Source organism: Sorex fumeus, unplaced genomic scaffold, assembly GCF_029834395.1.
Source record: "Sorex fumeus unplaced genomic scaffold, SorFum_2.1 ptg000037l, whole genome shotgun sequence".
Classification (NCBI taxonomy): Eukaryota; Metazoa; Chordata; class Mammalia; order Eulipotyphla; family Soricidae; genus Sorex; species Sorex fumeus.
In genome coordinates this window covers 78,486,311-78,774,668 of record NW_026606094.1, presented here as the reverse complement: position 1 = coordinate 78,774,668, position 288,358 = coordinate 78,486,311, and the positions used below count along the sequence as shown (strand labels likewise).

At 41.6% G+C, this 288,358-nt stretch overlaps 1 protein-coding gene and 2 pseudogenes across 2 annotated transcripts; 1 reads left to right on the top strand and 2 right to left on the bottom strand.

Moving 5' to 3' along the window:
- Nucleotides 1-48,344: 48,344 nt before the first annotated feature.
- Nucleotides 48,345-287,538, top strand: AOAH (acyloxyacyl hydrolase). 2 transcript variants are annotated; one of them, XM_056118526.1, is made up of 21 exons: nt 48,345-48,519; nt 72,583-72,678; nt 94,846-94,912; nt 101,735-101,834; nt 135,101-135,160; nt 142,072-142,142; nt 154,509-154,569; nt 155,581-155,651; nt 157,228-157,276; nt 165,483-165,531; nt 169,212-169,306; nt 199,172-199,263; nt 224,430-224,512; nt 247,891-247,927; nt 248,607-248,681; nt 259,018-259,190; nt 268,053-268,111; nt 268,197-268,256; nt 269,476-269,572; nt 278,094-278,170; nt 287,384-287,538. In XM_056118526.1, exons 1-21 carry the CDS (start codon nt 48,378-48,380, stop codon nt 287,510-287,512), a joined length of 1,743 nt encoding a protein of 580 aa, XP_055974501.1. In that variant the 5' UTR covers nt 48,345-48,377; the 3' UTR covers nt 287,513-287,538. The 2 variants fall into 2 exon arrangements, with proteins under 2 accessions (XP_055974501.1, XP_055974502.1); XM_056118527.1 differs by lacking the exon at nt 72,583-72,678.
- Nucleotides 198,587-198,727, bottom strand: LOC130027904 (uncharacterized; annotated as a pseudogene).
- On the bottom strand, nt 240,959-243,651 carry LOC130027589 (NADH-cytochrome b5 reductase 1-like; annotated as a pseudogene).
- Nucleotides 287,539-288,358: the final 820 nt, after the last annotated feature.

Below are 288,358 nucleotides of genomic sequence, written 5' to 3'. Positions count from 1 at the left end.
AGACATGAGCACCTAAGGTTTCAGAGTGGTGAATGCAAAATCCATGAGCCCCAGTACTAATTAGATTGTAATTGATATGAATTAAGCAGTTGGTGTCTACTACATTTCAGGCTCTTGGTAAGGTAAGGTAAGGTAAAGGCCCTCCCGTTGATCGTCGATTTACTCGAGCGGGCCCAGTAACGTCTCCATTGGAGACTTTGTTGTTACTGTGTCTGGCATATCCAATACTCTCGGTAGCTTGCCGGGCTCTCCGAGAGGGGCGGAGGAATCGATCTCGGGTCGGCCATGTTGGCCGCTTGTAAGGCGAGCGCCCTACCCACTGTGCTATCGCTCCAGCTCAAAATCTTTACAAGTCCCTAAATGTTTCAGGTGATAAAGGTGTCCGTTATGTGAATTGGACTTTTAGAAGCACCTCAGGAGGGATATGGCTGCTTGGACAATGGCCATGTAATTAGAGGATTGGAGTCTAGTCTCATCCCCTACACATCCTTGAACAAGGAGGGGCTGGAGATTAAATTCACTTAGCCATGGACAAAAATTTCATCTATCATGCCAATTAAGGAAGCCCCATTTAACAAACATAAAGAGAGAAAGTGGCTTCTACAGCTTTGACTAGTGAACCTGAGGAAATTTGAGGTGAGCAGCGTATATAGACAACTTCTTCTGTACCATATACCTTTATGCTGCTCTTCATCTGGCTATTGATTTATATCCTTGAGAGTCCTTCGGAGTAAACCAGTAAGTATATGAATTTCCTGAGTTCTGTGAGCCACCCTAGCATATTAATTGGATCTGAGGAGGAAGAGGTGGGATGCTCCAGTTCACAGTTGGCCAAAAGCATAGGCTTGTAATTGGCAATTGAAATCAAGAGAGAAAGAATCATGAGAACCTTGAGTCTCAGAAGCTACAATTCAGAAGGTAACACTTGGCCCTTGAAATTAAAGATAATCTTGAGAACCTAAGCTTCTATAACCTGTGGGACATAAAAGTTACCTACAGGTATATATAGTCAAAATTGAATTAATTTGACAGATACCCTGTTTGTATCTGAAAATTGCTTGTTGGTGTGGAAAAGCCTCCAGGTACAGTCACATTGGAATTGGAGCCAGACCCGCAGACCAAACCCAGCCCACTGCTTGTTTTTATATAGACATAAGCTATTTGCATTTTAAATGGTAGGAGAAAGCATAATAGGAAAAGAAAGATTTGTTGACATAGGAAAATTATATGATATTCAAATTTCCATGTCCATAAAAAAGGCAAATTGGAATGAGGCCGGTTGGCTCCCTTAAATAGTGTTTATGGCTGCTTCTTCCACGTGCGTTGGTAGAGTTGAGTAGTTGAGAAATAGAACAATGGACTGACTACAAGCTCTAATGTTTTCTCTCCCTCACCCTTTATAGGAAGTCTGCTCCCTTCCCTAGGAGGAAGGCCTCATTGTCACTAATCTCCCATTTGAGTCCACACTCACTATTCTGTCTTTTTCAACATGGGGGTGCTGTCTACACCTGCATTTCTCAGACACTCTTCCAATGGTGAAGGTTTTCTGGAGGCAATGGGTTTTCCATGGGCTGAAAAGGCTCTTTTCTCAAATAAACAAAATCCTGGGTTCAGAAAAGATAAAATATGCTGGTAAAATGGGGAAGATGATATAGCCAGTAGAATACTTGCCTTATATGTGGCCTAACTAGGTTTGATCCCCTGAACCCCATATGGTCTTCTGAGCCATGCCAGGAGGGATCCCTACAAGTAGAGCAAGAGGTAAGCCCTGATCACTGCCAAATGTGGCCCTAAAACAGAGACAGAGAGACAGAGACAGAGAGACAAGTAGAGAGAGAATGATTTTTTTTTAAGTAGGAGTACTGCTATTTATTCAGCCACTGATTAGCTGATTGAATTGGGCATGAACTCCACCTTACTGCTTTTTTTTCTTTTTTCTAAATTTTATTTATTCAATCACTGTAGAGCAGTTACAAAAATTTCGGGTTTAAGTCTCGGTCATACAATGAAACACCTGTACCTTCACCAGTGCCCATTCTCCATCCCCCAAAACCCCAGTTTACCTCCATCCCACACCCTCCCCCTACCTGTGGGGCAGATGATTTCCACATTACTCTCTCTCTCTACTTTGATTACATTCAATATTTTGACACCAGACCCACCATTATTATTTGGGATTTTACCCCAACACTCAGATCTGCTGAAAAGGCAACAGTCGACAATTTGTTTTCTATTACTGGTTAAGAATAACATATGATGTCGCATGGCTGCAGTAGTGACTGTGCGATTTTGAAATTTCAAAATTTTAACACTTAAATCTGGAGAGATTTCTGACAAAACCTGCTGGGTTCCAATATTTGTTCCTGAGTCTCTGGGATCATGGCCGTTAAGCAGATGGATCAGGAGCCAGAAAGGCTGTTCCTGAGCGGTGACTTGGAGTCTCGTTTGGACAGGGAGGAAAGGGCCGGCTCCACCCCCATCCCGTGAGGCTCCTTGTGTTTCATCACTGAAGACCAAAACCTGACTGTCCAGTGGCCTCTGGAGGATGGCAGCCACCAAACCACCTAGGGGGATTAGGAGGAGGGACAACACCCTTTACCCCCTGGGGTGGCCCGGCGACAGTAACCTACTGCGGGGTCCTGACGCTTTTCTACCAAAAGCCGCTGGGTTCCAAGTTTTGTTTCTGAGTCTCTGGGATCATGGTCATTAAGCAGTTTGATCAGGAGCCAGAGAGGCTGTTCGTGACGACTCAGGGTCTCATTGGCATGGGGAGGAAAGGAATGATTTTGTTTTTATGAATATTTTCAACTCTTTAAATATGCCCTATGACTACCCAAACTTGTGGTATAAATTTTAGCATTTCCAAACTCATTTTCCCACTCACAAATATTAGATATTAAAGGAGTATTTTCTGTTAATCTCAAAATGTCCCACACAACATAGTGCTACCTAGACCTTTCCCAGACATTAAGAAATTGCCTTCTAATTTGAGACATTATTAGTGAAACCACCTTTAATGTTAACTCAGGCAGAGGAATTTACTGTGGTGAAGCCCCAGTTATGCTTCCCTCACTGCGGACTTGAATCGACTTCCTCATTTCTCTCTGTCTCCTACCTCTACTGCCCCATCTCATCAAAGACATGGGAAAACAGGACGTTTAAGGCAGCAAGTTATAATCCAACTGTTGCTCACAACATCAATTTAGAGGGTCAGTGACCAGTGTTTTTAAAAATAGAATAGTGGGTGCTGGAGAGATAGCACAGCAGCTAGGGCGTTTGCCTTGCACATTGCCGACCTGGGTTTGATTCCCAGCATCCCATATCGTCCCCTGAGCACCGCCAGGAGTAACTCCTGAGTGCAGAGCCAGGAGTAAACCCTGTGCATTACCAGGTGTGACCCCCCCCCAAAAAAAAGAACAGACAGAATCAAATATAAAAATATCAAGGTGTTTCTCAATAGCACTTGTTGAATTTTTTTTATCTGGATTCTGCATTTCTTACATTGCATCATAGTTTACAAGTCACTGGGCCAAGGTTCAAACAAAATTTTTTAAAAGCATAACAAAGTCTAATAGTTTTTATTTGATCAGCAAACGTGTAATATCTGTGGCTCTGTTAATTCTTATGTGCTTCAATCCCTGGTATTCATTTTAAATCACAAACATAAGGACCCAAGGACTGTGAATTTTTATTAACCTCTTTCACCTCACACTGACAGTGGGACCCACTTTGCCACTGAGACTGCATAAATATTTGATACTGATAATGAAATAGAATTAGAAACTAATAGGATAAGCTCTTCAGTGTCACTGCCCCTCTGCTAAAGAATTAGAAGTAGTTTTCAATTCAAAAACTGCATGGTTTTTCCATAATTTTCCAGCTTCCTCCCTGCCCAGAATAACCAATGGGGAGCTCTGCTTTCTTTGGCAGAAAATGTGTGTAAGTGCACAAACACACACACACACACACACACACACACACACACACACACAAATTCAACCTCTTCTAAGCAGTCTCTGCTAGCAAGTGCCTTCAGGAATTCTCCAGGCATTTTCACATTCTATCTTTCCCTGTTTTATAGTTTCTCTATACACAGTGTTTTCTACTGAAATCTTTTATATGATATCCCATATAGAGTAGATATTTTCTCTATATAGCCCCAATTTATTAAATACAAAGTACACCTCCTTTTAATGAACTTGTTCATTAAACTGACATGTAAGTTTTGGTGTGACAATGGTCTCCTTCTGCCCATTGACAAATTATGTTTTATTTATCAGTACATTGCCTACACTTGGCATGGCTTGGCACAAATTTTATGTATCAATGACAAAGAAGAGATAGATAAAATATTGGACGGATGATGCAAAGCTTAATCGTGGGCATAGTAACCATATTCTCTCTCCTCAAACCACAACTCCCTTAAGCTTAAATATAAAGTTGACCAAAGACCGCAAGATTTTTAGGTCTGTGCATGAAATGGATGAGCAGAGAGGAGATGAATGCATTTATCCCAGTTATCTCAGGGAGAAAAATGTTCAACTCTTGAAAGGTCTCTTCGACATGAACTAACCCTTTGAAATATGTCATCAGACCTATATGCAATTTTAATTGCTCACAGAGTTCTAATGTGATCTCAAGTCTAGTGTAGCTAATAGTAAATGATTAATAGCATAAAATTTAATCCAAATGCGGACTTAATAATAGTGGAGAATATTTGCAACCAAAAAGTGATGTGATTTCTGCATTGAATTTCTCCCCAAGCTTTATTTCAAATTGCTCTCTCACCAGCTCTTCTCCATTCAGGTTACATTCACCCACTCAAAACTCTGAAGTCAGCCTCCTGGAGCAGTGCTTACCTCACCCAGGAGAATCTAGCAGGATGATTGCATTTTCCCCAAATTTGCCTGCTTGGCACAAACCTCCTGGGGACCAGAGGTTTGACTTCAACAAGTGACAGAGTTGAAGCATGTCACAACAAGGAATTAAAAAGCATGGGGAAAGGGGGGCTAACACTCTCATGAACTGAGAGCCGGCCTGTCTTTCAAATTACATATTTATTTCTTAGAACAAGTATTACAAGAAAAGCGATGGGAGGACATTTTGCAGTCAATTGCCAACCTGCGCTAATCTAAATGGGCAAAACTCTTTGCAAATCCAAGGGCCTGCCTTATGGGACAAATATTTGGGTGCTGGTTTCAGTGGGTGCTTCCTCTGGGGGAAGCAGGGACAAAGCACTCATGCCTCTCTTACCCTGCCTCCCCCCCCCCCCCCAGCCCAGTGGCTTTTCATACTGGCATTGGTTTTCCTATTTCAGAGCCCATTCTCTGCCTATTTTTCTTTATCCTCAATTTGTCCTAACCTTTCATCCTGTTCCCATCATGAAGCCAGTTACTATGCATCAGAGGGATACCTTTTCTGGAAACTGTCTAATTTAAGGCTGAATTATTTTCCTCAGTGAGTTGTAATGCCGATGGGGTCCCCAGGTGCGTTATGTGAAGTGGGGAGGAGAGAGACAGCAGCCGCTTTCTCTATCCACCTCTGCGCCCACCCCCCCCCCCCACCCGATGGCTGGAGAAATCTAAGACTGTGGTCCTTATCATTGCTCCTTGAAGGAAAGTCAGTCCTAGACCTTATAGCTTCTTGCCTTTCCCTTAGAAAAGAATTTCAGGAGAAGATGAGCAATGAAGTAGGAGGGATTTTATTTGGAAGTTTTGAGGAAGGCAGGCAGGGAGATAAAAAGAGAATATGTGCTCAAAAAAAATTGTGGGCTTCACCAGAGTGGATAGAGAGCCCCAGAACACATCCCGGCATTCCAGCATTAGATATGAAAGTATGAAAGTACATTCCTAAAGAGGGGACATGTAAGAGACTCATGTGCTTGGGCACCACGTGTACTTGGCAGCAACACACAGGCACAGGCAGCACCAGACCTTGGGCAGCATATCAAGGGCTTCCTTTGTTCAAGCAGCTTTCATAGGGTTTTTGCAAAATGCCCCACATGGGGCTTTCTAGCTAGGTTCATCACTAAGGTGGTTTCCAAGGGTGTCAAGTTGGTAGTAGTTGATGGTCTTCTTTGAAATTTATTTCTTGACATTTTATTCCTGCTGGAGCTTCTCTCAGAACAGGGTCCAGCCTTCTCTGGGTCTGTGCTGGCACCAGAGTCTTATCAAGCCTTACTTCCTGTGTCTGAAAAGTGGGTTCTGATAGCCTTAGGGTTGTTGGTTTCATTGCCTCCTAAGAGTTCATTGCTGTGGGAGCCCCGCTCCTAGCCACCTGCCTACCTACTTCAGCTGCTTGCCCTGAGCCGAAAGCTTCACCTGCCTACTTCAGTTGCTTCACCTTGCTGAAGAATGAAAAGAAGCAAAACGACTTATTAAATTCTACCTGGAAATCCATGTAAGAATCCCAGAACATTTACCTTCAATAGGAAAGTCCCATGGACTTCAAAATAGAATAGGAAAATAAACAAGAGCCCTGGGAAGTCCTGGTCTGCAGTTAAATGTAAAGAGAGTATCATCTGTGACCTTTATTCTCCTTGGGGTCTGGTGTTTCCTAAGATGCAAAACTGAGATGATTAAGATGAGTTGTGAGGCTGCTGACTGGTGGTGGCACAAAGGCCAATGGACACCAAAAGGAGGACATCATACCTGATGGAAGATGATGGTTGATTCACTTCAATTCAACTCAGACTGAAACAGGATGCCTCGTCTTCTTAACAGCTGCTGCAGGCAACTTCATTTTAGCCATCCCCATCCTACCTTTTAAACATCCAGGGTGCAAAATCCTGGGCTTTTTCTGAGGCTAGGAGTGTTTAGAATTTCCCAAGACCCAAAATTCTTTCCCAGACCTTGGGATCACAGGAGAATAAAAAACACAGGGGTAATACCTGGGCATATGGTAAAATATATAACTAAAAGGTATTAAGTAAACAGACAGTCTGTACAGTCTAAGTGGAGAAACTAGTTTCTTTTTAACACCACAAAGGAGCCCTAAATTAACAGAACATCTCTGGGAAACAAATGGGAATGCATTGATGCTTTGTTTGCTATGTAACACAAAGACCCAGTTTTCCTTCCTATAAAAGCCCCACAAAACTAGCTCCACTTAATTTAGTGTACCAAATTCCTCTCCTGCTGGGGACATTCTTTCTCTACATTAAACCTTCCTATTTCCTAACGCTGCATCTGAGCATCTTTATTACTTAATATTTTTGTTCTTGAAAATCTCGTGGAACCGGGGGATCATGAAAGCACACAGAACCCTGCTGTCACTGCTCAGAACCCTGTTGTTACTGCTCCTGCATCAAACCACCAGACATCCTCGCATTTCCCAAGAGCTATGGGGTCCAAAAGCCAAGTGTACCTGGTGGTGCAGTTACGGTAAAGAGCCATTCTCGTCCTCATCATCTTCCTTTCCAGCATGCTTCTCTCTAGTGACCCTCACTGGAGTCAAGTCACTGCCTAGGAATATAGTCTGGATTTCTAACCTAGTCATTTCCCTTCCCCTGCAGTCCTTAGCTCATTAGAGAAACTGAAGATGCTATTCATTCCCTAAAGGTCTTGAATTTCCTGCTTCAGTTGAACCTCATAGGTCCTCTTGTGTGATCGACCCTTTGATGAAGTGACCTGTACCTAACTTTCCAACCTCATTCTCAGATTCTTTGTCCTGGCCTGCACTCTTTGGTACTGTTCTGAGATATTCCCCTGAGATTAAAGTAGAAAACAAAGCTAGAGAGCAAATGGTAATTTACCTGTGTATTCCTATAATACTCAGGAAGTTCAATGCTTAATAATATACAAGCTGTTAGGACAGACCAATAAGGTAGAACATTGGCAGCCCCTGCCCAGGATGGAGGAAAGGAGATTTATATAGACATTTCCAAAAGGTAAAATATTTTTTATCTTTGTTGGTAAAATGAAGAGAATTAAGAACTCTCTTGTTCAGCTTATGAAATACAAATTGGCGAAGAATTTCTCTTGGGAAACTTTTCTGTATTGCAGAAAAGAGTCCTTAAAGAAGAAGTTTGCATAATATTGACAAAGCAAGTCCTCCAACACGAATTTATCCAAAGGAAATTACTAGTGGATTGGGAAATGTTTTCATTTTGGCAATGTGTAATGCAGTGTGGTTTTTAAGCGTGAATGCATGGAAATAGTCCAAAGTTTCAACAATAGAACATTTAAGAGTAAATTCTCTCTGTATAGTACTCTATGTGAGTCTATTTAAAAGGGAAGAATGGAACTGGAGAGATAGTATATCAGGTGAGGCACTTTGTATGCAACCCACGAGGGTTCAATCCCCAGCACCTCATCTGGTACCCTGAGCCCCACCAGAAGTGACTTCTGAGCACAGAGCCAGGAGTAAGACAGGAATGCACCCCACCAAATTAAATAAAACTGAAGCATAGTATAGTGGTTTGATTATAGTATGAGCCCTGCCATGGTTTAATCCCTGGTCCCACCTGGTTCCCTGAGCAACACTGGTACAATCTGGGTGTCCCCAGGGCAGTGCTGGGCATGACTCTGTGTTTTTGAACAGATGAGATGGCCCAGGTAATCCTTGGCAATATAGCACCTAAGCAGGACCTTATCCTCAGGAACTTGCATTGAAACATGGGCCAAGTTGGCTGAAAATCACTCCTGAGCTTGGAAGACTCCCTAAATAACTGTAAAGATATGCATAGGAATATAATTGTTGATATGAGACAAATATTTATTGATAAATTTTAGAAAAATATAAAATGTAAGAATAATTTTTAAAAATTATTTATATATAGATATATACTTATATACATATGTATGTCAATATAGTATATCACCAACTGTATTAGTTTAGAAGAGTTTCTTTTTCATTTCTTCTTTCTTCCTCCTTCTTTGGCCGCAGCAAATCTACCTGCCAACTTATTGGCAAGAAATTGCAGGAGGCTTTCTACTTCTGAGACTCTTTCTACTTATTTCAACCCCCAAAAAATTGAGCAATAAAAATGATTGAACTTCCTAGTATAAAAGGTTTAAAATAACTAACAAAATTTGCCAAACTTGAAATTATTTATTATCAAAGGCAAAGACTTTAGCAACTTAATTTTCAAAATAAAGCTAACCATTTACTTCAATCCAGGAGACATTTATTCATCTTCAAAGAGCCAAACATGAGTGTGCTTGGGGTAAAGAGCAGTGCATTAAAATGGTAATTTACACAGTCGCTTAAGTAAACCTACGGAAATTGCAGACTGCGAGAACTTGATCAATAAATCATGACAATCATGCCCGAACTATTTTAGTGTTGATTAAGTTAGGTAATATAAAAATACATTTTAAAATAAAATGATACAGTTACACTGCACACGTGTCAAAGCTAATTAAACTGTATATTTAAGATCCTGTTGTATGCAATCACGTTTCAAAAATGTGAAGGCAGAAAAATAAAAGTATCTATAAAAGTGACATAACAGTCTACATTTTTTATCTTGAACTGTAATGAATCTATTGATACAAATGAAAAATAAACAGATGATGTCTTCTAACTTTGATGGATTTGTTGGCATCATCTAATTCAAATTCAAATTCATCTTGCCATTGAAGGTAATGGTAAGAGATGAAAGGCCACAACCACCAATTGAAGGCATCAGAGGAATCAAGAAGGCTATTCTTCCTTCAGAAGGAAAAATCATCAGAGACCAAAGGAAGATTGTGCAGAGAAGAGAAATTCACCAATAGCATCACTTATAGTTTCTGTTTCAAATATTGTTGGTGTTCAATAAAAATTAAGTGTAACATGGAATGGAGACAAATAATAGAAAAGAAAAAATCAAATAAACAGAATTCATATATATTTTATTTGTCATATAACTTGAAGATAACTGTAGTTAATGCATGAAAAACTAAGAAAGTTTGGACCAGAGAGATAGTAGAGGGGTTCAGGCACTTTACTGCAGGCTACCAATTCCAGAACCACAAATGATTCCCCCAAGCACTGACAGAGGGATATCCCTGATCACAGAGCCTGGAGTAAACCCTGAGTACAATCAGAGTGACTCAAACACTTCAGTTCCCCAAAATGAAGAATTTCTCCAGAGAACTGAAATCTCTAAAATAATGAAAGTGAACCATGTTTTCTCTTGAACATGTTTCTCTCTCTGCCCTCTCTATCCACTAATATATCTCTAAATTTCTTTCAATAAAAACTATTTTGCTCCACCAAAATAATGTAAATTGTAAATTATAGTACTTGCAAATATGTAAATGGTATTAACTATTCAAGAGAAGGGTTTTGGTCTACATTAGAAGCATTGACCAAATGGGAAAGATCATTATTAATGAAAATCTCTACTGGGAATTAAATTGGGTCCATGTTTTAGCATATAATCCTAAAGTCTATTCCCACATACATTTGTCATAGGTCTGCAAAGAAACATATAAAATCCTGGAGATACAGAAATTCCCTAGATCCCCAGAACTTGAGAAAAACTGAAGCATACTTCCTCTCTCCATCCATTGCTTCATCCAGACTTGCTTTCTCCTTTCTGCGTTCCATTTCTTCTCCCCTCCCTCACCTCCTCTGGACTCATACAACTTGTCAAAATATCACTGACTCTGGTCTGAAAAGCAACTTCAGATTAGTTGCTCCTGGAAGGCATTGCTAAAATTGTCATAAAAGGTCGTCATGAAGTAGACTTAACATTATTGTCTAGATTGGGCCCAGCTATTTCATAAGCACAATCTGACCTAGCAAAAAGACAAAGAATGTTCCTTATTACTTGCCTTCTCTTTCCAGATACTTGTAGAAGAAAAACAGCAGAAAGGCAATAAGAAGAGTACCTTATGAATCCTTTCCCCTGAAAAAAAGATGTGTGGGGGGGAGGGAGGGAGAGATAATTACAAAATTCACAATTGGGAACTTCCCCTTTAAAGTTATAGAATCAAGTCTAGGCACAGCAAGATAAGATACATCAGAAAACCAGGCCCAATCAACCTCCTCAACCCAACAAACCTGCCACCCAACTCTACAACAAGTTTGTCAAAGTAAAGTGTGTTTCCCTGTTCTTTATCCTACAAAAGTTTCTTTGGGGGACAGTATAGGCAAAGTGGCTCTTACTGATATGAGTCTACCATCATCCAACCGGTTAGTTTGTTGATAGTAAAGCTCTCAACCCACTATCTTGTTTCTCAATTAACTCCATTAAGAAGCAGTGGAATCAAACTGGTTAGGCAACTGTTCCATGTGAAAATCTAATAGTCCCCAGATGTACATCTCATCATACTGTTCAGTAATTTTCCCCTCAGTTGCTGTTATTCTGCTTCTATTGAATACTGTATTTCACTGACCAACACTTCAGGACTAACATTTCTGATTGCATTTTCTCATGTCAGCTACCACACTTTATTTTACCTATTTCATTGTTTCTTTGATCTCATAAAACATCCTCAACATGGTATCTTTAAATTCATAATCTAAGTGATTATAGAGCTGGTTGGAATTGATAGAGCATTCTGGGCTATATTCTTTGCTAAGGTTGGTGAGTTTTTATGCTGCTTCCCAATTGTTTCTTTTTTCCATCTGTGGGTAAATTTTGTGGTTCACCTTCCAGCCCTTGAGGGAGCTTTGCGAGTCGTTCAGGTGGCTGTAGCTGTTTTTCTACCCTGCAACACACATCCCTGCAAACTTTTGCTGTTTCTGTTTCTTTTTTTTTCATTTTTAAAATTTTTAAATGAATCATCACGAGGTACAGTTACAGATTTATAAATTTTCATGCTTACATTTCAGTCATACAATGATTGAGTACCCATCCCTCCACCAGTGCCCATTATCCACCACCAATGATCCCAGTAACCCCCACCCACCCCTACTCCATCCCCCCCCACAACTCACCCTGCCTCTGTGGCAGGGAATTCCCTTTTACTCTCTCTTTGTGGGTGTTGTGGTTTGCAATATAGGTATTGAGAGGTCATCATGTTTGGTCTATAGTCTACTTTTGGCTCGCATCTCCCATCCTGAGCTGGCCCTCCAAGGACCCTTTCCTTGGTGGTTCCTTCTCTTTCTGAGCTGATTTTTCCCCCAGCATGTGAGGCCACCTTCCAAGCCATGAAACAACCCTTCTGGTACACATCTCTACTATTTTTTGGTGTAAGTCTCACATTCTGTTACTTTATATTCCACAAATGAGTGAAATCTTTCTATATCTGTGCCTCTCTTTCTGACTCATTTCACTTAACATGATACTTTCCATGTTGGGCCACTTATATGCAAATTTCATGACTTCATCCTTTCTAACAGCTGCATAGTATTCCATTGTGTAGATGTACCAAAGTTTCTTATTTTTTTCCTTAGGCTTGAGTGATAGCTCAGCAGGTAGGGCATTTGCCTTGCACATGGCTGACCCAGGTTGATTCCTCCGTCCCTCTCAGAGAGCCCGGCAAGCTACCGAGAGTATTCCGCCTACACTGCAGAGCCTGGCAAGCTCCCTGTGGCATGTTTGATATGCCATAAACAGTAACAACAAGTCTTACAATGGAGATGTTACTGTTGGCCGCTCGAACAAATCGATGAAGAACAGGAGGACAGTGCTACAGTATAGTTTATATTTATTTTTTAATTTACTATTTTATTTTATTTTAAAATTTTTTTATTAGTGAATCACCATGAGGTACAGTTACAGACTTACAACTTTCATGCTTGCATTTCAGTCATACAATGATCGAGTACTCACCCCTTCACCAGTGCCCGTTTTCCACCACCAATGGTCCCAGAATCCCTATGACCACCTCCACCCCAATCCCCTCCACCCCACCCCGCCTCTGTGGCATTCCTTTTTTCTCTCTCTCTTCTTTTGGATGTTGTGGTTTGCAATAGAGGTATTAAGTGGCCATCATGAACCAAAGTTTCTTTAACCAATCATCTGTTCTTGGGCACTTGGGTTTTTTCCCAGATTTTGGCTATTGTAAACAGTGCTGCAATGAACATATAAGTGCGGATGTCATTTCTACTATAATTTTTTGCATCTCTAGAATATATTCCCATAAGTGGTATTGCTGGGTCAAATGGGAGCTCAATTTCTAATTTTTTGAGAAACGCCCATAGAGTTTTCCAAAAGGGCTCAATCAGTTGGCATTCCCACCAGCAATGAAGGAGAGTCCCTTTCTCTCCACATCCTTGATTTTGTTCTTTTGGATGTGGACCAGTCTCTGTGGTATGAGATTGTATCTCATCGTTATTTTGATCTGCATCTCCCTGATGACTAGTGATGAAGAGCATTTTATCATGTGCCTTTGGCCATTCGGATTTTGTTTTGAACTCTGAGCGTGGAATAGTGAGTGACTTCCAATGTCATTGGCTCTTCTCCTCTGGCTGTAATTTAGGGTTCTATGATTTCTTACTAACATCATAGCCTTGATTTTCTGTGGCATAGGTGGATCTGGCAAAGAATAAATCATTTTTAAAATGAAGTGACCAAGGGCAATTAGGAAAGATTATACTCGAGTCTATAAGTTCACTGCAGAAGATCTAAGAAGTGTGAGGTAGGGAGCCAGCCTGTGAAGTGTGAGGTAGGGAGCTAGCCATGTGGTTCTGGAAACCATGAGAAATTATATAATCTGGCATAGAAAGATAGCACTTTCCAGTGGACAGTTTCCTTCAGAAAGATAAAAGCCTGGTAATTGAAGAGAGACATGGGAAGTGAGAAGCTCAGTGAGTGAAAAAATGGTGTTAGGTCTGAAATTTTGACCTGGGACAAGGAGGTCAAAGTGAGAGTGAGTGGGCCATAGAATTATAGTTTTATAAGATTAGTGTTAAAAAATCCTGAAGATATTTTATTTCTGTGATTCCCAAGGTCTTCTGCATTGGTTACGTCCTAGATATTACATAAATTGTCACCAAGTCCTGGAGAAAGGTAAGGTAGACATACATTTAACAAGTGCTGCCATGTGATTCCTTTCTGGAGGGAATCACACCCAACAGTGCTCAGGGCTTAATTCTGGCTCTGTGCTCAGTGATTATTCCTGCAGTGGTTCAGGGGACTATATAGGGTGCAGGAGATTGAACCTGGGTTGGTTGCATGCAAGCAAGTACCCTACCCATCATACTTCCTCTCTGGCCCCACCAGGTGATTCTCATCTGTAAACTGTGGATATACTGATCTAACCAATGTTTCCCGACCAAGCACCAATATCTTCCTGTTCATCCCCAGAATATTACAAGGGAGTCAAAGATGAAGATCATACAAATGGAGTGGAAGCAACTCAAGAGATAACAGGGTGGCCAACTTGTAGGGCAGGGAAGGTCACAGAGAGGAAACAAGGTTAGAGAAGCCAGAATGACAACAAAGGTTGATAAAAACACTAGAACAATGATCTGTAAAGAAGTGAGTTTGATAGCAACATGAATAAAAATAATATATTTGTAAAATGATAGATATTCTTGAGCTTCACTCCGAGAATCTGGGCTGGTAAATCCCTACAGGTCATTGCCTTGTGTAGACTAGCATCAAGGGCTAGATCAACACTGGACCTCCCTACCCTTCATCCAGTAATGACATGCCTGTCCTAATACATTCCATGGGGTACTCCCAGATGCCTTTTCCTGATAAGACCACAACTTAAATATTATCATCGAATATTCTTTCAATGGTGAAAAAATTTCATATTTCAGGGAAGGTGGATAGGATCTCCCAAGCAGTGCTCAGGAGACCTGGGAACCTCTCACAGCAATTCTCAGTAGACCCAGCCACACACAAGGCAAATGCCTTAATTCCTGTACTACCTCTCAAGCATTCTCATACTCAGTAGTAAAGTCTAAGAGTAATAGTTTTGAGCCTGAATCTTTATGATGCTATTTTAATAAGAAACTTCCCACCTGTGTTGTGAGTAAATTGTATTTTTTGACCACCCTTTGTGCCATCTACATTACAGGTCCTTTTGGAGATGATTAAGAGTTTCAGAGACAGCTGAAGACCATTGATTTTCTTCTCAAAGCTTCCAAACGATAAGTCATTGCTATTTTAGGAAACAACTTTTTTTTTCTGCAGAGAAGAGAATTAAAAGAGGTCCCATAGCCAACTTGGCAGCACAGAGCATGACATAAATTATTCATAAACGTCTCCATAATCTCATAGAGAAGAGGGGCAAAGGCAGCTATAAATAGACACATTGACACATTTACTTGACTCCCAGTGCACTCATAAATATAGGACTTCAACTTTCCCCAAGGATAGCTTGTGTTCAGAAAAAGAAGAAAACAAATTAAAGGCAACAAAGTTCAAAACAAAATTCATTTTTGCTAATATTAACAAAAATAATGTAGACATGTACAATTATAGATGCAATTTGCTTAAATCCTGCTATAGCACTGAGTAACCAAGATTTTTATTTCCCCAAACTTACTTTCCCCATCTGTGAAATGGGACGAGTCACACCTGCCTTACAACACAGAATATATGAAATGTAGTAAGGAAAGATGTCTGGGCTGTAACTGGTGTTCCAATCTAGGCAAGGCAGAATTTTTGTAAATTGCTAATAAAATTTTACCCTGTCTATATTTGCTTGAGCAAGAATAAGTCGGCAATTTCTTTAATTTCACAAATGATCCTACATCATTGCCACTGGAGCTATTCATATTATAATTATAAACTAGTCCTAGAAGATAGGTTCCAAGCCTCTCTGCCCTGAGCCTAAATCCTTCATCTGCCTCCATCTCTCTGTGTTTTCACAGAAAGAGATCGTGTTGGGCTGCCTTCCATGCTCATTGTCCTCCTTGCTTCTTTCCAGACACGAAGGCTAGGCTTTACCTGTTGTCACTGATAAAATATGTATTTCATGAGAACAAAAGAATTTCTGCATATGTTATCACTAAGAAGGAAAAAGGCAATGGACAATTAGTCCAGAGAATATAAATTATTGTTATGGATTAAATATTTCTACTTTCCCCAAATGTTATTTGGGGAATCTCCTTTCTCTCATGGTCTCTATTCTTTTGAGATTTCTCTTAGAGCACTAAATATCTTGATTTGTTTCTCTCTCTTATCATTCCCAAGAATGGATGGAAAGTGAACTCAACATTGACTCCTACATGAAGAATTTCTATTAAAGATATGCTGTACGGGGGTATGGTGCCGCCAGCAGGTCAATTTGTACCTGTGAGGCGAGTGCATCAGCAGCCTGATGGCACTGTCAGGCTTTAAGATACCCCCAAATTGCTGTTGTGCCTTTGGCCAGACCCCAAAAACTTGGGGCAAAGTTTACCAAGAAAGTAAATGGCCAAAAGGTAGGTACGTGGGAAACACAAGCCACCTCTGGCTCAGCTGTCTAATTGGAGGCAAGGCCTCTCTGGTTCCTGATCGAACTGCTTAATGGCCATGATCCCAGAGACTCAGAAACAAATCTCAAAACCCAGCGGCTTTAGGCAGAAATGCGTCCAATCCCTGCAGTAGGTTACTGGCGCTGGGCCATGCCAGGTGGGAATAGGTTTCATGCCTTGGCCTGTTCCCCTTGGCAGCCCGGTGATCACCATCCTCCAGAGGCCACTGGACAGTCAGGTTTGGGCCTGCAGTGACAAGACACGCGGGGCCTCACCAGATGGGGGTGGAACCAGCCCTTTCCTCCCCATCCCAGCGAGACCCTGAGTCACCGCCTACAAAGAGCCTCTCTGGCTCCTGATCAAGCTAATTAATGGCCATGATCCCAGAGACTCAGAAACAAATCTTGAAACCTGGCTTTTGGCAGAAATGCATCTGGACCGCATACAAGGTGGCTGCAGCTTCAGAGCTTCTTGGAAAGCCATGTATGAGCCAGTGGTGATGGAGCAACTGCAGTCTCATGAGAAGGGGGGCAGTACTGGCTCGTCCTTCATGCCCTACTGAGGTCACAAGTTGCCCCCCACGAGCAGCTCTCTGGCACAGCCATGGCTCCAGAGGCAAAAGGACTTAATCCAGAGCTTGCGGCAGAAAAGTGAATAGACCATGCGTTAAACTACGGCACCATGCCTCCCCAGGAGGGAAAGGTTGTTGCTCCCTTCCGCCTTCCCCCCCCCCACAGCAGCAAGGTGGCCACCACCTCAGAGCTTATAAGAAAGCCAGGTATGAGCCAGTGTTGAAGGGGCAACTGCAGTCTCATGGGAAGGGGGGAGGTACCGGCTCTTCCTTCATGCCCTACCAAGGTCATAAGTTGTCCCCCACGAGTGGGAGATAGAAGGTAAAAGGAAACTCCCCAACACCAACGCTGTGTCCAGTTTCCTCCCACTCCCAGGTCAGTGAATATTTGGACCAGGGAACCACCTTCCCCGAGCACACGCCATAGGTGCCCTCTGGGACCCTGGGCCATCCACCATTGCTGAGCCCCTTCCTGTTTGTCCCCAATGCTTCCTCCCCCCCGTTTTCTCCCACTCCCAAGTGTATACTCCCCACACACACACCAGATACCAATAGGGGGCGTGGTCTCTGCAGAAGTGGGTGTGGCCTGTGCAAAGTGGGCATGGCCTATTTGGGGGCCAGCAGTGGCCTCAGGTAAATTACCCAAACCAGCAATCTCATGTAACATCTCAGTCTCCATACCACCACAACAACATGAAGAAACAACGCGAATCTCCACCACGAGAGGACAATGAAAAGAGTCAAGAAGCCTCAATAGGTGTTACTCACATAAGGGAGCTCTCTGATAAAGAAATCAGATATGAAATAATAAAGATGTTCAATGAAATCAAAGAAACCGTGAGACAGATATCCAGTAAATTAAAGGAGGACATGAAAGAAACAACTGAGAAAATACAGGAAGAAATGAGAGTAGAAATTGGAAAGCTACACACAGAAATGTCATGAATAAAGGATTCAGTAGATGAAATAAAAAACTTAGTGTGTGCCCTCAACAGTAGAATAACTACAGCTGAAGACAGAATCAGTGAGCTGGAAGATAACCTGCACGAAGCCTACGGGCAACAACAAACACTGACAAGAGACCTCAAAGTAGCTCTAGAGCGAATCTGAGTCCTAGGGGATGATTCCAAGAGGAACAACATTAAAATCATTTGAGTACCAGAAGGTCAGGAAAACAATCCCAATGAAAAAGCCACGGTTAAAGAAATCATTGCTGAAAAGTTCCCAGAGCTGAACAATGAAGGCATCCAGATTCAAGGAGCCGGAAGGGTGTCAGCTAAAAGTGACACTAACAAAAACACTCCAAGACATATCATTGTTAGATGCCACAGATAGACACACAAACAGCAAGGTCAAAGAAGGAAATCACATACAAAAGAGCACCCTTTAGATTCACAGCAGACCTATCAGAGGAAACCATCCAAGCCCGAAAGCAATGGTGGGATATTATACTGAAAAAAACTCACTGAAATGAATGCTTCACCAAGAATACTTTATCCAGCTAAACTCTCACTCAAACTCTAAGGAACCGTACACTATTTTGTGGATATACAACAGCTCAGGAACTTCATAGACTCAAAACCAAACCTAAATAAAGGGCTAAAGGGGCTACTGTAAGACAAAAAAATCCCCCACAAGCACAAAAAACCCTTAAAGAAAGATGACACAAAACCCCATGACAATAATCTCTCTCAACGTCAGTAGTCTAAATTCACCAATTAAGAGACACAGAGTGGCAAAATGAATTCAGAGGCAGAATCCAACATTCTGCTGCCTACAAGAAACACATCTGAACAGTCAGAACAAACACAGACTCAAAGTCAAAGAATGGAAAGCAATCCTGCAAGCAAACAATCCCCTCAGAAAAGCTGGAGTGGCCTTATTAGTATTGGACAACATAGATTTTAGGTTGAAAAAGATTAGAAGGAATAGTGAACGCAATTTTTATTAATCAAGGGATATGTACAGCAGGAAGAAATCACACTCTTAAATGTATATGCACCCACTGAGTGACCAGCCAAATACCTACAACAGCAGCTAACAGACCTTAAGAAGGACATTGTGAGCAACACAGTAGTAGTTGGAGACTTCAACACTGCCTTATCACCTCTGGATAGATCAAGAAGATTAAAACTCAGCAAGGAAATAATGGCTCTGAAGGAGAAATATAAGATAGAGGGCTAATAGATCTATACAGGACTTTATATCCCCCCCAAAAGAATACACATTCTTTTCCAGTGCACATGGAATATTGTTCAGAATAGACCATGTGATGGGCCACAAAGCATACCTCAACAGAATCAAAAAGATATATACTGTATCAACTATCTTTTCAGACCATGATGCACTGAAGATAAATGTTAACCATGTACAGACACAGAAAACCAAATCAAACACCTGGAAATTAAACAACTCAATGTTGAACAATGAGTGGGTCAGGAAGGAAATTAAGGAAGAAATCAAAAGATACCTGGAAACAAACTAGAATGAAGACACGAGCTACCAGAACCTGTGGTACGCAGCTAAAACCATATTAAGGGGAAATTTATAGCTCTGCAAACATTTCTCAAGAATGAAGAAAGGGCCCACATTAACAACTAGACTTCACAGCTCAACATTTTAGAAAAGAACCAACAAAAGGAGCCCAAAACAGGCAGAAGGAAAGAGATAATAAAACTTAGAGCAGAAATCAACAACATGGAAACCCAAAAAACAAACCGAAAGATCAATGAAACCAAGAGCTGGTTCTACAAGAAAATAAGCTAGATAGATAAACCACTAGCAAGACTCACAAAGAGAGAAAGAGAACCCTAATAAACTGAATCTGAAATGAGAAGGGGGATATCACAACAGAAACCAAAGAAATTCAAAAGATCATCAGAGACAACTTTGAAAGTCTGTATGCCACGAAACAAGAAAACCTAAAAGAAATGGATAAATTCCTGGATTCCTATAATCTCCAAAGGCTGAATCAAAAAGATCTAGAATAGTTGAATAGACCTATTAATATCAAGGAAATTGAAACTGTAATCAAAAGTCTTCCCCAAAACAAAATCCCAGGTCAGATGGATTCAGTAGCAATTTTTTTCAAACATTCAAATAGGACCTATTGCCAGTTCTTCTCAAGCTTTTCCAAGAAATTGAAGAAACAAACTTTCCCAAACAGTTTCTATGTGGCTCATATCTCTTTAATACCAAAAGGAAACAAAGACACCACAAAAAAGAAAACTACAGGCCGATATCCCTGATGAAGACGGATGCAAAAATTCTCAACAAAATACTAGAAAACAGAATTCAACAACTCATCAAAAATATCATAGACCACAACCTAGTGGGGTTCATCCTGAGGATGCAAGGATGGTTTAACATTCAGAAATCAGTCAATAAAATCCATCATATCAACAAAAGAAATGATAAAAACCTTATGATGATATCAATAGATGCAGAGAAAGCATTTGACAAGATCCGGCACCTGTTTATGATGAAAACCCTCGCCTAAATGTGTATGGAAGGAACTTTCCTCAGTACAGTCAAAGCCATCTACCACAAGCCTATGGCAAGCATCATCCTCAATGGGGAAAAACTAAGAGCCTTCCCCCAAGATCAGGGATGAGGCAAGGATGCCTACTCTCTCCACTGCTGTTCAATATAGTACAGGAATTATTGCAATAGCGGTTAGGCAAGAAAAAGATATTAAAAGCATTCAGGTAGGAAAGCAAGAAATCAAGCTCTCACTATTCACATGTGATATGATACTATTCTTAGAGAATCCTAAAATCTCTACTGAGAAACTCCTAGAAACAATAGATTTGTATAATAAAGTTGCAGGCTATAAAACCAATACCCCAAAGTCCATGGCTTTCCTATATGCGAATAATGAGAGAGAAAAAAGTGACATGTAAAAACATTCCGTTCACAATTGTGCCCCAGAAAATCAAGTACCTAGGAAACAGCTTAACTAAGGACATAAAAGACTTGCACAAAAAAAACTACAAAATGGGTACTTCAGGAACTTAAAGAGGACACGACGAAGTGGAAAGATATCTCCTGATCATGGATCAGGAGATTAAACATTGTCAAAATGGCAATACTCCCCAAAGCATTGTACAAATTCAATGTGATCCTAATAATGATATCCATGACATTCTTCAAAGAAATGGAGCAAACACTCCTGAAATTCATATAATAATTCAATAAGCCCCCACGAATAGCTATTCTTGTGAAAAAGAAAATGGGAGAATCAACCTCCCCAACCTCAAACTCTACTACAAAGCAGTAATAATTAAAACAGCATGGTACTGGAACAAAAGCAGAGCATCAGACCAATGGAAAGGGTTGAATATACTGACACCCCCCCCCCAAGTATATGATCATCTACTCTTTGTTAAGGGAGCAAGATATGTGAATTAGAGCAAGGAACGCCTCTTTAACAAATGGTGCTGACAAAACTGGACAGCTACATACAAAAGAATGGGCTCAGATCTCTAACACCATGTACAAAAGTCAGATCAAAATGGATTAAAGACCTCAACATCAGGCCGGAAGCCATAAGGTACATTTAAGACAAGGTTGGCAAAACCCTGCACGACATTGAAGCTAACGGTATCTTCAAAGATGACATGCCATTGACCAAGCAAGTGAAAACAGAGACAGACAAATGGGACTATCTTAAACTAAGAAGCTTCTGCACCTCAAAAGAAACAATGACCAAAATACAAAGACAGTCTACAGAATGGGAAAGGATATTCGCCAAATACACATCCACAAGGGGTTGATATCAAGGATATACAAGGTACTGGTTGAACTCCACAAGAAGAAATCACCCAACCCCATCAAAAAATGGGGCGAGGAAATGAACAGAAACTTTCGTAAAGAAGAAATCTGAATGGTAAAAAGGCACATGAGAAAATGTTCTACATCACTAATCATCAGAGAGATGCAGATCAAAACAACAATGAGATATCATCTCACACCACAGAGACTGGCCCACATCCAAAGAACAAAAGCAACTGGTGATGGCGTGGATGTGGCGAGAAAGGGACCGACTGGTTCAGTCCTTTTGGAAAACAGTATGCACGCTTCTCAAATTCAGCTTCTTAAGCATCTGAGTTTTGTGTGCAAATCCTTAATGCAATTTTTAACAACTCAAGAGCTCAAGAATAAATCCACTTCTGTGCTAGCAAAACTATGACAGTTAGACACTAACTTCTCATTTCCTCTATCCTAAGTCCATGGATGGGAATTACCAATACTCTACCTTTTCTCTACAAAGTTTTTACTCTAGGTACTTCATAAAAGTCATAGAGTTCTTGTCCTTTTTGTGACAGCTTGTTTAACTTAGCATATTGTCTTCAAGATTCATATATGCTCTAGCATGAATAAAATTTTCATTTATTCCTAATAATTAATAAAGTATACATAAAATACAATAATTAATATGAATATTATTCCATTGTACTTGTGTACTGCATTTTACTTATTCATATGTCAGTGGATGCTTGGAAACTGTTACCACTTTTTTGTCAATTGTAGATAGTGCTGATATAAATATGCCTATCAGCAAACACCTCTTAGAAATTCTGCATTTAAACTTTGGTGTTTACTGAGAAGTATAATTTCTTAATTATGATGATAGTCTATGTTTAATTATTTTGTTTTGGTTTTGTTTGGGGGGAGGGGTCGTCACACCTGGTAGTGCTCAGGGCTTACTCCAGCTCTGTGCTCCCAGGGATCAATCCTGGTCGGCTCAGGAGACCAGAAAGGTGCTGGAAATCATATCCAGGTCAGCTGCTTATAAGGTAAGCAGCACCCTACCCACTGTACTATTACTCTAGCCCCTCTATGTACTTAATTTTCTGAGTATTGACATACTACTTTCTTTTTTGGGGATGTGAATAATTTTTTAATGAATTTTATTGAATCACTGTGAGATAGTTATAAGCTTTCATGTGTGGGTTACAATCACTCAATGATCAAACACCCATCCCTCCACCAGTGCACATTCCCCACCATCAATATCCCCGGTATAACCCCCCTTTCCCACCCTCCCTCTGCCTCCATGACAGATATGATTCCCCATAATTTTTCTCTACTTTGGGGCATTATGGTTTGCAATACAGACCCTGAGAGGTTATCATGTTTTGTCCTATATCTATTTTCTCCACACATCTCCCATCCTAACCGAGTCCTCCAGCCATCTTTTTCTTTCTTTTTTTTTTTATTTATTTATTGAATCACTGTGGGAAAGGTTACAAAGCTTTCAGGTTTATGTCTCAGTCATGCAAATATCAAACACATTTCCCTTTACCAATACTTATTTTTTACCATGAAGAACCCCAATAAAACCCCACCCCCCAACCCTCCCCGTCCCTGTGAGGCAGATGAATTCTAGTTAACACTCTATCTGCTTTGATTAGATTCATTGTTTCAATAAAAGATTCACCACTATTATTTAGAGTTTACCCCCCCCCCCCAAATCAGACATGCTGAAAAAGCATTGTGAAGTGATTTGCTTTCTACAGCTGGGTTCAAGAATTAAATGTTGGTTTTGGATTTTTGCTATTTTACCTATTGACCCTGGAAGTATTTCTACTGAAAGTCAGATAGTTAAGAAATTGGTTTCTGTGTTCTGGAGTCGTGGCCGTGCTGGAGAGCCGCTCGCGGGGGGCAACCGGTGGCCTCGGTAGGGCGTGAAGGGCGGAGCGAAACGACCCCTTCCCATGAGGTTTTAGTCGCCCCCACACTCCCGGCTCATACCTGCTGTCCACAAGGCTCCCATGTGGCCGCCATCTTTCTTTCCAGAGGGAGGAGGGCGGAAGGGAGCAACACCCTTTCCCCTCTGGGCAGAAATGATTGCCTGGATTAACGCATAGTCCTTTCACTTTTCTGCTCCAAGCTGCTGGGTTCTGCATTAGGTCATTGTGCTTCTGGGGCTGTGGCCGTGCTGGAGAGCCGCTCGTGGGGGCAACTGGTGGCCTCGGTAGGGCATGAAGGGCGGACCGAAACGCCCCCCTTCCCATGAGGTTTTAGTCACCCCCACACTCCCGGCTCATACCTGCTGTCCACAAGGCTCCCATGTGGCCGCCATCTTTCTTTCCAGAGAGGAGAGGGCGAATGGGGCAACACCCTTTCCCCTCCGGCAGACTTGATGGCCTGGATCAATGCATAGTCCGTTCACTTTTCTGCTCCAAGCTGCTGGGTTCTGCATTAAGTCCTTGTGCTTCTGGGGCCGTGGCTGTGCTGGAGAGCCGCTCGTGTGGGGTGACTGGTGACCTCGGTAGGGCGTGAAGGACGGACTGGAACGCCCCCCTTCCCATGAGGTTTTAGTCGCCCCCACATCCCCGGCTCATACCTGCTGTCCACAAGGCTCCCATGTGGCCGCCATCTTTCTTTCCAGAGGGAGGAGGGCGGAAGGGAGCAACACCCTTTCCCCTCTGGGCAGAAATGATTGCCTGGATTAACGCATAGTCCTTTCACTTTTCTGCTCCAAGCTGCTGGGTTCTGCATTAGGTCATTGTGCTTCTGGGGCTATGGCCGTGTTGGAGAGCCACTCGTGGGGGCAACTGGTGGCCTCAGTAGGGCATGAAGGGCGGACCGAAACGCCCCCCTTCCCATGAGGTTTTAGTCGCCCCCACATCCCCGGCTCATACCTGCTGTCCACAAGGCTCCCATGTGGCCGCCATCTTTCTTTCCAGAGGGAGGAGGGCGGAAGGGAGCAACACCCTTTCCCCTCTGGGCAGAAATGATTGCCTGGATTAACGCATAGTCCTTTCACTTTTCTGCTCCAAGCTGCTGGGTTCTGCATTAGGTCATTGTGCTTCTGGGGCTATGGCCGTGTTGGAGAGCCACTCGTGGGGGCAACTGGTGGCCTCAGTAGGGCATGAAGGGCGGACCGAAACGCCCCCCTTCCCATGAGGTTTTAGTCGCCCCCACACCCCCGGCTCATACCTGCTGTCCACAAGGCTCCCATGTGGCCGCCATCTTTCTTTCCAGAGGGAGGAGGGCGGAAGGGAGCAACACCCTTTCCCCTCTGGGCAGAAATGATTGCCTGGATTAACGCATAGTCCTTTCACTTTTCTGCTCCAAGCTGCTGGGTTCTGCATTAGGTCATTGTGCTTCTGGGGCTATGGCCGTGTTGGAGAGCCACTCGTGGGGGCAACTGGTGGCCTCAGTAGGGCATGAAGGGCGGACCGAAACGCCCCCCTTCCCATGAGGTTTTAGTCGCCCCCACATCCCCGGCTCATACCTGCTGTCCACAAGGCTCCCATGTGGCCGCCATCTTTCTTTCCAGAGGGAGGAGGGCGGAAGGGAGCAACACCCTTTCCCCTCTGGGCAGAAATGATTGCCTGGATTAACGCATAGTCCTTTCACTTTTCTGCTCCAAGCTGCTGGGTTCTGCATTAGGTCATTGTGCTTCTGGGGCTGTGGCCGTGCTGGAGAGCCACTCGTGGGGGCAACTGGTGGCCTCAGTAGGGCGTGAAGGGTGGACCGAAACGCCCCCCTTCCCATGAGGTTTTAGTCGCCCCCACACTCCCGGCTCATACCTGCTGTCCACAAGGCTCCCATGTGGCTGCCATCTTTCTTTCCAGAGAGGAGAGGGCGAATGGGGCAACACCCTTTCCCCTCCGGCAGACTTGATGGCCTGGATCAATGCATAGTCCGTTCACTTTTCTGCTCCAAGCTGCTGGGTTCTGCATTAAGTCCTTGTGCTTCTGGGGCCGTGGCTGTGCTGGAGAGCCGCTCGTGGGGGGTGACTGGTGACCTCGGTAGGGCGTGAAGGACGGACTGGAACGCCCCCCTTCCCATGAGGTTTTAGTCGCCCCCACATCCCCGGCTCATACCTGCTGTCCACAAGGCTCCCATGTGGCCGCCATCTTTCTTTCCAGAGGGAGGAGGGCGGAAGGGAGCAACACCCTTTCCCCTCTGGGCAGAAATGATTGCCTGGATTAACGCATAGTCCTTTCACTTTTCTGCTCCAAGCTGCTGGGTTCTGCATTAGGTCATTGTGCTTCTGGGGCTATGGCCGTGTTGGAGAGCCACTCGTGGGGGCAACTGGTGGCCTCAGTAGGGCATGAAGGGCGGACCGAAACGCCCCCCTTCCCATGAGGTTTTAGTCGCCCCCACATCCCCGGGTCATACCTGCTGTCCACAAGGCTCCCATGTGGCCGCCATCTTTCTTTCCAGAGGGAGGAGGGCGGAAGGGAGCAACACCCTTTCCCCTCTGGGCAGAAATGATTGCCTGGATTAACGCATAGTCCTTTCACTTTTCTGCTCCAAGCTGCTGGGTTCTGCATTAGGTCATTGTGCTTCTGGGGCTATGGCCGTGTTGGAGAGCCACTCGTGGGGGCAACTGGTGGCCTCAGTAGGGCATGAAGGGCGGACCAAAACGCCCCCCTTCCCATGAGGTTTTAGTCGCCCCCACATCCCCGGCTCATACCTGCTGTCCACAAGGCTCCCATGTGGCCGCCATCTTTCTTTCCAGAGGGAGGAGGGCGGAAGGGAGCAACACCCTTTCCCCTCTGGGCAGAAATGATTGCCTGGATTAACGCATAGTCCTTTCACTTTTCTGCTCCAAGCTGCTGGGTTCTGCATTAGGTCATTGTGCTTCTGGGGCTGTGGCCGTGCTGGAGAGCCACTCGTGGGGGCAACTGGTGGCCTCGGTAGGGCGTGAAGGGTGGACCGAAAAGCCCCCCTTCCCATGAGGTTTTAGTCGCCCCCACACTCCCGGCTCATACCTGCTGTCCACAAGGCTCCCATGTGGCCGCCATCTTTCTTTCCAGAGAGGAGAGGGCGAATGGGGCAACACCCTTTCCCCTCCGGCAGACTTGATGGCCTGGATCAATGCATAGTCCGTTCACTTTTCTGCTCCAAGCTGCTGGGTTCTGCATTAAGTCCTTGTGCTTCTGGGGCCGTGGCTGTGCTGGAGAGCCGCTCGTGTGGGGTGACTGGTGACCTCGGTAGGGCGTGAAGGACGGACTGGAACGCCCCCCTTCCCATGAGGTTTTAGTCGCCCCCACATCCCCGGCTCATACCTGCTGTCCACAAGGCTCCCATGTGGCCGCCATCTTTCTTTCCAGAGGGAGGAGGGCGGAAGGGAGCAACACCCTTTCCCCTCTGGGCAGAAATAATTGCCTGGATTAACGCATAGTCCTTTCACTTTTCTGCTCCAAGCTGCTGGGTTCTGCATTAGGTCATTGTGCTTCTGGGGCTATGGCCGTGTTGGAGAGCCACTCGTGGGGGCAACTGGTGGCCTCAGTAGGGCATGAAGGGCGGACCGAAACGCCCCCCTTCCCATGAGGTTTTAGTCGCCCCCACATCCCCGGCTCATACCTGCTGTCCACAAGGCTCCCATGTGGCCGCCATCTTTCTTTCCAGAGGGAGGAGGGCGGAAGGGAGCAACACCCTTTCCCCTCTGGGCAGAAATGATTGCCTGGATTAACGCATAGTCCTTTCACTTTTCTGCTCCAAGCTGCTGGGTTCTGCATTAGGTCATTGTGCTTCTGGGGCTATGGCCGTGTTGGAGAGCCACTCGTGGGGGCAACTGGTGGCCTCAGTAGGGCATGAAGGGCGGACCAAAACGCCCCCCTTCCCATGAGGTTTTAGTCGCCCCCACATCCCCGGCTCATACCTGCTGTCCACAAGGCTCCCATGTGGCCGCCATCTTTCTTTCCAGAGGGAGGAGGGCGGAAGGGAGCAACACCCTTTCCCCTCTGGGCAGAAATGATTGCCTGGATTAACGCATAGTCCTTTCACTTTTCTGCTCCAAGCTGCTGGGTTCTGCATTAGGTCATTGTGCTTCTGGGGCTGTGGCCGTGCTGGAGAGCCACTCGTGGGGGCAACTGGTGGCCTCAGTAGGGCGTGAAGGGTGGACCGAAACGCCCCCCTTCCCATGAGGTTTTAGTCGCCCCCACACTCCCGGCTCATACCTGCTGTCCACAAGGCTCCCATGTGGCTGCCATCTTTCTTTCCAGAGAGGAGAGGGCGAATGGGGCAACACCCTTTCCCCTCCGGCAGACTTGATGGCCTGGATCAATGCATAGTCCGTTCACTTTTCTGCTCCAAGCTGCTGGGTTCTGCATTAAGTCCTTGTGCTTCTGGGGCCGTGGCTGTGCTGGAGAGCCGCTCGTGTGGGGTGACTGGTGACCTCGGTAGGGCGTGAAGGACGGACTGGAACGCCCCCCTTCCCATGAGGTTTTAGTCGCCCCCACATCCCCGGCTCATACCTGCTGTCCACAAGGCTCCCATGTGGCCGCCATCTTTCTTTCCAGAGGGAGGAGGGCGGAAGGGAGCAACACCCTTTCCCCTCTGGGCAGAAATGATTGCCTGGATTAACGCATAGTCCTTTCACTTTTCTGCTCCAAGCTGCTGGGTTCTGCATTAGGTCATTGTGCTTCTGGGGCTATGGCCGTGTTGGAGAGCCACTCGTGGGGGCAACTGGTGGCCTCAGTAGGGCATGAAGGGCGGACCGAAACGCCCCCCTTCCCATGAGGTTTTAGTCGCCCCCACACCCCCGGCTCATACCTGCTGTCCACAAGGCTCCCATCCGGCCGCCATCCTTCTTTCCAGAGAAGAGAGGGCGAATGGGGCAACACCCTTTCCCCTCCGGCAGACTTGATGACCTGGATTAACGCATAGTCCTTTCACTTTTCTGCTCCAAGCTGCCGGGTTCTGCATTAAGTCCTTGTGCTTCTGGGACTGTGGCCGTGCTGGGGAGCCGCTCGTGGGGGGCAACTGTTGACCTCGGTAGGGCGTGAAGGACGGACCGGAACGCCCCCCTTCTCGTGAGGTTTTAGTAGCCCCCCACACCCCCGGCTCATACCTGCTGTCCACAAGGCTCCCATGCGGCCGCCATCCTTCTTTCCAGAGAAGAGAGGGCGAATGGGGCAATACCCTTTCCCCTCTGGGCAGAAATGATGGCCTGGGTTAACTCATCGTCCGTTCACTTTTCTGCTCTAAGCTGCTGGTTTCTACATTAAGTCCTTGTGTTTCTGGGGCTGTGGCCGTGCTCCAAACTTAACTCTGATTTTCAGGGAGAAAGATTGGGTCGTTTACTTCTCATTGATAACTTTGTATACAGAGAGATGTCGCGCGGCCGCTTACGCGGCTGCGCGGTTTTGAGAAAAAGTCCTCGTTCCCGCCTACTCGAGCTGTGTTTGTAGAGGCTTCTGGTCACCGGGGTTCCATCTGGGGAGGCGGGATGCGGCACCTACTCCATCTCAGCCATCTTTTTCTTAGCCATCTATTCTTTATTCCAGCTGCCTTCTCCTCTTTGCTCATGAGGCAGGCTTCCAGCTATGGAGCAATCTATCTGTCCCAAGACATACCACTTTCCATACACAATTTTAATATTGTTACCACACTTGTTATTTTCTGTTATTTGGTTGGTTTCTTAAAATGGAAATGATCCACTGGGTGTGTGATGCCACTTTATTGTAGTTCACTGGACTGCTTGGCCAGTTCACCCAACACAGACCCCAGCCTGCCATGCTGCAGTCCTAGCCAGCTCCTCAGCAAGAGTCTGAATGGAGACAATGGAAGAATGAATAAACTCAGACTCGGATCCCCACATGATCCTCTGTTGAGCTGAGTGGTTCTATTAAATCTAGATATACAACTTTTTCCATGCTGCATCAAGGTGTAAGTCTGTGTGAGAGAGTGATCAAACAAGGGCATTTGCTGAGCATTAGATTTTTGTGAGTGAGAACCACTTCAACTCTCTATTGCAAATAATGAAGCCATTCATTTGCTACTCAGCTATTAAACCTTACATTTCATATGTAAAAGGTCAGTGAACAACCACAGTTACGTAACAGAAAAAAGTGATAATTTGAAAAATACTGTGACAGTGAGACTGAGGTGGAGTGGGAAAACGAGAATGAAAGCAGAGACCCTGGTCTGGAAACTATGGACTCTTTTTTTTTTCCCTTAAATTTTTATTAGTGAAACACCATGAGGTACAGTTGTAGACTTACAAATTTTTGTGCTTGGGTTTCAGTTATACAATGATCGAATACCCATCCCTCCACCAGTGCCCATTCTCTACCACCACCAGTCCCAGTATCCCTCCCACCCCCCTTCCCCCCATCCCACCCTACCACTGTGGTAGGGCATTCCCTTTTGTTATCTCTCTCCTTTTGAGTGCTGTGGTTTGCAAAAGAGACATTGAGTGGCAATCTTTTTCGGACTATAGTCTACTCTCATCACGCATTTCACTATGGGCTCTTCTTACAAACAGACCAGCTGCTGCTCCAGACACAGCTGTGGATTTCAGCACTGGCCATTTTAGCTCGGAACACTGACTTTTTCGGTCCTGGATATTCTGAAATGACACTCCAGAGACTAAATTAAAAGCACGGACACCTTTGTCCCATAGCTAAGACCACTGGCTTCTTCAGAAATGCTCTTGTTTACAAAACTTAATCAATTTCAGCTAATGCCTTCCTAATGAACTCTAGTTCCAAGCCACTGCTAACTGCTGCTTCTCCAACCCTCCTGTTTGCAAGGCCCCAGAGCACCCTCACATGTTCAGTCAGCAGCCTGACTTCCCTACTTGTGTATTTCAGGTGGTCTTAGGGCATTGCTGACATCAAACTGGGGTTGAACCCTAACATGCATGCCCATGATTCTGGAAAGGTGACGCTGCTCTCCCTGCTCGCCTCTCACCCCTTCCACTCTTTTCTCCACCCTCTTTACATTCTTTATATACTAGTCTGAGCTCCTCTAGGCACCTCAGTACTTACATTTTATTTATGGAACCTCCTTATAGAAATGAATAATTTAGCAACAGGAGAAACTTATTCCGACTGACCTGATAATAAAGCAATCAAAATCACATTAAAATTGTGTCGGGAGTTTTCCCAAAGATTCATTAAGAAGCTACAAGAAAATTCAGTACACCCACCTGTTAGGAATTCCTAGAGTAATGTCTAACCAATATTTTGCCTTGCCATTTTTACTTCTTTAAGATGACTTCAAAGAAAAAGTAAAATAAAACACGTTAGAGGTCCTACAGCCCTGACCCCTAACAATCAGTGGGGAACTGCTGACTCTGCTTTCTCAAGTACACAGGGATTTCCGTCTGTATTCCTAGCCTCATCTCATCCTCATTCTCTGGAACAAGGGCATTTCAGAGACTACCAGGACTTTCCTGGAAACCTTGAGGGAGGAGCAAGACCATTATTCATTCATGCCTTACCCCTTTCTTCCCATCCCACACAGTGTGTGGGTAGGGTTCTGCAGTTCCTCTGTCTCCTGGCCATGCTGAATGGTCTGGTCTCAAGGAGACAAAATGCTTTCGGGAGCATTTTAGGTGACATTTAGCTAAGCCACATGGAAACTCAGGTGTTCTGTGCTAGAAACAGGGAAGAAAGTTGAAGGTCAAAACAACAACAAAAAGAAGTAGAAGCAGAGATGCAGGGACTAAAGAGGACATCTTTCTGGTCCCCTTAGAGTGTTCCTAGATCCTGTGCTCAGCTACTCCCTCCCCAAGCCCTGTGGCTTCTATGCTTTTGCAATCCACACACATTTGCAATATCCTTCCATTGAAATTTAGATTTTACTCAAGTAGACTTTCAAAGTTATCTATAAGTTACAACCAAAAGATTCCAAGGAAGGTATCAGGCTCCAGAGCCCAGTTTTGAGGCCCAGGGGAGCATCACTCCCCGCAAGAGAAGACCGGACTCCTGCCAACAGAGTCCTCCCTGCATTGCTTCCCCTGGAAAAGCCCTCCCCTCCCCTTTCCCGAGAGCTCCCAGCTCTCCTGACATCATTGGCCACATCTCTTAGCCCTTCAAGTTGTGTCCACTCACAAGCCTAGACTCATTCAGAGATGAAGACTGAGTCGCCCCATTATAGACCTCTGTGGTCCTGTCCCCATTGCATGTTGAAAGGGCTCAGAAAGTGCTCATGTGAATAGAATACAGCTTCCTTATCTTCTGCTATGACAGGACAGAATATTTGTGTCATTCTTAGGATAATATGCACAGACATTATGCTTTAAACTTGCCCATTAGTAATATCTGTTCTCAGGGATTTGGAATAGTCTTTTCGTAGTGAAATAGTTTTGCAGGGTACAAGGAAAGTGTGACCTCTCACATCACATATTTTGTTTCCTGCTGTGTCCTTTGACAGTCCTGTTCTCCATGAGTGCCCTAGTGTTGCCCAGTCCTCTGTGACTGACATTTAGAGCTGAGAATTTTGCTGTTGGTCTCTGGTTTTATTTCAGATCAATAACCTTTACCATGACCTTGACCTCACCTTGCCCTTTGCAGGCAGTTATCTGCCTGCCGCCCTTGGCTACAGGAAATTTTCTCCTATATTGACAAATCTACTGAGCCATATTTTGTTATTTTATACTTCTTACATAACTCATAGTGAAATGCTGAGTTCCCTCTAAACTGCATTTACTCTGAAGGCAGCTAAAGAAAACCAATTCAAATTCCTTCAGCCAGATTTGTTGTCCCATGCTTTTTACCAGCAAGTTCATGAAGAGAAATTCATCTGTGAGATGATATTCTTTCAGAGTCCCAAACAAACCCAGTGAAAACCCACCTGCTGCTCAATCTTTGTTCCCAAAGATTTTTCCTCTCAATCTTTCTAACAATGAAAACTGTTGTGTGAGGCCTGGGGACAGGAGAACTCTTATTATATAGGACAGGCCACTTGTTATCTTATCTCTGAGGCTTTTCTTCAATTTGGTGGCTCAACAGGGACACTCTATCTATAGATATGAAACCCTTTATGTTTCTTGAATCTCATCACCAGTGAATCTTTATGATGGTGTTACCTCAGGCAAGGGGTAATGGGTCTGTGAAGGAACTCTCTGTTGAATTACCTAGACTTCATGGATTTAAAAGATGCATGATAGGTAAGAATTAGAAACTCCTTTTGTTTGCTTTGTTTTTCTTTTCTTTCTTTGTTCCTTTTCATATTTTCTTAATTAAAGCACTATGATTTATAGTTACTCATAGTTGAGTTTTAGACACACAATACTGCAGCACCAATCCCACCACCAGTGTCCTCAGGATCCCTCCTTTATTCCTTCCTATTACCCCACACTCCACCCCACCACCCTCCACCCCACCCCCACAACCTGTCAGGCACCTTTCTAAGTTTGGTTGTTTAAGTTTTGGTCTCTTAATTTTAATATTGTTGACTCTGTGGAATGGCAGAGCCTGGCAAGCTACCCGTGATGTACTCAATATGCCAAACACAGTAACAAGTATCATAATGGAGATGTTACTGGGCCCGCTCGAGCAAATAGATGAGGACCGTGATGGTGACCCTGACTCTGTGGAGATTGCACAGACCTGGGTTTACTTGGAGAGAACCGTGTGGGAGGGTTAGGCACTATGGTAGTGGATGTGATGTTGGAACAATGTGTACATAAAACTACCATTAGCAGTATTGTAAGTCATGGTACTTCAATAGAAACAAGGGTGAGGAGGGGAGAGGGAATAAAATAATAAATAAATAAATAAATAAAAGAAATACTCATTTGAAATGAAAATAGATTATTTTAATAGCCCTCTCCCAACACTATACCATTCACAAATTTTTGAATTGCCTTACGCTTTACATATTTGATAGTGTTTTGTTTTGTTTTTTGTTTTGGGGCACACCTTGCAGTACTCAAGGCTTACTCCTGGCCCTGTGCTCCAGGATCATTTCTGTTGATGCTCAGGAGATTATATAGGATGCCAAGGATTCAACCCCAGGCTGGGTGTGTGCAAGGAAAGAAACCTACCCACTATTCTATCTCTCCAGACCCCACTAATAGCTATTTTTTTACAGCAGACCCAAATATATATATGAACCCCACATTATATTCATTATGCTATCTCCCAGGCATGTGGTATCCTTAATTGTGTCTGGTTCTCACATGTAATAAGTGAACTAGTCTGTATTATCTGAAAAGTAAAAATGAAGGAATTTCACCAAATAGCTTAAAAAACTTTGATTCAGTCATATACTGGAACTGATCACTAAAATTTTGCTCTGACTTTTGATAACAATAATCATTTTATTTTACTTTTCATATAAAATAATTACAATTTCATGTATCTCTTCTGGTCATTTTAAGGGTTAAGTGAAGAAACAAGAGCAATGTCACCTCACAATAAAAGAAACTTGGGTTTCAATTCAGCAAGATGCATAATGAAATGCAACTGATAAGCAACTTCCAGTGACCTTTCTCTTCTATGATGACACCTTAGTACTTGTCATCTTATAATTATAGTAATTATCATCAATGTAATATGTTGATATGATGCATAATATTACTGTAATGCTAATACTTATAAAACAGCCTATGGGATATGTCTAATAACAGTGATTCTCTGACGATTTAAAGAATAACTAATCAGAATACCACACTATCTTGAAAATATATGGGAATCTAAGAAGACTTTAGGTGGATTTCTGAGAATTAGTATTGGGATGAATGCACTTGCTTTACACATGACTGACCTGGGGCTGGAGCGATAGCACAGCGGGAGGGCGTTTGCCTTGCACACAGCCAACATGGCTGACCCGAGTTTGATTCCTCCGCCCCTCTCAGAGAGCCCGGCAAGCTACCGAGAGTATCTCGCCCGCAGGGCAGAGCCTGGCAAGCTCCCCGTGAGGTATTCGATATGCCAAACACAGTAACAACAAAGTCTCCAGTGGAGACGTTACTGGGCCCGCTGGATCAGATAGATGATCAACGGGAGGGCCTAATTTAACTGTATGTGCCGAACCCTACCAGGAGTGATTCTTTAGCAGAGTCCAGAATAATCCTTGAACACAGCTGGGTATGGTCCAAACTAATAGCACAGCGGTAGGGCGTTTGCCTTGCACACAGCCAACATGGCTGACCTGAGTTCGATTCCTCCGCCCCTCTCGGAGAGCCCGGCAAGCTACCGAGAGTATCTCGCCCACACGACAGAGCCTGGCAAGCCACCCGTGATGTATTCGATATGCCAAACACAGTAATAACAAAATCTCCAATGGAGACGTTACTGGGCTTGCTCGAGCAAATGAACAATAATAATAATTATAATAATAAAATATGAAGACTTTAGGGTCAAAATAGATGCTATAGTAAAATCATTAATGATCATATAAGCCTTTGCTAGCCTGAATTCTTTTTTAATACTATTTCTTCTTAAGTTAAACACTTGGTTTGTTTTATACCACAACAGAATGAAGGTATGTAGTGGGAGTCTCAAGGAGACACAAACTGTGTGTGAAGGGACAGAATGGAAGGACACAAATGTCTAGGAAAGAACTATGAAGGCATAATTGTCTAATCAGTCAGTGAGGAGCAATAGCTTCCTACACAATAACAGGCTCCAGGTAATCCAATATTGCAGGTGTTCTAGGAGACCAAACTTTTCAGGTTCCTTAGAGTAGCTGATCCTGCTTCTATTTTAACACTTTGTCCTTTGAAATGAAATGCTTCATGACTATATTAGTACCCTATTGCTGTGGTGACCAGCTGCAAGAAGTGTAGTAACTTAAAACAACATACATGTAGTATTTTACAAATCTGGAGATCAGATTTTTATTTAAAACTTGGGAACCAGAATTATAGTACCATGTGTAGGGCATTTGCCTTGCATTTGGCCAACCTGGTCTCAATCCCTGGCCATGCATATGGTCCCCTGAGCCCCACCAGGAGTGATCAAGAGTAAGCCCTGAGCACAGCTGGGCGTGGCCTAAAAAACAACAAAGAAAGGGAAATTAAATCAGTCTTGCGGTCTGAACTCAAGGTACTGGCAGACCTGCCACTCTCCTGGAAACTGGTGGTGAACGGGTTTGCTTGCCTTCCCAGCTTGTTTTTCTTGGTTCATGGTTCCATCCTTTGTATCACTCCAGACTCTGCCTTCATGGCCACACATTTCCTAGTCCAACCTTCATTCTCTGTTCTCTCTCCTTTAAAAATATTTGGTTTGATATTGGGTCAACCTAAACGTTAGACAGACTATTTTCTTTAGTCAGTAGCTCTTGTTTAGTCACTGTCACTGTCCTCCCGTTGTTCATCGATTTGCTCGAGCGGGCCCAGTAATGTCTCCATTGAAGACTTTGTTGTTACTGTGTTTGGCAGTATCGAATACATCACGGGTAGCTTTCCAGGCTCTGCCATGCGGGCAAGATACTCTCGGTAGCTTGCTGGGCTCTCCAAGAGGGACGGAGGAATCAAGCCATGTTGGCTGCGTGCAAGGCAAATGCCCTACCGCTGTGCTATCGCTCCAGCCCTTATTTAGTCACAATAGCCAAAAATATGTTTTCCAGAAAGGATTATTCTGAATTCAGAATTAATACTTGTACATCTTGGGACTGGAGGGACAGTACAGCACATAATGCAATTGTCTTGCACACAAAAGACTCTAGTTCAGTTCCCAGAACCACATAAGATCCACCAAGCATGACCAGGAGTGAGCACAGATTCAGGAGTAAACTTTGAAAATAGTCAGATATTACCCATTATCCCCACTCCCCTCACAACACCCTCCCCCCCCCCAAAAAAAATAGACATGAAAGTCTTTGGAGAGCTATTGTCCATACTGCAACATTAAAAATGTTACCACCATTCTGTTAATTTCATCATTTTATCCTTTAAAAGCATTCCTTCCTCGGCAGGGGAAAGGGAGAGCTGAGCATCTGCCCACTCTCTCTCTCTCTGAATGGTCAGGATAGGATATCCAACAGACTTTTTGCAAAAGAAAAAAAGACAAATCTAAACCTAAAAAAAAAACTCTAATACTAAGGAAAATATATGAAGGAACTTCAGTTTTATTGCCACAAACTGAAAGAAGAAATGAAAACCAGCAGATGCTATCTGCCTAGGTGTCAGGGGACAGTCTTGGGGCTGGAATTCCCCACACATTGCCTCAAGGCAACAGCCAGTTACAGAAACTCATGAGCCCAGTTCATGAGTCATTTTTCTTGGGAAAACTCACAAGTGGCATTTTTATCAAGGTATTAGTGTCTAAGTCTCATTTCATGGCATCAACTAGCTTTGGGGGCCTTAGGATAGTCATCATTAGCATTGAAACTCTTTCCAGAGAGTGGAACAACATGTTGGAAAGATTCAGTTTTCTAGTTCTACCTGAGAGTGATTCCAATCCTGAGACATAGGCTCTGCAAATGCAGACAACTGGATTTTCACCCTTGCAAACCAAGAAGGATAGAAACCATTGCAAGACCAGGCTGGAGAGTTATTTTAGCAAGTAGGGTGCTTGCTTGGCACACGGCCAACTCAGGATCAATCCCCAACCCCCCTACGGTCCTCCAACCCCACTAGGAGTGATCTCTGAGCACAGAGCCAGAAGTAAGCCCTGAGTATCACCAGGTGTGGTCCAAAAAACAAAACAAAATTTAAAAAAAGAAAGATTACAGGACCAAATTAGAAAGGTGAGGTAATCCCAACACTTCCACTGAAGCGGACCCTTATTCGAGCAGAATTGAGGCCAGAGTTCAAAGTAGAGAGCAAGAACTTATGTCTGACAGACACTGATAATCCAAGAGGCCCAGACCAGGAAATAGGCATCATTAAACTACAGACAGTGGCTAAGCAGCAGGGACATGGTTTGAGAGATCAGGCCAGTGAGCTTCGCACAACTGTCTGTGAGATGGGGAATGAAATGAAGACTTGTTCTTTTTTAAAAATTATTTATTTATTTATTTATTTTTAATAGTGAAACACCTTGAGGTACAGTTGTAGACTTACAAATTTTTGTGTTTGGGTTTCAATTATACAATGATCGAGTACCCATCCCTCCACCACTGCCCATCCTCCAACACCACTGATCCCAGTACCCCTTCCACCCCACCCCCATCCGACCCTGCCTTTGTGGCAGGGAATTCCCCTTTGTTCTCTCTCTACTTTTGGATGCTATGGTTTGCAAATGAGGCACTGAGAGGAAATCGTGCTCCGTCTACAGTCCACTTTCGGCATGCATCTCCCATCCTGGGAGGATCCTCCCAACACCCTTTATTTGGTGCTCCCTTTACTATCTGAGCTGCCTTTAATGAAGACTTGTTCTTGGCTGCATGGAAGAGGTGCAAACTCACTGGAATTAGAGTCTAGGGTGGAGCTGTATCACACATCACAACTGGAGAATTTTCCAGAAAAATGAAGCAAAACTGGCCTGGATGCTGAGTTAACAGTCTCATACTGGGGGCGGGGTAAGGGGTAGGGGTTGGTGTGTGTAATACTGGGGACATTGGTGGTGGAGAATGTACACTGGTGGAGGGATGGGTGTTTGATCATTGTATGACTGAAACTCAAACATGAAAGCTTGTAACTATTTCATGGTGATTCAATAAAAAAAATTAAAAAACTAAACAAAACAAAAACAGTTCAGGCAGCCTTTGTACCTGCATGTCCTTGTTTGAATCCATGTCTAAAAACATAGAAGGAGAAGAAACAGAGATGTTATTGCAGTTAAACATGGCCATAAGTGAGGTTTTTCTTTCAATGTGAATTGTAAAAACAATGTAAACCAGAGCAAATTAATTTTACCCTATTGGTATTTTGACATTTGATCCCAATTTAGTAGTTATGTGAAATACTCACATATGTATTAGCTTTTAAATCCCTCAGTAAAACATTTATTAGATAAACCAAAACTTAATAAAAGCTATAATCCCTGAGAGCAGTATTGGGGGAAATAAGAGTCTTTAAATGGGTATGGAAAGAAGTAGTAGATGTAGTTGTGAATTTGAAATTAGAAATGGAAATTGCATTGAGGTCTAATAGTTCTGAAAAGTCATCTCGACCTCTCAGTTTCTGCAATGTTCTCTTCTACTGGTCTTGAGTTTCGTGGAGAGTGAAATCAAGGCAGACTACTTTCTCAGTTGCTGATTCTGGGGAGTTTGGATAAACCTCTCAGTACTGATGGCTAAGTGGTGCGTCCTTGCCACTCAGCTGAGCAGCAAATGTTAATAAAAGTCTCTATGACCCAAGCCTCACCCCAGTTGCAAGGAGTTAATAAGGTCTGGACAGAAAATCTCCATGTTACCCTTCCCATGTCTATCTCTGTGTCCGTTTCAATAATAGTCCCATTCCTAACCATCCTTAGAGACATGATCATGGAATTTGAATGGCTGGAGTCCTCAGAGGTGGTCTTTGCTCCCTGTTTGTCCTTGAACATCTGGCATAGATCTTTCATCTTCTGAGCATGGGTTATTGTCCCTTTGGGACATGCAGTGGTTACCTCTGGTCATTAGGAAAGTTCAGCACACTGGACAGGTTTGATTTAAAATGAAGAACCCTGATGCTCCAAAGACACCCTGTCAAAGAGACAAAGGGCTCTACTGAAACCTTAACTGTCTAGGTGAGCCCCATGGCCAACCACACCCCGTTCTCCAATCTCACACTACTCTGATGATCTGCTGCCATGAGAAAATGCAACAAATTTAAGGATTTTTAAGTCACAATTTTATTAATATTAATATTTTTGGAGAAGGGGGTCCCAGATAGGTTGGGGGGTGGGTGGGGGAGCGGGGTGGTGCCCGCTCAGGAGGCCCCGAGGTTCTTCCTCATGACTGGGGAGTTCAAACCTTGGGCCCAAGAATGTGGAGTCATTTGGATTCTGGGTTGTTGGGGACCACCAGGACCTCTCCAGCTGTAGTCTGGGACCACACCCCCAGATGCTTGGGACCTCTGGGGCTACACATGGTGGTGTTTGGAGGCAGAGGTAGGTATGTGCTGCTGGGATTCAAACTCAGCATTGCTTTTCAAATGTATGGCCACTGAGCTAGATTCCAGCCCCCATCTTATTAACTCTCCTGTTGGAGGCACTCCACCAGTCAGTTCTTTTCAAGTAATGAAGTAATGTCAACTGGGATCTCAGTAGAGATGAGTGGCAGTTGTACTTGTCTGGCGGGGAGGGAAAGATGGAGGGGGAAGGACAAGGTAACTTTAAATGGAAAGGGCAGAGGTGTTCCAGACCTCTAGAGTGGCAGCCAGGAGGATAGTCCCAAGCTCCTCCTTCCCTTCTGTGGTCTCAGGGTCTGAGTAAGTCTCTGTGGCAGAGCACTCAGCTTCTCACAGCAGTGCATAGGCTCCAGGAGCCCACACCAGAAGCTCAGTCCTCTGAAAGGTGAAGCCGGCCAGGAAACTTCTTCCAGATAGCTCTGATCAGATCACACCTGTTCAGGAGGAAGGAAGGCAAGTGGACACACATTTAAAAGGCAGGGGCATCAAAGAATTCAGAGCCACCTCGGATCCAGGATGCAGACACAATCACTCAGTCTACACATGTACACTCACACTTAAACACACTCACGCACACTCACACACTCTCACACTCTGCATGCATACACTCACACTTAAGCGCACTCTCACTCACACTCTACATGCAAACAGTCACATTTAAACACACTCAGACACAGTCACACAGTCTACACATGTACACTCACACTTAAACACACTCTCAACACTCATACTTTACATGAGTTTACACTTAAACACACTCACAAATACTCTACTCACACATGCATACACTCATTCACGTATATACATACATTCTCACGCCTGATTTGCGTGTGGGGACAGGGAAATAAGGGTCAGCTAATTGAACCCCGACCAGACCCTTACAGCTCCACCTCCTTCCATTTTCTGTGTGCAGCCCCCACCGACTGGCCTTCCTCCCTGACCCCCTGTATCTTCCATCTCAGGGGGAGACTCCTGCACCTGGCAGTGCTGAAAGAACCTTCTAGAGCAGACAGGAAAAGGGCCGCCCATCTCAGGGAGGTGAACCTGACTCTGGCCAGACCCTTTCTTGTCTCAGCCAGGTGGACCGGCACCACTTCTCACTCCCCTGACCTGCGCAGATCAACGGATCTCAGGCTAACTGCGGAGCCTTGACAAACAGGAGGAAACTGCAGTTCTGACTGGGCCACCACTGCAGGGGCAGCACTTTTGCTTCCCCTTTCCCACCCAAGGCCACCCCTGCCTTTTCAAGCCCAGGCTCAGCCTGGCAGCATCACAATGAGACCAGTCCACGGGGATTTCCAGCCCCAGCGCCCCAAATCCTTTCCTTTATCCCAACAGTCGAAGGAGGTGTTCATAGCCTCAGCTACTAGGCTCCAATGAATTCATGCCAGGCTGTTTGCTCATTCCTTATTTTTTTCTCTTGTTAGACTAATTGTTTTTAAATTTTTATTAGTGAAACACCATGAGGTACAGTTGTAGATTTACAAATTTTTGTGCTTGGATTTCAATTATGCAATGATCAAACACCCATCCCTCTACCAGGGCCCATTTTCTACCACCACGACCCAGTATCCCTCCCACTCCCCATCCCCCCATCCCACTCTGCCTCTGTGGCAGGGCATTCCCTTTTGTTCTCTCTCTCCTTTTGGGTGTTGTGGTTTGCAAAAGAGGCATTGGGAGGCAATTATGTTTGGTCTGTAGTCTACTTTCAGCATGTTTCTCCGATCCTGGGAGGATTCTACCAACACCCTTTATTTGGTGCTCCCTTCTCTATCTGAGCTGCCCTTTCCCTTAGAATGCCCGGCTGGCCTCTAAGCCATGGAGTAATCCTCCAGGTACTGATCTCGGCTCTTCTTGGGTATTAATCTCCTATTCTGTTACCTTATATCCCCCAGATGAATGCAATATTTCTATGTCTATCCCTTTCTTTCTGACTCATTTCGCTTAGCATGATACTTTCCATGTTGTACCACTTGTATGTAAATTTCATGACTTCATCTTTTCTAACAGCTACATAGTACTCCATTGTGTAGATGTACCAAAGTTTCTTTAGCCAGTCATCTGTTCTCGGGCACTCTGGTTTTTTCCCAGATTCTGGCTATTGTAAAGAGTGCTGCAATGAACAAACAAGTGCAGATGTCACTTTGACTATACTTTTTTGCCTCTCTGGGATATATTCTCAGCAGTTCATTCCTTATTTTTTTCTGTGAACATTTGCCAAGTACCTGCTAAGTGGGATGATGTTCTAGCATGAAGCAGTTAAAGGTCTTCTCTGAGCACCTGCCACCAACAGGGAGAGCAGATGCCTACATTCTTGGGTGTGGCAGGCATGGGTCAGTGGCTAGGGAGGGGTGCTGCCCTGTCCTGGGAACACCGGAGATCGAGGAAACTCTTGGACAACAATAAGGAGATCTCTAGAGAAGAGGTGGCCCTGAAGGAAAGAAGAGACGTCTTTGAGGCCTGAGAGCTGGGCACAGCACCGATAGTTTTGGATGAGCAGTACATAGGACAGGGCAGAGTGGGTGGAAATGTGGCCTGTGGGGTGAGCAGGTCCAGCTGATGAGTAATGGTGTGGGCTGTGCCAAAACCTCACCCTTTCTTAATGGGCCTTAGGAAGCTTTGATGCTTAAGGAACAGGCAAGATGATCTGTTGGGTGTTTGATTATTAATTTATTTTAATTGTATCTCTATACACTGCTTCTCCATAGACTCATATTATCTTGCTTCTGGATTTGTTTTTGTTCAGTTTGATTTGGGGGTTACACCTAGCAGTGCTCAGGAATCACTTCTGTAAGTGCTTAGGGGACCTTATGCTGTGGCAGGAATCAAACTAGGGTCAGCTACATGCAAGGCAAAGGCCCTATACACTGCATTGTCTAGCCAGCTCCTTAGACTCATATTTTCCTAATTTGAGTCATTTAGGAATTTGTTTTCTCTAACAGATTTCTCAAATCTGTAAAGTTATGTTCATTCTCTCATTGTTTTACCTTCCATCAGCACTCTCTTTGGAAATATTTAGCACCTTCCCCTCAATCTTTAGCATAAGAAAGTCTAGCAAATTTTAAAAATATATGTTGTAATACTTTCCAGTACTTTCCTCCTGAGAATCCTGGGTGTGGAAGTTCATGGCTCTTATGAACCATGAACTTCATGCCTCTACACTCATGTCTACCTGTTCTTAGTTCTGCCCAAATCTTAGCTGAACATGAAGCTCAGTCACCTCAGTCACCTCACTGGTGTCCACAGAAATCTGTTCAACAAATCCTTTCTGGCCCCCTGCATCCTCCGTCCCAGGGTGCTGACTCCTGCACCTGGCAGTGCTGAAAGAACCTTCTAGAGCCGAAGAGAAAAGGGCCACTGTCTCAGGGAGACGAACCTGGCTCTGGCCAGACCCTTCCTTGTCACAGCCAGGTGCACCGGCACCACTTCTCACTCCCCTGACCGGCACAGATCCACAGATCCCAGGCTAATGATCTCAGGCTAATCATCCCACTTTGCAGATCTCATATCTCATAATTGACAACATTGTTTCTGCCTTCCCAATTGCTCAGGCCTTTTGGCCACTGCAACTTCCAGGCACTCTCTCTTAGCTTTTTAGCTAAAACAAACAAGTAAACAAACAAAAACCTGTGATTCCATATCTTCTGACATCTTCCTTCAATCTCCTTTGTGGACTCTTACACTCTTCCTTCTGGTTGAGTCCAAATTCTTCTGTCTTGATGATTTAAAAAAATCCATTTGCTACAGCAACTTTTTTCTCAAATGTTCTACCGGGTTCCCAATAGATAAAATGCATTCGGATCAATAGAATTCTTCCTCCTGAGAAAGCAGTTGTGGTTAGAAAAGGCATACCTCTCCTGATGTATGTGTGTATACAGTTTGAACATTGAATTAAAATGTCAGAAAGTGGCAGTATTTGGTGTGAATGTTTCTCTACAAACTTCCAAGAACTTCAAGGCCCATCAAGGCTTGTGGGCCGTAGGAACAAGCATCGTAATGCAAATCCTGTTGAATGTCTGGATGTCCCTGCCCAACCAAGGAACCAGCCATCCCTACTCTAGAAAAGTCAGAGGAGGGATCTTTGGCTTATTTCCAGGAGTGTGACTTCCTGGTAGAAGATATAGTATAATTCTTGGGAGATAAAACTGTTCCCTTTGATGGCTCAAGTGCCCCTCTCACCAGCAGTCGTTCTCCTGAGTATATTAGAAGCATGGGGATTACTTTAATTCCAGAGAAAATTTACAAATCGAAACAAGTTAAAATTTCAGTATAACACAAGAACACTATGTTATCTAACACTTACTCTAAGTTATTTTTCCAATCAATTTGTCTCTTTCCTTAATGGTGAATTGCTTACAGTATCATCTCACTTAGAGGTTTAATAAACTGAGGCCCAGAGGTGAACAGGTTTGCCCAAAGACACAGCTAATAAGTGATGATGCCACAATGAAGATGTAGTATTTGTCAATCTTAAAAACAAGAACTCTTTCAATTACCTACCCTGCCCTCCTGTCACAAATTAATATGCCCTTTCCCTAGCAGAGAACAGAGACAGAATTGAATGGATCTGGATAAGCTCTGACTCAGGAAAAAGTTTTAAAAAAGATCTGGGCTTCATTCCTCTGAACCAAGGACTGCCATGGAGAATTCTGGGAAGGCAGGAGCAAGGATAGGGACCATTGGTACCAGAAAGAGAAAAAAAAAAGTCTAAGAGAAAAGATTCTTTTGTGACAGCACCAGCTTTTGCAAATCTGTCACTCAGTTCTTTTTTTTCTCTTTCTTTTTTTCTTATTAAGAAGCTTTCTGTGTGTGAGATGGTTGAGGGCAATGCAGGTCAAAAAATAATCAGGAAGCACGTAACAGACAGAATAAGCCAGAACCGAGGGAACAATATCTGAGAATTATAAACTTTCAGTATCCTGCTGCAGAGGAAAAACTGAGGTTTGTACCTGAGCTCCTGGAGTGAGATGATCTACAAAGGAAGAAATCTCGCTCCCAGAAGCAGATGTGGAGAAAATCAGAATTAGAGCATCTGACAGCCAGAGTTTCTGAGAACATTCTACAGGGTGCCACACAGATACGCCACAGGGCCTTTTAGCATTTGCTCAGAATGCTTGCATTTGCAAGGACCCAACGTCATTAGTGCTCAATGCTCAGAGAACAAAGATACAGAGAGATTAGCCAGTGTGAAGGACATCTGTGCAGATGGAGCCCTCCATTCCCAGGAAGGTGCTGGGGTGGTGACTTTGTTTAGTGGAACATATAGGCACGTCCCGTTACACCAGTGTCCATGAGCAAAATTGCTTCTTGGTTTCTGTGCTCTTCTTTCTATCCTACTCAATAAGAACTCACCTTCCAGCCTAAAACTCTTTTCCTTTAGTAAAAACCTTGCTATGTATTAGGTGCTTCCATATATCCTCTACAGCCGAAGAATCTCACAGCTGAGACTGAGTGAGGTACAGTTAAGCTGGGGATATCCAGTGTGGCAACCTGAGCACTCCTGGTTGATGCAAGACTTGCCAATCCTGAGCTCCCATTTGACCTAGCAATACCACTCCTGGGAATATATCCCAGAGAGGCAAAGATGTATGGTCAAAGTGACATCTGCACTTGTTTGTTCATTGTAGCACTCTTTACAATAGTCAGAATCTGGAAAAAACCTGAGTGCCCGAGAACAGATGACTGGCTAAAGAAACTTTGGTACATCTACACAATGGAGTACTATGTAGCTATTAGAAAAGATGAAGTCATGAATTTTACATACAAGTGGTACCACATGGAAAGTATCATGCTAAGCGAAATGAGTCGGAAAGAGAGGGATAGACATAAAAATATTTGCATCCATCTGGGGGACATAAAGTAACAAAATAGAAGATTAATACCCAAGAATAGCCACGATCAGTACCAGAAGGATTACTCCATGACTTAGAGGCCAGCTGGGCACTCTATGGGAAAGGGCAGCTCAGATAGAGAAGGAAGCACAAAATAAAGGGTGTTTGGAGGATCCTCTCAGGAGGGGAGATACATGTTGAAAGTAGACTATGGACTGAACAAGATTGCCACTCAAAGCTTCTTTTGCAAACCACAACACCCAAAAGGAGAGAGAGAACAAAAGGGAATGCCCTGCCACAGAGGCAGGGTGGGATGGGAGGAAGGGTGTGGGAGGGATACTGGGATCCATGGTGGTTGAAAATGGGCACTGGTGGAGGGATGAGTATTTGATCATTGTATAATCGAAACCCAAGCACAAAAATTTGTAAATCTACAAGTGTACCTCATGGTGTTCCACTAATAAAAATAAAAAAAAATAAAATCTACAAAAAAAATAAAAGACTTGCCAATCCTGACACAGTTGTTTGAGGTAAGTACCTGAGTCACAGAGGGACAAAGAGCTTGCACGTTGCCTTATACCATGAAGTTCTGTTTGGGGGGAGTGGAGGGTGGGGTTTAGGGATACACTCAGTGATGCTCAGGAATTACTCCTGACAGTGCATGGAGGACCACATGGGGTGCCAGGGATTGAAACCGGGTTGACTGCATACAAGGCAAGAACCTTACCTACTGTACTATCTCTCCATGCCCTATTCCGTAAAAGTCTTGCCTCGAGACTTTCCCAGGCCCGCTCACAGTTGTAAAGCAAGACCCGGAGGACTCCAGGAGGCCCAAGTCTGTGCCAGAAGATTCCTTGCCAACCTATGGATCAACAGAGAAGGCTGCACAGCTGATGTACTGCCCGGAGCACAGAAGGTGTTCACTACATGCTGCTTCTTCCAGCCCATGCCAACACCCATTCCCTGCAGCCACAGTATGAGTCGGAGAACTTTACCTCAGTGCAGAATACATCACATTCCTGCTGGGACCATAACTAGAACTTTGAGTTACTAAGTACTTCCTTCTTGGCGGACTCACTGTTTCATAATTTGGGTACATCAACTATTTCAGTTCATCCAGCAACCCTATGAGACAAATAGAACTATTATCTCAAATAAACGTGGAGTATTTGTAGAGTAGAAAGATTCCATCCTGAGCCTAATCCATTATTCAGAAGTAAACCACAGATAAGACATTTGAACGTGCAGCCAAGGCTTTTAATCTTTCCAGTGCTTTGCCTCCCCAGAAAACTTTAACCCCTCCCCCTCACCCCTACCTCATGGGGCTGCCTCCCCCTCCCCCCACTCATGGGCACTGGTGAACCATGAGCTTTTTTGGTCATGTGGTCAGGATTTCTAAAACCTCACAAGCTTATGGCAACAAAGGATGTCTGGTGACATTCATGCCCAGCCTACACTGGCATCTTCAGGAAAGAAACCTGTAGGTGTGTACCATCTCTATTGCAGTATCAGATATTTGACTAATGGGCATGTTTTAAACTCATGTTTACACAGAAATCTTCAAACCATAAAACTTAGTTTCTTATGTCCTGGAAATAATTTAACTCTAAAATACTCTGCCTGTTACTTGAAGTGTTACTCCTTAAGCAAAAGTGGGAGGAGTGAAAAGGAGGGAATTAGGAGGAAGAAGAGAAGAAGTAAAAGAAGTAATTGCTAGTACATGAAAATTTATAATGTTTTGCTCAGGGCTTAAAGGAAGCATAGCAACCACTACCTCTCTAGGCTAATCTAGATAGTGGCCCTGAGGCCCAGTCTTTATCTCTTGAGAATGGCTTAGGGCTGGGCAGCGTCCTAGCTTTGAAGAAAGTATTTGGACCACAAATCTTCTCATAGTAATTTGGTTTTGTTATTTTTCCCCCTTTAAGAGCACCAGGTAGTTCTCATTTTCAAAACAGAAAATTATTCTCTTAAGAAGAAAAGAGAGGCTGGAGTGATAGCACAGCGGGAAGGGCATTTGCCTTGCACATGGTCAACCCAGGGTTCAATTCCCAGCATCCCATATGGTCCCACAAGCACCACCAGAAGTAATACCTGAGTGCATAAACTGGAAGTAACCCCTGTGCATTGCCGGGTGTGATCCAAAAAAACAAGGAAAGAAAAAAAGAAAAAGAAGAAAAGAAACCAATAATCCACAGGAGGGTAATACAAACCTACTTTAAAATTATGAAGAAAAGAAATGCATTATACATGGTCAAGCAAATCTGACCTGGTTAATTACAATCTATCTTTTTATTCTCATTAGAGAGAAAACTCAACGCATTGAGCCGTTATTGCCTGCATTGCTCACTGTCCACAAAGGCTTGTCCAAAGGCCTTGAGATAGCTGACCCTTCAAGAACAACCTAAGTTCTCCAGAATAATCTTTAACAACCAAGTAAGGCATGTAAAGCTGTTGAAACAACCACGTGAGTATAAAGACTCAGAATTTCTAGTCCTTGTGGTTGCTGACGGTCAGTCAGTTGAACGGGGATTGTGTTTGTGGTTTAGAGTTCTTTTTTCTTTTTGGTTTTAGTATGAGTTTAATTTTGTTGTGTAAGAACTGAAAAGGAAGCACCTCCTAACTGAACCCACAGGACAATTCCGGCCAGCCTCTCATTTCCTGAAGTCACAGGCGGTCGTGGTGAACCTGCTGGTGCAGAAGTTGGAGGCTGACTTTAAGCTTCTGCAGCTTCATCTCAGACCTGCATTGAAGACGTTCCTCAGCTCTCTCAGGTCCAGATGCTGCTGTCTTAGGTCTCTGCCATAATAAGTCAGTGTGTGTGTGTGTGTGTGTGTGTGTGTGTGTGTGTGTGTGTGCGCGCGAAGTCTGAATTTGAGCACGGGGTGTAGGATTGGGTAGAGAGAAGGGAAGAAATGAATCTCTCTTGTGGCCCCTATTCCAGCCTACCTTAGTCAGAGCTTCTGACACCCTGCTGGTCCCTTGGATGTGGAGTCCCAATATGAAGTGCTTCTGGAAAGTTCTGCGGGCAGCTCCTCTGCTCTTTCTCCTGCTCCTTCCCAGCGCTGCCTCTCCAGCCTCAAATGACCTCTCTAGCCCCAGATTCTCCCAAGGGCATAACTGCTTAGGTATGTAAATATTTTGCATATGATATAAGGTTGCAATTATGTCAGATGGACAATGCTTTGCTGGCTAGTAAATCACCTATTTCTTGGAACCAATGTCTATAAGATTCCAAGTGTGGCACCAGTAACCTCATAGAGGGAGAAAAATGGTTCATCTGAATGAGCACTGTCATAAGCATTCAAGTGTGAGAAAGTTGTTAATATGAAGTGGTCATAACAAGCTACCACTTTACTGCTGATTAATTTTTTTCCTCTTGGATAAGCAACGGAAGGAGTCTCAAATGCTTCCATTCTTTCAGAACAGCAAGTTTAGGGTGGGAGTGGGGGGAGGGGGAAGACAGACTTTGACCTTAACCAGACAAGGTTTGACTCATTGCCCACCCATCCCTGTCTGCTTCATCACTTACTGTCTGTGGAACCTTAACTCAGTGGCTTAGCCCTTTCATGCTTCTGTATTAAATTGATGCAACAGTTTTCATAATAGCCACCTCAAAGGGCTGCTTTAAGAACTGAGGTCAGGCCCGTAAATGTGTGGTATTTGTGCATAGTAAGGACATAACTATCTAGTTCCTATTATCTCAGAAGCCCTGAAATAACAGAACAATCACCAGGCAGTGTCAGTTGTTAACTAATATACACCTCTTGGGACCTTTGCATAACTTGTCTCTAAGCATTTTATTTCCATAGACATGTGGGTCCACTCGAGCAAATCGATGAACAACGGGAGGACAGTGTGTGTATGACAGTGTGTGTTTCTTAGAAGGGCTTGGTTTTTGGTTTTATGGTTGCTTAGTTGTTGCTATTTTTGAGAGTAATGGAAGTAGGGTAAGACTTTTTTTATATTCCTAGTGTACCTAGAGCTTCTAAAACAGTAATAGCTTTTTTTGGATCATTTTTAACAGATTATTCATAACAAGCAATACAAAATCAATGTTTCAGTTCTGCTTTTGGGGCAGGGTTTGGGTTTGGGATGGAAATATTCAAAATTTGGTGGTGGGAAGGTGTAATGGTAGTAGAATTGGTGTTCAAATATTAAATGTAATAAAATATTGTGAACAAATTTATAAAAATTAAAATAAAAAATAAAACAATTATGGCTATTGAGGTGAGGCAGTTTGTGGAGTTGAGGAGAGAGGTAATTCTCAGAAGCAATTCTTCAATACACAGATCTGAAAATAAAATCTTGGCTTTAGAAGTCAGGGAAGGAATTTTGGGGTTTAGTATGTGGCCCTGTTTTACAAATGGAACACCTGGCCATGTGTATGGTCATACCTTTGACACTCCGGGTGCCTGATTATTTCCAGTCAGTACAGAAAAACATCTAACTTGGCCTTACTACCTGAAAAGCTCTGATGCCAGTTATATTAGGCAATACACTTCTATTGAAAAGTCTTTTTTTTTTTTTTTTTTTGCTTTTTGGGTCACACCAGTAACCAGTGATGTACAGTGGTTACTCCTGGAATTACTCCTGGCGGTGCTCAGGGGACCATATGGGATGCTGTGAATCGAACCCAGGTCGGCCCCATGAAAGGCAAATGCTCCACCTACTGTGCTATCGTTCCAGTCCCTTCTTATACGAAAACTTAGAGTCCTTGTTTATTGTGAATCTCTCTTCGGGCTTTGAAGCAGAGGCCTGTGAATTATCACACACTATTTGGTTCCTTCTCAGAACTATTCACTACATCTTCATTTTCTTTAAACAAAAGTCTAAAAGCCTATCACATGGAAATACTTGAAAAACTGCTTTATATCTTGATTAATACATTTTAAAATAAACATTTTGTTATATCATGTTTTATGTTCAGGTTCTGGCTAGTGAGCCTTTTGATCTATGTTGCACTGCTCGGGGATTATAGGAGGTATTAGGATGGTGGATTGAGGGGGCATGAAATGATCCAACATAGCTATAGCTTCACTTATGTGTTTGACTTCTTTAAAGAGAATGCCCAGGAGGTTGGCTTAGTTGGAAATATGTCTCCATAGTGAGGGCCTCATGGTGGTAGTACTTCTGACATGACAGCACAGAGATCCCCGAGACTGATTTCAACAGTGAACCTGGCCCTCTGTGTCAGGAGCCAGAAGCTGCTGAACTCTTGAGACTTGGGTCTAGGAACTAGTTCTACATTTTCTTTGCCATCTTATTTCGGTCAAAGCTGTCACGAGTCCTTCACTCAGACTCCAGGTTCAGGGACAGGACCCCATCTCTTGGTGGGAGTTGGAGACCATCTCTGTTAGTCAATGGGACTCCCTTCTTCATGAGTCCAAGTACTCAAGCCTATTGCTAATTACACTTGATGATTCTTTAGCACCCATTTCTCTATAAATTTATAGTTTCTGGCTAAATCACTCATCTCTATGAACCCAATATCAACAACAACAACAACAAAAAAAACAGTGCAAGGGAAGTTCATCATGCAGTCAAGGTATCCTGAGAATTGACTATGTGCTAAGTCAGATGCTGTTGGTGGCCACACTGGTGTCTTATTGTTCGAAGTTGGCTCTTTGGGAAGGGTGCTTGCATATGTGCTCACAGGGGTCCATTCTATTGTGGTGCTCACAGTGCTCTTCAGGAGTTGCCATGCTCTTATACAGTGCTCACTAGGGGCCATACTCCTGCTAAAAGTGCTCATACATATTTCAGTTGTGGTACTCATGGGATCACACACAAGTGTTGCAGTGCTTGCACACATGTGGCTTGCACTAAATATTGCATTGCATTCTGGCATTGGAGCATCCTGAGTGTGCAGAGCTGTAGGCCCAGACTCAATGCAGGCCCAGACTCAATGCATGTGACAAGCACTAAGAATTGAACTCTTGGTCTCAGACTTGCAAAGCAGGTGACATTGCACCATGTAATGTATTTGTCACACCACTCTGCTAAAGGGTTTAAATGTTATGTTGCATGACACAGTAGGTTATTTAGAGGGTTCAGATCACTAACTCTCCACATTTGGACAGTGGAGAAATCGGCAACACAAACAAATAAGTGACTTTTGTCACAGACCCTATGACAATATTTTCAAGATTCATCTAAGTTGTCTCATGTATCAATTTCATTTCTTTGTAGAGATGAATAAGCCACTGCGTATATATATATATCCTATTTTATATTCTTATTATCAGTGGACATTTGAATTGTTTTTACTTCTTAGTTATTTTGAATATTTCTTTTATGAACATTAAGCAGGTTTTTGCATGAACGTATTTTCATTTCTCCAAGAGAATAATAGTGAATAGTCATATGATAAGTCCATGTTTAATATTTTGAGGAGCTGTAAAACTTTTCTAGAACAGCTGCACTATTTTACTTTGCTATTTGCAGTATATAAGAATTTCTTGGGGGCTGGAGCAATGCTACAGTGGGTGGGGCATTTGCCTTGCATGCGACTGACCCAGGTTCGATTCGAAGCATCCCATATGGTTCCCTGAGCACCGCTAGGAGTAATTCCTGAGTGCAAAGCCAGGAATAGTCCCTGTGCACCACCAGGTATGACCCCTCCCCCCAAAAAAGAATTATTAAGAATTATTATTCTTCTAATACCTCACTAAAAACTATTATTCATAATTTTTATTGAATCACTGTGAAATATAATTACAAGGGTGCTCATGATAGAATTTCAGCCGTACAATATTTCAACACCCCTCTCCCCACCAGAGCATATTTCCTGTCACCAATGTCTCCAGTTTCCCTCCCACCCACCCTCAGGCTCACCCTCACAACCTTCCTCTATATTTTTCCTTTTAGGCATTGTGGTTCTCAATACCATCACTGAAAATATACCTCCTTTCATCACTCGGTTATTGTCCAAATGTCCAGAGTGATAATTTCCAACTATCACTGAAACCCTCCTCCTCCTCTTCCTTTGTGGCAAACTTTCTACCATGGACCACTTCTCCTGGCCCTTATTTCTACTGTCTTTGTGTATCATTCATATACTTTATATATATATTTCATATATATACTTTATATATATATACTTCATATACTATATATATTTTATTAAGAAGTAATCTCAGTGGAGCTGGACTGATATTGTAAGTTGAATCTACACTGAAAATGATGATTTAATAAGTTTATTGGATACTTCTTGTATTGTATTTCTTCATTGAAGAAATTCAAGTGCTTTCCCATTTTAAATTGGGTTTTCTTTTTCATTGTATTGATAAAGTTCTTTGTGTAACACAGTCACAAGTTATTTCTCAAATATGATTTTTGAATACTCTTTACTCTTCTGTGGATTGATTTTCTCTCCATAATTTTGGTGGTATCGAATCTGCTGACTGATCCCAAGTCAAGAAATGAAGGTTTCCAGGGACCTAGAAAGCCATCTCTTCCAAACCTCAGTACTATCTCAGTTTCTCTCCCTCTAGAGTAGCAGATTTCAATGTTTGAGGCCCTTCGTCAAACATGAGCTTGCATAGTACTGAGCTTGCATGTAAAAATCACAAGCTGGGGAAGGAGAGCTCACAGTAAGAGAGCTTCCAAGGTCAGGCAGTGAAGAGAGAGTCTCACTGAAGTGGGAGACCATTGTGACAAAAGAGACACTCTAGAAGGAGCCACCCCAAAATTTACTGAGTCATTGAGCTCACTTCCCCATCAGAACCAACCATACCAGCACTAAATCCAAGAGGAGATTGCAAATAAAACCAACCAACAGGCCTAAGGTCACGAACTTGAGCATCTTGCACTAGCTGTATGGAGCTCCAATGGTGTCTTATCAATTTTCCATAATTGATTTGCTCCAAACTACACATCACATTTTCTCACAAAGAAAATTCTGATTCAACTGTGCTTGAACAGGCAGCACCTCTATCTGCCACTTTTCAAATGTTATGGAATCAATAATAAGCCATGCTCATTTTTGCAAAACATTATTTTCTCTACATTGGGTGATTTAAGGGCAAAGAAATCCTTATGTTTCTTAGTCATTGACATTTAAATTGAATCATTGAGTTTTGGGAGTTTTTTTCAATAGCTCTATTTGGTGCTCAGAAGCCTCTGAAAGGGTTTCTTAAAATCCCTATTTTTCCTCTTTCATGTTTGGTTAAATAGGTAGCCAGTTATAACCCATAGCCCACACAGCAGGATCAGAGATGACTTTTATATTTTGAATAACCAAAAGAAAGAGGCAGTCCTATGGTTTCAAACAAGCTTGAAGAATAAAATAAAAGTGCCACTGATAAAAATAGAAAAGATTTAGACAGAACCAGCAGAGAAGGATTTAGGATCAAAACATACAGAAAGAAATGTCACTTTCTTTATTTCTCTATCCCTAAACACTTATTAGCCACCATGGCTGCTGATAGCAGAAATATTTCACCTTACCACTCTTGTGGTTCACATTTATTCTTGTCTGGCTAACTCAGAGTTCCCATCCTTTCGTCTTCTGCCAAGGTTGATACCCATTCTCTGTGAGGGCATATTATCACTCTTATGGTCACAGCTCTGGCCTTTTGCAGGTACCCTCTGTTCTCAGCCCTCAGAACCCATACTAACTGTCATGGTTAGTGGAGCTGACTGGGATTCCCTCAGCCCAACAACATTCACAACCACTTCTGCTAGTGAGCGACTTCTCATGTGTCCTTTGGGGTCCTACAGACCATGCTCACTGACCCTGGAGATCAAGCCAGATATCCAGTGGTTCCATTCACAACTGCAGTTCTCTGCACGCAGCCCCTCACTTTTATTATATAATTAATTATTTTTATTTAGGCACTGTACTTTTAAAAATTCATAGTTATTGTATAGTGGAGTTTCATGTATACAATGCTCCAACACCAAAACCATCACTAATGTCCACTTCCTTCTACCAATGCCCTCTTTCTTCCCCCCATCCTCAGCCTGCCTTCTTAACAGGCACATTTCTAAGTCTGATCATTGTAATTTGGTCTCCTGCTTTGGTGTTGTTGGCTCAGATCCACAGAGAAACGACACCTCAACACAGTCAGTGTGTCTGGGTGCTGACCCTCAACCCCTGTTACCCTCCATCCACCTCTTCTTGCTTTCACCCCCCCACTTATAGTTTCTTTATTTCTGTATCCTTAGTTCTTTCTAAAACCTCTTTCTATATTAATTTTTAAGGCATTTTATAAGTTTGCCCCACCGTTAGTACCAGTGATAGTTTTTGAGATAGAATGAGAACTGGATCTGGCCCCACACTGCAATCAATATGTCCAATCTATAAATTCCTTAGAGAACTTATCCCAAAGCGAAACACAGTACATTCCAGCCCTTGAGTTCTTCCCAACAAAGCAATCAGATATTGGTGACAAACTATCTCCCAGCACTTCTCCTAAAGACCTTCCAAGAATGCAGTGAGTAGCAGCTATGTCACGTTAAATCACCTGCATCCATATCAGGCACAACAACCTATAGGCCTTATGGAAGATCAGATCCAAATAAGGCACACCCAGAGCACAGTGCCCACTGCATCTCTTGGAGTCCAGTGTAGCATTTTCTGACAACTGACAAGGAAGTTTCTGATCACTGATAAGTTTCTGGTCATCATAAAATGTTTCTGACCATCTGCTTGGAGAATAGGAAGCCACAGATACACAAACATCCAAACGAAAACATATAAATTAGTTCATAATATTCATTAATCTTCCAAGTTAAAACCTCTTAACAAATAATAGAAGAAAAGGGAGCTGCCTCAAACTAATAAAAGACATCTATAGGACCCTCCCACTAACTTCATCCTGAACGGATGGCCAAGTGCTTTTCTCCTGTCTGGAGCTTGTGGCAAAGCCAACTTCCAGCACAACTAGTCAACACTTTTTGGAATATTTTATTATGTTCATGAAAGGAAAAAATATGTTGATGGAAATGTATTTTTGGACATGATTCAGAATGTAGAACATTCTAAGGTCTATATTTAAAAAAGACTACTAAAACAATAAATGTAACAAGATTGAAAGGTTCAGAATTAATTAAAAAAAAACAGTAACATATCAAGAGTCCAAGAGATAGTTCAAGAGTTAAAGGTTCTTGCTTTGTAAGTAGCTGACCCTGTTTGATGCCCAACACCCTATGTGGTACCTTGAAAATACCACCAGGAGTGACCACTGAGATCAGAGCTGGGAGTAAACCCTGAGCACTTCCAGGAGAGACCAAAAGCCAAAAAAAGTGTTTACTTTAGCCACCAAAATTCAAAATTGAAATTAGAAAGCAATTCATAGAGATAAAACAAGGGAAGAGTACTGGACAATGATAAACCCTTGGTCTTGAATTACAAGTCCAATTATCAAGCAGTGAGTAATTGGAGAAGAGGGGAAGGAATGAAGATGGGACCAGAAGTGACATAGGGACAGTGGTGAAAGATCATGGCCACCCTGATGGAGATGGGGGTAGGAACGCTGTACATCAGTTATTCGAACTCCATTGCAACTATAAAACACTTTTAAGAAAAAGAACATTCAATTCATGAACAACAAGAATATTTAGGAACAAATTTCACAATAAATATAATTACATTACAAAAATGGAGAGAGGCAACATGTAAATAGATCAGAAGGCTGAGTAAGAGTAAGATAGCAAAGCTCTCACAAATGATGTATAAGCACTAACTGCAATTGTAATCAAAATTCTAATATCTTTACTGGTATAAATTGGAAGGCTGATTCTAAAATTTATATGGGAATGCAAAGACACCAACATGGCTAAGTAATTTTAAGAATGTTGTAAGAAAACTGAAATGGTGATTTCTAAATAACTTGTAGCTATTTCAAATTATACAAAGTTTAGAAGAAGTTTTGTGACTGACTAAGTCAGAGATTATTACCAAAAACACTATCTAAAAAAGTTGTTTCACTTAATTGCATTTAAACACTTTCATCTTCAGAAAACACCATTAGAAGTAAAAGGAATAGCACAAACAAATAATATTTGCAAATCCAGGCTACATAGAACAATGATTAGTTTAATTAATATGATTAAAATTTTCCACTTTCAAGTTCTGTATTTTATCATTTACAGTGTGACATTTAGAACACCACTGATTACAAGAGAAATAGATCTGAATCACCAGGTAGGCAATTAACAGTTGAATCACTGGTCATCTGAAAGACATTGGTATCTCCAAACCTAAAGTTTTTCATCTATATAATGGGAAGTGCCAATCTCAGTGAGCATTAAAAAGGATTATAGTTTATAAAAAATCAGAAAAAAAGCTAAAACAAAAGTATTCTAGAAAATGTTATTTCATGTTTCCCAAAACTTGTTAAAATAGAAGCCAATTATTACACAGCCTAATCAATGAAAATTTGTTTTATAAAATTTTGTGGGTTTTCCTATTATAAAGGAATACAAAGTTTTCATAGAAATTTTTGAAAATATAAAAGTGTATTGTTAAATTAAAATATCAACTTCAAATTTGGGCCACGCCTGTCTGTGCACAGTACTCACTCCTGTTCTCTGCACTCAAGATTTGAGACTCACTCCTGGCAGGCTTAGGGACCATTTGTGGTGCCAGGAATCAAATCTGGGTTGGCCACGTGCAAGCAAGCACCCTACCTGTGTATTTTGGCTCCAGCCCCATAACTTTCTCTTGAAAAAACACCTGTAGAAACTTTGGCAGTAGTAAGCATTTGCAAGCAGGTTAAGACTAAGTAGAGAATTGGTTTGTGAGTAAAGGGTAAAGGGCATTGATTAGGTTCCATGTCTACCTACCTACCCATCCATCCACCCAACATCTTCCTAACATTTCTATCGTACACTCATTCTCCCCCTCCCCCGCCCCATGAACCTATTTTTATATCCACATAACCTCTACCTCCAACTATGTATCAGAATCTAACTACAACATTGAATGGAAAACTGAAGTCACAATTTTTAGAAGGAAAAATTAAATTGGTAGGTGTATTTAATGATAATGGCTGACTTTGTAATTAAGGTTTATACAGAGAACATTTTTCAAAATCAATGAACTAAAACTGCATCTCCAGCAATTGACAAAATTATATATGAGGTATGATTTTAGATAAAGGATTTTATTTAAAATATTGTATAAGCAAAAGGGCATTGAAAAGAACACTATTTCAGCTTCTCAATTCTTTCTGGGTATATTAGGTTTTAACAAACTCTAAGTGAAATATTAATAGATATAATTAAAAGATAAGTCTTAAAATTCTTTTTATGTTCAAGGAATCAAAAGTTGGAATGATAGCACAGTGGGTAGGGTGGGTTCAATTCCTCTGTCCCTCTCGGAGAGCCTGGCAAGCTACTGAGAGTATCCTGCCCACACAGTAGAGCCTGGCAAGCTCCCCATGGCATAATCAATATGCTAAAAAACAGTAACAACAAGTCTCACAATGGAGACATTACTGGTCCCCACCCAAACAAATTGATAAACAATGGGAGGACAGTGCTACAGTGCCAGAAATCGAAAATGTGAAAGACTCCATTGGCTAAAAACAATGGTTTTCGCAAGTCAGGTGGTCTAATTTTTGCTTCAAAAAGAATTGAAGGGAGGTTAATGAAGTTGACAGGTAACATATCATTTGAAATAATTTTCTGTAGATCTACTGTATTCAATTTTATCATTATCTGAGATTAACAATTGCATTTTTGTAACTATGCATGTTCTTTAATTTCTTTAATCTTAAATTGGATATGTCCTTTACTTTGCTAAGACTTACCCTACCTTAATATTATTTCAATTATTTTTGGGGGGATACACTCGGCAGTGCTCAGGGGACCATATGGGATTCACTTTTGACTGTGCTTTCAGGAATCACTTCTGGCAGGCTCAAAGGACTATATTGTATGCCAGGGAACAAACTCCTGGTTGTGTGCAAGGCAAGTGCCCTACCCATTGTACTTTTTCTCTGGCCCCATTTCCATTCTTTTTTAATAATACTTTTTGTTTGTTTTTGAGTCACACCTGGTGGTGCTTAGAGATTACTCCTGGTTCTGTGCTCAGGGATCACTCCTGATAGGGTTCAGGGAACCATATGGGGTGGTGGGGATGAAACACTGGCAAGAGATGTACCTGATGTCTATCTCTACAGCCCTCTCAATAATATTTTTATTGCGGTAATAAAACCTCAATAAGTCAGTCTTGTAACCCAGTGATACGTATTAGCACTACAGTATCACGCTTTTCCAAAAGCATGTTATTATATCATACATATCAAAGGAGCAACCTAACAGTCACACACCATTGAACTCCCTTCCCCCTGAGACCTGCTGCCTCCTGCTCCATGAGTAAACTCAGTCCTTGCAATTAGGCTGCAAAAGTTTGTTTTGCTCTGTTTTAAAACCACATGTAAGTGAAATCATTTGTTACTTGTCTTTCTCCTTCTCACTTATTTCATTTAGTCCGACACCCTCCATTCCCCTCATGTTATTGAAATGGGAAGCTTTTAATGTTTTCTTAGCTGTGTATTGTTGCAGATAAAGGGTACCACACTCTGTCTACTCCTCTGTCATTGCATACTTGGCCTGTTTGCATATCTCAGTTATTATAGATAGCACTGAAATTAGCACAGGGGCACAATTTTTCCAGTTAATACCTTTGTGTTCTTTAAATACTTGCCTAGAAGTGAAATTAATGGATCATATGGAAAATACAGTCCTTAAAATTTTGAAAAATCTCCATTTCCACAGAGTCTAGACCACTTTTCAGACCCACAAATAGTAAATAATAGCTCCTTTTACCTTCATAGCACTTGCTGTTCCTGATCCTGTTTATATAGACCATTCCCACAGGCATAAAAGTTGGTCTTGTTTTATTTTGCATTTTTCTGATGACAAGTGATAAAGTTTTGTCATGTGCCATTGGCGATCTGTATACCTTTCTTGGTGAAGTATTTGTTCAACTATTTTCATTTTTTGATAGGCTATTTGATTCTTTTATTTATTGCTGAGTTTTATGAGGTCTTTATATATTTTAGATATCAGTCTTTTATCAGATGTAGTAAGATTGTTTATCCCATTCAATATGAGGCTTTTCATTTTAATAATAGACTTTATTATTGTTATTTTTAGCACTGTGGTTTATAAACTGTACTTGGTGAATTTCATGCATGGGCTATTTCACCAACATAGTCATGCTAAAGATAAAGTGGAAGAGAAGGTGGAGGTACAATATCTAAACCTGGGTTGTGTGCGTCAATCTCTGATTTAGTAACTTAAAATTAAAAACATAAAGATAGTGTTTTATTATACTATAAGGATACTTTTATGACTACTTTTATACCTTTCTTGTTTCCTTTTCTTTTCACCAATATCAGAGAGACCTGATAGAAAATTTGCTGAATGAAACGATGACCCATAAAACAATATCCTCTGCTGACATTCGATCAGGAAAATTTGAAGGGAGCAGATCTATGTGGGTACCTTAGAGTGGGGAAGGATGTGGCTTGGCTCTAAAATCTATCCTACATTTCCCTTGGGGCCCAAACCAAAAGAAAATTCTGCTTGAATTCCATTTTTCTTTCAACTTCTTCTTAACTCGTCAATTGTATCATGTTTATCTCCACAATAGATTTCACATTGCCTATCACCTCTGTCCTCTTACTCTTCATTACTAAATTCACCATACATCCCCTTATCAGACCAAAATAGACCTTACTTTGTTTCTTTTCTCTTACCTTTTCCTAATATTTCTGCCCCATGACAACCTGTGTGATATTCTAAAGTCACAGATCAGATTGTAGAAGCCTCTTCCACAAAGCCTATCCATGACATCTCTTTGTTTTTAGGAGATTCCCTACCTCTTTTGGAGTAACTGAAGCTTACGAATCTGACTTATCCTATCCTTGCATCTCATTTCCTATTGCTGGACTCTGGCACAAGGCTTTCCTAGACTCATTGCCACCAAGTGGGTACCAACTCTCATGCCTACAAATTCCTGATTTCTCTATTCACAGCACTCACTGTTTTCCAGTATACAAGCTCTCTCTCTCTCTCTCTCTCTGCGTATGTATGAGAGAGAAGCTCACTCTAATTGAGTCTAGCCAATAATGTTTATACTAACCCCTACCCTCATTAAACTCTGTCATTTCACCCTGTTCCTTTTTTCATAGCACCCAAAATTACTTACAATTGCGTATTTATTTGTTTGCTTATAATACATTTTCACTAATGGGTAGAATTCCAGAGAACAGGAACAATATCAATTTTTTCCAGCATATTCTCACATGGGCTGAGTGATAACACAGCAGATAGGGTGTTTGCCTTGCACATAGCCAACATGGCCAACCTGAGTTCTATTCCTCCGCCCCTCTCGGAGAGCCCAGCAAGCTACCGAGAGTATCTTGCCCCCAAGGCAAAGCCTGGCAAGATATCCGTGGCGTATTCAATATGCCAAACACAGTAACAACAAAGTCTCACGATGGAGACATTAATGGGTCCGCTTGAGCAAATCGATGAACAACGGGAGGACAGTAAAAGGACAGTGATATTCTCACATACCCATTCCACCCAGCCCCCAACCCAGCTCTTTCATCTTATCATCTAGAAAAGTTCCCAATACATCCTAAGTTCTAGGCCCAGCTTCTCTGCTTACTAGCCCCATAGTTGGCTAAATACTTAACATTTCTGATCCTCCATCTGCTTTTCTGTAGAATGAGTCATAATTCTTACATCTACAAGTTGTTGTGAAGTTTTGAATGAGATGATAATGTATGCAAAAACTATAGAGCACATTCTAGCATGTGATGAATTATGTATGCCCACTCAGGGTCAGAAAGAAAATGTAGTCTTTGCAACCCTGGCTCTGACAACTACCAGGTGCTTTCAAGGCTTTTCAATGAAGTATAGGCTTCAGACAAATGAGAAATCTAATAGACTATTCTCTGCAGTTGGGTGCATTTCAAGCCAGCACCGTCATGCTTATAATTAAAGTTTCAAGAGCCCTGTTTCATTTCAAAAGGATTCCATGGTACAGTTTGCAATCTACTTGAGATTAGTGGTCAGAAGCAGATCCATGCAGCAGGTGTTTTTATTGAATCCCATTCACTTCTTTTCCTTTGGTAGCAGAAATGTCTGTTTCTATTATACTCATTATTTTTAGATGCCAGGTGAGAAGAGATTTTCCATATGTGAGATTTCAAATTGTGAGCACTGTGTAAAATGAAGAACTTTCACTTGCTCTTATCACTTCCTAAATGAACAGAGGTTTGAGAAAACTCACTTTGGCCCAGTCAGGAGTTCTATTAGCAGCCAGAGAATAGTCTTTAATGGTAGGAATTAATCTGCCCATGACTCTTTCCCAGGAAAACATTCTTTAACCTGTCAAGACTGTGAAACCACTTATTATCAACTGTAGTAAAGACAATTTCTCCATTCTTGCCACTAAAGGACTCGGGGCTCAGTTCTCGGAAGACTATAAATTAAAAATCCACCTGAAAGAGGAGATGAGGGCCCTGGAGTAGAAATGTGTAGAGGAGCCAGATTCAAACTGACACTGAGCTCAACCTGGGTATTTACGTAATCCAGACCACAATGTCTGCTTCTCTTAAAGTGCGCTTTTGATCATAATCTCTTCATTAGCACAGTGAAAATTGTGGCAAAATCCAGTTTTAACAAGCAATAGGATTTTTTTCTCCTTTGAATTTATTTAATTATTTCAAATTCTAGTAGGGCCCAAGAGTCACAAAAGTCCTGATAACACTTGACTGGATTCTTTCTAGAAAACTTCAGAAGAAATGTCCGTATCCCTAACAACAAAGAAGCTGGTTGGCCATCATCTTTGTATTTTCTCTGCATTAATCACTTTAAGTTATGAGTTTAAACAATTATACACAAAAGGGAAGTAAATAGTGTGCATGGGTTAGGATTATTGGATTCAAAAAGAATGGAGGTTTCTCAAGGGAAGAAAATTGCAACAAGGTATCCCTTAAGCTGCTATACTGAATCAACCCTGAATTGCCTATGTTTTTACCGTATCAAGAATAGAATGCTATTGACTGTAAGAAACTATTATTTAAAGTACCAATGAAAAAGACAATTTTATGCATATTAAACTGAAAAAATGAATAATAGCGTAGCATGCTCTATTTCTCTCCTGGGAATGCCTTTTCTCCCATGGTGTTTCCTTGGGGTCTCTTCAGAATTACATCTCACCAACTATTTGACTTATATTTGGCATTTACTATCCAGTGTATGTAAAACTTGGAATTACATTGTGAGTTTCCTATGAAAAGGGATTGTATTCTGTTCAGGGCCTGAGTCCACACTCCCTGAGAAATGAATTATTGCTTACTTTATTCTTTTTGTTTGTTCATTTATGAAAGTTAATCTTAGAAAACTTCTCCTATATTCAGGAAATTTCTGTAAGTTTTTTGCCTCATGAGGGAAAAAATAAGGTCACTGGGCATAGTTTCTAAATCTATCTAATCATCTATGGACTTTTCCATGGATGTCCATATAAAGACATATTTCCAAAAGAAAAGAAAGTATTAGTATTTCTTATTAGTATTTCTCCATCAGTAGTTCTCCTACTTATCCTTTCAATGACAATGTGTCCAGCTCAGGTTCCAACCTCAGTGCTAGGCGTGTAATGGAAGTATACATCATTGACTTTGCCCTCAAGGAGGGTAATGTCTGGAAGACAGAAAGTCAGATCAGCATTTAATATCTGTCCTGTCTGATGGATATGCAGTATGGAACAATGAAAGGAGAGAGCCTTGGATTCTAACTGTGGGGAGGGATGTTTCAATGAAGTGTGAGGAGAGTTTTGAATGATTCATAGAAGGAAACTGGACAAATAAAAGAAGCATAAGACATAGCCCAGAGATAATCTTGTCATCGGCCATAATCGAGATCATGTCCTTCTCTCCTGGAAAAGAGCATAACATGACACTCACCATAACCATGATCTCAGACCCCGCAAGGCTGTTTCAGTCTGGGCACCCCAGAAGGGGGTACGTTGGAGCCCTCCCCACCCCAAGGGACCCAGTCCTGGCAGCAAAAAATCTCCAGACCTCAACCACCACCACGCTCATGGCTTCTCTCCACATGCTTGGGCTGAGCCTCACCCAAGAGTGAACCTATTCCTGGACAGGTCAACACATCATACCACACAATCTACCTATACTCAAAGAGTACTGCACCACATTTGATGGGGTTCAAAGTAGGAGGTAACCAATCTTAGAGGGAAATATTCATTTTTTGCTACATACACACACACACACACACACACACACACACACACGGCTTAATTCCTAACAATATGTTAGTGATCTCTTATAGTAGGGCTTAATGGTCCCTGGGTGGAATACAACAATCCTCCCCCTCTTTCCTCTAAGAATACTTTATTGTATCATTTTCAGTGTTTTTTTATAACAAACAATATAAAAAATATTACTTCAGCTCTGCTTTGGGACAGGGATTGGGTTTTGGGATGGAATCACCTGAAATATGTTGGTGGGAAGGTATAACGGTGGTGGGATTTGTGTTTGAATATTAAATGTAATGAAATATTGTGAACTACTTTATAAAATTATATATATATATATATATATATGACATAGCCCAAAGAGAAAAGTATTGCCAGTTGTAGTTCCCAGATGGCTGATGTATAGTGGCGAGGAAAGAGGCAGCCTCCAGAAGGAAATCTGCTACTTTCTCTCTCTCACCTCTGTCTTCTGGAAAGCACGTGGAAAATTTAGCATTCCTGAAAGATGAAGGCTCATGAGCCACCAGCCTCACAAGGTAGCTGTCAAGCTTCAGCGCCACATAGGAGACCATCCCTGCGACCCCATTTCTCAGGGAGTGTGGACTCAGGTGAGACTGAAGAATTGCTCTTTGCTGGAAAGGAAAGGAAGTCCTGATCTTACCCAGACCTTCTGGGTTTGTTGCTTTTCCCTCACGGAAAAGAATTTCAGGACTCCTCCTGAAATTCAAATGGTAAATTCACTCAACCAGTGAAGTATAAGAAATTTATTTGGGAAATAAGGGGAGGTAAGTTAAGATCAAGAACACGGGCTTCTCCAGAGTGGAGAGAGCCGGTATACGTCCCAGCATGAGAAGCAGCCACCTCTCCTCTCTGGATGCCTCCCTGCACTCGCCCTGGAATTTTTTGCATCTCAGTTGATTTCCAGGCTCCTGAGATGGTTCTTTTGGGTCAAAGACCATCTCCGTGCCTTCAAGCTGGTTCAGGTTTCCATTACCAGGGACCCCTTATTTGCCCGCCTGCAACAATCTGATTGTATGACAGTCCACAGCTCAAGGGAGGAGATGCAGACAGTGTTTGGTAGTGCAGCATGGGTGTCGACAGCATGGTAACACCTTCTTCTCTGTCAGGTTAGTTCACATGTAGTTGTTAGTTCCTACAGCATTCCCAGTGTGTTGTGGTGGACAGTGTGGAGCAGCCAATGGTCTCGATATTCCCCAAAGAGCCTTCATTCCAGGAGGAGCCTCTCCAACTCGGGCTTCCCTCCATCTGACTCTCAGGGATCCGTATGTTTGGACATGGAATTCTGCATCTCCAAGTATTCTGTATCTCCGAGCTGTATTCTGAGCTCCTAGTATGGGTGTTTTGGGTCAAAGCTCTCCATGTATTTGGTCTGGTCTAGGTTCTGACACTTCTCCCAAACACGCATGACCAGGGTCTCCCTGTTTTTCTGATTATAACAAAACTAAAGCCATTGCGGGTGGGGAGAAATAGAATGTTCTTGTTACAGAGTATTGGACTTGTTTCTGTGTAGAGTAGTGTACTCACTCCTAGTTTCACCAAATAGTTCATGAGTCTCCAACTCCTCATTTAGAAGAATCAGAACATTACAATGACTATTCTTTTCCTGCATACTCTTTTTCATTTCTGTGAATAAATGTCATCAAATCTATATTTATTATATTAATTTTTATTAAAAACACCATGATTTACAAAGTTGTTGATTATACAGGTGCTTCAAGAATTTAGTGTTCCAACACCACCAGTAAAATCTACAATCACTCAATAGTTTTCTGACTTTATTGAACCCATCTCACAATGTGTACAGAGATAGTCAAGAGCGACTAGAAAGCTCCCATTCTACCTCTATCACTGAAATTACTCAGACAGATTTTTTGTCACTTATTTCTTTCTTTTAAAGGTTAAAATGTTCCATACAATTAAGATTATATAGTTATATATAATTATAATCATTAAATATGTAATCAATTGTCTATGATTATCAATCAATTAATTATATAGAACTAAAATTATTCCAGATTTGGAGTAATCATGTGCCTGGGACAAGCCCCAGTGAACAGAGTTGAAGCAGGGTTGAGTTGGAGAATTAAGAAAATGAGACAAATAAGAGAAAAGAGGAGGGGTTCAGGGGGCTAACAGTATAGTGGGCTGAGAGCTTGGACTGTATTCATTTCATAGAACAAGGAAACATTACAAGAAAAAGGAGAAAGAGAACAAAGGGGAATGCCCAGCCACAGAGGCAGGGTGGGATGGGGGGGATGGGAGGTGGGAGGGATGCTGGGACCAGTGGTGGTGGAGAATGAGCTCTGATGGAGGGATGGGTATTCGATCATTGTATAACTGAAACCCAAGCACAAAAATTTGTAAATCTACAACTGTACCTCATGGTGCTCCACTAATAAAAATTTTTTTAAAAAAGTAACACACAAAAAAAAAAGAAAAAGGAGAAAACCACATTCTTCAGTCAATTGCTAATCTATGCTAATCTAGCTGGACTAATACTTTTTACATTTCCCAGGGCCTACATTTTGGGACAAACCACTTTCGGTTTAACCCAATAACTACTTCTGGGAGGAGGAGCAGAGACAAAGCAGTCACAGGGCCCTTTCAGTGGTTATTCACTGTGCTATTGTCTTTCCTGATTTCAGGGTCCTGTACCCTTCCATTCTGCCTCTCTCCTCATTTTCTCTCTCTTAAACCTTTCACCCCTATGATTGTGGCTTTTTATTTTTTTAAAGAAGGCATGCAATATCTGAACAGCAACAGGTTAGATTTTAGGCATAACTCAGAGTTAAACCTCCTCTGCTGTTTCTCCTAATTTTGTTTCTAACTCACCCCATTCCTTGTGCTTCAAATCAAAACTGCGGCCAAAAGTTGCATCTCTTGATAAAACTATGAAGTGATCACTATGTGAGCTCTCCATCTAATCTCCATTGTGTGCTTCCTTCATCATGAGCTGCCTGTCATATGTGCTGTAGAATCTGCTGTTGTTTGGCACAACAGAAGGTTCTGGTAATGGTTATTTCACACCAGAATAACATAGGCCTACCATCAGAATGAGAAGTGGAACCATGTCTCATACAATGAATGAGCAATGGGTTTCCAGAAGATGTTGAACCAAAATACAATTGCAGGTGCATACATTAATCCTCCTCTATGGAGATGCCCTACAATGGACGAATGGCACCCATGTGGCCCTCATGGTGAACTCACTTCAAGTCAGCAGACATCTTCCTACTTCAAACCTGGCCTTGTGTCAGAAATGCAGGCTTGAGTATTTGGTAAAACTTTATTCCTGCCCTTGAAGTCGGTGGGCCCACAGGTAGCTTATGTGAGGCAGGGAGGAGAGAGACAGTCACTTTTTCCTGATCCACCTCTGCCTCCCCTGGACCAGCTGGGAAGGCTAGGTCTGATAAAGTCTGTGATGGACCCCTACACAGCATGGGTCAGAGCCCTGCCAGCTATACCAGGTGACCATCAAGACACACGTGACATCCTCTTGTTCTTTTCGACATGGGAGTTGATTCCCACCACCTGATCTCTTGGGGAGTCATGGACTCAGGCTGGAGTGCAGAATTGCTCTTTGCAGAAAAGGAAAGCCAGATCTAGGTCATACCTGGAGTTTCCAGGTACTTTGTCCTGTCTCGCAGAAAAGAATTTCAGGAGTACACAAGCAGTGAAGTAAAAACAGATTTTGTTTGGAGGCTTTTAGGAAGGGCAAGGAGGGAGAGCAAAGCGAGAGGGAGAGAGAGTAACGTGCTCAAGAGAGAATGTGGGATTCTCCAGAGATGGAGAGAGCCCTGCTAAATACACATCTCAAGATGGGACATGCAGGAGCCACTGTGCTCAGCCACATGGGCTGGGGCAGCAGTTGGGCTGGGGCAGCAGATGCCCGTGTTTCCTTTGTTCAAGGTGGCTTTTTATAGAGTTTCTCTAGCTGCACCCACATACGGCTTCTAGCTAGGTAAGAGGGCTTTGCTAGGGTGGTTGCCAAGGTAGGAAGAGTTGGGAATGGTTCTCCTTGAAATTCCTTTTCTGGCCGTTGTTCCTGCTGGAGATTTTCTCAGAGTTGAGAGTTGGGGGAGCAGCCTTCTCTGGGTCCCAGGTGAAAATCTTTTCGAGCCTTAATTCCTGTGCTCACAAAGTGGGTCCTGACAGCCTTAGGGCTCGGTGGTTTTGCTACTCCCTAGGAATTCCACTGCCATCGGGTCCCTTTCCTAGCTATCTACCTGCCTGCCTATATCACCCTCAAAGGTCTGACTCTGTACTCAGACACACAAAGTTCAGAAAGATTGATAACTTGTTCATGATCATATAATTTTTAAGTGTCTGAGCTACTGTTTGAGTTGGTTTATTTTTAAATTTCAAAGTCTCTCCCCTTTAACCAACCACATACATATTTTATCATATTGCAAAATAATTACATATAATTGTGCTTCAATTGTAGTTATTAAAGTTTATTTAGATCCACTTAATTTAACAGATGATTGGAAGAAGCATAAATCAGATGTAAAAAATTATTATAAATGTTGAAAACACTCACATATGCTGAATGTATTTTTATATATTGTAAATGACATAAAAATTGGTTTATCTCTGGGTAATTTAAAAGATGTTTATCTTTTAGACTGTTCTGTATTTAAAATGTTTAAAACGGGGGTATGGTGCTGCCATCAAGTCAATCTGTACCTGTGAGGCGAGTGAATCAGCAGCCTGATGGCACCGTCAGACTTCCAGATACCCCCAAATTGCTTCTGTGCCTTTGGCCAGACCCCAAAAACTTGGGGCAAATTTTACCAAGAAAGTAAATGGCCAAAAGTTAGATATGTGGGAAACACACTCACAAACCACCTCCGGCTCAGCTATATAATTGGAGGCATGGCCTCTCTGGTTCCTGCTTGAACTGCTTAATGGCGTGATCCCAGAGACTCAGAAACAAATCTCGAAACCCAGTGGCTTTTGGCAGAAATGTGTCTGATCCTTGCAGTAAGTTACCGGTGCTGGGCCAACCCAGGTGGGAGTAGGTTTTGTGCCTTGGCCTGTTCCCCCCGGCGACCCAGTGGCTGCCATCCTCCAGAGGCCATTGGACAGTCAGGCTTGGGCCCACAGTGACAAAACTTGTTGGGCCTCACAGGATGGCGGGGAGCCGGTCCTGTCCTCCCCATCCCAACGAGACTCCAAGTCATCGCCCACGAACAGCATCTCTGGCTCCTGATCAAGTTGCTTAACGGCCTTGATCCCAGAGACTCAGAAACAAATCTTGAAACCCAGCGGCTTTTGGCAGAAATGCGTCCGGACCCTGCAGTAGGTTACTGTTGCCGGGCCACCCCATGTGGGAAAGGGTGTTGTCTCTCCACCTGCTCCCCCTTAGTGGCTCGATGGCCGTCATCCTCTAGAGGCCATTGGACAGTCAGGTCTGGGCCCGCAGTGACAAAACTTGTTGGGCCTCACAGGATGGGGGTGGAGCCGGTTCTGTCCTCCCCATGCCAACTAGACCCCAAGTCATCGTCCACAAACGGCCTCTCTGGCTCCTGATCAAGCTGCTCAACGGCCATGAGCCCAGAGACTCAGGAGCAAATCTCGAAACCCAGTGACTTTTGGCAGAAATCCCTCCGGATTTAAGTGTTAAAATTTTGGAATTTCAAAATCACGTGGCCCTACTGCAGTCACATGACATCATATGTTATTCTTAACCAGCAATAGAACACAAGTTGTCTACTGTAGCCTTTTCAGCAGATCTGAGTGTTGGGATAAAATCTCAAATAATAATGGTGGGTCTGGTGTTGAAATATTGAATGTGATCAAAGTAGAGAGAGAGTAATGTGGAAATAATCTGCCCCACAGGTAGGGGGAGGGTGTGGGATGGGAGTATACTGGGGTATTTGGTGGTGGACAATGGGCACTGATGAAGGTACAGGTATTTCACTGTATGACTGAGACTTAGACCCAAAAGCTTTGTAACTGCTCTCACGGTGATTCAATAAATAAAATTATATATAAAAAAACGTAAGGTGGAGTTCATGCACAATTCAATCAGCTAATCAGTAGCTGAATAAATACCAGTACTCCTACATTAAAAAATAAAAAATAAAATAAAATGTTTAAAACAAGATTGTATTGTGTCTGCATTTTAAAAGTTATTTTAAAAATAAACCACTATATATGAAAATACTTTTTAGACTATAAAATGCTAGTACCTATCAGATACTGAAATTCATCACAATGTGACAAAGCCATCACTGCACTGCTTAGGTTAAAGAACTTACTGAATCACACAGAGAACAAATTGGTGGTTTATAGTGGCAAGGGAGGGAATAGGAGTGAGAAGGAGAGAAATGGGTGAAAGGAGGTTAAAGGCACAAATTTTAAGTTGCAAAATAAATTTCCTGCTGTTATAATGTATGGTTATGGTGACCAGATTTTTTTTCTCTGTGGTAGAACATATGTCTTCATGTGTAAGGCTCTGTATGGCCACCTGAGTGTTGCTGGGATAGCTTTAAGCACTGCTGGGAATGCTCCCCCAAATAGTACATCACATATTTGAAAGTTAATAACACAATAAACTGTCTTAGCTGTCTTCATCACAATAAGAACAATTTTGTAACTATATATAATGACAGATGTTAACTAGACTTATTGTAATCATTTGTAACAGATAGAAATGCCAAATCATTAAGCCATATATTTGTAGCTGATATAATGCTGTATGTCACTTACTTCATAATAAAAGCAATCATTTAAAACATTTTAAAATCTCATCTAATCAACCTTAATAGCTGATGCAGATAAATGCCTCAGCAGATAGGTATTATCTGGTTTGGGGAGCCCATATTTGCCGAGGTGAGAATACAGAACATGCACGGCCCAAGTATGTGCTTCCATGTCAAGAGAGGTAGAAGTTCCCATTGTTCATATACAATCTATCATTGGGGAGAAATTTTTATTTCTTTACACTTAGAAATGCCCAATGGTACTGCTAATATCTGTAAACAATCACCTTCTTTCAAAGAGTCCTGGTGCGAGTTGGGTTTTAATGACACTTTGCTTGTGAATTTTGGTCCCTGGTTTCTTGAGCAATGAATCATAGTGAGCTTACAACAAGGCCAGGCACCCTGAAATATCTTCATTTTATATCTAAGCTTTTTTTTCACTTCTAAAAGAAGGCTTGAAAAATCAGCAATCACTCATCTCATTGAGTCAAATAAACTTCCCATTCCAGACTTAGAGTTTTTTTTTTTGGCTTTTGGGGCACAGCCTGCATATTTAGGAGTTACTATTGGCTCTGTAGTCAAGAATTATTCCTGGCAGGCACGAGGGACCATATAAGATGCTAGAGATCAAACCTGGGTTGGCTGTGTACAAGGAAAATGCCATATTCACTGTATTATAGCTCTAGCCCCAAATTTAGAGATCTTTGACCAACACAAGAGATCCCCTTGTGTCAAAGAAAATATCGCCACCTTTGTTATTTAAAACAAAAGTAGTTTTGGGATTCCTCAGAAGTTGAAGAGATACACACTAGAAATAAAACCTCCCAGAGTGTCAATGTGTAGTAGGTCTGGATTTTCACACATAAAGCAAGGTAACTGGAGGGAATGTATTCCTTACATAATCAGAGTCTTTCTAGACAGTAATTCTATTGGCATATACTTTCAAGCATAGTACTTTGTAGATGGTTGGGAAAATAGTATTTTGCAATAACTATGTCATTTCAAAGGCACATTTGGTTGCCTTGTTAGCTATTGGTTGCCCTGAGCTATCGCAGTAGCACAATGAAAACATATTATAACATATTATTACCTGCTTTGTAGTGAGGAAATGAAAGCAAGTCCAAGATTCAAGGGTAGGACCCAATTCCGGGTCTTTTGACTTCAAATGCTTAGCAATTTTGACCATTTTTCTAAGATTAAATATCTGAATCCAAGTTACAGGTTGAGAATGTGTGGGATAGGAATGAGCCCATTCATTGTGGGGCATTTGCTAAAGAAGGAAAAAGGGAAGGAAGGGAAGGGAAGGGAAGGGAAGGGAAGGGAAGGGAAGGGAAGGGAAGGGAAGGGAAGGGAAGGGGAGGGGAGGGGAGGGGAGGGGAGGGGAGGGGAGGGGAGGGGAGGGGAGGGGAGGGGGGAAAGGAGGCGAGGGGAAGGAAAATTTCATCTACTGAGTTGCTATTCTCTTGGCTGGTTGCTATTCTCTTGCATTAAAATGTTGTCTTTTTGTCCCCTTTGATTAAAATGAAATTGAAACAGAGCAAAATTCAAAGATTTCCCCAAAGTCACATTGTTTACATATGGCAAAACTGAACTAACAACCAGTCTTTCTAGCCCTAAAGCCTACAAACTTCATACAACACTTAATGCTTAACTACAACTCATGCTGCATAAGCACATAAGATTTTAAAAGAAAGTGGCAGTCAAGAGTTCTTCTATTTGAAAATTGGAGATTCATTTAAAATTGGAGATTCGGGATTTTGTTTTACATCCAATTTTTATTTAGGCATCTTTACTTATAATACAACTAAAAATGCAGTTTCAGCACCTGGAGCAATAGTATAGTGGGTAAGCCTTGCATGTGGTCTACCTGCATTTGATCCCTGGAACCCCAAAACGTTCCCTGAGAACCACCAGAAGTGATCCCTGAACACCACTGAGTGCTTACACACACACACACACACACACACACACACACACACACACACACACAGTTTAATTTATACAATGTTCTGATGCCACACCCAAATTGAGTTTTTGGGGTATCCCTACCAAATTCTCAATGTCCTTTAAAGCCATGTACACACACACACACACACACACATACACACACACGCGCGCGCGCGCACACACACACACTTTCTTTGATTTTACTCTCCAGCACAATTTTCTGTATAACATGTATAACACAGTTGACAAGTATTTGTGTTCTTTTTAAGGGTGTGTGGCGGTGGTGTCTGTGGTGGAACAGCTCGCTCAAGTTCACAACTCTACCTTCTTAACCTCCATGGATAGACTGTGCAGCTACCTTCCAGGTAAACACAGACCAAGCTACAGCGGGTGGCTTTGTTTGCTTTCTCACTAAGATGACTTATCATTCTACTTAGGCTTCTGATTTGTTATTTACATAAATTACTATTCTTATGGGGCTTAAAGAAATTAAAACACAAAATATTCTAAGCCATTTTTAACTTCAATATTATCTTCCATCATGACAAAATGAGTTTACTGTGGACAGTAGGAATAAAATGTTAAATAGCTAAATGTCATTTTATGTGTATATTTATAATTCTTTTTCCTACTAATAATTCAACTGAAGTCAAAATCTTCAACTCCAGAGATGTAACTCAAAGGAGAGAGCATAGGTATTGCATTCACCAGATCCCGAGTTTACCATCTGCTTAGCACTGCAGTTCGTAAGGCATTGACTTGAATAATTGATGTTAAATAAGGAATCTATTTTCATCATTTATTCTTTTTTTTTTCTTTTTGGCTCTGCGCTCAGGAATTACTTCTGGCGGTGCTCAGGGGACCATATGGGATGCTGGGAATCAAACCCGGGTTGGCTATGTGCAAGGCAAATGCCCTACCCGCTGTGCTATCTCTCCGGCCCCTCATCAATTTATTATTGTTTGACCACATACTCATATTCAGACACATGCACAGATCCACCAGCATTTAAGGCCTGGAGGACAAATGGTCCCAGTACTCCAAATAGGAAGATAATCTGGAACATCCTGCTGACTTGAATACCATAAAATCCCTTACCCACTCCACAAGAGAGGAGACTGAGTGGTATATCCAATAAGTTGCCCACTTGTTTTTATTTTTATTTATTTAGGCCACACCCGGCGATGCACAGGAGTTACTCCTGGCTCGTGCACTCAGGAATCACTCCTGGCAGTGCTTAAGGGGACCATATGGGATGCTGGGAATCGAACATGGGTCGAAGGCGTGCAAGGCAAACACCCTACCCTCTGTGCTATCGCTCCAGCCCCTCCCACTTGTTTTTAAATATCAGCTAAGAGAATGTACTGCTTATATTTCTCTTATAGAATACTCTCAAATAGAAGCAATACACAAACATTTTATATTAATTTTTATTGTTTAAATTATATAACATGTTTCCTGTTGTATATTAACATTTACGCTCTTGATTTACAGTTACCACAAAAAATTTTAGGAGTCAAATTTTCAGTCGTTTTATGTTTAAAAAATTATTTGTCAAATATGTACATTAATGTTTTAAATGAGATAGTGATGCTACATACATATGTGCATATATATATGTATATGTGTTTTATATACATACATACAAAAATGCTAAAACTATTGGAGTTTAAAAATCAAAACTAGGAAAAAATAATACATCAACAATTTTTTGATGATTACAGATTTTGACATTTACAGCAATGCTTTTTTGTGCAATCAGTTTGTGCAAACAGTTAAGCTGGAAACTATTTGTCCTCTTCATTCTCCTGCCACCTCCTGAGAGGAAATCACTCAAATGAACTTGATGGCAATGTTCTTGCCAAACTTTATATTTCCATGTTCAGATTTATAAATTCTAAACATTGCATATTAAAATCCTATATGTGGTCTTCTACACCTTGTTTGCAAACAAAATCAAATGTAGAAAAATACACCAAATGTGTTTGAAAATATAGCCCATATCAAGAAGCAGTGGATGTGCATCCACACTGGACACAGCATTCGGTGAGAAATCCTTCTCTCCCCGTAAAAGAAAAATGTCCTAAATTTTACTGAACCATTTTTTGCATTGCTTTGTAGTTTCTGCTTGTTTGGTTGCTTGGTTGGCTAGTTGGCTTGTGCTTCATACCTTGCTATGCTCAAGAGCAAGAGCTCTTCCAAGCTCAGTGCTCAGGGGCCACTTCTAACATTTTATTTATTTATTTATTTATTTATTTATTTATTTATATTAGTGAATCACCATGAGGTACAGTTACAGACTTAGAAACTTTCGTGTTTGCGTTTCAGTCATACAATGATAAAGTACCCCTCCCTCCACCAGTGCCCATTCTCCACCACCAATGATCCCAGTATCCTTCCTATCACCCTCCGTATCCTCCAGTATCCTCCCTCCCCACCCCACCTCTATGGCAGGGCATTCCCTTTTGTTCTCTCTTTCCTTTTGTGTGTTGTAATTTGTAATAGAGGCACTGAGTGGCCATTGTGTTTGATCTATAGTCTACATTTGGCATGCTTCTCCCAACCCCAGCATGCCCTCCAAACACCCTTTACTTGGTGTTCCCTGGTCTATCTGAAACTGCCTTTTCTCCCAACATTTGAAACCGGCTTCCAAGCCTTGGAGTAAATGTCTTGGTCCTTATCTATACTATTCTTGGGTGTTGGTCTCCCATTCTGATACTTTACATTCCACAGATGAGTGCAATCTATGTCTGTCCCTCTCTTTCTGACTTATTTCATTTAACATAATACTTTCCATGTTGATCCACTTATATGTAAATTTCATCACTTCATCTTTTCTAACAGCTGCATAGTATTCCATTGTATAAATGTACCAGAGTTTCTTTAACTAGTCATCTGTTCTTGGGCACTCGAGTCTTTTTCAGATTTTGGCTACTGTCAACAGTGCAGCAATGAACATACAAGTGAAGATGTCATTTCTACCAATTTTTTTTGGCTCTCTGGGATATATTCCCAGAAGTGGTATTGCTGGGTCAAATGGTAGCTCAATATCTTTCGCTGACCCTTCTGATCTTTTCAACCTGAGATCTATGTTGTCAGACACTAGTAGAGCCAACCAAGGTTTTTTGAGGGAATTGTTTGCTTGCAAGATTGTTTTTCATACTTTGAGTCTTTTTTTTTTGTTTTTTCTGTTCAGATGTGTTTCTTGTAGGCAACAGAATGTTGGGTTCAGTTTCTGGATCCATTTTGCCACTCTGTGTTCCTTAATTGGTGCATTTAGATCATTGACATTGAGAGAGATTACTGTCATGGGGTTTTATGCCATCTTTCTGTAGGGTTTTGTTGTGCTTGTAGGGCTTTTCTTGTCTTACAGTAGCCCCTTTAGTCCTTCTTTTAGGTTTGTTTTTGAGTCTATAAAGTTCCTGAACTGTTTTTTAATCCATAAAAGTGTGGATTGTTCCTTCAAGTTTGAGTGAGAATTTAGCTGGATAAAGTATTCTTGGTGAAGCATTCATTTCAGTGAGTTTTTTTTTTTACTATATACCACCATTGTCTTCAGGCTTGGAGGCTTTCCTCTGATAGGTCTGCTGTAAATCAAAGGTGCTCCTTTGTATGTGATTTCCTTCTTTGACCTTGCTACTTGCAGTATTGTGTCTCTATCTGTGACATCTATCATTCTGACTATAATATGTCTTGGAGTCTTATTAGGGTCTCTTTTAGCTATCACCCTTTGGGCTCCTTGAATCTGAATGCCTGCATTCTCCAGCTCTGGTAACTCCTCAGCAATGATTTCTTTAACTGTGGCTTTTTCATTAGGGTTTCTTTCCTGTCCTTCTGGTACTCTGATGATTCCAATGTTGTTCCTCTTGAAATTATCCCCTAGGTCTCTGATTCACCTTAGAGCAATTTTGAGGTCTTTTCCGATTGTACGTTGTTTTCTGTAAGCTTCCTGAAGCTCACTGATTCTGTCTTCAGCTGTAGCCATTCTACTGTTGAGGGAACCCACTGAGTTTTTTATTTCATCTACCAAATCCTTTATTCATGACACTTCTGTGCGAAGCTTTCCAATTTCTGTTCTCATTTCTTACTGTATGTTCTTGGCTTCCATTCCATTATTTCTTTCATGCCCTCCTTTAATTTACTGGATGTCTGTTCCACTGTTTCTTTGAGTTCATTGAACATCTTCAACATTTCATCTCTGAATTCTTTGCGGGAGAACTCATATTTGTGGGTAACGCCTATTGAGGCTTCTTGGACTCTTTTCATCATCCTTTCCTTGTGGTGGGGATTTGCGCTGTTTCTTCTTTGTGTTGTGGTTGTATAGAGGTGTGACCTTCCAGTTCACTGTCACTGTTCCCTCTTGTAGCAAGAAAGGAATCTGAATGAGCTCGATCATGATGGTCGCCTTTTTTTTTTTTTGTCTGTGTTCCTCTGTGTCTTATGTGGAGACTTTAGTGATTTTTTTTTCAGAGGATGTGATCTTTTACATTGGGCTTTGTAAAGCTTCTTGTGTTCACTAGTATTTTGATGCAACTGAAATAGACTAGTGGACTATTGTGTTTGAGATAGCTAGGATGTTACTTACTGATTTAGGTGATGAAGATTGAGAAGTGATTCCAGATTGCTGGGACTAGGGAAAATAACTTCGGCTGATTGGCCACAGATCCAGGCGAGGCCACCTCCACTACTGTAGAAGACACGCCCCCCCTCCTGCTGTGGAGGCCATGTCCCCTGTCTGCTGTAAGGTTGGGGGGGGGGGGGACACAGACCTGAGGCCAGAAGGGATAGGGGGTATGGGGGGACAAGGCGGTGGCATTGGCTAATGGCCAGAGCCTGCAGGCAGGATGGTGGTGGTCCAGGGGCAGTCCAAGCAGCAGGAGAGGCAGGGGTCTGGTCCAAGGTCGCAGACTCAGGGATAGCGGATCCAAGATGTTCACAAACCTGGGAGGAGGGCGGAGGGAGTCAAAGTGCCGTTGGCGAATGAAGCGTGCCTGCCGACAGCATGGTGGTCCCGGCTGGTCCTGGCGGTGGGATGGCAGGTCTGGGATGTTCACAGACCTGGGGCGGGAGGGGAAGGCAGCGGTAGCAGTTGGTGAACGGCGTGCACCTGTGGGCAGATGGTGGTCCGGGTGGTTCGGGCCTAGCATTTTTAGGGACCATGTGATGACAAAGATTGAACCCTGAGCTTTTTTTATGCAAAACATCTGCTCCCATCCACTAAAATTTGTCTCTGGCCTTATTTTGTAGCTTTAGCACCCAAATAGGTATTATTAGACAACATAATCTGACCCATTTTTAATTTTTTGCCCTTTTAGTATATTATAAACTCAAGTTTTCTTTCCATTCTTTTTCTTGTAATTTCTCTGTGGAATTTTCTCTAGATTTTATCATAGTCTAGATTTTGCTGATACCATTCCTGCGGTAAAATTAAATATGTTTCTTTATGCTGCGTATTTCCTGAAAACATGTATTTGCGTCCAGAATTTTGATCAGATTCCAATTTAATTTCTTTTGCAAGACTATACAAGTGATCAAGTTTTCTCCCATCAGTAGACCACCTGAAATGGATTTCACTTTATGATGTTAACAATTGTTGATGCTTAATGGCCACACCTAGTAGGGCTTTGGGGTTTGCAGAAAGGTGCTATTCTACTCTATCATTGATGATTCATTTGGTACTTTAGCTATGGTTTAAGCACTTTCATCATTATATTTTAGAGATGTCTCCCATGTTGTCTAATGCTACCATTAATAATGGGAAATGTGGATTATATTGATTTATTTTGCTTTATTGGCCACATTTTAAACAATTCATTGCCTTTCTATTAATAAGTCCAAACTAGTCAATTCAATTTCTTTGAAATGTCATTATGAAACCATAAAGTTAAATATGTTTGATGCATTTTAGTCTATTTCAATAATTATACTTTTGAAGCTCAAACTGTCCTATCTTTGACCACTAGGAACTTCAAATTGACTCCTGAGTTCCTTTTACACAAGGTTCTATATTTTTTGATAGTTTCCTTGCTAAGTGAGAAGAAAACGTCTTCCAACCCTGTTTTGTACAATTCCATCCCAGGCTTGAAATGAGTCACTTTTCTTAGAAGTCCTGATTACTTTTAGTGGAAAAAATATTTTTAAAGACTAATCTCAGTGATTTAGAGTATTCATTGATATAGAGTGTGGCATTCTTTCTAAGCCTCTTCAATAGTCCATGAGGAAAAATATACGTATATGATTTTTAAGTGCTCTGTGGGTGCATCCTGACAATTCAGAATTAAAATAACTTTCTTCAGATTCTTATCTGCATCACCTTCTTTCTACGTTGAAATTTCTAACTTCAAGGACAAAGGGATTGATAAAATTCAGACCTCCCACATTAGTCATTTACCTACCCTTCATTATACATATGACAGTCTCAGAAGATCAGATCTATTCGACTACCATTAATATATTTTACAGTCATTGAGAGCAGTTAAAATTCTTGTTAGCATATGCTTTGTCCATTTATCCACCACTTGAAATCATTATACTGTATTATCTGAACATCTAGCCATTTTATACAATACCTATTCCCTTTTGCCCTCATTTAGTTTAGTTCCATCAGCGACTATATGGATTGATGTTTACTACCAACCCTATGCAAATCTCTCTCTAGTGGAATTGCTGTTTAAAATTCATTTCTCAGAAAGAACTAATGGGAACAATATTCATTGAGTCCTTGCATATTGATCACAGGTTGTTTGTGCCCTTTAAACTTGAAAGTCAATGATTTTCTGGATATAAAAAGTTTTGACACATAAATTTTCCCTAAGTGAGGAAATGAACAGAAACTTTCGCAAAGAAGAAATTCGAATGGCAAAAAGGCACATGAGAAAATGCTCTACATCACTAATCATCAGAGAGATGCAGATCAAAACCACAATGAGATATCATTTCACACCACAGAGACTGGCCCACATCCACAAGAACAAAAGCAACCAATGCTGGCGCGGATGTGGTGAGAAAGGGAACCTCCTTCACTGCTGGTGGGAATGCCGGCTGGTCCAACCCTTTTGGAAAACAGTATGGACGATTCTCAAAAAATTAGAATTTGATCTGCCATTTGACCCAGCTATAGCACTCCTGGGAATATATCCCAGAGAGGCAAAAAGGTATAGTAGAAGTGACATCTGCACTTGTTTGTTCATTGCAGCACTCTTTACAATAGCCAGAATCTAGAAAAAACCTGAGTGCCCAAGAGCAGATGACTGGTTAAAGAAACTTTGGTACATTTACACAATGGAGTACTATGTAGCTGTTAGAAAAGATGAAGTTATGAAATTTACATACAAGTGGTACTACATGGAAAGTATCATGTTAAGCGAAATGAGTCAGAAAGAGCAGGATAGACACAGAAAGATTGCATTCATCTGGGGAACATAAAGCAACAAAAAGGGAGACTAACACCCAGGAATGGCTGAGATTAGTACCAGGAATTTTGCTCCATGAATGGAAGGCCAGCCACACGTTCTAGGTAAAAAGGAAGCTCAGATAGAGAAGAGAGCACCAAATGAAGGGTGTTGTGAGGACCCTCCCAGGGTGGGAGAAGCATGCTGAAAGTAGTCTATAGACCAAACATGATTGCCACTCAATGCCTTTCTTGCAAAACACAGTACCCAAAAGAAGAGAGAGAGAACAAGGGGGAATACCCTGCCACAGAGGCAGGATGGGACGGGGGGGATGGGGGGTGGGGGGATGTTGGGACCCGTGGTGATGGATGACAGGCACTGGTGGAGGGATGGGCACTTGATCATTGTATAACTGAAACCCAAGCACAAAATTTGTAAGCCTATAACTGTACCTCATGGTGTTTCACTAATAAAAAAAGAAAAAAAAGTTTAATAATAACCTGATACTTTCTTTGTTGTTGTTTTGGGGTCACACTTGGCAATGATCAGGGGTTATTCCTGGCTCTGATCTCAGGAATAACTCCTGACAGTGTTCAGAGGATAAATGGGATAACAAGTATTGAAATCAGGTAGGATGCATGAAAGGAAACACCCTACCATCTATTCTCTCTCTAGCCCCAATTTTATTTTTCTTATACATTATATCCTAATTTTTCCTGGAAGTTTAAAATTTTCTGTTTGCCTTCTATAAAATTCTCTGATATAACTAAATTATGTCTTGGTGTGAATTGCTATATACTGATATCCTCAGGTTTGTACTATGTTATCTCGATGTTGATTTCATATAGTTATCTTTGAGTTTCAGGAGGATTTTAGCATATTTCAGTTTCTTTTGCAGGGAATTTCTATTACCCTCATTTTGAATCTTCTTTGTCTGCCTTTGACATTTGATTTAACTCATGAATAACTTATCCTCCTCATTTGTTGTCTTAACTTTGTTCCCCCTCTTCTTTCATTCTGTTTCCTTGTGAGGGAGGGTGGTGTTTGGACACACACAGGAGTACACAGGACTTAATCCTGGTTCTGTACTCAGGGATAATGCTTGGCTGTGCCTGCCTCCTCCCCTTCCCTTCCATAACCTCCCACCCTCCCTCTCCTCCCTCGCCCTGCCCTTCCCTTCCCTTCCCTTCCCTTCCCTTCCCTTCCCTTCCCTTCCCTTCCCTTCCCTTTTCTTCTTCCACTGGTGTTTGCATAAGCCAGGGAGAATTTGCACTTCACTTGTCAGGTAGAGTAGCACTGTAGCACTGTCCTCCTGTTGTTCATCGATTTGCTAGAGTGGGCACCAGTAATGTCTCCATTGTGAGACTTGTTACTGTTTTTGGCATATCGAATACATCACTGGTAGCTTGTCAGGCTTTTGCTGTGTGGGCGAAATACTCTCGGTAACTTGTAGGGCTCTCTGAGAGGGGCGGAGGAATTATGACTTCCTGATATACTAGCAAAATGCAAAGTCACCCAAACCAAGATATCTGGCATTCTTTTTATTTTTTTAATTGAATCACTGTGAGATACAGTTATAAAGCTTTAATGTTTGAGTTTTGGTCATACATTGATCAAAAACCCGTTCCTCCACCAGTGCACATTTTCTACCACCAAAGTCTCCAGTATTCACCCTCACATCCCAAACCTTTCCCTGCCTGTGTGGCAGACAATTTCCACAATACTCTACTTTGATTTCATTCAACATTTTGACACCAGTCCCACCATTATTAGTTGGAATTTTCCCACCACCACTCAAACCTACCAAAAGGGCAGTGCTAGACAATTTATTTTGTATTGCTTGTTATGAATAGCATATGTCATGGCCACGCACTCCTGGAATTCCAAAATTTTAGATAATTAATGTCTGGAGAGATCTCTGCAGAGAGCTGCCTGGTTCCAAGATTCTTTTGTGTGTTTCTGGATCATGGACATTAGGAGTTTAAATAGTAGTCGGGGGCAGTTTGTAGGCGTCATCTCAGGGTCCCGTTGGGGCGGGAGGAGAAGAGGGACTGGCTCATCTCCTATCCCGTGAGGACTGGCGTTTACCATTACTGCTCCCATGTACCTAGACTTCTCATTGGGTTCTGGAAGATGGAGGCCACCAGGATTCGTAGGGGGCAGGCAGAGGAACAGCACCTGCTCCCATCTGGAGTAACCTGGAGAAAGCGGTCTGGTGCAAAGTATAGAGGCATCTCTGCAGCGAGCTACTCGATTCTGAGATTCTTTTGTGTGTCTGATATCTGGTATTCAAGATACGATCTTGGCTCCTTCTGAGTCCTGACATGAAATTTCATAGTGAAGAGGTAGATGAGAAACTGACAGTCTCCAATTTCAGAAATTGAAAAGGTAAATGAGAGACAGAAAGTCATATTCTGGCAAAAATAATTTTTTATTAAAGGAAATTAAAGAAGGAATTTGTTTTCAATATTAGATTACCTTTTAATTAGAGTAAATTCAAATGATTAAGAAAGCTTCCACTAGGCAACCAATCTCTATTAAAAAATTATTAACACACAAGGCTTAACCTTTAAAACATGTTAGTAAACTCTCAAGGGCTTAGTGACTCCAGGGTGAGGTACAACAATCTTCACACACTTTCCTCTAAAGAAATTTTTTGAGATAACTTTTGGCAAATTATTCATAACAAGAAATATAAAATAAATTATTTAGGGCCTGCCATTGGGCAAGCTTGTGTGATGGTTGGGAAAATTGGAAACATTGGTGGCGGGAAGGTATAATGGTGGTGGGATTAGTGTTGGAATATTGAATGTCATGAATTGTGAACATTTTTACAAAAATAAAATCACTGTATCACTGTCATCTCATTCTTCATCAATTTACTCAAGTGGGTGCTAGTAATGTCTTCATTCGTCCCAGCCCTGAGATTTTAGCAGCCTCTCCTTACTCGTCTTTCCCAATGCTGCCGTATTGGAGGCTCTTTCAGGGGAATGAGACCCATTATTGTTACAATTTTTGGCATATTGAATACACCATGGGTAGATTGCCAGACTCTGCCATGTGGATGGGATACTCTCTGTAGCTTCCCAGGCTCTCTGAGAAATATATATATGTATATATATATGTATATATATATATATATATATATATATATAATATGGGACGGAGCGATAGCACAGCAGTATGGCATTTGTCTTGCACGCAGCTGACCTGGCTGACCCAGGTTCAAATCCTCTGCCCCTCTTGGAGAACCCGGCAAGTTACCTAGAGTATCTCTCCCGCATGGCAAAGACTGGCAAGCTCCCCGTGACATATTCGATATGCCAAACACAGTCAGTAACAACAAAGTCTCACAATGGAGACGTTACTGGGCCTGCTCGAGCAAATCGATGAACAACAGGAGGACAGTACTACAGTGTTACAATGCTGTCCAAATAAATACATAAATAAATATATATGTATATATATTTCCCTCTATGATTTGTTGCCTACTGTCTGAACCTCATCATATATGATGTGGTAATTATGGAGAATGGGCAGGGAGTGTCTTATGATGTGTCAGTCCAGGAGTATGTTCATTTATGCGTGAGGCTTGGCCCGAGCATGTGGAAAGCGGCCTGGAGCATGGCAGTGGTTGGGTAGTGGAGGTCGGCTGCTGGAGCTGGGTCCCTTGGGGCAGGGAGGACTCTCACCCATCCCCCTCTGGGCTGCCCGAGTGAAAACAGCCTTGCACAGAGTCTGGTGGCTGGTTATGGGGGTCTCATTTTATGCTCCCTTCCGGAGCAGCAAAAATTGTTTTAAAAAAGTGTTTCTACTGGACTGGGGAGATAGTACAACAGGTAGCAACTATGGCAACCAAATGGTTCCTTGAGCCCACTAAGAGTGATCCCTGAGCACAAAGCCAGGAATAAGCTCTGAGTACCAGTGGGGATGACCCCAAAACAAACAAAAAACTTTTTAAATAGGTTGATATTATCTCCACATGAAAAATAAAGTGGTCAGTTCAGTTTAAAGACTTTCATTTCCTAGACATAAAGAAAAGGTGGGCATTATTGTTTCCACTTTGTGGTCATGTTAAAAGAGGCACAAAATAGTCATCTGAGTTACATTGGGTGACAAGAAAACAAATTCTCCTAGCTAAGACTGTCTCATTCTAAAAAATAAAATAGTCTTGGATCATGATACCTGCTTGCACCCATATTACCTTTTGTCTGGTGATCAAAAGAGTAAGGAAACAAAAGGAGTGAAATTATGTGCATCGAGTTATTTATTTGAAAATTACTTTTCGGAAGTATTGCTTTTACCTCCAGAGCTAAATAAGTACAGAAAATATAATTTTATTGGAGAATGCATATAAGTAACATTCTTCAAAATTACTTGCCTTTCCTGTGCCTAGAAAGACAATTTTTTGAAATGTGCAAAGTATTTTTGACCTTCAGTTTCACTTACTGTTTTTGCCTCTGGCTCTCATTAGTAAACACCTTGGAAGAATATCAGAAATGTTAATGGAAAAATGATTAATGGAATCATTCACACTAGGGGTGAGCAGCTCACTTGCCCTTAGAGTCTAGCTAGAACTTCACTTTCTTAGGTCACCTACACAAGAATTCTGTCATGAAATATGATGTTAAAAATTTATGTAAACTCAAAATAAGAGGCTACTCTCCTAAGTCTTCAGAAAGACCTACATGCAGCCTAGAATATATACCACAAAACTAGCTCTATGGTTTATTTTTCTCTCTTTGTTCCACATTTTTCATCAATGATTAGTCACAACAAAAATTCACTAAGGTAGACAAGACATTATATCTAATATCCTTAATACTTTGAATGTACACTACATATAGGATAATATTTGAACCCCAGCTACACTATTGTCTCAGTGAATGGAAGATCCCTCCTCAGCTAAGGTGCCCAGATGACCACCTATGTGAGAGGGGACACTTGCAGTTTTAGAAATGTGCCAGAAGCAGAACTGTAACCCAGGACCTGCACCAACGAGGGACCTCTTCCCCACAAGTACAGCAGCAGGGGATGCAAGGGGCATGGAATTCATTCCAGAGATGCAAAGATGGTTTAACATCAGCTACATTATTGTCAGCATCTGAGATCTTGGGCACAAGTGTAGCACTGTAGCACTGCTCTCCCCTTCATCGATTTGCTCAAGTGGGCACCAGTAATGTCTCCATTGTGAGACTTGTTGTTAGTTTTTGGCATACTGAATACACCACAGAGAGCTTGCCAGGCTCTGCCGCACTCTCAGTTGCTTGCCGGGCTTTCCGAGACGGACGGAGGAATCGAGCCCGAGTCGGCCTCGTGCAAGGCAAACGCCCTACCCACTGGGTTATTGCTCCAGCCCCAGGGCACAACTAAATTCTCTAAATATGATAGTGAAGATTGACCACACTCACAAGTTCTTCTGAGAAAAGGAACTATGGTAAATATTACAGTGACTTGTAACCTGCAATGTGTCACATTTCATTTACACACACTTACATATACACCTAAGATATGATGACTAAGAAATTGGTCATTTTTAACTCTTGATTATACTTGTGACTCATTACATTTTTCTCTATGGTACCTGAAGTGCTTGTGTCTCTGTAAAAATTAAATTCTCTTCTGTTTCCCTGTTCATAGGCAAGGTTTTAACTGTGTGTAACAGTGTATAACAGACAGATTGCTGTCAAAATGTTAGTGTTAATATTTTCTTCAATATCATAACAGTCAGATTACTAGCAAATTGTGGTTGACTAGGTCTGTCTGAATTTTTCTGGAGACTTTCCATGTCTCTGTTATGCACCATTCTCTATTGGTCTTGGAATTTTAGCTTATCCCAGGATTCATATTAGCTATATCTTCAGGAGGTTATTATTTCTAACAATTACAGAATCTGTTTAAGGGAACTGGTTGTTCAAATTGGTCCTTATCAGTGGGTGAGAAGAATTTTGCAGCTACTCACTTGGACTTCAGCAAAACAGATTTCTAAAAAATACAAAATCAAGCACCTCTTACTTTAGCAGTAAGAAGATGGATTTCTCTGCCTTTCAGGCATCACTGCCAGCTTATGAAAGAATACCCTGAAGTTCTTTTAGCTCTTAAATGGCTTTTAAATTACACTAATGGCAGCTAAACTAGTTCTAGGTTAACAATACCTGAAACTTTATTTCAAAAGGCTATGCCATCTCATATAATTTTGAATGTCTTTAACATAGCTCTCCAACTTTCCAAGGTAATAAAATGACAAAGATTGGATCCTACTTCTATGCTTTTTAGACAAGGAAACTGAGTCCTCAAGAGGCAAAGCACCTTGACTAAGGACGTAAGCCAGCTGGTGGTGAAATTCTGTGACATTAAAACTATGGTGCCCTAAAGAATGCCCAGGCAGGAGAATAGTATCTTTTTTAAAAACAGCTGTTCTAAGACATCATTTCCATGCCATATAATTCACCCATTTGAAGTGTAAGAGTCAGTGGCTTTTAGAATATTTAGAATTGTGCATCTAAACCCATAAAAAAACACTTTAGAATGCTTTGGTTTTACCAAAAACAGAACTCCACGAACCCTTTCCTATCAGCCCCTAAATATCTACTAATCTACTTTTGTCTCTCTGAGTTTATTAGATCTTATATAGGTGGGATGCCCAGTGTGTAATCATTTGCAACTGTTAACTGTTAGAATAATACTTCAAGTGTTCTTTCACACTGGAATATATGTAAGAACTTATTACTTTTTACAGTGAAATAATAGTACATTTTGAATAAACATATGCCATTTTAGTTATCAAGACATTGTCCTAAAATTTTTTCCACTTCTTCCCTTTTTTTTGGCTTTTTTTTGGGGGGGGACACAACTGGCGATGCACAGGGGTCACTCCTGGCTCTTGCACTCAGGAATTACTCCTGGCGACGCTCCGGGGACCATATGGGATACTGGGAATCAAACCCAGTTCGGCCGCATGCAAGTCAAATGCCCTCCCCATTGGACTATTGCTCCAGCCCCTGTTTCCACTTCTTGACTGTATCTAATATGAATGGATTGGATACATGCACTTGATCTAAACATTCATGTGCAAGATTTTCTGTGGATATAGATATAATAATAGCAAATATATATTATTCTCTGAGCTATATATCTTGAGGAGAATTGGTAGATCATAAGATAACATGCCTACCCATTGAAGAATTATCAAAATGTTTACCAAAGTGGTTGCACCATTCTAAATTCCCACCAACAGTTTATGAATATTATAACTTCTGTATGTCCTTAGGCTGGAGCGATAGCACAGCGGGTAGGACGTTGGCCTTACACGAGGCTGATCCGGGTTCAATTCCTCTGCTCCTCTCAGAGAGCCCAGCAAGCTACCGAAAGTATCTCGCCAGCACAGCAAAGCTGGCAAGTTACCCGTGACATATTTGATATGCCAAAGAACAGTAACAACAAGTCTCACAATTTGTTGTGAGACGTTACTGGTGCCTGCACAAGTAAATTGCTGAACAATGGGAGGACAGTGTTACAGTGCTATAGTGATCTATGTCCTCATTGGTACTTGTTGTTTCCTGTCATTTTTTACTAGAGTCTATTATAGTAATAAGTGGAATCTCACCGTAATTTTGATATGTATTTACTTAATAGCTAACGATGAACTATTTATATATCTTCTTTGTAGAATGTCTATTAGAATGATTTTCTATTTTTATATACTATATTTGGTTTTATATTTGAGCTGTAATGATTCTTTATATATTCTAATATTCTGTGCAATCATCGTACATACACTTTGAAAATGTTTATATCCCATTTTCTATTTTTATTTTCCTTCTTGATGGTATCCGTGCTGGTGAAAAACCTAAATTTTGATTATATTTACAGGGTCCTCCCGTTGTTCATCGATTTGCTCGAGCGGGCCCAGTCACTTCTCCATCATGAGACTTTGTTGTTATTGTGTTTGGCATATCAAATGCGTCACGGGTAGCTTGCCAGGCTCTAACGTGTGGGCGAGATACTCTTGGTAGTTTGCCGGGAATCGAACTCGAGTCGGCCATTTTTGGCTGCGTGCAAGGCAAACACTCTAAAACTGTGCTATCGCTTCTTTCTTTTGTTTCTTGTGCTTTTGGCATTACATAGAAAAAACTATGTCAAAATTTGGTATGTTTCCTTTTTGGAATTTTTTAATGTATTATTTATTTATTTAGAATTTTTTTTTCTTTTTGGGTCACACCTGGTCATGCACAGGGATTACTCCTGGCTGTGCATTCAGGAGTCACTCCTGGCGGTGCTCAGGGGACCATATGGGATGCTGGGAATCGAACCCGGGTTGGCTGCATGCCAGGCAAACACCTCACCCACTGTGCTATCTCTCCAGCCCTCAATGTATTATTTATTTATTCTTCAAGCTTTATGGTTTCCTCAGAAGCAATGGGGGGAGGGCATTTATTTAATAAAATATCACTCACCATCCTGGCTCCCAACAAGTGAGTCATTGTTTAAGCTTACAGAGATATGAAGGACAGTTAGTAAGCATTTTAAGATTTAATGGGTAGGGTCAGAGAGATAGTACAGCAGGTTTGATACCCATTATCCCAAACAGGGATGGGGTTGACTCAGAATTAGATATGAAAGTATGAAAGTACACATCTCAAGAGATGTGGGCGGCACATGAGATCAGCCATTAACACCTGGACTCAGGCAGGACCCAGGTTTGTACAGCATATGCACCTCCTTTTAGAAGATTTGTAGTTTTAGTTCATAGAGTTATATCTTTGGTTCTTTTTGAGTTAACTTTTTAAAATTTGTGCAAAATATAATATTTTGCATCAATTTGTCCATCCAAGTTATCCTAGCACCATTTGTTGAAAAGATTATTTCAGCTTTTATTGAGTTTATCTTGGCAGACTTACTGAAAAATCAATTGACTGCAATTTATGTTTTATTTCTGAACTCTCAATTCTGTAACTTTGATCAATATCATTATGCCAATACCAAAGCAACTTGACTACTGTGGATTTGTAGTAAGTTTTGAAACCATATTTCAAATATGAAGTTTTTTACATTTTTTCTTCCTTTCAAAGATGATTTTGAATATTCTAGGTCCCTTGAATTTTTCTATAATTGTTAGGATATCTGGTCAATTACTGCTAAGAAATTAACTAAGATTTTGATAGACATTGCATTTATTTGGTTGGTAAATTTGGGGGATATTTTATCTTAGCAACAGTAAGTCTACAAATGCCAGAATATGGAATCATTTCCATTTAATAAGATTTCCTTTAGCTTCTTTCAAAACTATATGTTTTTCAGAATACATGTTTTGTGATTATTTAAAATTAATTCCTAAGCATTTGTTGTCTTAATAATCTTTTCCCGCAATTCTATTTTATTTTTATAAAATTGTTCACAACTTATATTCAATATTCCACCAATACCACCACCATAACACCTTCCAACAACCATTATTTCAAATTTTCCCACCACCACCAAAGCCTGTCCCCAAGGTAGGTCCTAAATCATTTATTTTGTATGGCTTGCTATGAATAACGCATTAAAAATAATCCAGAAAAGTTTTCTTAAAGGAAATTGTGTTAAGATTGTTGTATCTCCCCCTAGAGCCATTAAGCCCTGGTATAACAGATTACTAACATTTTGTTATATGCTGAGCCTTGTGTGCTAATATTTATTTATTTTTGGATTGAGATCAATTGCCTTCTATCTTAGTCCCGTTAAATGTGGTGTGCTACTTTTGGTACATCAGTGGAGTAGAGTATAAAATCTTGCTCCAGGGATTCTAAAAATTTAAATAGGGTGATACAGCTGGATACAACTTTGGGATCTAGAAGCATCTCTGCAGTTTGGGCCATTAATGATCCTATATGACACCAGAGGCGATTTGTGGACATGACTACCAGGTTCCCGAAAGACAGAGAAATAGTGGAAAGTTGTCCTTTCCAACTCCAAGAGAGTCCGGAAAAGATTTCAGTCACAAAAGCCACATACTTGAGTTTTTTCAGCAGATTCGTTCTCATGTGTGAGGGGCTCATCCTGAGCCAGTGAAGATTGACATGTGCCCGATAGCCATTAGGTTCTGGAGGGTTTCAGCTGGTGCTGGGCTCACCAGCCCTCCTTCAGGTGCTCCAAAAGTGAGGTTCAGCCTGGCACGGCATCTGGAGACATCTGTCTGTCTTAATATCGTTATAAAAGAATATTTTCTCAAGTTTTCGTTTGCTCATTTATAACATATAGAATATAATTGATTCTATATGAACATGTTTTGTCTTTTAACCCCACTTGAACTTATTAGTTCTTTTCATGAGAGTATATTCCAGGGGCAAGAGCAGTAATATAGAGGATAGTGTGTTTGCCTTACATGAAGCCAACCCAGGTTAGATCTCCAGCATCCTATATGGTCCACTGAGCAACACCAGGAGTAATTCCTCAGTTCAGAGCCAAGAGTAACCCCTTGGCATCTCTGGATGTGACTCAAAAAGTAAAAAAACAAACAAACAACAAAAAAGAGTAGGTTCCTAACCTTTGTGCATATATGATTATGTTATTTGCAAACAAATCCATTAGTTATATTTTCCAATCTAGAGATAGTTTTACTCATTTTATTGACTAATTACCTATCTAAAACTTCGAGTGTAGTTTTTAATATAAATGGTAAGAGTAAGAGAACTGTGATTTCCAAGTGTGGAGGGAGTAGACTTAGTTCCCAAGGTTAGAATCAGAACAGTAGTACAGCAGATACTTGTCTTGCACACAGCTGACGCAGATTCGATCCCCAACATCCTGTATGGTTCCATGAGTCTGCCAATAGTGGTCCATGATCACAGATCCAGGAGCAAGTGCTAAGCATAGATGGGTGTGGTCTCAAAACAAAAACAAACAACCTCCCCTAAAGTTCGCAAAGTTATATATGCAGAGGGATATTGTCAGTTTGATGGTAGGTGTAATATAGTTAGCATTGTACCCTTAAAGTGTTTAAACATTTGTACCCTTAAAAATCAAGGTGCCTGAATAAAACTAATTTTTAAAAAGAACTAAGAGTCTACAATCTTGTCTTTTTCTTGATCTTAGAGTGGATTCATTATTTAGTCTCTCATCACTATCACATAGCTGTGAAGTTTTATAGATGGTTTTTTCAGGTTAGGTTAATTCCTGTCTACTCTTAGTTTGTTGAGACATTTTGTTATAGAGATGCTGAATTTTGCCTCTTGCCTTCATTATCTATTAGATAATCATCATCCTTTACTGATATGTGAGTCCTTTATTAGTGTGGTGAATTATATTAGTTACCTTTCATATGTTCAACCAGTCTCACATTACTGGGATAAATTCCACTCAGTCATGGCATATGACACTCCTTTCCATAGATCTGTATTTAATTTGCTGATATTTGTCAAGGATTTTTATGTCTATGTTTATGTATTAGTTTCAAAAAGCTCAAAAAACACAGAAACTGTTGGAGTACACGGAGCTTAGGTTTATCAGATTGTACCCATCACAGTGCTCCCGAGTCACTCCCATTACTTTGTCTGTCTGTAACCTCTTCTATGCTCTCTTCCCCAACCAATTTGTAAGGTCTCATCCTTCTTAGACACTGAAGCTGTACTGTAAGTCAATATTGCCTTTCTCCTCTCCTTATGTCTTTGAGCAGTTTACTTTAATGCAATGTCCTTTTGTATAGATACAGGAAGACAATTAATTAATATTATGCTTTATAACTTAGGAATTGATTGGCTTTGAATAGTATTCACTCCTGGGCATCTGCCTTCTCAACTTAAGCCTCAGTTGCCCTCACTTCCTAGCACTCCAAGGGCAGGGTCCCGACGTGGGACTGGATGGAACCAGGGCAAGCCGGTAAGTTATGTGCTACCCTGGCATCGCGATGGGCCAGGCCAAGGTGCCACGATTCTTAACTATAAGTTAAGAGGTTGATCATAGGCATTATGTCATGATCCAATAGTAACGATGAGACTAGGGCCCTGCTGCTAGGAATAGGAAAGATATCTGGCCTGAGCACTGCAGTCTGAGATCGAGATGGCCCTAGGAGAGCAATTCTATAAGCCCAAAGTATTTCTTACTGTGTCCATACAAAATGATTAATATTATGTATGCTTATATGTTGGTTGGACAAGGAGAGGAGAAACACGTCCTAGAAGCAGTTTTCTGTGTGTCCTGACTAGCTTGGATGAGACTGCTTTTTTGGAGATGTAGATTCCAAGCTCTAGCAGACTGGTCTTTGTTGTGCTAATCTAAGTGCTTGTAGCTAGTGAAAAGGTGAGGCCAGGATTACTGGCCTGCGGATGTAAGGAAACAATGTATGGTTTGCCGCCTCAACGTTCTTTCTGTAACTCCTTCTGATGACATCATTATATTGCGCCCTTTAGAGGTACTATGATCTATATAAGGGAGATTTCAGGGCTCTCTGGGGGGACACGTGCACCAGAGAACCGGGGGACACGTGCATCAGAGAACCTGGGAAGATGGGGCTGAGGACAGAAGCGGAGAGAACAAAGGCGCACGTGCTCGAGGATTCCTGAGGCCTCCATGACATACATCTCTTCCATGTAATAAACGGCTACTAAGATCAACCAGCTTGGCCTCGTTTCCTTCCTTCACCTGACCATCGCCATCGACCTCCCTGGAGTGGGGAAACGGCAGACCGCCGGCCTTTTTATTTTTTGTGTGTTTACACAAGAAACCATAGTATAAAACAATAGCAAATTATGTTTTCACAGTTCTGAAAACAGCAAGTACAAAAACAAGGTTTTGGTATCTTGAGTTTTTTCTGAGGTCTCTACATTTCTGTGCAGATGTCTGTTATTGTGTTTATTTTTATCTGTATTCTGCACACACATTCCCCGTATCTATACCTCTTTCTATAAAAACACCAACTATTTTGAATTTAGGTCTCAACCTTATAACCTAATTATTTAACCTTAGTTACCTCTATTAAGCACTGTTTCCGAATACAGTCAAAAGGGAGTTGGAACTTCAGTATACAAAGTTACATCAATTCTGTAACAATTCATAAGATTTGGTTCTGCTTTTTCACTCTACTTCTACATCTCTTCCAATTTGGAGATTCAGGTAACACTAGCCTCATGAAATGAATTCAGAAATTTTTTTCTCAACATCTCTTTTTGGAATTTGTATAACTTTGTTATTAACTTAAAAGTCTGCTAGATTTTGCTGGTAATATCATCTAGTCCTTGGTTTTCTTTGTGAAAAGTTCTTGATTATTAATTCAATATCTTATCATGTGTCCATTCAAATTGTTCTTGAGTTAATTTCAGCAGCTTGTCCCTTTTGAAATCGGTCCATTTCTTCCTAATACATTTTACATAACTTGTTGCCCTGAAGTTGCTTATAGTATTCCCTCATAGCTCTTTTTTCTTTCAGTTTAAAGCTGCTACTTAAAAAGCAGTGTTTTGAAGTCTCAAACTTTGCTGTAAAACCCTATTGCCATGTGCATTTTAGCACAAAAATTAATATTTACATTATTTCTCATTAAGCAAAAGAGACACTATCAGAGAGAGTTCGTGTGTGTGTGTGTGTGTGTGTGTGTGTGTGTGTGTGTGTTTCACCATCCTACCTTCCAAAACATGCATGGTGGTCTAGTTGGAGATACTCATGAGGAGACATATTCTTTGGAGTTTCCACCCCTTACCAGAACAGTCCATCTGTCCCTAAGGTCTAAGTGGGGTTACCAGGGCTGCACAAATAGGTTGTTGTGCAAAAAAATGAATTAAAAAATCTTTCCTGTGCTTTAGTATGGGGGAAGTGCATTATTTTGTTAAGGGTGGGAGTCAGAGAGACAATATCGGGGGTAAAGTGCTCGCCTTGCATGCTGCTGATCCCTTTTCAACCCTTGGCACTACCTATAGTCTCCTGAGGACAAACAAGAGTATTCTTCAAATCAAATTAAGTAAAATAAAATACGGACCTATGTAGTCAATTATTTTGTTCAGGGTGTTTATATGTCTAAATCTTTTGTGTTGATGGTAATGCAAGTGTTAGAGCAGATTGTGACCTGCTCTGAGTTCTGATGGGCTGTGTATAAAGTTAGCTTATACGCTGACTGCCACACATCTTTTACAACTCTAATTTAACAACTCTAACAATTCATGTGGCTGTGTCTCTATAGGCAAATAGGGCTCCCTTCTGCATGATGACAGGGTTCATATACATAGCTACGCCTGCCTCTTAGTTGATTCTGCTCTCTGGTTGCACCATATGGGGGTCATCTGATCAGAACAATCAATCTGGTTTCATATGCTATGAAGGTTCGAGGTGATTGTGTGATGACCAAAGAGAGCGCCCATGTCCTTATATGGGTTGCCAAGATTATCTTGTATGTTCGTATACAAATAAAGCCAGTCAGATTGCACATATCCTTATGTATCTGTTAAGTGGCCAATCGTATAATATATGTTAATTAAAATGTGTAATCTGATCCATCAGAGATTAGCACTACCTTCCTCTTTCTGATCCCTCCCTGTTGTTTTCTTTCGTATAACATAGGGACAGAAATGACAATCTTTTTTTTAATTCTGAAATAAACATAAATTGATCATCCAAACTGAACTATATAAATAAGAAATTGAGAACAGGACCAAGAAATAAGAAGGGCCCAAGAGGTACAGCAGCTTGGGCATTTATGGTCCCCCTAGGCCACCCGGAGTGATTCCCAAGTGCAGAGCCACGAGTAAGTCCTGAGCACTGCCAGGTGTGGCCTAAAACCAACATAAAAAAGAAAAGTAAGAAAAAAATTATAGCTGTATTTCAGATTATTTACCTTAATGAGAATCTTGTGTGTTTTAACTTCAACAAAAGTTGCTCATCAATAGCGTTCAGTTATTCCCAACTATTTTTTTAAAAGTAATTTTTTAAAAAAGCATCTTGTTGTATTTTTATATTAAAGAAGTATGTATAGTAAACAAAGTGACACACGTGAACCTGAAATGGGAATAATAATTTTAATAGATATTAACTGTAACATTTTCCTCCAACCCCCAAAATGAATCACTTGTATTAATGATAAATTAACAATCTATTTCAGTTCTTAGTAAGGTTGAATTATTACTCCTGTATTAATTCATTATAATAAAAGATTTTGTTTTCCCTCTTTGTTTTTTGTAGAAAAGCTGTTCTTGAAAACTGCATGCTATTTAATGATTCAGATGTTTGGGCCAGATATCATAAAACTGTGAGTATGCCATGATCACTTGCTAATCTCCTGGGGGAAAAAACACAAAAACTCAGAAAACTTTTGTCTCTGTTTCCAGCAGGGTGTACTTACTGAATGAGGGACTGCATTATATACCAGTTCGTGTTGATAGTGGAAAATCCAGCATTGATTGGATTCCTTTGAAACTCTAAACAAGAACTCCCTTGAAATTCTGAGTTCATGACACATTCTCACCAAATATTTATATATGGCTATCTGATATTTTAATTTTTTTACTTAGTGAATTTGAATAATGTGGTTTGCTCTCAAGTCCACCAGTCAAAATAAATCTTAACCTTTTCATATGGGCTTAATTTCACTCTCATGATAAGCTTCACTCAAGTTATAAGTCTCACATTCATCTTTCTCTTGCTTTTTTTCTAGTTGTATTACATATTTATACATATTCATATAATCAATTATGGGTACTTATCATAATTAAAATTAAGAGCAATAAAATAATAAATATTAGTATATGTATTATATTAATCTACCTTTAGAGTGTATGCTTTTTAGTTGTCTCTTTACTGTATGAAGACAGTATTACATTTAATATCTTTAATACTAAATATGCAAAAAGAATGAAGAAGTGAGAGAGGAATAGATGAAAGCAGGAGTGAATGAGCGAAGGGAGTGCAAGAAGAGGAGGGTAAATAGAGGGCTGTACATTTCTGATGCTTAATGCAAATTTGGGGGTAGTAGAAAATGTTGAGTGAATTAACTTTTTTTAAAAAAAATTGTGAGCCATAAAGATAGTACAGAGGTATAGGCACTTGCCTTGTATGCCACTGACCCTGGTTTTTCCCAGAACCATATATGATCCTCCAAACATTCCCAAGAGTGACTCTTAGCACAGGGTCAGGAGAAACCTTGAGCACAACTGGGTGTGACCCCCAAAACAATAAAAAATTTACCTCTGAGCTAAGTCTAGATTCCTCCAAGGAAATTTACATGAATGTACTAAAACAAAGAAACAAAACATCTTTCAACCATTTAATGAACCTGTTTACACACTTACTATGAGCCAGATGCTATGAGACAATACCAGCTTGCTCAGTGGTTCTGTTAGGCGAAGGACAAAACCAGAGAAACAAATGGAGCAGTCATATAATCCAAATTGCACACAGACAAATTCACCTCAAATTATTACAACTAGGCATTGCATTAATAAAGAATGGGTCCAGAAAGAACTCCTGAAAGACTTCCTGGGTAGGTGGTAGAGAAAAGGAAGGTGTGCTTTGAGAGGACTCAAAGTCGTGACAAATTCTCAGTGTGGGGAGGTGGTGGATGTAACAAACCACCCTGCTCAGTTGTTCTGTCCACCGTTAGTTTTATTGCTCTGTCATTTTCTAATGCCGCTTAGTGGTTTGATGATAGAATTTCTCCCCTTAACGTTGTATTCTTACAGCTTCTTTTAATCCTTCAGATGTGGGCCTGGTTTGATAAAGGCCCTAAAAATTACTTCTTCGTGACTCAATATTACCTGAATTTCAGACTTTCGACGTTTAATGTATGTCCTAATCTAGACAGCATCCCATTTTAATATACAAAAGTCAATTCCCAATGATTCATGGACTGTTTAGCAATTGTTTTTCCTAGCATTAGGCGAGTCATGGGATTTTAGATGGACATAGGACATCTAAGCACTCCCCCAGGTTCCTGGGGTTATACAGGGAGGGGCGACTCCAGGAACAGCCCAATCCTATCAACTATGCATCTCTTCTGCCACACAGTTGGACAAGTAGGCATATAATATGTAATAAGGCAACTGTCTTTGCTACATATTATATAATCTAATGTCTCACATTTATCTCAGGCTAAGCTAAAGGACTGATTTTTAACTTTTAGTCTTTTAATGATGAAGCTGTGGTCTTAAAAGTCCCTGAGAAGAACCTCATATGCCCCCTTGCCTCCTCTTACTCCAGTCCAGAGAGCTCCAGCCTCACTTTGTGATTGATTATTCTTCTTCACTCCCATGAACAAATTCATCTACCTGAAATTGTGCTCTGTTTGCAGGAGGAAGGAGAACAACTCTTGGATACTATAGGATGAGTTGTCTCTGGGGGTCTTGCAAGTCACCAAGGTCCAGTCAGTTTAACCAGATTTATTTATTAAAAGTTATATAAATATTAAATATTAAAATAATTTTTAAAATTTAACTAGTCTTATTTATCACATCCTGAGTGCACACTAAATATAAAATCCTCTTGAAGACAACATTCATCTGCAAAATACATGACCATTAAGTTGAGAACAGATGTGTGGAAACAACCTCTCTTTCCTGGCTTGCTGACACTTGGTGGATTTCAGTTTGACAACAGACTTTAGCTGTCACAAACAGGTGTCCCTCAGCTCAGAAAGTGGGGGCTCTCTTTATACTCTAAGTGACCTCCTCTATTTTCCTTGAAGTACCCTTTACACCAAGAAGATGACTCTCATAATGAGTCTTCCCTCTTTATTCAGGTGATCATAAAAGCCATCTTGTCAGTCACATACTTAGTGACTCCAAGCTAGAGTAAAGTCAGGGAGTCCATGATCCCAGTCTATGTTTTTGTTTTGTTTTGTTTTAATTTTTTATTGAATCACCATGAGATACAGTTACAAATCTGCTCGTGATTGGGTTTCAGTCATTCTGTGTCCCAACACTCATTCCTCCACCAGTGTATGTTTACCAGCACCAATGTCCCCAGTTTCCCTCCCACAACCCTCCAACTCCCCCCAAAAACCTGCATCTATGGCAGACACCTTTCTTTCTCTTTCTTTCTTTCTTTCTTTCTTTCTTTCTTTCTTTCTTTCTTTCTTTCTTTCTTTCTTTCCCTTCCTTCCTTCCTTTCTCTTTCTTTCTTTCTTTCTTTCTTTCTTTCTTTCTTTCTTTCTTTCTTTCTTTCTTTTCTCTTTCTTTCTTTCTTTCTTTCTTTCTTTCTTTCTTTCTTTCTTTTCTCTTTCTTTCTTTCTTTCTTTCTTTCTTTCTTTCTTTCTTTCTTTCTCTCTCTCTCGCTTTCTCTCTCTCCCTCCCTCCCTCCCTCCCTTCCTCCCTCCCTCCCTCCCTCCCTTGCTCCTTACTTCTCCTTTTGGACACTGTGGTTTGCAATATAGATACTAAAATGTTATCATGTATATCCTTTTACCTACTTTCAATACTCAGATCTTATCCAGCATGATCATTTCTAGCTATTATTCTCATACTGATATCTCATTCTCATTCTGCCTTACCTACCTTCTGCCCCCTACAAACTTGTGGTAAATTCCAACCATTGACCAGTCCTCCTGTCCCCTGTTTTCCTTGGCTTTAGATATTAGTCTCATACTATTTTTTACATAAATTTTGTAAAAAAGCAGTCATTCTATATCTGTCCCTCTCCTTCTGACTCTACTCTCCATATCTACCAGTGTATAGAAAAATTTCATGACTTCATTTTTTTCTAACAGCTGCCTAGTATTCCATTGTGTAGGCTTACCATATTTTCTTTATCCAGCCATCTGTTCTCAGGCACTCAGATTGTTTCCAGATTCTGGATTTTGCAAATAGTGCTGCAATGAACATAGAAGTACAGATGGTGTTTCTGCTGTGTGTTTTGGTCCTTCAGGGTATATTCTCAGTAGTGATATTGCTGGGTCAAATGGGAGTTCAATTTCTAGTTTTTTGGGGAATGTCCATATTGTTTTCCCAAAAGACTAGATACCCTTTGGTTTACCCAAAACTTCCACTGCAATGAATGAGAATCCCTTCCTCTCCATATCCATGCCAGCACTGGTTGTTCTTGTTCTTTACATCCAAAATTATGCCAGTCTTTGTGGTGTGAGATGATATCTCATTGTCGTTTTGGTTTGCATCTCCCTGATGATTAGTGATGTAAGGCATTCATGTGTTTTTGGACATTTGAATTTATGTTTTGAGGAAGTTTCTGTTAGTTTCTTCTCCCTATTTTATGATGTGGTTGGATGCTTTTTTGTAAAGTTCTATTAGTGCCTTGTTTATCTTTTATACTAACCCTTTATCAGGTGGATGTTCGGTGAATAATTTTTCCCATTCCAGGGTCTGTCTTTGTATCTTGGTCACTGTTTCTTTTGAGGTGTATAAACTTCTTAGTTTCATGTAGTCCCATTTGTTTATCTTTTCTTCTACTTGCTTGTTGAGTGATGTTTCATCTTTGAAGATGCCTTTAGCTTCAGTGTTGTTGAGGGTTTTGCCATTTTCCTTCATGTACCTTATGGATTCAGGTCTGAGTTGAGGTCTTTAACCCATTTTGACATGACTTTTGTGTATGGCATTAGATAGAGGCCTAAGTTCAATTTTTTATGTGTAGTTGTCCAGTTTTCCCAGCACCACTTGTTAAAGAGCCAGCCTATGTTTTTAAATATTAGTGATCATCTAAATAGTTTAAGATCTCTGACATGGAAAGTTTTTATCGAGTAGGCTTTGATAAGAAATATTTTAATTCAAACAAAGAAGTTATTTTACAGTAAGATTCATTAAAAGATTTTATGATTGATAGTTCAAATTATCATTTATTTTAAATGTTGAGCAACCACTAAAACGGCTATTTACATACTAAGTGAAACTTGGGTATATATATGTTTTGGTATTTTCCTAATTTTTATCTTTATAAGGATCATTTGTTATTTTTTATGTCCAGGCATAAAATTCTCTTGGAGGAGTGAACAACCTAATAGATCAGGGAAACAGAATTGGAAGCAGATTTGGTTATTTATATCAGACCCACTGTGATAAAAAAAAATCACAGTGGGGAAGCTTTCCCACTCTAACCCATAGTTCTCAAGTGCTGGTCACTTTTAGGCTGTGACCACCTTCTATCATAAACAACAGAAACAAATGGTCTCATGAAGAAGGATGGAGAGGAGAATGAGGGAGAGAAAACTGGTGTTTGGCATCGTGGCAGTTGTACTAGTCACTTTCTAATTGCTGGAGTTGTAGACAGAGTGGATTTATTGTAAGAGAATTGAGGACATATCATGATATTCCAGGGCAGGAAAATAGCTAGGTGTTAGACAGATCAGAAAGAGAGCCAATAAGCCACTAGAAAGAAGAAACATGCATACTCTATGCAGGCTTCTCATTGCAAGTGAATGTGCTGCCTACACAATCCCTCCCTTAGCTTTATGAGTACTCAATTTTCTTGGCTGGAAATGACTACAAATATATAGTATCCAAGCCACTACAGCTTCATATATTATGATAACAGCCCAAAGTCAAACTTTTAATACTAATTCTAAAGTTCCATAAGAGAATCTGACTGGTCACACTTGCACAACAACCAAAAGAGGCCCAACCAACTAAAGTATAAACATAGCTGCCAGGAACCCATTTTTATGTGTGAAGGGGGGTAAAGAATCATGTGAATAGGAATGAAGCCCCAAATGCATCATCTAAAATCAACAATTATCCTTCCATATATCATAAAGATATATATATATATACACATTATATATAGCACAGTAAGTAGGGCATTGGCTTTGCACACGGCTGACCTGGGTTCAATACCTCAGAGAGCCCGGTAAGCTATCGAGAGTATCCCACCTACATGGCAGAGCCTGGCAAGCTCCCCATGGCATATTTGATATGCCAAGAACAGTAACAAGTCTCACAATGGAGACGTTACTGGTGCCTGTTCAAGCAAATCCATGAACAACAGGAGGACAGTGCTATAGTATATATATAAATATATATAAATATATATCACTCCAGCCTATATATATATATATATATATATATATATATATATATATATATAGGCTGGAGTGATAGCACAGCAGTAGGATGTTTGCCTTGCGTGCAGCCAACTCAGCTGAGCCAGGTTCGATTCCTCCACCCCTCTTGGAGAACCTGGCAAGCTACCAAGAGTATTCAATATGCCAAACACAGTAACAAGAAGTCTCACAATGGAGACGTTACTGGGCCCGCTCGAGCAAATCAATGAACAATGGGAGGACAGTGTTTGTTTTGTTTGTATATATATATATATATATATATATATATATATATATATGTGTGTGTGTGTGTGTATCTCACAAGGTTCATACTTCTTCCTTCATTTGGAGAAATTTATTATACTCATTATTCTTGGTAAGAAGAGTTTTGAAAATATCAGGAAGAGAATGATAATAAAAGGTTTGCTTTAGCCTTTTCGAACATAGAAATGAATGTTTTAGAAGTACTACCTTTATACTATACTCAGAGGGAAGGAGTAGAGGGATAATGCAACTAAATTGTACTTTCTTCCATGAGGTAAAGATACATATTTACTTTACCTCAGTAATAGTAATAAAAATTTATATGTGTATATTTACTTTGAAAGGAAAAGAACTGACATCAGAGTGATAGTACAGCAAACCTAGGTTCCAGTCATCCTAAGAAAATAATTCTAGGTGAATAAGACTGTATTGTAACTGAGTTCTTTGTCTTAAGATCACACAAACTTAATCATGCAAAATAAAATTTTTATTAAATTACATCATGCTTATCAAATTATACCTCTGTCCACTTTTTCCTTCCCCAATTTTATTGTAGCATCTTTCAGAGATTGATAGTGCTCAAAAGAGAGGCATTCCTCTGCACTTCCTCCTTCACCTCACTGCCCCGTTTAAGTGTAGGAATATGTAACGTGGCAGAAATTATCCTGCCCCAGTGGCTACAGGGCACTGCACTCAAAGGCCTTGCTAAAGTGAGTTGTGGGTATTTGAATCCATTCTGGGGATTTACCTTCTCTGACAGAGCTTCTATTTTTCAATGCCTGAGAGATCTTAAAGAATGTTTCTTTGTTTTGCCCCATTTCCTTTCAGGCTTAGCACAGATATGAATGCTGATGTGGTGTGTCACACTCTGAAATTCTGTAAACAAGAAATGGGTCAACCTTTGTGTCATCTCTACCCTCCCCCAAAGGTGAGTGGATTTTCACTCTGTCAGATTACAGCAACCTCAGATCCTCTGGCACTATTGTGGAGGCTGCCCTCAGTCAGTGATTGGGGACAAGAAGAGGCAAGATGACATTTTCAATTATATTGCATGAAATAACACCTGCAAATTTCAACCTACATCCCTCCCACACATGCTTCCAAAGAACGTCTTTGCTATTTAACTGTTGTGGACTGCAATCTGGAGCAAGGCTGCCAGTAGGGAGGAAATTTGACCGGCCCAGGAGAAAAGAAGTTTGAATTCCTCTCTTTCATATTAATTCTGAAACAAGTTGCTAGAATAGAGTATTCTGTTTTTCCACGGCTTTGCTACATACTGAAAAGTTCTGTATCTACATACTGAGAGTTCTTTATCCTAGGAAAACCTGTGCATTTGGTAACTCTAGTCTAAGTTTTATTGCACTCAATCATAAAATGGGTATGATAAATTATGTAAAATGCTTTCCATATATGATTGCTGTAGGAAGTCAATGAGTAACACAAATAAAATGCTTAATCCAATAACTGCTGCATACAAGATGCTAATAAGATCCTAGCTAGTGTAATTGCTTTTCCAATATCATTATTATTCAGGGATAGTACTTCACAATACCTATATGCATAATATTATGTTGAACAGTTTGGTGCCGCAATGCAGAAAGAGATAAGGCTGTAAATATTGACACAATTCCCTGCCCACACTCTCAATGCAAGTATACTAAATCTGGTTAGAGCTTAAAATATTGATTTTCATAAGCTTCCTGTAAAAATAAGAGATAATAAAGTAATATAAAATAAAATTCTGTTTCCTTTACCAGCATGATTGTTTAGGTGTTTTTGTATATAACATAGTTTTATATTTTATTTGCCATCTCCTTTTATTGCTACTGAAATAAAGGCATTTTAACACTTTGCAATCTAGCCAGTGGACAAGATTTTGCTGACTGACAATATTAAATATCATAAGCTTGTCTCCTTGAGCAGAAGGAGAAGATGCAAATGCTAGAGTGTGTGCATTTCATGCTTCCTTGGTCACTGGCATCAGTGACCAAGGATGTTTAATTAATTAATTAATTGTCAATTAATTTCACCTGAGAAGCTGTGGGCCCTGTTGGTTTCTAGAAGAGTTAGTTAATTTTATTTTTAGGGGCTGGAATTTTTAGGGCTAGAGCAATAGCACAGTGGTAGGGCGTTTGCCTTGCACCCAGTCAACATGGCCGACCCAAATTCGATTCCTCTGCCCCTCTCGGAGAGCCCGGCAAGCTACCGAGAGTATCTCGCCCGCACGGCAGAGCCTGGCAAACTACCCGTGACGTATTCGATATGCCAAACACAGTAACAACGAAGTCTCCAATGGAGACGTTACTGGGCCCACTCGAGCAAATCGACGAACAACGGGAGGGCCTTTACCTTTACCTTACCTTAGGGGCTGGAATAATAGTACAGTGGGTAAGGTGCTTGCCTTGCATACAACCAACCCAAGTTCTATACCCAGCACCCCATAAGGTCCCCACAAACTTTTCCAGGAGTGCACAGCCAGAAGTAAGCTCTGAGCACCACCAGGTATGGCCCCAAAACAAAACAAAACAAAATTGCCTCAAGCCAAAGAGATAGCACTTGGTTTCAGATGTTTGTCTTGTTTTGTGGCTAATCCCAGTGTTGTCCCTGGTGCTCCATGAAACCCCAATGCTTGGAACAACCACTGAACACAAAGCAGGAAGTAGCCCCCAGCACCACTGGGCATGCCCCCCCCCCCCCCGCAATATATTCAGGTATTAAAGTAGCATGTGAATGTGGTATAATATTTACTGTCTAAGAATGTACAAAGAAAACTAGATGTAAAGGCAAATAATAGGGGTATTTTGTGATTTCCTTAAATAACACTTTGTTACATATACATCTTACTACAGATAGTCATAATCCCAACGTATTTCGTTTTAAATTATTCCATTTAAAAAGTCATTTTTTTTCACTCAGTGCAATTCATACCTGAAATATCATTTCCTTATCTTCCTTGTCACAACCCCATATTCAATTCCCATTGCAAGAACTTTTCAACCAATCTCTTTAGCTGGGAAGGATTCAGAGAAGTTAGTTCATCCGCAAATGCTCCACTTCCTTCCCAGATGAGTGTGAGCTCCTGGCTGACTCCTCCAAGTCCTTCACCCTCTTCTACAAGCCCGAGCCTCTGCAGATGACCCGAAAATGAAGACTCTCGGTACAAACACAAGCACACACTCCCCTCCACTGTCTCCTTCACTGGCAATAGTTGACATCTCCTGAGTTTTCCCTCTTTTCACATCACTGTTAATGCTTTCTCTGTCTCTGAAAAAACCCTCAAGGGGACACCATTAGGACTCCATTTTTTTTAAGCTGAGGAAACAGTATTCAAAAGGTTATGTAACTTTATTTGAAAAATCACTCTTTGAAAAAAAAACAGTAGTGGGTCTGGAGTATAGTACAGTGGGGACGGTGCTTGCTATGTCTAAAGCCAATCCAGGTTGAACTCTGCCATTGTGTATGTGTTCCAAGACCCCAGGAGTGATCCTTGAGTGCAGAGTCAGGATTAATTGCTGAGCAACTCTGGGTATAGCCAAAAAAACCCAAACCAAACCAAACCAAACCAAACAACAACAAAAAACAGAAGTTCAACTGTGTATCTGTAATCTGACGAGAGTTTGGTAGCTCTCTTACTTATTGTGTCAGTGTTACTGAAGATCCTCTCAGGGTACTTTCATAATACTCAATTGAATCCCCCACCAGAAACAACGAATATTGGTGTTGGTCAGATGTTTTCCTTTTCTTTTAAAATCAGTTGTTTTCTGTCAGTCATTTAATTGATAATCATACTTGTAAACAATTTTCTAGTCCATGTTTCCATTTAAACATTACTTACTGAACATAACTTTTAGTGGTTAATGTCATATCTTTTTATTTCCAAGCCATAAAATAATACTTATAAAACTGGTGTATATCACTACTTACCCTCTAATAGTAAGTTAAGATATAGATGTAGGCCATTCCCAGCCATCCAGAAGCTCTCAGTTAACACCCAGAGCCACCAGTGTTGCTTCTACTTTGGGACCTATTAGCATAGGTTGGTTTACTTATCCATAAAGTTCTATTCTTAATCTTTTTATAAATGGAATCATACAGTATGTTTTTATTAAAGTTTTCTTTTTGCCTGTGACTTCTTCAGTATTTTATGCAGAACAGTACCAACACATGAGATATTCACAAAGCCACCTCCTGCTATAGCTTCTAATTAGTCCAACTATCTACCCTTATCCTCTTTTCAACAAATTCCCACACTAATTCCATAAATACTTCTCTATGAGATAAATATAATCTTGTTGCCTCACCATTATATCTCTGCCTGGAAAACAATGTTCTCTTTGTTCCTCAATTTGAGGAAATCCCTTCATGCTTCAGGATCTCAGCTTAAAAGCTATTTCTCTGTGGGGACTGTCCCTGACTCCTGGTACACACCACTCTTATCTAAACTTCTGTAAGCTCCTTCATTGAACTTACCTTATTTGGTGGAGAAGGACAGGGGCTCCCCAATTATGTTGGGGCCAATGAAGCTATGCCTGGGAGTGTTCAGGCAGCCGTGTGGTAAACTTGCCTTCTTTTCAATTATATGCCTGTGTGATTTCCTATCTCTTTCTCCCACTGGACTGAAATATCCTACAACCTTCTCTTCCACTATTATCCTTTTGTGTTCCTTGCTACAGTCAGAGTGATTCTTCCTGGAATCCAACTCAACTGTCCACCTATATTTTTAGTCCTAATTCTTCCTTCACTTAAAAGGCCCTTCTCAAAACCATGTCAACCCTTCAAGCTCATCTGAAGTTCTCTACAAAAAATTTCTTATTTCCTCACAAAACGTTCACTCTCCTTTCAACTATCATCATAAAATAGTTTTTAAGTATTTAAATATGCCAGAACTATATGTATTTATTTGTTACTATGAAGTGAGTATTGTCATTGATATGCTTAATATAAAGAAAGTGAAGCAGAGAGTTTTGAAGCTCTTAATTTCATGTCAATTTCCTTACTTGGATGTAAGTTTATCAGACGGCTTCAGTGGGTCTGAAACTGAACTGTCTTTGTCATCTCCATCATGGTAGGCACACACATGATATATGGTAAATATACTATGACTTCCTTGTGTAACCATGTGCTTGATTAAATATGATGAGCCTGAGAACAGATGACTGGTTAAAGAAACTTTGGTACATCTACACAATGGAGTACTATGTAGCTGTTAGAAAAGATGAAGTCATGAAATTTACATGCAAGTGGTACTACATGGAAAGTATCATGTTAAGCTAAATGAGTCAGAAAGAGAAGATAGACATAGAAAAATTGCATTCCTTATATAAATGAAGCAAATGACTATTGACAATGTCCAACTGCACCAAGAGAGAAGAAAGGAGAGGAAAAAAATTAAAAATTACTTTGTAAAGATCACGCTGGTAGTTTAGTGCTGCCTATTTTGGGGGGTATCATTTAAATCATTTCTCCCCTCTTTCACACACATAGCAAGGAATTTTCACTGCTGGCACTATAATTTGCAAGTGTGATCTCGCCTAACAGTGCTTTTGGGTATAGTTATCATGAAGATGAGGGAACTGAAACTGGGGGAAGTGAAGGCATTTTTCCAGGTAAAAGAGAAAATGGCAATTGAGGATTTAGCCCTGGTCTGCTTGTTTTTTTCCCTTTATTGGGTCACGCCAGTGATGGTCAGGGGTTATTCTGGGCTCTGTACTTAGGACTTACGCCAGCAGTGCTCACAGGACAATATGGGATGCCAGGATAGAACTTGGGTCAGCTGCATGCAAGGCAAATGCCCTACCAACTGTCCCCCTGCTCCAGCCCTCTGCTTATCTCTGAAGTCTGAGTTTATACTAGTTCTTCCCTATGCATGACACTTCAGTAGTATTATTGCTTTGAACTGAATAATTGCTTGTTAGCTAGCCAAGTCCTCACAAGAAGGATCCTGCAACTTCTATGTCCCAATTTCAATATCAATGAAATATAAATGGTGTGAAATATGCCATCACTGTTCTGAACCCATCCTATGGAGTGGAGCATGAAGCAGAGGGCTCTCAGCTTTAGGGAGCTTGCTGGGGAGAAACAATCAGAGTAGAGAAGTAGGGAGTCTGATTTCATGAGGTAAAAAAAAAGAAGATGAAACCATGTTTAAGAATCTCAGGGAATCTCCTATTCATCATCTACAACCCAGTTCTGCTTCTTGCCATCCCTTCAGTGGTGCCTTGTGCAACCACGTGCTTGATTGAATATGATGAACTCCATCGTTACATAATTCAAGTAAATGACTGTTGACAAGGTCCAATTGCACCAGAATGAAGAGGGAAGAAAGGAAAGGGAAGAGAAAATTGCTTTGTAAAGTCTGCTCTGGTGGTTTTGTGCTGCCTACTTTGCGAGATTATTTATATCATTTCTCCTCTCCTTCACACACATAACAAGGAATTGTCTACTGCTGGTGTGTGTGTGTGTGTGTTGTGTATGTGTGCACACATGCATGTATGGGTGTATATGTGAGAATAATATATGCCTGTCCATTTAATACTCTGTTTTAAATCAGTGTTTGAGTTCATAACCCCTTAACCAGAAGTTCCCGACTAGACTAGAAGAGCCTAGAGGGTGTTCAGCTTTATGCTATTCCCTCTGGGTTACCAAATTCTGAGATTGCCCATAACCTCCTATAGCATCTTAATAGAATTCCTCCTAACCATCTTTTGCTGGAGGAACATTCTGCATTTGCAAACATCTCAAAAACATACTCGGGAATTTCTTCAAATCACTTTGATCTACACTAAGAGAGATTATATTCAGAACATGTGCCCTAGTAGAGACAGACTCTCCTATTTCCCAGAGGTCTTTAACGTAGTAAAACTGCCACAGGCGTAGACCCCCTGCCTTAAGAAAGCAATCCAAACTTTGAAACACAGTGAATTTGAAGTCTGAGGAGCCAAGAGCTCTCTGCTGTTCAGTGTGTGGGAGTAAAAGAATTTCATGTCCCCCTGGAATCCAGCAAACTGATATAAGTGGGCTTGGGGAGGGTTAGATTTGCACTGTTTTTATGAGAAAGTGATTCATGACAATTTCTTGTTGTTCTTCTGAGAAATAAGCTAAACTCAGAAGTCTTACTTTTGAGTATTTACTTTGACATCTGCATGTATCACATTATGGCCAACACTTAAAGTCTGGCTTCCATTTGCTACCATACTTGGACCCATTTAATTATTCTTTCACACTTCACTACCCTCCTCTATTACTAGTCTTCAGTCCCTCTTGGAAGACTTGAGGAAACTGCAGGTTCCAGTATAAATCCATGTATTGTTTATTTCCTTTTCTAGAAATTTCCTAATGAGGAAATTTCCTATACAAGGAAGAACACCCCCAAGATCTTCTTTCCACTCATCTACAATCACACTTCTCTCCTCTAACCCAAGGAGGTTTAACACAGTGGCTTAGAGCAAGATTTTGGAATCCACTTTTGGAATAAGAGATGCTTCTGCAAACTAATGGGCACAAGTCATCTGCACTTTCCTTCTTGGGTGTAGAAACTTCTGTGGAACATTATCAATTAACACATAACGATTCAAACTGGGTGTACTTCTATTATCTCATTGGCTAAATAAGCATTCTTGGCCTTAATGTCTTTATTTATTTGGTTTTTTCTTTCTTTTTTGGTCACACCCAGCAATATTCAGCAATGTTCAACTACCCCTGGCTCTGTGCTCAGGGATCACTTCTGATAAGCTCTGGAGACCGTATAGGGTGCCAAGAATCAAACTCAGGTCAACTGTATGCAAGACAAGCATGCTGTCCACTGTACTATCTCTCCAGTCCCAATCAATATCTTTATTTTAAAAATCAAATTAGTACTAGGACGTCATGAAGTTGCTCGAGACATTTAAAAAATAATACATATATGTGTGTGTGTAAATAAGCAATATATATGTACATATATAGTCAAGGGCTGAAGTGATAGCACAGCAGGTTTGCCTTACAAGCGGCCAACATGGCCGACCTGAGTTCAATTCCTCCACCCCTCTCTGAAAGCCTGGCAAGCTACCAAGAGTATCTCGCTCACACGGTAAAGCCTGGCAAACTCCCCGTGGTGTATTCGATATGCCAAACACAGTAACAATTGTCACAGTGGAGACGCTACTGGGCCAGCTCAAGCAAATCGATGAACAACAGGAGGACAGTGACAGTGACAGATATATAGTTACAGGTGATTGCATTTTGGAAAGGTTCTTTGCAGAACAATAAGTACTAGATATTCTCATCATCATAGCTCATCATTATCCTTCAAGTAAGTTTTCAAAAGAGCAGGTTTTTTTCTCTGAGTATTTATGTTTCCCTCCAACTTGCTCCTCACTCTACTAAAGTCTAAATTCCAATCCCATACTCTTTCTGCAACATCTCCCCATGAGGTCACCAATGACCTCTAAACACCAATTTCAAGGAAGTCTTTATCATTATCTGCTGTAATTGACACTGCTTACTACTTGCTACCATTTTCCAAAAACTTCTCTGTTCTTTCTTCCTTCTCCTTCCGCATTTCTTTCAGAGTTCACTTTTTATTTCCTAACCACCAGTATCTCTCACTCCAGGTGTCTCTGTTGCCAATCCTGTCTAGGTGAATGACTCTGTGTGACTGTTCCTGTGTGTGATCACCGGTCCGCATACTGTGGCCCGAGGGTCCTCTGGGTGTGTTCAAGGCTCAATCACCACCCCTTCCCCAAGCCAACCAATGAAGCAGGGAACAGTGCAACCCACCTGGTTGGTGATCAGTGGCTTTATATTCAAGTCTCACAGCATTAGTTTTAGAAAAATCATCGAAGGGTTGGGGAAATAATTACACATAGGTGTGGTTGAAAACCATAATGAACAGATGTCAAGCCCTTCTTTCAAAGGAAGTTCTAGGAGACACTCAAAGACAAAATCTCATGTTAAGTGAACAGCACTCTAGATTCCTGCTAGGGGATCCACCTAAGGGCGGAATTTGACCTAATGGTTTAATGCCTCTCCCTTTCCTTAGCCAGTATCCAGTTAAACAATTGTCTTAACTTTACTTCTTTATAATCTTTCTAGTCGTTTTGAATGGACACAGTAAGAGACATACTAAGTTTAAAGAGTGGCTCTTCCTGGAGACATCTCGCTATATACCCAGACTATAGTCCTCAATCCAGGGACCTTATTCAGTTACTTATTTTTGAGTCGTGACAGAGTTTGCCCCATGACTGTGCTTTAAACTAATTATACTTCTTATGGTGCTTCGCCTGTCCCTGTTTGATGCCAGGGTAACTTATGGCTTGCCCTGGGTCCATCCTTGTCCCTCGAAGGGACCCCTGTTTGGGTGTGTTAGGAACTAAGGGCAGTTGAGACTTAAGTAAGTATGACAGATGCTCAGGAATAAATACTATTCAGAATCAATTAACTCCCAAGTTACAAAAGCATAACATTAACTGTCTTCCTGTGTCTATTCAAAAAGGACATTGCTCTGAAGTAAACTATAAGACAAAAAGAGAAAAGCAATATTTCACTTATATACACAAAATCCAAAACCTTCAGAAGAATTTGACTTTACAAGTCACAGGGTCTGATTTGGGGATGTTAGTGACTAGCAGACAGGGGAGGAAGAGCACAAAAGAGGGGTTAAAGATAAACACAAAGGACTGGGAGTGCCTGATGGAATTAAGTGTGCCTTGGCACTGGGAGTGCCTGTTGGCATTGGAGTACCTTCGGACCACTTTGGTGGGAGTAACTCAACAAACCTAAGCTCTCTGCTGGGGAAGAAAGAACAAGCCAATGTTATACAACAACTCTGACTCTGCCACACACTTGTGGAATAATTTGAGATACATCACTTTAAACTTCCTTGTAGATAGTTCCTTCACCTGTAATATGAGTATAATGAATTCTACCTGAAGGGGTTTACTTCAGGATTACATAAGTTAATATGTGCTAAATTTCTTAAAATAGTAATCAATAATTTTAAGTATATAAAATGTTTTGTGCCTATATTCAATTTAATTTTAAATTTTGCTTTATTATAGTTTGGGTAAGATATTAGAAATGTTCCTGTTCAGGGTATTTATGCACAGAAGTTCTTCACCATCACCATCACAAAAGTGCTCTACACCTTTCACTAATGTCCTTATGTTACTTGTAGTCTGCCTCTTCATTCCTTTGATTAGTGCCACAATTTGCATTATAATCTAAGTTTTATAATCAAAGTCCTGGGGTTTGTCATTGTTCAACACTATTTCTCCTAGTGTTTGTTGTCTCCCTTTGAATTATTCTGTGTAAATATATCATCCAGTTCCAGCCTGCTGAAAATTACTTGATTTCATCTTTTCTTACAGCTGCATAGTACCTGTTCTTATTACTAAGTTTCAAAAAAAATAGTTCAAAAGTTTTCTCAGAGCTTGGGTCAATGCACACAGCTTTCGGGTAAGTATTTTCATTTGTATGTACCCAAGACACAACTTGTCAGAAGTCAGGCATTTATTTTATCCCTCACCAATTACTCCTTCTACTATATACCATATTTTTTGTCACATTCATCCACCTAAATTGTTCCTTCTAATATATCCTCCTCTTCAGCCAGGATTTAAAATGTCGATTTCAAGAGTTTATACTTTCTATGATGGATGTCTGCAGAAACTTCCTAAACTGTTTTCTTCATCTCTTGTCTTGATCTCCTCAAATACAGATCATGGTTTACAAATGATGGTTTAAAAATGCAAACCTGAGAGATGGAAAGATAGCACAATAGATTAGTCATTTGCCTTGCAAATTGCTGAGCTGTGGTTGATCCCTTAGCACTGCAAATGATCCCTCTAATCTTGCCACGAACAATCCCTTTTTTTAGTTTTAATTTTTTAAATTAATTTTATTAGTGAAACACCATGGGGTACAATTGTAGACTTACAAACTTTCATACTTGGGTTTCAATTATGTAATGATCGAGTACCCATCCCTCCACCAGTGCCCATTCTCCATCACCAATGATCCCAGTAACACCGCCACCCCCACACCCCATGCCCCCACCTCCCCGCCTCTGTGGCAGGGCATTCCCTTTTACTCTCTCTTTCCTTTAGGGTGTTGTGGTTTGCAGTAGAGGTATTGTGTGACCATCATGTTCGGTCTACAGTCTACTTTCAGCACTCATCTCACATCCCGAGCAAGTCCTCCAAACATCCTTTACTTGGTGTTCCCATCTCTATCTAAGCCTTCTTTTCCCCCAGCATGCACTGCCAGCTTCCAAGTCATGGAGAAAAATTCCTGGTACTTACTTCAACTATTCTTGAGTGTTAGTCTCCCATTCTGTTACTTTAAATTCCACACATGAGTGCAATGTTTCTATGTCTGTTCCTCTCTTTCTGACTCATTTAACTTAGCATGGTACTTCCCATGTTGATCCACTTGTATGAAAATTTCATGACTTCATCTTTTCTAACAGCTGTATAGTATTCCATTGTGTAGATGTACCAAAGTTTCTTTTTTTTTTCCCTTTATTTTATTTTATTTTTTTTTACAGTCGTAGATTTACAATTTTTTGTGCTTTGGTTTCAATTATACAATGATCAGATACCCATCCCTCCACCAGTGCCCATTTTCCACCACCATGGATAATATCCCTCCCACCCCCATCCCCCCATCCCCCCGTCTCTGTGGCAGGGCAATCCCCTGTGTTCTCTCTCTCCTTTTGGGTGTTGTGGTCTGCAAAAGAGGCATTGAGTGGCAAACATGTTCAGTCCATAGTCTACTTTCGACATGCATCTCCCCTCCTGGGAGGATCCTCCAAACATCCTTTATTTGGTGCTCCCTTCTCTATCTGAACTGCCCTTTCCTCTAGGATACCCGGCTGGCCTCTAAGTTATGGAGTAATCCTCCTGGTGCTGATCTCAGCTATTCTTGGGTATTACTCTCATACTTTGTTACTTTATATCCCCCAGATGAATGCAATCTTTCTATGTCTATCCCTCTCTTTCTGACTCATTTCGCTTAGCATGATACTTTCCATATTGTACCACTTGTATGTAAATTTCATGACTTCATCTTTTCTAACAGCTACATAGTACTCCATTGTGTAGATGTACCAAAGTTTCTTTAACCAGTCATCTGTTCTTGGGCATTCAGGTTTCTTCCAGTTTCTGGCGATTGTAAAGAGTGCTGCAATGAACAAACAAGTGCAGATGTCACTTCGACTATACACTTTTGCCTCTCTGGGATATATTCCCAGGAGTGGTATTGCTGGGTCAAATGGGAGCTCAATTTCTAATTTTTTGAGAATCGTCCATACTGTTTTCCAGAAGGGCTGAACCAGTGGACATTCCCACCAACAGTGAAGGAGTGTCCCTTTCTCGCCACATCCATGCCAGCATCGGTTGCTTTTGTTCTTTTGGATGTGGGCCAGTCTCTGAGGTGTGAGATGCTATCTCATTGTGGTTTTGATCTGCATCTCCCTGATGATTAATGATGTAGAGCATTTTCTCATGTGCTTTTTTGCCATTCGGATTTCTTCTTTGAGAAAGTTTCTGTTCATTTCATTGCCCCATTTTAGGATAGGGTTGGATGTTTTTTTCTTGTGGAGTTTAACCAGTATTTTGTATATCCTGGATATCAACCCCTTGTCAGATGTGTATTCGGTGAATATCCTTTCCCATTCTGTAGACTGTCTTTGTATTTTGGTCACTGTTTCTTTGGAGGTGCAGAAGCTTCTTAGTTTAAGATAGCCCCATTTATCTATCTCTGTTTTCACTTGCTCGGCCAGTGGCGTGGCATCTTTGAAGATACCATTAGCTTCAATGTCATGGAGGGTTTTGCCAACTTTGTCTTCAGTGTACCTTATGGTTTCTGGTCTGATGCTGAGGTCTTTAATCCATTTTGATCTTACTTTTGTACATGGTGTTAGGCAGAGTTCTCAGCCTATTTTTTTGCATGTAGCCGTCCAGTGATGCCAACACAATTTATTAAAGAGGCTTTCCTTACTCCACTTCACATTACTTGCACCTTTATCAAAGATTAGATGAGCATATGATTGAGGGGAGATGTCAGTGTATTCAACCCTGTTCCATTGGTCTGCAGTTCTGCCTTTGTTCCAGTACCATGCTGTTTTAATTATTACTGCTTTGTAGTACAGTTTGAAGTTCGGGAGGTTGATTCCTCCCATTTTCTTTTTCCCAAGAATTGCTTTAGCTATTTGTGGGGGCTTATTGTTCCATATAAATTTCAAGAGTGTTTGCTCCATTTCTTTGAAGAATATCATGGGTATTCTTATAGGGATTGCATTGAATTTATACAATGCTTTCGGTAGTATTGCCATTTTGACAATGTTAAGTCTCCCGACCCATGAGCAGGGGATATCTTTCCATTTCCTCATGTCCTCTTTTATTTCCTGAAGTAGCGTTTTGTAGTTTTCTTTGTACAGGTCCTTTACTTCCTTAGTTAAGCTGATTCCTAGGTACTTGATTTTCTGGGGCGCAATTGTGAACGGGATTGTTTTTTTCATGTTGCTTTCTTCTCTCTCACTGTTTGCGTATAGGAAAGCCATGGACATTTGGGTATTGATTTTATAACCTGCAACTTTACTATACGAGTCTATTGTTTCTAGGAGTTTTTTGGTGGAAGGTATTGGGTTCTCTAAGTAGAGTATCATATCATCTGCGAATAGTGAGAGCTTGATTTCTTCCTTTCCTACCTGAATGCCCTTAATATCTTTTTCCTGCCTAATCGCTATTGCAAGTACTTCCAGTACTTTATTGAACAGCAGTGGAGATAGTGGGCATCCCTGTCTCGTCCCTGATCTTAGAGGGAAGGCTCTCAGTTTTTCCCCATGAGGATGATGCTTGCTGTAGGCTTGTGGTAGATGGCTTTAATTATGTTGAGGAACCCATTTTGGCTAGGGTTTTCATCATAAAGGGGTGCTGGATCTTATCAAATGCTTTCTCTGCATCTATTGATATGATCATATGCTTTTTATCTTTTCTTTTGTTGATATGGTGGATTATGTTGATTGATTTCCGAATGTTAAACCATCCTTGCATCCCTGGGATGAATCCTACTTGGTCATGGTGTATGATCTTTTTGATGAGTAGTTGGATTCTATTTGCTAGTAGTTTGTTGAGGATCTTTGCATCTGTGTTCATCAGGGATATTGGCCTGTAATTCTCTTTCTTTGTGGTATCTCTGTCTGCTTTTGGTATCAGTGTGATATTTGCTTCGTAGAAACTGTTCGGAAGTGTTTTTGATATTTCAATTTCGTGGAAAAGCTTAAAGAGCATTGGGAGTAAGTCCTCTTTAAAGATTTGGAAGAATTCACTAGTGAATCCATCCGGGCCAGGGCTTTTGTGCTTGGGGAGACTTTTTATTACCATTTCAATTTCCTTGATGGTGATAGGTCTGTTCAGGTATTCCAGGTCTTCTTGGTTCAGCCTTGGGAGTCTGTAGGAGTCTAGGAATTTATCCATTTCCTCGAGGTTTTGATGTCCCGTGGCATAAAGCTTCTCAAAGTACTCCCTGAGGATCCTCTGAATTTCTGTGGTTTCTGTTGTAATGACCCCCTTTTCATTTCTGATTCGGTTTATTAGGGTTTTCTCTCTCCCTTTCTTTGTGAGTTTTGCTAGAGGCTTATCGATCTTGTTAATTTTCTCAAAGAACCAGCTTTTGGTTTCATTGATCTTTCGGACTGTTTTTTGGGTTTCCATCTCGTTAATCTCTGCTCTGAGTTTTATTATTTCCTTTCTCCTGTTCGGGTTGTGCTCCTTTTTTTGGTCCTTCTCCAAGCTCTTAAGCTATGAGGTTAGGTTACTTATGTGTGCTCGCTCCTCCTTCTTGAGGAATGCTTGTAGAGATATAAACTTTCCTCTTAACACAGCCTTTGCTGTGTCCCATAAGTTTTGGTAACTCGTGTTCTCATTTTCATTCGTTACTAGGAATCTTTTGATTTCCTCTTTGATTTCCTGTCTAATCCACTTGTTGTTCAATAGTGCACTGTTTAATTTCCAGGTGTTTGATTTAGTTTTCTGTTTTTGTGTGTGATTTACTTCTAATTTCAGCGCATTATGGTCTGAGAAGATTGTTGATACAATCTCTACCTTCTTAATTTTATGGAGGCACGTTTTGTGGCTCAGCATGTGGTCTATCTTGGAGAATGTTCCATGTACCCTTGAGAAGAATGTGTATTCAGCTTTTTGTGGATGAAGTGTCCTGTATATATCTACTAAGTCCCTTTCTTCCATTGTTTCCCTCAAATGAAGTATGTCCTTGCTAAGCTTGAGTCTGGTTGATCTATCAAGAGGTGACAAAGCAGTGTTGAAGTCTCCCACTAGTATTGTGTTGCTATTGATGTCTTTTTCCAAATCTATGAGTAGTTGTTTTAAGTACTTTGCTGGTATCTCATTAGGTGCATATACATTTATTATTGTAAGTCCTTCCTGTTGTACAGATCCTTTGATCAATAAGAAATTGCCTTCACTGTCTCTTATGACCTTCCTCACTCTGAAATCGATGTGGTCTGATATAAGGATGGCTACCCCAGCTTTTTTATGGGAGCTGTTTGCCTGTAGGATTGTTTTCCAGCCTTTGACTCTGAGTCTGTGTTTGCTTTGACTATTGAGATGCATTTCTTGCAGGCAGCAGAATGTTGGGTTCAATTTTCTAATCCATTCTGCCACTCTATGTCTTTTAATTGGTGCGTTTAGCCCATTGACATTGAGAGAGATTTTTGTTATGGGATTTTGTCCCATTGTTCTGTTAAAATTTGGTGTATTTGAGTAGCCTTAAAGGAGCCCATTTAGTTGTTCTTGTAACCATGGTTTTGAGTCTATGAAGTTCCTGAGCTGTTGTTTGTCTGTGAAACTGTGTGTTGTTCCTTCTATTGTGAATGAGAGTCTTGCTGGGAAAAGTATTTTGGGGGAGGCATTTATTTCATTGAGTTTTTTTACTATGTCCCACCACTGTTTTCGGGCCATGAGGGTTTCATCAGAAAAATCAGCTGTGAATTTTAAGGATGCTCCTTTGTAAGAGATTTCTTTCTTCGATCTTGCTGCTTTCAGAATTTTGTCTCTGTCTAAGGTTTTGGTCATTTTGATCAGAATGTGTCTTGGGGTATTTTTATTCGGATTTCTTCTAGCTGGTACCCTTCGGGCCTCCTGAATGTGGTCACAAGTTTTCTTCAGCTCTGGAAATGTTGTAGCAATGATTTCTTTGACAGTTTCTTCTTCATCGAGGTTTTCTTCCTGTACCTCTGGGACTCCAATAATTCTTATGTTACCCCTCTTGGCTTCATCACGATCTTCTCTTGCTATCTGTTCCCAAATTGTGAGTCTCTTTTCCATTTTCTTCTCTTTTCTGGAGAGTCTCTGAACTTCATCTTCGAGCTCACTGATTCTGTTCTCAGCCGCTCTTACTCTGCTGCTGAGGCCTTCCACTGAGCTTTTCAATTCGCCTATGAGATTTTTCAGGTCTGACATTTCTGATTGCATTTTCCTCATTTCTGCCTTCAGATCCTCTTGTCTTCTATTGGCATTGCTTTCCATTGTTTCTTTTAATTCCCTAAGCATCCTAAGTAGCTCCCTTCTTAATTCCTTGTCAGAGAGGTTGTCTAACACTACAGTACTGTTGGTGTCATCTGGGCTAGACTCTTCAATATGAAAGTTTGGTGGGCTTTTGCGTTGCTTTACCATTGTGAGAGGTGTGGTTTAGTCCTTCACCTTCACTGTTACTATTCTGCTTGATATGCAGTGTGAGTTAAGATAGGCTTATGAGTTATTGGCTACTGTGTTTCTAGTGGCGGAGATAAAATAGAGTAGTTTCCATCTAAGAAGGTAGCTTATGGTTCCTATGGCATATGTAGTGGGAAAATATTTCGCGGCTGCATCAGCGGCCGCGGCTCCGGAAAGGGTCCCTGGCACTGGCGAGGAGTTGGGAACGTCTCCTGTTTGGAATTGGAGCCGTTCAGCTTTGTTGCCCAGAACTGGGCCTCTGTGCCCTTCCCACGCAGATCAGGGGTTGAAAACTGGCTTTCTAGGGGCTGGTTCTAGCTGCACATGCCCAGAGAGGGACCCAGGACCTTGGGGGCGGGCTGTACCTGTTGGAATTGGAGCCGTTCAGCTTTGTTGCCCAGAGCTGGGCCTCTGTGCCCTTCCCACGCAGATCAGGGGTTGAAAACCGGCTTTCTAGGGGCTGGTCCTAGCTGCGCATGCCCAGAGAGGGACCCAGGACCTTGGGGGCGGGCTGTACCTGTTGGAATTGGAGCCGTTCAGCTTTGTTGCCCAGAGCTGGGCCTCTGTGTCCGTCCCATGCAGATCAGGGGTTGAAAACCGGCTTTCTAGGGGCTGGTTCTAGCTGCGCATGCCCAGAGAGGGACCCAGGCCCTTGGGGGCGGGCTGTACCTGTTGGAATTGGAGCCGTTCAGCTTTGTTGCCCAGAGCTGGGCCTCTGTGCCCGTCCCACGCAGATCAGGGGTTGAAAACCGGCTTTCTAGGGGCTGGTTCTAGCTGCGCATGCCCAGAGAGGGACCCAGGCCTTTGGGGGCAGGCTGTACTTGGGAAGCGCCGTGGGCTGCGGAGCCTGGAGCCCGGGAGCACCGGGGCGGCGGGGATGCGCGGCCAGGCCTGCGGCAGCGGCGGCGGCAGCGGCTGCACTCCGGGCGCTCGGCGGCAGGCGTGGCGAGCACAGCCTGCGCTCCGCGCCCTGCCGGGAGCCAAGCCACCCCGGGAGCCGAGCCACCCAAAGTTTCTTTAACCAGTCATCTGTTCTAGGGCACTTGGCTTTTTTCCAGATTTTGGCTATTGTAAATGAACAATGCAGCAATGAACATACAAGCTCAGATGTTATTTGGACTGTACTTTTTTGCCTCTCCAGGATATATTCCCAGGAGAGGTATTGCTGGGTCAAATGGGTGCTCAATTTCTAAATTTTTTTTGAGGATCATCCATTCTGTTTTAAAGGGCTTAACCAGTCCACATTCCCACCAGCAGTGAAGGAGAGTCCCTTTCTCCCCACATCTGCACCAACACCGGTTGCCTTTGTTCTTTTGGATGTGGGTCTGTCTTTGTGGTGTGAGATGATACCTCATTGTTTTTTTGATCTGCATCTCCCTGAACATTGGTGCTGTAGAGCATTTTCTCACATGCCTTTTAGCCATTTGAATTTCTTCTTTGAGAAAGTTTCTGTTCATTTCTTCACCCCGCTTTTTGATGGGGTTGGATGTTTTCTTCTTGTGGAGTTCAACCAGTGCCTTGTATATCCTTAATATCAACCCCTTATTGGATGGGTATTGGGTGAATATCCTTTCCCATTCTGTAGACTGTCTTTGTATTTTGATCACTGTTTCTTTTGAGATGCAGAAGTTTCTTAGTTTAAGATAGTTCCATTTGTTTATCTCTGTTTTCACTTGCTTGCTAGTGGCATGTTATCTTTGAAGACACTGTTAGCTTCAATGTCATGGAGGGTTTTGCCAACCTTATCTTCAATGTACCTTATGGATTCTTGTCTGATGTTGAGGTCTTTAATCCATTTTTTATCTTACTTTTGTACATTGTGTTAGGTGGAGGTCTGAGCCCATTTTTTCTGCATGTTGCTGTACATTTTTGCAAGCACCATTTGTTAAAGAGGCTTTCCTTGCTCCACTGCACATTTCTTGCTCCCTTATCAAAGATTAGATGATTATATATTTGGGGGCGTGTGTCAGGACATTCAACCCTGTTCCATTGGTCTGCGTTTCAGCCTTTGTTCCAGTACCATGTGGTTTTAATTATTACCGCTTTGTAGTAGAGTTTGAGATTGGGGAGGGTCATTCCTTCCATTATCTTTTTCCCAAGAATCGCTTTAGATATTAGTGGAGGCTTATTGTTCCATATGAATTTCAGGAGTGTTTGCTCCATTTCTTTGAAGAATGTCATGGATATCTTTATAGGGATCACATTGAATTTGTACAATGCTTTGGGGAGTATAGCCATTTTACAATGTTGATCTCCCCGATCCATGAGCAGGCCGTATCTTTCCATTTCCTCATGTCCTCTTTTATTTTGTGAAGTAGCATTTTGTAGTTTTCTTTCTACAAGTCCTTTACTTCCTTAGTTAAGCTGATTCTGAGGTACTTGATTTTCTGAGGCACGATTGAGAATGGGATTTTTTTATGTAACTTTCTTCTCTCTCATTATTTGTGTATATGAAAGCCATGGACTTCTGGGTACTGATTTTATAGCCTGCAACTTTACTATACAAGTCTATTGTTTCTAGGAGTTTCTTGGTAGAGGTTTTAAGGTTCTCTAGGTATTGTATCATATCATCTGCAAATAGTGAGAGCTTGGTTTCTTCCTTTCCTACCTTGAATGCCCTTAATATCTTTTTCTTGTCTAACCACTATTACAAGTACTTCTGGTACTATATGGAACAGGAGTGGAGAGAGTAGACATCCTTGTCTTGTTCCTGACCTTAGAGGGAAAGCTCATAGTTTTTCCTCATTGAGGATGATGCTTGACATATGCTTGTGGTAGATGGCTTTGACTATATTGAGGAAAGTCCCAAGGCATATCATAGTTAGAATGATGGATGTCACAGATAGATATATAATACTGCAAGCAGCAAGGTCAAAGAAGGAAAGCACATACAAAGGAGAACTCCTAAGATTTACAGCAGACCTATCAGAGGAAACCCTCCAAGCCCAAAGGCAATGGGGGGATATAGTGAAAAAAAACTCAACGAAATGAATGCTTCACCAAGAATACTTTACCAGGCCAAACTCTCACTCAAATTCGAAGGAACAATACACTACTTTGTTGATAAACAGCAGCTCGGGAACTTCATAGACTCAAAACCAAACCTAAAAAAAGGACTAAAGAGGCTACTGTAAGACAAGAAAAACCTTTACAAGAACAGCAAGCCCTTACAGAAATATGGCATGAAACCCCATAACAATAATCTCTCTCGATGTCAGTGGTCTAAATTCACCAATTAAGAGACACAGAGTTGCAAAATGGATTCAGAGACTGAACCCAACATTCTGCTGCCTACAAGAAACACATCTGAAGAGTCAGAACAAACACAGACTCAAAGTCAAAGGATGGAAAACAATTCTGAAAGCAAACAACCCCCTAAAAAAAGCTGGGGTGGCCTTACTAGTATCTGACGACATAGACTTCAGGTTGAAAAAGATTAGAAGGGACAGTGAAGGCCATTTTTTATTAATCAAGGGATATGTACAGGAGGAAGAAATCACACCCCTAATCATATACACACCCAATGAGGGACGAGCTAAATATTTACAACAACTGCTAACAGACCTTAAAAAGGATATTGCAAGCAACGCAATAGTAGTTGGAGACTTCAACACTGCCTTATCACCTCTGGATAGATCAAGAAAATTAAAACCCAGCAAGGAAGTACTGGCTTTGAAGTAAGAAATAGAAGAGAGGGCTAACAGGTCTAGACAGGACTTTACATCCCCCCCCCCCACCAAAACTAAAGAAAAGAATATATGTTCTTTTCCAGTGCACACGGAACATTTTCCAGAACAGACCATGTGCTGGGCCACAAAACATACCTCAACAGAATCAGGAACATAAACATTGTATCAACTATCTTTTCAGACCATGATGCTCTGAAAATAGAAGTTAACTATGTACAGACTCAGAAAACCAAATCAAACACCTGGAAATTAAACAACTCAATGTTGAACAATGAGTTGGTCAGGAAGGAAATCAAGAAAGAAATCAAAAGATACCTTTAAACAAATAATAATGAAGACATGAGCTACCAGAACCTGTGCGAATGCAGCAAAAACCATGTTAAGCAGCGATAGTGATAGTTCAGCGGGTAGGGCGTTTGCCTTGCACGCAGCCGACCAGGGTTCAATTCCCATCATCCCATATAGTCCCCTGAGCATGGCCAGGAGTAATTCCTTAGTGCGGGGCCAGGAGTAACCCCTGTGCATTGCTGGGTGTGACCCAAGAAGCAAAAATAAATAAATAAATAAATAAAATTTAGAAAGCCGTGTTAAGGGGAATATTTATAGCTCTGCAAGCATTTCTTGGGAAGGAAGAAAGAGCCTACATAGATAACTTGACCTCACAGCTCAAGACCTTAGAAAAGGACCAACAAAAGGAGCCCAAACCAGGCAGAAGAAAAGAAATAATAAAACTTAGAGCAGAAATCAATGACACGAAAAAAAAAACAAAAAAACTATTCAAAAGATCAATGAAAACAAGAGCTGGTTCTTTGAGAAAATAAATAAGATTGATAAACCACTAGCAAGACTCACAGAGAGAGAGAGAAAGAGAGAGAGAGAACCCTAATAAACTGAATTAGAAATGAGATGGGGGATATCACAACAGATACCAAAGAAATCAAAAGATCATCAGAGACTGCTTTGAAAGTCTGTATACCACGAAACAAGAGAACCTAGAAGAAATGGATAAATTTCTGGATTTCTATCATCTCCCAAAGTTGAACCAAGAATATCTGAAATACCTGAATAGACCTATTAATACCATAGGAATTGAAACTGTAATCAAAAGTCTTCCCCAAAACAAAAGTCCAGGCCCAGATGGATTCACTAGTGAATTTTCCCAAACATGTAAAGCAGACCTATTGCCAGTTCTTCTCAAGCTTTTTCAGGAAATTGAAGAAACAGAAACTCTCCCAAACAGTTTCTATGAGGCACATATTTCCCTAATACCAAAAGAAAACAAAGACACCACAAAAAAAGAAAACTACATGCCAATATCCCCTATGAACATGGATGCAAAGATTCTCAATAAAATATTAGCAAATAGAATCCAACAACTCATCAAAAAGATCATACACCACGACCAAGTGGGATTCATCCCAGGAATGCAAGGATGGCTTAACATTCGGAAATCAATCAACATAATACATCATATCAACAAAAGAAAAGATAAAAACCATATGATCATATCAGTAGATGCAGAGAAAGCATTTAACAAGATCCAGCACCCATTTGTGATGAAAACTCTCACCAAAATGGGTATAGAATGATCCCTTCTTGAATGGAGTCAGGATTCCTGGGTATGGGCCAAGGAGAGATAGCACAGCGGGTAGGGCGTTCGCCTTACAAGCGGCCAACATGGCCGACCCGAGTTCGATTCCTCCGCCCCTCTTGGAGAGCCCAGCAAGCTACCGAGAGTATTCGATATGCCAGACACAGTAACAAAGAAAAATATAAATAACAAAAAGTGCAAGTATAGCTATGCTCCATTCTGTTCCCTAGTCTTTCAAAGCCACCCATAAACACTAAGACAAAGTCTCAAGGAGATCAATTATTGTAAGTCTGAGACTATACTTGATTTTCTTCTCTGCCTTCACTACCTGGCATAATTCTGTCACAGAAGTTGCCTAATAAATGTGTGCTGAATAAATGGGATGGCATTTTAACTTGGTTCTAGCTATAAAATAAGGACATCAATGCCATCAATTCTCATGATCTCTACCAAACCTTACCAGTGTCTGTAAAACTAACACATTTTTTTCTTTAGCTTTTTCATAGACTCATTAAATTTTCCATAGACTTTTCAAAAGACAAAGTTTTAAGCTATCTTGAAACATTTATCTACTATCTATCCTGGCCTTTTATTGTTGCTAATCTTCCAAAAGACACATTATGGATGTTTATTCTGTCCTTGGTAGTCTTCCTTTTTTAAATCCAGCTATAATTATTCAGCAATGTACACCTCTGAGTTATTTACCTATTGTGATATTTTGGAGTCATTATACAAAGTAACATAAAAGTTGAATGATAGCATTCTGAAGCATTTTCTCTAGACACTCCAAGTATTAGAATCAGTAAGGTGCTTAATAAATGATTATTTAAATATGGACCAGTGAATGAAGATTAAGATCAAACTGGCCAGGTGGACTGCTGTTTAGGGTATCCTATCCTTGAATCCAAAATCCCTATAGTAACCATTGATTATTCCCCTTTGTTTTTAATCAAGAGAGGTAATCTTTGACCTTAAACTGTTTGAAATGGAGTGTGTGTTTGGTAAATTTCATTAAATTATCTCATTTTTGTCTGAAAGTCTCTAAAGTCCTTGTTTCTCCTCCCTTGCTTTACTCATAATTATAAACATTGTAATTATGAGGCAATTATGAGTTGCCTTCTGTGTGGCAGGTGCACAGAAAATAAAGGTGAATCAAGTACTCTCCGTTTAACAGAATCCGTGTGTCAGTAAGAAAAGCAAATTAATTCCTCAGTCATCTTCATTATACTGACGCCTCCATGGCTACTGCCATGGGCAATTCCAGCAAATCAATAAGTCAAAATCTAAATTAAATAGAAATAATTTAGCTTCTCTTCCCATTTGATTGTTTAGTCTACACCCCCCCATCTTACATTTGCCCCTCTTCTACCCTCACCATAACTCTGCCTAGTAGAAGAGAGTATTTTCTCACGCTTTAAAGCCTAAGAGAATATACATTTTAGGTGAAAAATAAGCCATTGGATATTCATCAGAACTCAGGTTAAGGAAATATTCTTCTTGAGTAATGGTTTATCTTCAACCATGACTGGGAAAACCAATAGAAACTAAAACGTGATGTTTTACGGGAACATATACCCCCAAAATCTATTGCTTTGAAGCATTATGTATATACCTTAATATTCTAGATGATTCCATGAAAGTTTTCTGATTCTTTCATTTAATAAGCTCATGTCTAGATTCTTAGGTGAAATTGATAGGCTTTTAAGGGATAGACAGTTATTCTTTTACTCTCAAGTAAGTAAGAAAGCTCCTGTTGTATGACACATTTATTATATATATACATATAGGGTTTAAAAATGTAAAAAAATTACATATTTCATTTGAGTAGCTACAACACAACAAAACCTAGACTATTTTACACATTGTCTAAATTCTTTGCATACAATTTTAAGATAATTTTATTATTGCAACCTTACAGGTAGGAAATTAAAAGATCAAGTAAATTGATGGTTGTGGAGTTACTTATTTGACTGTGTTTTAAAAGTTCCTTTTTGAAAGATTGCTCTATGGTTGAAAGCTTACCTTATGAGCTGGGGGAGAAGGCAACTAGGATAGGAAAGGGATCACAAAGTCAATGACAGTTGGAGGGATCACTTGGGATGGGAGATGTGAGCCAAGAGTAGATAAAGGACGAAACTTGATGGCCTCTCATTATCTGTATTGCAAACCGTAATACCCATAAGTAGACAGAGAGTAAGAGGGAAATTGTCTGCCATAGAGGCAGGGGGAGGGGTGGAACTGGGACTTGGGGAGGGATACTGGAGACATTGGTGGTGGTGGAGGGATGGGTGTTTGATCATTTATGACTGAAATGCAAACATGAAAGCTTTGTAACTGTATCTCATGGTGATTCAATAATAAATAATAAATAAATAAAATGTCCTGTTTAAGGGACAGAGGAGATAGTACAGTAGGTAGGGCGCTAGCCTTACACACTTCTGACTTGGGTTAGATCCCTAGTACCTCATATGGTTCTCTAGTGATCACTGAGCACAGATCCATGAGTAAGCTTTACGCACTACCAGATATGGTCCAAGCCCCCTCCACATACATCTCACACACAGACACACACACACACACACACACACATACACACACACACACACACACTTCTCTTTAGACATCTGAGGAAACTAAGAATAATGAGATACATGACAGGGGACTGTTATCTTCTAGATGCATTTCATCCTAAAATGAAACAGAACACAGTTTCTAAAATAACCCCAATATATTTGAGACTCTTGTTTTTTAATTAAAAACTGGCATTCCAATCTAGTGTGAAAGCACTGACTTATTTAATAAATGGATATCATTCAAAACTAGCAATTTAGAAATAAAATTGAAGCTAGAGGCTTATCAATTTTTTGTAAGGTAAAGGTAAAGGTAAAGGCCCTCCCGTTGATCGTCGATTTGCTCGAGCGGGCCCAGTAACGTCTCCATTGGAGACTTTGTTGTTACTGTGTCTGGCATATCGAATACTCTCGGTAGCTTGCCGGGCTCTCCGAGAGGGACGGAGGAATCGAACTCGGGTCGGCCATGTTGGCCGCTTGTAAGGCGAACGTCCTACCGCTGTGCTATATCTCAAATAAAGTAATGTTTGGATCAGAAGAAATAGAAATAAAACCTGAGCAATTTTATTTTTGACTTGTGAACTCAAAGTCACATAATAAATACACACAACTAGTAAAAATCTGTCATATATAAACACAAAAGGAAAAAAGAAAACTGATGTGATGCTTCTGTAATATATTACACAAATTATTATTTTCTCTATGATTTAAAGAGCATTTAAAAACAAAGAAAAAATGAGCAAAAGCTACAAACAATTGATTTATAGAAAAATATCAGAGGACCAGAAATCAGGTGGAAATGTTGATCATCTTCTCATAATTAAAAAGTGAAAATTGAAATGACATTCCATCTAACTCTTACTTATTAGGACTCAAAAAACTCTTTGAAGTTTATTAAACAACAAATTATAATAGAAATTTAACAGCTTTACTCTCAGACACCACAGAGTAACAAAGGAAAAGGAAAGTAAAAATAAAAATATAAACATACATCAGAGGTCACTAAGTTAAATTGCTCCCTGAAGACTTGAAGGTTTTAAGATTTATCAAAACTAAACATGGAGGGGCTGGAGCAATAGCACTGCGGGTAGGGCATTTTCCTTGCACGTGGCCCACCCGGTTTTGATTCCCAGCATCCCTTATGGTCCCCCGAGCACCGACAGGAATAATTCCTGAGTGCATGAGCCAGGAGTAACACCTGTGCATCGCTGGGTGCATCCCCTCCCCCCCAAAAAAAAACTAAACCTGGAACATTGATCTGGATATGCAGTCTGGTATTCAGTCATTTATCCATTTACCTAAGCATTCAAAAAAATCTTGCAGAATTTATATATTAATATTTGTTTAAAGACTTATTTGGGGTCATTGTACAGAAATATGTCAAGAATATTCAAAAGATAGAAATAATGCAAATGGCAAGTTATCCTGGACTACTGATAAGTAGAAGAAATGCAATGATGCCAATGTAGGTATTTACACGATATTCAAGTCTTGGAGATGATTCTTGCCTGCTTTTGAGAAGTTTGAAAACATAACAACTATTTGCTTGCTCTTCAGGCCCGTGTTCTCCCTTGAACACATATCTCACTTGCTTGTCTGGATGCTTCTTTGTTTGCCTATTCCCACTCTGGAGAAGCCTCTTGAATAAATATTTCCTTTATTTCTCCCCTCATACATATTTCTAAACAAGTTTCATTCAATAAAAACTACTTTGTTTCACAGAAAAACAAACAAAATCCCTATTTTCCTCTTGAAAAAAACATTCTCTCTTCCCCCCACTTAGCTTAATAAAAGGTAATAAATTAGTAAATTTGAAAAGTTTTAGGGCTACGCAGCCGGAGACCTCCAGGACCAGCCACCACCATGCTGAGACCACTCTCCGCACACCTGAAGGTACTGGCAGAGGGACAAAGCCACGCGGGTTCCGGGGCCGAGACCTCCAAGCCTACTCGAATTGGAGTCGAGCATCTTCCACCCAGATCCTCCAAATTCCAGTAGGCGGGGGTCACACCCACCACCTGGCCCCCTGGCGCCGTGTAATCCCATCAGCGGCCAAGACTCAGAGACTATAAAATCCAGATCCCGGACGAGAGCAGTGCAGTCTCTGCCCCCGCGCCTCGGTGTTCCTTCCCGGAGTCCCTTGGAGGGGAGCGGGTTGAGCTTTCCTCCCCGCCCCGGCCAGGGCTACGCAGCCGGAGACCTCCAGGACCAGCCACCACCATGCTGAGACCACTCTCCGCACACCTGAAGGTACTGGCAGAGGGACAAAGCCACGCGGGTTCCGGGGCCGAGACCTCCAAGCCTACTCGAATTGGAGTCGAGCATCTTCCACCCAGATCCTCCAAATTCCAGTAGGCGGGGGTCACACCCACCACCTGGCCCCCTGGCGCCGTGTAATCCCATCAGCGGCCAAGACTCAGAGACTATAAAATCCAGATCCCGGACATCTTATCAGAACTTTTCTTTATGACATCTTTTATCTCATTCCTACTTTGGACAAACTCGCAGGCTATCGAATGTAGCCTGCCCACAGGGCAGAGTCTGGCAAACTCCCCGTGGCCTACCAAATATGCCAAATACCAGTAACAATGATGGGTCTCATTCTCCTAAAGAGCCGTGAATATAATCTCAGGGCTAGGATGAAAGAGACGTTACTGGGGCCTGCTCGAGGCAATCGACGATTAACAGGATGATGAAATGAAATGAAATGAAATGAAAAGTTTTAGAAGATCCTTTAAAATTTAAAGTTTTATTCACTAGTCTCCTGGCATCTGTAGTTGGCTCTCATTTTCACTTAATTGCCCAGATCAAAGTTTAGCTCAGAAGCCTTTTCCTCTAAGAAGTGCTTTCCATTGCCCCAAGTTAAATTAAGTCCTCAAGAACTTCTTCCCTTTATATGACACTGTCCAACATGGCCGACCCGAGTTCGATTCCTTCGCCCCTCTCGGAGAGCCCGGCAAACTACCGAGAGTATCTCGACCGCATGGCAGAGCCTGGCAAGCTCCCTGTGACGTGTTCGATATGCCAGACACAGTAACAACAAAGTCTCCAATGGAGACGTTACTGGGCCCGCCGGAGCAAATCGATGAACAACGGGAGGACCTTTACTTTACTTACTTACTTACATTCTTTTATAAAGAAAAATTAGTTCTTACCTCACCGAGTGGTATAAAGTATAGAGATTAAATAAATGCAGTGTCTGGTACATAATGTAAAACTCCGAAGCTCTATAAAAATGTTGAAGTGGTACATAATGAAGGTGATGAAGATGGTAGTAAAATTAATGAATACTAATGTCAGGGCGCTGGAGCAATAGCATAGCAGGTAGGGCGTTTGCCTTGCATGCAGCCAACATGGCTGACTCAGGTTCGATTCCTCCACCCCTCTCAGAGAGCCTGGCAAGCTACCGAGAGTATCTCGCCCGCACGGCAAAGCCTGCCTGGCAAGCTACCCTTGGACATATTCAGACATATTCAATATGCCTGAATTGAACAAGTCTCACGATGGAGACATTACTGGGCCCCCTTGAGCAAATCAATGAACAATAGGAGGACCGTGACCGTGACTAATGTCAGGAAAAAGAGTAGGGTGGGAATAATCCTGTTTAAAAATAGCTCTTTTTAAAAGGTGTTTCCAGCGGAATAGGATACTAAATACTAAGTGTATTTAATGATCTAACAACTCCATGATGCAGAATTAGCCTAGGAGAGGGGAAGAAGAAAATTTAGATGATGATAAAATATGTATGAAGAAGAGACATTCAGTGAATTTGAATTTATTTAAAGGTAGTCACTTCTTTCACTTTAACCTTTTCTTTCTTTTCAAATTTTCATTCCTGGAGAAAGAGAGTGGCATGAAGTGACTTTATTTTAAAGCCATAAGTGACTTTATTTTAAAGCCATAAGTGTCTATCAGATCTGGGAAGTATTAGAACATGAAGATTAAACTGGGCATTAGCACACCTAAATCCAATGTATGAAAAAAATAACCACAAAAGATTAAGTGGTACATAATAACAGACCAGGATATTCTGGGGCTAGAGAGATAATACAGTGGGTAGGACACTTGCCTTGATTACAGTCAACTTGGGTGCAATTCATGGCATCTCATATGGTCTCCTGAGAACTGCCAGAAATTATTCTTGAGTATAGAGCCAGGAGTAACCTGTGAGTTTCACCAGGGTGATCTAAAAACAAAAATAATGATAATAATAATAATAATAATAGACCAGATAATACTACCAAAGACTGACATACTACAATTTGACAAAAATTGTGTGCAGAGGTTTTCCTTTGTTTTCCAACTAAAGAGAAATCATCTCAAAAGACATTTTCCCCCTTTCTCTCTACTCTTTTTCCTGGGGGCTTTCTCTTTTGTGGAAATCTGTTATTGCTGTCAAATATGTAAACTAAACAAAAGACACTTTCTGCAACTTTCAAAGCTAATGCTCTTACAATTGATGTCAGAGAACTGGAACATTGAAAATTATTTACTGTAGAAACTCAGGCCTAAAAGGAGAACTTTTTCTTCACTTTTTCAATTCTTTCACATCATCACAGGACCTAAGAAGTTCCAATGAGTCAATGTCTTACCCAATTCAGCAACTCTTAAAATGTCAAGGGAAGTTCTACTGCATTCCTGGACATCGCTGCATTCTCTGTTCTTTACTTGTTCTCCCACATGAATCAATGAAGTGCAGTATGTTTTGGCTAAAATACTTGAATGTTTGGGAAATTATCTTCTAACAAGGATTCCTAAACATACAGTGACTCAAAATCTTAATATTATAGCAATTCCGGAGTGGCACTTAGTTCTAATTTCCTAAACTTTTTGCACTTAAGTAAATTTATTTTCTAATTCATCATTAAAATTGTCTAGGACAGGATCAAAAGCATGTTTTTATGCCAAATAGGTCTGAATTGAATCTGGAATATTAAACTTACTGACTGTTACTTTAAGCAAGCTATGTTTCCACTCTAAGCTTCAGTTTACCACCTCTTCAATTGAGTAAAATAGTAATTACTACTTCCAAGTTACAAAACTTTTGATCAAAAGTATTATGTCTCATTAGTTATCATATCCCTATGATATAACTTATCGCACAATATAGACACTCAGGTATTTCTGGAAAGAATGAATGAAATTAGGGAGATCATATCAGTTCTCTGATCAGAATCTAAGGGTCTGTATTCAGTGTTTATTTCCTTGTTTTGCTGCTGTATGTATCACTTGTGAGTAAGACCATCAGGTGTTTGTCTCTCCTCATTTATTTCTCAGCATGACACCCTCCAGTTTTATCCATGTTTTCGCAAAAAGCAAAAATTCATCTTTTCTTATAGTGTGTAGTGATCTCTTGTGTACATATAGCGCAACTTCTCTAGTCACTTGTCTCTTGTCGAGCATATGGATTGTTTCCACAATTTGGCCATTGTAAATACCTTTACAATGAACAGAAGAGTGTGGAGGTCATAATCTAGTTTTCAGTGCATTTAAAGTAACGGTCATGGTCCTCCCGTTGTTCATCGAGCGGGCCCAGTAACGTCTCCATCGTGAGACTTGTTGTTACTGTGTTTGGCATATCGAACACGTCACGGGTAGCTTGCCAGGCTCTGCCAGGCGGGCAAGATACTCTCGGTAGCTTGCCGGTCTCCCCGAGAGGGGTGGAGGAATTGAACTTGGGTAGACCATATTGGCTGCGTGCAAGGCAAACGCCCTACCACTGTGCTATCGCTCCAGCTCCAGTACTTGGATGGGAGTACATTTAAAGAGTTTACATTAAAGATCAAAATTGTATTCATGTTTCACTGTCACTGTCACTATACTCCCATTGTTCATCGATGTGCTTGAGCCATTGTCACACTTAGTAACGTCTCCATTGTGACACTTGTTACTGTGGTTGGCATATCAAATACGTCACGGGGAGCTTGCCAGGCTTTGCCATGCAAGCGAGATACTCTCGGTAGCTTCTGGGCTCTCCGAGAGGGGCAGAGCAATCGAACTCGGGTCAGCCATGTTGGCTACATGCAAGGCAAACGCCCTACCCACTGTGCTATAGCTCCAGCCCATTCATGTTTTAAATACTAAATTTGATCCCTTTCTTTTCTTGTTGTTCAATTTGGCTATCTCTTGGAATACCCTAGAAAGCCCATTTGTTCAAGAAACACATGACAAAAAGTATCTTAGACCTACTCTTGCTCTCTATCATCCAAACTGCTCAGAGCCCAGCATCAAGAACCATCATTACATGTAATATGAAAGTAGCCAGTAGTCACCAAACTTTTCCTTTGCCAGCTTTTGAGCTGCTTCCAGTTTGGATAAACACAGAATGAATACATTCTCATCATAGTGTTTTGCAAGCCTCTAAGATATGTACTGGTGATGGGATATTGTGACTTTCATGGTGAGCATGGTAAGGTAACATATATTTGAAGAGGTATGAAGATATTATGTGAGAATCTATTCTTTGTTGTGGGACATGTACAGTCTTGCTACCCAATACTACTGCAATGAAAAAAATCCATGTTTCACAAATGAGGGTTATAATAAACTCTGTCTCTGATGTCATTGGCTGGGTCCTGGTTATGCCATTAGCTGCCAGCTGTGTCTTGTGACTCTGTCCCCTTTAATGACTGATCTTTGTTTTTTGTTTTGTTTTGTTTTGTTTTGTTTTAATTTGGGGACACATCCAGCAGTGCTTAGGGCTTACCTCTAGCTCTGTGCTTGGGGATCATTCCTAGTGGGACTGAGGGTTCCCTATAGAATGCCAGGGATTAAATCTGTGTCAGCCTCATGCAAAGCAATATTCTGCCCACACTTATATAGCTCTGTCCCCTATTGACTTGTCTTGATGTGAAGTGGGGAGTCCTAGAAGAGACTGGATGGCCAGGATAGTGTTGTGGAGATTCAGGGACTTAAAGGCATCACTATTTATTCACTGGCACAATAGTGTTTGAATACTTTAAAAGTAATGTATTGTGCTAGGGCATCTTGACCACCTCACCTCCTGGTCTCTAGTCTCTAACTTGCAGCATTCATATCTGTCAGCTGTCCTCCAAGGGTTGCTGTTTGTCATTCACTTGAACCAGAGTCAAACAAATGTTATTTGGGGCTAGACACCAGGAAAAATTGGGGGCTGGGCGGGTGGGAGGTACATGAAGGATGAACTACTACTGACTGCAATTCTCTTCCTAAAACACCTCCAGAAAATTCACTCCCACTCAAGCTCTGAGCAGTCAATCACCCTTCCATTTAGTCAATTTGGCTAGTGTCTTCACAGTATCATGTGGCTTCGCGGGTGATCAGAATAGCTCCCAGGGTGAAGACCAAGTGACGAGTCAAACTGAGACTCAAATCCTGAACACCCATTACCCTTAATGGCAATATCCTGTAAAAGTTCTGCCCTTCTGGGCAGTCCCCACTATTTCTGCTTAAAGGCTGGGATAATGTTCTCAGTTGCCTAAAGAATTATGGCACTCTCCCCAACTCTCAGATTTCCTACTGATTTTGGTGAAAAGCAACGTGGGATTGGAAGGAAAGCTTTCCCATCCGTCAAACTAACAAGTATTTAGAAGGTGCTTGTCGGGGCAGGCCCTGGGCTTGGGGATTAACCTGAAAATCCTGAGATTTTGCACAGCATTCTTATTAGGTATGTAGATATATTCTGATATCACAGGTGATAAAAATAGGACCCTCTTATAAATTTAGTTCTGTGGATGCTGTAGGGCTTGAAGTGTAATTTGCTCAAGGACACACAGCTGGTAAGCACAGAGGTAGAGTGTGAACCATCACTTTGCTCTGTCAGAGCCATGTGAGAAATGTGGCAGCATCAGCAGGAGAACTGTGTGGGGCCAAGTGCTCTGAGAAGTGGAAGGTAAATCAATGTCCCTCCCTCCCAACCTCATCCCCTAGAGTTACTTTTCTCAAAACTTTTCCACAAATGCATAATCACAGGGATCCTTGGAGTGTCATCACTTAATCACTTAATCACTTAACTTCCCGTTAGTCGTCGATTTGCTCGAGCGGGCGCCAGTAACGTCTCCATTTGTCCCTGTCGCGTGCTAGTGTAGCCCAATGGCATCTGTTCGCTCCGGGAACATGAAGGGCCTCAAACCGATCGTTCATGATCTTCAGGAAGAAGTCTGACCATCTGGTAGGTGGGCGGCCATGCGGTCTCTTGACATCCCGTGGAATCCAATCAGTAACAGCTCTAGTCCAACGGTCGTCTTTAAATCTCATTACGTGACCAGCCCATCTGATTTTCGACACCTTGGCAAATGAGACAGCGTCCCTGATCCTTGATCGTCGACGGATGTCAGAACTCCGGATTCTTTCTCTCAATTGAGTGATGTCAAGTACGACATCATTGGTCTGACCGAGACAAGAAGGCATGAATTTCACCATGCCGTTTTCGACACTGGAGAAGAATTGTTCCTCGGAACATGCGATAAAAGAGGTGTTGGAGGCATCGGTGTCCTTGTCAACACAAACTTGGCCAAGAGCATTGATTCATTCGAATGCCTAACAACCCGAATCGGACGTTTACATTTGAATAGATGTGGCTCACTGCCTGCAGTTTCTATCTTCGTTGTCTATGCACCAACATCTCATTATGATGAAAGAGAAATTGAGAAGTTCTACATGGAGCTAGAGAAGTTCTATAAAGAAGACCACACCTTCTACAAGATCATTGTGGGTGATTTTAATGCCAAGATAGGACCGAGAAGATCAGCTGAAGAACTTCACATCGGGACCCATGGCCTAGAATGGAACGAACAGGGTGAGAGACTGTCAGAGTTCATCATGTCGACCAAGACCATCCATGGTAACTGGAGTGTCATATCAATGACTATTGGTCATCATTAGTGAACTCTTTAGACCAGCAGTATAAGCTCAAAAGATGAGCCAGATGGTCCAGAAATGGTTGAAGGAGAACAGGGAACATCTATCCAGAAGCGTAGGTGAAAGAGAAAGAAAGTATGGTCTTGCATTGTAAGAGTCGTCCCTTCTGTTCTGAGGTGGTGGTGCTTCCCTTGCAGCTTCCTGCTGGACACAAGGACACATTACTTTGGGAGGTCAGTGTAGCACAGCAGGAAGAGATGCTGGACTTTAGACTGGATTTATGCCAGACACGAACTCCACCATCATTAGTTTCTGAGCTTTTCTGCATCTCAATTTCCTCATCTGTTAAAAAAGGTCATATCTCTATGTACTGTTATGAAGATCAAATAAGACAATGTTTAGAAAGTACTTAGCATGGCAGCTGGCACAGCTTAAATCCCTTAATAAAGGAAGTTATTAACATGAAATTGCCAGCTTGTGAATAATTTTATCACAAACTTTGGGAATAATTTCGTCATTGCAAATTTATGGACTTTATCCTTACTTTGGAAAAGGCATTGAAAAATCAAGACACAGGGGCTGGAGCAATAGCACAGCGGGTAGGACGTTTGCCTTGCACACGGCCGACCTGGGTTTGATTCCCAGCATCCCATATGGTCCCCTGAGCACTGCCAGGAGTAATTCCTAAGTGCAGAGCCAGGAGTAAACCCTGAGCATCGCTGGATATGACCCAAAAACCAAAAAAAAAAAAAAAGAGACACAGCTTGTAATATTGTCTCACTCTGCTTTTGTAGGAGACGTGGAAATTTGCACTGAAAAAGGCAAGATGGATTGTCAAGAAATCCCCTGTTCTGGTAAGCAACTGACAAGGAGAATGCCAGTGTTTTCTGTGTCATGGCCCCTCTCCCGAGTCCTGCTCTTCCACACCAGAAGCCACAGGTTCCCCAGATACAAACCTACCATGCATCATGGTCACATTGTGTGGAAAGAGGAAGCTGAGTTCCTTTGACCTTTTCTCTCCTTCCTTTTCTCTATGCCAAAATTACACAGCACCAAATCTACTGAACTTTGTGTCTGGATGGTCTTGCAATGTGGGTTGGGACTGTCCTGTGCATTACAGAGGCATTTAGCAATACCCCGCCTCTACCCACCAGATGTCAGCAACTGTCACCCCTCTACCTCATGGCAACAAAAATTCTCTTGACTATGACAACTTTTCAGACTCAAAGCCAAGAAATGCTACCGTCTAATGGGCCATATTTTGGAGTCAGCTGTGATTTTCTCTCTCTCTATCTTTTTTATAAAATGATATTAGGCTGAACCTCAATTTTTCCTTTTGCAAGAAAAGAACAATTGCTGTGACCCATTCTCAAAGCACAAAAATCTAAGAGTTGTGTGTGTAAAACCCCTTGTATCTTGTCTCAGATTTACCAAATACTCAAAATACTAGCTAAAACCATTATAATTATTTATTTCTCTAATTTTTCCTCTTTGTAATACTACTTTCATTCATAGAATACATCGTTTAGGGGGCCAGAGCATAGTAAAGCAGGTAGGGCATTTGATGTTTGCCTTAAACACGGCCAACCTAGGTTTGATTCCCAGCATTCCTTATGGTTCCCTGAGCACTACCAAGAATCATTCCTGAGTACAGAGTGAGGAGTAACCCCTGAGCTTTGCTGAGTGTGGCCCAAAAAACAAAAAACAAAACAGAATATGCTCTTCAAATAAATGCTATGTAGTCAAATACCTGACTGAAGCCCAGGTTGCAGAGCAGTCCCAACAGAAATAGCATCAGAAAAGTAGATCTTTAGAGAACATTATCGTCTCAGAATATAAGGTCCTAGCAGTAGGGAGGCATTCATCTGAGATGGATAGTGTGGCTCTCAGTCTTGGCTCCCCCCTACTAACCTAGCTCATTATTCACCCTGATGCAATGCATTTGAAGTAATATTGATTTGGTAGTAGGAAAACTAAAAGAAGGAAAACCTCTCCTGGCTGAGTTTTCCAGTTTTAGCAAACAAAAATCAAATATGATGAGTTAAGTTTGATTTTCAGATGAATAATGAATAATTTTAGTTCAAGTTTGTCCAGTGCAACATGTTTTTTGGCAACCCTATGTGTGAAGAGCATTTCGATTTTGATGTTCAAGGCCATCCATGTTGAATGGCAATATGCTGGCATTTCTGTATAATCAACTAATCAATCACAATGTTTGCATCACCAATCAGTTAATTCAGTGAATGATCAAACCCAGGCATAGCCAGTTCATTTAAGCTGCTTAAGTCATTGAACAAAAAATTAAAACGCCAAGTAAAAACACTTGACCCATCACCTTCAGAACTCAGCAAAATGCTGAAGTAAATTCTTTCATTCTTCTCAACATTCTTCTAAAAACTTATTCTCAGAGCATTGTTTACTTCTTTAACACAAACTGCTTGGCATTAACTCAAATACTAACTAGGATTTTATAATTTTTTATTTCTGTCATCAGAATTGCAACTATAGGGCAGAAATTTAAAAATATTTGTGATGAGAACAAAATTATCCTGAACAATTTAACAACATAAAGCACCTCCAAAACTTCTTCCATTTTATTTACTCTCCAGAATAAAGCTACCAAGGAAAAACATAATCAGAAAACGCAATTTGTGTCTCTGAAAAACTGCTAAAAGGGTAGCACTGTCCTCCTGTTGTTCATCGATTTGCTCAAGCGGGTCCAGTAATGTCTCCATTGTGAGACTTGTTGTTACTGTGTTTGGCATATCAAATACATCACGGGGAGCTTGCCAGACTTTACTGTGTGGGTGAGATACTCTCGGTAGTTTGCTGGGCTCTCCGAGAGAATTGAACCTGGGCCAACCAGTTAGGCCGCATGCAAGGCAACCGCCCTACCCGCCCTACCCGCTGTGCTATCGCTCCAGCCCCTACTAAGTGGTTATTGGCTGCAATTAACTCCTTATGATGACGAATAGAAGTACAGACTTAGAAGGGATGCAAAGAATCACACAGAAGGCTGCATATCATTTTAGGGGACTCTATCATTGAGAATCCAGGATTCTCTTTGTTCTCTGTATTTCCTGGGAAGAAGTAAAGAAATTCTAGAGGTGGGAAAAATGTTCCAGGGGGATCTGCATTTTAGCAAAGCCCTTTGTGGCTCCTGGGAAGGATAAGGACTAGGACTTTTGATTGATTTAGAAAAGCACTATGTATCTTATGGGTGAGAGTACCTGAATTATAGAATGTATTACACACACACACACACACACACACACACACACACACACACACACATACACACACACACACCCTAAAAAGTAGAGGGCATGTTTCTGTTATCAACTCTGTTTTATTGCTGAAGGAACGGAAGAATCAGATAGGTTAAATAATTTGCTAACTAGCTATAATTTGCTTACTAATTAACCAAAGTTACTAACTAGCTAACTTTGCTTAACTAGTTAGTAAGAAACCCATCATTTGAGGGCTTGCCTTGCATGCGGCCAACCAAGATTTGGACCTCAGCATCCCTCAGTTTCTTAAAATCCACCAGCAGTTGGGCTGAAGCGATAGTACAGCGGATAGGGCATTTGCCCTGCATGCAGCCAATCGTGGTCTGATTCCCAGCATCCCATATGGTCCCCCGAGCATCGCCAGGAGTAATTCCTGAGCAAAGGAGTAACAGAAATAACCCAGGTGTGACCCAAAAAGGAAAAAAAAAACACCAGCAGTGATCCCTGAGCATCTTCAGGTGTGACTTCAAAACAAACAAAAAAAGGTTTGGGAGTCAGTGAGCTGGGGGTGGGGGGGCGGTGAGAAAGAAAAAAAAGAGAAATCCATTACTTTAATCTAGATCTCGCTATTTCCAAGTTCCATTCCTTCTCCACTCCACCCCCCGCCCACACATGATGCAGTACAAATTTGAGGGCATACCTTCCCGAGGTGATGTGGATACTGGAATTGTGCACTGCACTATCTGATCACAAACTAACCTGATCAGAAGAATTGCCTGAGAAGTCTTTAAAAGTTGCTGATGTTCAAGCTCTGTACCAACCAATTAAACCCAAGTAAGAAAATATATAACTGGTCCAAAACTCATTTCACTGTGCAGAAATTCAGTTTTGAGGTGACTACATAAGGAAGTGTAGCTATGCTCCTCCTTTGCCTTTCCACCATTTGCCCAGTCATCCTTTATTCAACCTTTGCCTGTTGTTCAGTATTCTTTTCACATCCTGCTGTGTGGGAAAGCTCAAAGTGCAAGTAGAAGCTGGCTAACTAGATTGCAAAGTAAAGATGCCGCATGACTCCTGGGCCCAGGAACAGCCCAGATCTGAGACTTTTCATTTTAGATGGGATTACAAGCTGCCTGGTGCAACGTTTCACCCCTATTGTTGCCTTCCTAAGAGCCCACATCACACCACGGAGACTGCTCAAATGCTAAAGCACAGGAGGCACATCTGGGAGGTTTAGGTCTGCACAGCATGGACACTTGAGCACCATCAGATACCTGAATAACTCAGCACTGCCAGATGAGGCCCTCTATGTTCTTTAAAAATCTATTCTTTGCCTTTGTCTAGCAAAGTTTAAATTAAAAGGAGGGGCTGGCAAGGACTTCTCCTATGCTGTTTTGTGTTCCTCACCAGATCATCAAAAGCTCTGTGTAAACTGGAAGTGGTGTTGAGGGAAGAGGTTTCCTAGGCAAACTGCACCCTCTACTGCTCCATTCTACCACCAGTTCTCTATGATGAGGGTCAAAGACAGCTACAGCCTTTAGCTAATTTTGACAGCAAACAGTTCCACAAGTATAAACTGGTAATCTTATTCTACCTCTGTGCAGTAATTATAAGATTGTCCATATAAAATTATTTCTTGCTGCATTGTTATTATCAGTGTGAAATATCAGCATTGCTCTTAGGTTAATTATTCCAAGGCTTTCTGAATAAAGCTAATAAGAATGTTGTTCATATTCAGGTAGTATCAAAACTTTAATGTTCCTAAGGACTCTCAGGCTTCTGTCTGTAATCATCAATAGGACCGAATCCCTTCATTTTTCATTATTCCTGGTGCTTTGTGGAAACCAACAGTGCAGTCCTGAGTTCCCAATGTTCTGAGCAGAAATCTAGTGCTCCCTTTCACACTGTCATTCTGGTGCCTGCTAGGTTAATGTCTTGTGATGGTTTCTTTAAGGCTTGCAATAGCACTTGGGTGCCTGCGGGGTTCTGATCTCTATACACCTGCATTACAATAAGGGATCAGTGTGCCTTAGAGCTGCTACAGTACCGAGGACTAAGTGGGTTCTGCCCCAGGATTGATACTTGCCAGGATCTGTTTGTCACAGTTCAGCCTCTTGGGTAATAACTGGGGACTGTGGTCACATGGGCTGTTCAACATCTGATCTCCACAGCTATGGAGAAGTTGTGTGTTTGCCAGTACCAGTTTTAGGATGGCTGCTCTGAAGTCTGACAGGTATGGTCACCTCTAGGGTTTCTGCTACCTGCTGTATTTCAGGGATGGTGGGCGCCAGTTGTTTTTTGGGGAATGGCTGATTCCAGCTGTGGCCTGACACAACTTACCCTGATCTGTGATGGAAACTGTCAATCCTAGTCTCTTTCTCACATGTCAGGTGCTGGAACAGAACTGAACCTTTCCGAATATTTGCACTATCTATTCTCTGGCTTAGGTTGGCAGTCAAGAGTAGATACCAGTCTCTGGACTTACCCTTCTAAATATTGTCGTGCTCACTGTCAGCCTTTCCTCCCACTGTACATGGACTCCCCAATGGGTAGCAATTTTGTCATCCAAGTCACTCCTATAGGAACATTTTGTATGTCTGGAAACATTTTAACTGTTGATATTTGGTAGAATCACCAGATAGAATGTTAGCAGTCTTACAATACATAGGATAGCCCACACTAATCATTTATCCAAAATATCAATGGTAGTGAGGGATTAGTCCTTAGAGTCTCTGTTCACTGAAGATCCTATCCCATCTCACCAACTCCAGGTCACCTCTTATTCCCAGAGGTATCTCCAAAACATCACTATTTCAAGTATTTCCCACCAGCCTTAGGATAGCATGGGGAGGGCAGTTTCCTCAGCTCAGAACAGTGTCTCTTTCCTCTTCACTCTTTTCTTAAGGTTCTCCATGGCTTCAGTCAGGCCAAAATGTTTGCATTGCTCAACGTGACAGAACAGCCCACATTTCCACTGCCCAGCACAGTGTGGAGTCTTTCTGTGCCAGCATCTGTGTTTCTCTGCTTTTGGCATGCTCCCCAACCACCTGGGCCCTTGTTAAAATGCAGATTTTGATTCAGGAGGCCTGCCAGAGGATGTGAGATGCTACATTTGCAAAACCCTGGAGATTCCAATGTTTTGAATTAGTGATGACACTTGAACTGTACCTGCTAGGACCCACAGAGTAGTTCTCAAACTGTAAGAGGCATGCAGTTATCTTGGAGGCCAGAAAAATGCATGACAGGGCACTCTCTGGGTTTTGAAACTACTCTGTAGCAAATCTGGATATTGTACTTGGAGTTGTGAAACTTAGAATATGTGTCTTTTACTTCCTGCCTGCTGGTTATTTATTTGGGGACTTCTCCTGCTTCTTCTGGGTTCTAAGGGAGATAGATATTAATTCTTAGACCATGGCAACCCCCTATAGGGTGCTAAGAGCTGGATAACTGCACCTCTCCCCTATAAGTAGGGAGTGACACAAAGGCAAGAGCAGACTTCTGTCTCCCTGTGTCCAGATCATAATTATTCCTCTATACCTAGAAATTTGGGTAGACATCAAGAAGATCCCAAAAGATCTCACTTCTAACTTGACATGCTTGTCAGGATAAAACAATCCTCAAGAGAACTCGCAACTATGGAAGTAGACTTTGGACCACTGAGAATCCCCTGAGTTTCTGCTTTTATCAGTGTTGGCTCCTAATTTTTCCAGGCCTTGTGACTTCTTTGGCTTTCATGCAAGGAAAGCATCATAAAGATCACACTCTCTCTAAAAATCATGGTTTGGAGGACTTCGGGGTGGTGGGGGGGGGGGGGAACTTGGGACATTGGTGCTGAGAAATGTACACTGGTGGAGGGATGGGTGTTGGGTCACTGTATTACTGAAACCCAATCATGAACAGCTTTGTAATGGCCTATCTCATGTTAGTTCAATTAAAAAATTAAAAAAATTTTAAAAATGTTTTGTCTATTATTCACAACACATAGAGTCTTTGAGAACTTTGCTCCTGCAGTTAGAGGAAGTTCATATCTTGTTCTCATTCTAATCCCATAAAAAGTGGAAGAGGGGAGTTTCTTTCCACCTTCTTCCCAAATTCTGGTAGTGTGTCTCCCCTATTAGCTTTTTATCTCATAAAAGGATGGAATTAGTTTATCTATAGATGCTCTTCATTTTCAAATCATTGTATTTCAAAATATGTGAGTAAAAGAGGGAGAGTTATGTTATTATTCAAGTACAGTAGAGCAAGGTGAACCAGATCCTTTCTAGAATGGATGGAAAGAGGTGAAGGAGGGGATAGTTAACTGTGTGAAGAGGAAAGGTGAGCCTTCAGCCTAAGAAAAATGTGAAGGATGGTACGTGGGTGCTGTAAATATGGGATATGGGGACATATACACAAGGCAAACTTAGCCCAGAGAAGTGGCCAGTTTCTGAGATAAGTATAATCCAGCAATCTAGACTATGGAGCCAAGGGATTGAAGGTTATTAGATGAGGAAGAACCAGTCCCTGAACTAAACATTTATTTTTTTTCTCTCCAGAAACATTCTGGAAGTGACTTCAATATTTGTTCACTCCCAATTTTGGCTAACATCTGCCAGAAGATTGAATTGTACGTATTATTTTTCTGCCTTCTTGAGTCCTGACACAGAATAATTTGGTTACTCTTGTGTTCTGATGACTAAAATGGTCTTCATATTTAAAAGGAATCTTCCTGAGGGTGAATGTGTTTCTTGCCCCAAGCATCAATTAGAAGACAAGTTAGTTCTGAACAAACAATTTTTTAAAATATATTGCGTGTCAGTACTTTCGAATCCCAAGGTGCCTGTGATTGCTCTGTGAGACAGAGCCAGCTGGTGCTCCACAGCTCGTGCTCGCTGGGGCACCCTCCTGCCCATGTGAGATCAGAGTCACTTCCCCTGGCAGAACTTGGAGCATCTTTAGTGCCAGCACCTCAAAAGGCTGGAAAGGGCGTGTTCTTCCAAGAGTCTAACCTATTAGCCAAATATTCTGACTAAGGCATGTATGAAGAGGATTCCAAGTACAGAGAGACACTGTCACGTGTTCCCAAGCCTGCTCCATTTTGAATCTGAGGTTCTGCTGGGCGCTGTAGTCATTCATAATGTTAAGAGATTGGGGGAGTTTTGAGAGAGATGGTGTGCTAAGCAGAAATAGCACAGGCTCCACCTTCCACTTGGCTACTTCTCATGTAACTGCTGCTTCTACTGCCACCGGGAACCATGTAAATGCTGCTCATGTACCAGATTTCAACACACTTTAGCATTTATTTCTCACAACCATGAGTAGGATTATTCCCATTTCACAGAAAGGATACTGAGTCTTAAGGAAGAAACTTCTCCCAGTTGGAAGAGCTATACAGTCCAGGTATGCTGTGCCTTACATATTCACTGGAACTTTCACACTCTCAACTCCTTTGCAATGCTGCCTTCTGAGTCTGTCTTTGAGAATTTGGGCTCCTTAATGTCTCCAGGTCTCAGCATTTTATCTTACAGACCAAAGTTTAGCTCAGCATCAATAGTCAACTGTTTTAAATGCAGACTCATTTGGCTTGAACAGGGGGTGAATGAGGTGTATTGCAATAAAATGCCTCCAGGTGATTTTTCAGCACTGGACTCCATCCCCAAGCTCCTCATCATTTGTGTCCTCCTGAATGCTCAGGTACCAGACAGTGGATCTGTGATGCTTTCATGACTCAGAATAGTGCTCATTCATTGGAGCTGTAGTAGTGACATAGCAGGTAAGGCATTTGCCTTGCACACAACCAACCCGGCTTCAATCCTGGCATCCAATATATTTTCCTGAGCCCCACCAGGAGTGATCCCTGAGCACTACCAGATGTGGCCCTAAAACAATAGCACTGTAGCACTGTCCTCCCATTGTTCATCAATTTGCTCAAGTGGGCACCAGTAATGTCTCCATTGTGAGACTTGTTGTTACTGTTTTTGACATATTGAATATGCCACGGGGAGCTTGCCAGGCTTTTCCATGCAGGAGCCATACTCTGGGTAGCTTGTCCGGCTCTCCGAGAGGGGTGGAGGAATAGAACCTGGGTCGACCACGTGCAAGGCAAACACCCTACCTGCTGTGCTATCGCTCCAGCCCAAAACAACAATAACAAAATAATAAATGTTCCTTCACTGTGAGACATTTTCTTTTTACACCATCTGTTGCTTTTGTAATTGCTCTCTCCTGGGGCTTCCTTACCCATCCGAGCCTGACTGGCTTACAGTATGAAGGGTAAGAGGCGAGAATCTGGGAGATGAGCCTCGGGTTGTGCATCTGGTCTGAGATGCTGGATCATTTCCTGTGACTGCTGTCCTGGAATGTTTCGGTTGGGTGGTTTGTTCTCCCCCAGTCCTGGAGCCTAGCTGTCTGAAAGCCCAGAAGTGGCAGAGAGCCCTGAACCACTGCTGCGGGAGCATCTCTCTGGGTGGGATTGAGCTTCCTCGCCTCTCTCTAGCTCTCCTAGTGGTTGACCTCCTTGGCTTGCAGTTGCACTGCGGGTCTTTTTAGTCTCTGTTTCTAGGCTATCTTCCCTTGGAGTGCATCTTTTCCTTTTTTTTAACTTAAATTTTTAAAAATTGAATCACCATGAGATAAGAAGTTGCAAAGTTGCTCCTGTTTGGATTTCAGACATACAGTGTTCCAACACCTGTCTCTTCACCAGTTTACATTTCCCACCACCAATGTCCCCAGTTTCCCTCCCATCACCCACCACACGCTTGCCTCTATGACAGACCCTCCTCTCTACACCTCCCTCCCCCACACACATCTGTCTCTTTCCTTTTGGACATTATGGTTTGCAATACAGGTACTGAAAGGTTATCATGTTTGTCTCTTTACCACCTTTCAATACTCAGTTCTTGTTCAAAGTGATCATTTCCAGCTATCACTGTATAGTCGTTTCTTCTCTATCTCAACTACTCTTCCCCACCACGACTTGTGACAATCTTACAAACATGGACCAGTTCTCCTGGCCCTTATTTCCACTGTCTCCATCTTTTCCTTTAAAGAGGACACTGGTCCTACCACCAGGACTACTCCATAACTTAGAGGCCAGCCGGGTATCCTAGAGGAAAGGGCAGTTCAGATAGAGAAGGGAGCACCAAATAAAGGATGTTTGGAGGATCCTCCCAGGAGGGGAGATGCATGTCGAAAGTAGACTATGGACTGAACATGTTTACCACTCAATGTCTCTTTTGCAGACCACAACACCCAAAAGGAGAGAGAGAACACAGGGGATTGCCCTGCCACAGAGACAGGGGGGATGGGGGGATGGGGGTGGGAGGGATATTATCCATGGTGGTGGAAGATGGGCACTGGTGGAGGGATGGGTATCTGATCATTGTATGATTGAAACCAAAGCACAAAAAAACTGTAAATCTACAACTTTAAATAAAATAAAATAAAGGGAAAAAAAAAAGAGGACACTGGTCCTACTGGATGGGGTCCACTTTGAGAATTCATTTTAATTGATAAAATCTGCAATAACCCTGTCTCCAAAGAAGATGGCATTCACAGAGACCAGGTGTTAGAACTCCAAGACATCTCTTTGACAGACACAATGTAATTCAAACCAGTGGCACTTTTTCAACCTTCCTCTGTCCTTTATGTCCTGATCATGGAAGCTTCAGCCTCTGAGCAACATCTGTCTACAGCCAGAGAACCTGGGGAGAGAAGGAGGCTATGATCTGACCCACATTAGAAATTCTTTCTTTAAAAAAAGATTCATAGGGTTTCAAGAATTTAAAAGCTTTTCCTCATTCAGCTGTCCACATGAGTTCCTGGCAGCCAGCTGTGCAAAGCGCTGGCCTCAGTCCCAAAGACAGATTTGAGCCCGTCTTTCTGTGAATACAGCAGGCAGAGTGGGCATCGGGACACAGGAGGAGTGGGAAATAGACATGAGAGAAGATGCTGGGAGGCAGAGAAGCAGCCAGCTCCGCAGGCTCCCCATCAGGCTAAATCGAGATGCCCTCTCCGCTCCATGCTGAAAGCATTATTGCATTTTCTGTGTCAACTCTGAGCCTGCAGGGTCCAACTATGCCAATGTGACAACTCTTCAACAAAACCACCTTTGAAAATTGAATTCAAGAGCATCTGTGACCAGGGATTTGCTTGGCCAATTTAAAAGGGAAAGTCTTCTTTCATGAAAAATCAAAAGCAGTGTGTTTTCCTTCTTTCTGAAATTAATACCAGGTTACAATTTAGGGTTTTAGGGTTTTCCAATAAGTTTTTGTTTTGTATTCTTATTGTGGTTGCAGTAACTGGGTTACAACAGTGTTAATATTTATGTTTTGATTTACAAGGATGCTCCACCACCACCAAAGTGCTCAAGATACCCACAATACACACTGTCTTTGTGCCACATCTAATCTGCCTCTTCTTTCCTACCTACCATCCCACGTTCCATCCACGTGGGTACCCCAGTTCTAAAGCCAAAGTCCAAGTGTTTATCATCATCCAATACTATCTATTCCCTTGCTTTATAAAGCACATTTAAAAATAAACTTTACTAAAGTATCCTTAGTTTGGAACATTAAATAAGCTTCAGATGTTCAGCTATATTTCAACATCAATACTCAACATCATAACCTCCACCAAAAGTCTAGCTTCTGCCCACTACCATGCAACTAACAGCCATTCCTGATTCACATCACCCTCCACTTAATTGCATTCTGGGAAGCACCAATATGGTCTATGACAATGTACATGGAAAGGACTTGAAAGAAAGTATAGGGTTTGGTACAGCCCGCCCCCAAGGGCCTTGGTTCCTCTCTGGGCACGCGCAGCTAGAAACAGCCCCGAGACAGCCGGTTTTCAACCCCTGATCCGCGTGGGACGGGCACAGAGGCCCAGCTCTGGGCAACAAAGCTGAACGGCTCCAATTCCAACAGGTACAGCCCGCCCCCAAGGGCCTTGGTTCCTCTCTGGGCACGCGCAGCTAGAAACAGCCCCGAGACAGCCTGTTTTCAACCCCTGATCCGCGTGGGACGGGCACAGAGGCCCAGCTCTGGGCAACAAAGCTGAACGGCTCCAATTCCAAACAGGAGACATTCCCAACTCCTCGCCCAGTGCCAGGGACTCTTTCCGGAGCCGCGGCCGCTGACGCGGCCGCGAAATATTTTCCCACTACATATGCCATAGGAACCATAAGCTAACTTCTTAGATGGAAACTTCTCTATTTTAGCTCAGCCACTAGAAATACAGTTGCCAATAACTCATAAGCCTATCTTAACTCACACTGCATATCAAGCAGAATAGTAACACTGAACGTGAAGGACTAAACCACACCTCTCACAATGGTAAAGCAACGCAAAAGCCCACCAAACTTTCATATTGAAGAGTCTAGCCCAGATGACACCAACAGTACTGTAGTGTTAGACAACCTCTCTGACAAGGAATTCAGAAGGGAGCTACTTAGGATGCTTAGGGAATTAAAAGAAACAATGGAAACCAATGCCAATAGAAGACAAGAGGATCTGAAGGCAGAAATGAGGAAAATGCAATCAGAAATGTCAGACCTGAAAAATCTCATAGGCGAATTGAAAAGCTCAGTGGAAGGCCTCAGCAGCAGAGTAACAGCGGCTGAGAACAGAATCAGTGAGCTCGAAGATGAAGTTCAGAGACTCTCCAGAAAAGAGCAGAAAATGGAAAAGAGACTCACAATTCGGGAACAGATGGCAAGAGAAGATCGTGATGAAGCCAAGAGGGGTAACATAAGAATTATTGGAGTCCCAGAGGGACAGGAAGAAAACCTCGATGAAGAAGAAACTGTCAAAGACATCATTGCTACAACATTTCCAGAGCTGAAGAAAACTTGTGACCACATTCAGGAGGCCCGAAGGGTACCAGCTAGAAGAAATCCGAATAAAAATACCCCAAGACACATTCTGATCAAAATGACCAAAACCTTAGACAGAGACAAAATTCTGAAAGCAGCAAGATCGAAGAAAGAAATCTCTTACAAAGGAGCATCCTTAAAATTCACAGCTGATTTTTCTGATGAAACCCTCAGGGCCCGAAAACAGTGGTGGGACATAGTAAAAAAACTCAATGAAATAAATGCCTCCCCCAAAATACTTTTCCCAGCAAGACTCTCATTCATAATAGAAGGAACAACACACAGTTTCACAGACAAACAACAGCTCAGGAACTTCATAGACTCAAAACCATGGTTACAAGAACAACTAAATGGGCTACTTTAAGGCAAGAAAGGCCCCTCAAATACACCCAATTTTAACATAACAATGGGACAAAATCCCATAACAATAATCTCTCTCAATGTCAATGGGCTAAACGCACCAATTAAAAGACATAGAGTGGCAGGATGGATTAGAAAATTGAACCCAACATTCTGCTGCCTGCAAGAAACGCATCTCAATAGTCAAAGCAAACACAGACTCAGAGTCAAAGGCTGGAAAACAATCCTACAGGCAAACAGCTCCCATAAAAAAGCTGGGGTAGCCATCCTTATATCAGACCACATTGATTTCAGAGTGAGGAAGGTCATAAGAGACAGTGAAGGCCATTACTTATTGATCAGAGGATCTGTACAACAGGAAGAACTTACAATAATAAATGTATATGCACCTAATGAGAGACCAGCAAAGTACTTAAAACAACTACTCATAGATTTGGAAAAAGACATCAATAGCAACACAATACTAGTGGGAGACTTCAACACTGCTTTGTCACCTCTTGATAGATCAACCAGACTCAAGCTTAGCAAGGACATACTTCATTTGAGGGAAACAATGGAAGAAAGGGACTTAGTAGATATATACAGGACACTTCATCCACAAAAAGCTGAATACACATTCTTCTCAAGCGTACATGGAACATTCTCCAAGATAGACCACATGCTGAGCCACAAAACATGCCTCCATAAAATTAAGAAGGTAGAGATTGTATCAACAATCTTCTCAGACCATAATGCGCTGAAATTAGAAGTAAATCACACACAAAAACAGAAAACTAAATCAAACACCTGGAAATTAAACAGTGCACTATTGAACAACGAGTGGATTAGACAGGAAATCAAAGAGGAAATCAAAAGATTCCTAGAAACGAATGAAAATGAGAACACGAGTTACCAAAACTTATGGGACACAGCAAAGGCTGTGTTAAGAGGAAAGTTTATAGCTCTACAAGCATTCCTCAGGAAGGAGGAGCGAGCACACATAAGTAACCTAACCTCACAGCTTAAGAGCTTGGAGAAGAACCAAAAAAAGGAGCACAACCCGAACAGGAGAAAGGAAATAATAAAACTCAGAGCAGAGATTAACGAGATGGAAACCCAAAAAACAATCCGAAAGATCAATGAAACCAAGAGCTGGTTCTTTGAGAAAATTAACAAGATCGATAAGCCTCTAGCAAAACTCACAAAGAAAGGGAGAGAGAAAACCCTAATAAACCGAATCAGAAATGAAAAGGGGGTCATTACAACAGAAACCACAGAAATTCAGAGGATCCTCAGGGAGTACTTTGAGAAGCTTTATGCCACGGAACATCAAAACCTCGAGGAAATGGATAAATTCCTAGACTCCTACAGACTCCCAAGGCTGAACCAAGAAGACCTGGAATACCTGAACAGACCTATCACCATCAAGGAAATTGAAATGGTAATAAAAAGTCTCCCCAAGCACAAAAGTCCTGGCCCGGATGGATTCACTAGTGAATTCTTCCAAATCTTTAAAGAGGACTTACTCCCAATGCTCTTTAAGCTTTTCCACGAAATTGAAATATCAAAAACACTTCCAAACAGTTTCTACGAAGCAAATATCACACTGATACCAAAAGCAGACAGAGATACCACAAAGAAAGAGAATTACAGGCCGATATCCCTGATGAACACAGATGCAAAGATCCTCAACAAACTACTAGCAAATAGAATCCAACTACTCATCAAAAAGATCATACACCATGACCAAGTAGGATTCATCCCAGGGATGCAAGGATGGTTCAACATTCGGAAATCAATCAACATAATCCACCATATCAACAAAAGAAAAGATAAAAAGCATATGATCATATCAATTGATGCAGAGAAAGCATTTGATAAGATCCAGCACCCCTTTATGATGAAAACCCTAGCCAAAATGGGTATAGAGGGGACCTTCCTCAACATAATTAAAGCCATCTACCACAAACCTACAGCAAGCATCATCCTCAATGGGGAAAAACTGAGAGCCTTCCCTCTAAGATCAGGGACGAGACAGGGATGCCCACTCTCTCCATTGCTGTTCAATATAGTACTGGAAGTACTTGCAATAGCGATTAGGCAGGAAAAAGATATTAAGGGCATTCAGGTAGGAAAGGAAGAAATCAAGCTCTCACTATTCGCAGATGATATGATACTATACTTAGAGAACCCAATAACCTCCACCAAAAAACTCCTAGAAACAATAGACTTGTATAGTAAAGTTGCAGGCTATAAAATCAATACCCAAATGTCCATGGCTTTCCTATACGCAAACAGTGAGAGAGAAGAAAGCTACATGAAAAAAACAATCCCATTCACAATTGTTCCCCAGAAAATCAAGTTCCTAGGAATCAGCTTAACTAAGGAAGTAAAGGACCTGTACAAAGAAAACTACAAAACGCTACTTCAGGAAATAAAAGAGGACATGAGGAAATGGAAAGATATCCCCTGCTCATGGGTCGGGAGACTTAACATTGTCAAAATGGCAACACTACCGAAAGCATTGTATAAAGTCAATGCAATCCCTATAAGGATACCCATGACATTCTTCAAAGAAATGGAGCAAACACTCCTGAAATTTATATGGAACAATAAGCCCCCACGAATACCTAAAGCAATTCTTGGGAAAATGAAAATGGGAGGAATCAACCTCCAGAACTTCAAACTGTACTACAAAGCAGTAATAATTAAAACAGCATGGTACTGGAACAAAGGCAGAACTGCAGACCAATGGAACAGGGTTGAATACACTGACATCTCTCCTCAATCATATGCTCATCTGATCTTTGATAAAGGTGCAAGTAATGTGAAGTGGAGTAAGGAAAGCCTCTTTAATAAATTGTGTTGGCATCACTGGACGGCTACATGCAAAAAAATAGGCTCAGAACTCTGCCTAACACCATGTACAAAAGTAAGATCAAAATGGATTAAAGACCTCAACATCAGACCAGAAACCATAAGGTACATTGAAGATAAAGTTGGCAAAACCCTCCATGACATTGAAGCTAATGGTATCTTCAAAGATGCCACGCCACTGGCCGAGCAAGTGAAAACAGAGATAGATAAATGGGACTATCTTAAACTAAGAAGCTTCTGCACCTCCAAAGAAACAGTGACCAAAATACAAAGACAGTCTACAGAATGGGAAAGGATATTCACCGAATACACATCTGACAAGGGGTTGATATCCAGGATATACAAAATACTGGTTAAACTCCACAAGAAGAAAACATCCAACCCCATCCAAAAATGGGGCAATGAAATGAACAGAAACTTTCTCAAAGAAGAAATCCGAATGGCAAAAAAGCACATGAGAAAATGCTCTACATCATTAATCATCAGGGAGATGCAGATCAAAACCACAATGAGATACCATCTCACACCTCAGAGACTGGCCCACATTCAAAAGAACAAAAGCAACCGATGCTGGCGTGGATGTGGCGAGAAAGGGACACTCCTTCACTGTTGGTGGGAATGTCCACTGGTTCAGCCCTTCTGGACAACAGTATGGACGATTCTCAAAAAATTAGAAATTGAGCTCCCATTTGACCCAGCAATACCACTCCTGGGAATATATCCCAGAGAGGCAAAAATGTATAGTCGAAGTGACATCTGCACTTGTTTGTTCATTGCAGCCCTCTTTACAATAGCCAGAAACTGGAAGAAACCTGAATGCCCAAGAACAGATGACTGGTTAAAGAAACTTTGGTACATCTACACAATGGAGTACTATGTAGCTCTTAGAAAAGATGAAGTCATGAAATTTACATACAAGTGGTACAATATGGAAAGTATCATGCTAAGCGAAATGAGTCAGAAAGAGAGGGATAGACATAGAAAGATTGCATTCATCTGGGGGATATAAAGTAACAAAGTATGAGATTAATACCCAAGAATAGCTGAGATCAGCACCAGGAGGATTACTCCATAACTTAGAGGCCAGCCGGGTATCCTAGAGGAAAGGGCTATTCAGATAGAGAAGGGAGCACCAAATAAAGGATGTTTGGAGGATCCTCCCAGGAGGGGAGATGCATGTCGAAAGTAGACTATGGACTGAACATGTTTGCCACTCAATGCCTCTTTTGCAGACCACAACACCCAAAAGGAGAGAGAGAACACAGGGGATTGCCCTGCCACAGAGACAGGGGGGATGGGGGGATGGGGGTGGGAGGGATATTATCCATGGTGGTGGAAAATGGGCACTGGTGGAGGGATGGGTATCTGATCATTGTATAATTGAAACCAAAGCACAAAAAATTGTAAATCTACAACTTTAAAAAAAATAAAATAAAATAAAGGGGAAAAAAATTAAAAAAAAAATAATAAAAAAAAAAAGAAAGTATAGGGTTTAAGGTATTTGTCTCATACCAATTTATTTAAAGTATTTGCTAATCCAATTTATTTCCTGGCACCACATGTGGTTCCCTGAATGACCACTGAGGATATAGCCAGAAGTAAGCCTTGAATATCACTGGGTATGAACCCCCCAAAAAATGTTTGACTTTTGGCACACAATACCTTGCAGTATTTTCTCTGAAGATTAGAGTTGCTTACTGATGCTTTATTTACAACCACATATCATTAAGCAAATCTAGCATAAAAAATGTATTTTCCCTTCCTCCCTAATATGTAATATAAAATCTGGCATAATGTAGGAATTCCAAAAATGTCAGTAGAGTGAATTAAAATGTCAATATGTAATCAGTATCTTTTGAATACACAGTATCAATTTACGTATAATTTTGCAAAAATATTATGTTTAAAAATGATTTTCCATTTCTTTTGTTGTTATTGATGGTACAATGATAGGGGACACACACTCTTACTCCTGATGTTCACTTGCATCCAGTGCCCATTGGAGATTGACACCTGGCCTCAGTGCTTGAATGTCTGATTTCCTTAATGGGGCCAACCCCAGCGTCTGAGCCCAGTTCTCAGGGGGCACCAGGGGCACCACAGATGGCAGTGCAAGGAGATAGGGCAGTGTCAGGGATGAAACACAGGACTTGGCACATCTACAACCACTTGAGCTATCTCCCTGGCTTCTCAAACATCTTGTAGTTACAGCATGCTCTGGGGGTTGTACACTGTACACAGTTGCCTGTAAACTAGAAACTAGCATTCAGCTCAGCATCGGAGTCCAGACATTAGAGCTGCCAGGGCTGTGCACCACACAGTTGAGCAGCACGGGGGACTAAACTCATGACCTCACACTTGTAATGCAATTAGCCACTGAATCATGTCCTGGTCCAAATAAATCATTTTAGAGAAATTTAGAAGTATGTTATCCAAAAGATCCATCCCAAACTTAGATCTAATTAGGAATTCAGAATTTCCCAGGTTTTAGAAAGTAATATAGGTTAAATATACCATAATTAACCTAACACTTCCAGCATCTGCTAAGATGACACACGATTATATTTCAGCAGAGAAATATCTGAAGGTTCACACTAAGTAGCTTATGTATTGCTTTACATCCATTCAGATCTAGTCCTGACACCAAATGAATTTGCTTCAAAGTAGGGGGAAAATATCTTGGTTTTCAGAACTATTTGGTCTTATAAATTATGGCTAAGGAGCTGTGGAATTATTTGGAATGAATGATATATTTATTCTGTCTAGAATGAGCAGTTTTGGTTAGTCACTCGAAGTCCTCCATATAAGCAGGTGTAAGTAAAGTGAGTGAACAGTTTTCTAATTTTAGAAGCAAGTCATTACTCCTTTACCCAAGAACAAATACCTGTCCCCAAGATGGTAAAGGTCAGGTTTGGTCCACTGAAGTGAGACCTTACCAACTTCCCTAAAACTTGCATGGGGGAAAGACTGCTTAACTTCACAGGGGTTCAGGATATAACATCTCCAAAGAGGCCTATGTATGTGTTGGACCTTCCGAGGATCCACTATCCCATAATTCACAATAGAAGTGTCAAGCTACTAATTAGGTTCCATGCTGGCTCTGGCCATGATCCTTTGGCTTGAAGCTCTCAGAAACACTCTCAAAGGATACCTGGAAGCAATAATACCATTCTCTAAGTTCTATAAAAGGTCATGTTGCTTTCTACATTTTGAGTTCCAAAAATAGCCTCATCCTGCCATTTCCCCATACAGCTCACAACTATGTGATTTTCCCAGATAGAAAGTAGCTTGTGCTGCTTAGTGTTGGGGAGTGGAAATCTGGTGGTGAGATCAGGGGATAATGTACATTCGAAGCACCTGTCTAGGATTTTCACTTAAATTTTGTGTGAATTTATTGGTTATTAATTACATCAGAGCTCTTTATTTCCCAAGCTCTGCATAAGAATGAAGATTGCCAACTCATGACAATAAATTGTGTGCAGATTCTCAGAGTAAGTAGTTTAAAAGAGCAAGTAAGAAAGACCCCTGAAGATGAAAATGAATGGGTACGAATTCAATCTATAAAACTTAGTTCATTGACTAAACTAGAAATGGAGGCTTTATTTTTCCTGGGATCTCAACATCAACATTCCAGTTTCTGAAACTTCAATTGAATTATTTTGCATCTCTTATGGACCAAGTAAAATATTAGAGAGAATATAGCTCTGTTGGGTAAAAGGCAAAGATTGGCAAAATTTGACTGTACTCTATATTCCTCTAACTAAATTTTGAGGTTGGGCTTCTGTAACATGAACTTAACCAAAACATATCTAAAACTGTCTATTTGTTTTCACAATCACTGCTGTTTCTTTTTTTTTTTTTATCTTATATCACTAGATATCTTGTCTGTTTTTTTCCTAGTGCTATAAAAAATTCGGTGCCATTCAAAGACATGGATTCAGACAAGTACAGTGTTTTCCCCGTAAGTATTAAGAGTAACCATATGTTTCTGAAATACTGCACTGCTTTCTGAAAATTTTTCCTGAAAACTCTTTTAAAGTAAGACAGGTTGAATTGTATTTGAATGTGTTCTTAATTTGCCATTACACCATTTCACGATTTTTAAGGAATTTTTGGGAAATCCTAGACCTAAACTGCTTTTGTTTCCTGAAGTTATTCCCAGCTACAATTCTCCACTGGATCAATGATCTTGAAAAAGTGCTGTGAATCATTTTGGAAATATGCGTACTTTAATTTACTCATTAGAAGTGTGTGTCTATGCATGTGTGCATCTTTGATTTAAAGCAGTTAGGATGTCAGGATATTTCCTGTGAGAGCAAACAATTAACAAATGTCACAAATTCCTCAAAGATTGTGTGATCTCAGATTCACTACTTGTGAAAGGCAAATAAAAATATAGTTCCTGCTATCGTGTCTCTGGATCCTTTTAGACTACACAGATAAAATATATAATTATCCCACATAATTACCTAATTTAGCTAGAAATATTTTAATTTTTAGGCAAAATGATCCATCATTTGGCCAATAATCCAAATGTTTGGAGGATAATGTACTTGAAGATTATTTGAAAAAAGTTCAGAAAGTTAGAAGATCCTGCCATTTGTGGAAGCAGAAATTCATACCAGTGCATACAGAAGCACATACAAGTACATGCCTGTGCACAACATGCATAACTAACCACACATATGAATGCACACACAGACACGTTCTTAAACATGAACCCCATACATGCAACCAAAGTCATATGCACACACCTTCACACACCTCCACCTGGTAGTCAATTACCTTTTACCTCATAAAGTAGGTCTTGCATATAAACCACAAATGTACTCATGATCTCTGGTATTCCTAGATCGTATTGGAAATTAAAAATGGCAGATGTCAATATCCCTTGGGCAGCTCTGAATGACTTTTATCTTGGATAACCTCAAGGTAGAACTGATCTTTGCCTGTGTGTGCTCTTCAATTTCAGACTCTGCGGGGTTATCACTGGCGTGGGAGAGACTGCAATGACAGCAACAAGATGGTATACCCAGGAAGAAGGTAACTGCCTCTGCTGGTCGCTGACTTTGAAAATTATCTCCCGGAAAAGAGGATCAGCTCCCTCCACTAGCAAGAGGGTTTCAACTTACAGACATAAGGGTCCTCTATTTCCTTATTGATTAGAAAGCACAGTGAAAAAATCATTCATTTGTCAAAAACACCCATGTTGGGTAGTGGTAGTTGGGTAGAAATAAGCATCCTCTTGTGGTGGTTGCTAAAGGGAGATACAAGAAAGTAAACATGAACACATTGTTTGCAGCAGGAACAGGTGTTGATATATCCAGCAATGCTCAGGGTTATGCCTGCTCTGTGCTCAGGTCTCACTCCAAAGATGCCCAGGGAAACAAGAGGTCAAACCCAGACCTCCCACTTTCAAGTAAAATGCTCATCCCCTTGATTATCTTCCCAACCCAATTGTGAATACTTACCTAGCCTCAGCCTCCAAAATGAGTTTGCATGCAGGGTTGGACTCAGAAATTGTAGTTTTTTTCCCCACCAGTCACCAGAAAAAGGGCTTTGCTCCCGTGGCTGTAATACAATGCCACCCTTTAGATCTGAGCTGATGACCTCCAAGTTAAAAAAATGAACATGAGGGCCAGGAGGCCTGGTCCTTGCCACAAAATGGAGAAGGGGGTTAGGTCAGAAAAGGAACCTAGATGATAATGATAGTAAGAAGTGATCACTCTGGACAGAATGGAGTGCTGAAAGGAGGTAAAGTCATATGCATGATATCTTTTCAGTAATGGTATCAGCAAACCAAAGTGCCCAAAAGTGAAAAAGTGTCTTTCACAGAAACAGGCTGGGGGCAGGAAAATATCTGGGGACATTGGTGAAGGGGAGTGGACACTGGTGAAGGGATGTTCCCTCCAACATCTCTCAGTGAAACTCCATCATGAGCAGCTCTGTAACTTGTGTCTTTTGGTGATTCAACTTAAAGGAGAGAGAGAAAACATGAATTTGCCATCCTCTGTGTAGTCTGCGACTACAGTGCTAAAACACAAAACAAACCCAACATTTAGGATTTGGGAAACACAGTTATTTAGTTTTTGGCTTTGGGGGCCACCCCCAACGTTACTTAAGGCTTTTCCCTGGCTCTTGGTGGTACTCAGGGACCATTTGTGGTGCTGGAGATCAAACCAAAGTCGGTTACACGCAAGGCAAGCACTTTAATCCCAGTTCTCTCTCTGGAGACCTAGAACCATGATTTTACTTGATTTTATTTATTTTTAGTTGGAGTGTTTGGGGGCCATTATTTTAATGTCTTCACATACCTCTATAAAATGTAGTATAGGTGATTAATTATGCTGATTCAATCACAATAAATTCTATGGATATGATCAATAATAGATTTGTTTCAAAGTTCTTCACTAATATTCAAACCAAAGATAGTGGCAAAAAGTCAAGGTAGAGACTTTTGTGCATACAAGAGTATATGAAACATGTCTAAAAAACATGGTTTATGATAATACTTCATGTAGCACTCATTAATTCACTCATTTATTTATTCATTTGTGAAGCTAACATTAACTGGATGATGTGTAGTTGCCAAATGCCCATGCTGGTGTTTTCTTCCTAGGCCAGACAACTGGGATATACATCAGGATTCTAACTGTAATGGCATTTGGGTAAGCAACTAAATTCTGATTGAACCTTATTCTCTTACTTTCTACCCACCTTAAGAGCCTGTTCCCTCTTTACTTTAGTTGTACCTAAGAAATAAACGGACAGATTAAAGCAACTCTGTTTCTGCTGTTTGGAAAAGGGATATGGAATTCTCATCACGTGTGAGGCATGTCAGTGATGGAATCAGAGTGGGGTTGCTTTCAATAGCAACCCTATAAACCTAGCTTAAAGTCACCCACATCTAATCCCTTTTTCCTTTCCTTAAGAGTGTGAAATTTAGTGGAGAGTAGTAGTAGTAAGGCTTGCAACAATCCTAAAGAATTAGAGCAATCCAGATGCTGTCACCATTTTTGTTCCCTTCATTCTTTTTTTTTCTTCTTTATTGAATCACTGTGAGATACAGTTACAAAGCTGTTCTTGATTGGGTTTAAGTCATACAGTGTTCCAACACCCATCCCTCCACCAGTGGCCATTTCCCACCATCAATAAGAATGTAGTATCATTCCTGCCACTGCCAGCCCCCGGCCTGTCTCTATGGCAGTCTCTCTCTCTCTCTCTCTCTCTCTCTCTCTCTCTCTCTCTCTCTCTCTCTCTCTTTCTCTCTCTCTCTTTATCTCTCTCTCTTTCTCTCCCTCTCCCCTCCCACTCTGTCAGGCATCATCCTTCTCAATACAGATACTGAGAGGTTATCAAGTTTGTTCCGTTACCTACTTTCAATTTTATTTTATTTTTATAAAATTGCTCACAATAGTTTATTACATTTAGTAGTCCAACACCAGTCCCACCACCATTACACCTTCCCACCACCATATTTTGAATCTTTCCACCCCAAACCCCAAAGCCTACTCCCAAAGTAGGACCTAAATAATTTATATTATATTGCTTCTTGTGAATAATCTGCTAAAAATGATACAAAATTTTCCTTAGAGGAAAGTATGTGAAGATTGTTGTATTTTAGCCTGGGGCTATTAAGTCCTTGTATAAGAGATTACTAACATGCTGTTAAAGTTTGAGACTTGTGAGTTAATATATAGATATTTCCCCCTCGAGATTGGTTGCCTTCTACTTTATACCCCATCCAATGTGGTATGCTACTCTTGGTACAGTTGTGGTGTAGAAAGAGATGTCATTCAGCCTCTAATGTGGCCATGTGCTCCAGGAATTCTAAAATTTTAAGCTTGGTTATAAATCTGAGGTTAATTTAAATTTTTTTAACTGAATGGTGACTTTGGGGTCTGGAGGCATCTTTGCGGAGTATCACTCTGTGTTGCTCTCTTCTGAGAGATTTAGTTGTGAGTCTCTGGATCATATCTGTTAATGAGATTATATGGCACCAGAGACAGTTCGTGGGCATGACTGTCAGACTACTGGAAGCAAAGGGAGATGGAAGGAGGACAACCATTCCAGACTCTATGAGAGTCTCGAGATTTCAGTCACAAATTCTGCATACCTTTCCAGTCATTCTTTTCCTGTTTCATAAGACTAGTCAAGAGTAGAAATTACCCTGATATTGCCTTACCACCCACATCTGAATCATCTAATGCTGCTGTCCTAGTTCTCTGTGAAGAATGAATTCACAGCTTTCCAGCAGACAAAAGAGAGGGAAGGGTGGAAAACAGTCAAATTCTTACCTAAAGATGTCAATGGCAGCAGGTTTTATGGGCTCTTAAACTTATACAATTTGATACAATATAAAGAAAAATTGTACCAAATTACAAAAGCAAAACCCAGCACGAAAATAAATAATTGAGCAATAAAAGATATCCTAATCAATTACTGGAGTCTTGAAATTCAGGTTCCATTCCTTTTCTTTCTCTTTTTATAAGGATTTCACCCAACAAAGTTTGGAGAATTTGTACAGAGGTGGTCTGGAGTTAGTAGAACTACACCTGGAGGTGCCAAAAGGGAGGGTATGTGGTGTCAGAGATCCAATTAAGGCCTGTACACAGTAGGCATATGCTATACTAGATGAGCTGTCTTCCCAGTTCACAGATATTTCTTTTGATCCCTCTTCCAATTTCTGAGGAGAAACGGCATGAAAATAGGTCTCAAATATAGCCTGACTTCTCCTCACCTAGAACTCAGTATGGCTCTCAAGCCATCCCTAGCAACCAGGCAGGCAGAGAACATGTAAATAGGAGCCATGAAGTTTAAGATTTATCACTTGGAGGCAGGGAGATTGCTCAGTGGTCAGGGATGCATGCATGCACCAGATGCAAGTTCAAAATCTTGCACACACCAAATGTATTTCTGGAGACTCCTAAACATACTACTGGTATGGCCCTGGTGATCCCAGCATCCTTAGGACCTGGAATGGAACCATCTGGTCAGGTGAAGTATCCCTAGAAGTAGCCCCAGGTACCCTGAACATTGCTTGGGAGGCCTATACTGCATAAATCAGTAAATAAGTAAATAATAAATAAATAAATAAATGAAAAATAAATAAATGAAATTTAAAATCAATTTAAATTTCAAAATCAATTTAAAATCAATTCACCACTTCACATAAATTTATGCTTCTGAACAATTGTCCCTTTTAATTGTTAGGTGCAGAGAAGAAAGTTTCTGTAAACACTTCCCTCTCTCCAAGGCACTGAATGTCCATAGCCTACAGGATGTTGAGAGTCGGACAGATCACAGTACAGCCCACCCCTCCCACAGAGTTTCAGTCATTCTGCCTTTCCCACCTCCACATTTTGGATTTTTCCTCCCAAACCCCCAAAGCCTGCCCCCAAAGCAAGACCTGAATAATTTATTTTGTATTGCTTGTTAAGAATAATCTGCTAAAAATTATCCAACATTTTTTTCTTAGAGGAAAGTGGGGCAGACAGGAAGACATCTTCCCCAGATCTCAAGTTGAAAAAAACTAAGGTCGCCTTGATCTGGTAAACACAGCTTAGTTATCATGCTGGAGACTTACTCGTGTGGGAGGCTGCTCTGTGTTCTGGGGGCCATTCTGTCCCTGATGGCTATAAGAGACTGTTTCAGTGCATGGAAGTCAATCAGGAACTCAGGAAACCGAGACTTAGGCAATGGCAGAAAGGCACATTGCCTTAATATCTCTCCCTTTCATGGAGGAAAACAATGCCCAGAGTCATAAAATCATAAAGACAGAAGGGACTTTAAAAACCATCTTGGATATTAAGGGCATTCAGGTAGGAAAGGAAGAAATCAAGCTCTCACTATTCGCAGATGATATGATACTATACTTAGAGAACCCAATAACCTCCACCAAAAAACTCCTAGAAACAATAGACTTGTATAGTAAAGTTGCAGGCTATAAAATCAATACCCAAATGTCCATGGCTTTCCTATACGCAAACAGTGAGAGAGAAGAAAGCTACATGAAAAAAACAATCCCATTCACAATTGTTCCCCAGAAAATCAAGTTCCTAGGAATCAGCTTAACTAAGGAAGTAAAGGACCTGTACAAAGAAAACTACAAAACGCTACTTCAGGAAATAAAAGAGGACATGAGGAAATGGAAAGATATCCCCTGCTCATGGGTCGGGAGACTTAACATTGTCAAAATGGCAACACTACCGAAAGCATTGTATAAAGTCAATGCAATCCCTATAAGGATACCCATGACATTCTTCAAAGAAATGGAGCAAACACTCCTGAAATTTATATGGAACAATAAGCCCCCACGAATACCTAAAGCAATTCTTGGGAAAATGAAAATGGGAGGAATCAACCTCCAGAACTTCAAACTGTACTACAAAGCAGTAATAATTAAAACAGCATAGTACTGTAACAAAGGCAGAACTGCAGACCAATGGAACAGGGTTGAATACACTGACATCTCCCCTCAATCATATGATCATCTAATCTTTGATAAAGGTGCAAGAAATGTGGAGTTAGGAAATCCTCTTTAACAAATTATGCTGGCATTACTGGACGGCTACATGCAAAAAAGTGGGCTCAGAACTCTGCCTAACACCATGTACAAAAGTAAGATCAAAATGGATTAAAGACCTCAACATCAGACCAGAAACCATAAGGTACATTGAAGACAAAGTTGGCAAAACCCTCCATGACATTGAAGCTAATGGTATCTTCAAAGATGCCATGCCACTGGCGAAGCAAGTGAAAACAGAGATAGATAAATGAGACTATCTTAAACTAAGAAGCTTCTGCACCTCAAAAGAAACAGTGACCAAAATACAAAGACAGTCGACAGAATTGGAAAGGATATTCGCCGAACACACATCTGACAAGGGGTTGATATCAAGGATATACAAAATACTGGTTGAACTCCACAAGAAGAAAACATCCAACCCCATCAAAAAATGGGGCAATGAAATGAACAGAAACTTTCTCAAAGAAGAAATCCAAATGGCAAAAAAGCACATGAGAAAATGCTCTACATCATTAATTATCAGGGAGATGCAGATCAAAACCACAATGAGATACCATCTCACACCTCAGAGACTGGCCCACATCCAAAGGATGGGACCGGGGGGGGGGGGGCATGGGGAGGGGATGCTGGGATCCGTGGTGATGGATGACGGGCACTGGTGGAGGGATGGGCACTTAATCATTGTATAACTGAAACCCAAGCACAAAATTTGTAAGCCTATAACTGTACCTCATGGTGTTTCACTAATTAAAAAAAAATGAAAAAAAAAAGGAACAAAAGCAATCGATGCTGGCGCGGATGTGGCGAGAAAGGCACACTCTTTCACTGCTGGTGGGAATCTCGACTGGTTCAGCCTTTCTGGAAAACAGTATGGACGATTCTCAAAAAATTAGAAACTGAGCTCCCATTTGACCCAGCAATACCACTCCTGGGAATATATCCCAGAGAGGCAAAAATGTATAGTCGAAGTGATATCTGCACTTGTTTGTTCATTGCAGCACTCTTTACAATAGCCAGAAACTGGAAGAAACCTGAATGCCCAAGAACAGATGACTGGTTAAAGAAACTTTGGTACATCTACACAATGGAGTACTATGTAGCTGTTAGAAAAGATGAAGTCATGAAATTTACATACAAGTGGTACAACATGGAAAGTATCATGCTAAGCGAAATGAGTCAGAAAGAGAGGGATAGACATAGAAAGATCTCATTTATCTGGGGAAAATAAAGAAACAAAATATGAGATTAATACCCAAGAATAGCTGAGATCAACACCAGGAGGATTACTCCATAGCTTAGAGGCCAGCTGGGCATTCTAGGGGAAAGGGCAGCTCAGATAGAGAAGGGAGCACCAAATAAAGGGTGTTTGGAGGATCCTCCCAGGAGGGGAGATGCATGTCGAAAGTAGACTATGGACTGAACATGTTTGCCACTCAAAGCCCCTTTTGCAGACCACAACACCCAAAAGGAGAGAGAGAACACAGGGGATTGCCCTGCCACAGAGGCAGGGTGAGATGGGAGCGATGGGGGTGGGAGAGATATTATCCATGGTGGTGGAAAATGGGCACTGGTGGAGGGATGGGTATTTGATCATTGTATAATCGAAACCCAAGCACAAAAAATTGTAAATCTACAACTGTACCTCATGGTGTTTCACTAAAAATAATAAAAAAAAAACATCTTGGAGACATAGAGATAGTACAGTGGGTAGGATGCTTGCCTTGCACATGGCTGACCTGGGTTTGATTCCTGGCATTCCATATGGTTCACAAGAACATCAGGAGTAATCCCTGAGCGCAGAGATAGAGGTAAGTCCTAAGAACTGGGTGTGGCCCAAAAAATAAAAACAAAAACAAAAGATTCTAATCAAATATTTCCCAAACTTCTGGACTCATAGAACCCTACTGTTCAGTATGAGGTTAAGCTATATGGAGGAGTGATTCTACTGTCAAGATTAAGGAAATATTTGGCCAAATAAAGCTGACTAATTTTTTTTGCTTCCAGATTCCTCATTCAATGATTTAAAATGCATTAGATGACCCCAAGACCCAGAAAGTGATCACAGTTTTCCTCACTCTCTTAACGATCAAGCACTTTCATTACTAATACTAATAATATGTAGTAGAATTCAGTGCTTCTCCAGATTACATTTTGCAAACAAACAAACAAACAAAAAATAGAAATGTATATGTAAACAAATACCTCTTTTTAAAAACATACTATTTAAAATAAGTAATTTTATTGACGTTTTGTTCTTTTTATAGCTGATGTTAAATTCTTGATTTTTTCAAGATACATCAAATGTCAAAAAACAATACTATCTCTTTGCACATCAAAAAAAGAATCCTTATAAATTTCAAATTTTATTCATTCTAAAATGTATAGCTATGGTATATAAGAGACATGAAGAAAGCTATTAAAAATAATGAGGGACTATCACATGGGCTGAAAGAAAGCAGAGGGGCCTTAAAACACCAACCCAGCAGGCTCTATGTTCACCAACTTCTTTTATTTTAATATTTTAGTATTAACAGTAGAAATGACATCTGCACCTGTATATTCACTGCAGCACTGTTCACAATAGCCAGAATCTGGAAACAACCCTAGTGGTCAAGAACAGACTAGTGGTTAAAGAAACTTTTGTACATCTACACAATGGAATACTATGAAGCTGTTAGGAAATACGAAGTCTTAAAATTTGCTAAGTGGATGGTCACATGCTAAGTGAAATGAGTCAGAGAGATACAGGCCTAAAAGTACTGCACTCATTTGTGGAATATAAAATAACATAATGTGAGACTGACACCCAAGGACAGTAGACACAAGGGCCACGAATATTGCTCCATAGTTGAAAGTCTGTCTCATGATCTGGGGGATAGAGAAGGGATCACTAAGTCAATGATGGTTGGAAGAATCATTCTAGATGGGAAATGTGTGCTGAAAGTTGATAAAGAATCAAATGTGATAGCCTCTCAGTATCTATATTACAAACCATAATGCCCCAAAGTAGAGAGAAAGTATGGGGGAAGTTGTCTGCCATAGATACAGGGGACATTGATGATGGAAAATGTGCACTGGTGGAGGGATGGGTGTTTGATCATTGCATGACCTGAAACTCAAACATGAAAGCTTATAACTGTATCTCACAGTGATTCAATTAAAAAATTATTATTGAATCACTGTGCGATAGATCTTTACAAAGCTGCTCATAATTTGGTTTCAGTCATACAGTGTTCCACCTAGCCCTTCACTAGTGTACATTTCCCAGCCCGAGTGTCCCCAGTTTTTCCCTCCCATTATCACCCCCACCCCATAGCCTCTATGGCAGGCATTTCTCTTCTCTCTCTCTCTCTCTCTGTTTCTCTCTCTCCCCTCTCTCTTTCTCTCTCTCTCATTGTGGTTTGAAGATATTGAAGGGTTATCCTGAATATCCTTTTACCTATTTTTAACACTCAGTTCTTGTCCAGTGTGATCATTACCAGTTACTATTGTCATCTTGGTCCCTTCTCTGTCTTACCTACCCTCCAATCCACACTAAACAAATATCTCTTAAAAACATTCCTTGACTCTTCCAGTGACCAATATTGCTAAAGGCAGCTTTGTTATGGGTTTTAAGTCTCCTCAGTTAATCATAACTCAGCCTCATGTCAAGCCTGACCTAAGTCTTGCAATATTGATGTGAGACCAGAAACTTTCTTTGTTGGTGGATACTACCCCATGAACTATAGGATATTGCACACCATCCCTGACCTTTATCCACTAGATGCCAGTAATTCCTAGTTCCCCAATTGTAACAAGTATATCTCCAGACACTGTCAAATGTTCCTTGTGTGTATCTATTGGGAGACGGGGCAGTGGTGGTGAAGAAGTCTTTACCTCACTGAGTGTAACTTCTCTAAAACCATCTGTCTCTGGACACTGGACCTCTTACAATACATTGGGCTCTAGCTCAGACTGCTGTGTCCACTCAGACCTATGTCCCCCTATGTCCCAGTGGACCCTCAGTGACAGCTCCACACTGCAAAGTCCTGTCCTGCATCCTTAGGAAGTATATGATCCAGGTTCTGGGACTGTCCTTACTCTTGTCCCAGATCCTTGAGCTCCATCTTGCTTGCATGGAGTGGTGCTCCATTGAATTAAGAACCCAGGAGGCTTTGAAGGGTTTTATATACTGATTTGACTTTGGTTATTATTATTTTTTGCTTTGCTTTGTTTTATTTAGAGGCTGCATCCAGAGTTGCTCTGGGAATCATATGTGGTACTTTTAAGCCACTTGGGCAATATTTAATGTATGTGTCCCATACATTTAAAAGCAAGCTACTAATCTCAAACTTTCTCTTTTAAAGGGGATTGATCCAAGTGATGGAATTCCATATGAGAAAAAATTCTGTGAAGGTATGAATGTTTAAAACTGATGTGCTTATTAAATAGAATATTATGTAATTCTTGTCTGATCTGTGTACAACTAAATTTAACAGACTACCAAAGCAGTCATCAGCTAAGTTGACAAATTTGCATTAATTTTTATGCCAATTGGAAAAAGAGATTAAAAAATCATTTAAAAATGGAGGGAAATGCTCAAAACTTATTCTGCTTAACTGATCCCTTTATTTGGAAGATATAAATTTTAATCTTAATGCTAGAAAATGAAACACCTGATAAGTAATAGCAATAAAAATCGAAGTCTTCTCCAAATAAGAAAGTGAATAACCATGGCCTTTTAAATTCTATCTCATGCTCTTCTTGATATACTAAACTTCTGAACATGTAGTCATAATTTCTGTGTTAAATTCAGGGTGAGAGACTCATGTCTGGGGGCTGGAGTGATAGCACAGTGGGTAGGACATTTGCCTTGCACATGACCGACCCAGGTTCAATCCCCCACACACCAGGAGTAATTCCTGAGTGCATGAGCCAGGAGTAGCCCCCCTGTGCATCACCGAGTGTGACCCAAAAAGAAAAAAACTCATATCTGGATGGCTTTAAAGAGACCTCTAAGCTATTGTCATTAAAGTTTTCCAAAAAATATAGCAAAGGTGCTATATTGTAAGTGCTTAAATACCACAGACACCCAGACTCTGGGTAATTTTATTTTATTAATTTTTTGGCTTGTGTTACTGTTTTATTTCATTTATTTTTTATTTTTATTGAATCACCATGAGATAGTTACAAGCTTTCATGTTTGGATTACAATCACACAATGATCAAACACCCATCCCTCCACCAGTGCACATTCCCCATCACCAATCTCCCCAGTATCACCCCCTCCCACCCTCCCCCTACCTCCCTGGCAGATAATATTCCCCATACTCTCTCTCTACTTTTAGGCATTATGGTTTGCAATACAGACACTGAGAGGTTATCATGTTTGGTCCATTATCTACTTTTGGCACACATCTCCCATCCCGACTGATTCCTCCAAGCCATCATTTTCTTAGTGATCCCTTTTCTATTCCATCTGCCTTCTCCCTCTGCTCATGATGCGGGCTTCCAGCTATGGGGCAATCCTCCTAGCCCTTATATTTACTGTCTTGGGTGTCAGCCTCATGTTATGTTATTCTATACTCCACAAATGAGTGCAGTCCTTCTGTGTCTGTCCCTGTCTTTCTGACTCATTTCACTTAGCACGATACTCTCCATGTCTATCCATTTAAAAGCAAATTTCATGACTTCAACTCTCCTAACAGCTACATAGTATTTCATTGTGTAGATGTACCAAATTTTTTAAATCAGTCATCTGTTCTCAGGCACTTGGGTTGTTTCCAGGGTTTGGCTATTGTGAACAGTGCTGCAATGAACATATAGGTACAGATGTCGTTTCTATTGTGCTATTTGCATCCTCAGGATATATTCCCAGAAGTATTATTTCGGGGTTATATGAAAGCTCAATTTCTACTTTTTGAAGGAATGCCCATATTGCTTTCCAGAAAGACTGGACCAGTTGGCATTCCTACCAACAGTGAAAGAGCGTCCCTTTTTCCCCACATCCACGCCAGCACTGGTTGCTTTTGTTCTTTTGAATGTGTGCCAGTCTCTGTGGTGTGAGATAATATCTCATTGTTGTTTTTATTTGCATCCCCCTGGTGACTAGCGATGTGGAGCATTTTCTCATGCGCCTTTTGGCCATTTGTATTTCTTTCTTTATTTCTTCTCCCCATTTTTTGATGGGATTGGAGGTTTTTTTTCCTTGTACAATTCTACTAGTGTCTTGTATATGCTGGATATTAATCTCTTATCAGAAGGGTATTGTATAAATATTCTTTGTCATTCTGTGGGCTCTTTCTGTATTTTGGTCACTGTTTCTTTTGAAGTCCAGAAGCTTCTTAGTTTGATGTAGTCTCATTTGTTTATGTTTGGTTCCACCTTGCATGGCCAGTGCTGTTTCATCCTTAAAGACACTTTTAGCTTCAATGTCATGGAAGGTTCTGCCTACATTTTCCTCTATGTATCTTATGGATTCATGTCTGATATTGAGGTCTTTAATCCACTTTGACCTGAATTTTGTGCCTGTCATTAGACAGAGGTCAGAGTTCAGTTTTTGCAGGTAGCTATCCAGCTTTCCCAGCAAGACTCTGGGTAATTTTAGGAGAAGCATACAATCCCCCCACCCCCCGACACACACACACATGCCACTGGAAAGATGATCTTGGTTTTGATGCCCCCCAAACTCTCCAGCCTAGCATTGAAGTAGTGTCACTGCTCTATGTTCAGGAAATATTTTTTTCATTTTCAACCACACCCAGTTGTGCTCAAGAATCACTCCTGGTGATGCTTTGGGGACCACTGGGGATGCTAAGACAGCCTCATGCAAGGCAAGCGCCTTACCTCCTGTGGTAACACCAAGAAGCATTCCATTTCTTTAGTTCTCTGTTAAGCAGAATATCTCAAATACCTATTTATTATGCACTAAGGGTGATTTTTGGCTCTGAGCTTTCATGGGAAGATAAGAAACAGTCCTTGAGGGATGGGTGTTCTATCATTGTGTAATTGAAACCCAAGCACAAAAATCTACAACCGTACCTCATGGTGTTTCACTAATAAAAATTTAAAAAAAAAAGAAACAGTCCTTGTCCTCAATCAACTTTAAAGTCTTTAAACTCTCAGGAGTCAGGAAAAAGGTACAAATTAATACATCCATTCAGTTTAGAAATCTTTATTGAGTAAATAAAATAATGAATAAACAAATTAACAAACAAACTCAGCTTTAAGTGAAATCTGGTGTGAGACTCTGGGGTCATTGTACAGATCCTATTGGCTACCCCTAAATCCTGCTTCCTTAATGTCCTAGTACTTCCCACTGCCCCTTTGTGTGGCCAGGTGCTGGCTCTCCTGGACCCCCAATATGAGGAACCACTGGAGAGAGGTGGTCATTCTCTGGTATGAGTTTTGGAAGTTAGAGGTGAGGGAAGGAGAATTCACCCTCTCTTTCACTATAGCAGACACTGGCTTACTTCCAAACCCATAAGAAATTACCCAAGAGGGAAAAATTTATATAGCTTGGCTTCAGAATCAGGTAAAGTGATTCTTACCTTCCAAACAAACAGGACTACCTTTACATCTCAGGATACCCTTATATCTCCATTTCTACATGAATCAACCACAATCATCCACCCACTGCTCTTTGAATGAAAGACTTTAGACGATCACAACCATTTTTAGAAAATCAAAATGATTCCATGAATTCATTAATTCTTAAAGTGAATTATAACAGAAACTGATGGGGGTTTTTTTTGAGAAAGCAATTTCCAGAGCCAAAATGTAGGGCTCATTTCTGAGCTCAGATAAAGTGTTGATTTGTTTATTCTCCCATCATTCACTCACAGTGTTTTATGCTGAGCTAGGAAACACACCTGCATTTCCATAGCTTAGCTAGCAGCTCTGATAGCCTAGAAATCTCATTCAGCTCCTAAGTACTATACCCATCACTCTCCAACTTGCAAAAGGTGGTAATGCATCACTGTTATTATATTCTGTGCATGGTACAAGCACCAGGGTATCTGCTCTCACAAGTATCTAATCTAGAGATTTCAAACTATTTGAATGCATAAATAATGCAAATAAATTGTTCCACCTAGGTTCAGAACCCAGGGGAATTATTGTGCTGGGAGACTCAGCCGGGGCTCATTTTCAAATCTCTCCCCAGTGGCTCACAGCTTCGCAGATGTCTCTGGTAAGTAATTTTGTCAGTCAGCATTCGGATGTGCTGGCCTTTGTTTGCTTTCTCTTGCTCTTTCTGAATGGGATGCCAGCTCTTAACAGGTGCAAAATTCCCTGCTCAGCAAAACTGACCATAAAAGGCCCATCCACATCCATTCAGTTCAGTGTATTTCAATCAATCTGATAGGAAATTGGCTCACAGAGAAGATGGGTGGTGCCAGAGGGAAAGAAACTTCACTGTAGAGAGGAAAACTTCCCCTTAAAGCCATGCCTGGGCATGACTCAGAGAAACTCTGATCCAGAGAAAAGGAATTTCCAAAACAACAACTTGTTTTATATCAGACTAAAGCAACTAGACCTGACCACAGACACTCTGATTAAATCTCTCTCAAGGGAACTGGGAACCAACTGGGTACCCAGACATCCCTTTTTAAGATCAGCAAGCAGAGAACAGCTGGTCATATTAGAATGTTTGAGGGGCAGGGAGTATAATCTAGGAAGAAGAGCACTTTTCTTGCATGTTTGAACCTAGGTTCAATTCCCAGCACCAAAAAGAGCCCTGAGCACTGACAGGAGCACCAGGAGTGACCCTGAGCACAAAGGCAGGAGTAAGTTCTGAGCACCACAAAGTGTAACCCCCACCTCTCAAAAAATCTCATATTCTCTAAAGAATGATCTTATAAAAATATTCTTGTTGTGAGAAAGAGAGTAAAACTGTATAAAAATATTAAATTAAGACCCTCAATTGCTTTTACCCATGAAGAAGGAAGGATCTGATATCAGAAAAAAAGCTACTGTTGGGTGAAACAGTCATCTCCAGATGTGACAGATGTGGAAATACAATGGCAATACTGACTATTAGGTTAGACAAGGCTCTCATAAAAAGTTAAGTAAACCTAGATTGACCAGCAGAGGACATTATGAAACTCAGATCAGAAGTAGTACATACAGGCTCTAGAGCTAAAATAGGAAACCCCAAAAGAAGAAAATTAGTGAGGTAAAGAGGAAGCAGTGAGTAAACCAATCATAAAAGATTATTTTGTTGAGATGAGAAAATTCTTATTTCAAGTTCACACTCACACTCCCACAAAGAACTCTAGGTTTTCTCTAGGTTTTGGTATAAAATAGTTTATTTATTGTCATCGAATTCTCAATTTCCTTTTTGTAAAAAAATTTTTGGCCTCCAAAGCAATGCTCTAGGGCATCAGGAACCACTCCCAACCAACACTCACTAACCAGACCGCTTCATTGCTCTGGTCTATCAGTGTTGGGTTCAGTTCTCAGCACCACATAGTGTACCCTGAGCCAGGGCCACACCCATTGTGCTTGGGGACCTGCGGTGCCAGGAACCAAAACATAGAACCTCCCAAATGAATGTACTCCAGTCTCTGAGACATCTCCTCAGTTCCTGCCTTTTCTTATTATTCCAGGTATAAAAAAATACGCCTTTACATCTGCCTAACAAATAATCATTCACAAAAATACTTAGAGGAAAAACAACTCAGCATCAGATGTATCTCTCATTACTAGATTTCTTTTCTTCTTTCATCTTGGAGGAGGAAAAAGGAAAATGATCTAAATGATAAGGTATTATTCTTACTCAAAGAACATAGAAACCTAGTCTCAGTTATTCAAAGACTCAGAAAACATACCATTCTCATGTAGAGCGTCATCAAGCAAAATAAAAGAAGAAAACATTTTTATTGAAATTTCCATTTTCATTTTCCCCTCCCCTTCCTTTGTAATAGTAGTAGCAATGGTAGTAATATTTATTGTAACATTACTAGTAGTAATAATTAGTAACAACACTTGCAACGTTCAGGAGTCACAGGAATGCAGTATCTGTGGTGTGCAAGATGTCACACACTCGTTACACAGAGAATTCCACTTGTTTTGGGGATTACACTTGCTGGCATGGGGTGTTGCTGGGGCTCAAACTAGAAGCCTTACATCCACAATGCGGCCCCACCCCACCACTAAAACACCATGGAAAATGCTGTTACTCTAGTTATATAAAATATTCAAATCATAAACGTATGCATCTCAAAATTTCTAAAAGTAAAAGATTAACAAAATGCTAGAACATTTTATCACATATATGGGCTGGAGCAATAGCACAGTGGGTAGGGCATTTGCTTCACATGTAGCCAACCCGGGTTCGATTCCTCCATCCCTCTTGGAGAGTCTGGCAAGCTACCGAGAGTATCCCGCCCAGACGGCAGAGCCTGGCAAGCTCCCCGTGCATTATTCTATATGCCAAACACAGTAACAACAAGTCTCGCAATGGAGACGTTACAGGTGCCCGCTTGAGGATATCGATGAATAACGGGAGGGCAGTGTAACAGTGCTACAGTGCTATGGCAAGATAAATCCCCTAATAATCCTCTAATTCCTTCCCACATGGCACTTAGTTTTTTAATAATCAATCAATAAAAATAGTTTGATCTTTAGAGCTAATCAAAGAATCACAACTTTAAACAACAATGCATTGCTATTAGTCATCTACTAAGTAGCCAAACTGAGTCAGTGGATCGGAGATGGCTCAATGCACTCAGTTTATGTTTTGCTTGCAAAGTATTTTTATTCAATTGCTGACAACACATGGATCCCTGAGCACTTCCTGGAGTGACTCTCAAGTACAGCAGAGAGCTGGGAGTAGTCCCTGAGCACAACTGTACCTGACCTAAACTACAAACAAGCAGAATTGTTTTATTATAAATATGAGGAAATAGACATATTGTTAACCTCTCAGAAGAGTTTAACTGCTAAAACTACTCTGAAAGGTGATTTCCACTATGTATAAAGTGATGCTAAAATGCTTGTCACTTTAATCAGTAATTATGCATCTGGAAATTTGTCTTGAAAATTTCCAAGTCTTTTGCTCTAAGTACATGAGCATTCATCAACAATTAAGTTTCCTGTTTTTGTTTAGGGGCTATGTCCAACAGTGCTCACTCCTGGCAGAGCAGAACTCAGGGAACCATATGTGGTGCCAAGGAGTCAAATATGGGTCAGCATCCAGCAACACAAGTGCTTTCTCAGTAGTTATTTAACACACATACAAAATCAAAGCATTCAGTGTCTAAAGTTTTATATTGAAAATTAATTAGTATGGAAAACATTGATGCATGTATAAACACATTTCTTTCTTTTTAAACATTTTCCCCATTTTTACTGAGGGTGTCATGATTTTTAATACTGTCAATGATAGAGTTTCATGCATGCAATGTTTCAATACCACACCCAGCACCAAAATATCTTTCTTCTACTAATGTCCCAAGGACTACTCCCAGTCATCTCCCTCCTCCAGGTAAGCTCAGTTCTCAGGTTATATAGCCTTTGACTATTCCCCTATTATGTTTCTTTGTTTCCCACATATGGGAAGATCATTCTGTATCTGTCCTTCATCCAGCTAACTTCACACAGCATAATACCTCTAGTTCCGTTGGTATGAAAGAACACCTCACACTAGTGAGACTGATATACATTTTTTAAAAGAACAAGGGGCTGGAGAGATAGTACAGCAGGTAGGGTGCTTCCCTGGAACACTATATGATCCCTTGAGCCAGTAAGGGATAAGCCCTGAGCACAGCTACATGTGGCTCAAATATCAAACCAAACCACACAAAGCAAAACAGTCAGTGCCAGCATGGATGTGGAGGAGAAGAAACACTTATCCACTGTTGGTGCAAGTGGCACTTGTTCAACCACTTTGGAAAATACTTCTCAAAAAAAAATTAACACTTCTCAAAAAAAAAAAGATGAACACTTCTCAAAAAAAAAACCCTAAGAAATAAGTATTCATTCAACCCAGCAATTGTACTTCTTGTTAAATACTCCAAAACTCTATTTTGAAGACCTTTATGCTCCTGTGTTTATTGCAGCAATATTCACAATAGCCAAGATCTGAAAACAATCCAAGTCCTCAAGAAAGATGACTGGGTTAAAAATATATATGTATGTTTTATATACACACAGTGAAATACTACTCAGCTAAAATAAAAGGAAAAAGTTGTGCAATTTTCTGACTGCATGAATGGAACTAAATCATATAAACACATTTATTAGCAAGAAAAAATGCTGATGATAACTTGTTAGGGAAGCAAAGAAGGTTTAAGATAGTACGTATAAAACAATTTTATAAACATCTAAGTGTGACTGTGCACAAGAAAATAATGGAAAGTATAGATCTGTGTGTTAAAACTCCTATCTTTATTTGGTGGAATTCTGGGTAACATATTTTTCTAATTTCTCTTTGGTGAATTTGTATTATGTTTGTGTCAAATATTCTAAGATTTTTGGAATTGCTTTTGTTTTAAGCAAATACTTAAGAAAACTGATCGAAGAAAAACATTGCTTTATTTTATCTTTGAGAAAAGCTCTATGAGGTAGTTGTCTTTACCATGCAATTCACTTTGGAGACACTCGGAAAGGTTGACGAGGTTGCCTGAGGTAACAGCTAACAGGAGGAAGAATCACTGTCCGTCAGTGTCCTCTCAAATCAGTTACCTAACCCCTAAGTGATGAGCCTAGGAACCATCTCAGACAGGTGAGGTGCTTCAAAGAGTTGATGGCTGGAAGTTTGAATCAGTGCAGTGACGTCACTCAGTGACAGGTAGCCACCTGAAGATGAGGAAAGGGGTTCCCCTCTCATTAGAGTTCCCCTTGAGAAGATGTCCTCTCAACTGGTTGCTCTTATAGGAGCCCAGAGTTCAATTCTCAATGTACTACAACTGTGGGGAAGAAAATACCCTTATCGAGAACAAAATGCAAGGAGATTACTCCCACAAAACACGCTGCAGCCCCAGCCTAGTACCCACACAAGTGGATTTGGGTGGTAACATTTTTCATCTCCTATTCACAACAGTGAACTAATTGAAAAGTACATATTAGCATTTGTTCTCTTGGTTTTGTGTTCATTCTCATCCCAACTCTATCACTTGGGGCAGTGAATAAATAGTTTTGAGAAATTACCATGAGAATGTCAATGAGGCTGGCTGAGATGGAACCCAAAATGGGCGTAATCATAATTGGGATTCCTTACTCTCATCTGGCAGTTATGCTGTGGATGGTAGGACAACACTACAATTTTAGTGCCATTTTGTCAATGTTTCAAGCCTCTGATGTGCTAGGATTCTTAAAACGTCTTTTCAAGTTAACATTCCTCCTCAGCTAAAAGTTGGTACATTTCTTCCTAAACCTGGGCACCTCTGTGGGATACAATTTGGTAAAAATGGAAGATAAGACAAGAAGAATAAGAGAGAGAAATCTTTCTTAGAAAGTGAACATCAAAAATAAAGCTTTATCACCAAGTTCTTGTCAAAATGAAGCTGCTCAAACCACCTCAATTCTCAGTGGCTTGAAATGATCATGCCTCCTCATCCACACAGCAATGGGCAGGAAGCAGCACTCTATTGCTCTTGGCTTCAAGCTGAAGGTCCTCTAAACAGGGTCCTTCAAACAGGACATCTGGACATCTGCTGCCTTTTAGCCTCCATCAACCTACTATCAAAGTCGTCACATAGTCATGCCAAACACTAGAGGAGAAGGAAGTGTATCAGTTCAACATGGGAGAGAAGAGAGTTCATTGTTGTTCTAATGCTTTTATCTAGTTATAAATGTTAAGTGTTCAATGAAGAAATATAAGTAAATACAGAAATTATTAAAAAATCATTAGATTTCTCCCTTTATATTATCACTCATAGAAGATCCTTTTAACATTTTGGATTATTATATTTGTTTTGAAATATTTTTTAATATTCTTCTTACTAGAAAAAAATAAAATATAAAGCTCATATTAGAATGAATTCTGAGAGGCGAAACCAAAAAAACAATCCTTATACAATGTTAAAACTTTTACAGATTTTCCACTCTTTCTCAGCACTCCACAATACACAAACACACATACAAATACACACACATACTGCTAATCATAACAATGTTGTGTTTGCAAGATTTTTTCTTTTTTAAAATTAGTAATAATAATGATTTGTTTCCACACACTCTTGCAAAGTCTTTATACTCATTATATCTGTCTGTTCCTGTAGTATCTTTTTAGTATCCAAGTCATAGTTTATTTTTCCCAGATCATAATTTAAAACCATCCAACCACTACCAAATATTAAACTGATTCATGAATTTAGTTTTTAGCTACTATGGACCATGTTCCTTTTAAAAAAGAAGACCAAGTCTTAAAAACTTACAACCTTTAAGTTTTTTTTCATTTGTCTAGAAGTAAAGCTGAGTACAAGCATTAAACTCTGCAGCATCTCAGAGGTCAGCTGCACGCAGATATTTCATGTTTTGGTTGTTTGATTTTTAATGCCTGTGGCAAGTGGAACAAAACATCATCAAAAACCAATCCACGTGCCAAGCCCTATGAAAAGGGAAAATGTTACAGCGTTAAAGGGAATGGAAAAAATCCAGGTTCTCAGAGAGCTCCAGGCAGGCCTCATGGGCCAAGACAGGGGAGCAGATGAGAAACTCCAGAGCATTAGCTCCTGTGATGCATGTGGACCCACAGGTAGAGACATCCATGTCATAGCAGACATGGAAGGAGGGTGTGGGCAGATGAAAGAGTATGAGCAAAATCTCAGAAGGAAGCGGATTTATAACTCTGAGTTTAACATGGATAATCAATGTTATTGATCATGAGGTGAGGGAGTTCAGGGAAAAGTCTAGAAAGGAAAACATAGGCAAAACCCTCATGACATTAAATCTAGAGGCATCTTCAAGACTCCTTCCACTGGCCAAGCAAATGGAAGCAAAGATAAACAAATAGGACTACATCAAACTAAGAAGCTCTTGATCTGCAGAAGGAACAATGACCAGAATAAAAAGACACCACACAGACTGGCAGAAAATATTTGCCCACCACTCATCTGATGTCTGAGTCACCGCCCCCTGGGCCTGGGGGTCCAGGGTGCCTTCGGGGCTGATTGACATTTTCCAACTGATTGAGGAGAAATGGGTTGCAGTCGATAATCAACAGCTTTTATTTCCAATTCCACACACCAGACATAGGGGTGTATATTGTTATGGAGTGGGGGACACTGATAGACTGGAGAAAAATGCAGGGACAGTGTCTCACAAAGGAGAAGTGTAACATGGCATGGGGAATTTGGAGTGTCTCTGGGGAGGCAATGAGCCTTGGAAGCACTTCAATGGTTGAAACCAAAGGGGGGCAGGTAACACAATTAACATAACCTCCTAGCAAGAGGAATTGACCTGGGTTATTCCCAAAAACTAAATGAAGAAGTACAGATGGTGCTCAACCTCAGCCTGTGTGTGACTGCCAAGGGCACATGGATCAGCTCCTGCAACCATGGGGCATGCACAGAGACTGTGGGGTAGTGGCAAAGAAGATTGGAGGGGCTGAAGACTAACCATCTCAACCAGAAGCTAGAAGATCATTTTTCCTCTCCCTCCTACTGCCCATCTCCCCATTTCAATTGGCAGTTTCTCCCAGTTTGTGGCATCCAATCTGGCACCACAAAGCAGAGTCGAGAGCAGTAAGATGGGGCCCAGAAGCAGTTAGTGTCTATCCAGCAGAAGCCGCTCAAATCCTTTGAGATGGAGTTTGGAGTCACTCCAACTAGCCCAAGATAATGCTGAGTGCAGGACTGTCCAAGAAGGGCAGCAGAATCCTTCAGTGGTTCCAGAGTACCAAAGCTGGTTCTGGTGGGCTATGCAGCCTGGGCCATCTGCTTGGTTATTAGACCCTGTTGCTTGTGCCTTGCTATTCTGGAACTGCCTCATGCACAAGGTTATAAACCATCAAACACCAGATTATCCTCTCTTCAACAATTCTTTCAAAATCTTTCCAAAATGACCTGAAGAAGGTGAAAACACAGAAATTGCCTTTGTAAAGGAGACCATGTCACCTGTGCAGCAAACAGAGGTTCTGAATTCCTAATCCGTAGATTATGCAAGCAGGTTAAACTGGCTAGCTCCCACCCTCCACCATACTGTAATCCCTCTATGCACTGAATCCCACGCCGAAAGGTACTGCCGTGGGACTATATATTCCAGAGCAAGCCTTTGGCTGCAGGGCCTCACTCCAGGGCTGAGTGTGTCAGTGCCCAGTATAAACCAGGGCCTTTCTGAAGCTCCTCCAGTGCTGGCTGGTTTACTTCCTTTCCTTTGCAGTGCCAGGTAGGAGACCATTTTGTCCAGAGAGAGCAGTGAGTACCACAGGAAAGCAAAGGTTTCTTCAGAGCTCATTCTGCCCACCAAAAGGTCACTCAACATTTCCTTGCCATGGTCTCTCTCAAAAGTAGAAAACTCTCCTACAAATCTAACCTCTCTCTCCACAGCCCTGGGCGTCTCTCACCGCAGCAGACAGTCCCTTCTCTCCTGCTCACACAGTCCCTGAGAGCCTGTTCACAGGATTAGGAATGTGTTCATCTGAAAAGATTCTTGTTTTCAATAAAAAGAGTGTGGTGAATCACCCTCATGGCTCCCCAGAATCAAAGGTTCTCAGCCTCATTTCACTGTGGGCAAGAAATGTTTCTTCTGCCCCTTCTTGGTAACCTTCACTTCTCTCCAGTACATCCTTTGCAGTCAGATTCAAAACTAGTTTTCTGGGTCTGCTAGAAGATCTCAAATTAGAGAGATTTCAAAGGATAAAACAAAGAGAAAACCTGAGAACATGTCATGCTGTCTCTTCTTTCAAAAGAAAACCAAGTCCTTGACTTGTTTTGTTGGAAAAGAAGGGGAGGAAGGGAGATCATCCAGGCCAGCAAGAAATGCTGCCCTCCTGTCTCTTCCCCCATCTGTTCGAAAATGGTTTCCAAATGATTAAATGCTGCTTTGCACTGAACCAGGATTGCTGGATGGGCTGGGAATGCTGGGGAAGGCAGGAAGCAATTCAGAAATACAATTTCCCAAATGTTTATTTAGCCAGCAAAGACTGTCGCTTTACAATTATAAAATCTTAACATGACCTCTGGCAGTCAGCTGTTGTAGGGTAAGTAGTCGCAGATTGAATTTCAAGCGGTGTCAAGGACAAAATGAGTCCTTAATCTGGCTGCTGAAAATGCGTATTCGCCAGAGAGGAAACAGCTCCAGCCTCCAAGTCCTTGCCCACGTTAGTCCTCCCTGTGATCCTGTGGACCGGGTTCGGCTGCTCCTCTTTAGCCCCCTCAGCACAGGCTGCCCAGCTCGCTCCACTGCTTCACCAGCAAGCATACAGCTTCATGAGGTGATGCACAGAGAGAGAATCACATTGTGCATACAAAGTACAGAAATTCTGCCCAATTTCCTGTGGACTCCAGAAATACTGAAGAATTAGAGTGCCTTTTATAATTTTTTTAAAGATGAGAGAAGGTTGTCATTGACTAAAACTAGACACAATTGCATTTCTGCTCCTGACACATCTTGCAACTGGTAAATTAGAGTTGCTCAACCATAAGATGGGAAGCCTTGGTGATTGCAACTGGGTCAGAAGGAGAGAAGTGTTAGCTATAGTATATTCTTTACTGCAGTGGCCATCGGGCCACATGACATAATGCTTTTCTGTTCTTTATCCTATCTGATTGTCTAGCCTACTTTTTTTTTTTTTAGTGAAACACCATGAGGTACAGTTGTAGACTTACAAGTTGTTGTGCTTGGGTTTCAATTATACAATGAACGAGTACCCATCCCACCACCAGTGCCCATTCTCCATCCCCACCAATCCCATTATCCCTCCCACCCACCCTCATCCCCCATCCCACCCTGCCTCTGTGGTAGGGCACTCCCTTTTGTTCTCTCTCTCCTTCTGGGTGCTGTGATCTGCAGAAGAGACATTGGGTGGCAATCATGTTCGGTCTATAGTCTACTTTCAGCATGCATCTCCCATCCTGGGCGGATCTTCCCAGCACCCTTTATTTGGTGCTCCCTTCTCTATCTGAGCTGCCTTTACCCCTGGAGTATGCGGCTGGCCTTTAAGCCATGGAGTGAACAACCTGGTATTTATCACAGCTGTTCTTGGGTGTTAGTCTCTTATTTTGTTACTTTATGTTACCCAGATGAATGCAATATTTCCATGTCTGTCCCTCTCTTTCTGCCTCATTTCACTTAGCATGATATTTTCCATGTAGTACCACATGTACTTCTTGAGTCTTGGCCCATTCAACGTCTTTTCTTAATGGAACTAAAGTGAACATCTGGGCAAAAACCAGCAAAGTAAGGTATTTGTGCAGATCCTTCCTCTGAGCAATGCTAGCCCTCACTGCCATGTGAAAATATTTAGAAGACAGTCACTGTTATGGAAGGCCAGCACTTGAAGCTCCATCATAAAAGGCATTTCTGACCCCAGCCCATCTGCCTGCTCTCCCAGCTGACCTCATGAAGCTCTCCCAAGGGGATACAGCATGCCGCTAGGACCTTGCTGAGACTGTCAGAGCACAATCTCCGGCTCATCACACAATGACACTAACCCCTGGGCTTTACATTTCCACCAGTATCTCTGTATGTGGAGAATGACACAAACAAATTCCAGGCGTTCACGGATCAGTTTCTTCCCAGAGAGCCCAATCATTGGCCACTTATTAAAAATAATGAATCTAGAGACCTTCCACAACCCTACCCAGACAGAAACTGTTTCCAAGAAGTTTCCCAAGAGATTCTGAGATCTGCTCTGCTGAAGATGGTAGAGGTCAGGGGAGGCGAGACTCTGCCCAGAAACAGCAGCTGTAATCCAGGGCCTCCATATTTCTATATGAGACAGAAGCAGCGAGGCTTTGTGATGGCTTGGTATGAACAACGTGATACCAGGTTAAAGATGGGGAGAGTAGCAGAAGAGCTGGATGTGATGTGAGAGGGAAGAGCCTGATTCATACCTACTTGTGAGGTGCCCCTGTGATAGATTTCCTGTTCTCACCTCTAGCTTGACTATCAGTGGGCTTTGGGATTCTTCCAGTGTTCAACTCTGGACAGTCCATCTCAAAAAAGAAAAAAGAAAGTACTATTACCCCAGACACATAGAAGCCTGGGGACTTCAGAAAGGATCAAATCTTCATGGAATCAAAGAAAACCAACCAAAGAATCCATCTTAAGGTTTCACCCTCTTGTTGTCTATTCTGGCCCTTAGAGGATTTATTTTTTCATCTTGTGCAAGAATTTGTTTTCTTGACCCTATAAAAGAATTGGGAAGATGCCATTGTTCACAACATTGACGAGGAATACGATCGACTTGTTCAGCACCTCCATGAATGTGCGAGGAACGCCAAGAGAGAGATAGCCACAAAAAATCGCCTATCTTCGAAAACTCTTGAGCTAATTCGCCAGCGTGGTTTGGCACATGCCTCAGGCAACTGCAAGCTAACATCCGAGCTCGCAAAGCAGTGCAGAGATGCGATCAAGGAAGACCTCAAAGAGAGAAGAGCAGAAGAACTGGTAGATGCGGCAGAAGCCAGGAAAAGTATTCGTAATGCCCGCCTGTCCTTCGCCAACTATAAGACCAAGATGACTGCCCTCCAACGTCCTGATGGATCCATCACATCCTCCAGAACAGCAATGGAGAAGATTATCCATGACTTCTACTCAAATCTCTTCGATAGCCATGTCCACTTGCCGACATACCAAATTCCACAGGATGGATATGTCGTTCCCAATGTTCTCCCTTCCGAAATATGACACGCCATTTCGTCGGTAAAGAAACAAACAGCACCCGGCCCAGACAAGGTCAGACCTGAACACCTGAAGAACCTGCCATCAGTACTCATCAATACACTGGCTCGGCTCTTCACTCGCTACCTGTCTGAATGCAAGGTTCCGTCCCAATGGAAAACCAGCAGGACCGTACTACTGTTCAAGAAGGGAGACATCCATGACATTAGCAACTATCGCCTGATCTGCCTATTGTCTGTCATCTACAAGTTGTTCACTCGAATCATCCTAAATAGGATTGGCAGAACACTAGATGAAGGACAACCATGCGAGCAAGCCGGGTTCCGCAAAGGATTCAGCACCATCGACCATATCCACATGATAACCAAGCTCATTGAGGTTTCTCGGGAGTTCAAGATGCCACTCTGTTTAACGTTCATTGATTTAAAGAAGGCCTTTGATTCTGTTGAGACGGAAGCGGTCATTGAAGCCCTAGCCAATCAGGGCATTCAAGCCCAATACATCAGGATCCTCCGTGAGCTGTATTGCAGATTCACTACCAGGATCTCACCATTCTACAAAGAAGTGATCGTTGATGTCAAGAGAGGGGTGCGGCAGGGTGATACCATTTCACCGAAACTCTTCAGTGCCACCCTCAAGAACATCATGCGACGACTGGAATGGGAAGGAATGGGAGTGAAGATAGATGGTCGGCAACTACACCACCTCCGCTTTGCTGATGACATTGTTTTAATAACACCAAACATCAGCCAAGCGGCACAAATGCTGGCCGACTTTGACCGTGAGTGTGGAAAGGTAGGACTACAGCTGAATCTTACGAAGACAATGTTTATGAGAAACAGCCTTGTTCCTGACACCCCATTCGCTCTCAATGGAACGACCATCTCCGAATGCAACAGCTATGGTCGAGAGGTCAACAGGACAAATGACCTGGCACCCGAGCTGCGCAGGAGGAAGAGAGCAGCTTGGAATGCCTTCAAGAACGTCGAAGAAATAGCTAAGAGGACGAAGAACTTCCGGCTCTGGGCACATCTCTTTGATTCCACTGTTCTTCCTGCATTAACATATGCCTCAGAGACCTGGGCCCTACGCAAACAGGATGAGAACGCTATTCAGGTCTCCCAAAGAAGAATAGAAAGAGCTATGCTTGGAATATCACGTTTCACTCAAATGAGAGAGAGAATCCGGAGTTCTGACATCCGTCGACGATCAAGAATCAGGGACGCTGTCTCATATGCCAAGGTGTCGAAAATCAGATGGGCTGGTCACGTAATGAGATTTAAAGACGACCACTGGACTAGAGCTGTTACCGACTGGATTCCACGGGATGTCAAAAGACCGCGTGGCCGCCCACCTTCCAGATGGTCAGACTTCTTCGTCAAGATCATGAACGATCGGTTTGAGGACCTTCATGTTCCCGGAGCGAACAGATGCCATTGGGCTACACTAGCACGCGACAGGGACAAATGGAGACGTTACTGGCGCCCGCTCGAGCAAATCGACGACTAACGGGAAGTTAAGTGATTAAGTGATTAAGTGATGAAAGAATTGACTTGTGATTGTTTTAATGCAGGGGCAGGACACTTTAAACTCTTGTTTTCTTGCTTTTTTGGATTTTGCTGCCATTCTCCGATCACTCTGGAAATAATAACAAAAGGAATTAAATTTGCTAGGAAAGTGTCTACCAGCACAACACATTTTCATTTCATATGAGCAGTTAGAGGAATGCAGCCCTCAACTCATTCATTGAATAAATAAATCATGGGGTTAGAGCTTCAATAATACATGATAGAAAGAGGGAGAAAGAAGAGGCCTAAAAGAGCTGACAAGTTTCTTAAAAATTTTAAGCTACGTACAGGCAAAATGATGAAAGGTGGTAGCCTGCCATTCTATCCTCTTTATTCTTACTGTTTGCATCTTGCTATAATTTGTTGTTAAACTACGTGTTCACTGCCCCACAGTTCTTGGACTGGTTTAAGGTCAGACAAAATGCTGTACCTTTTCCCTGAAAGTTTCTTATCTAGCTTAAGTTTATTATTATTATTATTATTATTATTATTATTATTATAGTGCTTTAAGTAGCACATTGGAATAGTGTTTACATTTATAGTTTTGATGTACAGTTACTGCATCTTATCACCACCAAGATTTCTTAAAATTTACAATACATTAACATCCTTATATTCCTTCTTAGGATACCTCACCATCCCTTCTCCAACCTGTCCCTCCATTTAGAAATTTTGGTTTTGTAATCTAAGAACAAAGGCTTATCATCATTCCATGTTGTCTATTCCCTTGTTCTGTTTGTATATACTACATACATGAGTGAAAACACCCAGTGTTTGTCCTTCTTCCTCTGAATATACTTTGCTGAACATGTTCCATCCAAATTGCAGTGAACTACAAGATTTCATCTTTTCTTACAGTTGCATAATATTCTATTCTGTAAATATGCCACAGCTTCTTATCCATCTATCTGATGTTGAACATTTAAGGGTATTTCTGTGTCCTGGATGTTGTACTAAACACTGCAATAAGCATAGATGTGCATTCATCTTTTTATATTAATGTTTTTTGTGTTTTGGTGATAGATGCCAAGAAGTGAAATTGCTGGACAGGTCTAAGTTAAATGTGTCTTAAACATATATTATCCCAGGACACAAACAGTTTTTGTAACTGCAACTAGAAATTTTCAGTTTCCAGATTTGAAGATAATTTGTTACATTCAATGGATAGCTCAATATATTTCATGGTTTACTTGGATATATGTTTGAATTTATTGATCTTCCTTTTATATAATATGATGAACATTATGGATATTGCTGTTTTGCATGTCACTTGACCAATACTTAAACTCTTTGGCCTGGTTCCTTTCTTGCTGACCTCACAAAACTCATGATAGATAACATTTCTTTTAATATTTCTTGCCAGAGCACCCAACATACGGTATGTGCTCCATGCTATGTATAAAGACTCTGAAATTCCTGTGAATGCCACTGATGGTTAAAACTTCATGGACGCTTGCATGTCCCTACTTAAGGCATAGATTGTCATCTTTTCTAATCTGTTTAACCCACCTAGTGAGTCAGTTGCTACTATTACTCCATTTAATAGATAATGGAACAAAAGGGCTAAGGGAAGTCTTCAAGGTTAATCATGTTGTCCATGCTTCATTGGGCTTCAGATTTCATGAAGAAGAAACTTATGTACCAAAACAAATGACCATGTGATATAGTGATCAAGAGAAGACCCAGCACTGATGAACACGTGGTCTCTGTCTCTCTTTGTGTTCCTGTCTCTGTCTCTCTCTCTCTCTCTCTCCATATATTTATGTATATATCTTTATATATCCCTCTCCCTGACTCTCTGACTCTGAATTTTAGGGTCACAGGGAGCTCAATATGAGACTCATCCCACTGCATAAGATTTCTTAAAATTTATAAAATCAAACTCAGATTAAATTCATTATATTCTCAAAGCTGTTTATATTGAAGCATTAATTTGAAAGAATTGCACAGCTAATAGATTCAAGCCTGAGATTACAGAGGCAGAAATGAGAAATATATTTCTACCTTGTTCTCCCAGAGCATCATTTGCAGAGCCCCTGGAGAGAGAAACCTCCAGAGTAACATTGTGCATCACTCTGTTGCTGGCTTTTCCCGGCATATATCAGACCACACAGGCCCTTACATAAGCAAGGGGGTGTGTCTGTATGTGTCTCTGTAGGTACACTGGCATTCATCCCCAGCACACTCACTCTGCACTCCTCATCAATTATGCATGACTCCCTGAAAGAAAAACACAGGAGGAAAAATGGTTGAATTTTTGAACTTTTTACCCAAAACAGTGTGTGAGAGAACGTCTGTCTCTGCAGAAAACAAGAGACTCGGGCCAGGGAAATATACCTATTCTGTATGTCAGCAGGCTGGGTTAAGTCTCAGCACTTGCGGACTCCCCTGAAAGCATCACTGGGAACAGACCCCAAGGAGTGAGCAGAAGTAATCCCTGAACGCTGTCAGGTGTGGCTCAAAATATATCTCGGTCACGGTCCTCCCATTGTTCATCGATTTGCTCCAGCGGGCCCAGTAACATTGTGAGAATTATTACTGTGTTTCGCATATCGAATACGTCACAGGTAGCTTGCCAGGCTTTGCAGCACGGGCGAGATACTCTTGGTAGCTTGCCAGGCTCTACGAGAGCACTGTCCTGTAGCACTGTCCTCCCGTTGTTCATCGATTTGCTCAAGCGGACATCAGTAACATCTCACAACAAATTGTGGGACTTGTTGTTACTGTTTTTGGCATATTGAATATGTCACAGGTAGTTTGCCAGGCTTTGCCGTGTGGGCGAGATACTCTCGGTAGCTTGCCGGGCTCTCCAAGAGGGGCGGAGGAATCGAACTCAGGTTGGCCATGCTGGCTGTGTGCAAGGCAAACGCCCTACCCACTGTGCTATCGCTCAAAAAGAAAAACTACATACAATTGGGCTTTTAAAAGCTGGAGTTCATGGGCTGGAGCGATAGTACAGCGGGGAGGGCATTTGCTTTGTAAGAGGCTGACCCGGTTTCAATTCACAGCATCCCACATGGTACCTCAAGCACCACCAAGAGTAATTTCTGAGTGCAGAGCCAGGAGTAACCCTTGAGCATTTCTGGATGTGACCCCCGCCAAAAAAATCTGGAGTTCATAGAAACCCTAACTGCTCTAAGCTTTCCCAGTAAGTGAATTACAATCCTAACTCCATTAGTTACCAGTTCCGTGACCAAGGCAAGTCATACAGATTTCTCTGTGTTCAGTTGACTATAGTTCTTCTGAGCCCTGCACTGGCTGGTATAAGAGATTCTATACCAAAAAGCTATAGAGATTCTCTGAGTGTCAAACCAGCAATAGGAGGCACCACCGTGGGACCAGAGCAATAGTACAACAGGGGACACTTACCTTACATGCAGTCAACCCAGTTTCAATCCCCAGCATCCCACATGGTCCTTCAAGCATTACCAGGAGTAATTCCTGAGTGCAGCATCAGGAGTAAAGCGTAGTCAGGTGTGAACCAAAAAGGAAGAAATAAGAGAAGAAGGAAGGAAGGAAGGAAGGAAGGAAGGAAGGAAGGAAGGAAGGAGGGAGGGAGGGAGGGAGGGAGGGAGGGAGGGAGGGAGGGAGGAAGGAAGGAAGGAAGGAAGGAAGGAAGGAAGTAGCACTGTAGCACTGTCCTCATCGATTTGCTTGAGCAGGCGCCCGTAACGTCTCCATCGTGAGACTTGTTGTCATGTATGTTTGACTTGTTGTCAACATATGTCATATATGTCATATTCTATATGTTTTTTACATATCGAATACATCTCAGGGAGCTTTCCAGGTTGTGCCATGCGGGCGGGATACTCTCAGTAGCTTGCCGGGCTCTCCAAGAGAGACAGAGGAATCAAACGTGGGTTGGCCACGTGCAAGGCAAACGCCCTACAAAATCTTTGTTGTTTGAGATTCACCCCATCCTTGGAAAGGAAATTTCAAAAATTGTCTTTAATATTTATTTTTCCTTTCCTTTTTTTTTTGTGGGGATGGGGTTCACACCTGGTGCTCAGGGCTTGCTCCTGACTGTGCTCAGGGATCAATACTGCTGGGGCTCAGGGCGCCACACATGCAGGGTGCCCGGGATCAAACCCAGGTTGGCTGTATTCAAGGCAAGCACTGTGCCTGCTGTACTATCTCTCAGCCCCAAAAATATCTTTAAAATTCTTCATCTCTTTCAATGGCAAATGCGTTTCAGTGATTTTGTACAATTCAAAAATTATGAATTCAAATATAACCTAATTAAAATATTAGTAAAGGGCATACACACTGCACATTTCCAGAGCCTTACTGTGGAGGTTCAAATGCAAACAATAACGCCTCCTCCAGATGGAACCCTGGTGACCAGAAGCCTCTACAAGCATAGCTCGAGTATGTGGAAACTAGGACTTTTCCTCCAAACTGCCGGGACCTTCCCGGCTCCCAGATAACCTCTGACTCCCACAACCCGCCCCCCCAGCGCCATCTTTACAGCACACAACCGCAGAGAAGAAAGGCCACATGGGGGTGCTCCACAGCTCCCGGAGAAGACACCAGTTCCCAAAAAGAGCCAAGATCACCGGGAAGTCCCAGATGGGGTAGGTGCCGCATCCCGCCTCCTCCAGATGGAACCCCGGTGACCAGAAGCCTCTACAAGCATAGCTTGAATATGCGAGAACTAGGACTTTTCCTCCAAACCGCACAACCGCGGACATCTCCATTTATACAAAGTGATCAATGGAAAGTAAATCATCCAACGTTTCTCCCTGAAAATCAGGCTTTTTTTTATTTAATCATTTTTTTTATTAGTGAAACACCATGAAGTACATTTATAGACTTATAAATTTTTATGCTTGGGTTTCAGTTATACAATGATCAAGTACCCATCCCTCCACCAGTGCCCATCCTCCCCCACCACGGGTCCTAGAATCCCTCCCACCCCACCCCCACCCCCGTCCCACCCTGCTGCTGTGGCAGGGCATTCCCCATTGTTCTCTCTCTCTTCTTTTGGGTACTGTGTTTTGCCAGAGAGGCATTGAGTGGCAATCATGTTTGGTCAATAGACTACTTTTAGCATGTCTCTCCCACCCTGGGAGGGTCTTCACAACACCCTTTATTTGGTGCTCTCTTCTCTATCTGAGCTTCCTTTTCACCTAGCGCATGTGGCTGGCCTTCCATTCATGGAGCAAAATTCCTGGTACTAATCTGAGCCATTCCTGGGTGTTAGTCTCCCGTTTTGTTGCTTTATGTTCCCCAGATGAATGCAATCTTTCTGTGTCTATCCCGCTCTTTCTGAGTCATTTCGCTTAAAATGATACTCTCCATGTAGTACCACTTGTATGTAAATTTCATAACTTCATCTTTTCTAACAGCTACACAGTACTCCGTTGTGTAAATGTACCAAAGTTTCTTTAACCAGTCATCTGTTCTCGGGCACTCAGGTTTTTTCCAGATTCTGGCTATTGTAAAGAGTGCTGCAATGAACAAACAAGTGCAGATGTCACTTCGACTATATCTTTTTGCCTCTCTGGGATATATTCCCAGGAGTGCTATAGCTGGGTCAAATGGGAGATCAAATTCTAATTTTTTGAGAATCGTCCATACTGTTTTCCAAAAGGGTTGGACCAGCCTGCATTCCCACCAGCAGTGAAGGAGGGTCCCTTTCTCGCCACATCCGCGCCAGCACCTGTTGCTTTTGTTCTTGTGGATGTGGGCCAGTCTCTGTGGTGTGAAATGATATCTCATTGTTGTTTTGATCTGCATCTCTCTGATGATTAGTGATGTAGAGCATTTTCTCATGTGCCTTTTTGCCATTCGGATTTCTTCTTTGCGAAAGTTTCTGTTCATTTCCTCGCCCCATTTTTTGATGGGGTTGGGTGATTTCTTCTTGTGTAGTTTAACCAATACCTTGTATATCCTTGATATCAACCCCTTGTCTGATGTGTATTTGGTAAATATTCTTTCCCATTCTGTAGGCTGTCTTTGTATTTTGGTCACTGTTTCTTTTGAGGTGCAGAAGCTTCTTAGTTTAAGATAGTCCCATTTGTCTAGCTCTGTTTTCACTTGCTCGGCCAGTGGCGTGACATCTTTGAAGATACCACTAACTTCAATATCGTGGAGAGTTTTGCCAACTTTGTCTTCAAAAAACATTATGGATTCCGGTCTGATGTTGAGGTCATAAATCCATTTCGATCTTACTTTTGTGCACGGCGTTAGGCAGAGATCTGAGCCCACTTTTTTGCATGTAGCCGTTCAGTTTTGCCAGCACAATTTATTGAAGAGGCTTTCCCTGCTCCATTTCTCTTTTCTTGCCCCCTTATCGAAGATTAGATGATTATATGTTTGGGAGGAGATGTCAGTATATTCAACTCTGTTCCATTGGTCTGCAACTCTGCCTTTGTTCCAGTACCATGCTGTTTTGATTATTACTGCTTTGTAGTAGAGCTTGAAGTTAGGTAGGTTGATTCCTCCCATTTTCTTTTTCCCAAGAATTGCTTTAGCTATTCGTGGGAATTTATTGTTCCATATAAATTTCAGGAGTGTTTGCTCCATTTCTTTGAAGAATGTCGTGGGTATCCTTATAGGGATTGCATTGAATTTGTACAGTGCCTTGGGAAGTATTGCCATTTTGACAATGTTGATTCTCCCCATCCATGAACAGGGGATATTTTTCCATTTCCTCGTGTCCTCTTTTATTTCCCGAAGTAGCGTTTTGTAGTTTTCTTTGTACAGATCCTTTACTTCCTTAGTTAAGGCAATTCCTAGGTACTTGATTGTCTGGGGCACAATTGTGAATGGAATTGTTTTCTTCATGTCACTTTCTACTCTTTCACTATTTGCATATAGGAAAGCCATGGACTTTTGGGTATTGATTTTATAGCCTGCCACTTTACTATACAAGCCTATTGTTTCTAGGAGTTTCTTGGTAGAGGTTTTGGGGTTCTCTAAGTATAGTATCATGTCATCTGCGAATAGTGAGAACTTAATTTCTTCTTTCCCTATCTGGATGCTCTTAATATCTTTTTCTTGCCTAATCGCTATTGCAAGTACTTCCAGTACTATATTGAACACCAGTGGAGAGAGTGGGCATCCTTGTCTCGTCCCTGACCTTAGGGGGAAGGCTCTCAGTTTTTCCCCATTGAGGATGATGTTTGCTGTAGGTTTGTGGTAGATGGCTTTAACTATATTGAGGAAAGTCCCCTCTATCCCCATTTTGGCAAGGGTTTTCATCATGAATGGGTGCTGGATCTTGTCAAATGCTTTCTCTGCATCTATTGATATGATCATATGATTTTTATCTTTTCTTTTGTTGATATGATGGATTATGTTGATTGATTTCCGAATGTTGAACCATCCTTGCATCCCTGGGATGAATCCTACTTGGTCATGATGTATGATCTTTTTGATGAGTTGCTGAATTCTATTGGCTAGTATTTTGTTGAGAATCTTCGCATCCGTGTTCATCAGGGATATCGGCCTGTAGTTTTCTTTTCTTGTGGTGTCTTTCTTTCCTTTTGGTATTAGAGAGATATGGGCTTCATAGAAACTGTTTGGGAGAGTTTCTGTTTTTTCAATTTCCTGGAAAAGCTTGAGAAGAAATGGCAATAGGTCCTCTTTAAATGTTTGGAAAAATTCGCTAGTAAATCCATCTGGACCTGGGCTTTTGTTTTTGGGAAGACTTTTGATTACAGTTTCAATTTCCTTAATGTGAATAGGTCTATTCAGGTACTCTATATCTTCTTGCTTCAGCTTTGGGAGATGATAAGAATCCAGGAATTTATCCATTTCTTCTAGGTTCTCTTGTTTCGTGGCATACAGACTTTCAAAGTAGTCTCTGATGATCTCTTGAATTTCTTTAGTTTCTGTTGTGATATCCCCATTCTTATTTCTGATTCGATTTATTAAGGCTCTCTCTCTCTCTGTTTCTTTGTGAGTGTTGCTAGTGGTTTATCTATCTTATTTATTTTCTCGAAGAACCAGCTCTTGGTTTTATTGATCTTTCGGATTGTTTCTTTGTTTTCCATGTCGTTGATTTCTGCTCTAAGTTTTATGATCTCTTTCCTTTTGCCTGATTTAGGCTCTTTCTGTTGATCCTTTTCTAAGGTCTTGAGCTGTGAGGTCAAATTGTTTATGTGCATCGTTTCTACAGTCCTAAGATATGCTTGCAGAGCTATAAATTTTCCCCTTAATACAGCTTTCGCTGCATCCCATAAGTTCTGGTAGTTTGTGTCTTCATTCTCATTTGTTTCCAGGTATCTTTTGATTTCGTCCTTGACTTCGTTCTTGACCCACTCATTGTTCAGCATCGAGTTGTTTAATTTCCAGGTGTTTGATTTTGTTCTCCGTGTCAGTGTGTGATTCACTTCTATCCTCAGTGAATCATGGTCTGAAAAGATGGCTGATACTATTTCTATCTTCCTGATTCTGTTGAGGTATGTTTTGTGTCCTAGGACATGGTCTATTTTGGAAAATGTTCCGTGCGCACTGGAGAAGAATGTGTATTCTTTCTTTTGGGGGTGTAAAGCCCTGTATAGGTCTATAAGCCCTTTCTCTTCTATTTCTTCTTTCAAAGCCAATAATTCCTTGCTGGGTTTTGTTCTTGTTGATCTATCCAGAGTTGATAAGGCGATGTTGAAGTCTCCAAGTACTATTGTGTTGGTAGCGATGTCCTCCTTAAAATCTGTTAGCAGTTGTTTTAGATATTTAGCTGTTCCCTCATTAGGTGCGTATACATTTAAGAGTGTGATTTCTTCCTGCTGTATGTATCCCTTGATGAAGAGAAAATAGCCTTCACTGTCCCTTCTAATCTTTTTCAACGTGAAATTAATGTTGTTGGATACTAGTATGGCCACCCCAGCTTTTTTGAAGGAGCTGTTTGCTTGCAGGATTGTTTTCCATCCTTTGACTTTGAGTCTGTGTTTGTTCTGGCTATTGAGATGAGTTTCTTGTAGGCAGCAGAATGTTGGGTTCTGTCTCTGTATCCATTTTGCCACTCTGTGTCTCTTAAATGGTGAATTTAGACCATTGACATTGAGAGAGAGTATGGTTATGGGGTTTTGTGTCATTTTCTGTGCGGGTGTGTTGTGGTTGTAGGGTTTGTCTTGTCTTATAGTAGCCCCTTTAGTCCTTGCTTTAGGTTTGGTTTTGAGTCTATGAAGTTCCTGAGCTGCTGTTTATCTAGAAAATAGTGTACTGTTCCTTCGATTTTGAGGGAGAGTTTAGCCGGGTAGAGTATTCTTGGGGAAGCATTCATTTCAGTGAGTTTTTTAACTATATCTTGCCACTGCCTTCGGGCTTGCAGGGTTTCCTCTGATAGGTCTGCTGTGAATCTAAGGGGTGCTCCTTTGTATATGATTTCCTTCTTTGCCCTTGCTGCTTGCAGTATTGTGTCTCTATCAGCAGCATCAATCATTCTAACTATTATATGCCTTGGAGTGTTTTTGTTGGGGTCTCTTTTAGCTGGCACCCTTCGGGCTTCTTGAACCTGAATGGCTGCATTGCGGAGCTCTGGGAATTTTTCAGCAATGATTTGTTTGACGGTGTTTTTTTCGTTGGGATTGTTTCCCTGAGCTTCAGGTAGTCCCATGATTCTAATGTTGTTCCTCTTGGAATCATCTGCTAGGACTCTGATTCTCTGAAAAGCTATTTTAAGGTCCCTTGCCACTGTTGTTGTTCCGTGTTGGCTTGGCGCAGCTGATCTTCCAGCTCACTGATTCTCTCTTCAGCTGCGGTCATTCTATTTTTAAGAGAAGAAACTGAGTTTCTCATTTCATCTACGGAGTCTTTTAATCGTGACATTTCTGCTCTCATTTCTTCGCGTAATTTGTCGATTTTTTCTGTGGTGTTACTGGCTGTCTGTCTGACCATTTCATTGAGTTGATTGAACATCTTTATGACTTCGTATCTGAATTCTGTGTCAGAGAGGTCCCTTAGGTGAGCTGTATCGACAGAATGTTCTGGATTGTTTTTGTTGTCCTCCATTTGTGGTGGGGATTTTCTTTCTTTCTTCATATTGCTGAGTAGGTTGGGGACTAAATTCCTTGGAAACTAGGTTCCTTAGAATGGGTAAACAACCTGCAGCTGCGTAAGTGGCCATCGGCCGGAAAATAGGCCACGCCCACTCTGAAGCCACGCCCACTTCTGAAGAGGCCACACCTCTACGGAAAACTGGGTTTGAGATGAGATGAGCGCTGCGTGAGGAGTGAAGAGGGGACGGCAGACGCTCACGGCTGCGTTTCTCCAGGCATCTGTCGGGACGCCGGAGGTCCCGAAGGGAGAGATGGAAGTCCCGGGGCCACACACCAGGGGCTGGGCTGACCTGGGTTTGAGATGAGATGAGCGCCGCGTGAGGAGTGAAGAGGGGACGGCAGATGCTCACAGCTGCGTTTCTCCAGGCATCTGCCGGGACACCTGAGGTCCCAAAGGGAGAGATGGAAGTCCCGGGGCCACACACCAGGGGCTGGGCTGACCTGGGTTTGAGATGAGATGAGCGCCGCGTGAGGAGTGAAGAGGGGACGGCAGACGCTCACGGCTGCCTGAAAATCAGGCTTAACTCTTATGCAAACCACAACACCCAATAGGAGAGAGAGAACAAAAGGGAATGCCCTGCCACAGAGACAGGGTGGGTTGGGGAGGGTGGTGGCTGGGAGGGACACTGGGATCCGCGGTGGGGGGAAATGGTCGCTGGTGGAGGGATGGGTATTCAAAATAAATAAATAAATAATTTAGAAAATGCAAACAATAAAATAAAGGTACCAGAGACTGTTCCTTTGTTGTTGGAAGATTAGCAAAACTGAAGGAATATTTGATTGTTACTATCAAATACTATCTTTCTCTTTCTTAAAATGATTTGTAAAAACTCAAATATAACTTTCTTTTTGAAGCTAATGTTTTAACTGCTCCCCAATCTGAAGTATTATATTTATTAAATGTTAATTTAAAATGTGGGCTTTCTTAATGCATATACACACATACAAAATAATGCTAAGTTAAGATAGTAAAAAGTATACATGTGCCAATTAAGCATAGAAGCATTTTATGTCATTGTTAAAATAAAAAGAAAATTTGAAACAATATGATAGTTGACAATACTAAGTTTCTGATGCTCTTTACAAATTTAGAGGATTTTTTTCTTGGTAAATATTAAATATTATACGTTTAAGATAAGTTTTCTGAGAAAATAAATGCTGAAGAGGAATAAACAGGAGTCAATGAGGAAAACCTTAATTGATATTTTTCCTGCTTTAAATATCGAGTACAATGTTGCATGAATAAGACTTTTAGTGCTTAATGTGATATGACTTAAATGCTCTCTTTTTTGCTAGAGTCTATAAAATTTTCCTATTAATGACTATTCTTATTTTTATCTACCAGATTTACAGAGGAAAAACTATATAGTGAGGCTTCCATTAGTCTGTGCAAATCTTTTCTGTGATCTGGTAATAAACCTCACTCCTCATAAAGCCGAGGCAACCCCGTCAGAGGCACCCATGCTGATCACGGTGCAGTCATGCTCTGTGGCCCTGCTTCTCTCACTCTCTGCTGACCCTTTCAGAAATCCTGTTGCAATAGGCAAGATGATATTTTTTCAGTCATCAGAGATGCTAAATCTGGGACACTAGTAAAGCTACATCTTCCCAGATTTAACACAGCCCCAAATAGTAAAATCCTAATGTAACCCTCCAGACCTCAAACACATAAGCCAGTTTTATGGGGCAGAGGTACTCAGCATATTCAAGGCCCCAGGTTTCCTCTCTGGTACCACAGGATCCCAGACACATTCCCAGGATATAACCCAGAGGCTCTCAGCACAACCCTCAGAGCACCACTTGCTGGGATCAAGCATGGAACAGCCATAACAGGCCTTCATTGCTGAGAGTGGACACTAGCATGGCTGGAGAAGGTCCCTACTTAGAAGAAAGCAAAGCAAAACAGGTTCACATGATTTCAAACCAACCAAAGAACCAGGATAAACCTAAGCAGCAAACCATTAGGGGTTTTCTGGGACTTTAGCTGTGGCTTCAAACCCATGCTGGTCTCAGCTGTGATTCAGCACTTTTCGTTGTCCATGCCAGCTCAATCCTGCTGGAGCTAATTCCAGGAATAGTCATAGATTTCTGGAGAGAAGCAACAAGTACAACATTCTTCAAGGACATGAAGACCTGTGTCTCTGGAGTGATCCAGAGAGTCTGAGCTGGGAAGTGCTGGGGACCTTCTTTCCCTGCCGAGACTGCTGGGGATTTCTTTGTCAGTTGCAATCCTCCCTGAATGTTCCCTTCCCCAGCAAGAAAAAAGACCATTATCACCCACCCTGATTGAGAATGGGGAGTGGATAGAATATGGAGCCATTTCCAATTTGTATTGGAGTTGTAGGATTTCCTGTCTTTGTTGAGCCAGATGTAGAAGTCAAATAGTCTAACTCCCAGAACAGACTCCCCCTACTTTTATAGCCCTTAAGAACTACTAGCCCCTCCTTGAGATTACACCAGACTCACCTTCTTATTCTCCTAGCAATAGTTCTTGTCATCTCATCCTTGAAATGGGTAGATGCTATCTGTAACTAGATGCTTAGTTCCATATCTACTTTATCAAATCTGAGGTTGCAAATGACTGAGGGGATAAAAAGGTGCTAGAGTGGTATGGGGGAGTGTTGTACTGTTCTTTTAACTTTTAGCTTATTTTTACAGATTGCTATCTTACTTAACACAGCTCACAAATTCTGCAAACCACTTGCTTTTTCTCTCTCTTGACTTAACACATCTTAACACGAGTTTTGTCGCTTCTATTTGTTTTTTTCTTGTCTTCACTAGTAGAACTGAATATTCACAAATCCTACAGCAAATACTCATTACAAGCTGAGAGTCCAAGGGAAGAAAATCATATAAAAAGAACAGTTTGATTTATAGTGGCAGAAGTAGAAAGCAAAATTGCAGCTGAATCTCAGTAATGGGAGATTTTTTAACAAGTGTGGTGGGTGTCTCCTGCTACAGAGAGGGTGACAGTATCAGTCACAGGAACTGAGACTCATAGGGAACTTCGTTCCAAGCATGTGTCTCCATTTCTTTGACACATCATAATTAACAAAGTAGACACCATTCTCTGTAACACCCTCCATTCATTACTCTTCTGGAAACTACACGTGGAATGAGAATGACATTGAAGGCCTCGGTACTGGTCTGCGAAAAAAGGAGGCAAGTGAGGGGGGCAGAACCTCACAGAACACAGAGAAAGTACCACAGAACATCTGCTCTGTTGAAACGTTTTATATTTGATATAGGACTTACTACATCCAGTATAACACGGCCACCAACGGTACAAGGCTGTATCTGGGCCTCTGAATAATAATATCAACAAGAAAATTGTTAAATTCAAGCCATGTCTTATTTCCCCAGGGCTTCCATAACAGACTATCACAAACAAGGTGACTGTAAACAACAGAATTGATTGTCTCACAATTAGGGAGGCTATGAGCCAAAGATCAAGAGGTCAATAGTATGGCAGCTCAATACCGATAAATCAATCCCTTGGAAGGGTCTGAAGGAAGATGTTCCGTTTCTCTCTCCTTGCTTCCGGGAACCGATGGCAACCTAACTCACAGGAGCACCTCTCTTCTCTGCCCTCCTCTGTCTCTGGGTCCCTCCTTCGTCTTCTTCAAAGGATCAGGGACTCACCTACCCCAGTCTGCAGTGACCCTATTACAAACATGCTCCCAGTCTGTTGTATTGAACCTTCGAATGCCAGCCAGTATTGGGAACACAATTCAATCACTAATCTACAACTGAGAACCAAAGAATCATTGTATTTACTTTGAGTACTCATTTTGACTACACTGAGTAGTGGAACTTTATTTAAATTCTCCAAGTCTAAAGGATAATGGTAGGTTCTAATTTACCTAATTCATAGTATTAATAGGCATTATTTTATAATACAGTCACCTCTTAGAGGGGTCTGAAGTTGTCATCTTTATTTCTGCGTTGAAAATTACTATAAGCTTTGAAATTGCATAACATTCACTACTTTTAATCAGAAAAAAGTCATAAAGGAACATTTTCAAGTGGTTGATTGGGAGAGATGGAGCGTGGCTTTCCTCACACATCCCAGCTCAGCTTCTCTTGAGGAAACAGGAAATGATCGTGGGTAGAAAGCAAACCTGGGGCAAGGCAGATGCCATCATAAGAGTGTAGTAAATTTTACAATTGCTTTGATGTTAATTTTTTGACGTTTTCACTTTATTTTTTACTTTAAATGATATTTAAAGAGGACTCAAGGTTTTTGTGTTTTCCAAAAGAGTATGGACTTTAAAAGTTAAGAAATGCAAGGGTTCAAAGAGGATGGGAGGCGCCCAAAATAATCTGCTTTCTGTAGTCATTCCTTGAGGTGTGCTGTCAATCAAGGATAAAAAAAGGACATTAAAGAGCTGGAGAGATATTACAGTGGTAGGGCATTTGCCTTGCATGTGGCTAACCTGCATTTGATTGCCAGCACCCAATATGATTCCCTAGGAGTGATCCCTGAGTAAGGAGTAAGGAGTAAGGAGTCAAGAGTAAGCCCTGAACACAGTTGGTGTGCCCTCAAAATGGAGAGAAGATTGAGAGTGAGAGTAAAAGTGAGCAAGAGAGAGAGAGAGAGAGAGAGAGAGAGAGAGAGAGAGAGAGAGAGATCAGACCATATGGGATGCTGGGGACTGAACCTATTTCTCTGGTCCAAGTTTTCAGAGTTTTATCCAAACTAGGATTTCCAGACAAAATAAAATATAGGACCCCAGGTAGGTTTGAATTTCAGATGAACAATTAATATTCTTAGCAATGGTATGTCCCAAGTATTGCATGAGATATACTTTTACTAAAAATCAGTCCTTGTTACCTTAATTCCATTTTTGCATATTTGTTCTTTAATTGTGGCAAAAATTATATAATATATAAAATGTATTATTTTATTACCATTTTCCTCTTTTTAAATGTATAGTTCAGTACTCTTAAGTATATCTATATTACTGTGCAATAAATCTTAGAATGTTTTTGTTCTCATCCTTTAAAACAAAAATTCTATATTCTATGTTGTTGCTGGGTTTGTTTGTTGGTTTGTTTGCTCATTTTTTCTTGCTTTGGGGGGGGCACAGCTGGAAATGCTCAGGACTTACTCCTGGTTCTGCACGCAGGGTCAACAGCATGCAAAGCAAGAGCCTTGTCCACTGCACTATAGCTCCAGCCTCTGAAATTCTATATTCTTTATACAGCACCTTACAATTCTCCCTCCCTGCAAGTCCTAGAAACAACTTTTGGTTTGCATGAGTTTCTCAGATCATATTAAATGGAATCTGCAGTATTTATTTGACTATAAATGGACTGTTATTTCATGTATCCTAATATCCTTAAGTTTGATGCACATATATCAGTATTTTCTTATTTTTTAAGACTGAAAAACATTCCTGTGTATACCCCAAAACTTAATAAGGCATCCCATACGAATTGCTAGATCTGGCAACCATAGTGTTACCACATCAGTGTAGATAGGTATTGTTCAGAAACCATATCAAAAGAGTGATCCATCCCAGAAGTCATTTGCAAAAGGACAATATGTTGCAGAAAATTATTTTCTCCTGGGACTTTTCACAAGCCAAAGTAATGGAACTTAATTGAGACTTAATTTTTGTCAACATTATATGTGAAGAATCCCTGACTTGAAGGCTGTATAAGAACTGTCTGTGAAACCCTTGAAATCATAGGCTATGACTATGATCATATGTGCTTTATTCTTATCTGTTTGGGCTTTTATTTTGTCCTTGGACCTCACCCAGATATGCTCGAGGAGTACTCCCAATACAGTTGTGGGTCCCTACAGGCAGTGTTATAGGCGACCATGTGGTGCCAGGAATTGAAGCCAGGCTTCCAGCCGGCAAAGCATGTGCTCATCTCTTTGAGCTATCTTTTGGGCACTGTATCTGCATCCTTGTGGAGGAAAAGCACTCCAAACACTCTAGGAAATACCACTTTATAAATTTAGGTTTTGAACGCAGGAAATGCATTTTTGTTAGGCACTTGGATATTATTACTTTAGGTACAATTTTGATCATTGAATTGTAAACTGGAGGAGATTCCCCACACATTTACAAGAGTGGAAAGTCTATCCAGCTAGTAAAATATATCTTCCAGATGAGGAAGGGACTAATGCCATCATGGAAGCCAGCTTGTGGATGATGCTCATGTTTGTAAATTTTCCAATGATAGCTCAGGTCCTTGTCAAGGGGAGTGCTAACCTTCTCTCCTTTCATACAACACGAAAGCGCGACATCTTATCATCTCATTCCTAATTTGGTCAAACTGGCAGGCTACCAAATGTAACCTGCCCACACGGCAGAGTCTGGCAAACTCCCCGTGGTATATCCAATATGCCAAATACCAGTAACAATGATGGGTCTCATTCTCCTAACCCTGAAAAAGCCTTGAATATGGCACTTTAAAAAAAAAAATCTCAGGACTAGGACGAAGAAGACGTTACTGGCACCTGCTCGAGGCAATTGACGAACAACAGGGTGGTCGTGATCGTGATCGTGAGCTCAGGTCCGAGAGGCACAAACTGTAAATGTCACAGGGCCTTAAATAGAGTGATTATGAGGTGAGGAGTGTAAGACAGAAGATAATTCCTAGGAAATATAGCATCTTACTACCTCTTAGAAATAAATGATTATTTTTATAATTACTGCTTTGTTATTTTTTCTTTAGAAATCCTTTTACAACTTACCAACAACTCTTACTGATGAACTCAACTGGCCCCAACTCTCTGGCATCACAGGATTTCTGGACCCCACTAGTCGGTATGTACGTCTTTTTATCCTCAAGTGTGCAATATATCTCTGCAATTAAAATATTAGAGTTGGATCTTGCTTCCAAGATGTGGAAATAAAAAATTTTAGGAATTTATAAATCTAGAACACAAGTGACATACAAGCCTGACAAATTCACTACTGACATATGGTCCACCTTGCAATTGGACACAATAAATATTGTATGTTACAGTAGGTAGGAAGGCATTATTGAGAAATTCGCAAACACCAGCATCATCCACAATGCTGCAGAGACATTAGAGTTGACAGGTGAAAGGAAATAATCAACATGTTTTCAATCCAAAAAAATGTCTTTGTCTCCTATATTTTTAACTATCATAAGTTAATATTTGCAAAATTTTAGTGGCTAAAATTAAGTGGCAGGTTCCCAGGTTCTGGAACATCCTCCGTTTCTTACTTTGGATTTGAAGGTAGAGATAAGATATAGCAAGTCTGAGGGACACACAAACATAACTTCCTGTATACACTGGGTGTTGACTCAAGGACGGAGTTATACTTAGCAGGAACACTTCACATTCAGAGAGGAACAATGCTCAAAACAGAGTAAAAAGTCCTTTAGCAAAATGTGGCAAGTGTTTCTGACATTGTGGAAACAAAGGCTAGTTCTCTCCCAAGACCACCAAATATTGGCAGAAGTTAATAAGCATAAGGACAGCAGATGAATGATTTCTGGTATCAAAAATAAAGGATAAAACTGGACTTTAAGTCTGAGAACAAAAAGTTCTCTGTGACATAGACAGTAATGCAAGAAAGTATGAGATATGCATGCTCAGGTTCCCCCAAATCTATAAGGAGTAGGGGTGCCCAAGAAAACCATTTATAGTTTTAAAGTCCCTTCTTAAAAAGTAAACAACTTTGAATTTTATTAAAATATTTGTTATTTTAGCTCACTTCTTTTTAAAAATAATTACTAATACCACCGGGTAAGGCTCAGATGTCCTACCTGTACATAAATAAGATTTCCACCACCTCTTCAGTCAATTATAATCAAGTAGGGCAATGAGTCAAATGTTCAAATAATAATAACACAGCTTACCAAAGACAACTCTCAACATGGAGCTAAGGGGTCAATTAGATAAAGAATTCACGGAAATGATCAACTACCACCTCAAATGCTTGGGTATTAAGCAAAGAGCTTAAACTCTAAGGGATGGAGATTAGGGTTTTTTAAGAGTCAGAGAAGAATCTAGAAATGATCAACCTTCCAGAAACTGACTCACAGTTTTATAGAGATCACCTGCAAAAACAGGTGAAGCAGAAGAGATGCATTTTCAAGTTTTGGTGGAGATTTTATGGTATTTTTGTTTTGTTTTATTTTGTTCTTATTGAATCACTGCAAGATACATTTACAAACTTTCATGATTAAATTTCAGTCATAAAATGATAGAGCACCCATTCCTCCACCAGTGCATATTTTCCACCACCAATGTCTCCATTATCCCTCCCCCCACCTCCACCCCATCCCACCTCCTGCCTCCGTGGCAGGCAGCTTCCTTCTTACTCTCTCTCTACTTTTGGGCATTATGGTTTGCAATATAGATACTAAGAGGCCATCATGTCTGGTCCTTAGTCTACTTTCAGCATATGTCTCCCATCCTGTGTGATCCCTCCAACCATCATTGACCTAGTGGTCCCTTCTCCATCCCAACTGCCTTTTCCTCTAGCACATGAGGCAGGATTCTAACCATGGAGTGATCGATCCTCTTTGCCCTTGTCTCTACTGTCCTTAGGTGTTGGTCTCATATTATGTTATTTTATATTCCACAAATGAGTGCAGTCATTCTATGTCTGTTCCTGTCTTTCTGACTCATTTCACTTGGCATGATACTCTCCATGGGAGACTTTCTGGTTTAATCATGTAAAAGAAACAGGCTGTTCTTATCACTATTATAATAATACAGTGTCGATAATAGGGTTGTAGCAGGATAATAATGGCTCTTCAAAAGAAACAGTGTCTGAAAGGTTCACTGGAGGTAGTTTCTAAGAGAGAGATGGGGCAAGAGATACAGAGACAGAGACAAAGAGAGCTACCACCTTCCTGCTCAACCCTCTGCTGGTTCCCTGCAGAAGTGCCTACAGGGGGTTCACTCTGGTAAACTTGACTGAGAGCACATGCCTTGTCTGGGTGCTCAGGTCCACCAGCCCCACAGCATAGATATCAAGCTGCACCCAAGGTTCAATTGACCTCCCAGGTGAGTTCTCTTGGGGAACCATGGACACGGGCTAGAGCAATGACTTGCTTTTTGCAGGAAAAGGAAAGTCAGTTCTGACCTCTGCCCAGGGTTCCCAGGTCCACTGTCCCCCTCAAAAAAAAAAAAAAAAGAAGTTCTGGAAGGAGGCAAATGGTGAAGTAAAATACCTTTACTTGGGAAACAGAAGCGAGACAAGATGAGAGAGAGAAATATGTTCAGATGGAAGCATGGTATTCTCCAGAGAAGAGAGAAGTCGAATCATGGGCAGATTCCAGGATGGGGAACGCTGCCCTCTTGACTTGTAAAGTTAGTTTTTTAGGATCTGTCCAGGACTGCATTTGTTTGGGCCTTTCTCAGGTGATAAGAGGCTGTTTCTGGGCTGTTGTGAAGGGCTGGAGACTTTGGGTGGCCTTTCAAAGTTCCTGTCAGACATCTGGTTTCTGTTGGAGCTTCTCCACTCCTGGTCCAACCTTGTGGGATGGTGCTGGCAACCGCTCTGTCTCTGAGTGGGTGGCAGCTGTCATCATGCTTTGGGGCCACTTTGGGGCCACTTTGGAAACAAAGTGACTTATTTGATCCACATTTTGGTTTTGTTTCTTCCTTAGCAAGTAAACCTGTTATTCCTACTCCCCATCATTTGCCTTAACAGGATAGAAAAAGTAGTTCCCACAGCTTTCACTCCACGCCAAGTACTAGAGTGGGTCATATACGGTGACTCTCATTTTCCTTTCTGTGAGACAGGAGGCTTTCTTTTAGACATTCTACAGCTGAAGAATCTAACAGTCAAGCAGAAAAATTTTAATATATTGATCCTGGGAGCCAGAGAGCAGAGGAGGCAAAGCCTTAGATGCATCCACTCCACTTCAAATCCCTGGCACCACGTAGGGAACCCCATACACCACCAGGGATCATTCCTGAGCACAGAGCCAGAAATAGGTCCTGTGTGCCTCCATTGCCTTTGTAATTCACAGCAGCAATTCCCATTAAGCTCTCGTGCAGTCATATGAATTATATGAATAAATATTCAACGTTAAGCTAATCTCCTTAAAAGGAAAAAAAAGTAGGACTGGAAAGATAGTGTAGCAGGTAAGGTACTGACCGTGCATGGGACTCAAGCCCTACGCAGCATGTGGCCTCCCAAATGCAGCCAGGAGCCGCCCTGAACATGGAACTATGAGTAAGCCCTGAGCACTGCCAAGTGTGGCCCCCGAATAAAAGAGAATCACTGCAAAAAAGAGAAATGTGTAAAATAGAAGTAAATAAAACTATAAAACTGACAAGAGATCCTCAGTCAGGGGAGCGGTGTCAGGATGAAAACAATGTTGATCTACAGCAGTGTTTGTGAGAGATGTGGGCAAATATTTGGAGCAAATATCCCTTGAAACCCAGTGCTTCCTCACCTGGGATTGAACTTATGGAATTCTCAAATTTCTAGTGTGTGCCCTCGATTCTCTGTGAGCAGCCCCTTGCTTTGAGTATTAATAGCTTTCTTTGGAAAATATAAAATGAAAGCAACTAGGTGCAGTCAGGAAAAGCAGAGAACTACTTTCCTCTCCCCCTTTGTACTCTTCACCCCTCAAATGAACTCTCTCCTTTAGTGAGACCACTAAAACTCTAATTGAAATTACTTTCATGCATTATAAAAGTACTTTAATCCCTTAGTTTTGTAAATTCTTTACAACCTTCAGATGACTCGACATTAACAAAATCTGCTCTCTTGACCCTTTAGACCTCTGAAAATGCAAAAACCAATATTCCTTAAAATATCGTCTTCATTTCATTTCCTTCCAATGTCATCCAGAGAGCAACTGAGTAGGTCAGAGGCAACAAAGAAAATTGCTATGGGGTCAGTAGCAGTTAGGAGTTGATGGCTAGCTAGGAGCTAGGAGCCTAACAGTATGAAGAAGATTTACAACCCTTAAGTCTGAAAAGAGAAATCAGTAATTATTCCCCCTGCCTGGGACCCAGTGTGGGGTTGTTCAAAATTGCCTGGAGAAGAGCAAACACAGGACCTGTGCTTGAATACTCAGTCCCACTTCAAACCATGGAGCCCTCTGGGTCCCCCAAAAAATGGCGTTTTAAGAAGATTAAGATTAAAGAAAATATTTCATTGTCAGGTCACCTTAAAAATCAGTTACCATAATGTGGAAATTCTGTTTGATTTAAAGAAGTGTAGGATCAATAATATACGAGGAGGAGGGAAGTGGTACCAAACCTCAAGTAGGAAGAACTTCCTGATGAAAGCATTTGTGTTGATGTACTCACTTCAATAGGCACATGTGATGCTGGGACACAGCTGACATCATCCTGGCTCTGTCTTGCACAAGTCTGGTGTGACATCAAATGCAGATTTGTGACTGGTCAGTTGGTATATTTCCAGCAAAAACCTTAACTTCCTAGGCACCCCAGGTGTTGGACCCAGTGACGAACTGGAAGTCATATCAGTTTAAAGATTCTCGGTTTTGTTGTTTTGTTTTTGATTTGTTTGCTTTCTTTTTGAGGGAGAGGGGGGGCATGTTCAGGGTTTACTCCTGACTCTGTGCTCAGGGATCTCTCTTGGCAATACTCAGCAGACCAAATGGGGTTCTGGAGATTGAACCCAGGTTGGCTGTGCTCAAGGAAGTGCCCTACCTGTGCTAGCACTCTGGCCCCAACAGAATTATATTCAAAATCCCTTTAAAGTCAAAGGCAGCTTGATTCTCACTTAGGTAGCTGCAAAGCAAAAAGACAAACCAAAAAACAGATTTCCCACCTACTCCTGTCTCTCAGAGCACAGCACAAACACTTCTCAGTCAACTTCTGAAGATCGTGAGATGGACATAGTAATAGTAAAAATGACCCTGAGAAAGAAATGGAAGTGGAGATGACTCAAAGGCTGCTCACATACTTTGCAGGCAAGAGCGCCCAGTTTGATCCCAGCATTGCATGTTCCCAAGTACCACCTGGAGACATCCCAGAGTCCCAAACTGGGAGTATCCCCTGAGCACCGCTGGGGTGGCTCTGGTGCCCTGCAACATGGCCAGATCCAACATCACACCACTGAGGCCAAGCCCGGAACCATCAAACCAAGACTCAGGTCATGCAGAATGGGGCATGGCCCTATATGAAGAAAAAGTTAAAAACAACTGCCTGCGAACCAAAGTGCCTGAAAATAAAGAGATAAAGTAAGAATGAAAGTGCCTGCCACAGTGGCAGGGGGTGGAAGAGGGTGGGGGTGGCAGGAGGGATACTGGGGACATTGGTGGTGGAAAATGCACACTGGTGAAGGGGTGGGTGCTCGATCATTGTATGACTGAAGCCTAATCATGAAAGCTTCGTAACTGTATCTCATGGCGATTCAATTAAAATAAATAAATAAATAAATAAATAAAAAGACTGAACACTGAAATTGAACACCTTTTTAAAAGATTTTTTTAATTGAATCACAGACCTTTACAAAGTTGCTGATGATTAAGTTTCAGTCATACAGTATTCCAACACCCATCCTTCTACCAGTGTACATTTCCAAGCACTAGTGTCCCCAATTCCCCCCCCCCATCACTGCCCCCCACTCAGCCTTCTAACCTGAGCAGCCCATCTTATCCAAAGCCTACTCTGAAAGTGGAGCCAGGAGTGAGTGCACCTGGAGTTCTCCAAGGCAGGGCCGAATAACAGGCAAGTTCTTCAACACTAGGGACTGAGAAATTCCAAGAAGAGGCAGGGAAGCAGTCAGAGCATAGTTCAGAAAAATCCCTGAAAACTGCAGCAGTGATGAAGATCTTGGAGCCTGAAAGAACCAAGTGAAATTATCATGTCAAGCCAGAGAGATAATAATGGTATGAGGTCAACATAAGTAGGCTCAGACAAGTATGGAACTTTCTCAAATAAATCCTGTTCCCTCCACCCCTGGCTTAAATTTGCTATATGGGCTACTGATGCAGGAAAGGCTTATAAATAGACAAAGCCATTGTTAGAACTGGCACATAAAGCTATTCAAGGACATTTAAACACATGTCTTTGATGAGGTGTCCTAGAATCTGAATGCCAAAGGTCACCTATTCTCTCCCACTCTATAGACATGACATGAGAAAGCAATTTTAAAAAGCAGTGTATAACTCACAGTCAAGTCATCTGGGGCATTGAAACAGAAAACTGGAGAGAAGGGATTTGCAGCAATGATTTGCTAACCTAATTTCATGTTTTAAAATAAAGACATGTAAAGTACTAAACACTAATGGGTTTAATAACCTTATTAAATCCATTATTCAAAAATTGCATGTGATATAATTGCGAATGATTAGCCATCCTATAATTATACTTCAAAAACCAAATGATTAGCCAGGGAATTGGTTATCAGACATTGGGTGAAACTGAGTGGAATGAGAGTCTTTCACAGCTGTTCTTCGAGTATGTTCCATGGACTACCAGGAGGCGCTTCTCTCAGATCCCTTTCAGGGATCCAGGAGGTAAAAACTACTGTCGCTACTATATAGAAACTACCATTGCCTTTTTCTCTGCAGACTCTTCTGTGATGCAGAGACATCTGTGGTGTCAAAGCAATAGTGGTTGAAACACAGTGACCTGAGCGTGAGTAAACAAGATTAGGAAGTTGCCTCTTACTTGTCCCTAACTCACAGAATTCCACTGGAGTGCACTAGAAACTCTTGGCCCCACTTTCAGAAGAAGATGATTTGAGCAACTTAAATGCTCAGGTTAGAAATGTTTGGGCTTAGGGGTCAAAGAGATGGTACAAGGGTTAAGACTCTTGCTTTGCAAATGGCCAATCCAGGTTCCATCCATGGCACCACCTATGGTCCCCAATCCCCACCAAGAATGATTCCTAAGCATAGAATCAGGTGTAAGCCCTAAACACTGCCCAGTGTGAAGAAAAGGAAGGAAGGAAGGAAGGAAGGAAGGAAGGAAGGAAGGAAGGAAGGAAGGGAGGGAGGGAGGGAGGGAGGGAGGGAGGGAGGGAGGGAGGGAGGGAGGGAAGAAGGAAGGAAGGAACTTAGGGCCTATTCCTGGGGAGGCTCAAGAGACCATATGTAGTGCAGAGATGGAAACCGGCTTAGTTGTATTCAAGGCCAGCAGCCTGCAGCTGTGTTTGCTTTTGGCCCCTGTAAGAGTGTTCTTAAAGAAAGGTACTCAGGAAGTTGGAGCTGAATGAACTGGAACTGAATTATGGAATATCATTTTTATTTTAAAAAACTTTAATAAACAGTTTTTATATTTAATATACAGAAATATTTTACTTAAAATGAATTTAATGAGCATATTATTTTAAGGAAAACTACCTATGATATTGGTTACTAACCCAAAAAAATAGCTTTTAAAGAAAAAATCTGAAGTTTGAAACACTTGGATCTGCTACCATAAACATTTTCAGTACTGTCCCATAAAGTGCTTCAATATTTAGACATTCACATAATTCAAATGACCAGTATTTTCTGAATTACAAGTGGTTAATACATAAAATTTTCTATGGGTAAAAAATCAATTCAGGGTATTCTGTAAATCACTAACGTAGCAAAAAACCAAAACACTGATGAAATTTAAGATTTCATATTTGTCTTAGAATCAATATTATCCATATTACCCGTGACGTATTCGATATGCCAGACACAGTAACAACAATATTACCTTTAAATAATATTAAAATGCTACTGCTTTTACAACTACATGTGTTAGGACCAGATTTTCTTCATATACTCAGACCAAAATAACACTTCAAAACAGTCATATTCCAGTTTCTTTATCTAATTATCTCTCTGTTCTTGGCATTTGATTGTTTTCAGATTTGAGCTGTAGTGAATAGTGCTGCAATGAACACGGAAATGCAGATGTATTTTTGAATAGTGTTTTGGGACCCTTGTGGTAGATACTAAGTACAAAGTGAAATTGCTGGTTGTGTGGAAGCTCAGATTTTAGTTTTCTGAGAAGAGTCCATATCATTTCCAAAAGGGTTGACTGAGGGAGTAGAAACAAGAACCAGGAGGACTAGTCCGTGTTTGGAAGCCTGCCACAGTGAGGAGAGGGAGGGCAGGTAGGACAGAGAATAGACCACTATGACAATGATGGGAGGAATTGATCACTCTGGACAAGAAGTGAGTGCTGAAAGGTGGTAAAGAGATATACATTAAATCTGTCATTACCTGTACTGCAAACCATAATACCCAAAAGGAAAGATGGGGCGGGGGGGGGGGGGGCGGGAACTGGGGACATTGATGATGGGAGATGAGCATTGGTGAAGAGACCAGTGATGGAACATTGTATGACTGCAAGCCAATCATGACAACTTGGTAACAATGCATCTTTTTTTTAAATTTAGGAGTATTGCTAATTATTCAGCCATTGATTAGGCTGATATAATTGGGCATAAACTCCACCTTACTTTTTTTTTCTTTTTTATAAAAATGGGCTGGAGTGACAGCACAGCAGGTAGGGCATTTGCCTGCATGCAGCCGACACAGCCAACCCGAGTTCAATTCCTTCGCCTCTCTCAGAGAGCCCGGCAAGCTACCGAGAGTATTTCGCCCGCACAGCAAAACCTGGCAAACTACCCGTGACATATTCGATATGCCAAACACAGTAACAAGTCTTACAATGTAACTGGGCCCACTTGAGCAAATCAATGAACAGTGGGAGGACAGTGATAGTGACAGTGATAAATTTATTTATTGAATTACCGTGAGAGCAGTTACAGAGCTTTTGGGTTTAAGTTTCGGTCATACAATGATGAAACACCCGTCTCTTCACCAGTGCCCATTTGCCGTCACCAAAAACCCCAGTATACCCCACACCCTCCCCCTCCCTGTGGGGCACCTGATTTCCACATTACTCTCTTTATACTTTGATTACATTCAATATTTCGACACCAGACCCATCATTATTATTTGGGATTTTACCCCAAAACACAGATATGCTGAAAAGGCAACCATACACAATTTGTTTTCTATTGCTGGTTATGAATAATATATGATATCATGTGGCTGCAATAGTGGCCAAGCAATTTTGGAATTCTGAAATTTTAACAATTATATCTGGAGGGATTTCTACCAAAACCTGCTGGGTTCTGAAATTTGTTTCTGAGTCTCTGGCATCATGGCCATTAAACAGTTTGATCAGGAACCAGAGAGGCCTTGCCTCCAATTATGTAGCTGAGCTGGAGGTGGTTTGTGGGTGTGTCTCCCACATACCTAACTTTTGGCCATTTACTCTCTTGATAAATTTGGCCCCAAGTTGTTGGGGTCTGGCCAAAGGAACAGCAGCAATTTGGGGATATTCTGTCTGAAGGCTGCTGATGCACTTGCCTCACAGGTATAGATTGACCTGCTGGCAGCACCATACCCCCAACAATGCATCTTATGGTGATTCTATTTTAAATAAGAGATAAAGGGGTGGGGAGGAAGGAGGTTGAGCCATATAACATTCCTATGAGCAATGCATTTTGCCCCATCCATGCCAACACTGACTGTCACTAAAATGAAAATTATTTTTAAAATGATTTTTAAAAAATTCTTTCAATTTTCTAAGTTTAAATTCCTAACTTATGAGAGAAAGAAAGAGATGAGTGAAGAAAGAGAAGGGAGTGAGGCAAATCTTTGTGTCCAGGAAGTGAGTATAAAAGAAATAAATTAGGTTAGGAGGTATGGTGCCACCAGCAGGTCAACCTGTACCTGTGAGGCGAGTGCATCAGCAGCCTGATGGCACCGTCAGACTTTCAGATACCCCAAAATTGTTGCTGTGCCTTTGGCCAGACCCCAAAAACTTGGAGCAGAGTTTACCAAGAAAGTAAATGGCCAAAAGTTAGGTATATGGGAGACACATCCACAAACCATCTCCGGCTCAGCTGTATAATTGGAGGCATGGCCTCTCTGGTTCCTGATGGAACTGCTTAACGGCCATGATCCCAGAGACTCAGAAACGAATCTCGGAACCCAAAGGCTTTTGCAGAAATGCGTCCTGTTCCTGCAGTAGGTTACTGGCACTGGGCCACTCCAGGTGGGAATAAGTTTCGTGCCTTGGCCTGTTCCTCCCGGCGGCCTGGTAACCGCCATCCACCAGAGATCACTGGACAGTCAGGTTTGGGCCTGCAGTGATGAGATACACGGGACCTCACCAGATGGGGGTGGAACTGGCCATTTCCTCCCCATCCCAGCAAGACCCCGACTTGCCACCTACAAACGGTCTCTCTGGCTCCTGATCAAGCTGATTAATGGCCATGATCCCAGAGACTCGGAAACAAATCTCGAAACCCAACGGCTTTTGGCAGAAATACATCTGGACCACATACAAGGTGGCCACCGCCTCAGAGCTTATTGAAGAGTCAGGTATGAGCCAGCGGTGATGGGGCAACTGCAGTCTCATGGGAAGGGGGGTGGTACCAGCTCATCCTTCATACCCTACCAAGGTCACAAGTTGCCCCCCACGAGCAGTTCTCTGGCACAGCCATGGCACCAGAGGCAAAAGGACTTAATCCAGAATCCGACAGCTTGCAGCAGAAAAGTGAATGGTCCATGCATTAATCTATGGCGCCATGCCTCCCTGGGATGGCAAGGGTGTTGCTCCCTTCCACCTTTCCCCTCCACCCCCTGCAGCAAGATGGCCGCCGCCTCAGCGCTTATAGGAAAGCCAGGTATGAGCTGGCGGGGATGGGGCAACTGCAGTCTCATGGGAAGGGGGGGAGGTACCAGCTCGTCTTTCACGCCCTACTGAGGTCACGAGTACTGAGCCCCCACAAGTGGCTCTCCAGCACAGCCATAATACCAGATGCACAGAAACCAATCTCATAATTATCTGACTCTTCGCAAAAATCTAAAATCGCGGCCATGTGACATATAATTCTCATAACCAGCTATAGAAAACAAGTATTTCACAATGCCTTTTCAGCAATTCTGATTGTTGGGGGGGGTGGAATTCTAAACAATAATGGTGCATCTTCTGTTGAAATAATGAATGTAATCAATGTAGAGAAGAGTTAAGTAGAAATCATCTGCCTCACAGGCATTGGGAGGGGTGGGAGGGGAGTATATTGGGGTTCTTGGTGGTGAAAACTGAGTACTGGTGAAGGGAAAGGTGTTTGATCATTGTATGATCTAGATAAACCTGAAAGCTTAGTAACTTTTCCCACAGTGATTCAATAAATAAATTTAAGAAGAAAAAAAATGTCCCCTAAAAAAATAATAAATTAGGTTGAGGACAGAGGCTGCAGGATACCAGCACTTCAGAGCTTGGAAAGAGATGATCAAGAAGGAACAACCTTCCAAGTGGAAAGGAAATCGGGAGAATTTAGTGTCTGAGAGGGAGAGTGACTATTTTTTCCAAAACCAAAAGAGGCCAGTGGTTGGGGGCCGGAGCAATAGTACAGGGGGTAGGACGTTTACCTTGCATGCGGCCTACCTGGGTTCGATCCCCGCATCCCATATGGTCCCCCAAGCATTACCAGGAGTAATTCCTGAGTGCAAAACTAGGAGTTACCCCTGAGCATTGCTGGTGTGACCCAAAAAGCAAAAAAAAAAAAAGAGGCCAGTGGTCTGTTGCTAGTAGAGGAGGTGCACCTGGGCCAGTGCTGGGGGGGGGGGGGGAGAACCTGATAGACCTTCCCAGTGAGGAGAGAATCTGATGGACCCTCCTAGAGAGGAGAGAACAGGAGCCTGGCCAGAGGGAGTGGAATGGAGAGTGAGGGAGGAGAGAGAAGCAATTACATACAACTCTTTTTTGTAAATTTTACTATAAGGGGTGTCGAGAAATGGGTGATGGTTGGCAAGAAGCAATGACTAGGTTGGGGGATGTTTTTGGGTGAGAAACTCTCTAGCATGATTGCAGAGGAGAAGGGAGTAGATGAAAGAAGAAGCAAAGTCTGAGAAGGAAGACAAGATGGAATGCAGTGAGGGTGCTGTCTCAGCTGGAAAAACCATCTGTAGATCCCAGAGCTCCAATTCCAAAACTCTTCTTTCTGCTCTTCTTCCCACCTGCCACATCTCTCCATTTGTTGTGCATTTAAAAAATTTTTTTAATTATTTAAGCCACAAGTATATTTTCTTTTCACAAAAAATTAAGGTATGCAAAATAAAAGACCAAAATCACCCCCAATTTTATTCTCTTCCCAGAATATATACTTACTGTTGATTTAGAGTGATTTTGTCCAGACCCTTCCATGCATTTATACAAAAAGTAATAGATGTACTGAAGGAATTCTCCCATAAACGGCACCATTTGAAATATGCTATAAATTGCTGCTGTGCCTTAACTATACTTCTTGAAGCCACTTCCATTTTTGTTCAGTTCTGCGCAGCATCTCATAGTGTGGTTGTTCCATTTTCTTATGAAAAGATCATGGAGTCATCCTCCAGTCAGTCAGCTGTCCCAACAGTAAGGCAGTGATGATGCCTCAGTGTCTTTTCATAGATGCATGCGGGAATTTCCTTAGGAGAACAACGGCTGAATCAGAATGTATATACTTTACAATTTTTAAAGTCCCTCCAGCAGGGTTCCATTCCTTATTTGTACTCCAGTAAAATTAGTATATGAGACTACTTTCCCCACACTTGCTTGGCAGTATGGGATATTCGTCACCATCTTGATTGCTCCCTAGGTAACAGCAATATTTTATTGTTGCTTTTATGTGTAACCCCTTGATTACGAGTGAGTTTGAGCATCTTTTCATAGGTATGTACTTTCCTCTTTCCCCAATCAGGTACCCCCACATGCTATAGCAGCCACCACTCAAGCTAGGTCCTTTAGGATTAACCCTACTACTGAGAAATTCTCTCCCGAGTACCGGGATGCTCTTTGATGCCAATGTCATCTCACTCATCCTAACAGTTTACTCAGTGCCTCCCCACTCAAGCCCCTTCAAGCCAAGACTGGGCATTTCCAGAGCAGGACCCAGACTCCGCTTCAGTTGGTTCCTAGACCCAGCAAGCTACACGGTCCCATGAGAGGTCTCCAAGAAGACAGCATTGATCTGCACAGTGGCAGCTCTGCAACCTACAAACCTCCCTCCACTGCCCTTTTTAGATCATGTAAATCAGATCAAATCATCAGGAACTATCATTTCAGGGGAAACTCTAGAAATGAGGGAAAAGGCACATGAAGATCATGATTGAATCTGCAGCTACAAGATGTAATAAGAATAAAAATAAATCAGTATAACTTAAGCCTTTGGACTTAGAAATCCCACGATAAACATTCTGTAATAAATTAGAAACATTCATCACAATAATTAAAATAACCACACAATCATCAAACTGAAGAAAATTAATTTAAAATATAATTATAGGTAGATTGAATAAAATCTTTGGAAACTGAATTTGGTCAATAGTAGATGAAACCAAGCTTTAATGTGATTTTTTTGGTCCATAATGATATAAATATGCAATTGATATTGATCAGCATAAGTGAACAATCTCTAGTTTCTCTAGTAAAATTCTGTAAACAACTGAACCTGAGCTTTCAGGCCATCTTACTGCTTCAATACAAATCACGGAGATAAAGCATCAATATTCTTCTAAAACTGTTCCATGAAACACTCGTTTCACAAGATATAAAAGGATATTATACCATTTTTAAAAGATTGTTAAGTCAAATGTGTTTCAAAAAATGCTATCTAAAATAAAGGGAACCAAGTTTATTCAGTGGAAGACTTAGAGCCTTTAATAAACCAAAAGCTTTGTATATCTCCAAGGCATAATATGGAACATTTCCTAAATCTATTTGACCACAGAACTATGCAGAATTGTGTGTGCTTTATGAGAAATATATATCTCAAGAAATGACTTTCTCAGAGCCTTCTTTGAGAAATGCTGTTTAGATTATTAAAATCATCATCTTCTGCATCACACAGGATCTTTTCAGTTTTATAAGTATTCACAGCCTTCCACGCGTTTAATGACTTGAATGTTTCCCTGACACAGCGGCTAGAATCAGATCTGGGGCTGAGAAAAGGCGGGATGGAGAGAGTTATAACTGCTGCCAGCCCGGAGAATGACAGAGACAGGGATCTTAGTGGGCGGTTGGTTTACCAGGGAAGAAGCCCTGTCTGCGTGCAACAGCTCATGAATTATGGAGCGCAGTGCCCATGAAGTCTATTTCCCTGTGCTATTTTGCTGCTCCAAATTCAAAATCTGTCATGCTGTCTTGTTAATCTTTTTAAGTCTGAACTCCAGGACCTCGTCTATAGGTACCCTCAGCCCTGCCTGCACCCCTGCATAATTAGTCCACTGCTGCTGTCTCTGAATACACAACAAGTCTTTTTCTGCGTGTTTATCTCTCTCTGAGGTTGGAATTTAGTTCTGTATTGTACTGAATTAAGGGTTACACAGGGCTCTGGGGTAGAGCTAATATCAAAGGACCAGAAGGAAATTTTAAAGTTCTTTAATCCATCTCCCTGGCCACATACTGGCTTGACCTCGATCCACATCAGAGGAAAAAAAAAAACCTATCATGCCCTTTTCTGAAAACTTCCTAGCAGTAGTGGTCTATGGATAAAGCCTGTCTAGTCTTTCACTTACCCAATTTTATCCTGATCAACTCCCCTGCCCCAACCTTTCACATCAAATGTTACATTTATCTCTAACTGACCCTATCGCTGCCTTTCCAAACCATAGAGTGCACACACAGTGAATGTGTGTGTGTGCGAGAGAGAGACAGACAGAGAGAGAGAGAGAGAGAGAGAGTAATAGACAGAGAGACAGAGATAGAGAAGGATTTATCCCCAAGTCTCAATTTCACAGGGTCTTAATATTTATACCAAATTTACCTGTACTTATGGAGAGAAATAGCTTCAAAAGCCCCAGTGAGACTTGAGACATCATTGTGGCTTGAGTAATATCTCACTTATTTATTTCCACCTTAACACAATGATTTGGTAAGCTTTGGCTGGTTCTGCTTTATGTTAATATAGGAGATGATAGTTTTTTCAGTTTTAAATAAGTCCCTTGAATTTGTCTGCACTACTCGTAATGACTAGTCTTAATTTTACTCTTTCCTCTGCTTTATTTTTCTTTCTAAGCAAGGAGGAAGATGGCATCATTAGCAGGCTTTCAGGTGGGAGTTCTGACCAGTCTGACCCACTAGGGAAAGCAACCAGCAATCCTTTGTCTGAGCATTGTTTTGTTGGGGGTGATTTTCCACCTTTGACATTTTTTATTGAAGTGATATTGACTGACAGTATTATGTAGGCAACAGTATGTGTATACACTCATTTTGTTCAGCACAAAAACATCTAATTTGAGTATTTAGACAGCTCGGGGAGAAAGCTCAGAGGACTGGAGTGCAGTGGCCCCAAGCATCACAAAGGTGGCCCCAAAGCCCATAGCACTACCAAAGCCAAATATGCCCAGAACTTTGATTGCTGTTTAAGAACCCTCCGCCAAAAATCTAATTCCATCTATCACCATACAATTGAAACTCTTCTATGACTTTCTAGAAGCCTATTTTATTTTTATTTTTTAATTGAGATACTCAATTACAAAGCTGTTCTTGGTGGGGTTTCAGTCATACAATGATCCAACACCCATCCCTCCACCAACCAGCATACATTTCCCACCACCAATGACCCCAGCCACCCCTCTCCGCCAGCCCCTCTCTCTCTCTTTCTCTCTCTCTTCTATCTCTGTCTCTGTCTGTCTCTGTCTCTCTCTCCAGTTGAATTTTATTTTTTATTTTTTTATTAGTGAAGCACTGTGAGGTACAGTTACATGCTTACAAACTTTCATGTTTGAATTTCAGTCATACAATGATTGAGTACCCATCCCTCCACCAGTGCCCATTCTTCACCACCAATGAGCCAAGGATCCCTCCCACCACTCCCACCCCATCTCCTCCAACTGAATTTTAGTGGTAGAAATCTAAATTAGACCATCAGGTAGGACATTTGCCTTGCACGTGACCCACCCGGGTTCGATTCCTTCGTCCCTCCCGGAGAGCCCCGCAAGCTACCAAGAGTATCCCGCCTACACGGCAGAGCCTGGCAAGCTCCCCATGTCCTATTCAATATGCCAAAAACAGTAACAACAAGTCTCACAATGGAGAGGATACTGGCGCCTGCTAGAGCAAATCCATGAACAATGGGAGGACAGTGCTACAGTGCTACAGCTCTCAAATGACTGCACTTTCTATGCCTTCCAGAAGATGGCGCCGATAAAGAGGACAAGTTACTAGTATGTCCTTTCAAAATGGGCTCCTGCTGTTGAAGCCAAGAGTACCTTTGACACCTTCGGGACAATGAAGGGGGGGATTTTCAATTATTCCTCACCCTGACCCCTCAAAAGGCAATGCTGAAGCGACTGCCTCTTATGCAAGTCCATTGGACTTGGGTTTGACGTCCAAGAGGAGAACAAAGGAGCAACAAAGATCAAATGGGGAATCATGAATCCGGGTAGGGATGGAGGAGGGGGAGATTTGAAATCAACCCTGCTGAATCTGACCGTGTACGTACCCTTCGCTATCCGACCCACTGAGGGTCAAACACCCTGCATGTAGATGGCTTTTCAGTAAGAATTCTTCTTGATTTGTTGCCATGTCAAATATCGCATTAGGGGCTTCTCAAATTATGGTACTGATCCCTTTTTCTTCTCAGAAATCCTAAGCATGCAATGAGAAAGTCAGTTCCCAGAATTTGCAAGAGAACTACTGAATCTGATACAGATATAAGTGATAACTGTATCTCTGATAATGAAAAATATTTCCCAGTACATAGTATAACCTTAATCCCCAAGTCCTAGCTATCCTTTCTGTAAAAAAGAAAATTTTTTTTAAATTAGGTATCTATTGGTAAAGATTTCTAGATCCTTGTAATGAAAGGTACAAAAAACTACGTCAGTATCTTCACTATTTACTCTCCATGAACAGATCATAAGCAAAACAATATTTCGGTACATAAATTCCATTTTTAGAATTATCAAAAATACATTTATGGCTGAATATTGGTAACAATTACTTTCCCAAAAGAAAATAACCTCTCTTTATTGACCGTGAAATTATTTTAGCATTGAACTCAGGTCTAATGTCCATTTTCCATCTGCTTTTCCAAAATATAATAAAATCGTTAAGCAAAGGGCATAAATAATGCAATATATCAAGTATTCATTTCAGAGAGCAGATTGAATGAAACATTCACTTCTTTCCCTTGAGAAAACCCACAGAAATGTCAGTGAATAAATTTGTCCACAAGGACAAAGAGAGCAGGAAGAACCAACCCTCATGAAATATTGGAAGCCAGTAAGCAGGACAGGTGCTACCTATCTGGGGAGGGACATTCAGGGAAAATGCATCCCAAATTGGTCGGAGGAAATTCGGAGAAGTGCTGCCTGATTTACACTGCAACCCACCCTGCCCCAAAGACTGGTCTTTGGCTAAGAAAGCTGGCTCTGGAAATGCGGGTGAGGCTACCCACTGAAGCGTGGTCTAGACGGTTGCTCAAGAAACAGCTCTTAGGTCCTTCCCAACTCCACAGGAGGGTGCTGACTTTTCCTTAACTTGGTTTTGAGAATCTACGCTTAAAGCAGTATGCCTTTCACACCGCGGGCCCGGCTTTGATCCCCAGCACTCATATGGTGCCCCAAGCACCGCCATAAGTGATCCCTGAGCCCAGAGCTAGAGAAAAGCTCTGAGCACTGCCCACATGGCTCCCAAACAAAATAAACAAAACATACAGATCCAAGTCGCCCAAAATGGAAATAATAGGAATTCTATGAAAAAAGAAAACAGATTATGAATAGTACAAAGACATCTCATAATCCCCAGGTGAAGAGGCTTATCAAAGGTCTAATGCTAGTGACAAAGAGACTCCCTCTCAGCCAGGCACTGCAGCGTTGAAAACAGACGTAGCATGATGCTCTGACAGACTCAAGACTGAAGACTGAAGTGTGGGGTTAGGAGCCAACAAATCCATTTCTCCAAACTTCTAAGGGAAAACTGTTTTAAGTCCAGAATTTTATAACAATCTTGTCTTGTTGCCTTTGGTGACATAACAAGTCTGAGTGGTTTGAAACAACAACCATTATTATGTCTCACAGTTGGAGGGTCAGGAATCTTGCTCTCCAGGTAACATCCATAATTACTCAAACTAGAGTGCTTGCACCAAACTCGACAGTCTTACAGGAGTGTGGCCCAGAATGCGGCAGCAAAGGGCGTGTGTGAGCTGAGCCCTATTCCTTTCTGTAAATAAAAATGGACTTTGATTTCCAGGTTGTCTGGGCTTATCTCAAAAACTAAATAAAAAGTAGAGGGTTTTTAAAAAATTTTTATTAGTGAAACATCATGAGGTACAGTTGTGCTTGGGTTTCAGTTATAAAATGATCAAGTACCTATCCCTCCACCAGCACCCATTTTCCACCACCACGGGTCCCAGTATCCCTCCCACCCCCAATCCCCCCTATCTCACCCACCCTGCGTCTGTGGCAGGGCATTCCCTTTTGTTCTCTCTCTTATTGGGTGTTGTGGTTTGCAAAAGAGGAAATGGGTGACAATCATGTTTGGTCTATAGTCTACTTTCAGCATGCTTCTCCCATCCTGGGAGGATCCTCCCAACACCCTTTCTTTCGTGCTCCCTTCTCTATCCAAGCTCCCTTTTCTCCTAGCATGTGTGGCTGGCCTCCAAGCCATGGAGCAAAATTCCTGGTACTAATCTCAGTCACTCTTGGGTGTTAGTCTCCTATTTTGTTAAAAAGTAGAGGTTTTTTGTAGTCCTTTATCTCCTCGTAAATTTCCCTTATTAGTTACATCTTGCATTAGTGTGGTACATTTGTTAGACTAAAGTGGCAATATAGATATATTGGTGTTTTTTTAAATTTTTTATTGAGGCAGCATCATTTTATAAGACCATGTATGTTTTGGGGCACAATTTTATTTCTTTTTAAAATGTATGTTTATCATATGTACCACCACTAAAGTGACATACCCCAACACCTCACTCCATGCCCCACCAAACTTTCACCCCACACTCACACTTCCCATATCCACACTTCCCCACCTACACACTCCCCATGGACACACTCCCCATGTACACACTTCCTCATGTGTGCACTTCCCCACATACATACTTCCTCACATGCACACCCTCCACATGCACATTCTCCCACATGCATGCCTTGGTAACTTCCATTCTGTGAAGAGAGCACTGATGTTGGTTTCTACTTGACTTTGTTTCCTTTGTTCCCCAAATTCCACATATGGGGATTGGGAGAATAGTATAGAAGTTATGGCTCCTTTTCTTCTGCACCCTATCAATGCTTGTTTCTGAACTCATAAGAATGAGCCATTCTCTCAGGTGTGAAGGGATACCACATTATACTTGCAGTTTGCAGTTTCCAAATAATGATGCATTTTTTTCAAGTGCTTGTTCAAGCCAAATGTATGTCTCCTTAGTGGAGTCCCTAATTCAGATTTTGGGTATTTTATTTTGAGAGTTCCTTATAAATCATAAAAATTAGCCCTTTGTTAGTTGTATAATGTGAAAAAAGTTTCTCCCACTCAGTAGGCTTTCTCTTTGTTTTAATGACAGATTGTTTTGCTGTGCAGTCTTTTAGTTTCAAACATTGTTTACTTTTGTCTGTCTTGCTATTAGAGTAGACTCCCCAAAGGCATCACTGAAGTCATTATCTTGGAGTGTTTTGTCTGTGGTTTCTTCATTGTATTTTATGATTTCCAGCCTAACACCTACATGTTTAATCCATTTGAGATAGATTTTGTGCCTGGTGTCAGAAAGTGAGCCAGATTCATTCTTTTGGATATTTTATTCTCTTCAGTGAAGAGACATTCCTTTCCAAATTCTATGCTCTTTGTTCTAATGCCATAAATTTACTGTTTATATGTGTGAGGATCTATTTCTGGCATCTCAATTCTATTCCATTGATTTGTGTATCAATTTTATTCCAATGCCATGCTTTTTGGGTTATAATAACTTTGTGATATAGTTTCAATTTGGGGGAAATGACATGATGCTCCGTTATTCTTTTATGTCAGTATTGTTTTTTACTACTTGGGATCTTTGTGATTCCATAGGAATTTCAGTAATGTTTATACATTTCCTCAAAGAATGACATCGGAATTTTGATAAAGATTTGACTGAATCTTTATAATTCTTTGGGCAGTTTGGCCATTTTAGCAATGTTAAATTCTAGCAATCAATGAGTATGGAATACCTTCCCATCACCTTGACTCTTTTTCTATTTCCTTTAACTGTGATGTAGTTTTTAATGTAAAAGTCTTTTTTCTTTCTTTGTCAAATTTATTCGTAGGCAATGAACTTTATTTCTGATGAGCATATAAATAAGCTATATTTTCCTTCTCTTCTGATTTGCTGCTGGTGTAGAAATACAACAGAATCTTTGTTGATCTTTTAACCTGTGTCTTTATTGTATTGGTGTATTATTTTAATAGATCTTTAGTAGAATTATTAGGATTTTCTACATTATTATGTATGTGTACATTATTATGTCACCTGAAAATCATAGTAATTTTACTCTTTTAAAGAATTATCCCTTTTATTTCTTTTTCTTGCCTAATTACTATGATGAGAACTTCTAATACAATGTTGAATAATTGTGTAAAGATAGACAACCTTGTTTTTGCCTGACTATAGAGTAAAACCTTTCCATTTTCACCATTAAGCATGTCAGTGCTGGTTTATAGTATATGGCCTTTGCTGTATCGAGGTGTTTTCCTTCTACCTCCAATTTGTTGAAAATATTTGATATATATATGTATCCATTGATATATTAATATTATTTCCATCTTTCTTTTTATTGATGTGTTATGTCACATTGATTCATTTACATATGTTGAATCATCTTTGCAAATATGGAATAAATAGCACTTGGTTATGATATGATTCTTTTACATATCAATGAATCTTATTTACTATGATTTTATTGATAGCCCTTGTATCTCTATTTATCAGTGATATTAGGATGCAGTGGAGGGTTGGCTTTGAGGCCACAACCAGTGGTGCTTTGGGCCAACTCTTGACTCTATGCTAAGGGTTCCTCCCCTTGGTGCTTGGGATACCATACGGTGTCAGAGATCAGACCAGGGCTCTCCCCTGTGCAGTTCATGCATTCAGTCCTTTGAGCTATCTCTCTAACCCTGTAGTCCTCTTTTTGTAATGTCTCTGCTTTTGGCACCACCAAATCCACCAAATTTTTGTCTTTTAAAGAGTGAAAACAATTTCCTTTCTTAAATTTTTTGAAATACCTTGAGAAAAACAGGTAATAGGTCATGTTTTAAAGCTTAGTAGAACTCTAATCCTGAATTTTTGTCTCAAGAAAGATTTCTATTACTATTTCATTCTCTTTGCTTGTAAATTGATCTGTTCATCTGTCCATCACTCTTCTACAGTTGTATGGCTAAAAGCATTTATCAATTTCTCTTAATTTTCTAACTTGGTGGTATAAAGTTCTTCATTGCAATTGCATGTATTTCTGTAGTGCCTGCTATAACTTCAGTCCTTTCATTTTGACCCTGATTATTAATTTTCTCTATTTATTTCTAAGTTGTCCCAACTACATGTTTTGACACAATAATCTTAAATAAAATATATAGTTTTTTCTAAATGATCATAACTTTCTTGATAGAATATTCTTAAAAATTAAATCCATAATTTTGCTTCATGACTTGGAAGCCAGCCACACGTGCTAGGGGGAAAGGAAGCTCAGATAGAGAAGAGAGCACCAAATAAAGGGTGTTGGGAGGATCCTCCCAGGGTGGGAGAAGCATGCTGAAAGTAGACTATAGACCAAACATGATTGCCACTCAATGCCTCTCTTGCAAACCACAGGACTCAAAAGGAGAGAGAGAGAGAGAGAGAGAGAGAGAGAGAGAGAGAGAGAGAGAGAGAACAAAAGGGAATGTCCTGCCACAGAGGCAGGGGGGATGGGGGGATGGGGGTGGGAGGGATACTGGGACCCGTGGTGGTGGAGGATGGGCAATGGTGGAGGGATGGGTACTTGATCATTGTATAACTGAAACCCAAGCACAAAAATGTGTAAGTCTGCAACTGTACCTCATGATGTCTCACTATTAAAAATTTAAATAAATAAATAAAATGAAAAAAATTGTAAGTCTATAACTGTACCTCATGGTGTTTCACTAATAAAAAAAATTACATCCATAGTTTGTATTAGTGTTCACTCTGTTATCCATTCTATGGGTTTTAATAAGTACATTACAAGTATCTGCCACTGTCGTATTAAACAGATCAGTTTCACTATGCAAGAAGACCCTGAGCTTACTATTTAAACAACCCAAATTTCTGACAACCATAGATCTTTTTACTATAACCATGATCTTGCCTTTTCCAGAATATTAACATAGTATGGTCACATGGTAAATAGTTTTCAAATTGACTTCCTCCCTTTGACCATATACACTAAGGTTTTCTCTGTGTCTTTTTCTGTTTTAATTGTTCATTTCCCTTTGTTCCTGAATAACATTACACTGCATAAGTGGTTTGTTTTCCATTCACCTTTAGAAGAACATTTTGGTTTCTTCCATTGTATAGCCTTTTGATGTGTCCAGGAGGGAGGTTAAATTTCATATTTGATAAATCAGAGCTCCCAGAATGTAAAGTTGTTAGGCTTCTTAAAACCAGACCAGAAGTGACAGAGTCTCTTCCACCATATTCTATTGCTCAAAGTAAGCGCAGTCTTGAGCTGGAGCAATAATACCTCAGGGTAGGGCACTTGTCATGCAAGCACCTGAAGTGGGTTCAATTCCTGGCACCACATATGGTTCTCTGAGCCCCACAGAAGTGATCCCTGAGTGCTGAGCCAGAAGTAAATCCCGAGCACTGCCAGGTATATCCCATAACAAACAAAGAAAAGATATTGTAGCCTAGGCAAGAGCTAAAGTTATGTAAAATATAATGAATTCATCTTGAGAGTCATCTTTAATCTGCCACATCAGTCAATGAGATGTAAACTCTGATGGCTTTTGAGATTCATTTCTTCCTTCCTATTTGTTGCTTAGCAAGATTTTGATTCATCATTTCAGGATTCCTCCTATTTAACAAAACAATTGCCTATGACAGAAATCCATTAGAAGTATCGTTATATAGCAATTTAGAAACACCAGAACTCCCTTTTCCTAAAAATAATTAGAATGTTAGGGAGCAAGATTACTGTTTCTGTCATCTTTAGTCTAGTTGTGTCTAGAGTATATTTGCTTTAAGGAAAAAGAGAGGGTGTCATCAAGCCAGTACAATGGGAAGGGCACTAGCCTTGCACACAGCTGATCCAGGCTCTGCTTCTGGTACCCCAGGCACTGCCAGAAGTGAGCCCTGAGCACATAGCCACGAGTAATCCCTGAGCACCTAATATAGCCCCACAACAAAAAGGAAGGAAAGAAGGGGAAAAAATCATTTCAAAACTCAACCATAAAGCAAAAATCCCATCCTTAAGAGATTATGCAGACGATTTGTTATTACATTAAGAAATCCTATCAGTTTTCTCAGATTCAAAAAGAATACTGAGCAAAGCCTGAAAATAACAATGTTTATTAAGATGGTTTTCAGCGGTTTTCTAAGAAACACTCCCAGAAATTGCCATTGGAAATTTTACAGTCATTTCATTATCTGAAACTTGGTTCAGTGACAGCCCAGGAGAGGTTGGAGGTGATGCCATCATCATTCTGGAAAGTCATGAGTCCTACCAAAACTTTTACTGACAATGGACAAAAGGGACAAATGGATTTGAAGAGTAGACTGCTACTTCTTCATGGCAACACAAAGAAGAAAAGGAACAAAGTCAGATTCAAAATAACAAAATCAGCAGAGAACAAGTTGCTCAAGAGACAGAAAATCTCTGTTAAAAGACTAGAAAGGGATTATTTTGGAGGTCTTCACACACACACACACACACACACACACAGAATATTATGATCTTACCTTTGCTGGAGGAAAAGTTGGGTCACACTGGACTGTGTTTAAGAGCTACTCCTTGCTCTGTGTTCAGGGGTCACACCTGGTAACGCCAAGGATCAAACCAGGGTCAGTTGTATGCAAGACAAGTCTTTTAACTGCTGTACTATGTCTCCAGCCCAGATCCTACCATACTGATAAAAGAAACAATTTTGTTTATAGTTATACACTATAAACAAATATATATATATATTTATATATATATATAAATATAGTTATAGTTATACACTATAAACAAATATATATATATATTTATATATATATATAAATATATATATATAAATAATAAATAATATATATATAAATAAATATATATAAAAATATATATATATAAATATATATATAAATATATATATAAATGTTATATATATATATATAAATATATATATATAACATTTATATATACATATATATATATAACATTATATATAAATATATAAATATATATATATATAAATATATATATATATATAAATTTATATATATATATATAAATATATATATAAATGTTTATAGTTATACACTATAAACAAATATATATATATATTTATATATATATAAATATATATATATATATATAATAGGAGAGTTTTCTTATAAGAATTGCATAATGTCTAGCACTGTAGCACTGTCCCCCCTGTTGTTCATCAATTTGCTCGAGTGGCCCCAGAAATGTCTGCATTGTGAGACTTGTGGCTGTGTTTGGCATATTGAATACATCAGGGGTAGCTTGCCAGGCTTTGGCTTGCGGGCAAGATTCTCTTGGTAGCTTGCTGGGCTCTCCGAGAGGGGCGGACAAATCGAACTCCAGTTGGCCAGGTCGGTCGTGTGCAAGAAAAATGCCCTACCCGCTGTGCTATTGCTCCAGTCCTTGCATAATGACATTGACTGTTAAAGAAAGAATATCTACAGAGATCTGATTTTCTAAGCTATTATTCATTACATTTAAAAAATTAAAATAAAATGTCTCTTTATACTTTATCATGTTTCTTTTACTGTATCGTGCATGACATTAAGTATAAGTATATATTTATTTCTTATTTCAGAATTAAAGAAAAGTCTATCTATCTACGCTTAAGGGAAAGAAACCGCTGCAATCACAGGGATTACCAGAATATTGCAAGAAATGGTATGTAGCTTTCCACTTGCACTTTCATCAACATGCCTCTCCTCATCTATTTTATTTCACAAGAACCACAAAAGCTAATAGTTACATAACAAGGATCATGGAATGAAATGAACGTTCTCCAATCCCAACACCTTTACCCTTTCTGAGAGAGAAGCCTTGCACTCAAAGTCTTTCATACATGGCAGAGAACAAGAGCAAGTACTATGCCAGGGGGATCCCAAGTGACTTCTGTGAAGTGGCAGGAGAGAGGCGGTATCTGTCTTTCCACCGCTGCCACCCCAGGAACAACTAGGAAAATCTAGGACTGATAAGAATCTGCTGTGGGCATAGCTCCTTGCAGGAAAAGAAAATCAATCTAGACCTTACCCAGGCCTCTCCAGCTCTTGCCTTTCTTTCAGAAAAGAATTTCAGGAGAAGATGAGCAGTGACGTTAAAAGATTTCAGTTGGAGGGCTTTTTTGGGGGGACAAGGGCTAAGCATTGTCAAGGTCATTGCACATTCACTCACTCACCTGTGGTGCCAAGCTGCCCACATTTCTGAGTTAGAGGTTTATAATTAATAAAGCAATAGCTGTTATTTATTGATATCCTATCAAATTTTAATAAGTTTTTGCAAAATATCATAGCTAATCCTAGCAATAAAAACAAGGCAACTATTATTACTATTTTTTTTAATTCCAGGAAACTACTGATTGCTGTAACTCTGAAGAGTGAGTGAGGGAAAATGAAGGAAAAATTATAATGTACATGTTAATTACATCACTCAACCCAATATTAAGTGCATAAAGTGTTTCTTAGAACTGAGGCATTGTAACAATATCCAGTGTTACAGCTGAGAAAACAAAGACATAGAAAGATCAAGAGCAGAGTTCTAACTCTGCGAATACTATCTGCATAGGAATTTAGACAACACTGATCTCACTCAGACACACATGTCACTGTCACTGTCCTCCTGTTGTTCATCAATTTGCTCAAGCGGGCCCAGTAACATTGTGAAATGTGTTGTTACTATGTTTGACATATGAACTCGTCACAGGTATCTTGCCACGCTTTGCTGTTCGGGCTAGATACTCTTGATAGTTTGCCTGGCTCTCCAAGAGGGGCGGAGGAATCGAACTCAGGTCGACCAGGTCAGCCCCTGCAAGGCAAATGTCCTACCCGCTGTGCTATCGCTCCAGCTCAGACAGACACACATGAATCCCATACAATTACTGACCTCTGAATGGGAATATCTCTGAAAGATTTGCTTCACCTCTGCATAGGAACTCAACCAATCTGGTTGCAAATCATAGTAGCTACAAGGTACACAGCTTACTGCACTTTCTCTATCCTGTGAGAAAAAAAATATATATATATATAGTGTAACATCTGTGCTGTGCAAAAGGTATTCTAGAAAATGACAGCTAAAAATCCTTTAACTTGGAGACTAGTGAGATACCTCAAGAGGCAGAGAACATGCCCAGCATATGTGAGATATGTGAGGTTCTGAGTTCCGTCCCTTGGACCACCTTCCCATCGCCAACCTTCCTGACCCCACACCACCCCCTGCACCATCTAGCCCAAAAAACACCACATTTCTGGATTAAGCATTGCAGGTTATGGCCCTGGCCCCAAACTTTGTTGGGTGTGGTCCTTTGAAAAAATAAAGCTCCTTTATTTTGTTTAATAAGACAAACCAGTACCACAAGAAAATTCAGGAAATAAGTGAATAATATTGACTGGTTTCTAGTATCTTTAAAACAAAATATAAACAGAGGCAGGGGAAGCTTGGCAGAATAAAATCATTATGCGTGACAAATTATAGGTGATTGCTTTCCTCCTTTAAAAAGGAAGAAAGAAAGAAGGAAGGAAGGAAAGAAAGAAAGAAAGAAAGAAAGAAAGAAAGAAAGAAAGAAAGAAAGAAAGAAAGAAAGAAAGAGAAAAACACCAAGTAAAACACCCTTCAGAAAGCTTTCATCACCCCCAGGAGTACCGAGGACTGGGAGGGAGGAAGCCACTGCATCTGCCCAAGGCGCCCAGCAGCCAAGCTCCCTCTGCCCAAAGCAGCATCTGACTCTCACAGGACCCAGAGGCTTCAGATCAACAGCACTTTCTACCTACATTGAATGCACTAATCTTTCGTAAAATTGTTTGAAAAGAAAATCAGGCTGATTTATAGTAGATGCTTTTTCCCTTTTGTGTATCCATCATGCCTCTAAAGCTCAGATTCTGGAGATGAAAAGAAGATGGGAGGAGAGGAGGTTCACTAATCAGGGGAAGCGCACGTCAAATCTGATCAAACCTGAGGCTCTGTCAGTCTTTTGTCTAATGAGCAGATGCCAGGAGTGGGGGAGGGATTGTTTCCCTATTTTTCTTTCACATTGCACTTCTTAGAAACGCATAAAATGCACACCTTGTCTCAAGTAAGTTTTCTGAGGATGCTTCTTCACTATTTTTCTAAGGATGCAATTCTAAAAGGATTTTTTTTAGCCTTTAATAGTTACTCATTATTTAATGTCCTGATTTTATTCTCTAACCCCTCATCCTATTTGCTGTTTCATTTCTTCACTGTGGATTTTCTTTTGATATTATGCAGCCTGTAACCCAACCCTGCGCCAAGTTATTCCAATTACTCCCCAAGGCTTTTATTAGTTATAGGAAAAGTCAGCTTTCTGTAGGCTGCATATTTATGACTACACTTATCCTTCAGAACTAGAGAAAAAGAAAAAGGAAAAAGGGGGAAAAGGGATCAAATGGAATACTAAAACATTCCTTGAAAATTGTATAGTGAGAATTAAAGGAACAGCTCCAGTTTTCTTCTGGATAACTCTATATGTAGAACATTCCAGAAAGGTAGGGGGGGGGGTGTTAAAGATGCCTCTATCATGAATGGTTGCCAGTGTTCATGAAGCACTTTAAAATAGACAAGGTCAAATCACCTTTATTTCAAGTACTGATTTCCTGGTGCTGTCTTCTCACAAAGCCCCCCCTTTATTTGTCAGACATGCAAGGTGAGGCCTAGTGGGCAAAGTACCTCCTCCCCCAGCCGCCTGGAATCAGTCTCTCTTAGAAAAATCATTTCATTTCTCTGGACTGTTTCAGGTTGTAAAGTGGGGATCAAGTTTCAAATAAGCCTAACAGCCAATGGTGATAACAGAACTTCATTCTGTGTTGTCTAGACAAGTCAGTCATAGTGGCCTGTCTTTGTGGAGTTTGTAGGACAAAGTCAGCCTTATGAGTGTCCCTTTTCTCTTAACACCAATGTCTTCAACTACATCACATGACTGTGGAATTCATCCCAAAACAACTGCTGCATGATTGATCCAGATGGGGTCCCTCTGCAGACCATATTAGTCCTTAACCTTGAATCTCATGTGACTGTTTTCAGGTTGACCGTGAGAAATGTGATGTTTCTGAAAAACCTATTACTTTTATTAACTCTACCTACTGGTCATTTACTAAAATTTGAAAAAAGAAAAGTACAACTTTTCAGCATTTGACAGAAGAAACAAAGAGTATTTGTAAAATTAAAATGAATGTAAAAGCACTTGGAAAGTATCATGCTAAGTGATAATAAGTCAGAAAAAGAGGGACAGACATAGAAAGATTGCATTCATCTGGGGAATATAAAGTAACAAAATAGGAGACTAACACCCAAGAATAGCCAAGTTAAGTACCAAAAGTTTCACTCCATGGCTTGGAGGCCAGCTGCACCTGCTAGGGAAAAAGGCAGCTCAAATAGAGAAGGGAGCACCATGTAAAAGGTGTTGGGAGGATCCTCCCAGGATGAGAAGCATGCTGAAATTAGACTATAGACCAAACATGATTGCCACTCAGTGCCTCTTTTGCAAACCACAGCACCCAAAAGGAGAGAGAGAGAACAAAAGGGAATGCTCTGCCACAGAGGCAGGGTGGGATGGGGGTGGGGTGGGAGGTGGGAGGGATACTGGGATCATTGGTGCTGGAGAATGGGCACTGGTGGAGGAATGGGTACTCGATCATTATATAACTGAAACTGAAGCACAAAAACTTGTAAGTCTACAACTGTACCTCATGGTGTTTCACTAATAGAGTCCTCTCATTGTTCATCAATTTGCTCGAGCAGGCCCAGTAACGTCTCCATTGTGAGACTTCTTGTTACTGTTTTTGGCATATTGAATACTCTCGGTAGCTTGCCAGGCTCTCTGAGAGGGGCAGAGGAATCGAACCTGGCTTGGCCGGGCTGGCTGTGCGCAAGGCAAACGCCCTACTGCTATACTATCACTCCAGCCCTGTTTCACTAATAAAAATTTTTTTAAAAAATTAATGTAAAAGTACAATGTTCAAATGGAGAAACTATACTCCCAGAGTTAGAGGACAAAAACACAAGCTTCTAGGATGGGGTCTCCCGGTTTCTGGGCCTGTGGCAGGAAGGAGAGAAAGAAGATGGAGGAGGAAGAACAGGTGTAACCTGGGGTATCTGGTAGTAATAAAGGGGTCTCCTCCGGGAGGGAAAAGCTGGGCTAGAGTGGAGAGCAGGGAATGAAGGAGACTGGTAAAGAGGCTGATTGTTGCGGTAAGAGACAGTAGTGAGGGTGGACAGGATGAGACGTGAGTGGAGGGCAGAGGAAGCCCAAAAATCAGTGAAAATGGTGTAATTGGAAGGTGGGTGAAGGAATCATCTTAGATGCAGAAGGGAGTGTGAGGCAAGGGCAGGTGTGACGGTGGAGGGAGGAAGAGCAAAGGTGGGGCAAGACAGGAAGGGGAAGAACACAGCCCTCAGCTGCTTGGTGTTCTAGACTCTAGAATGTGGTGGGAGAAGATGGCTAATGGCAGTCTAGAAATGGATGGGGGCTCTCGTCTTCTCTCTAGCAAAGACCAACACTCCCCAGGGCTTAGACTTCGGCACGGCTGTCAAGTAGCCTAGGGGTGAGGAGGCTTGGCAGCTGCCATGGACCTGAGATCTCTTCCCACATCCGTGCCCCATGTAGGCAGCTTAGTGTGACCCTTGAGTCTCCTGCTCTGGGGGACTCAAAGGTCAGCCCTCTGCACTAGCCTGAGCTCACCTGGGCCCTGCAGTGCCCACTGCCCCACCACACAAGCTCTCTGTCAAGCACCTCCCTTGCAGCTGAGTCACAGGTTTGACTCACTCCGATCATGGCCCCCAGAACACTTATTTGTGCCCTAGCCCTGGGCTCAGTCTCAGCTACATTGCTATAAGGGCTTGTTAACCCCACACTCGGGCCCCCTCCCCAGGTGCTGAATTCCTGGCCAGCACTTCACTGAAGCCTGGAGAGAAAAGGAGAGAGAGACAGAGAGAGAGAGAAAGAGAGAGAGAGACAGAGAGAGAGAGGGAGAGAGAGAGAGACAGAGAGAGAGAGAGAGAGAGAGAGAGAGAAAGAGAGAGGTAAGTATGCTTCTGACACAGGAAGTCTGCAAAAGGGAGGGGCTGGGACTCTGCAGCCTGCTCACGGCTTTCATTTAATTTCACAGTTAGGGGAAAGCAAATCCATTCAGCTATTGGGATGTAGAATCCACTAATGGAGACTTAGGGGTGATTAATAAAGGGTCTGTTTCAGGCAGCACACTTGATCCAAGAAGGAAAGAAGGAGGGTCAAGGGGCTCAGACATAGAAGACCCCATCTCTTATGCAAGTCCTGGGGTCAGGACCTGGCTATTGTTCCCTGCCTATTGTTTGTGGCTGCTTCTTTTTATTAACAACTCTCAGAACTTACATTTAACCTTTGAAGAAAAGAAAAGCACACACAGTAATCTTTTGCCAACCTGAAACCTTCTGCGGTGTGCAAACCCCACAAAAGGCAAGCTGATACTTCACTTAAAGGGCAGAAGGAAAACAAATAAAGTGGGGTTTAAGATGTACTTTTAGGTAAGCGAAATTTCCTAAGGTTGTTTGCTTTCAGGAGAAACAAGACTGGTCTGCATTGTAAAACAAACAGTTCCAGGGCCTGAATCTCCTCACCCTCTGCTGCCCCAGGGAGGAGCTGCAAACCAGGCTCCCAGAGCACTTGGCGCCCGCTGTCCTTTGCAGAGAGCAAAGGTCTCTGCACTGGCAACCATTCCCATTTTGTTCCTGGCAATTCCATTTTAGTGTATATGTGTGTGTGTCCTAAAATAGTTTTTAATTGAAAAAAAAATTCACTTAGAAAAATAAGAGAAAAGTAGGAGAGGAAAAAAAGAGAACATGGCAGTAAGCCGACCAGGATTCGATCCCTGATATCCCATTTAGCCCTCTCATGTCCGCCTAAGGATAGAGACAGGAGTAAGCCCTGGACCCAAAAAACAAAATGGGAGAGAGAGAGAGAAATAGAGGGAAGGAGAGAGGGAGAGGGAGAGAGAGGGGGGGAGAGAATGAGAGAGAGAGAGAGGGAGAGGGAAAGAGAGGGAGAAGGGGAAAGGGAGAGAGGGAGAGAGAGAGGGTAAGAGAGAGAGAGGGGAGAGGGAGAGAGAGAGGACAGAGTTGAGAGAGGAAGCCTATTCCTGGTTTTTGGTTTGATTTTCAGAAAGTTGAAAGCTCTCAGGGAAATTCTTCCTCTGGGCTCCACTTCCACCCTCCCCCCCAGTGGCCTGCCAAGAAATCTCCCGTGCCTGTCTTCCAAGGTCAACACAACTCACTCAAATAACATGCCAGGGGAAAATCAGAAGTGAGCCCCAAATTCACGAGAGTGATCCCCGCCCCCCATGAAATGTGCCGATTGGGGAAGGGCCACACCTACAGTGCTCACTCACTGGCCGCTCATGCCAGGGCTGGGTGACCATGTGTTGCCAGGGATCGAAGCAAGACCTTCACACACAGAGGCTGATACACCTCTTTGAAATCTCTCTGGCTCTCTACTGATATTCCTGAGTGCCAAACACTGCAAGAGTCACAGGGCGGGGAGGGGACAGGGAGAGGGGAACCAACCCCAATATACCGTAGGCTAGTTTCAAGGCTTAACGTCTCACTGGTTCTGTGTCTGCTTTCCACTCTGACGCTCTTTCCCTCTGTATGAAATTATGGACTTAAACTAGAGACTTTCAACTCCCTTCTCAGCCCTAGGCTTCTGAAGTTCCCAATCAGCCTGGTTAGCACGCCCGGCTGAAATATTTTGCCTTACCTTTTAATCTTGTTTGTTGCTATTAGATAATAATTAAGAGACTGCATGATTTTCTCTGTGTCTTCTTAGAAAATCAGCTGCTTTGTAATACAGCATCCTGCCTGCCTAGCCAGCAGATCGTGTTGGTGTGGAGGGCAGCTGCCCAGGGAGAAGTGCTCCCTTCCTCCTTGGACCAGGCTCCCGGTTCTTGTGGCCAGCAGAGTGTTCAGGTCCACACCCAAGCCAAGATGACTTAGAACCACTGACGCAAAAGCTGATCTAGGACTTTAGTACTCACCCCAAGTGGCCAGGGAGAACAAGCTTGGGAACCTGAGCAATGGACAGCAGATGGGCAGATGTCTGGAAGATGGTTTTTTTTTTTGTTTGTTTGTTTGTTTTTTTTTTTGCTTTTTGGGTCACACCCGGCTATGCACAGAGGTTACTCCTGGCTCTGCACTCTGCACTCAGGAGAGGAGTTACTCTGGCAGTGCTCAGGGGACCAAATGGGATGCTGGGAATCGAACCCAGGTCGGCTGCATGCAAGGCAAATGCCCTACCCGCTGTGCTATCTCTCCAGCCCCGAGATGTTTTGTTTTTTTTTGAAAAGAATTTTATTGTATGTTTTAATTTGCTTTCCAACCCTTTAATTTTCTTTTTCCTTAAATATTTATTTCTTGGGGAGAGGAGCAGGAAAGGAGATTTGGGACACACCTGTTGATACTGGGGGCAACTCCCAGCTCTGTGCTTAGGAGTTTCTCCTGGCAGTGCTCAGAGGTCATGTGGCACCAGGGATGGAACCCAGCCCTCCTGCATGTGCAGCCTTGCTAAGTCCATGGAGCCAGCTCCACAGTCCCTTCACTGTTCACTCAATGGCACCAGAAGCATTGAACAACCATTGTCCTGAGTGTGTTAGGGACAGATTGGACAAGGGTCTGAGGCGCCCTGCAGGCGATTTTCCAGTGCACACCTCCTGTTTCTGGCAAAGACACCAAAGATAAGGCAGGACATCTTACCTGGCACAGAGCGAGTGACCATGACAGAGACCTGGAAGCCAAGCCAGGGAGTTAACTTTGTTCTGAGTTGTTGGATCTCCAGCCCTTAGCCACATCCACCAGTCTAGAAGGAAGTGAGAGTCAGCGGCAGGAGAAAGCATGAAACTTGTCTAATGTGGGGTCAGGGAGTCAGCACACAGCTTGTTTGAGGAGCCCCTGGTTTGATTCCCAACCCAGCTTGGTCCCCCATGCACCTCAGTAATCCCCAATAATGTTGGGCCTGAGAAGCCCCATGCCAAGTTGGAGTGACCCATCCCAAGCTGCTGAGCCCTACTTGAGCAATGTGTCTCCTCTCCAAAAATTAGAAAAATATATACTCTTAAATTTTTTTTAACTATGGGTCTTCCACATGCAAGGCAAGGGTCTAACCCCTATATTTCTGATTCCTAATCTGTTTTTAAAACTTAGCCTGGCAGGGGCTTGAGAGAGGGTACGGGGGACAAGGACTTGCCTTGCATGACTCTGATTCCATACTTTGCACCATGTGGTTCCCCAGATACTGCTGGTGCAACTGCCAAGCACAGAACTGGGAGTCGCCCTGAGCACTACAAGGTTTGTCCCCAGTCTTCGCCTCTCCCCCACCCCTCAAAAACAATTAGTCTGATGGATTTGGTCGCTGGACATTATAAGACTTCACTGGCATTGCTTGCTACTTTGCTATAATAGTTTATTATTTGTAAAAGTTTTTAGTGGGAGTCCTTTTGGTTCTCTATGAATATTTCCATGCCATCTGCAAATAGTCATACTTTAACTTATTCTTTTCCAAATTGGATCCTTTTTATCATTGCATGAGGACAAAGCAGGTTTGAGTCTTAGCATCACAGGTAGTCCTTTGAAGCACTGCTTAGAGTGATCCCTAAGCACAGAGTCAGAAGTAGGCCCAGTAGATGTTCTAAGCAGAGGAGACATAAGGGAGCTATGTGTCTTCCTGTTGCAGTTTAAGAAGATAAGATAAAAAGATAAAGGCCCTCCCGTTGATCGTCGATTTGCTCGAGCGGGCCCAGTAACGTCTCCATTGGAGACTTTGTTGTTACTGTGTCTGGCATATCGAATACTCTCGGTAGCTTGCCGGGCTCTCCGAGAGGGGCGGAGGGATCGAACTCGGGTCGGCCATGTTGGCCCCTTGTAAGGCGAATGCCCTACCGCTGTGCTATCACTCCAGCCCAAAATTCTTCTTCAATAGTTCTTTGGCTTGTTGACAAGAAAAAGTTCCTTTTTATCAGGTTTCTTAAACTGCCTGGGCTGGGCTGGCAGTTTAAGAAACCTGATAAAAAGGAACTTTTTCTTGTCAACAAGCCAAAGAACTATTGAAGAATTTTGCTTTTACTAGAGAAACATCACCATTTCCCTGGTTTTACCCCAGGCAGGGAAAAATGTTGATGCCTTTTTAGAGTTCAGGAAGTTCATTGTGTTTTACCCAGGAATTCTGCCAGGACGATTGTTCCGTGGAGCATGAAGCTCCAGAACCATCCATAAGCAGGGTGAATTTAACTAGAGTCTTCCTGCTATTTTATTTCATTGATCGCAGTAATATTAAGTGCTGTTTTTTTGGTTCAGCCCACCTTAACAAAGTGCCACAGATTAGGTGGTCTGTAAGCAGTAGACATTCATTTCTCAGTGCTAGGGGCTGTTGTTTGAGATGAGGGGTCCCACACAGTGGAACTCGGGTCTGTGCCCTCTCCCTCTGCTTCCTTCTTTGTATCCCTGAACTACAGTGACAGGAAGAGGATGAGAGAATTCTCTGACCAAGTCTCATCAGGGTAGCAATCCTAATCCAGGGAGCTCTGAACTCCTGGACCAGTGAAGTCTCAAAGGTACAACCTCCAGGTACACTGGGTTTAAATTTAAAACAATGGGTTTAAATTTCTACATAGGAATTTTTTACAAACCAAAAACTCAGTACAAAAATACCCCCTTTAAACCCGACACTATGCTAAGCACTATATATATATATATATATATATATATATATATATATCTATATCCACTTTGAATCCACAAAGCAATACTGTTTTACAGGAGAGGAAACAGAAGCCCAGATAGGTTTAGTGACTTGCCCTTGTCGGTGGTGGAGATTAAACTGTGTCACCCTCCTTGGGAGTTCCTGCTCCCAAACATGTCAGACTGTGCCTCTGGCAGGTTTCCCCCTCTCGTGTCTCAGACAGCTCATGAGCCAAGCCCTGTCCAGGGAAACTGGGTGCAGAATTAAATGCCCAAACCAAGCATTATGTACCAGCACTCTATCAAAATATCTTAGAAAGATTTCAAAACCAAGAAAAAGAATGATGAAGACACAAGTTTTAAATGGGTGTTAATCCAGTCTTGGCTACATTCAATTCTGTACACAGGTATACAGTTCATGTTGTTTATATAGTCTCCACCCTGCCACCCCCAATTCTGAGCAAATTTTGTTCCTTTGGTTCACTGAGCAACTGCTGTTGTACTTTTGCCCCAAAATGAGTATTTTGAATTTACTCAGGAGGAAACATAAAACCAAGCCAAATTAAAGGATAATCTGTTATTGGCTAATAGTCTTCCAGTGTGTCAGAGTTCTGGAAGACAAAGAATGACTAAGAAACCAACCAAATAAAAAAAAAACTAAAGAAAATCTTGAAGAATAATGCAATGGTTTAGTCGCCTGCCTTACAAGCCTCAGGTCATGATTTTGAATCCCTGGGATTCACCTGTACCCAGGTAAATCCTGGAAAGAGCTGCTTGAGTCTGATTCCTCTAATATCTGCCACCTGTGGAGTTACAGTGTTTTCCAGCGGTACTACAATCAGGTGTGTGAGTGTCACAAAAAGGGAAAATGATATCTGGTGAGCAGTACAACAACAAAAAATGTGTGAGTGCCATCACCAATGCATGCAGAGCCCACAGAGTGCCTGAGTGAGCACCACAACCATAATTCATGGGCCCCAACTCAGACGGCATCCCCCACAGTGAGCACTGCATAAGTACTGCGGCCAAAGGCATGCAAAGCTCGGTAAACAACACAGTTGAGTGTGCAAGCACCACCACCTGCTGTGTGACTCCAGCAAGGACCACAGCCAGCCATGGACACTGCTCATGGTCACTCCAACATCAAACACAAAGGGAAGGAATGGGTTGGAAGGAAGGAAGGAAGGAAGGAAGGAAGGAAGGAAGGAAGGAAGGAAGGAAGGAAGGAAACTAAAGAGACAAGAAATAAAAAGTGATATACTGAATTGAATCCTGGTCCAGAGAGTGGTAATTAGTGAGCTGCTTAATGAGATTTGAATAAAGTCTGAAGCTTTATTATTGTCTAATTCAAACTTCCTGACTGCAATCATTGTGCTATGATTAAGAGAGAAGTTCACATCTCTGTGTTCTATTTTTGCAGATTTTTGAAAATTGTTTTGACTTTTGTAAATTGTTTTCACTTTTTGGAAATTATTTCAAAATAAAAATTTAATGATGACTTTTGAAAGTTAGAGAGTACTGAGAGAAGAAGTCACCTTTGCCAAACAAAAGTATGCCTCAGTAAGTATTTGATGACTTCAGCTACTGGGTTGTGTATTTGGCCTCAACTCAAAATGTTGAGAGGAGATGACAGAAATTATTTATAACAAAACAGCTAGTATATTTCTGTTCAGAAACCCTGATCCAATGTGATCACAACAACAAAGACAGATTTTCTTACCAATTTTTGAGATGCTTGATATAAATGGCAAATTCTTGATATATAAGGCTCAATGTTTGCAGGCATTCAAATTCGAAATTTTCTATTCTCTCAAGGACCAAATATATCCTATTTCATTATAATATAAACAGAAAAAGAAATGTTTCAATTTGACACTTCTGATCTAGAAAGACACATTTCTCTCCCTTTGTTAGGTGGCATCGCTCCGTTTTTAGTACTTCCAAGACTGTCAAATTTAAAGAATCATTTCAGAACAGAGACATTCTTATCCACATCTGACTATTTTGTGGGATTTATCTAAGCATTCTGTCCTAGATTGTTTCATACAACTTATCCAGGTAGAAATAGGGCATCTAAGAAAGTGTCTGTTTCCTATTGTGTTATGTTGAGATTTTCATCTTGTACTATTTAAGTGTGAGAAGAGAAAATTCAGAAAGAAGTTTCTGAAACATTTCTGTGTATTTCTCAGTGACTCGAGAGTTCTGAAGTCGCAGGGGATCTCCTTTCACTTGAGATAGGTCATTAAGAGGAAAGCTTGCCCCAACTGGAGTTGATCGCTGCAATGAACTTGCTAGGTACTATCAGCACCAAAGCAGCCTGCTGTGTGCCTTTCACCTTGGGTCTGTTCCTGCACTTCTCTCCCCTTCATTTTCCACTTAAATTTTGTTCCCAGCAGCCTACTTATTCTTTTTCAAAATTTCAATGTGTGCTACAAATAGGAAAAATTGGCAAGATAAAGACCCATCTTCAAGAAGATAATGATAAAAGAAAAAGAGACAAATGATAAACAACTAAAACTCTTGTGAAATGACACTAAAAAAAAAGAGAGAGAGAAAGGTTAGGACTACTGAAGTTAAAAGCACTTAACTCTACCTGGAGAGGCAGAGTAAGACTTCAAAAAGAAGGAATATTTTAGTATGAAGCCTTTTTTAGAGAGAGAGAGAGAGAGAGAGAGAGAGAGAGAGAGAGAGAGAGAAGTAGGGGGAAGGGGTGGTGTTTTATTTTTTTTTTCATTGAATCACCATGAGATATACAGTTACAAAGTTGTCCAAGATTGGGCTTCAGTCATACAATGTTCCAACACCCATCTCTTCACCACCAATGTCCCCAATTTCCATCCGGCCACGCCCCCCCACACCTGCCTGTGGCAGGCACTTTTAATCTCTCTAATTCTTTATATCTCTCTCTCTCGCGCGCCTGTGCTCTTCTTTTGGGCATTATGGTCTGCAATACAGGTACTGAAATGTTACATCATGTTTATCCCTTTACCTCCTTTCAGCATCAGTTCTTGTCCAGAGTGATCATTTCCAGTTGTCACCGTGATAGTGAACTTTTTTATCCTAACTGCCCTCTCCATATGGGCCACCAACAATAGGCCAGTCCTCCTACTGGCCCTTGTTTCTACTGCTTGTGGGAAATATATATATATATATATATATGTGTGTGTGTGTGTGTGTGTATATATATATATATATATATATATATATATATATATAACAAAACAGTAGGAGATGGTGTTTTTGACACAAAGGGTAAGTTGAAGTGGAGAGGCTCCATGAAATACCTTTGAAACAGAAAAAAGTCAGCATAATTAAGAGAAACTGGTAGATTGAAGTCATATTTTGAGACTGGAATTTATTAAATCCACATAGAGCTCTTATACTCTTTTTAAAACATATTTGCTCAACCTGATACTCTCCAGGTTACCCAAGTTGCAGCAAACTCCATGATTTAATCTTTACTTATAGCCACATAGTATTCTCTTGTATATACCACAGCTTCCTTTGTTGGATATTTGGGTTGTTTCTATATCTTGGATTTTGTACTAAGTGTCACCATGAATAATTATGGGGCCCGCTCGAGCAAATCAATGAACAATGGGAGGACAATGACAATGGCAGTTGCAGTGAACATAGGTTTGCGTCTATATGTTCCAATAAATTTCCTTGTGTTTGGAGAGTATTTCTAAGAGTGAGATTTCAGGGTCACATAGAAGCTCTCTCTTACTTTTTTGAGAAAGCTCCATACTATTTTCCATGTATGCTGAACTAGTCAAATCTCAGTGCCAAACAGAAATTGAAAAAAAAATGTTCAGGAATCATTTCTCTGGTTTACCACGGAAACTCAGAAGTGCACTTATGAATTTGAAAACATTCTTAGTAGTAGAAACACCAGCAGAAACTGTCACAACAAGCAATTATTAAGTGCACACTATTTTGTGCTCAAGGTCAATATATTAGTTTGAACACTTCTGCTTATTATACACAAACATTTCTAGAAAAAAGAAATTCAAATTTTTCATGGAGATTTTTTTAACTGGACAGATGAATTGTGCTCTTCAGACTACTTTCTAAGTTATAAAATATAAGTAAAATCTTCCTTATTTAAAATGTAGTAAAAGTTAAATAAAATTATTAAATTTATTCTAGACAAAAGTTTAACATTTATATTTTTTGTAATGCACTCAGACTCTGACTCCAGATACAATGGTGTAAGCAATGCACACCCTGTCTGTCCCATTGAGTGCAGGTATAGATCCTGGGCAGAATGTAGGAAACTATGGAAGCTGAACAGTAGCAGCCAACTGAAGAAGACAACCAGAATTTCAAGTAGCACCAAGCAGGATTAGAATTCTGTGGGATTAGTTGTCCTTTGGTACCTTCCAACCTGGTCCCAAGAGCAACTAAAACTCAAAAAATGGACAGTGGCACAAAGACAGTGCATCAGAAGAGATCTTCTAATTCTCTCCAGAGAAGTGGAAAGGGAGCATTTCACTATGGGGACATCCAGGTGCTAAAAATCCTAGGTCAAAAGAAGACTGTGGTCCCAGAAGGATAAGACATAAACCCTGCTGCTTTTCTCATTCTGTTCTAGCATCACTCTGTCCAAACAGGAGTGCATTTGTGTAAAGTGCATAAAGTATGAGGAAGTAAAACCCCCAAATTTCTGACTGGGCATCAAAGAGGGAGAGACCAGGGAACAGAAATTGCCTGGGAGAGAGTCATTTGTGGGGACAGTTGGACTATCATATAGCTCATAAACTCCTAGGCTCAGTCCTGAGTTTTTTTCTTGCTTGAATCCAATCATTATAAGCACATTATAAACTTTAGAAATGAACTTAGACGTGGATCATTGACCATGTCCCAGTATGTCCACTTAGTGGTGCGTATTTACAAGTTGAAACAGCACTGCACAAGTTTTGAAAGTGGAACTGAAGTTGAAAAATCAACCTGATAGAAAAGTGGTGAGAGATAACCACCCAACCTTAACTAGGTCAACTGATGACTTTAGCGAAAGTATCAACATTAAACACTTGAAGCAAACAAGGAGCCTCTACTATCCAAAATTCCCAGTAAAAAATCCAAAATTATTCAGTATATTCACAATCATGATCATGACCATCCTGTTGTTCGTCGATTGCCTCGAGCAGGCCCCAGTAACGTCTCCTTCGTCCTAGCCCTGAGATTTTTTTAAAAAGTGCCATATTCAAGGCTCTTTCAGGGTTAGGAGAATGAGATTCATCATTGTTACTGGTATTTGGCACATTGGGTACGCCACGGGGAGTTTGCCAAACTCTGCCGTGTGGGCAGGTTACATTCGGTAGCCTGCCAGTTTATCCAAAGTAGGAATGAGATAATTCATTCCTTCCAGGAGCTGAGTTTTATAGTCTCTGAGTCTTGGCCGTTGATGGGATTACACGGCACCAGGGGGCCAGTTGGTGGGTGTGACTCCTGCCTACTGGAATTTGGGGGATCTGGGTGGAGGATGCTCAGCCCCGATCCGAGCAGGCTTGGAGATCTCAGCCCCGGGATCCGCATGCCTTTGTTCTTCTGCCAGTACCTTCATGCATGTGGAGAGTGGTCTCAGCACGGTTGTGGCTGATTCTGGAGATCTTCAGCTGCTGGAGCCCTGGTCAGGGCGGGGAGGGAAACTCAACCTGCTCCCCTCCAAGGGGCCCCGGCGAGGACAGCCAGGTGCGGGGGCAGGAGACTCTGTATATTAAGAACCCCAAAACTCACTTCCCATAAGAAAATCAATGATATAAAAATAAAAATGATACAAATATCAGAATTAGCTGAAAAAAAACTTTTTAAAAGTGATTATAAATGCTCCAAGATGGGTTGGGGAGATAGTTCAGGAGGTAATGCACTTTCCTTGATACACTGACCCCATTTCTAATCCCCAGCACCACATATGTCTCTGAGCACAGAGCTAGGCATAGAACCAGAGGGCATGGCCCAAACACCTCCTATTCTACCTCTGTACAAATGCTCCAAAATATAAGAAAGTATTCCTGAAATGAATGATAAAAAATGAATTATCCATAAAAAATAGAAGTTATAAAAAGACTACATGAATATTTAAAAATGGAAAATATACAGTACTTAAAATTTTTTAAATTCAGAAGATGGGTTTAAGAATAAGGTAGACATAATTTAAAAAAAAAAAGACTATGGGACTGAAGATGAATCAATAGGAATTACCCAAGCAGATTTAAAAAAACTATTTAACAAATAATACGCTGAGTCACAGACCAGAAGAAAGTATGTGTGCATTAGTCACAATTCTTCAGAGAAGCAGGCCAGCTGCAGACACTGGAGTGGCCCACAGAGCAGAAGCAGGCTGTCATCCCTCAAGCAAGCAGGTGCTCCCAACCAAGTCTACCATTACAAAGCCCTGCTCTACACCTGATCTTCTGAAGGATAATTCAGAGTTAACCAAGACTTCATGCAGCTAGAGTCCCAGGTCTGCAACTTTTCTGAGTCACCCTGTAGGATTATGTCATTTTCATTCTGATTGGCATAAAGCAGAAAGCACTGGGGTGGAACTCAAGGGTGTTTCAGGATGGTTCAGATCAGCTGTAGCACCAGGTGATTCTGGCTCTGTCCACAGTCATTCCCAGTTTCTTTGCCGCCTGTAGTTCTGCTGCTGACTTTTGGTTGGGTTGAATGTTAAAATTCCCTTTCCCAGTGAAAGTGAGCAGGCCATGGGGCCCTCTAAACCCTATCATACACCCAATCTAGGTACTGAGACATCTTCCTTCCCTCTGGAAAGTTGGGGTCCTTATCCTCCAGGTAGACCTTATGACAGAATCCAACATGGCCTTTGTCCTCATCACTGGTTGCAGGAGTGTTTGGCCTGGTGACCTGGCTGCCACCAGTATCAGCAGAGACGTATATGCCCACGGCAGCTCTGGAACATGGTAGGAATAGGCTGGGCACAGAAGAATCTCTTGGTGTGGTGACTCAGGCCATCTTGCTAAGAATTGCAGCAGGTACTTCTTGTTGGGGTCTATGAGAGTGACTTTCAAATGGCAGTCTGCCCAAAAAAGGAGGCAACCAAAGGCAGCTGAGTCAGCAGCCTTGCCTTCAGGGGGGCAGCAGGACTGGACTGGGCCAGAAGCCCATGACCCATCTCAAAGTGCTGTTTATGTGTTCATTTGTTGGTTTGTTGGTTTGTTTTTAAGATGATATTAGGCTAGAGATTGTTTTCTGAGCCTTGTGGAGAAAGCATCAAATACTGATTGAAAGGCCCCGAGACATAGTACAGTGCATAGGACGCGTGTCTTGCATGTAGCTGGCCTGAATTCAATCTCCAGTACCCTGTATGGTTCGATGAGCCCTACCAAGAGTGATCTCTGAGCATAGCCAGGTGTGAATCCTCCAAAATATATAAATACTAATAATTAGCTGTCACTGTCACTGTCCTCCCGTTGTTCATCGATTTGCTTCAGTGGGCCCAGTAACGTCTTCATTGTGACAATTGTTACTGTGTTTGGCATACCGAATACATCACGGGTAGCTTGCCAGGCTTTGCCGTTCAGACAAGATACTCTCGGTAGCTTTCCAGGCTCTCTGAGAGGGGCGGAGGAATTGAACTCAGGTCAGCCATGTTGGCCGCTTGCAAGGCAAATGCCCTACCTGCTGTGCTATCGCTCCAGCCCAATAATTAGCTATCAATTTTATTATAAAGTTTCAAGAAAGAACACCCTCTTTTTCTTTCAGTACTCAGCTAAATGCCATTTCTCTCGGGGCTTCTACATTTTCTACGAAGTGAATTTCATAAGAACAGAAATCATTTATTGTTTGTTTACTGCTGAGTCCTCAGCTTCTATTATAATGCCTGGCACATACTAAGCACTCAATAAATGTTACAGAATTCATAAGTGTTAATTTGCAAAGAATTGTTATATTTATATATTACTATATCTCCTCTTCATACACAAAGAATCTAAGATAGCTTCTGCTCCAGGCAAAGCATGAGCATTACAAGCTCATTCAGAAGATCATGACAAGTGTCTTAACAGTTTATCTGAATGCACAGAATATGAAGTATTGGCAGCTGTGGTCAACGCTGATCCAGCAGTGGATATAAATTGAAATGCATCTGTGGAAAGAACCAATTTGAAGATAATTTGGAACTTCCTGCACTGCACTGTGTCTTGTTTGAAGAGGATGAAATGTGCCAGACTGGGCCTTGATCATCAATAAGGACCTTCTTTGTCCCTTGACTGGGGACAGGTAGATTTTCCACAGACCATCTCAACAAAAAAATTAAATGTCCCTCTTTTACATCTTTCCATTTCTCTAAACTCTAACTGTAAGTACCAGAATCTGTATCTCTTAAGGGCCACATCAGATCTTCAGATTTTGCTTGCTGGACACATCCCACAGGCCAGAAGCTGCTTTTCTCTCCTGCTCTAATCTCCAGCTCCTCCTGCATTGGATTTTCTGTCATGGCAGCAGTAGCAACAATAAAATCAGCAGTTGAGAAGAAATCTACAAGCAGAAGAAAGACTAAAGCATTGGGAGGGAAAGAGAATGTGTTGACAGGGCTGGCAAAAAAGATAGCAGAATCGCAGGACAGTAGAATTAAAAAGAGAAAGGAATGCGGTTATATAAACTAATTACATTATTTCATAAAGATAGATTCCCCAGAGGAACTGGAAATAGGGAGAGACACAAGAGATTTGAAACAGAGAGTTTGAGGTGCACATTGTAAATAACTACCAAGGGAAAAAAAATCACATTTGCATGAGGGGGGGAGGAGCAGGCATGCGGCCAAAAAGAACTCAGTGGGTGGAAGGGTTTGTTTTGCAGACTGGAGGCCTGGGCTCTGTCCCTGAGTCCTCTGGAAGTGACTCCCAAGCACTGAGCCCCTGAATATTGCCAGGTGTGGCCCCCCAGAAACAAAGAGCAGGCACTGTCCCACTCCTTGTGTGGATTTGTGTGCCAGCTCTTCTAAAACCTGCTATGACAAGTTAGTTACCTTTGGTCTGACCTTGTCCTAAACAACAAAGCATGTGGGTAGTATGGGCATAGGGGATGGGGTCCCCGGAGGGTATGTCATGACAGGTTTTCATTTTCATTTTCATTTTCCTTAAGCTCTATGTTTGTTCCACACCTCAAATTCCCTTTGTATTTTGCATAATGAGGAAAATTATTGGCCTGACCTGGCCCTTTAATTTTTTCCCACTCATGGCTTGAGCTCCCTCATTAGTTTTCCTTTCTCATTAAGAGGAAAAATCAAAGAGTGAAAATTAAACACCTTCTGATTTATCATCTTGCCTAATGGAAGTTAAGAGTTGTGCTGCTAGTGGATGAGGTGCCAAATGGATGCATGAGCCACTATAGGAAACTGTGTCTCACACAAGGCCTATTTCCTCCTCTGTCCTTTTGAGAACAACAGGGTACAATGTAATACCCAGAAGGACTTTTGAGTCTCTCTGCTCAAGACTCAGGGTTGTAAAATCTGGCACTTTTTCTGAGCAGAGATAACAGAGTTAAAATCAAATTGGTGTTTTCTCTTTTGAAACGTTGGACTCAAGTCTGCATTAAACCTCTCTCAGTACTCAGGAAAGAGCAGAATGTCTAACTTGCAAGAAAGATCTTCCATGCCATGTGAGACAAAAGAGAGATTTAAACATGGATGATAAGGTAAAGGTAAAGGCCCTCCCGTTGATCGTCGATTTGCTCGAGCGGGCCCAGTAACGTCTCCATTGGAGACTTTGTTGTTACTGTGTCTGGCATATCGAATACTCTCGGTAGCTTGCCGGGCTCTCCGAGAGGGGCGGAGGAATCGAACTCAGGTCGGCCATGTTGGCCGCTTGTAAGGCGAACGCCCTACCTCTGTGCGATACTCCTCAAAACACAAAAACATTAATTCAAAATGATATATGCACATCTATGTTCATCACAATGCTTAGTAACAATAGCAAAGATATTGGAAATAACCCAAATGCCCAACGACAAATGAGTGGATGAAGAAGTTGTAGGATATATACAAAATGGAATATTATACAGCTCTAAGAAAGAACAAAATCATGCAATTTGCAGCAATGTGAATGAAACTACAGGGGATCATGCTAAGTGAAGTCAGTCAAAAGGAAAGGGATAGATAAAAAAATGATCTCACTCATATGTGAGACTTAAAGATTCCCAGTAAGGGAGCAACAGGGTCACCAGCAACACAACAGGAGAATTGATCCTTACAGCTCAGACTCAGCTGAGGAGGCAAAATTTGAAAGGGAGGGGCATTGGGGTCCTGGGGAAATAAGAGGGGTGTGTTGTTAAAATTATGTATATGGGAAATCAACATTAACAGAATTATAAACCACAGTACCTCAATCAATTAAAAGAGTGAAAAGAAATAAGGGAAATTTTTTAAATAAAAGGGGTAATACTGAGAAGGGCAAGAAGATTTTTGTTTAGCGGAGTGGAGAAGGAAGGCAAGTACAGACCAGGTCCAATCTCTATGGTCAGTCTGGATTCACAAACATGATTTCAACCAGGACTAAGGCACCCTCTTGAGAGGAAAGACTAGAGGAACATTTGGAGATGCCCAAGAAGTTCATCCTTGGCTCCAAATAAATCTTCACAGGCATTAAGAAAATGACTGGAAGAGAAAATTTGCTAGTTTGCCTCAAGAAACTCCTACTGAGTCATAGTTGGCACCTGACTTTAATGACTCATGGCTTTTCTGTGTGGGTCATATGTAAATCCATCTCCTTCACCAGAATCAGATCATGGTGGCTGATAGCATGTTTTTTGTTGGACATCTCTGATTAAATAAGATTGGTTTGTGGCCAAATAAATATGATCAAGTTTTTTTTTAATAATGAAACAAGATCTTTGAATGAAATTTACTTAGGAGAGTGTGGGGAGAGGAAGAAAGGAAATACCTGTTCAAGAGAGAACAGGGGTTTGGGGGCTGCAGCTAAAGCACAGTGGGTAGGGCGTTTGCCTTGCACACAGACAACCCGGGTTCGGTTCCCAGCATCCCATATGGTCCCCCGAGCACCGCCAGGAGTAATTCCTAAGTGCAGAGCCAGGAATAACCCCTGAGCATCGCTGGTTGTGACCCAAAAAGAAAAAAAAAGGCTGGTTGAGGGGCATTGATGGGAGGGAACCTGTGGACACTGGTGCTGGGAAATGTACACTGACAGAGGGATGGGTGTTGGAATACTGTATGACTGAAATCCAATCTGAAATCCAAACATGAACAGCTTTGTAAGGGTCTATCTCACAGTGATTCAATAAAAAAGTTTTTTAAAAAAGAGAGAGAGAGAGAAAAAAAACAGGGGTTTCAAGGAGCAAGCCCCAAGTGGCTTAGGGAGGCACTTTTATACAATTCCTCCAAATTGGGTTTTTCCTGGTGTTCTCTGAAAACATATTGGTATTGTCATGGGAAAGCCTTGCACTGTGGTCTTCTCATAATCTCACCCCTTGCTCTGCTGATGTATTTTCATAATAGCATAGATTCTTCTGTAGCTACTTCTTTTGGGAGAGGGTTCACCCTTTCTTGAATGGTGTATCGGTTTCTTCCATTGATCTCCAAAGAGCTCCGGATTTGCTTTTCAAAGAGATGTTGTCTTCATGCCTTTGGGCTGCTTCAGAGTAGGCAACCTTTTCTTTTTTTGTTGTTTTGTTTTTTGTTTTTGTTTTTGTTTTTGTTTTTGTTTGGGGTCCACACTGGGAGGTGCTCAGGGGTTACTCCAGGCTGTTCATTCAGAAATTACTCCTGACAGTTCTGGGGGACCCTATGGGATGCCCTCCCTACTTTGCTATGGCTCCAGCCCTTAGGCAATCTCTTTTATCATTTCCCAAAAAAAAAAAAAAATCTTCAGGGACTCCCTACCTATCTGTCTTCAACAATGGGTTCCTCCAGCATGTAGAAAAGTAGAAAAGGAGAGTGAAGTATTCAAGGAGAACTCAGGCTTGGAAAAGCAAATCTGATCAGTCCTTTTGAACTTTGATAATAACTCCAGGTCAGTCAGTACAATTATTGCTGTCCCTTCTAAAGGTATGACTGGACTTCATTAGTCATGCTCCACTTTTCGGATATGAAAATGCCATCTCAGACCTTGGGGAGATTATTTTTCTATGTAGACATATGTCTGGTTATAATATAGCATCTAGATATTGAGGAACCCTGTACTGTCTCCTAGAACATAGGAAGATTTGTCTGTGTTTCAAGTTATATTCAGGAGTCTGGGAAAGGAAAAGGCTGAGGATAGTTGACAGTGACCCCTTTATTTATCTTAACTATACCAATATAATGAAGATTTTCTATATTTAAAATGCTGCCTTTTACCTAATGGAAAGAATTTTGGTGTGACTTATGTATAATATCAAAGAATATCAAACACTTTTTACATCTTAAATGTCGGATGTTTTTAAGATTCAGCTTGATGAGATAGCATGGCAAACTGCTCGTGTATTCTTTACAAGAGTCAGACTACAAAATAATTCAGGATTGACGTTTAAACAGCCATTCAAATACATATACCAGAAAAATTTCTTGTATGTTTAATTGATAACAGTCTTTGACCAACTCATTATTGTAGAAGATATATGACATTAGCACAAATTTATAAATTACATCATCATAAAAATTAGGATAATTTAAAAATATTACAGAATCCGGAACAATAGTACAAGGAGTAGGGCTTTTGCCTTGCATGCGACTGACCTGGATTTGATCCCTGGTGTCACATATGGTCCCTCGAGCACTTCCAGGAGTAATTCCTGAGTGCAGAGCCAGGAGTAACCCCTGAGCATTGCTGAGTGTGACCCAAAAAGCAAAAAAAAAAAAATTTAATTTTAAAACTTTTCAAATATCACAGATTAAAAAAAAAAACTCTCTGTTAGTGCTCAGTTATGTGTATGCCTGACAGATATAGTCCTTGTTTATGAAGTCCTCTGTTCATTTCCTTCCAGACAGCAGTGGCCAGGAGCACCAGGTGGGTATTTAGTAAGGCTTCCAATTCTCTCAAGAAAGACTGATTATTTTCAATGAATCCTTTCCTAATGCTGGTACTGTTTATCAACTCATTCCTTAATATTTAGGATAATTTCAGGTAATTTATATATACCTTTTTCTCACGTCTATTTGAAAGTTTACTTGTTCATGCTAGGCAACATCCTGAGAATAGTATGTCCAGAGAATTTTGGGTCATGATGCCAAGTAAATGTGAACCTTCTTAGGGAGATTTCCACAGTGTTCCCAACAGTGTGATAGTCTGAATGATCTCTGACTGCATAATAATGCATCTTTCCTGATTTCTGCCAACACACTCTTATACTATGATTATTTTATCAATCTTAATATTCAGGTGCATCATCTCAAAATTTGGAGTCATTTATAGAAAGGTAAGTGTAAAAGTAATATAATAAGTTTATTTTTTAATTGGTTTCTTGATTTTGAAAGATGAATGAAAGCTCAGTGTTAATCCACGGTCACTACATAGCACATCTGTAGCTCAGTAACTAGACAGACACTGGCATTTCTCACTTCTTGTGCTAGTGAACAAAAAAAAAGATTAGATATATATGTATATATATAGTAATTTTTCCTATTCATTCTTTATTAATAAGAAATATATGGTGTTTATTTTGGACTTAAAATTTAGACTCCAGTTCTTGGGGGTCCAGAATGGGCATCTGGGGAAACTCTTGCCATTTTGAAGAAGACTGAGTAGAGTCTCATTTGTCACTGTTTCCCGCTGATTTGAATATAAGTACCCAGGTAACTCACCTGTGGTTACTGATGGTAAATTCTCTGAAGGAGGCTAAGAAGATGTGATATATCTCCGATTAATATTTTAGTACACTCTTTTACATTCTATGCATTATGCACCCTTGCCATATGAGAGACAGAGGTTATAGATTGGGGAAAACAGTAGTCTAGACACTGAAATAAAAGGAAAAATGGAAAATGTTCCCCAAGGGATTGGTGAGAATGGTTCTTTCACAGGACCTGCCTGCAATGCTAATTACAGCACTAAATTTCCAAGTGTTTGACATTCAATTGTCTGCTGTGATTTCTCAGTTTGTCTAGGAACCAACTGTTGGACCATCCAGCCATTGTCATCTACGCCATGGTTGGAAATGATGTGTGCAGTAGGTGAGTTACTGGCAAAAGAAGACGTTGAAAATTCTTAAACTCTAGGTCACCCTCATTCTCCACCCCACTCCACCCAATGAAGGCTGTTGCTTTTAAACTGAATCTCCCTCTCAGAGAGCAAGTTCTAACACATAGCAACCAACAAAACCAAACTGGGAAACTGACAAAACTTTTAAAAAAATATTCTAATCCACTGTTTCTCTGCTCTGGATACCAAACAAATGGGTGTGTCATGATCAGTTCTCAGATGTATCACAGCAATATGCTACTACTAACCTAGAATCCAAGATAAAATATCATGACTTTTTAAATAAAATAGTGCAGAATCACCACTATCCCCTAAGAATACCTTTCTCAGTTATAATCCGTCACACTTGCTCATGTGGTAGAAATAGCGTAGACTTGGAGCATTTGCAAAAATCCACACATAACTCAGGGTCAGTTCTACTTATGCCACAGTTCATAGTAGAAGAATATTTTGCTAAACGACTCATCTGAATAGTGATTTCAAAATTCTAAGTGCCTTAGTTCCCCCCACAACATTCTGGGCAGTTTCTCTAAATCTGTATGTGGTCGTAAGAGTACTCTGCTCCTGTAAGTGCTGTCTGTCCCTACACACCCTTGCCTCTTCTCTGCTTCACTCACCAAGTTTGGTGATGAGCTCAATATAAAAGTGCATTTTCCTCTGACATCACCAGCCCATGAACCTTTGAACTCTTAGAGTGAGGGGTGTGTAGACCTAGTGAAGTGAGTTGAGGGACACGGGTACTCTGCCCCAATCTAGAGAGGTTGCTATGGCAGACTCAGCTTTGGGACATCCTAGGCTGGTTTCTTCACTCTTATGAAAACTTGCTAAGGCTACATGCGTGTACCAAAGACCAACCTCTGTGATGAACCACCCAGCATTCTTCTGGTAATTAAAAAAAAAAAAACTCCCTAAACCTGCCCTGTAACTAGAGTCACTGCCCTCTCTGTAGCACCTCATCTTGGTTTTGAGTTTTTGTTTTTGTCTTTGAACCACTCCCAGCAGTGTTCAGAGCTTATTCCTGGCTCTGCACTCAGGAATCACTCCTGGCAGTGCTTGGGGGACCCAATGGAATGATGGGATTGAGCCCAGGTTGGCCACATGCAACCAAATCCTCTACCCACTGTACCATAGCCCAGGCCCCTGCAACATCTCATCTTTATGGTACTGCTAGGAGGCAAGTATGATTGTCCCCATTTTAGACATGAGGATATTGAGACTCAGCAAATTTAAGAAACTTGTTTATATGATCATTGAACAGCAAAACTAAGAATCACCCTCAGCTCTCTGACTACACTCCACATATTTCACAGTCTACACTTAGATTATTTGCTTTCTCTTGCATGTTTGTTTTCTGAAAGTATATACTGAGTGCCCATGGTATGCCATGGTCTATCAGCCTCTGGGACACAGTGGCAAAGAACCACAGTTCCCGACTCTATGGAAACCCTGAACTCAGCCTCCAGTCATATCCCAAACTAATGGTGAGGTCAGACTCCAGCCTCTGAGTGATGTTCTCTCAGTGGCACAGGCAGACTGGTTAGCTGAAGAAAGAAGTGCTGATTCCATATGCCAAAAATTCCTGAAACTTTCCTTTCCCAACAGAATCTCCTTACCCAGCAACCCTTCAAGTCTAGTCATGTTTTTCTTTTTCAAAGAGCCAAAGCGCAGGCAGGCATCAGCCAGAGACCTCCGCCAGTCCCTCCTGTCATTGCCAGAGATCTGGGCAGAGAAACAGAAGCATTTGGGTGAAATAACAGAGTTGGAAGTATAGTACGTCCCTGCAGTGCCCACTTTGCAATGTCCTGTGGAGGGGTTAGAAAAATAGAGACAGATGGCAACTCTACCTCCCCATCTGCCAGAACTTCAAGGTGCAGAAGATAACCCAAAGTGAGCCATGTGACTTCATAAAAAACACAAACCAGCTATGATTGCACCGTAAGCTGTCCTGGAACAAGTGTGTACTTCTTTTTCAGTTCCTAACATGTGGAGTTAATAAGTACTTGTTCAGCGAATGAGGATCCTAATTGGAAAATAGCTTTAATGGCACAAATCCACACAGAAAAATGGAGAAATGTATATTTCTCACTGTGATTCTACTCAATTTGACCTAGGCTAGCCCAGCTCCCTTGGACCTTTATTATCATTACCCTAGAAAGCTACAAGAGGAGTGAAATTCCTAGAAACAGAGCAAAGGAGAGTGAGCAGCCTAGCAGAGCCTTGGACCAGAAGTGTGGCAATGAGAAATGATAATGGCTTTAAAGCCTTCAAATAGTTACTGTTCCCCAACACCCTAACAGGACATCCCTGAAATAACCATGATAATAGCTGGAAATGCTACTGAATTTCTAAAATGTCAACACTAGCCAAATACATTAGACATGATTTTGTTTCTTTATCATGGACCTGGAAAGCCTGAATTTCCTTCTAATTCTAACGTGCCTTTCTCACCTCATGGAGAGCTCCAGGCCACCAAATGCAGGTTGTCTGTATCTGACCTCTAAGATAATTTTTTTTCCACAATGCTATTGCTTCAAATCCATCCAGAATGGAAGATCAGCAGCACTCCTTTAAGATGAGGCCCACCAAGCTTCTGGCAGGTCACAATCTCTGTAGAACCTAGACAGCAGGAGACATCCTAACTACTCAAATGGTAGGAAACAGTAAGGAAGGGAAAAGACCAAACTCCTGCTGCTCAGAGAATCTCCCCACCCCCTCCCATCCTTGTCAGTCAAGGCATGGGGGGAGATCAAAAGGGGACAAGGAATTTCCCATGCAGCCAGCATGTACCAGGCCACATTAAGGGGACCCAGCATCTCTATGCACTCAGCAATATGGGCGAATGGTCCACTCTATTTACAGTCTGTGCCTCTTGGATGGGCTGTGTGGGAGTGTGTGATCGCCACTGGTCAGCCTGAGGAAGAGGACTAACTCCAATTACTTGCATGTTTCTAAAGCATTACCATTAGCTATGAGTGTTGTCTGAGCACTCAGTCATGACCAGCTGGGGTGTAATCTGATTCTAGGCATCATCTTCCACAGAGGTTCCATGCCTTCCTCCAGATAGGCATCCACTAGGTCAGACCAATGGAACACCTGTCAGGATAATGAAATGAGCAGTCTGCCCTGCACCCAAGCATCAGTGCTTATTTCTGCATGATCAAACACAATTCATTTGGACAAGGACAGGCTCTGAGCCACTCAATAGGAAAGGCTCTTTATCTGTTTCCAGCCTGCCCATGTGTTCTTGGAGTTGGTGGTGGGCACCAACTTTTCAGACTGGTTGTCAAATTTCTCCTTTGTCAACTCAGTAGCCCAGCCTCTCATCTCTCCCTCTGAATGACTGGTGTGATGAATGGGCAGCAGACAAAGCTGGCACGGCACAGTGGTCCAAACTTGGTTGGAAGACTTAGTGTTTGGGTAGTCACAGAGTGACTTGGAACATTTGGTAATAGAAATACTAGTGAAAGGGATGAGATACATTCAGCTCAGCCCATCTAGCCTGGACAGAGCAGATGTTTCCCAAACCACTCAGACTTTTTTGTCTCCAACATAGTGCTGCTAAGTTCCTTCAAAAATCAGCAGTGGAGAAAAATAGCAGAGATCAAATTGACATCGCAGATTTTTCATAACAAAGTTCTTCCCTGGCTTTAAAATAACCCCAGGGGTTGGAGTGATAGCACAGCGGGTAAGGTGTTTTCCTTGCACAGGACCGACCCGGGTTCAATTCCCAGCATCCCATATGGTCCCCTGAGCACCACCAGGAGTTATTCCTGAGTGCAAAGCCAAGAGTAACTCCTGTGCATCGCCAGGTGTGACCCAAAAGGTCAACATAAATAAATTAATTAAATAACCTCTACCTATCACCTAAGTCCATTAGCCCATGCTTGAACTGAAAGTTGGTTAGTTTTCCTATGCACTTTAAAGGGTAATCCTGACAAAGCACCGTGCTAATTATGTACCGATACGCAATGATAACCAAATAATGACTGGAGAAAGTTCCATCAACATCTCCAAGACTTCCATTTTTATTTTATTTCCTAATCAGCCATTTGGGCTATACTTGCCTGATTTGTAGGCTGCTCTTTCATAAGCACAAATTAGCTGAACTTCCTTATTCGTCTTCAGGGTTGTGTTTCTAACTCCCACCCCCAAAAATCATTAAACAGAGAGCTTTAGAGTCTTGGCTCTATCTTAACTCATCTTGACTTCCTGTAGCTAGACTGCCTGAGCTCAGCATAATTGCTTCTTGCCAAATTGCTATTGTATCAGCAGGAAAAACACACAAGGTTCCAAGGCAAAAGTTAATCTGGGGCCATGGATGTGGCTCAGCAGTAAGCTTGCATGCCCCATATGTTTGTAGCCCTGGGTTCATTCCCTTCACACACACACACACACACACACACACACATACACACACACACACATACACACACACACACGCACGCGCACACACACACAGAATTAATAGGGAATGTAAGCTAGCTTTACTAATGACAGACTAGAGGGTACAGGCATCTAACTTGCTTTCATTTCACCCCTGCTGTCAATAGCTGTCATATTTCAAACACACAGATCAAATCTTCAAAAACTATCTCTTTGTGGTAGTTACTATGGGTAGATTCTCTTGGGGTAAAATAATATAGAAGGCAACCTAACTCCCCCTCACAAACTAGGATCCTTTGAGACTTCTGGGGACATGTAACTCAAGCAAAAGCCCCTTAATAAGCCTTTCCCCCCAATAGATAAGCAATCTATTCTCAAATCCTGTAATTAAAACAAAGAGGCAGAGAGGAGAATTTTTAGTCATTAAGTCATTTAATTTTCCCAGTATAATGAAAACACAAAAGTAAGGTCTCTCTCTCTCTCTCTCTCTCTCTCTCTCTCTCTCTCTCTCTCTCTCTCTCTCTCTCTCTCTCCTCTCTCTCTCTCTTTCTCTCTCTCACTCACACACACACATACATATATTCACACACTGGCAGAGTTTGCTTGTTTCTGAACCTTTTAATAATATAGATTATTCTAATTGGTGTAAGGTGATAACTCATTATACTTTGATCTTCATTTCCCTGGTAAGTGATAATGAGCATTTTCTGTGTATTCCTGTTGGCCATCATCTTTCTGAATAAAGTGTCTGTTCAACAGCACTGCTCTCATTTTTCATTGGAGTTGTTTCTTTTCCCCTTGTGCTCTGTGAATTCCTTTATATAACTTGGATATTAGTCCTTTGTCAGAAGTTTGTTGTGTCAAAAACTTACTCCCACTCAGTACAATGCCTCTTTGTTTTAATTATAGTTTGCTTTGTTATGCAAAAAGATTAGTTTGGTGTGATTGTTTTTGCTTCTGTTTCCTTTATTACTGGAATCAAACCCCCAAAGACATATTACTAAAGCTAATACCTTGGCATGTTTTGTCTGTGTTTTCTGCAGTGTAATTTATTGGATCCAATCTGACATCTGACACCCATGTTTTTAATATGATTTGAGTTAACTTTTCTGCACAGTATCAGATAGTGGTCTAATTTTATTCTTTTGCACATAGCTATTCAGTTTTCCAGAGCCATTAACAGAAAAAAATTTTCTCCCTCTATTTTATTTTCTTGGTTTTATCACCATAATTTAACTGTCCGCATATGTCAGGATTTCTACTGGGGCTTGAAAATCTATTTCATTGATCTGTATTTCTTTATTCTACCTTTGTGTTGTAATATGAAGTCAGGGAGCATGATACCTTCATTATTCTTTGCTTTGGGGACTCTTTGTGGTTCCATTGGAAGTTCAGTAACTTTTAGTGTATTTTCTTGAAGAGTCACATTGAGATTTTGATAAATATTGCATTGACTCCTCATATTGCTTAAGGTGGAATGGTTGTTTTAACAACATGAGTTCTTCTGATTTCATATATTTGAAATATCTTTTCATTTCACCCTTTCTTCCTCTAGTTCTATTAAAAGTCACTTATAGTTTTCAATGTACAAGTCTTTCACCTCCTTTGTTAAATTGACCTCTAGGTATTTTAAGTCTTTTTAATGTTACTGTAAATATTATTTATCTCTTCTTGTTGGTTACTTGTATATAAAAATGCAACAGGTTTTTGTCTATCAATTTTTCAGCCTGCTACTTTGTTGTATCAGTCTATTGTTCTCAGTGATTTTTAATGGAGTCTTTTGAATTTTCTATATATATATTACCCTGTCACCTGCAAATAGTAATAGCTTGAATTCTTCTTATCCAGTTAGGATTTCTTCTTCTTGCCTAATTGTTATGGTTTCCAAGTATTTGGAAGAATCTTATTGTGAGTGTGGGTGAGAATAGAAATCTTTGCCATGTGCCTGATCTTAGAGTAAGATTCTTTTTTTTTTAATGTTTTTGCCATTTTTATGTTTTTCTAGCCCTATTTTATTGAGTTTTTAATAAATAAATGTTGAATTCTGCCCAAAAAATCTTTCATCTATTATAGTCACATAAATTTTATCATTTTTGATGTGGTGTTTTAATTTGCCTATGTTGAACCATCCTTGCAGTCCTGTGATAAATCCCACTTGTTTATAATGTGAGTCTTTTAATGTATTATATTATATATAATAAAAGCCTGTGAACAAACATGTACATGTTTTCTAGTTTGAAACATGTATTGTTTTTCAGGACTATTACAACAAGATAAATTAAAACAGCTATTTATTATCTCAATGGGCTGGAGCAATAGCACAGCACCCCGGTTTGATTCCTCCACCCCTCTCCAAGAGCCCAGCAAGCTACCGAGAGTATCTCGCCCGCACCACAAACCCTGGCAAGCTCCCCATGGCATATTCGATATGCCAAACATAGTAGCAACAAGTCTCACAATGGAGACGTTACTGGACCTGCTCTAGCAAATTGATGAACAATGGGAGGACAGTGCTACAGTGCAGTGCTACATGGTTCTGGAGGGAAAAATCCAAAATCAGGGTGTTCAAAACAGGTCATAGTCCCACTGAAGGATCAAAGGAGAAATATTTCCCTACCAACTAATGCTTTAAGTGACTCCTGAAAGTCCTAGGTGCTGCTTGGCTCATAGCAGCATGAAACTTCCACATAAACTTGCCCTGCTGTGTATGTCTATACATCTTCTGCTTTTGTTATACTAATATAATATAAACAAAATATTGTATTCTATACAAAATACTAAATCTATAACCATGCTTCCAGACCCTGCGCCAGGCTGTTTCCCTTGGGGTACCCCTGAGGGGGGCGGGTGAGACCCATCCCTACCCCAGGAGACCCAACCCTGGCAGCAGAAAACTTCTAGAACTCAACTGCCACCATGCTCACAGCCACTCTCCACACGCTCAGGCTGAGCCTCACCCACAAGTGAACCTATTTCTGGATCACAGGACACTTAATAGGACACACCCTACCCATACTCCAGGACTACTGCACCACATTTGATGGAGTTGAAAGTAGAAGGCAACCAATCTTAGAAGGAAATTTTTTTCAGATATATATATAAAAATATTTTTTCAGATACATATATTTTTTCAGATATATATATAGATATATATATATAGATATATATATATATATATATATATATATATATATAAAGCCTGGCAAGCTACCTGTGATGTATTCGAAATGGAAAAAACAGTAACAACAAGTCTCACAATGGAGACGTTACTGGGCCCTCTTGAGCAAATCGATGAACAACGGGAGGACAGTGCTACAGTGTTCTCTCTCTCTCTCTCTCTCTCTCTATATATATATATATATATATGTGTGTGTGTGTGTGTCATATAAACACAAGTTCAATCTCTAACAACATGTTAATGATCTTTTATAGAAGCGCTTAATGGCCCTTGGGTGAAATACAACAATCTTCACCTTCTTTCCTCTAAGGATACTTGTTGTAGCATTTTCAGCAGTTTTTCATAAAAAACAATACAAAATATATTATTTTGGTTCTGCTTTGAGCCAGAAATTGGGGTTCGGGATGGAAACATCCAAAATATGGTGGCAGGAAGGTGTAACAATGGTGCAATTGTTGTTTGAATATTAAATGTCATGAATTATTGTGAGCTACTTTGTAAAATAAAAAAATTATAAAAAAATAAAATATTAGATCTTAGGGTCCACACAAATCCAATATTACTAGATCTTAACTATGTGCATCCGCAATGTTCACATTTGAAAAATAAGGCATTTTTGAGTGCTATTACATCTACTACATCCTCCATCAAAAAATATATATATATATCTAACTTTATTCTAGCACCTCTTCACTTTAGTTTGTAAACATAGAAGCATAGAAATTAAAATCACATTCGTTCTAGCATTTGATGCATTTCTCTTTTTTTTTTGGTTCCTTTCTGAATCAACCAACTGAAATTCAACAAATGTCTAGTTGAGGCTAAAGACTTTCAACTTGTGAGAACAAGTATTATATATGGAATCCTGGGTTTGTTTCCCAGCAACACTCAGCACTGCACTAGAATGGCACCAAGTACTGCTGTGTGTGGCATTTTCCTGCTCAGGCCACGAAAAATCCTTAGTCTTTTAGTACACTATGCTTTCCATCTTTGTTTTAAATTATTTTAATTTTATGAGGTTTCCTATAACTACTATCTTTAGCACTTTCTTTTTTCATATGCACTAATTTTTATGAAACTAAGAGAAAATATGCAATTTAAAATTTCAGTATCCTCCACAGAATAAAAGTACTACTCTATAGAGAAAGATAGCAACGTAAAATAAAATTGCATGTTAGAAGATATAATTAAAGGGTTATATTCTGAACCAAGAAGTCAATCAGGAAGTTCATAAAAGTTCAAATTCAGTATAGGAAGAAAAGTGGACACAAAGTGTCACTTTATTTCTCCATGAAATTTATTCCCTCATCTATGATATATGGTTGCATATCTCAAAGTCACTATCACGATCATCCTGTTGTTCGTCGGTTACCTCTTGCAGGCACCAGTAACGTCTCCTTCTTCCTAGCCCTGAGATTTTAAAAGAGCCATATTCAATGCTCTTTCAGGGCTAGGAGAATGATACCTATCATTGTTACTGGTATTTGGCATATTGAGTAGGACATGGGAAGTTTGCCAGACTCTGCCGTGCGGGCAGGATACATTTGGTAGCCTGCCGGGTTCTCCAAAGTAAAAACAAGATAGGATGTCGCATGTCCACATTTGCGGTGTGTGCTTCCAGGAGCTGGGGTTTTTTTATTTTTCAGGTCAGCTGTCTTTATTATTTATTTTTTTATGTTCCTTTTTTTTTTTTAATTTTTATTAGTGAAACACCATGAGGTACAGTTGTAGATTTACAAATTTTTGTGCTTGGTTTTCAATTATACAATGATCAAACACCCATCCCTCCACCAGTGCCCATTTTCCACCACCATGGGTCCCAATATCCCTCCCGTCCCCCATCCCCCCATCCCACCCTACTTCTGTGGCAGGGTATTCCCTTTTGTTCTCTCTCTCCTTTTGGGTGTTGTGGTTTGCAAAGCCGTTGATTGGACCACCTGGAGCAGGGAGCAGCTGGTGGGTGTAACGCCTACCTACTGAAATATGGGGGATCTGGGTGGAGAAGGCCCAGTCCTGATCTGAACAGACTTGGAGATCTCAGCCCCAGGACCCGTATGCCTGGGTTCCTCTGCCAGTTCCTTCATGCATGAGGCTTGTCCAGACGTGTGGAGAGTGGTCTCAGCATGGCTGTGGCTGGTTCTGGAGGTCTTCGGCTGTGGGGGCTCTGCTCAGGGCGGGGAGGGAAACTCAACCTGCCACCCTCTAAGGGGCCCCGGTGAGGACAGCCAGGCGCGGAGGCAGGAGACTCTGCCATATCTCAAAGTGTCAAACAATAAGCAATTGTTTGACAAAAAAGGACTCCTTTGATTTCATGCTCATCATATTAATCAATCTGGATAAGGTCTGTTATGCTCCAGGGACTAACATCTCCTAAAAGTTGAGTAGCATAAAACATTCACTTTTCGCTCACACTGTTCATCAATTATCACCTCAGGACTCTGTTCATAACTCATTTGGTGAAACAAATGCAATATAGACCATTGCAAAGAGCATTACAGATCCATGACTAAGATAATGAGCATCCTAGAGGCCCTTGCATCAACAAATACGACACATCTTACTTCTTCTGGTAACTCACTGACCAGCCACACAGCCAGCCATAAACACAGTCAGGAAACCAGGAGTATTTGGCAATTAGCACCAATGCACCAATAGCTACCACATTTTGGGGGGAAAAGGGAGAGTACTTTGCATTTGTGTTCATCTATTCTCATCATCTACTAAGATATTTCCCATTTCACCAACAGGAAAGAGGACCCAGTCCCGGAGATGACCACTCCTGAGAAATTTTATTCAAAAGTCATGCAGACTTTGAAGTATCTAAACTCCCACCTGCCCAAGGGCAGTCATGTGATCTTACATGGCTTACCAGATGGAAACTTCCTCTGGGATCATTTGCACAACAGATATCATCCTCTTGGTAATATTCTAAAGATATTTTACTTTTAAATAATGTCAATTGAGACTTAAAATATGCAAAGTTCAAATCATCTACAAATACCTAAGCAGTCATCATGGTTCATGGGTCAAGTACAGCGTCTAAAAGACATGTAGAATTGGATCCAAAACAAGAAAGACCAGAAGTATTGAATGAAGAATTAGAATAAATAAAAGATGAGTCAGGGTGCCAGAGTGATAGTACAGTGGGTGGGGCATTTGCCTTGCATGTGGTCAACCCAGGTTTGATCCCTGGCATTCCATAAAGTCCCCTGAGCACCTCCAGGAGTTATTCCTGGGTGCACAGTCAAAGTTAAACCATGAGCACTGACAGTTGTGGTCCCAAAACAAAACAAAAACATGAGTCAGGAAACTCTTTAACTAGAGGTGAGGTCTGGAAAGAGTGCTGAAGCCCAAACAGAAGACAGCCTTGAACCCAAAGGAGGAATTTCTCCAAGTCTACATGAAAAGTACATTTGGGTGATCAGTTTGAATTCTCTGAACTGGGTTCTCCAGTATGGCTGCTCCCTGCTTCTTTGTTCTGAAATGCTTAAAAACGTTCCAAAACTTCTATTAGCATCTCTGACAGTCTGAGTGCTTTACACTCTTAAAGTCATAGTAATTCACATTAAGAAGGACTGACTTGATGATTCTAATAAAACAAACGCAGCAAAGAAGATGTTTTGTTAATTCCATTTAATAAATGAAAAAACAAAGGCCCAGAGAGAACAGGCTGCTGGTCAAACATTGCAGGGCTCATGATATATGGAAGCTGGATGTGGCATGTCTATTCCTTCTATGATTTAGGAGAAGTGTTCTTTCAAAAAGGATTTAGCAAGGGCCCACCAAGTGCTAGACCTTGTTCCAGGCACTGGGTAAACCAGCCTGGTTATCAACCCAGGTATCACAAATCTCTGCCAGCATCAGGCCCATATTCCAGTGGAAGACAGTCTCGGAAGTGTGTCACAGGATGATCTTGCAGGAGAAAATCACACAGGGAGGCCAGTGAGTAGTGCTGATCTGAGTGCTCATGTTGGCATCTTGAGGGAGCAGCCTAGCTACCCTTCCTCAGCCTGTAGATACAGCAGTTTTGCCAGTATCTCCTGGAAAGGGGCTGCCTATTTTGAGCTTTGCCACTCACTGCCAAAGAACAATCCAAGCTAAAGGGACTGAAGAGCCATGCAGCCTCTTTTTCTCTTTCCTTTTCTTTTCGAATTTTTTTTATTTTGGTTTGTGGGAGCTTCTTCCTTCTCCCAGCTCCGTGCTTGGGGAGTGCTCCCAGGAGTGATCCTGAGACTATAGCATGCTGGGGGTGACACTCGGGTCTCCTGTCTGCAAAGCCTGCTCTCACTCCAAGATCCAAGCAGTTTTGTTGTTGTTGTTTAGTCAGAGATCAATTCAATGGGAGAAGAACTGAAACTCTCCAAAGGATGAGAGGAAGGAGGCAGAGGGCTCTTCTTGCTTATTTAACTGTATCATTTACAAATCTATAGCATTTACTTCTCCTCTTGTCCTCTTCCTGTATTGCTAAACCCTATCGAGTCAGGAAATGTCACCACTCCCCACTTAGGAAATAGCAATTCTCCTTTAACCACCCTTGAAGGACTATGAGGCTTTTTCAGTAGGGGAAAGAGAACGTGATGTGAGTTTGTGAAAAACACACACACTGCAAGTCTCCCCTCCACCCCACCCATGAAAATGACAGTATTTTCATTTTCAGCTCCAAAGTGTGCCACAGATGCTATTATCACACTAGCAAACCACTGTCCAGACCTGCATCCCCCAGAGATCCATAAACTGCTGCTCCAGGAATGCTTAGCTGATCACAGAGAATCTGACCCCCATCTGCATTCCCTATAACATGTAAAGAATAATTTCTTGCCCATGGAATGCCCCCTCAGAGTCATTGGATAGGGAAACAGCAGTTTCTCCAAAAGACACGTTTGGTTTCTAAATTTCTCCAGTGCTAAAAAACTCATGGAGGCAAGGAAATGTGCTTCCAATTTACATCCCAGCAAGAGAAACCTGGGCTGTGTTTTCTGATTTGAGATCCATTCTCTTTGTATGGAGTCCAGTTAAACTTTTGGCATAAACTCTTCCAGATCTGCCGCATAGTTCTCCTAACTCAAGCACCGGATGTAGTACCACATAATTTGGAAGAGAGCAAAAGAGAGAGAAAATTTCGTGGGGAATCCACTTTTGTGGACTCTCTAGGCCAGTGTTTCTGATCTGGAGAAACACCCTCCCCCCCCCCCACACACACAGGTGTCACTATTGTGCCAAATACGTTTCAAACACCCTGCACTGCACAGGACGGTCCCCCCAGTCAACAATGACCATACTGCCACACCTGGAAGCCTTCCCTAAGCTTCTCTTTGTGCTCTTCAAGTGGTTTCTCTTCAGCACTGAGCATCCACAAAAGCTTCCCAGCACAACAGATAAAGAAGGGAACTTTCATAGCACAAACAGGCTCTTTATAAACAATCCTAGTTTGAATGGCGTGAACGGACCTAATTAAGGAGAAATTTGAAACTATTTTAAACATGTTTAATGCTTTGTTATTATTTCTATCCCATCCTGTGTGGTTGCCATGGGAAATGAGTTATAAACTCCTCAGAAAAAAAAACACCAGGGTTCTTCCTCCACCAAGCAGGGAATATGCAGGATTTTCCAGCTTCTTTATTTCCCCTTTGGTAGGCTCAAAGCTCAGACTCCCAGACAGGGCTATTCCCCTCACCTAGTCTCTGTTCTGCTCCTGCTCCAAATCCAACCTTTGGCTCTTTGCTCCATCCACCCCCCCACCCCCCCGAGTAGGAACCAAAAGTGAAGCAGAGCTAGTAAGAACTAGACACAGAATTTATAACTCTACAAACAAGGGTGGTTTCTATTCTTATTAGTGTTCTCACACCTCTGAGCCAGAAAAGAGCTCAAGCACTGTAGTACATGCTTGTCTTCTTTGCTTGTGCAAGCCCTGAATTTGACCCCTGGCACTGAATTTTACCCCAGGCACCACTGAGGCTGATCCCTGAATACTGAGCTGAAGGAAGCCCTGAGCACTGGGCTGGGGTAGCCCTGAGCACTGCCAGGTGTGGTCCAAAATAAACTTTTTAAAGTCACACTCAGTCAAAGGTTATATGAACCAACTATATGGTTTCTATTTCATTGTTTTCTGTCTGTGAGCCTAGCAACTTTTTTGGTTTGGTTTTGGAGCCATATCTGGTGGTGCTCAGGGTTTAGTTCTGGCTCTGCATACAGGGATCACTCCTGATTGGCTATGGGACCATATGGGATTCTGGGGATGGAATCTGGGTCAACCACATGCAAGGCAAACACCCTAACTGCTGGACTATTGCTCTGGCCCCAAGTGAGCCTAGAAATTTGATGTTCGATGAGAATAATCTCTAAACTTGACATTAGAGATTAAGGAAGAGTTCAAGAAGGAGAGAAGCAGAATGGAGTGAGGGTCCCCTAGATCAGTGATATTCTCCCTGCCACTTAATAGGACAAATTGGAACTCTGTAACTATTCAGTAAAGAAGAGGTCAAAGACCACAGCATCCGATTAGCAGCTAATGGAGGCCAGAATCAGACCAGGGTCCCTCCTCCTGGCTGTCTGGGAGAGAGGATGATGAAGCACACCCCGTGCTGCTCTCAACACATTTGTGAGTTACTACCTAGCCTGGCTGTTGAGCTCTGACAGCCACACAATCTCCACCAGAAATTAAAACTCCCAGTGAGACTATATCATCTTTCTACAGAATTACCAGAGAATAAATCTCATACCTTAGAATTCTACTTCCATAGATCTTTTGAGAAAGGTCAAGCTTGACCGCGAAGTCCTCTCAGACACAGTGTGTAAGAATGTTAATTATCCCATAAATATATCTGTGATATCTGTGATGTACTTTCACAGTAAAAGGGATATTAAGAGGGAAACTTTGTCCTTAAAGACAAGAAAAAAAAGTGCATTGGCAAAAATATTATATAAATTCTGACTAAGAAATTGCTGACTCCTGATGACTACCACAAACCAAAGACATTTTCGGGGTGGTCCAAAGGGCAAGACTTCGGTCAAGAAGTTTGGGATGGGGGCTGGAGGATAGCACAGTGGATAGGGTGTTTGCCTTGCACGTGGCCAACCGGGTTTGATTCCCAGCATCCCATATGGTCCCCCGAGCACTGCCAGGAGTGATTCTCGAGTGCAGAGTCAGGAGTAACCCCTGAGCATCACTGGGTGTGACCCAAAAAGCAAAAAAGAAGAAGAAGAAGAAGAAGAAGAAGAAGAAGAAGAAGAAGAAGAAGAAGGAGGAGGAGGAGGAGGAGGAGGAGGAGGAGGAGGAGGAGGAGGAGGAGGAGGAGGAGGAGGAGGAGGAGGAGGAGGAGGAAGAGGAGGAGGAGGAGGAGGAGAAGGAGAAGGAGGAGAAGAAGAAGAAGAAGAAGAAGAAGAAGAAGAAGAAGAAGAAGAAGAAGAAGAAGAAGAAGAAGAAGAAGAAGAAGAAGAAGAAGTAGTAGTTTTGGGATGCTGGCTATAAAAGAGTCCTAAATCGGCCCTCCCTAAGGGGCCTGCAAGAAAGTACAATAGTAACTTTTATCCAATTATTCTTCAATCTATTTGAAATACCTTATTTTTTACTTCTGGCTTTCTCCACTTGAATTAATGTGGTTTTACTGAGGCTTTTCATTTACATGGCATTTTATGATCTTTGTGGATATTAAACTTTCATGAATGCTAAAATTTTTAAATATAGTTTCAGCATTAAATAAATGCCAAAGGTCCTACCCTAAAGACTTAAATGACTGACACGGGTGCTGCCATAGCTAGGTGGGATAGAACAAGTGTTTTTACTTCCAGAGAGAGCAGATGACATCCACTAGACCACCCCTTAGTGTTTCTCCTCTCTCTGTGTCCCTCTCTGTCCCTCTCTGTCCCTCTCTCTCCCTCTCTCTCTCCTTCTCTCTCCCTCTCTTTTTCCCTCTCTCTCTCTCTCTCACACACACACATACACTCACACATGCTCACTCACACTCAAGAGTTTCTCACCCCTCTAATTCCTTCTGGGAGTGGGATAGGCCTTCTCACTTTCCCAGACTGGGAAAATTCTTGGCCAACATCCTTCACCAGATTTACTTTCCGAGCAAAGTTTCAGATGCTGCCTCTTTCTGGACATGGTATACAGGCATGATAGTTAGTACAAAAGAGATCATTAATACACCAAATTCCAGTAAAGTGAAAGGGATAAAAAAAATAATTCAGAGTTAAGGCATTTGCCTTGCACATAACAGACACTGGGTTTGATCTCCAGCACCCCATTTGGTCTCTTGATAACTTCCAGGAGTGATCTCTGAGCACAGAGCCATGACTAAGCTCCAAGCACAGCTGACCCAAAAACCTAAGCCAACAAAATCAAGGAAAAAATGGTATTTAACTACAGTTTATGCCCCAAAGACTGAGGTTTCCAGATGTATAACTGATCCAGGACAAGAAAAGAAAAATATTTTTAAGTCAACTCTAAAAAGAAAGTGTGATTGAAAAACTGATAGTGCTGATAGGTGAGAAAAAAATCATAAGATCTCTTTTCCTTCTTTCCTTTCTTTAGGCCACAGTCCACCACACAAACTCCCCACCACTTTGAGACTACCACATTCCAAGAAGCATTTCTCTCCTAGCATTTATCTTCTAATATCTCTATGCTAATGCCAGAGAGAAGAGAAATACAATTATTATTCCTCCCAGTTAACTTCTGACCACAATTAATGTACCATTTATCCTATTCAGCAAATATACTGACTCATGCCAAAAATTTCTTCCTTCCCCACCTGCCCAAGTAGCTAAGTGCCAAGACGGGAGAGAGCTGAAGGTGAAGGGACGGAAGTGCAGGGAATACCCAGGAGAACTTACTACCTATAGACTCATCCAAAGGGGTACTGGGACCTAATCTTTGATAAAGGAGCAAGAAATGTGAAGTGGAGTAAGGGAAGTCTTTTTAACAAATGGTACTGGCAAAACTGGGCAGCTACATGCAAAAAAATGGGCTCAGATCTATGCCTAATACCATGTAAAAAAGTAAGATAAAAATGGATTAAAGACCTCAATATCAGACCGGAATCCATAAGGTACATTGAAGACAAAGTCGGCAAAACCCTCCATGACATTGAAGCTAATGGTGTCTTCAAAGATGTCACGCCACTGGCTAAGCAAGTGAAAACAGAGATAGACAAATGGGATTATCTTAAACTAAGATGTATCTGCACCTTAAAAGAAACAGTGACCAAAATACAAAGACAATCCACAGAATGGGAAAGGATATTCACCAAATACACATCCTACAAGGGGTTGATATCAAGGATATACAAAGTACTGGTTGAATTCCACAAGAAGAAAACATCCAACCCTATCAGAAAATGGGGCGACGAAATGAACAGGAACTTCATCAAAGATGAAATCTGAATGGCTAAAAGACACATGAGAAAATGCTCTACATCATTAATCATCAGGGAGATGCAAATCAAAACAACAATGAGATATTAATTTACACCACAGAGACTGGCCCACATCCAAAAGAACAAAAGCAACCGGTGCTGGCGTGGCGAGAAAGGGACCCTCCTTCACTGCTGGTGGGAATTTCTACTGGTTCAACCTTTCTGGAAAACAGTATGGACGATTCTCAAAAAGCTAGAAATTGAGCTCCCATTTGACCCAGCAATACCACTCCTGGGAATATACCCCGGAGAGGCAAAAAAGTCGAAACAACATCTGCAGTTGTCTGTTCATTGCAGCACTGTTTACAATAGCCAGAACCTGGGAAAAACCTGAGTGCCCAAGAACAGAAGACTGGTTAAAGAAGTTTTGATACATCTACACAATGGAATACTATGTAGCTGTCAGAAAGGATGAAGTCATGAAATTTACATACAAGTGGTACTACATGGAAAGTATCACGCTAAGTGAAATGAGTCAGAAAGAGAGGGATAGGCATAGAAAGATTGCATTCATCTGGGGAACATAAAGTAACAAAATAGGAGACTAACACCCAAGAGTAGCCGAGATAAATACCAGGAGGATTACTCCATGGCCCTAAGACAGCTGCACATGCTAGGGGAAAAGGCAGTTCAGATAGAGAAGGGAACACCAAATAAAGTGTTTTGGGAGGTTTCTCTCAGGATGGGAAATCCGTGATGAGAGTAGACTATAGTCTGAACAAGATTGCCACTCAATGTCTCTTTTGCAAACCACAGCACTCAAAAGGAGAGAGGTAACGGAGGGGAATGCCCTCCCCCAGTGGTAGGGTGGGATGTGAGGATGGGGGTGGGAGGGATACTGGGACTGGTGGTGGTGGAGAATGGACACTGGTGGAAGGATGGGTATTCAATCATTGTATAACTGAAACCCAAGCACAAAAACTTGTAAGTCTACAACTGTACCTCATGATGTTTCACTAATAAAAAAAAAAACAAGAAAAGAAAAAAGAAAAGCTGGTTTTAGATGAAGATAGGCCTTTAGGGCTCCCTGTTGAGACTATAAAATGAAACAAAGCCAGTGGCTGAGGGCTCCTAACCAATATGACAATGCAGTCTCCTTTGGAGGACAGAGAGGCCTGACATGTCGCTGTGACTTCAATGATGATAATAAGCCTGTGGTTTTCCAGTCGTGGGATTCACTCACCCACACAAGAGATAATATATTTTCTTCTCTGACAAGAAAATTGAATCTATCTTTCAGTCTAACTGATCAGAGGTATAAATGAAAAATAAGGCTGTGTTCCATCATCTTCAATCTCTTTTTACTCCCAGATAGGTTCTATTATTTTCCTTTATTTTTTTCAAGCATGTGAGAAGTAGTGATGGGTAGGACATCAGTCATTTATCCCTAAGATTTGTGAGGACCTAAATTTTGCATCTCAGTCACAATGTGAAAGTTGAATTGTTTCTGGGGGTGGATATGCTGGAAAGCAGGGAGGGAGGAAGAATCTGTCATAGATGCAGGGTCCACCAGCAGGTATTTTGGAAGACTCAAGGTTACACATGTGTGGTCGTTATCATCTCCCATGTGTCTGTTGCCTGAACCCAAGATAAGTATAGAACTAACCCACTAATTTGGACAAAAGCTTTCTGACAAGAGCTTTCCTCTGAGTGATGAAGAGAGCAATGCCATTCCTTCCACTCTCAACATCCACCAAACCACGGGCTGCTCCAGCATGTTGGAAGGCCTTCAGTTTTCCAGACCATGAGTTGCTGCATGGTCAGCCCTGTAAAGGACAGGTCTTTAGGTTCTCAGCAGGGTATCACTGTGGGTCATTTCTTAGTGATATGTGAACTTAAAAGAACTGATTAAGGGGCCAAAGAGATAACTTAGTGAGTAGGGTGCTTGCCTTGCAGGGAGCTGACTGGGGTTTGATCCCCAAGATCACATATGGTCTTCAAAGCCCCACCAAGAATGATCCCTGAACACAGACCCAGGAGTAATTCTAGAGTACCACTGGTTGTAACCCCAAAACAAAAAACAGAAAAAGATTTAGTTAACTACCAACTTGAAAACTTCTAGTGCTCCTTGAGAATTGGCATTACATGGTAGTGTCGGGAAAAACCACAACATGGCAAACGTCCCCTGGGTCCTACCCCAGCCTAGGCCAAGAGCTCTACTCTAGGTAATAGGTAACTCCTTAAGTCGTCTCCTCTATTCTGAGTCACACTTTGGGACAGAAGAGAGACACAAACATTTTTCACAAGTCATAAGGGCAGCACTATAGAAGTACCAACCTCTGCAAGGAAGGTGGCATCCCCTCCAAGTGTCCCTGCTTGGCTGCTCTGGCAGAGAGCTCGCAACAGGCCCGGCTCTTGTCTTCTAGGCCAGCTGAATAAGGATGTGACCTACTCACAGTTCTACTCCTTCCTGAACTGTCTCCAGGTGAGCTCACATTACTTGTTCCATAGTCACGCCCTGTTAGCATCGTAATCCCTCTGTAATTCAAGTGACATTTTCCTGTTCTCAGGTCAGCCCCTGCCATAACTGGATGTCATCCAACAAGACACTTCGTACTCTCACTTCAGAGGTAGGAGAGCTGCAGTGTCTTTGGTACCATCCTTGGTCCTTCTTCCTCTGTGTTTGATGCTCTGGGGGTAGGATTCCAACAAGATGACAGTCCCCAAATGGTGAATAATGCACTAACTACAGGGTGCTTGAGGACTGAAGAGAAAACAGGTTCTCCTGCCACACTCTGGGTCTGTCATTCTTACTGTGTCTTTTAATCACTGTGTGCATATATCAGTCCCATATCTGCATACCAGCACATTCACACCAGAAACACGTATACAGACACACACATACAAACACACAGGCACACTGTGCAAAGCTGATCCTAGGTACTTGGCAGAGACAGAGAAAAATGTGCAAGTCTTTATATATAAGTAGAGCACATCCAAGGTAAATAAGAATCAACATGATATAGAATTTACTTAAAGGTTCAAATACTTCTTTCGTAGAAAGTTAAAAAAATCTCTAAGAGATTTATTGACTATTTTTACCAAAGAAATACATGTTGATCCTTTAAAAGCTTAGAAAACTCATAAAAGTACAAAGGAAAATAAATTAAACTCAAAATCAGCCAAAAGTCTACTTTAAAAAAAAAAAGCAGATAGTACTATTTGTTTTTGTAGTATTGCTTTCAGAGAAAAAATTTGGGGAGTCTTACTTATATAGTAATAGAATTCACACATTATTTTATGTCTTCCGATATCGAGCATTGTGTCTCCACATACGTTTCTTCTAATAATTTTGCAATCATTTATTTTATCCACTGGTGGTGGACATGTAGATTGCTTCCAGTTTTTTACTGTGCTAAACAACATTTCAATAAAAATTTTTGTGCGTGGAAGTGTCTTAGTGTTCCAACTCTATTTCCTTAAGATAAGTTCTTAGAAAAATATTGAGTGAAATGATATGCCTATGTTTAAGAGTTGATCCATATTACCAAAATGTTTGTTGGAAAAGTTAAAGCAACTGATATTCCTGGCCTCCTATCCCATGACAATATGCGTATTATCATGTTTGTTTATCTTTGTCAATCCCAGGGGGAAGAAAATGGTATCTTATTACATCAATTTGCACTTACTTGGACCCTAATGAATCTTAAAGATTTTCATATGTTCACTGGCTATTTGTGCATGAATAGAATATAGCGTGCAGATCTGCTCTCTGCTGATGGCTTGGCATGAGGTGACAACTATTGATTTCTTTGTTCTGCCTGAATGGTCTGTTTCTCTTTTATTCAGAGAGCACAACAACTCTCCAATACGCTGAAAAAAATTTCAACCACAGAGAAATTTACAAATTTCGATCTTTCCTACGTGGATTTTGATTTCCAAGAGAGTAAGTTTTGCTTGGTTTGGGTGTTGACTTGACACAAAACTATTTAGAACCTGCCAAGGCAAGTGGTTGATGGGAGAGGCTCTGTCCTATTCAGATTACTCTGAATATTGGAGGGAAAAATTATAAAAGAATCTTTCTGGTAAGGTCAAAGCCCAGCACCACCTCCATATTTTATCTTCATTTCAAAAGCCTTGAAACAGGAGACCAGTTGCCAGAGCTTTAGGGAGGGAGAAAGTCTATAAGTCAAGGGAATTACCTAACATTGTTGCCCCCCTCACCAAGGGGTTAAAGAGGAGTAAAACAATAGGGAAGGAAGGAAGGTAAGGCAATGCCTCCCAAGGTGGGCAATGAATTTCCTAAAGACCCAGAAATAATGAAGACTTGCAGGTTTCACACTCAGTGAAATCAACAAGTCTCCAAGGATAGACTTCCAACTTGCCTTTAAACAACAGACCACACTCATCCTAGATGCGGAAGGGACTGTTTCTTTTAAGAATTAGACCAAGTGCTGGGACCACTGCTGAGTGACCACACAGAAAAAGAATGACTGGAGCAACTGATTTATCCTTTACATCTTGACTCTGGAACATTATTATTTGTAGACCTCAGGCTTCCAATTTCACTTCCATTGCTGAGCAATTGTGCAAGAGGAAAGCAAAACCTCCTGGTGAATGACTGCCAGCTGAGATGATGCTAATAAAAAAGCTTCACATTGTAAGCAAAAGATGGAAGATTTCTCATCCTGAGTTCATCATCTCTGTCTTCCTACCGCCGACCACCTTCCTCCCCAGCCAGAGTATCTGAGAGGTAGCAGATGGCTATCATAAATTATCAAATATTACATTAGCTGACACATTTTGCATTGCAGAGTCTAGTACTTCAATTCTGAACATCTTTTCAACAAGACTGATCTCCCTTAACTAGATTGCCTGCCTAGGTAAAATACATTTCTCTTGTGGGGAGAGACATTTTGATAAATAACTTCTCATTGAAATGCAGAGATAAAGACTCATTAATGAATTTCTGGTGTAAACAAATGCACTACCAAGTGATCTTTGTTCATCATCAACCTTGAATATAGACAAAGTTATTAAAATACAATAATGTCTAACACTCACACGGGACTTTTTCATTTTCTAAAATAATCTCCAGCTCTGTCATTGATTATTATCTTTGGGAGTGCAGGCAATTCCCCAGCCATTTCTAAACTCTCCTTGACAGATAGGGAAATGAGGACACAAACTCTCTGTAACACATCTTCTGTGAAATAATGTGTGAGCCTACTAAATGGCATGCCTGGCATATAGCTGGTACCTTGCAAAGGGTGCCCCCACCTTACACACTAACTTCTCAACACACGGTTCAGAATGAGCAGCAACATAACCGACTGAAGGCTACGTAGAAATGCAGACTCCAGACCCTGCTCTCAGTCAAGACCCACCTAATCGGAGTGTGCAAGACAATCTGCAAGTGATTCCTATGCATGTTAAATGGCAATGAAGGGTGCTCTATACTGGCCCAGGTTAAGCAACTCATCCTAATTTTTACTGAGTCCTTTGATGAGCTGTGTCAGTGCTATGGATTCTGTTTTCAACAAAACAGGACAATGCTTACCTTTATGAAAACCCTACAAAGGAGAGCTTTAGCCTTCATCCAATACAGGCCAGCATCCCACAAGCTTGGAAGTCGAGTCATCAACCTATTCTTGCTTTTGCAGCAACAATAAATACAGTGAAGACCAAAAAAGGCTGAAAGTTCAGTTATACTAAAGCAAATATTCAATACCAAGGTCCAGAGAGAGTACAGCAGGTACCGTGCCTACTTCACGTGCGGCCAACCAGGTTCAATCCCCAGCATCCCATATGGTCCCCCGTGCCCACCAGGAGTGACCCCTGAGTGCCACAGGGTATGGCCCCAAAATAAAACAAAACATTCAACATCAACATGGCAGTCAGTCTCCTTACTGAAAAACACCTTAGGTATTCCTCCTTGCTTGGACACTTGTTTGTTGTCTGAGACATTTCTTGACATCTTGTTTTTTCCTGTGTGGCTACAAGGCCAGCTTCTCCTTCTCCATATGAACTGAAAGACTCCACTCCAAGGACTCATGGCCAGCGAGGAAGGGAGAGCAGAGGCAAAGGCCACAGTGGCCTGGGATCTACAGCCTGCACCAACAGCTGACACAGCCTAGCGAGCTTAGCAGGAGGAGTGCACACAGGCACCTGGGTCCAGTTTTCAGAATTGTGCAAGGCCTGAACGTATACTCAAAGGTAATCTCCTGTCAAGGGAATTTTTGCCTTAAAAATCTTAGCATGTTTCAGAGTAGGCAGAGGGACTGGCCATACCCCAGTCCCTCTTCTGAAGGATGACCACCATAAATCCAGCTGAACCCATACCTTTAACCCTTCCCCGCAGTCAGTCCCAGAGAATGAGTCAGATGCAGTGGCTTTTTCGGGAAACAAAGTAGGTTCAGCACCTGCTGATGAAGACCAGTCTTGCCTTTTCTTAAGCACAGCTTTCTCTTCCTCATCCTTTCCATCACATACATTGTTCATTTTGAATTTGAACGTAGAACAAGGGATAAACTGCGAGCACTGCTTTGGGAATCAGGGGGCATACAGTTGGTAAGCAGTAGCCTTCGGACTGTGGGAATGTTCTGCTCTTGGCTGGTTGCCCTGCCAACCTCTCTGTATTGTGACCCCCAAAGACTGTCCAAGCCAGATTCTCCCTCGCAGGATGTTTCCTACTAAAGTCTGAACTCTCCCTAGCAGAGTGTAAATCTGCTTAAACTTTCCCTGCTTGGATGCATGTTTATAGTTCTTGTGGCCTGGCCCTAAGCTTATTTTACCCCAAATACTGCTCCATTCTTAGGGCCTGCATTTATGAGGTCAGTTCCCACACCTCTGCACAGGTAATCTCCTGTGCGTGGAGAAGCTCATTTTCCAAAAAAATCCAGGCTACCTCATGTAAAGAATTATGCACCAGGGGAAGAACTCAGAATTCACAAGCTGAAAGCACTGAATCCTTCTCCTACTCCAGACACAGCTAACAGCTGGCAAATGGACCACTAGCTTTGACTTCCTTCGGTTTTCCTTTGGTTATGGCAGCATTGCTGAGGACAGTGACAACATGTGGACTGTAGCAAGGACTCACCGCTTGTTGACACATTTCTACCTCCAGCTCCATTGATGGAGAAAGCACCTGGACATTCTTCAGGGGCTTGTTGGAGATAGAGAACAAATATCTGTATCCTTTTACCATCCAGCCCACGTCCATCACCACTCATGCGCATGAGTCTCTGTGCAGAAGCTATGATAGAAATCATGTGTGCAAGCCTTTATCACCATGGGCTCCTTTACTCCAGGTGTGGGACATGGGGGGGTGGGGGGTGGGGCATCTGGAGATGGGCCAGGGATGCAGCTCCAGGCTACAATATGTAATTGATAGTATAATAGTATAATAAGATAATACACAAAATCCTTTTTAAAGAGACACTTATTAAATCTGCAGTTTTAATAACAACAAAAGTATCTCTTTTCATTCCATACTATATTTGAGCTGACTGTGGCATCACAAATATCCTTCTTTTTTCCCCATGAAGTTTACCCTGTCTGTCTCTCTGTGATGGTGAGAATAAGATCCAGTACCTTCCTGGGCCAACAGTCTCCGTCCAGTCCTGTAAGGATTGCTCAGTTCCAAAGACTGTTTTTTTTTTTGTCTTGCTGACTCATCCTCCAGTTGGTTATAAGCTAAACAGAAGCAGCAAGTTTCTTCCCTTCAGGAAACACCACCTGGAGCAGGTGATGGTCCTTTTCTTCATCTGTACCCCATATCCCAAGCTGGGAAAGGGAATGGCACCTTTCTTCCTTCCTATGGAAGGAAATTTTATTGATAAATCTTCCACCCTAACAGTTTAAATGTGTCACTGGCTACTGGCTGTCATTAACTTCTAAGACAACAAAATTTGAGTATGCCCTTTTTTAAAAAATTGTTATTATTATTGATTTGCTGGGGGGGTTGTTTTGCTGTTTGGGGAGCACATCTGGTGGTAGTCAGAACTTACTTCTGGCTCTGTGCTCAGGGATCACTCTTGCAAGGCACTTGGGGAATCATGTGATGCTGCAAGATTGGCCACGTGCAAGGTGTAAGTTTTCAAGGTGTAAGGTTTTCAGCAGAAGAAAAGAGGGGTGAGATGGACGCGTGCAGGACACGCAGGACTCGAGCATTCGGTCTCCCCAGGCTGGACAATGGGCAAAGGACGGGCGACAGACCAAGAAACAGGAACTGGGCCCCAGGCTGGTCAGCAGTCAGTTTATTTCTCTCTCCTCCCCGACATCGTCCGGTCTCTCTCTTCATAGCAGTCATAGTTGTTTGGCCATAGTCCCAGTCATCAGAGTTGCATCATCCTAGTCTCCTGGTAGACCTCAAAGTCCTATTGTTCATTATCTCTTCTTCCTCCTCTTGGCGTAGTCTCAAGTCCTCTACTTCCAGTCATCCTCGTTATCTGGTTCTCCTTCTACTCCCAGTCTCCAAAGTCTCAGTTGTCTTCTTAAACATCTCGTCACTGACCTCATCCTCAATGTCTAGTCCTCAGCATCTAGTCTTCAGCATCTAGTTTTCAGCATCTTCAATATCTAGTCCCCCAATGTCTAGTTCTCAGTGTCTAGTTCTTGAGTCTCATTCTTCATCTCCTTTCCCAACATCTAGTCTTCAGTGTCTTCATCTCCTTCCCAGAGTCTCTTAGTCTAGTCCACCATCTCCTTCCCAGAGTCTAGCTCCAGATTCTAGTTTTCTGCATCTTCAACAACTCTCCTACTCCTTACAGCATAGTTATATAGTAATCATGAGGGTTGGGGATACAAAGGTGGAGTTGAACATTGTGATAACAACAAAGAGAAGTAAAGCCTCTCCTTCAGGAGATTAACTCAAAGATAAAATCTCATCTGAGGCTTCAGCATTCCAGTTTACTAGGACATCCACACAAGGGAAGGAATCCATCCAGGGTGAATTGCCTTCTCCTTTCCTCAGCTGGTAATCCTTTTAAACAGTCATAGTAAATTTACTTCTAATAATATTTCCAACAATGTCATTTTGTATGAACACAGAAAAAGATATACTAAGCTTAAAGTTTGTGCACTGTTGTGGGAGTGGCTCAATAAACCTTAAGCTCCCTGCTGGTACAGCAGGAACAACCCAGTGTTGCCCAACAGAACAAGGTTTTTGCCCCCGTTCTATAGCCTTGTAAGCCTGGACTTTAGTTCTCCCCATGTACATGTGTGACAATAACCAGTGATGCATGGTGCTGACCAGCATGCAGATTTCTCTCTTCATATATCTGCTCCAGCTGATGTGGGCCAATAAGCTGCCAGGTGTGTATAGAACTTCTCCCATGGTTCCCATTGCTTGACTGAAGAACTGGTAATGTGCAGAGTTCCTTTGACTTTATAAAACAAATCTCAAGAGATCATTTATGATCATTTGTGAAATTTAATTCAGGACTTCATAAAAATATATAGGAGTTCAATTTCTGGAACCAGAAAGAACAGTGGGTAAGAAACTTGCCTTGCATGGCCATAGTCCCAGTCATCAGAGTTGCATCATCATCAGGAGAGATGCCCGAGCACAAAGTCAGTCAGAAGTAAGCCCTGAGTGTCACCCAATGTCCCTTCCCAACACCTGATGGGCCTTCCCAAATGCATTTGCCTGCTTTGAACTGCAGTCTCTGGTACAAAGGAACAACTTAAGCTGACTTTCTGTGCTCCCCACTGCTTGAATCTCCTGCTCCAAGAAATCAGAGAAGAATCAGGCAGAGCCCACTGTCTGGTAGCAGCTTTATTCTAAGAAAATCAACTTTCACCCTGAGAGCAAAACTCCAAAGAAGATCACTCTGCCCGGAATGAGTCACAGTTCAGATAAAATCTTCAACTCTGCCTGTGGGCTTCTGATTCACCATTCAGTGGTGCTTTCTCTGATGCCTGTAGGCGTGTGGGCACTAGCATCTTTGGACACACAATGGTCATGTGAGAAAATGATATTTTCCATGGTGAATAGACCAGTGTCTTGGTAAGCTGTGGTACTTCTTTTAATATATTCTGGGTTATTTTGTATGACAAGTTAGTTCTTTCAAAGGCTGGTCATCTAATAGTATTCTTAGAATAAAAGGAAGGATGAGTGTTGGGGAGGGTTATGTACTCCATCAGGATGGAATATGCTCTCACTGTCTTTGTTTTGATTCGCTGGAATATGGTGGTATAATGCTGAACTCTCCTATCAGCCCCTACCTTAAGGCATGCCCCTGTACCCTTGTAAAACATAGCAGTATTAAATAACCCTTCTATTTTCTTTCTGCTTTTGTTCCTCAATTTTATTTTCATAATCCCCAGAACTGGTTTAGATTCAAGTGTCATTCAACCTCCTTTACAAACCTGAAGCCTCCAAGTGTTATAAGCAGCTTCTTGGACCCAGCACTGTCTGAGGTCTTGACTGGAATCACTTCTCATTGTCTTTCCATATCCATCTGCGAATTTCTCAGCATCCTCTTGGGATTTTCATTCACTCCTGATTTTCTTGCTTTTAGACACCAGTACAAGCATAATGTGAAATTAAACTAAAGAGAGAGAAGCAAGAGAAAGGACAAGATGCTTTGGGAGCTCAGAGAGAGCAGGAGACTGGAGCGAGGTCACGGCCACACTCTGGAGGGGTGGGGCTGATATTAGCTTACAGATTAAATGGGACTGCCAGATGGAGATGAGGCAAATATATGAAAGATACGGGAGGAAACGATGTCTCAGCCTTTGAAGAAACTCTTCCAGATGCCTGGTGTTCAGTAAGGGGTTGTTGTCGGGTTTTCAGATTGGGGGTGACTCAGCAAATCAAATCAAGGTTAGGAAGTGGAGCTGCAAGACCTCCCTGCTGCCAAAGAGAAAGTGGCCCATCTTGTCCCCGGTTCAGAGGGAAGAAAGTGCCTGGCCTCAGCAGGTGGTGGCAGAGCAGAGAGCCAGGACTGTGGACACGGGCAGCAGCCTGGGACCCACAGGATCTTCGGCTAGGCAGAGCAGCCAGGAACGAATATATAACAGAGTCTGGGTTCAAGGACATGCTACAAAGATACAAAATAGACCAAACAAGCTGTGGATAGAGCCAGGCGAGCTCACCACAATCAACAGACAACACCTTGCATGGGGCACCTGTGGCCACGTTAAGGGATTCAAGACAGTGATTCTGAAAAAAAAAAAAAAGTCCACCTCATTATGGCTTAGGCTTCGGCACAGCTCCAGGTTGCCTCCGGAAGAGCAGATACAGATCACTCTTTCACTTACACTCCTTTTATTTCTCTTGGCATTCCAAGTGGGAGACACAGAGGACAACATCCTCAATTTGACTTTCATGAGAAACGCAAAGGCCACTTTCCAGTCACTGCTTTCTCTAACGGCCTCTAATAAAACTGAGGAGCAAAATATCATGACTATCAAAAACCGTGGCTGTTCTGCCACAGAAGGTGCTAATGGGTGTGTGTGATCTGATGTGTGGAACCCAAACTCAACAGCAGGGGCTCATCCTGAGCTGGGGAAAGAAGTGCTTCCTGAGTGTGGGAGAGAGCAGAGAGCGTGGTGATACGAGGGTAATTGCAAGAGTGGAGTTGCTTGCGTTCTGGGAAAGCCTAGGGTCTTGAGTCCAGTCAGAGTTCCCAGTAGAATCCTCAGTCTGAGCCCAGAGGGAGAGAAACAGAGATGGGATGGCACCAGATACTGCTGAGTGAGAGAGGAAAGACGGACACAAAGGCTGTGCCTGTTCCTTTGGCTGGACTCGGGAGCAGAGGGACATGAGCTACACTGGGAGTGGCCTTTTCCAGTCTTCCTGTCCACGCTTTTACAGAATGATGGTTTCCTTTGAGGAGTTCTTACTGTCTGCATCTTATGGCTGTGCAGCTAATTCAACAGTTGCTTCGGAGCAGTGCACATTCTTGGTCCCTGAACCCCATTGAAGGACAGGTTTATTGCTTCACATCTCTTTGGGGCTTTTTTCTCTCCAGCCACACTCCCTCTAAATGGGATGTTGAGATAATTTCATGTAATTATATTTCTGACCAACTGTGTGATACTTTAAGGTGATTGCCTGTCATGGGCAGGAAGTGTGCCTGCAAACGCAGTTTATGGGAAGTGACGGCGACCAAGTGCTTCCCTTTCCTCTGCCAGCTTCTGAACAGTGAGATGACTTTCAGTCAGTGACAACTCCAGAGCTCGCCTTCGCCCACTGCCCTCTGCACTGCACAAACCACTTTCCTCCAACATACTCACATATTTTCTTAAGTTTGAAAACAACCCCTCATTTTTATGGGAAGACCCCTTGAATTTGGCAATGACCTCACCCCCCACCCCTGGAGCTCATAGCTGACAGCTCAGAAGCAGCACTGCTGGGTAGGGGTAAGGCGGCAAGGGTTGGACAGCCCTGACATCTCACGATGGGCTTGGATTGATGCCAATGGAAGCCGGTCTGTGACCCCTGGTTGTGTGTCTTGCAGTCTCTGAGGAGTGGCAGAAAAGAGGTGGGCAGCCCTGGCAACTCATTGAGCCCGTGGACGGATTCCATCCCAATGAGGTAAGCCCAGTCGGCCGTGCTTCCTGCAGTCTTCCTGCTCCTCCTGAGAGGTAACTGTGTGCCTACATATTCCCTTTCATCCTATCTTATTCCAAGAGGGATTTCAGATGCTGTACACACTTGTGTACAATCCAATGTGGGATTGCAAATACTAAGGTGGAAACAAACTAAGGATGAAAATTAATCTGCTAGAGGTGGGGGTCACAGAGCTGAGGAGCTGCGTGGCCGAGTGACCTCGGATCCATTTTCTGGAAGCTAAAAGCAAATGATACCCAAAATTGCTCTTGAGCACCACTAGGTGTGACCCAAACAAAACACAAAGCAAAGGACAGGCACAAGCGCTCTCTGGAGGAAGGACCCTGGAGGAGTGAGTACCCTGAGATGGGAACCGCCCCCAAAGAACAGGTGGAAAGCAGACCCTCGCGAACAGTCGCTGCAGTGAAGAGAGAAGGGCCCCAAGTGGAAATAGTCAATAGGGTGCAGATATAATGGAAAGTGTGACTTAGGAAAGTGCTCTCCCAAGGACGTAGGGTGTGGGGCCAGAGGATGTGGCAGCAGTTCCAGCTGTTCAAACATCTGCTCTTTCAGTTGTAGCTTAATTTCTTCTGGTTTCGGGGGCCATGCCTGGCAGTGCTCAGGGATCCTTCCCGGTGGCGTTCAGGGCAACAGTGTGGCACCAGGGCTTGACCCCACATTACCTCCTCACAGGGCAAGGTTCTGTCTGTTGCAGTATCTCTCTGGCCCCACATCTGCTTTCTCTAAATTTCTGCGAAGTTAAGCTTAAAGAGTCACTCGGAACACCCCAGGGCCTAAAATCTGACAATAGTGAATAGAAAATGCCGAAGGAGCCACAGGCGTACACCAAGCTCAGTTTCCACAGCTAAACCCCCTTGGCAGCAGCACCTTGGAAGCTGTGCCTACACCCCACTCTGCGGAATGACCCGTCTCCTCAAGGCTACACTGGCATGTCAGGTGAAGCCCCAAACCATGTACATTGCTAGATGCAGACATGGCTTATAGAGTGATTTTAGATGAGGAACTGGCATCTGGGACTTCATTTCCCTCAATGTGCAGCCCCAATGCTGGACATCAGAGACCCTCCAGGAAGGAAGCTCAAGAAGGAGACTGTCAGGAGGCACGCCTGGCTTTTGCAGCCTGAGGCCCTCAGCAGCAGTCACTGCATGGTTCTGACCAAGCGTCAGCACATGCAGTTCCATCTGCTTTGACCCCAGTCAGGCACATGCAGTTCCATTTGCTTTGACCCCAAAAGGCAGCAGCAGTTGTGCTGATGAGTCAGCACTGAGATGCTGGAGATAGAAATTCATTTTTTCGGTAAATGTGAATATGTAAAATTTTTAAAAAGTAATCGCATTTTTTGGGGGTTTTGTTTTTGGACCACAGCTGGTTGTACTCAGGCAGGGCTTACTCCCAGCTCTGTGCTCTGGGGTCAGTTCTAGCAGTCTCAGGGGGCTCTGCAGGGTGTGGGATTTGAGCTCAGGTTGGTGACATGCAAGGCAAGCACCCTACCACTATACCATCTTTCTGGCCTGGGAAATATGCCTACGTCACTGTCACATTATCACTTTATATATTTAAAATTGAAAGCAGAACCAGAGAGGTTAGCAGAATGAGCACATGCTTTCCATGCAGGAGGCCCAGGTTCAGTCCCCAGAGCTGCAGGGTCCCCTGAGCACTGCCAAAAGCAACCCCCATATACAGAGCCGGATTAACCCCCAAGTACTACGGGGTGTGGCCTAAAAAGAAATCACAATTTAAAAAAGAGCATAAATAGGGGTGAGGGTGGGGAGAGGGATGCTGGGATCATTGGTGGTGGAGAATGGGCACTGGTGGAGGGATGGGTAAACAATCACTGTATGACTGTAGAGCAAACACAAACGTTCATAAGTTTGAAACTACCTCACGGGGATTCACTAATCACAATCACGATCACCCTGTTGTTCGTCAATTTCCTCAAGCAGGCACCAGTAACGTCTCCTTCTTCCTAGCCCTGAGATTTTAAAAGAGTCATTTCAGTGCTCTTTCAGGATTAGGAGAATGAGACCCATCACTGTTACTGGTATTTGACATGTTGAGTACAACACGGGAAATTTGCCAGACTCTGCCATGTGGGCAGGATACTTCTGGTAGCCTGCCAGGTTATTAGATTCACTGATAAAAAAATAAAAAAATAATTAATTAATTAATTTTAAAAGAACATAAATAAATAACAATTTTAAAAGAGCAGAAATAAATAACATTGGAATGGAAAGTAACCAGGTCCTTTCAGCTGTCGCTGGGCAGTCTGGCCAGAGGTGCCCCAGGCCTGCCCTGTGCTCAGGCTTTCCTTGATGAAGTTTTTTTTTCTTTTGTACGGAAGCAAAGTATTTTTATTGAAAGAATTTTACAGAGAGGACAGAGGAGGAAGGAGAGAGGATAAAAATATCTGTTTAAGAGAGAACAGGGGTTGGGATCAGAGCAATAGTACAGTGGGTACAGTGAACAGGTCATTGCCTTGCACACAGTCAACCCAGGTTTGATCCCAGCATTCCATATGGTCCCCCAAGTCTGCCAGGAGTGATTCCTGAGTGCAGAGCCAGGAGCAACCCCTAAGAATCACCAGGCGTAGCCAAAAAAAAAAGATAGAGAGAGAAAGGGAGAGAGGGTGAGAGGAGAGAGAGAGAGAGAGAGAGAGAGAGAGAGAGAGAGAGAGAGAACAGGCTTCTCCAGAGTGGAATAAAGCCGAGAATAGCTTGTAGGAGAAGAAGAGATGCAATTTGTCCAAACTGTGTTGGCCTGTAGTTCTCCACATTCAAAAGAGTTCATCTGGATATTGTCACAGGAAATACCTTGGACTCTTGATGGCCCTTGACTCTTTAGAGTCTTCTCTTTTCAAAAAGGGTGCACCCTTCTCTGAGTAGTGCCTCAGTTTATCCATTTGGGTGGGATTTTTAGGCAGGACCTCAACATCAACATTATGAAACTCAACTGCCTTGGCAAGGTGAATAAAAGCAAGAACAAACATGTGGAACTCCATAAACTTAGATGATGTGGGGGGGCTGGGCGTTGTACAGTAGCTTTACAAGTAGAAGTTGATCAATCCGTCCCTGACACCACCAGTTGTGCCAAGCACAATCCGAGCATCTCTGCTATCTGTGGTCCCAGCAACACAAGCACTGTCTGGCCCTATGGCAGCCAGATGTGTGTGAACTCAGATAAAGGGGTGAGGCCCTCAGCAAGCAGAACCAAGAGACATGGAAGCAACACATCAGGGAGCGTAGCCCAGACCTCGTGTGTGTAAGTGCCAGAGCAACCTCTGCTGAGTACTGGGACCAGAGTTACTCTGAGCACGACTAGGGAGTGTGGCTTCAACTGAGCACAGGGCATGTGCTGTGGCTGGAAGAGTGACCCCAGCAAACCCCACAACCAGGTGTGTGTCAGGATAACAATGAAGGAGGGAAGGGGAAAATAGATAAGAATGGAATTAACTCTAGATGTATAAAAAGGGAAAACAGGGACTAGAGTGATAGCATAGCGGGTAGGGTATTTGCCTTGCACGCGGCCAATCTGGGTTCGATTCCCAGCATCCCATATGGCCCCCCGAGCACTGCCAGGAGTAATTCTTGAATGAAGAGCCAGGAGTAAGCCTTGTGCATTGCTGGGTGTGACCCAAAAAGCAAAAAAAGTAAAAGGGAAAACAAATTAAAAAGCTTTTATAGGGTCAAGGAGGAGGTGCAGGGCTCAAGCACTTGCCTTACATGTATGAGACCTGGATTAAGTCCCCAACAGGGCAAAATAAATAAATAAAAGTCTTCATACTATGACAGAAACTGCAAGAAATGCAAAAACTCAACCTAGAAAATAAGAGAATATACTTTCATATTATACATCTGAAAGGGGTCAATATCAAAAGTTAAATAAAAACAACCAAAAATCAAGCAATCCAGGGCAAAAAAAAAAAATGGCCAAGGGCCAGAGAAACAGTACAGAGGAAAGACATTTGCTTTGCACACAGGCATCCCCAGTCCAATTGCCAGCCCCAGAGATGGTTCCCAAGCACCACCAAGATGATCCCTGAGCACAGAGCTGAGACTAAGCCCTGAGAACTACCAGGCGTGGCCCCAAAACAAGACCAAAAAAAAAAAAAAAGAACCATACAAGGGAAAGACCTAAACAGACCTTCTCTGAAGAAGACATTTACACATAGAATGCAAATACGAGTGCAATATCTGTCTATTGCCCCCTTCAAGTTTCCCTCCAGGAATGACACACTTGGTTAGAGAAGATGATTTTAACAGCCAACGTGCAGAATCAACCCAGAATCTTATCAATAGATGACTGAGTACAGTGTTTCTATCAGTGGAATTCTATTCTGCCCTTAAAAAAGGATTAATTTGTGCCCTTTGTAACAACATGGATGAGACTTGAGGAGTTCTGATAAAAGTATGGAAGTAAAGGGCTGAATTTAACACCAGACACTTTCATTGATGTGAAATGTAAATAACCAAAGCAAATAAACTGGGGGAAAAATAACTCAGACTCAGTGAACACTACAGTGGAAAGTGAGAGAGCAGAGGGAGAGCGTGGGGGGTGGGGGTGGGACAGCACTGGAGCTTGGGGGTAGCTGCAATGAGCCGACGCACACAGCGAGGTAAAAGGCTAGGCTCCTGAGATTATCCTACACATGAGGATAAGTCTATAAAATAAACATAAGCAGGGCAGTCTGAAGGCATCTTTCCCACAGGACAAAGAAACTGACTTTTTAACTTTGAATTGATAACATGCCAGAGTTAAACTTAGTAAAACTTCAACTTAAAAAGTACCATGCTGTAAAAAACTAAGCACGCTGAAGGTTGTGTGTTCTCAGGCTCTACGGATGACTCTATCTCACCACCCACATTCGGTGCCCTGGAGCCCCTGCGTGTGGCCTAGATTGAGATGGCTCTTGGCCAAGGGCAGACGAAGAAAGAGATGAGAGCCAGGATGGTTGGTCTTAGTTGCCTTTTATTCCAATCCTCTTTTCATTCACTCCTGTGTCTCTCTCCGCCTCTCTCTCCAACTCTCCTCTCCAGCTCTCTGGGTTGACAGGCTACCCAGTCAGGTAGCCAAATCAACATAAGAAAGCCTTTCCTGAGGGCCCACCTAAAAGGTATTCTAAAGCCCTTCCTGACTACCAAAGGGCAAAATACCTCCTAAGGTGTTATTCTCTTTTTCTCAGTCCAATAAACTATCAACTATCAACTATTCCTGAGGCTATGCAGGAAGGACAGAACAGTGTTATCCTACACCACGCCATGAAGGGTTTTAGTGGCACCCATATAAGCTTGATATGAATAGCATTGTATGTTTCAGGGGCCAGGAGAAATATCTCAACAGGCTGGGGTCAGGCTTTGCATACTGGAGGCCTGGGCCTGATTCTCAGCACCACACGCTCCACAGAGCACCACCAGGAACAGAACCTGGCACAGAACCAGGACCTCTGGGTATGGCTCTTACCCACAACAATGAGCTATGGATGAAACCCAGCAGGAGGGCACTTGGCTGTGCAAGGCCCTGGGTCCCATTCCCAGCACCACCACCACTAGGTATAGCCACAGGTATAGAGTATATAGTATACTCTCTCTCTCTCTCTCTCTCTCTCTCGCTCTCTCTCTCTATATATATACATATATATGTATATATATAATACCATCGATGGTATACATATTTTTAGGGTATATATATATACCATCAATGGTATGTAGATAATAGAGGAACAAATAAAGCTCTGGAGGTAGACGTGTAATTCTAGATGATACAGACCTAGCTAGACAATTAGAGAGTGATATAGTGTAATCAGGTAGCTGCTGTGTAAGGATTATCTTCACAATTGTTTTCCTAAGTGGCTCTATTTGTAATAAAATATCTACAATTAGTGTCTGAAGTAGGGCGTGTAGATGATGTCCAGCAAACACTGCTGGGTTCCTGAACTGTCCAGTGTGTCTCATGAACTTGTGGGAGGACATGGCAGAAGTGTATTTCTCAGGGTGGGGAACTTCCCTGTAGAGGAACTCACCTAGGGTTAAATATGGTAACAATTGTAGTTCCATTTAAAAATCACCACCAGAAAAAGAAAAATTCTGAAAGCCAGACAGAAGCAGATGACCTTCCCCATGGGACACTGACTCTACCTGGGGTTGGCCCCGGGGCCTCTCAAGCAGCACCAGGCAGACAGGCGGGGGCGCCATTCTTACCAAGCACTTGGATGGCAGGAGGGTGCTCAGCAAAGCACTGTGCCCAGCAGGGGAGGGCTCTGCCCACAGGCGCTGGCAATGGTGTCTGGATGAGCACAGCACCACATGGAAGCTGTGAATACTGCAGTGAGGACATGCAGGAACTGGCGAGCAGCCAAGCCAAGCATAGAGGCAGCTGCAGGGAAGATCTGACCAGGGAGATGAGTACTCCCATTCACAGCAGAGCCAGGCCAGAGTGCAGTCGGGGGAGTAAATTAGTGATATGATTTGGACCAAACAAGAACTGAGAGTAAGGGACAGGGTGCTGGCTTTATGCAGCACATCGAGGGGAGGTACCAGTGGAGAGCCATGATAAAAGGAGCCCTATGTAGGTGGTTGGTGAATGTTGCTCAAATAATGGTTGTATGGGTCATTTTAGCACAGGCATCTCGAGTTTGTTAAGTAATGGCCCTCTTGCTTTAAACCCAGTGTATTTGCAATGCACACATAAATAATCTCATCTCCATTAGACTGACAGCCAACTAACTGCTTTCATACCCAGAAGCTAGCCCACGTTCAAATCAGGCTCTTTCATTTTCCTTTTCTCTTCTTAATACCACCTCATCACCTCCCATATTAATTTAAATTGGGAGATTGATGACCACAAATGCCTTGATAGCATATAATTAAGAAAATAATTTAGGTATATCAAGTTAAAAAGGAAAAGAAATCAGGAAGGACCACCAGTAACTGTCTGCATCCTTGGCAGGAGCCTATTTTATCAAGATCATCAAAACAGTGGCAAGACCAGAGTTGTCTTTGAAAACACTGATGGTTTTGAGTTAGGGAAATGATCAAACGTGTATCAAAATTCTCTGTCTGATAGTGTGTTTGTGTGTGTGTGTGTGTGTGTTTGAAGAAAGAGCATGGGGAGGCTGTATATGATGGGTGATATATGTGTGGTTGTGATATGTGTAGTTTGTTGTGGAAGGTAAGCAGGCTGTGTGTGTGTATTATGTGTGTAAGTGTGCAGCCTGGAGAAGGTAGGGGAACATGTGTTATGTGTGTGATGTCTTTATACAACACATATACTATGTGTGTGTTGTTTGTGCTTTGTGTTGCGTGCATCGTATATGTGGCCTGTGTATGTACTTATGTGGTGTAAGTGGTGCATGGAGGAGTGTGTAAGTGATGTGCATGGTTGAGTGTGGAGTGAGTGGTGTGGAGGTGTGTGCTATCCACTATATGTATGGTATGTGTCCGCACAGTGTGTAGGTGGAGGTGGAGAGTGTGGAATCTGATCACAATTACTTCATGGATGAATGGAATGAAACTACCCACACTCTTTTTGCAAAGGAGAAATCTGTGCTGAGTGGAAGGGTTCCCAGTGGCACAGGGGCCCTGCACACTGCCTTTACAAAGGTGAGTGTGACTTGGCTTCAGAGACGGCACATGTGCTTCTGAGTTAAATTGGGACAGGTGTTCCCCATGGAGCCATTACTCTTCTCTGACTGGTAGCCAGTCAAAGTCCCTGTGGATGCAAAGCCATTGGTCCCCAGAGTTTCCTATTTTTTGTTGAGGTTTGGGTGGTGGGGGTCGCACCTTGTGATGCTCAGGAGTTTCTCCTAGCTCTGAGCTTAGGAGTCGCTCCGGTGAAGCTCGGGGGACCACATGGGGTGGGTGCCAGGATTGAAGCTGAGTCTGCTGCATGCAAGGCTAGTGCTTTAACCACTGTACTATTGCTCGGGCTCCAATTGTTGAGGGCTTTAATCCAGAGAAAGACACATTCTCGGTCACAAGAAAGTCAGGAGCAGACTCTGTGGACACCGTGAGGAAATGGAGATCTGACTTAGCAAGGTGGGCAGAGGGCAACCTTTGGCTGGGCAGCCAAATCCAAGATTCCTCACCGTGGGCCTCCCCGCTAACATGGTCCACACACAGGTGGGGCCGTTCTTGTTCTCTCCCACGTCTGAGTCCTCCACCTGGGGTGCTGGCTGCCCAGAGCATCCATCTGTTGGACCCCTCCTTGGAAATACAGCTCAGCCTTCACCGTCTTTGAGAGGATCTTGGCCCTTCCTTGCTTGGGTCCTCCTGCAGCCTCCCCCCTGCTTTTCTGAAGTCATTCCCATGTCCACTTTTCTCACTACCACGGGGATTCCTTGAGGGAAGGACTCATTCTGTTCATCTCCTGCAGAATTATCCACAGACAAATGAGTAAATGGATTCTTAAGTGCATTTTTTATCTGTTACTAAATTATAAATTATCACATGCTTAGCAACTTAGAATAATGCACATTTGTTACTCCCCCATTTCTGTTGGGTCATATCTCCACTTAATGTCTCACAAAGCTACATCCATGTGCATCATCCAGGATACATTCCTTGGTTTGTATTTGCTGTGTTGGGGAGGGCTACACCCAGTAGTGCTCAGGGCTTGCACCTGGCTCTGAACTCAGGGGCCACTCCAAGCGGGGCTCAGGGGTGCTTTGAGGTACTGAGGATTGAACTGTGTTGACCACTTGTTGGACCGTCTCTTCAGGACCCCAGGCAATGTTCTCCCCCTACTCAATAGGAAAGAGTGGGTGGATTTCCCCTGACTCCAATTCTTGGCAGAACCCATTTCCTTGTGATTTTAAGGAGAGGATCCAGGTTCTTGCTGGATGTCTGCTAAGGTCTTGTCTCTTCCTTGTCATTGGGGCTTCCCAACAGAGTTTTTTATTTCATTGCCCAGAAAGAAGAGTCATTGACTGAGTCTGTTAGTGTGACAGAGAGATAGGTCATGAAATACACTCCCCAGAGAGACATCCTTTTAGATTTCAGAGAAAAACTGAAATACCCCTCCAGCATCACCAGACTGGAGAAGCCCTTCCAGAGAGTGGAAGGCAGGAGTCAAGGGTGACCATTCCATAGTCTGTCTCCCACATAAAGGATAAGATCAGACTTTCAGGAGAATGTTCTCCTTCATTGCCGCTTCCCACTTACTCCTCTGGGATGTCTCTTGCAGGTGGCTTTGCTGCTGCTGGCAGATCAACTCTGGAAGAAGGTGATGCTCCAGTGGCCCCAGGTCCTGGGAAAGGAGAACCCATTCAACCACCAGATTGAACAGGTGTTTGGAGACCAAGGGGGCCACTGAGCCTCCATATAGCTTAGGGAGGGAGAAACGGGTAAATCTATTGGCTGCTGTTGGCACAGGCTCTCGGAACCTTGTTGAGCAGCATCTCTGCAATGTGCTTTTCCCTCACTAAGAAAAACGCGCAGTGACAGCACAATTCTCTGAGCTTTGGTTCCCTTCAACTTGTTTCTCAGATAATTTTTAATAAAGCTTTGAGGTTGGTGGTCTTTCCTTCGGGGTCAGTTTGGAGAACCCAGGGGCCTCAGCAGAAACAGCAGCCCCACCTGAAACAGAGATTCCTCCTTTCCTGGCTACCCCATTCCTGCTTCCTGGATGACTTTCTCAGACAATCTAGTTTCAGTGAAAACAAAGATTAACATGAAGCTGTGTGTTCAAGTCTGTGGGATTTGTTATGGGACAAATTTATGGTACATCTCCTTGGACTGGCACAAATAGGAATCAAAGCCCCCACTGACAGTGCCCATCTGACAGTTCTGTAGGCTGGCATCCAGCTCAGTGCCTCTCCCACCTTACTTTCCCTTGGCCCTAGAACCCCTGTCCTGATGCTGAGGGTCAGGAGCAGACTGCCTGAAAATGCTTCTTTTCTGCTTTTTTAAATTTTTTGGTCGCTGTGATTTACAATTTTACAATCATGACATGACATTCCAACATTACAGCCCTTACGATGGCACCTGTTTCCCTCCACCACTATCCCAGGGTACCCCCTCAACTTTTGTCTATAATAAAAGCCAAAGACAGGGTCAGAATACTGAAGTTGGAAAGATCACAAAAGATAGTCCCATCAAGGGAACTCTCAGAAAATCGACAATGGAGCTATCAAATGAGACTCTGAGCAAGATGAGGATG

Excerpts from the sequence above, each read along its gene's own strand:
- AOAH (XM_056118526.1), top strand. The coding sequence starts at position 48,378 with ATGTGGAGTCCCAATATGAAGTGCTTCTGGAAAGTTCTGCGGGCAGCT. Across the intron at positions 165,532-169,211 it reads TGAGAAAAAATTCTGTGAAG|GTTCAGAACCCAGGGGAATT; the intron begins GTATGAATGTTT and ends TGTTCCACCTAG. Across the intron at positions 247,928-248,606 it reads TTGGAGTCATTTATAGAAAG|TTTGTCTAGGAACCAACTGT; the intron begins GTAAGTGTAAAA and ends GTGATTTCTCAG.